The 288,358-nt window shown below is 38.6% G+C and overlaps 1 protein-coding gene across 1 annotated transcript; it reads left to right on the forward strand.

The window, feature by feature from the left end:
• The first annotated feature begins 15,760 nt into the window (after positions 1–15,760).
• On the forward strand, positions 15,761–24,885 carry TMEM74 (transmembrane protein 74). Its single transcript, XM_027561312.1, has 2 exons — positions 15,761–15,878; positions 18,261–24,885. Exon 2 carries the CDS (start codon positions 18,300–18,302, stop codon positions 19,215–19,217), a length of 918 nt encoding a protein of 305 aa, XP_027417113.1. The 5' UTR covers positions 15,761–15,878; positions 18,261–18,299; the 3' UTR covers positions 19,218–24,885.
• Positions 24,886–288,358: the final 263,473 nt, after the last annotated feature.

Raw genomic sequence — 288,358 nt, forward strand, 5'->3', positions numbered from 1 at the left:
ACAAAATAGGAGAATTATATGAAATGATAGATTTCAGGTTTAAATTCTTCACTTACCAATTTATTTACATGTTCATTTATAAATCTGAATTAAGCCCTATAAGTTGGAGTCTACTTACTGTCTTTTGTTTTCTTATTTATAGATACTGTTTCTATTCTATCCAAAACTGAGAACTATGTTATAGCAGACTTCAGATTATTTAGGGTCCTTGACCAAACACTTATTTCAGACTTATTATGAGATAGACACTATGCTCCACCTGGAGAGTTGGGAATTAATTAAACCTGGTACCTACTTTAAGGCGTCTAAGGAGATAGAAAAACGTATGAAAATACGTCATATTCAAATGCTTTCATATGTATTAGAAAACCCAGCTCAAGCTGGCATTTTGTTGACTTGCTATCAAGGAGCTCAAAGGTAGGAGAAAAGTCAGCACAATCTAACCTTGACTTTTATTCTGTTTTTTTTGTGTGTGTGTGCTGCTTTAGCCTCTTGCCTTCTCCCATATATTGATTTATCCTCAGGCTAACTTATCTGGTGGTCCTAAACAGAAGCAAGGACTCTGTGCTTCCTTCATTTTCAACCATCATGAAAATTATACACTTTACCTTGACTGGAATATTTCTGAGTCAGGTGTGGCTAGGGGAGTCCCTGTTTCCGGCTTCCTTTTTCTTAACTAATTGCTATCCCCTGAGAGAATGTGATAAGTCTTATTGATTTGTGCCCTTGAGCAGAGCGTAGAGGTGGTGTCCCCCAAACCACAAAGCTACCAAGCAAAAGAGAAAGACAGTTACTTAGAGGAAGGTTCAAGCAGTGTAACAAGAAAGAACGGGAAAATGGGAAATTGGCATTGGTAAGGCAGCCAGTGATGATCTGGACGGCATCAGTTTTCCTCCCACTCCCACTTCATGTTCAGACTCAGCATTTTATTATTACGGTATTCTGATTACAAAATTGTTCAAATAATTCTACGTGCCAAGTAATATGACTTTGTAGGTTCTTGCAGCAAGAGACAGTCTATTCTTCTATTTCATAAATCAGTGCTAAGCTGATGATTTCATTCAACACAATAACACCATGGAAATAATCCTGTTCTATGCTTGCTTCCCAAAAGGCTTAATGTACTTCCACTCACTCTTAGAACCCTGCTGCTGCCACCCTGTGAACTAGCCCAATCTGGTTGGCTGAAGGCTGGAAGTCCACACAAAGACAAGCAGTCGTTCCAGCTTAGGCTATCCCAGACAGATCAGTGACCCAGCATTGACCACAGACACATGAGTGAGCCTAGTCTGGACCAGAAGGATCTGGTGGGGAGGGCACAGCAAGGATTTATGTAGGGCCACAGTTGTTTAGTCATGATTCTGAAATCCAATAAACTCTTAAAAACAAAAGCATTTTTATTAATTTTCAGTAAATCCATTTGGCAGCAAAAACAAATCTAAATTTATTGAAAGGCTACTTACACTTTTTCTTTATCCAAACTAGTGTGAATATCTACTTTACTGAAAAATATATTAATATGCTTGATGACAGGCTGCTGCTGCAGGTCCTACTGGGGATTTTACAAAATATATTATATATGAACTTCCCTAGTGATACAGTGGATAGCAATCTGCCTGCCAGTGCAGGGGACATGGGTTTGATTCCTGGTCTGGGAAGATTCCACATGCTGTGGAGCAACCAAGACCGTGTGCCACAACTGAGTCTGAGTTCTAGAGCCTGCGAGCTGCAACTGCTGAGCCTGTGAGCTGCAACTGCTGAGCCCGCGAGCTGCAATTACTGAGCCCTTGAGCTGCAACTGCTGAGCCCGCGAGCTGCAACTGCTGAAGCCCGCGTGCCTAGAGCACATGCTCCGCAACAAGAGAGCCACCTCAGTGAGAAGCCTGGGCACCACTAAGAAGAATAAGCAGACCTTGGTTGCTGCAGCTGGGGAAAGCCCGTGTGCAGCAATGAAGACCCAATACAGCCAAATTATATATATTATATATATATATATATACACACACACACTTATATACATATATATATACTTGTATACATATACATGTAAAATTGTATACATATATATGTGCAAAGTTTTAGCTTTTTAAATTATATAAAGAAAAACCCAAATCAAACCAGAAACAAACAAACAAACACAGATCACTTAACTTTTGAAAAAATCAGACTCAAGAATTTGGGGACCCAAAAGTTATTTTGCACAGAATGTCACCCCCATTTTTTTCCCTCTTGCCATCCTACTCACAAAGAATCTTCCCTAATATTCTTACACTGTTTTTGTTTTTTTTTTTCTTTTTAATTTCCCTTCTCCCTCCTCCTTCAAAATCCCTCTCTTGCAACCTCTCAGCGTCTGACTTCAGCCTCCCTCCCACTCTGGGATTTTCCTCCACCACCTCTTTCCGTAAATAGTACTACTTCTATCTTTCTCAGCTCCCCAGTTTGCACCTTCGTGTATCACACAGCTCAGCGAGTCGAAAGATATTCCTTGACATTTGCTTTCTTTTGAAGGGAGATTGGAGATCATGAGCTAAAAATGACGACTAATGTTCTACCCTTTCACACAAACAAATATAGATAATGATATATTACTGATGCTCCAATAGAAGTATAAAAGATCAGTTAGGCTGAGATACAAAGAAAGTAGTGATCAATTCAGTCCAGGGTGGTGAAGTATTATTAAAGAAGTTTATAGAGAAACCATGTTCTGGAAGAGTTGACCTATAGTGATATGTGGGGAATGAAATTAAGAACCAGCTGATCTAAGTAGGGGAGGCAGCTTTTGAAAAGGAGCACTGTGGGTTCAACTGGGAATATCAGGGAACTACATATAGTTTATGAAGCTGGAGCATATGGTGGGAGATGAGGAAGAGGAGTTAGGCAAAGGCCAAGTCATAAGAAAACTTTCTCTGAAATAAGCTTTCAAATATGTTTGAAAGACTGTCAGTGGAGCAGAAGTCAAGAGAAACTTCAAAAATATGAAAAGCAGATAGGGTGTAATGGAAGAAACATAAGACCACTACACAGAAGCTATCAAAACAGATGGAGGAATAAATCCAGCACAAAATCTCCACCATGAAGAAGGGCATAATAAAAAAAAAAAGACCAAAGATCTTAGGAAAGATATTCTGAGAAAGACAGACAAAATCGAAGACCTTATACCCAATAAATAGTTCAAAGAATAATCAAAATTTATATAGATATAAATTTGAATATATTCTATAGTTAATATCCATGGAAAGTTAAGGGAGGATATTACATACAGAAAATAATAAATAGCATAGACAATTACAAATAAGAAAGAAATAAAATGGCCAGCAAGTGAAAAATATAATTGTTGAAATTAAACAATTAATAGATGAACTGCACAGCATAATGGAAGCAGCTGAAAAGCTAATTAAAAGTTAAAAAAAAAAATAACATACTGACGCTTACTGGATCACTTAAATGTCAAGCACTTCTAAGTGCTGTGTATACATTTTATTTACTTCTACCTCACAAAAGTCAAATAAGCAATACTATTACGATCTTTATTTTAAATAAAAAGTTAAACTGCAGGACTTTTATAAAATTCACTTAAAACCACACCAACCCCAGAGAACACATACTAACCACTGTAGGGCGTACAGAAGACTGAATCTAAGAATCACTTTGGAATGCAATACAAGAAGATAAAAAGATGGGTAAAAAGAAATAAAGGTTAAGAACAAGGAGAACAGATCTAGAAGCTACAGCCTCTAAGAGCTTAGTGTGAGCTATTAGGGAAACCTGATGAAAAGAAAGCAATATTTAAATGTATGAGAGTTAAAATTTCTTAGAATTAAAAAAAGGTAAGCTTCTTCATTTGAGAGAAGTGATTAAGTGCTAAACAAGACAATTTAGACAATGGAGATAAAGTTTAGGAATTAAGAAAAGGATTGCCATAATCACTTTTTTCTTTCATAAGGATCAATTCACAGGCAGCGTTAAGCATGAATTACAGGCTCAAGATTATAGACAAGGCACTACCAAATGGTTGCAGCAGTCTAGACAAGAGACCATGAGTCTACACTGAGGAAGGAGAGAGAAGGAAGAACAACCAGCACAGAGTCAGAAGACTGATGCTAATAATAATGGTGGGGTATCAAAACGTCACATCTTATACTATAAAAGTTTAAGGACATTAAAAAAAGTTAATGAAGTACAGCCACCACCTAAAACATTTGTTAATCTAGGGTCTCCAACAGTAGCATAGAAGAATTGAATCACAAAGTGTCATGAAAAACACAAATCAAAATATGAAATATTCTTATCCGATATAAGTGTTGAAAATAAAATAGTAATTTATTTATAGCAGTATATCCCAAAGTTTATTATATAACACTAGTTCTTTTTTTTTTTTATATAACACTAGTTCTATAAGATGATTTGTGGAAAATTAAAGATTCATAATCTTACAAGTTTAGGAAAACTTTAAAAACAGGGTTTACCCTTAGAGCCTCAAATTATACCTTAGCAAATTAAAGAGTCTCAGAAGTATTATAATACTGAAATATGCTGAATTTTTAGAATGGAATATTCTTCAGAAATATTTAGTTATATTCCATGACACTAATATATATATATATAAATTGAAGCTATATATATTTATATATATATATTTATATATATATATTTATATTTATATATATATATATATATATATAAACTGAAGCTAAGTCGCTTCAATCGTGCCCGACTCTGTGCGACCCCATAGATGGCAGCCCACCAGGCTCCTCGGTCCCTGGGATTCTCCAGGCAAGAATACTAGAGTGGATTGCCATTTCCTTCTCCAATGCATGAAAGTGAAAAGTGAAAGTGAAGTCGCTCAGTCATGTCTGACTCCTAGCGACCCCATGGACTGCAGCCTACAAGGCTCCTCTGTCCCTGGGATTTTCCAGGAAAGAGTACTGGAGTGGGTTGCCATTGCCTTCTCCATATATATATATATTTTTTTTATACATATATAGGGAAATATATGGGCTTCCCCAGTGGCTCAGTGGTAAAGAATCTGCCCGCAATGCAGGAGCCACAGGAGACACAGGTTCAATCCCTGGGTCAGGAAGATCCCCTGGAGGAGGGCACGGCAACCCACTCCAGTATTCTTGCCTGGAAAATCCCATGGACAGAGAAGCCTGGTGGGCTACAGTCCACAGGGTCACAAAGAGTCGGACACGACTGAAGCAACTTAGCTCGCATGCGTGCATACAATTTTAGAGGCATATATTAATGCATTTATAGGAATCCAACTTTTATTATTCATATGCTGTATATTCAAAGTGTGAGATATAGCTGTAAAGTGTTATTATGCCTTTCAAATATTTTATAGAAAAGGAGGCTGTGAGGATAAATGAAGAAAATTCAAATAGAACATAACAGTGTAAGTATTAATAATATTACTCAAAAGATTAGCTGTAATAATAAATCTAAAGTAAAGTCTTTACTCTCTTTAATGTTAAAGGAAAGCAAAATACAATAATTGCTTAAACCACTATCCATTGGTAGATAACCAGATTCCTTCTGTCTCCCATTTGAGCTCCTTTTTGGCTCAGGAGGGGCTGCAATTAAGGAAAGAAAGTTAACTGCTGTGCTAAACAAGTTCAAAACCTCACCACCACAATAGAAGCTTATTTTATGCTCACATCTGAGTCTGATATGGATCAGACTCTTCTAAGTTGTGATTCAGCATCCCAGGCTGCTTTCATATTGTGGCTTCAAGGTCATTTTAGCATCATCCAGATAGCACATGGCATGAAATAGAAACATCAGATCCTTAACTATCTTATACTGGAAGTTAACACACATCATTTCCATACACATTCTATTTACCAGAGCCAGAAATATGGCCCCACAGAGATGTTGAGGGGCACATTCATAGCTTTGATTGGTGTATCTTCCTGATGAATGACCTTTTTATCATTTTTATTTCCCTTCATCCCTGGTAATATTTGTCATCCTGAAGCCCACTTTAATATGGCCACTTCAGCTTCCTTCTGATTAATGTCTGCGTGATACATATTTTTTTTCTTGTAACTTATCTGTATCATTATATCTAAATTTCACTGTCATTATCTCTAGCTTGAAGATGGTTTTTATACGCTATTTGATTACACTAAACTAGTTCCTTTTCAATCTGTTCCCCAGCATGGTCTTTTAAAAATTCAAGTATGACCTTATTATCCTGCTCAAAAACCATCACTGACATTTTGTTGTTTTTAAAATTAAGTCCACACACCTTATCCTTAATTATAAGTCCAAAGATGATCTGTCCTCTAGGACACTTCCAATATCGTTACTGACATACTTTCCCTCACATTTCATACTATAGACATACTGAGCGTTTTCAGCTCCAGTAATTTAACTTCTGAATTGCCTCCCACTGTTCATCATGCTACCTCATTCTTCAAAGGACTAACTTCTTTCTATATTTATCTCACTTGGAAATTCTATCATTGAAAAGTCTACTTTGACCTGTAAATTCTGAATTAAGTCCTCTTCCTTTATGGTCCCACCATACCATCTATTCCTTTATCACAGCACTGATGAATTGGCATTATACTTGCCTATTAAATTGGCACATCCCCCATCAGATTGTAAATTCTCCAAAAGTTAGGATGTATCCATTCAGTTCACAGTTATACATCTGGCACGTACCATAGAATCCTTTGACATTTAATTAATACTTGTTGAGTGAGTGGCTGAATTATTGAATATTATTAATGACTTCAGCAAGAAACTTTGGTGCAGTAATAGACCCATTAGCTGGATCATATCTTGAAAAAGAGAAGTGAAAGGACAGGGAGAAAGTTGAAGTCAGTTGAACATTTCTTGAAAAAATGACAAAGGAGAGCGTGGTCACTTGGTGTTTGAGGGACCGTACGACTGTATACTCTCCCACCCTCCATGCACAGCAAGATGCTGGGTGATTCCAAGCCAGAGAAAACCCTTTCTAGTTCTTCCTAAGATGAGAGAATAAAATTCTTAGATTATAATATAAACTCTTAGAGATTCAAATCAGGTACTTGAAAGTTGAACTCTCTCCAAAAGTATACTGATCTTTTATTATGAACTACTACATACAGAACTGTGCATGAGATAGAGTCACCTTCAATATTTAACTCAAGAAGAATGCTCATATAAGCATATCTAGGTCAAGAAATAGAAAAGTGTGGTGTCCCAAAGCCTGTCCTTTTGCTTTCTCCAAATCACTATTTCCTCCCTCCCTTGAATATGTAGCCTCTATCTTGAAATTTATGGTAATCACATCTTTGCTTTTCACATTATTTCACCAGTATCGCAAAATACTCTGGTATAATTTTGCCTCTTTAGCTAACAATAGAAATGGACTCGCACAGTTACACATTAGCATTTTTCAGTGGCTAGCTTCTTTTCTTCATTCTAACTTTTGGGTTTTTAAAATATTCACTTATCCAAAATGTGATATTTGGATCAGAGGCATATTACTATGATTCACTTAAAAAGCAAAAATAATGATCATTTGGTTCCCCACACTCCACTTTTTACCCCTGGGCAATACAATGAAAGCCAAGTCAAATGTCTTTTGCATACAAACTTCAGAGTCTGTCTCAGAGATGAGAAACAGAGGGGGAAAAAAATTGTCTGCTTATACATAGAAGCTAGAAAAAGCTTCCTTTTCCTCCCTTCCCAAAAGGAAAAAGAAAAGCTTCACTCTTTCGGCACGTGAATCTCTGATCGAAACTCGACCGTTTATTCTCTATGTCGTTTTACACTCATTTTTGTCTTTTTCATCCTTTGTCTCTTTGTGCCTTATTCTTGAGATGTTTTATTCTGATCTATCTCCAGTTTACTAATTCTCTCTTCACTGAATCCGATCTTAATCTTTCCCTGAGTTCTTAATTTTGATCATGATAATTTTCATTTTTGTTCCCAGTTACCTGATAAAATTCTAAATTTTGTCTCATTTCGTGAGCACAGTAAATACGTTGTTGAGTTGCTAAGTCATCTCTTTTGTGACCCCAGGGACTGTAGCCCGCCAGGCTCCTCTGTCCATAGGATTTCCCAGGCAAGAATACTGGCATGGGTTGCCATTTCCTTCTCTGTGGGATCTTTCCCATCCAGGGATTGAACCTGCATCTCCTGCATTGCAGGCGGATTCTTTACCATTGAACCACTAGGGAAACCCAGAGTAAAGAGAGTTACTTAAAATTTTCTAATATCTGAAGTCTCCCATTGGTCTTTTTCTATTGTTTTATGTTTCTATTTGTTTTCATACTTGTGATCTAATCTTCTGATGTACTTGGGCTTTTTGTTTGATTTATTTTTATAGTTTAAAGTATGAAATATAAAAAATATTAAAAAACTTTATATTTTATATTCTAAAATAATTACAGATTCTTGGAACACTGCAAAAATATTACGGAAAAATCGTGTGTACCCCGCACTCAGTTCCCCCCCACTGGTTACATTTTGTGTAACTGTATGTAATATCAACCCAGAAAATTGGGTTGGTAAACTGGTAAACCATAGATTCATGTAGCCACTATCCCTATCAAGATACAGAACTATTCCATCCCCACAAAGATCTCCCCCACGCTTTTCCTTAAAGTTATGGTTCCATGCACCCCTATAATCCATGTACTCTCTACCCATGGAAACCACCAATCTGTTTTCCATCTCTCTATATATGGCGGTGGGGGTGGGGGGTGTTGCGGAGAGAATTATACAGGATGTGATTTTTAGAAATTGGCTTTTTTCATTACTTTTTAATTGTGAGTTAATACATTTGCAAAATTATAAAACTGGTTTGAGGTGATGCTATATTCCACCCCCCACCCCCTTTTCAAAGATTGCTTCTGATGCCAAGTACCTGGTATTCTAGCACTCTGGAACCACCTTGGTTAAAGTTTAAAGACTGAAATCTTAACAAAGTGAGAGGCATTCCCTGTGAAGGACTATCTAATGGCTTCACACTGCTAGGGTAGAACTTTACAGGATTTTAACCCAAAGTTTAAGGAGCAGAGTGGATTCACTATGATCCTTCCCTTGGTAGGCTCAGGAACCCAGTCTCCACTCTCAGCTTCTTAGCCTCTCAACTTTTTCTCCTGGAATCACTTAACATCCTCAAGTAAAACAAAGCTCCAAGTGCCTGACTTGCTTTCATGAGCCTCTCTTATTTTCTGGACTCTGCTGCTGCTGCTAAGTCGCTTCAGTCGTGTCCGACTCTGTGCGACCCCATAGATGGCAGCCCACCAGGCTCCCTGTCCCTGGGATTCTCCAGGCAAGAACACTGGAGTGGGTTGCCATTTCCTTCTCCAGTGCAGGAAAGTGAAAAGTGAAAGTGAAGTCGCTCAGTCGTGTCTGACTCTTAGCGACCCTATGGACTGCAGCCCACCAGGCTCCTCCATCCATGGGATTTTCCAGGCAAGAGTACTGGAGTGGGGTGCCATGGCCTTCTCCGTTTCTGGACTCTAGCACAGTAATTTTTCTCTATCTTGTTATTTTTACTTGTCTTCAAGCAAGTGATTTTTTGTACATTTTGTCCCCATTCTCTAATTATCCCCAGCAGTGGGTGGCTCTCAATCACCTTATCTGCTATTATCAGAAAGAAATGTTTCCTATAGTTACATTTTCTTTGACCTATACAGATTTTAAAATGTTTCAATTTAAATTTTAAAGACTGAATTTTTAAATAAAAAGTGGGATCTCTGACTTATATTGATGTCTGAATTCACTCAAGACAAACACCAGGTAAAGATAAACAGGGGGTGCTGTACCCTTAGGAAAAGCACTTGCTCTCAATTCGGCTACAGTCTTCCCTCACCCCTAGTGTCTGTATCCATCCACTTTATTTACTTAAATAACAAGGTATCTTGGCCACTAGAGCATTTTTATTTAAAGAAAACTTTAAAATTTAATACTACTTTTATGTTGTTCCTAGAAGTTTTTAGTAAATGAGATCTTCACTACTTTAAAATTTGACCATTTTCATTCTTTTCTTCATCATTTAGAAGTAGATATGAAGTAAATAATATTCCTTGTAGTAGTCCCATTAAATGACTGAGCCTCTATCCAGCCAATGTCTTTCTAACCTCCCAACAGCCTAGCCTCTCCTGATAACTCTAAATCCACTAAGAATATTTGTTTACCATCAGTCCTTATTATTATTGCTGAAGACAGAAAACTGGAAAGTATCCTCAGTTCCCATTACAAGAGATGCGTTTGTTAAAAGTCCCTGCACTACCCTTGACTCACATGGTAAATTTACTTCTCAGAAATTATTTTTCTACTTGATGTAATCATGATCACACCTCCTATACCTCATGGAATATAAGTAAACAGGAAAATAAGAACTACATTAAAAATTATGTAGGATCAAAATTGTACTTGGACTTTATTATCATCTTTTTATCAGGGTGAATCACTGTGTACACATCTAGCACCTAGTGAAGAACCACTGTTGACTATGTATTTTTGTTGTTTCATGTCCATGTATAGCTTCAAATTTATAGGAAGAAAATATTGGTTCTCAAAGAGCTTAAATTTTATCTGGGAAGAGAGACACATAGAAAGCTGTATAAAATATACATGAAATACTTCTATATATGTAAGATGACAGGATAAAAAGAAGTATATTATACCACTGTGTATATTATACCAGAATGCCAATTAGAACAGCAATAAGAATTGCGGGGTTACGAACAAGAAAGAAACTTGAGAAAGGGTCTGGGGTGAGATTTTGGTGAAAGTGTAGAAATGGAATTATAGGAAAGAGTGTTGAAGTTATTCCTGCAAGTGGTATTTTTTGCAGAGCTTTTATTTCCAGGAGCTAAATCCACATTTACTCTTTTTATGAAGAATTCTGTAGGAGATTTTGTAGCGTGTTGGCATAGAGTTGATTTTATTTTAATGCTCAAGAATATGTAGACAGTCAAGTGTACTATATTCAGAAATAGGAAATGAGAGAGAATAATGTGAAGAGATAATCATCTCCAGTCTCAGTTCAGTCTTGGCATTTTTCCATCACTCTATTCAACAGAAATATTTTACTTTCTGTAGGAGATAATAAGACATTTAATATATGGTTACTGACCTTAGGAACTTAACAATTGATATTAGAGGTTTGGGCACCTAAGTGACAAGTTAAACGATACACAGTAGTTACCTAGACATACTAGAAATGTCACAGGGTAGTGGCTGATAAATATAAAAATCATTAGTGCTGACAAGTCCTAGAATAGTTCATAGGAGGCAGAATCTCTGGGAGCTGGCTTGGAGAAAAACGGCTTCATAAGTGAGATGTAACTAGAATCATTTCAGCAGGGAAACCGTAGAGTTCCTCTAATCCAACTAGATGAATCCCTTCTACCACATCACTAATAAATGCTTCTTCTTTTTTTTATCTTCTCCAGTAATAATAAAATTCACTTTCATGAGGCACCCTGTTTTAAGAACTTAGAGATAATGTTCTTCTTTATGCTCAGCCCCAAATCAACCTCCTTGTTAAGTCTGATAGGGCTCCCCAGGGCTCCCCAGGCCCTGTGCCCATCATTCTCAGGTGCCCCAGTGCACTACAGATGTGCTGGTTTATCTCTTCTCTTGGCAGCCCAAGCTGAAATGCAGGGGCTCAAGTAGCCCCAACACCAGAATGATGGCCATGAGAAACCTCCTGTGTTTATCCAGGACAATAAATATTGTCACCTTACTCATGCTCTGCTGTGACAATGACTGTGAAGTACTGCTCAGTATAGCATAGTGGTGAAGAGATCCAAATTCTGGAATCAGATACTCAAGTTAGAATCTAGGCTCTGCTGCTGCTGCTGCTGCATCGCTTCAGTCGTGTCCGACTCTGTGCGACCCCATAGATGGCAGCCAACCAGGCTTCCCATCCCTGGGATTCTCCAGGCAAGAACACTGGAGTGGGTTGCCATTTCCTTCTCCAGTGCATGAAAGTGAAAAGTGAAAGTGACGTTGCTCAGTCGTGTCTGACTCTTAGCGACCCCATGGACTGCAGCCCACCAGGCTCTTCCGTCCACGGGATTTTCCAGGCAAAAGTACTGGAGTGGGGTGCCATTGCCTCTACCAGTTATTTATTACTTCTAATACCCTTGAAAAGAAACATTTTCAATCCTCAATTTCTACATGTAAATGGGTATGATAATAATGACTCCCTTACGGCATTGATGTAAGAATTAAAGATAACCCATTAGGACTAATACATGCTTTTATTGTCATTGGTTCTGCTTCCCCGCCCCCTTTAACCATGATATAGAACTCTTATTCACAAACACCTAATTATTTAAAGTTAGTTTTTGTTTCCTCTAAGTCTCCTCCTCTGGCTAAATATCCCAAGTTCCTTCAGTGTCTCATCCAACATGAGTTCAAGTTTCTTCAGCTTCTCAGATGCTCGCTTCTGGACAACATATGGTGTCTTTGGGCTCCCTTTCAAATATACAGTATTAATACTAAGAATGTACCCTAGCAAATGTGGCTTGATGAGCTGCTCTTTGAAAGGTGGAGGAAATAGGGGAATGAAAAAAGGATATTCTCATTGGAGAACAGTGTAATTAGTGAGCAAAGGAGAAGAAGCCATAATAGATACATCATGTTTAACAATAAATGGGCTTAACTACCTAAAAGAGAGTCATGGTGAGAAAAGATTTAAAAGCAGCTGTGTTATGACATCCCTGGAACTATGAAACTATGAATTCTATCAATATAAAGGAAAACCAAAGCCATTCTCAGGTGGCTCAGTGGTAAAGAATCTGCCTGCCAATACAGGAGACATAAAAGATGCGGGTTTGGTCCTTGGATTGGGAAGATCCCATAGGGCAGGAAATCGTAACCCACTCCAGTATTCTTGCCTGGAAAATTTCATGGACAGAGGAGCCTGATGGGCTACAGTTCATAGGGTTGGACATGATGGAGCACACACGCTACACTACACTAAAGGAAAACCAACTAAGTCATCATTATAGAAGACTGATCTATTACTTGAAAGCAACCACAAAATTCATGTGAGCTACTCACAAGCAGCAAAATGTTATATTATAATATAACCCTTCTCTTGCTCCCCTTAGATTAAACAATCAATACCCTAGAGTCACCCCAAAGGAGATGCTGAAAACTTAAGACAATCCAAAAAAACACACAAAAAAACAGTTATTCTATTTGGCTATTGGCTACTGCAGTCAGCTCTGAAAATTTAAGACAATCCAAAAAAAAAAAAAGTTATTCTATTTGGCTATTGGCTACTGCAGTCAGCTCTGGTAAGAAAGAGGTAGGTGACTCAAAGAAGTTACTTTGTCCTGTCTTGGGAACAACATCTCAGTAGCTTTAATCTCTGGATTTCCTTTATTCCTAATCCTTTGTCTTCCAGGCTTCTGTTTGTTTATTTGTTTGTCTTTTCCCATTCATTCAATTTGTATAATGCTTAGGCTCTTTTGGAGTTGTGCCATCTTCTTAAGGATTAGCAGTATGACTTTGGGCAAATTATTCAACTTCTTGTAATTTAGTTTTGTCTTTTGTAAAAATCCACTCTTGCAAAAGACGATTTTTACAGAACTTTAAAGATCAACTGTGACCATTAACTGAGTTATATTAGCAGTGTTTAGAAGATAGCCTGACAATACTAAGTGCTTTGTATGTTAATTATTGTTATTTTGGGTCATTATTATTGAGTGGAAAAATTCAGTTTTCATTCCAATCCCAAAGAAAGGCAATGCAAAAGAATGTTCAAACTACTGCCCCATTGCACTCATCTCACACGCTAGCAAAGTAATGCTCAAAATTCTCCAAGCCAGGCTTCAACAGTATGTGAATCGTGCACTTCCAGAAGTACAAGCTGGATTTAGAAAAGGCAGAGGAACCGGAGATCAAATTGCCAACATCCATTGGATCATCAAAAAAGCAAGAGAGTTCCAGAAAAACATCTACTTTTGCTTTATTGACTGTGTGGATCACAACAAACTGGAAAATTCTTAAAGAGCTGGGAATACCAGACCATCTGACCTGCCTCCTGAGAAAGCTGTATGCAGGTCAAGAAGCAACAGTTAGAATGGGACATGGAACAATGGACTGGTTCCAAATTATGAAAAGAGTATGCCAAGGCTGCATATTGTCACTTTGCTTATTTAACTTATATGCAGAGTACATGAGAAATTCTCAGCTGGATGAAGCACAAGCTGGAATCAAGATTGCCGGGAGAAATATCATTAGCCTCAGATACGCAGATGACACCTCATTTATGGTAGAAATTGAAGAAAAACTAAAGAGCCTCTTGATGAAAGTGAAAGAGGAGAGTGAAAAAGTTGGCTTAAAACTCAACATTCAGAAAACTAAGATCATGGCATCTGGTCCCATCACTTCATGGCAAATAGATGGGGAAACAGTGGAAACAGTGACAGACTTTATTTTTTGGGGCTTCACAATCACTGCAGATGGTGACTACAGCCATGAAATTAAAAGACACTTGCTCCTCGGAAGGAAAGCTATGACTAACCTACACAGAATATTAAAAGGCAGAGACATTACTTTGCCAACAAAAGTCCATCTAGTCAAAGCTCTGGTTTTTCCAGTCATGTATGGATGTGAGAGTTGGAGTGTAAAGTAATTAGGCTCCAATTAAAACAAATAAATTTATATTAAAAAAAAGAAAGCTGAGCGCTGAAGAATTGATGCTTTTGAACTGTGGTGTTGGAGAATACTCTTGAGAGTCCCTTGGACAGCAAGGAGATACAACCAGTCTATTCTAAAGGAAATCAGTCCTGAATATTCATTGGAAGGACTGCTGCTGAAGCTGAAACTCCAATACTTTGGCTACAGAACTGACTCACTAGAAAAGACCCCGAGGCTGGGAAAGAATGAAGGCGGGAGGAGAAGGTGAGGACAGAGGATGAGATGGTCGGATGGCATCACCAACTGGATGGACATGAATTTGAGTAAACTCCAGGAGTTGGTGATGGACAGGGAAGCCTGGTGTGCTGCAGTCCATGGGGTCGCAGTCCATGCCTGAGCGACTGAACAGAACTGATTATTTAGACACTCTGCTAGGCCCAGGAGAAGCAGAAATCAACAGGACAATTCCTTGCCTTCAATGGTCACATTTCTCCAGATTTTGTGGGCAAGGCAATGACTTTGGAAACAGATTTTTGAGCACAATATTAGAGATCGTTTATTGTCTTTTTTACCCCGGATGAGGTATTAATTCCTCTGAGCCTCTTTTTTCATTTGTAAAATGAGAATTAATAAAATCTTGGAGGATTTGTTATGACGGTGGCTCAAAGGTTAAAGCGTCTGCCTCCAATGCGGGAGACCAAGGTTCGATTCCTGGGTCGGGAAGATCCCCTGGAGAAGGAAATGGTAACCCACTCCAGGATTCTTGCCTGGAGAATCCCATGGACGGAGGAACCTGGTAGGCTACAGTCCACGGGGTCGCAAAGAGTCAGACACGACTGAGCGACTTCACTTTCACTTAAACAAAACTAAATATGCATACTGCCTGGCACACAGTTGTAACTAAATATACACCCAGAATACTCAAATATTCCGTCATAACACGGAGAATAGAGGACCTTACTCTGAGTTTAGGAGCCTTTGGTTTGAGTTTAGGAGCCAGTGATTTCAGCGAGAGAGAGGAGAGAGAGAGGAGAGAGAGAGGAGGGAGGCCGGGCGGCCGACCCAGACTACATCTCCCGGGATGCTCAGCAAGAGGGAGAGCCCCGCCCAGCCCCGCCCCGCGGGCTCCGCAGGCGCAGCCCACCCCACGAAGCGGGCGGCGCGCAGAGGCTACAAGTGCTGCGGCTGGTGAGCGGGGTACTTTCCCGAGGAGCGGCTCAGGGACTAGCGCGCGGTGCTCCAGGCTCACTGCGTGGCCAAGGCAGGAGGTGAGTGGCGGCGAGTGGAACGGGGAGGAGGCGCTGGAGCGCGCAAGAGACCCCGAGAGCTTGGCGGAGCTGGGGAGCGCGTCCCTTGTCCCTGCCTAAGGTGCCTGCCTAGCCTTTGGGTATTTGGCGAACGCATCCCAACTCAGGGCACCACGGCGGACGCGGAGCTCACCCGGAATGGGTTGATTGAGTCCGTGGGGAACATCGATCGCTGCCCGGTGCTTGCGGCGCGCCCTTACAGCACAGCGCGCGCAGGACGGATCCCGAGGTCGCCTCCCTAGACCAGCCTCGCCCGTGTCAGTTAGTTCCCATGCAGATATTAATGCTCTTAATTGCTGGCGGACGGACGAGGGAAAGTGCTGTCTCCGCGTTCTGCGGGTGCAGTTTTATTAACCGCGCTCTTAAACCAGAGAGGAGAGAGGGAGGAGGCTGAAGGAAAGAGCCTTTGGCTGGTCCCCTGGGATTATCCATTCTCCCCTGAGAATGGAAGCCCCGGATTACCGAGCTGCAAAGGAAATCGACTGTGCAGCTTGTTCCGATGGAACAAGCGGAGTCTCTCTTTTAAGAGATAGAGGCAGAAGAAGGGAATTAAGTGGAGATTTCTGTCTCCCTCTCTTTGTTATAAATTGGAAGTCCCATAAGGGGCTCTGCCGATTTTTATCTAAAGTAATCCAATTTGATGGGCTAATTGTGCCAGAGGTTAATCAGCGCACCTAATGTTTGAGGGAACTGCGAGATTTCTCATTTCAGTAATCGATCAAACCCGTTACCATTGCTTCCTTCACTGAGGGATCCCGCAGTGAAGGGTGGGGGTGAGGGGAGGGGGTGTCTATGCACTTACTAAAGGAAAGCTCTGGTTCAGTTGTGGTTTTCCTGCATCTGATTTTTTGTTTGTTTTCCTGTTTTAGCTGCAAAGAAACTCCGATAATAGGAGAAGTGTGTGTGTGTGTGTGTGTGTGTGTGTTTTAAACAAACGCTAATGTAGAGCATAAAACATGTGGATTTCCCCTCTCATATTTTAAATGAGTTGCCAGGTGGATTTCTGCTTCACCTTACCTGCGTTTCTGGGTAGGTTACCAGCCGTTGGAGCTGTGGATTTTGAAGCATAATAAACCTCTAAGACATGAGTTAAATCTGTTATTATTCTGGACTAGGAAGCAAAATAAAAGGGACTTTACTTGAAACCTCTGTACTTTCTGATAGTAGAAAGTAAATTTTTATTCCTCAGAAAGATGGCAGAGGCAGAAAAGGACAGGCAAATGGTTTTATACTCAACGCAAAATTTTCTCCCATGAAGGTGCCTTGCTGTGGTGAGGTAGGGCAAAGTTCCAGAGGTAACCCTGGAAATAGTTTCTCCCCTATTGGCCTCAACAGAACTGTGACTCTGTGGGTTTATGATTTGTATTTTATTGTCAGTTTATTTCTAGACTGGGGTTTGTGAAAACTTCCTAGATGGTTGATGTCCTGTACACATTTGTTAGCAAAGCGTGCAGAGGGAGAGGAACTCATACTCACTCAGACCTAGAGTGCATGGGTAGCAGACCTTTACCTGAAGCAGGCAACCCTGTGTGTGTGTGTGTGTGTGTGTGTGTGTGCGTGTGTGTGTGTGTAGGAGTGGGCTAGCTCATTGTATTTTTCAGAGATCACCCTATGAGGTGTGTGTCTACGTATTTTTGGGTCTAGAACATGCTGCCATTGTGTAGCAGTAAGCTGAGAATGGAATCACAATGAACAGGGCTGTGTGATTAGGGTCTCTGGGTGTACAAAGTGTACCGTTAGGAGTGTGGCTTAATCAAGCCAGCCATCTTTCACCCACTTCAGAGCCACCCAGTCAAAATACCGAGCTCCAGTAGAGCCCAACTGCTGGTGACATATTGATTGGTTCACCCATGGTGATGCTCTAACGATGCTAATCTGTATTAGCATCTGTTCTGAACTACAGAGAGTGTAAACACTTACAATTTAACTGAATTATTGAGAAGTCTGTGCTTCCCCAAGTTCTTCAGAAAATCAGCAGCTCGCTGAAAAAGGTCCTGCTTTTCTCATTTGTATCTCTGTGCAGGAAACCTGCCTTCTCGTTTGAGGGATCCTGTCACCGAAATGTGTGATCCTTGGATAAATTTGGCTTGGTGACGGCAATGCTTTCTTCCCAGACACTGCCACTTCCTCCATGTTCCTTTTTACCCTGACTTAAGTTTTGCCATTTTCACACTTTCCCGCCACTAGGTAGCTTCTCCTTTCTCTTACCTATTTTAGGGGGAATTGGGGCTGAAGTGTCAAAACCTGTAGGTACAAAGGAGAAGAGGGCCTCAGGAGCAGTACTCCTGGTGGTCAGGTCTTAGCTCCTGGTGGATTCTTATCTAACTGTATTGCTATTGGCAGACTCTCTGGAAGCTGCTGGGGAATGTCTGACTAGCTCGAATGGAGCTCCACTACCTTGTTAAGAAGAGCAGCCAGGCAGCCCCGTGTGATGCTGCTGACTGGAGTTCAAGAGGGCCTCCCGGGGACCAGGCAGATGCAGCAGCCACCAGAGCTGCTCTCTGCTGCCAGAGACGTTGTACCTCAAAGCCCAGAGCATTGGAGATGGAAGCATGTAAACTTAGCCCTTCCCCAGCATCCCCTTCCCCCTCCCTGCAAGACAGTGCTATTCACACAGACTCGCTGCCACCAGGACCTCTCAACTCAGGGAACAACCAGATAACAGCAGAACAGAAAGTCTGCAACTGCTGCAGCCAGGAATTAGAAACCTCTTTTACCTACGTGGACGAGAATGTCAACCTGGAGCAAAGGAACAGGCGCTCCCCTTCAGCAAAAGGGAGTGATCACCTGGGAGACCTCGGCTGGGGAAATCCAAATGAGTGGTCCCACGAGTCTGCCATATCCCTGATTTCCGAAGATGAAGATGATGCCAGCTCGGAAGCCACCTCTTCAGGGAAGTCAGTAGACTATGGTTTCATAAGCGCCATCTTGTTCTTGGTCACTGGCATCTTGCTGGTGATCATCTCGTACATTGTCCCACGGGATGTGACTGTGGATCCCAACACTGTGGCGGCCCGGGAGATGGAACGCCTGGAGAAGGAGAGCGCGAGGCTGGGGGCTCACCTGGACCGCTGTGTGATTGCCGGACTCTGCCTGCTCACGCTTGGGGGGGTTGTTCTGTCCTGCTTGCTGATGATGTCCATGTGGAAGGGGGAGCTATACCGTCGTGACAGGTTTGCCTCCTCTAAAGAGTCTGCCAAACTCTACGGTTCCTTCAACTTCAGGATGAAAACAAGCACTAACGAAAACACCCTGGAACTGTCGCTGGTGGAGGAAGATGCTCTCGCTGTACAGAGTTAATTCTGGTTGTGAACTTCTTGAGAGTCTGCCTTGGTATTTTATATGAACAAAACAAAGCAAAACACATTTCTTAAAATTACTAGTGCAGTTTATTTGCCTGGCAAGAAAAGTTTGTTTCCCAAACCAACAGCCAGTGAGAGCTTTTGCTCTTGTATTTTTTATTTAAAAGAAAAGCCATGTAAGACGCATTAAGAAACCACAGCCAGCTCCACTGGTCCTTCTAAAGAGCTGAGACTAATCTGTAGTGGCCACCTGCTTCTTCTATTAATACTTCTATAGCAAAATATTTCTAACAATTCAGTGTTCAAATGATTTCTTTTACATGATACGGGATGTTTTTCTTTAGACACTAGAGGGTATAGAACCAATTCGTAACCTGTTTTGTGAAAAAGAATGTAAGCACTAATCACATAAGGCTTACATTTAATTCTCAAAGGTGCTTATCCATTTTCTTACTCAACTTATTCTTTCTGTAATTTGGCTAAACATTAAAATATGGGGTTTTGAATTTGAATATTTTGAAGCTTGAAGATACTGATTATTAAAAAATGCAAAAATACATATGTTATTTTCAAAATTATTCCTGTACTCAAAAGTGGTAATTAAGTCATTAGAATAAACTTTCTAATAAAATTATATAAATCAGCCAATCTGAATTTAACCCAGAATGGTAGTGCCAGATATTAGCCAGTGTCACATGCCTGTTTTCTAGATAAGTAAAATTAATTGCTGATATAAACCTCATTTTCTGTTTGTGATTTAGCCATCATATATATTACACATGCTGAAGTCTTTCTTGGTTCTCACCCCAGAGAGGTAAGCATAAGAGGTTTTTATCCTATTTCCAGATACCTACACATCTAGGCAGGTTGAGTCATAACCGGCTCAGGCACACTCCCAGGCCGTGGTTGTTTGGAGAAAACCTCCAATACACGTGCAGCTAGACTCGTGGGGACTGGGCCTAGAAACTGGTATCACTTGTTCCAGGTCAAGCAACAAGTCGTTGCCCCAGGATGGCAGCAGTCCTTAAGCTCACAGCCAAAAAATAAAAAACTAAAATGAGACGAGAGAGACTGAACACACTGAATCTGTGGGAATTGTACTTCTCACCCGAATTTACTTCCTGCTAACAATTTTGCCTGGAAAATCCCGTGGACGGGAGGAGCCTGGTGGGCTGCCGTCCATGGGGTCGCTAGTGTCGGACACGACTGAGCGACTTCACTTTCACTTTTCACTTTCATGCATTGGAGAAGGAAATGGCAACCCACTCCAGTGTTCTTGCCTGGAGAATCCCAGGGACGGGGGAGCCTGGTGGGCTGCTGTCTTTGGGGTCGCACAGAGTCGGACACGACTGAAGCGACTTAGCAACAGCAACAATCGTCTAAGGCATCATTCTGAGCACCTTATACCCAGGCTCTCATACCTGTGAGATCTTGCCTTATAAATTCAGACTTACTTTATTAGAAGCACCATAAGCGAAACAGTAACCACTTTGCAAAACACACACTCAGAATCCCTGCTAACTCAGTGTCTCTGTGGGTTATAGTTCAAGAAGGCGATGGAGAATGCAGCCTCAGAAATATCTTGCATTTTACAGCTCTTCTTGGAGGTGTTTTCCACCTCCCACTTCAAGAGTAGTTTCAGTTACTGTGTTACCAGGGTTGTTTGAGTCATTCTTAAAGAGGACTAGAGCTGGGAATCAGGGTGGAGAGCAGATTCTAAAGCCTGATTCTAATGTCTGAAGTTTTTGTTGTTATTGAAGACTGTGGAGTATGTGGGTGACTCTGGCTGGCAGAGTGTGTGAGTCGGGATATTTATGTGAATGAGCTCTTATGGGTGTCAGGTTGATTTGGTGAATTGGGTACACTATGTTGGTAAGGGTTAAAGTGAAATGCAGAAGAGAAGATCAGAGAATAATAAAAATAGGACAGATGTGTGAAAGAATTATCATGTTAAAATGGTAAATTATATGGATCTCAGAAGAAGCTAGATGTAACTGGATTACCTTATCCTTAATAAGAGACCATTACTGATTTGGAAATAATTGGGATAATACACACATGATTTCTGTTTTCTATAGCTGGTTCTCTGTGCTTTTTGAAGAAACTTTGTTTTTTTGTGGCTCTCCTGTGTTGAGGCCAGCTTTTCCCAACAGTATAAATTTCTTATCCTCAAGGTTTATATATAATACAAATTGTCAGATTCTAGCCTGCTTGAGGATCTACAATGCATGATGTTGAGGCAACAAGGGAATGATCTCTTTGGCTGAGTTAGTAGGTCTGAGCTGTGTGTTATTTTTTAAAAAGTATACTGTACAAAATACATGTTTATTCATAGACACTAATTGGCATCCTCTGAGCTTTGTTTTTATTTATTGATGAATCAAGTTTAGTCAAATTAGTCAAATTGCAGACTTAAACAATTAATGAGCAGCCTGAATTTCAGGTTGTGAAGGAAGACAAATTTGAGATTCAAATGTGAGAAAATGTTTTCAGTTCTGTAAAGCTTGTGATAAAGGAACAAAGACAAAGCTTTTCATTTGGAAGTATTTTATGATTCTTGTAGTGCTACCAAATTGTATATAGTTCCACTGTGATCTACAAGATATGTATTCCTACACACACACACACACACACACACACACACACACACACGCTTAGTTGCTCATTTGTGTCTGACTCTTTGCAACCCTGTGGACTGTAGCCTGCAAGGCTCCTCTGTCCATGGGATTTTCCAGGCAAGAATACTGGAGTGAATAGCCATTTCCTTCCCCAAGGGATCTTCCTGACCCAGGGATTGAACCCAGATCTCCTGCATTGCAGACAGATTCTTTACCATCTGAGTCACTAGGGAAGCCCTACATGTTTATATCCCAATTAGGAAAAAATATTCAGGGAAAAAAGACTTAAATCAGAGTATGTTTCTTCCTTTTATCCTAAAAATTTTAAAATTGAAATATAGTAAGTATAAGGTAGACTACAGTCCATAGAGTTGCAAAAAGTTGCAAAGAGTCAGACATGATTGAAGTGACAGCACGAACAGGTGCACACATATGGTAACTTATTTTACCACTATTTAAATCTGCTCATATATGGGGCATATCTCTTTTACCTTCTCCTTATATGAGGGCAGACCATTATACCAAAAGGAAGCAATTCAGAACATCATCTGGGTGTCTCTAGTGCTGTGTTAACATGACTCAGATAACCGCCTTCATCAGTTATGATTTCTCCAGGTGTTCAGCTGTGTAGCTCTAGTTTATACTGTCAGTGTCTGAATTCAAGATGAAGATTAATTGAATTTTAAGTGATGGTAACACAGGTAACAAAAGACCCTGAACTTTAGACATTGTTTCCAATCTGATAAAGAGGGTTTGGGGCTCTAAATATATTTATTTAGAAGTACTTTGGCAAGATCAGGTTATACTGTTACAGATAGTGAACAGAACATAGCTATGGTGTGGGTCTTGCATTCTTCATGGAAGTTTGTGACCTTACACCTGTCTCTTTAACACGGTGCTGGTTGTTACCTCTGAGAGTTTTTATTGCAGACCTAGACAAGTAAAACTACTTTTTCAGAGGTCCATAGTTTAGATCTTTGATTTTTTACCACGTTTTAGAAAACTAGATTCACCTTCCTAATCTTAAAAGAAGGCAACTCATTGTTCAGCATGGAGGCCTGAAGGGGTGAGTACCAGCAAGAGAGCTGCTTTTCTCCATTACTGCTGGGATCTACAGGCTGCTAATGGCCAGCTTAACTGTCTTAATGACTTTAATAAAAACTGTTCCTTTTCAGAGCACCTTAAACTGTTTTGGCAGAGCTGAAGTGATTTCTTTGCAGTCTTGTGTGTCCTTTTCAGCCATCTGGAGCTCCATGTCATATGATGTACTGGATCTTTCATAAGAAGAATGTCTTTTTCTCCAGGCTCCCATTTCATAGCCGATTCATAGTTTAGAGGATTACAGGACTACGTGGAACCATGAAATTCTAGGTGGCTGTGGGTACTTTTACCCACAAAATTGCCGTGCTTCTTGATGCTGTACTGCCTGGCTACTTGCATTGATATCAATATCACATGCTTTATTGTCTGCCTGAAAACACCCGAGTCCATTCCTCCCACACTTATATGTGCCCAGTACAGGCACATATCTTTCGATGTGCCAGTTTAGACAGAGACTGCCCTGCCAAGTTCATTTGTGCCTTCTGTTTGCTGCCGGGTATAAGGATAAGTGAGTGAGTGAGAATTATGTCAGTTGAATATTGGAATTAAAGGTCTGAATCCAAGTGGTTCTACTTTTTGTTACTTCATTGTAACAAAATTCTAGGCAAGACCCTTTGAACATTTTATCCTTCATCTTTCACATGTGCAATGATAGGCACATGCAAAACTTTTATTATTCATATAAAGTTAAAGAAAAATGTTCTATAGATCTGTTAGGAGAAGGTTTTTCAGTCTGAAGCTTGTATTGCATTGCAGCAATAACTGCTACCACAAAAACGTGGTCTGACTAAAGAGACTCACAGCCTTCATCAATGGTTCACCTGTTTAGCAAGATTTAATACCACCAACTAGATTCCACTGTGACAAAGTAATAAGAGCCTTACAGTTCTCTGTATTGGGGTTTAACCTTTTCCAGAATGGGGCATAAAGAATGACTATAATAAAAAAGAATTATAAGGAAGTCTAACTGGCTTTTCTCAGTATAAAATGCTTTGTAAAGAGAATTAACACTTCATCTTTTAGCTGATTTTCAGCTATACAATTTTATGGTCTGTAGTTTTCTGTAGTATTTCCTTCCAACTTGTACGGGCATAAGTCTTGGGAAGTAATTTGCCTGACTCGTGCAGTAGCAATGTAAAAAGTAAGATGCTATTTCAAATATGAAAAATTGATTTCAAAAATCCATGGGTTACCCTTAAGAGCATACCTGTCCATTTTTTCTGTTTTTAGTATGCAAGTTTATGTACACTCAAGTCTATGTATTTATTAGGAGAATATTTATAATTATAAAACTGTAATATTTAAAGCTATTATTAGAATAATTTTCTTATGGGAAACTTGGCATGCCTAATGTTAACTTTAAGGACAAGAGAAGTCTTTCACACATCATGAATGAAGAAGTTGGAATCAACCTCAGAATGAGATGCCATAATTATATGGATTCTTGCTTATTTGTTTTTTTGGTTATTTAGCTTCCTGCAGATGTTTAATTGACTTTTTTTACCCTCTCAATTTTAGCCTTACAAAAGCATGGCATATTTAGAAATTATTTTACCATGATTATTATTTTATTTTAAGGAAATTTGGGTAGCAGACAGTATTTTCCTTTGCTTCATTTTAGCAGTTTTCCTGTGTTTCAGGAAGAGCCAGCCTTATTTTCCCACTGCCATCTTCACGCTTCCTTGCCAGACTCCGAATAAATGTCATACCAGAAAGCAAAGACAGTTATTACTATACAGTGTACTGAGAGTTTATGGTTCTCATCATGCTTTTCATTTTACTTTCTTGCCAAACAAGAAAAATAATTTAATGTTGATTATGTGTTTTTTATATTATAAAAAGGGAAGTTATTCAGGTTCTAGACTTTTTATTAGAGCATTTGATGCTGTATATGTTAATAGTAAGTATGTCATTATCATTTTAAAATAAAACTATTAAGATGTTTTATTGTGTGTGTTAACTTTTATTTAAATCTGAATATGTAATGTTGATTTTTTCTTTTCAAATTACATTTGAAATTATCAGTAAAAAATTTAAAAGTAATATTTATCCTTGATTCAAGTAGAACATTCTTTTTGGTACTGTATCATTGAACAATGTAAACTATGCCTTATTTTTTTCTACTTTGTGTGAAATAGTCTATGAATAGCTATTTGGGTTTCTCCAAATTATTCAGTATTGAACTTAGAGTATGAATTGCACAGTGTGGAAAAAATACAGGAATAAATATTTTAAATATACTCATTGAGAAATATAGAAAGCTTTGAGGTGAGAAACAAATATTGGATAAGCTCATGCCCTGCTCTTAATCATTTTTAATGTAATTTTGATCTCCATTTTCATTTGAGAGATAGATAATGTATGTAATGAAGTGGAATTTTATCCTTACTATATGTAAGTGCTGTCAAGGTTGAGAATCCTAAAGGGACAATTTGAAGTGAGGCCCCATTTATTGCTCCACTCGTTTGAAACCAAGTGGATCCAGATTCTTATCTACTATAAAAGAAGAAAATCTAGTGCTTTTTCATACATATTTTTTGCTAGAAGACCTTTTTTTTGGTTAACCACCTCTGTCATTCAGAATGAGCTGCACAATGGTGCCATATAACTCCATGGTCTCTTGCTACCTGACCCTCAGAGGTCAGCAGGGAGCCTCCCAGGGACCCAATCTGATACCTTTCAAATGTTGCTGATTGTGCACTCAGAGGGAAAAAGAGGGTCAGAAAGGTCTCAAACAGACATTGTTATCTCCTCACAACTTGTTAGCCAGGACTAGCTACATAGACCCACTTATGGTAGGAAATGCATTTCTAGTATGTGCTCTGAAATGGCACACATCTGAGCCATTTTCATCTGTAAAATAGGTATAAACTGTTCGCTTTGCAGGGCTCTAATGAAACTTAGAGATATCAAATAAACCTAGAAGCAAAGATATTACTTTGCCAACAAAGGTCCATCTAGTCAAGGCTATGGTTTTTCCAGTGGTCATGTATGGATGTGAGAGTTGGACTGTGAAGAAAGCTGAGCGCCGAAGAATTGATGCTTTTGAACTGTGGTGTTGGAGATGACTCTTGAGAGTCCCTTGGACTGCAAGGAGATCCAACCAGTCCATCCTAAAGGAGCCCAGTCCTGGGTGTTCATTGGAAGGACTGATGCTGAAGCTGAAACTTCAGCATGCTAAGAGGCCACCTTCTCATGGTGGCCACCTCATGCGAAGAGTTGACTCATTGGAAAAGACCCTGATGCTGGGAGGGATTGGGGGCAGGAGGAGAAGGGGATGACAGAGGATGAGATGGCTGGATGGCATCACCGACTGGATGGACGTGAGTTTAGGTGAACCCCGGGAGTTGGTGATGAACATGGAGGCCTGGCGTGCTGTGATTCATGGAGTTGCAAGGAGTCGGACACGACTGAGCGACTGAACTGAACTGAACTGAATGAAACAAGGTAAATCAGACAAAGTCCGAGAGAGAATCCTGTTAGGTATTCTCTCATTGGATCCACAGTATCTTATGTGCGCTGCTTTGTAACAGCAGAACCTGGGTTTTTGGAAGTACTTGGGAATCATGATCATGAGCTGCTGACAAACTACTGTATTGGGTCATCATCAGGATCATAAATAATCTCCTCCTCTTCTTTCTTCTCCTTTTCCTTTTTCCCTTCTCCTCTTTTTCCTCTTCTTAGCCCCCTCCTCTTATTTTTCTCTCCTCTTTCTTCCTTTACCATAATCATCAACTATGTGGAAACCATTCATTTGCAGGTCTTTTAACATTTCACCATCATAGATATGTCTGAGAAAGCAAATCATATTTCCCTTCAAGAGACAGAAAATCAGTCTGGAGAACTGTCTTTAGCTTAATTGTGAATAGTTATAACCATCACATGCTATGTGGCAGAAAACTCAGATATCTCTTTGAATAGAAGAGTTATGCCATAGGAAAGTCCAAAAAAATCCTTTTATTTGGTTGAAAAATATATATATATTTTACATTCATAATGTTAAAACTTAAACGATTCTATTCAGTGAGCACTCTGGCAAAAGGCTGTTCCTCACTGCCATTCATCCAGAGCTGAGTGTATGTGTGCTTATATTGAATTTATCTTTGAATTTTATTTGAATTACTCACAATCTGCCAAATTAGGAAAATTAACTGCTCTGGAATACAGATGATATTAAGAGCAATTAAGAACGTTAAGAACAATTGCCAAAAATTAAACTTTATTTTCCCTTGATATTTAAATGGCATAGTCAGCTATGCCCCCTGCTGCTAAGTGATCCATAGCAGAGAAATCAGGGACACCAGAGAAGGAAGAGGGCAAAGCCAGGATTTGATTACAAGCAGAATAAAAGGGGATTGGGAGAGACGGATGCTAGATTTTAAACAGTAATAGATGAGGCTGAGAAAGACTTCTAGAGAAAAAGTTTCGTTAACAACACAGCCTTATGTCAGAGATTATATTAAGGACATAGCTGTTTTGGCTAATCTCAAGAGCCATCATTAAGCTGGGAAAGAGAAGCTGGGATTGAGAACCCAGCAAATGATTCAGGCTGGAAGCAGGAAAATTTTGAGTTTAGTTAATGGTACATGAAACTGATGGAAACAAGTAGTACAGAAGCCTAAGTTGCTGAAGGAATTTTATTGCCAAAGAAGCCCTTAAATATATGAGCCTTTATAACAACACTTGGGCCCCGATACTTGTACTAGCAGGAAGCAGGCCTGAAAATTTATACAGGCCCTAAGGAGGGCATACTCCTGAATATCCACTTTAGATGTGGCCAGAGATGGCAAGGAAGAAACAAACTCCTGGAGGCTTGAACAGGGGCTTTCGGGAATGGTAGATAAGTGAATTTCTTCCAGAAATCAGAACAGAGCCTAATCAAAGAATTTACCATCCCCATCTTCCCTGGTGGCTCAGACGGTAAAGCGTCTGCCTTTAATGTGGGAGACCCAGGTTCAATCCCTGGGTCGGGAAGATCTCCTGGAGAAGGAAATGGCAATCCACTCCCTTATTCTTGCCTGGAAAATCCCATGGACAGAGGAGCCTGGTGGTCTACAGTCCATGAGGTCCCAAAGAGTCAGACACGACTGAGCGACTTCACTAAGGACAAAAGGACTATATAATGCCTGACAGAGTTTCAGCGTTTCTGTGGACCCATAATATGGTTATCATGTGGTTACCGTGTCCCTGCTACCATCATTGTATATTGTATATGAGGGATAACTTGTCTTCCTGGCTTATACTTTTCTTGATTCTAAGAAGAGACATCCAGGCCTTATGAGGAAGTCTGTGCACACCTTGGAGGGCTTGGACTTGGAGCTGGAAACAGTATCTAGATGGATCTTTCAGTCCTCCCTCTTGGGAGCTGTGTATGCTCTGTGTGTAAGCAGGAGAGACAGATCAGAGCAGCCCAACCAAAGATCATACCCCATTTCCTTTGGGTAGAGTTGTTGCCAGAGAGCAGTAGACCAACGGGGACTACATTTCCCAGCGTATTTTTCATTTAGGTGAGGCTGAATGACTCATTTTCACCAGTGAAATGTGAGCAAAGTGATGTGTGTCACTTCCTGGATGAAATAGTTAAGGAACCTGCACACTTATATTCCTGCACACTCCCCAACCTGGTGGCTGAATGAAGCTGATGGTTAATTTTATGTGTCAACTTGACTGGACTAAATGATGCCCAGATAGTAAGTAAAGCATTATTTCTGTATGTGTCTATACGGACGTTTCTAGAAAAGATTAGCTTTTGAATGGGGAGACTGAGTAAAGATTGCCCTCATCAATGTGGATGGGCATCATCCAATCCTTTGAGGGCCTGGATAAAAAAAGGTAGGGGAGGGGTATATTTGTTCTCTACTTATGCCGGGACATCCATTTTCTCCTGTCCCCCAACACTGGCACCCCTGGTTCTCAGGCCTTTGGGTATGGACTGGAACTACATTATCAGCTTTTTGGGCCTCCAGTTTACAGTCAGAAGATTGTGGGACTTCTTAGCCTCTTAGTAAGTACATGTGCTTATCCCTCGTAGTAAGTCTCTTTGTGAATATCTACATCTGTATCAATTTATTTATCTATCTTCTATTGGTTCTGTTTCTGTGGAAAACACTAATACACTGCCCAAGAAGAACTTTGAAGCTACAGTGAAGATGTCAAAGCCTCCATTAGCAAGGTTTGGGGCAAACGGGGGGGTGGTGGGGGCTGTCTGCTCCACAGTTATTCAGGAAACTGTGCTGATGAGGACTCTATCATCTTCAACATACGACTTCCCAGATCACCCTGGTTGTCAGTATTTCGCCAGCAGTTGGAAAAATTCAGCATGGAGACTTTCATTTCAGTTGGTTAGCACTCAACCTGATTGCCACATCTAACTGCAAAAGAGTCTGAGAAATGTTGTCCAGCACTATATCCAGGAAAAAGAGGAAATGGCTTTGATGGACGGCTAGATAATCCCTGCCAAAATGTGTGACCTGGTTCCAGTCAATTTCCTGATTGATATTTACTTTTTCTAATTATTTTTTTCCATTTTTGCTTACCAAAACCCTCCTCTAATTAACTATGAGTATCTGACTTGTTTTTTTCCTCAAGTGAATTACGTTAAGTATCTCATTTTATATTATGTTCAATTATTATCCCCAAACTTAATGACTTAAAAATAAACTTTTATTATTTGAGACCAGCTTAGCTATGTGGTTTTGGCTCAGGGCCTCCCCTAAAGTTGCAATCAAGATATTGGCTGGGGCTGTAGCACTTCAAGGCCTGACTGGGACTGGAGGAGTCAATTCCAAGACAGCTCACTCACGAGGCTGGCGAGTATGTGCTAACTGTTGGTGGGAGACCTTGGTTTCTAAACACATGGGCCTCTCCATAGGGCTTCTTAAGGTTACTGCTTGAGTCCCCAAAAGAGAATGATACTAAATAGAAAGAGAATGCTGCAAAGTTTCCTACGGCCAAGTTTCAGAAGTCAAACGCTGTCCCTTCCACCACATTCTGTGTAAGTCCAGTCCACATTCCAGGAAAGGGGAACTAGGCTCCACCTTATGAAGGAGAGAGTGTTGAAATAGGTATCTATATTTTAAAACCTCCACACTCAGAGTTTTTATTTTTCTAAATCCTTTCATCCACTTTAGTGTTGCTAATACACTTCTTTAGCTAATTGGTACTTTAATTAACTCCTTTTTAAAGTTACTTTTTAATTAACATTCCCATTTTTAGTAATATTAATTACATCTTTTATTTGGATGTATTAATAAGAGTGCTGAATTTGGTCTTTAAAAAGTCAGCTGGCTTTGGGTCTGGCAGAGAAAATTTAGGCTCTCAAGCCTGAATGGAGAGAGACCTAGGTCTGTGAATATGGGCTATAATTAACAATAAACTGACCTTAAAGGAAGAGGCAAGCATTCTACTTCAAAATATAAAATGTGCACCATGATTTGGGGGAAAATCTCCGGATTCAGTTTCTTTTTCACCTTTGCAATGACAAATCTGACCAATTCTCAAAACACCCATATTTATCTATTGTGTGTGCATATTCAGTCGCTCATTTGTGTCTGACTCTTGTGATCCCATGGGCAGTAGCCCGCCAGCCTCCTCTGTCCATGGATTTTGCAAGCAAGAATACTGAAGTGGGTTGCCATTTCCTACTCCAGGTAATCTTCCCCTCCCAGGATTGAACCTACATCTCTTGTGTCTCCTGCACTGGCAGGCGGATGCTTTAACACTGTGCCGCCTGGGAAGCCCTATCTATTATGGTTGACAATCATTATTACATCATACAAACAAGTGATTGACTAAATTGATGCTTAAATAGGTTGATGATGAAAACTAACACTATTGAGTACTTAAAGTGTTCCATGCCCCAGTTTTCATATTTTCTCATTTAATCCCCACAATGATCCTATGAGGTAGGTTCTCTGATTATTCTGAGGTTATCCATGATCAAAGGTAGATTTAGCATTATCAAGAAATTACTAGCTATGTCACACAGTTTATAAGTGGCAGAGCTGGGATTCAAAACCAGAGTTTGACTGGTTAATACACTTGCTAAAGTAAATAGTGGAGTTGAGATTTCCCATCCAAGTCTGACACAAAAATTCACGCTCTTTATACTAAGCTGCCATTCACTTCTGTAGTTATTTTCACCTGATGCCCGCCCTTCTCATTGCCAAGGCCAACCTCATTGATGATTACTCACATCACCATTGATTTCTCCTTTCTTTAAATAACCATAGCGCTTACTACCTGCATCTCTGTTCAACAATTCACCCATGTAGGCTGCCTTGTGAAAGCGTTAGTCACTTAGTTGTGTGACTCTTTGTGACCCAGTGGACTATAGCCTGCCAGGCTCCTCTGTCCATGGGATTCCCTGGAGTAGGAAATGGCAAGAATACTGGAGTGGGTTTCTATTATTTTCTCCAGGGAATCTTCCTGACCCAGGGATTGAACCTGTGTCTCCTGCACTGTAGGCAGATTCTTTACCATCTGAACCACCAGGGAGACCCAGGCTGGCTTGTATTGATCACTGTTTCATGGATTAGGCATTTCTCTCCAGTTAGACATTAAACTCTGGGAGGACAAGAACCTCTTTTACCTCCATAGTCCCTGCTTCTGCTGCTGCTGCTTCTAAGTTGCTTCAGTCATGTCCGACTCTGCAACCCCATAAACGGCAGCCTACCAGGCTCTCCCGTCCCTGGGATTCTCCAGGCAAGAATACTGGAGTGGGTTGCCATTTCCTTCTCCAATGCACAAAAGTGAAAAGTGAAAGTGAAGTCACTCAGTCGTGTCTGACTCTCAGCGACCCCATAGACTTCAGCCTACCAGGCTCCTCTATCCATGGGATTTTCCAGGCAAGAGTACTGGAGTGGGGTGCCATTTTCTTCTCCACCATAGTCGCTAGATTAACATTAATACTATACCAGTCACTTGATGATTATTCATGATTTGCATACATAGGAACATGATAAATTCTCCTGATTTATAAATTCTTGCAAAAAAATAATCTGGCCCTATAATAAAGTTGCCTCTTATCCTGAAAACCAGGATAAGAAAAGAACCCAACAACAGAAAAACACCCTAGAGGAGCGCTACAAAGTGGATTAAAGTTGGAAACCATGACACAAGGGATTGTAAAGAACAATGACTTCCACTTGCAGAGCCAAAGGCTAAGGCATAACTTAATAAAACTTCACTAATTTTTAATAGATGATATTCAGAATCATTTACTTCCAATAGAAATGGAGTCTTCAGAATATCATTTCAAGACAAGTTGAGTAGAAATAGTCAAAGAGATAGATAAAATTATTTATAAAGATATTTATCAGTGCATTAACTAAAATAATGAAATATTGAAAACAATCTCATAGCTCTCTATAATAGGGGGATTTCTGAGATAGGGTAAGCCCATAAAATGGGTCACTGTAAAGCCCCTAAACATGATTTTCAGAGACTTTTAAGGATATGGAGAAATGCCCATAAAATAACATTAAGTAAAGAAGTTCTTTATGTAGAACCTTTTTTCAAATATAGCGTCATCCCAATTGTGCGCTATCTATGTTATTTATATATACATAAGACGGAAGGAAACATCAAAATGTAGTTATCTCTAGAGTGGGGTTGTTGGTGATTTCTTTTTTTGTTGTTGTATTTTATAGATTTTATTTTTAAATGTGCTTTTAATTTTTTAACAAACATTTTTATAATACAGTATTTGGGTTTCCCTGATGTCTCAGATGGTAAAGAATATGCCTGCCAATGCAGGAGACCTAGCGTTCAGTTCCTGGGTTGGGAAGATCCCCTAGAGAAGGGAATGGCTACCGACTCTTGTATGCTTGCCTGGAGAATCCTATGGACAGAGGGGCTACGATCCATGGGGTTGCAAAGAGTTGGACACGACTGAATGATGAAGCACACACACACACACACAATATTTATCCAAAGGATTTATAGATATTAACTCATTTAATTTCACCCTCATAAGAACCCTAATATAAAAAGCAGAGATATTACTTTGCAACAAAGGTCTGTCTAGCCAAGGTTATGGTTTTTCCAGTGGTCATGTATGGATGTGAGAGTTGGACTATAAAGAAAGCTGAGTGCCAAAGAATTGATGCTTTTGAACTGTGGTGTTGGAGAGGACTCTTGAGAGTCCCTTGAACTGCAAGGAGGTCCAACCAGTCCATCCTAAAGGAGATCAGTCCTGGGTGTTCATTGGAAGGACTGATGTTGAAGCTGAAACTCCAATTCTTTGGTCACCTCATGTGAAGAGTTGACTCATTGGAAATGATCCTAATCCTGGGAGGGATTGGGGACAGGAGGAGAAGGGGATGACAGAGGATGAGATGGCTGGATGGCATCACCGACTCGATGTATATGAGTTTGAGTGAACTCCTGGAGTTGGTGATGGACAGGGAGGCCTGGCATGCTGCGATTCATGGGGTCACAAAGAGTCAGACACGACTGAGCGACTGAACTGACTGATTGACTGAAGAACCCTTATAGGTAGGTACTGTTGTTACCTCAGTGTTATTGATGATGAAAGCAGAGGGGTTTAAAAATTTCCCCAAGGTCACACAGATAGTAAGTTGTGGAAGCAGGATTTGAGCCCATGTACTTAACTATACCACCATTGTGAAAGGTTTTTAAAACAAGAAAGTAAAATAAAATAATTTTTAATTGGGGAAAATTAAAAGCTAATTGTCCAGACTTCTCTGGGCTCATATAAGAAGGTAAGAAAGCAACAAGAAAATTTCAGCTATTCATTAGGAAAGACTATTCTGACATTCAGGATTATTGGACTAGCATGAGTTAAAAGGCAAAATGTGGCAAGTTCTCAGTGATATGGGACAATAAAAATGGGATTGATGGTCTGTTATATGTAATGTCGTCTTGCTGAGATTGGTGGTGTGACTCTCAAGGTCCGTGCCAGGCCTATGAGTCAGTGATTCATGAAATAATAAAGCAGGTTTGCATGACTCAGTCTGTCCCCTAATTACATTTATACTCATCCTTTAAAGGAACCACATATATGAGACTCTCCTTCCTGTTATTATAATAATTTAATATTTTAATCTTCTACAACCTAGAATAACAAACATAATCAAAATACTTTCTAAGAAGAGAGAATCCACTGTTCTCTCACTTTTTTCTCAGACTTGAATTTGAATAAGTTGACTGAGGAAAATACAGTAGAAAGAACTCGTCAGCACATTGTCAGGTAAGTATAAGAATTACACCATATAAATAGCTACGATGAATAATTTATTTGGTAGCTAGATGGCATTATATTTGGGCTGAACTGTACTTTATCAATTTTCCTTCCTCTTCTTTTAGGGCTTTTACAAGTTTAGGTTTTGTGTCAGAATATACGTCAAGGAAAAAGAAATACCTGTTTAACAATCAAAAATATTATTTGCCAAGAGGCCTGTAGTTACTCTGGAAATTGATATTATTGTTGTTAATTTCTATCCAAATACAATAGGAAAACAGTTCAGTTCAGTCCAGTCGCTCAGTTGTGCCTGACTCTTCGTGATCCCATGGACCACAGCACTCCAGGCCTCCCGGTCCATCACCAAATGCTGGAGTTTACTCATCTCCATTGAGTTGGTGATGCCATCCAACCACTTCATCCTCTGTTGTCACCTTCTCCTTCTGGCTTCAATCTTTCCCAGCATCAGGGTCTTTTCAAATGAGTCAGCTCTTTGCAACAGGTGGCCAAAGTAATGGAGTTTCAGCTTCAACATCAGTCCTTCCAATGAACACTCAGGACTGATCTCCTTTAGGATGGACTGGTTGGATCTCCTTGGAGTCCAAGGGACTCTCAAGAGTCTTCTCCAACACCACAGTTCAAGAGCACCAATTCTTTGGTACTCAGCTTTCATTATAGTTCAACTCTCACATCCATACATGACAAATGGAAAAACCATAGCCTTGACTAGACGGACCTTTGTTGGCAAAGTATGTCTCTTCTTTTTAATATGCTGTCTAGGCTGGTCATAACTTTCCTTTCAAGGAGTAAGCATCTTTTAATTTCATGGCTGCAGTCACCATCTGCAGTGATTTTGGAGCCCCCCAAAATAAAGTCTGACACTGTTTGCACTGTTTCCCCATCTATTTGCCATGAAGTGATGGGACCGGATGCCATGATCTTTGTTTCCTGCATGTTGAGCTTTAAGCCAACTTTTTCACTCTCCTCTTTCACTTTCATCAAGAAGATCTTTAGTTCTTCTTCACTTTCTGCCATACGGGTAATATCATCTGCATATCTGAGGTTAATGATATTTCTCCCGGCAATCTTGATTCCAGCTTGTGTTTCATCCAGCCCAGCATTTCTCATGATGTACTCTGCATAGAAGTTAAATAAGCAGGGTGACGATATACAGCCTTGACCTACTCCTTTTCCTATTTGGAATCAGTCTGTAGTTCCATGTCCAGTTCTAACTGTTGCTTCCTGACCTGCATATAGGTTTCCCAAGAGGCAGGTCAGGTGGTATGGTATTCCCATCTCTTTCAGAATTTTCCACAGTTTATTGTGATCCACACAGTCAAAGGCTTTGGCATAGTCAATAAAGCAGAAATAGATGTTTTTCTGGAACTCTCTTGCTTTTTTGATGATCCAGCAGATGTTGTCAATTTGATCTTTGGTTCTCCTGCCTTTTCTAAATCCAGCTTGAACATCTGGAAGTTTACAGTTCACGTATTGCTGAAGCCTGGCTTGGAGAATTTTGAGCATTATTTTACTAGTGTGTGAGATGAGTGCAATTGTGTGGTAGTTTGAGCATTCTTTGGCATTGCCTTTCTTTGGGATTGGAATGAAAACTGACCTTTTCCAGTCCTGTGGCCACTGCTGAGTTTTCCAAATTTGCTGGCATATTGAGTGCAGCACTTTCCAGTATTGTCTTTAAGGATCTGAACTAACTCAACTGGAATTCCATCACCTCCACTAGCTTTGTTCATAGTGATGCTTCCAAAGGCCCACTTGACTTCACATTCCAGGGTGCCTGGCTCTAGGTGAGTGATCATACCAATGTGATTATCTGGGTCATGAAGATCTTTTTTGTACAGTTTTTCTGTGTATTCTTGCCACCTCTTCTTAATATCTTCTGCTTCTGTTAGGTCCATACCATTTCTATCCCTTATTGAGCCCATCTTTGCATGAAATGTTCTCTTGGTATCTCTAATTTTCTTGAAGAGATCTCTAGTCTTTCCCATTCTATTGTTTTCCTCTATTTCTTTGCACTGATCACTGAGGAAGCCTTTCTTATTTCTCTTTGCTATTCTTTGGAACTCAGATTAGTATAAAAAATTACTAACTTATTTTCTAACTGTGCTAAGCCATATTGGTTTTAAAACAGAATGGCTCACTTTGTAGCTTGTTACTCACAGACTGAACCTCTTCTTTCTCAGGGAGAGTGAGTGGAAAGTAAAACTATTCTATATGATAAATATGAGGAACTTGAGAGTTGGGTATAGGCATCTAGGGAGAAAAGAAGACAGAGGGAGAAAAGGGCAGAGGGAGAGGGCCCAGGAAAGAGGTTGGAGGATCCAGAAGGAAAAGCCTACTTATTCAAATTCCCAGTTGCAAAGATGGGTGAAGGGTTCTGAAGGTCAGAGATGTTATGTATTTAATATTAAGCTGGTCCCTGTTCCTAATTATTGCATAGGTTATCTTTCAATGTCTTCAAGCCTTTCATACAAGTCAGCCATAGACAACAGCCTCATATTAGTGGAGCCATGGGGAATTTAAGGATAGGACATAGAAGAAAAGGGCAGGCCCCTTGGCATTACCCCTCTGTTGATGCCCACATAGAGGAGGCACCAGTAGTTGAGAGGAATGGTTGTTCCTTTTTTCATAAATACTGTCATGTTAAACTGTGTCCATGAAAGACTATTTAAATAATCAGAAACATGTAAGGTTACTAGATGGAATGAAACAGCAATTGCTGTTTCATTCTGCTGCTGCTAAGTAGCTTCAGTCGTGTTCGACTCTGTGCGACCCCATAGACGGCGCCACCAGGCTCCCCCGTCCCTGGGATTCTCCAGGCAAGAATACTGGAGTGGGTTGCCATTTCCTTCTCCAATGCATGAAAGTGAAAAGTGAAAGTGAAGTCACTCAGTCGGGCCGACTCTTAGTGACCCCATGGACTGGAGCCTACCAGGCTCCTCCGTCCATGGGAATTTCCAGGCAAGAGTACTGGAGTGGGGTGCCATTGCCTTCTCCGTATTTAATTCTAAGACTATGCAAATAGTAGACCTATACCTGGCTGTGGAATAACTGAAGATCATCATAGTTTCAAGAAATCAGATACAGATTTCATTAACTGAAATAAAGATACTGATCAGAGAATTAGACCTTTCACTAGAGAAGTACCTGGAATACCTGCTTTGAATGCTAGGTGTTTGTATATATTTATTTCTCAAAGCACCGTCAAGAAGCTTCCCTGGTGGCTCAGTGGTAAGAACCCACCTGCCAATGCATGAGACACAGGATTGATCCTTGATCTGAGGAGATCCTACATGCTGCAGAGCAACTAAGCCCGTGCCCCACAACTGTTAAGCTTGTGCTCTAGAGCCTGGGAGCCGCAAGTACTGAAGCCCATGCACCCCAGAGCCCGTGCTCTGCAGTAAGAGAAGCCGCTACAAAGAGAAGCATGTACCACAGCTAGGGAGCAGCCCCCTCTCGCTGCAACTAGAGAAAGTCCACACGGCAACCGAGACTCAGCACAGCCAACAATAAATAAGTAAATAAAGTTATACTTAAAAAACCACCATTAAGGGTAGACATTCTTACCCAAGTTATAAGTAAATACATTCTGGTGACCTTCATAGTCATCCCTACTAATCTAAACCACAAATTCAAATCTCAATGATCTATTGTTTCTTTTATATTATTTATAAAATCTCTACTGGTAATTAAATTCTAAATATTAGAAATGATTTTTTAAAAATATTCCAATACTATGCAAACTTTGTCATGCCTAGATTTGTGTTTATTTATCTAAATTCCAGGACAAAATTTTTAGCACTTTAGAAGCAAAGTTAGAATTTTTCAGAATTTATCTAAAATGCAGCTCTTTGCCTTTAACTGCTTGGGGTTTGTGTTTATTGTGGCTAACTAATAACACCTACTTTATCTGAGCTGATTTGAGACATAACATATGGGAGTGTTACAATGGGGAAAGGGTTAGTTTCTTATATTTATGAATGGGAAGAGAGGAAGGGTTTAATAACAATTCAGCCAGTTACATGAGATAGTTTCATTCCATGAGAAATATGAACTAGGAAATATCTGGAAGACTGTAGTAAGGCAAAATAAAAGAAAAAAATTTGAAGGAAATTCATTCTTTCATTCATTCAATAGTTTCTTACTGATTGACTCTAGTGTTCTAGGAGTTTTGAGAGGCAAATAGAACATAAAGCAAAGAAAAACCAACCCAGAAGCTATCTATCCCCAGAAATTTTAATCTAGTGGAGAAGACAGGTATGAATAAACCACATATGAAAATAATTAAATTGATGATAAATAAAACAAAAGGAAAAGCATGGGGAGAGATGAAACTATAATGTGGCGAAGGAAGTGACACTTGGACTGAGACCTGAAAGTTGATGATGGTGGGAAGATAAATGCTGTCATTCAGGTCACTGAAAGTGTCATCAAGGTAGGTTCTACCCAATGGATGGACTGAAAAATTTCTAAATTCTCATGAGAAAGTCTGAAAGGAAGAACAGATTAAGAAATTAAAAGAAAATGTGGAGCTTACAATAAGCCCTGACCTTGTGTATTACTAAGTTTGCTTTGAAGGGTTTTCAGCCTGTTCATGAAAATCAGCTATTTGTCTTTGGAAAATATATAAAATAATGGAGGATATTTTCCTTCATGTTGGAGGTAATCCAGCATGATAGAGGCTGAAGTCCCTCATGTCAGGGTGTATTATGTACTTTTATTCTTTGAATCTCTCAAAATTTAGTCACGTGTGCTTGGAGAGATGATGGAGATTATTGTCTATGCCAGCTTTATTTGTGTGCAAATAAATCCTGTTTAAAATGATGCCCATTCTATCAACTTTCATCTTTGGTGTTAATAGCAAAAACAATGAAACACTGCTAAATCATTTTCAAACATTACTGCATTTAATTGTAATTAGTTAAGAAGCATAGGAAGCATTACTTTAGGTCAAAAAGGATTCTTTTTTTTTTACCTTCCAAAAAGTTGTTTTATAATCTTTATTGGCCTTTCTTCCCAAAAGCTATGCAGAAAGGCACCAAGCCATTTGGCTAGGCCTGTTCTGTGTTGTGATTTGATAGAAACAGGGCTAATTAATTTATTTGGAAGTGAGTTATTTTTATATTTTTTTAGAATGAACCCTTGAAATAAATATTTTTAATAAAGGAATTGCCGAACCTTTGGAAAGTTCAGTTGATGTTATGAATATCAACCTGAAAGGACTAAGTAGAAAAAAAAAAAAAAACTTCGTTACTTCACCAGGAAGAGCTTTTGGACTGCATATAATTTGAATGAGCTTCCCTGGTGGCTTAGATGTTAAAAAGTCTCCCTGCCATGTGGGAGACCTGTTTCGATCCCTGAGTTGGGAAGATCCCCTGGGGAAGGGAATGGCAAGCCACTCCAGTATTCTTGCCTGGAGAATTCCATGGACAGAGGAGCCTGGATTTGAATAGATAGGGAGATGGGATAAGAGTAACATTTCTTTTTCCTATGTCTTCTGTGAACAGAAGAATGGGAATGGGATTCCCTTGTAGCTCAGTTGGTAAAGAATCTGCCTGCAGTGCAGGAGACCTGGGTTTGATCTCTGGGTTGGGAAGATCCCCTGGAGAAGGGAAAGGCTCCCCACTCCAGTATTCTGGCCTGGAGAATTCCATGGACATGTATAGTACATGGGGTCACAAAGAGTCGAACACAACTGAGTGACTTTCACTCACTCTGTGAACAGAGGCCTCTATTGGATCTGAGACTATCAGTTTTTAGGTCAAGGTGATTTTCCTGGAGAAGAGTGAGAGGGTCAATTTAGATGCTGCTAAAATATCCTCCAATAATATGAAAAAGGCCTCTTTGCTTCAGGCATGGCATAGCTGTAGAACTATTCCTATGGCTCTTATATAAAAAGATAAGGTAAGTAAATGATCCTGGACTGAAGCTCAGGTTTCTTACTCCAGAAACCATGTTTTTAACCATGATAGCATGCAGAATCTAATATTGTATCAGTTATACTAAAGATGTTTATTGGATTAATGGAGGAATGGGTTCATGAATGAATAGAAACAAAAATTAGGTAAATGAATTCAGTGAGATTCTCTTGCAAAGGAAAAAAGTTAATAAAGACTCCAGCTTTGGTGAAAATTTAAACATACAGAGCAAAATGACTCACCAAGGACCCTATACAGGTAAAGAGTTGTTAAAAAGCTTCTAGGAAAAGTGCTGGGTAGCTGGATTTCTTCTCAAAGAAGGGTCTCATAGTATTCAGAGGGAGGGAGAGAAAAAGATACAGTCAGACAGACAGACAGAGAAACAGTGAGACAGAGCCCTGGTTTTTCACTTAATTCAGGAATTCAGGACCTGGTGTATCTGACCTGCAATCAGAGGAGGATCTTTTAGCTGACATAGTCCAGCCAGCTCTGGCCAGATACTTTGCCTTCTGCACAGCAGCTTGGCTTGAGTGTTGAACCAGTAAAAGCTTTGGGGGTTGTAGCAACACGGGATAGTTCACTATAGATCATCATATAGAGTTACATCACTGTACCCTCTCCAGTTAATGACAGCCTTGGCCAGAGATCGTGTTAGACACCAGTCATCAGGTATGACATTGCTGCAGCCAGACTACAAAGTGACAGGCAGAGACTGAAAAAGGGCAAGAGGATAATTGCATCTCTTCTAAGGAGAGCTTCAGGCACTCATCCAAGTAAAGGTTAAGACAAGTTAATGTTGCAGCAGAGCAGAAGCAAGCCACAAGCATTTGCTGCCTCTCACACTCCTGCCAACAAATGCATTCTGTCGAAACCACACTCTGAATGGACTTGCTAATAATCATCTAGCTCTGCTATTGGCAACTCATCTCCTAAGATAGGATCTGTGACCAGCAAGGCCCGTGAGACCCAGTATTGCTTCTCTGGTGCACTGGGCTTTTCATCCCACATTGCCAATCCCAAGACACTAGCTTGAGCCTTGTTCTGCTTTATCTAAGCTTCTTGGGGGTACCACTTGGCATCAACAGATCTATAATGGGGTCTGAATGTCAGTGTGCTCTTCTAATCAATGCTTTGCATCAGGTGTATTGGATGATCAAGTCATATCAAATCACTCTTGTTATAAGTCAAACATATATAATGGTTCAATTTAATGTATTTATTATACCACATTTTTTTGACCATATGTGTGTGTGTGCTAAGTCACTTCAGTTGTGTCTGACTCTTTGTAACCCCATGGACTGTAGCCTGTGAGGCTCCTCTGTCCACACCATTCTCTAAGCAAGAATACTGGAGTGGGTTGCCACGTGCTGCTCCAGGGGATCTTCCCGACCCAGGATCAAACCCTCGTCTCTTGTGTCTCCTGCATTGGCAGGTGGGTTCTTTACCACTAGCACCAATATGTATATGTTTGGAATAGTATCCATGACTTTGTTCACAATTCCACCCTCTGAGTGCATAGCTCAAAGTAAATGTAAGATAGGAAAAGGGTATTTGTATTTCTTGCTCTCTTAATTTGGTTTTCCTCCATTACCAAGGTGATTACATATCTTTTCATAAGCATATTGGCCATTTGCATTTCCTGTTTTGTGAACTGTCTTTACATGTGTCAGTCCTTCCCCTGATGCAAGTCAAGAGAGTTATGCCTGGTGGGTGGAGTTTTCCTAATACTCGCCTTCATGGAGGATGTGAATACGATGGATCCTGCATGTAGGCAGAGAGCTCAGTTTGCTTGTTCGCTTACTGGTTTTCAGCATCACTTTTGTTTCTGCTATGCATTTAAAAGTATACTTGCTCTGTTTTTACTTTGTGGTGTTTTTTCTTTTAATAAAGGGATTATTATGGTAATTTCCAAACTATTCCTGGAACTGGAAATTGTCTGTTAAATTTACTTTTGGGTTATTAGAAAATTCTTATAGAATTCACCAAATGATATATTCTAGCTACTGATATCTCTAAGTTTGTAGCTGTATAACTGTTTGAAAGATATTCTGCTTTTAAAAATGTCATTTTTATTTATTTTTTTAAATTTTATTTAATTTTTAAACTTTACATAATTGTATTAGTTTTGCCAAATATCAAAATGAATCCACCACAAGTATACATGTGTTCCCCATCCTGAACCCTCCTCCCTCCTCCCTCCCCATACCATCCCTCTGGGTCGTCCCAGTGCACTAGCCCCAAGCGTCCAGTATCGTGCATCAAACCTGGACTGGCATCTTGTTTCATACATGATATTTTACATGTTTCAATGCCATTCTCCCAAATCTTCCCACCCTCTCCCTCTCCCACAGAGTCCATAAGACTGTTCTATACATCACTGTCTCTTTTGCTGTCTCGTTCACAGGGTTATTGTTACCATCTTTCTAAATGCTCAGAGGGAAAAAAAAGAATTTAGCTTCTGGTGGCTCAGACAGTAAAGAATCTGCCTGCAATGAAGGAGATTCAGGTTAGATCCCTGGGTCAGGAAGACCTCCTGGAGAAGGAAATGGCAACCCACTCTAGTATTCTTGCCTGGAAAATCCCATGGACGGAGAAGCCTGGTGGGCTATAGTCCATGGGTTCACAAAGAGCTGGATGTGACTGAGTGACTAACACTTTCATTTTCTTTCTCGATAACATGAGAAAAAAGCACAATTCAATAGAAAAGTGAAATACCCAGGATTCAATACATAACTGATTCAGTACTAAGCCAGTAATGGTATAGACTTCAGAGTAAATTGCAAAGCATTTACTAAGGTGAAATTGCTTCTGATTTGATAAGGGAAAAATAAAAGACCTGACCAAGGAAGTCATAGGAAAATTGAGCACATTAATGTACTGTTAATTCTGGCACTATTAGGCTCATTTTCTCTGTAACAACCACATAAAATTTAAAAGTACATACATACATGGCTGCTTCTTGAAGGCAATAAAAGCAATTTATTGGTTTTAAAAAAATAGAGAAGCAATTTATAGCAGCAAGCACTTAAATCAACTTGTTAAGGTCTTTTCTCTGATAAAAGTAATTAATTAATTCACCCCATATGTAAGCATATAAATACCCTTAAAAAGACAGCAAAATAACATATCTTCAGAATATTATAATATTTGAAAATCAATCACCATATTATTTTTTGTGTGTTGAGGTAAATATTGATGTATACAATCTGTGGAACACTATATAGTAATACAAAGAATATTATATACTTCTTTCAAAGGGATTAAATGAAATTAAGGCTATATATTTCTTATCTTTAAATTATCCACATCAAGGATGATCCTCACCATTGAGCCTGAGTAATCCTAATCAGGCATCACTGTCTCTTACTGCCAGCAATAAGAACTACCTGGCTTCTTAAATGCTGAGTTTGTAGACTCCAAATTAGGAAATGAAAGAACAGCCTATAATCTTATCCTCTTCTAGTAATGCTCCTTTGTACGTATAATCACCAACTCTTAAGGAAACAAAAATGATTTATGGAATTACTGAGGTCTGTGGTCAAAGCAGAGGTCTGCTGGGAATAATGAGCAGTGTTGGTGCTATAAGCTTGGAACTTCTGCTTTACCAGGTAAAAGAAACATTCCCCCAATTTAGTATCATTTTCAGAGCTCCTGCAACATGTCCCAACCCAGTCATTTTGAACATAATTACAAGGAGATGTTAGGTGTAGCCTTATGAAGAAAAATTGATTTTATTTCATGCAGTGGTCTCACTCTGTTCCTCTAAATTTGCAGATATGTATCTTAGATTGTAAGGAATGAACATGTTGATTTGATAAGGTTCAGGGCCTTGTTCAAACAAAAACACTGATGTTAAATATCTCAAGAATATACTGTAACAGATTCAGTCACTTCCATCTATTTTTAAGTTCGAAAGGGAAACAAAGAGATGAAGTGATTTCCCATGTGTTATTTACTAAAACATAAAGGTGAGGAGGACCCAAGAATTCTGTAAATGCAAACACTTTATATCATATATTAAAAGAGCTCCCCAATTTCTGAACATGGTAAAATTTAATTTCTATATCATCCAGTAGATTTATGTTCCCAAGTTCTGGAATGTTGTCTTTCATTTTATTGAAGGTGGATAAATCCAAGTGTTTTGAAAATTTAATGAAATAATAAAGCAAATAACTTTAAAAGTTCAGAAACAAATTCAAACTCTTTCAATTATACCTTACTTTCTTATCACACAGTATTTTGTTGTTGATTTCAAGTGAATAGAATATGCTCCTAGGACCCCTTTTAAGTACTGCCTGACTGACAAACACCAAAAAAAAAACCAAAAAAAAACAAAAAAATCTTTTTATTCCCTCTAATTCCTATATTCTTCAGTTCCTAATAATATACATTTTCCTGTCTTTTTTTCTCTTTTTATCTGTTCATACTCTTCTCTAAACCTTAAGTTCACTTTAATTTGATAATAAATTTATGTTGCTATTGATATTCAATCAATAACTTCCACTCTGACCTTAATTCATGTATGAGTTTTATAAAAATATAGTACCTATTTTTTTGTGTGTATCTCCTGTCTTAAATAAACTTATTTGTTGTTTATTTGCTAATTAAGCAGATCAGTAACATAATTCAAAATGATTTCTTAAACTTCTGTTAAAAAGCAAACTGTGAGGGTATAGAATGCAAAAGTGAGATTTTTTTAAAACTGAAGTTTAATACAGAAATCTTAGTCAGGCTTGGACCCTTGAGAAATAAAATCAGTGATGCCAGCTAACTATTTTATTATAGTATAAAATGTCCTTTTTAGAATTAATTTTGAAAGACATATTTTTAAGTGGGACTTAAAACCTTATTTTCTTCAGCTGTATTTTTAAAATTATTATTTTTAATAATTCTTATCAAAGTACAGTCGATTTACAATGTTGTATTAGTTTCAGGTACGTGTGTATATATATATATATATATATATATATATATACACACACACACACACAGATATATCCACTCTTTTTTAGATTCTTTTCCTTTATAGGTCACTGCAGAGTATTGAGTAGAGTTCCCTGTACTATACTATAGTTGGACTGTGTTAGTTATCTATTTTATCTATAGTAGTATATATTATATTTTACAGTATGCCTACTCTGACTGATAGCTGATTTCTCATTAGAAACAATGGCTCCCAAAAGGCAATGAATATCTTTAAAATGCTGAAGGAAAAATATATTGTTAACCTGTAAGTCTATAGCCAATGAAAATATGCTCCAGAAATAAAACTCAATAAAAACATTTTCAAACAGACAAAAATAGAAGTTTTAATCTCCAACCATCCTGCACTACAAGAAATGTTGAAGGAAGTTCTGGCAGAAGGAAAACGATATCAGAGGAAGCCTGATCAGAAGAGAAAAGCATAATAAAGGATAAGTATATAGGTTGTATTAGTTTTCTATTCTATGTAACATCACAGATGTTTGCAGCTCAAAACAGTGCACATTTGTTATTTTACAGTTAGGCATCCAGGTTCAGTTTAACTTCATTGTCTGCTCAGGGTCTCACAAGGCAGCAATCAAGGTGTCAGCCAAGCTGCTTTCTCTTTTGGTAATTTAGAAAAGCTATGGCTAATGTAGACAGTGTATTAAAAAGCAAAGATATCACTTTGCTGACAAAGGTCCGTATAGTCAAAGCTATAGTTTTTCCAGTAGTCATGTACAGATGTGAGAGTTGGACCGTAAAGAAGGCTGAGAACCGAACAATTGATGCTTTCTAACTGTGGTGCTGAAGAAAACTCTTGAGAGTCCCTTGGAGACCAAGGAGATCAAACCAGTCAATCCTAAGGGAAATCAACCCTGAATATTCATTGGGAGGACTAATGCTTAAGTTGAAGCTGCAATAGTTTGGCCACCCGATGGGAAGAGTCAACTGTTGGAAAAGATCCTGATGCTAAAAAAGATTAAAAGCAGAAGGAGAAGTGGAAAACAGAGGATGAGATGGTTGGATGGCATCATCAACTCAATGGTCATGAGTTTGAGCAAACTCCAGGAGATACTGAAGGGCAGGGAAGTCTGGAGTGCTGCAGTCCATGAGGTTGCAAAGAGTCTGACATGACTGAGCAAATGAACAACAACAAATTTGACTGGGGAGGAATATGCTTCCAGGATCACTCAGGTTGCTAGCAGAATTCATTTCCTTGAGGTTGTAAGACTGAGAGCCCTGGTTTCCTGCTGGCTATTGGTTACAGTTCTGAGAGGCTACCAGAAGTTTTTAGAGGCAGCTTGCAGTTAATTGCTACATGGCCAGTAACTTCATAACCACCAAGGGAGTCTCTAGAATAAGTCTGCTAATAAGATAGAGTCTCATACAATGTAATCATGGGTGTGACATCCTATCATATTTGCCATATTCTATTGGTTAGAAGCAGGTCAGACTTTCTGCCCACCCTAAAGTAGAGCAGATTACACAAGGGCATGTAGACCCAAATACAGGAATCATGGTGGTGGGCACCTCAGGGCCTGTCTACCACATAGGTAAATATAAAAGATGTTTTTATTATCTGTAATATATTTTAAAATTAATTTTAAAAACTGCTCACAGTTTAAAACAAAAATAATCACTATATAATGGAATTTTAGCACTCGTAGAAGTAAAATGCATGTCAACAACAGCAAAAGAGGAGTAAAGGATAAAATGGATTTTGCACTTTTCAGTTTTTTTATAGTGCTCATGAGGTCGATCATTTGATAGTAAATTGTGATAAGTTAAAGACGTATAATATACTCTCTAGAAAACTGGTTCTTGATATATTATCCTGGAACTTGTTGGAAATATAAATTCTCAGCTCTTATCCCCTACTTTTTAAATAAAAAACCCTGAAATTGGTACCAGCAATATGTGTTTTAATAAGCTCTCCAGACAAATTTCATGATTCTAAAGTTAGAGAATACACACACACACACACACAAATAATGCAATGAGGTATAGCTACAAACATAGCTCAGTAGAGGAGATAAGGTAGAATACCAGAATATGCTTGATAAGCATGAATGAATGCAGTAAAAGAGAAAGGGAGGACCAAAGGACAGAGGGAACACATTCCATGATGAAAAACTCACACATAAAAGCAATATAAAACAGAACAGATATGTCTGAAAATTGAAGTGCTGATATAAATAAAGCTTTGGAGTAACCTCACTTCTGAAAATGTAGATGAAAAAGACAAAGAGATTCGAACAGTCAGAATAAAGCTGATAGCTGTAATAAGCAATGTTTCCAGTAAGCACAACTGGTGCCCCTGCAAATGGAACACTGCAAATGAAAGAAAAAAATATAAGAAAATCCCCCCAAATGAAGCAACACCTGAAATTGCCATTCACAGGGCACATTGGTTCTAGGAAATTTTGATTCCAAACATTTAGCACTAAGGATAGCAGGAAAAGTTGAAGGCAGATTTTCAGCATCAAGGCATATCATGAATTTATGTAAGTTTAGGCATGCACACACTATAACAAAAATGTCCAAGGGAGAAAAATTAGGCTGGCATCAATTTCTGTAAACAAATACTCAATGCTAGAAGCAATGAAGCTATATTCATTAAGTTCTGAAGGCAAGAACCTAAGAATATTATATATAGTCAAGATACTTTTCAAGCAGAAGCAGACATTCTCAAGTATGAAATAATTCAGAAAATATAATGCCATTAAGTCCTTCTTAAAGAAAATACTTGACTACAAACTCTAGCAAATTAAGAAATGAATCAAGATGTTTAAGGAAATTTGAGAAACGAAGAAACCGAAACTACTTAACACAAACTGCAACATGCCAGAGATTGGAGAAGGATGTGTTAAAGGTATGACCGTGTGCTACCAAAAGGCAAATTGGGGTTGGAGGCCCAGTAAATCTGTGCTGACATTAGGAATTCTGCCCTTCAGCTGTCCAGTTATAGGATTTTCATGACAAGTGCAAGAGAAATACAGAGGAAAATAAAATTGTTGCACTGACAAGTGATAAAGAATCTGCCTGCCAAAGCAGGAAACCCAGGAGATGAGGGTTTGATCCCTGGGTCAGGAAGGTCTTTTGGAGGGGGAAATGGCAACTCACTCCAGTTTTCTTGCCTGGGAAATCCCATGGACAGAGAAGCCTGGTTTGCTGCAATCCATGGGGTTGCAGAGTCAGACTGAGCGACTGAGCACAAACGCCCACACTAATAAGATGTTGTATCTAAGTCCAATAAGGAAGAAGCAAATCCATGAGGTAGTGAGGGGCTGAAAGAAAGAGAGAGGTTTAAGGTGCTTGGAAAAGTGAAGGAACAGTGGGAGTGGATATAAAAGAGTGAACATGGTGAAAGACTATAAGGTTATGGGCAGAAATTAATACATCTGAGTGGACAGAGATTTGTTATATAAGGTTCCAGAGAGAATTAAATTGAAGTGACAATAGGTTTTGGTTGAGACCATGTAAGTAGGTTGGTAAAGTGGTTTATGGGTGCATGAAGTGAAGTGAAGTGGAGTTGCTCAGTCGTGTCCGACTCTTTGCGACCCCATGGACTGTAGCCTACCAGCCTCCTCCATCCCTGGGATTCTCCAGGCAGGAATACTGGAGTGGGTTGCCATTTCCTTCTCCAGGAGATCTTCCCAACCCAGGGATCAAACCTGGGTCTCCTGTATTGCAGGCAGATGCTTTACCATCTGAGCCACCAGGGAATAAAAGGCAGTAAAAGAACTTTTGAGACTAGTATATTAGGTCATTCACATGAAAGCAGATGTTTAGATTTAAGATGCTGTATCACTGACCTTTGAGAAAGGCTGTGTGAGTGTGCTAAGTTGCTTCAGTCATGTCTGACTCTTTGAGACCCAAGGACTCTAGCCCGTCAGGCTCCTCTGTCCATGGGGTTCTCCAGGCAAGAATACTGGAGTGGGTTGCCATGCCCTCCTCCAGGGGATCTTCCCGACCCAGGGATCAAACCCACATCCCTTACATCTCCTGCACTGGCAGGCGGGTTCTTTACAACTAGTGCCACCTGGGAAACCCCAAATTTTCATCCTTCATTTCTTTATCCTAACAATTGCCTGAGAACTATTCTGTGCTAGGTGTCCTCCACAGGCTTTAGCTGGATAATAGAATTACTCTCAACTGAATGAGGTAAGTTAGAGAAGGCAATGGCACCCCACTCCAGTACTCTTGCCTGGACAATACCATGGACGGAGAAGCCTGGTGGGTTGCAGTCCATGGGGTCTCGAAGAGTCGGACATGACTGAGCGACTTCACTTTCACTTTTCACTTTCATGCACTGGACAAGGAAATGGCAACCCACTCCAGTGTTCTTGCCTGGAGAATCCCAGGGACGGGGGAGCCTGGTGGGCTGCCGTCTATGGGGTCGCATAGAGTCGGGCACGACTGAAGCGACTTGGCAGTAGCAGCAGCAGTATGAGGTAAGTACAGCTGTCATCCTTAGTTTAGAGATAAACTGAGGCACCAAGAAGTTAAGGAATTTAAGCAAGGCCTTTCAGCTGGCAAGTAATGGAATCAGGATTCAAACCCAGAAAGTTCAGCTTTAGAATCAGTGCTTCTTCAGCATTGATACTTTGTTTTGTATTGTCCCCTCCTCTGTATCACTGGAAAATGAAGGGTTATCTACATTTGCACCTAAAGAAGCTTAGTCATTCTTTCATCCATTCAGCCAACAACAGCATTGACTGCTCAGGCACTGTTCTGTGTTTTGGGTGTGGTTATGAACACAACAAACAAGAGCCTGCAGCCATGGAGCTTCTCCTTTCTCGCCTAATATGTGAAGTTTTCTAATAGCATCTGATAAGGCAAGATTTTTCTCTTTCCTCTTACTTTTCAAAAATTTTCTGGCTGTTTTCACATGTTTCTTCATTCTAATTAATTTTAGAATTGTTTTGTTATGTTCTTCAAAATCCTGTTAGGACTTTGATTCACAGTATATCATGTATAGACATGAATTTAGGGAAAATAAACATATTTACCGTGTTTATTTTCCAGCAAAGTATTTCATTCAGTTTAGTTGTTTTTGTTGTTGTTTTACTCTACCTCATAGAAAGATTTTTGTTTTGTTTTTCATTTTTAAATTTTGGTTCTGAACATTTTGTGTTATATTTATTGTTTTTTGCTGCTGTTATAAAGGAAAACTTTTTCCCCACTAAATTTTCTAACCAGTTACTGTCAGTATATAGTAAAACTATTGATTTCTACATATAAATTTTGTAACCGATGCCCTGCTGAATTCTCCTCTAGTTTCTAGTAGTTTTGAGTATACTTTTGTGTTTTCTTAATCTATAATCGTGCCATTGTTTTGCTTCAGGATAGAAAGAATATGTGACAGAGCCAGGATTCAAATTTATATCTCCTGATTGCAAGTTCTATGCCATTTCTACAGTGCTGCAAATTGTATTTGAGAGTATATGGACTCGCTTGCATGTGTATGGTATGGTCTAGGAAATATTGATCCTGGGCCCTTCCCTAAAAATATCTTCTCCTCTGTGCTGCCTGTCGTGAAGCCTAAACAGTTATCCCTCTGGGTCTTTTTGTTTTTTTGGCTGTGCTGGGTCTTCTTTGTCACTCTTTGGCTTTCTCTAGTTGCGGTGAGCACAGGCTGCTCTCTAGCTGCAGCGCATGGGCTTCTCACTGCAGTGGCTTCTCTTGTTTCGGAGCATGGGCTCTAGGTGTGTGGGCTCAGTTGGGCTCACAGGCTCTAGAGGTCAGTAGCTGTGGCTCATGGGATTAGTTGCTCCAAGGCATGTGGGATCTTCCCGGACCAGGAATCGAACCCGTGTATCCTGCATTGGCAGATGGATTCTTTATCACTGAGCCACCAGGGAAGCCCCCTGCCTTCCCTTTTAAGGCAAGATAAACTTTGCCTGCTTTTCAAAATTTTGCCTAATTCTCACTTCAGAACTCAGTCTTTCAAGGGTAGAGAGTATAAATATACAATTACTAATCCAGCACCAGTTCCACAATATTGTGACCACTTTCCCCCTTAATAACATCTGGAGACCAGTCACGGTCTACATCTGTCTGCAGATCAGAGCAAACTTCTACAAAATACAAGTTTTAGTGTTCATATATATATTTGGGGGAACACAGACACATCCCTTAATGTATTGTCTCTGGCTACTTTTACCCTGTAACAGTTCAGTTGAGTAGTTGCAGTATAGACAATAATGCCCCACAAACCTAAAATATTTACCCTCCAGTTCTTTACCAAAAAACTCGCTGACCTCCCAGATATACCATTGTTCAGTCTGCACAAGAACTTAGGCAAGTAGTCACTGTGTGTGTGTTAGTCGTTCAGTCATGTCTGACTCTTTGTGACCCCACGGACTGTAGCCCACCAGGCTCCTCTGTCCATGGAATTCTCCAGCCAAGAAAAGTAGTCACTACAATTGAACAAATGAAGAAAGAGGCCAAGGAGTCTAAGATCACATCTCCTGTGAGTACTTACTCAAGGCAATTACAGGCAGATTCCTGACCTCACATTCAATCTCTTTCCATTGCAGTAAACATACATTTTGGCCATTTTGCTTCTGTTGTTGTTACTATTTTTGTTTGAAATTTGGTCTTAGTTAGTTTTGTTTCTTTTGGATAGGATAAAAATTCTGGTTCTTTCTGCTGAGGTGGCTAAACTCTTCGGCCTAAAAATACTCAAGACATCTAAAGTGAGGTCAGGTTGACTCCAAAACCCACCCTCAGAAATTGCCTCCCAGAAAGCTTTTGCCTACTGATTCTGTGAGTTCTGGATAGAAGATAATAGTTAAGTAACAAATCCCTATATAAGAGGAAATGTTGAATTCCACCCAGGGTGCAGGTGTACCAAGCATTTTCCACCTTCTTGCTTTATTCTTCTGTTAAGAAAATAGGACTGAGTACCTTGGTCAGCATTTTTTTAAATCTCCAGATAAAAATTATCCAAATAAAGATTATCCTGTGGGTTGTAGTTCACATCTTCCCCCACATTTCAAACATCCCTTCTCCCCTTAGAAAGCTGCTTACCAGAGGGCCACTGCAGAGGGATGAGGGGTTCCATCAGGGAGGTGGAGGGGGAGGGGGAGACAGGACACTGTTGAAAGAAAAATAAAACTACTATGCAAAAATAAACTAAGCTGTTGGGGCCTACTGGTGTTATGAATTTTTAAATCACCAATGAGATAAAGGTCTCTATGAGATTTTTCTGGATTTCAACTATTATAAGAGCCAAGAAAAGCTAAAATAAACCAAACCATAGGCGAGTCTGCCAGGTAACTTTCCAAAGCTGCAAAAACAACTAAGCTACATATTTTACCTTTCCTTTCATTTCTCTAACAATTCCATTTTTATATATGACAGTTTGAAGGATTTTTAATTTGATAAACCCTCTAGAAAACTCTGCATATATTTTCAAAGATGTTATTTATTAAATCAAATTATTTTACTTTTTTTCTATGTAATTTCTAGTAAGACTTTTTGTCATTATTTTGCAGTATTTTACATACTTGTTTTGTTCCTGAAAAGAAGAAGACCAAGAAGGAGGAGGAGGAGAGGGAGGTGGAAGAGAAGGAAGAATAAAGTCTGCTCCCAAATTAGGCAAAAAAAAAGGGAGTGAAGCTAAATAAATACTGTACAATATTTCCAAGGCTTTCTTAAGGGAAAACACCACAAATTTAACTTATCTTACCATTGTATCATCAAATGTTGCATTTATTTATGTACAGTAAATGACATGAGGTCATTTGCTTTCTTTTCAACTGAGAAAACCACCTCCTGAATTAATTGAGGCTTAGCTCATAACAACAGACATGGATCATTTAACATTTCCTGCTTAAAGTATGTTCATTATGTACTTGCTGATCCAAGGCTGTTGCTATGCATAAAACTATTGACTATATAAAGCAACAAGCAATGAGGAAATGACACTTGTGCTGAAAATGAAAATGGCCTTCAAATTGTTTTCAGTTACATCTCTATTGATTTATGGCTTTCTGACAGAAGTGTCACACTAGGTCATTAATAATAATAGTAACTCAAATTCCTATGCTACATTCTGGTTCTTAACCTACTTTGATATGAATGCCTTTATTTGATCCTCACAGTAAGCCAGTAAAATGAGAAGCACCTTGTTTTCATTCTATGGTGAAAACCCAGCTTTTCTCAGAAAGTGGCTTGCATAGGTAGTAAGTAGCTGAGCAAGAAAAAGGGCTCAGTTATGTCCGACTCTTTTGCACCCCTATGGACTGCAGCCTGTCAGGCTCTTCTGTCCATGGAATTTTCCAGGCAAGAATACTGGAGTGGGTTGCCATTACCTCATCTAGGGGATCTTCCTAAACCAGGGATCAAACCCTCGTTTCCTGCATCTCCTGCATTGGCAGGAGGATTCTTTACACTGAGCCACCTGGGAAGCCCAAGAGAAAGGACTCAGGACTTCAAATATAGAAAAAACACTTCCTACTATAGCCACTAACTTAGCAAACATTCTGCATTATCATGTGGTATCACAGAATCAGCAGGAATAAGCAGTATAAATAGGATAAAATAGAGTCTTATAGAAGAAATCAGGCAACTTTTCTTAATCACACAGCTAATAGTAGTGCTACTTACCTCTTAGGTTTGATGTGAAAATTAATTATCTAATATATGTACAGTGGTTAGACCTGTGCCTGGCAGATTAAGAACCCAATAAATGGAAGCTAATACAGTAATAGCTCTCATGGCATGACTCACATTGTATTGAAAATGAATTTTGTTGTTTTAAATTGCTCTTCCAAATAGGCAATACATGGATAAGGCACAGAATTCTAGTAGGGCACATGGGTTTACAGAGAAAAGTTAAGCCTCTGACCCTTGTCTTCCAGCCACAGGAATGGAAGTTTCCGGATCCTGCTCCACATGCATCCACTGTTATCATGTGTAAAGTATCCTATTCCACAAGTATTGTGTTTCCACGAGTTCTCCCTTTCGCTAAAATGTTGGCCATAACTTTTCTTTAAATTTAAATTTATGTGGTTTTGAATAGGTCGTATTATACATACTGACATAAACACTATTCTGTATCTTATGTTTTGTAATTTAACAATAAGATAAACATAATTTATCATTTCAATTGGCCAATTTAAGTGTGAAAATGATATAATTAGTAATTATACTAGGACCCCAGGTGTGAACCATGACTGTCCCATGCAAACCAGGACATCACTACCTGACTTGTGAGTCTATGTTAGACATCATTCCATACCAGCACATATGGTGAGTCTTCATGATTATGCAATTTACATTTAAAACTGCCTGTTTCTAGAAGACAACAGTATTAATCCCATCTTTTCCTTCGAAGTCAAAACCTGTGTTTGATAGAGGACTCAAGGAAAGTTGCTTGGGTCAGTCTTTGCTCTTGCCAAGGTTGCCACTGCCATAGAATTTGTTTAGAATGTAAGGACAATTTTTAAAACAACCTTCCAGTATCTAAATTCAGCATGCAATTTAGATTTTAGGACACAGGCCTAAAGCAACTCTCTCAGCAGGTTTTTATTCTCTTTCCAAAGAAAGAACCCCAACTCTTATGAAGCATGCTTCCTGGGATTCACAAACTTGTGTAGTCCCCACTTTTTGGATCAGGGTTGGCCCTATAATTCACAGTGACTGTAGAATGTGAAAGAAGCAAAGCTATATTCTTTCCAAGGGTAGATTATAAGAAGTCTAGTAACTTTGAGCTAGGTCTCTCATACACTCAGTTGGGGGATAGCCAACAATTCTGTAAGAAGCATGATCATGAGATAGGCTGTGAGGAAGTCCAATTTAGCCGTGAGAAGAAACTGCATGGAGAGAGAGATCCACAGCCCCCAGCTACCTAGCTAAAGCATCAGACATGTAAGGAGAAAAGCCTTCTTGGATGTCCAGATCAGTCGGTACCTCAGGTATCTCAGTCCATCAGTCAGGTATCTCCAGTCCCATTTACTATCTGATGTGAAATTACATGCAAGACCCTATAGGAAAATCACCTAGCTGAGCCCAGTCATCCCATAAGAACCACAGCAGTATTAATTGCTGTTTTGAACCATTTGGTATTGGAGTAGTTTATTCCATAGCAATAGATAATTAAAACAACTCTTCCATCTTTGTAGAGTGGTCTGATGATATAGTGGCAAAAGGTAACCCATACCCTGCAGTAGTCTGAATTGCCCTTCCATTTTTCCTAACAGCCTGGGGATTGATGTGGCCTACCTCCCTAAAATGCAACAGACAACAGTTTGACCTAATTCCACAGAATGATCACCACCAGTTTTGGGGCATTCAGTATATAAGTCCTTATTGTCCAAAGCACCACTTTCTTCCTCTAGTCAATTCCATATTTTATCTTCTGTTATTCTTAGTGGTCTCATTTAAGATCCAAATTCTGAATTAATTAAGGACTGCATTTGGCTTCATGTAATTGAATCACAATTTTACATTTAATCAAATGGGGAATTTTTTTGACATATCAAAAAGTCAAAGATGAGCAACTGGGGTTGCCATAGCATTCATGACTTTTAGCTGAATACATTGCTTGGTGTGTGTGTGTGCATTTTAAGTTGCTTCAGTCATGTCTGACTCTTTGCGACCCTGTGGGTTGAAGCCCACAAGACTCCTCTGTCCATGGGATTCTCCAGACAGGGATACTGGATTGAATTGCCATGCCCTCCTCCAGAGGATCTTCCTGACCCAGAGATCAAACCTGCATCTCTGTGGAGTCTTTACTGCTGAGCCACCAGGGAAGCCTGAATGCATGGCTATTTTGTGGTTACTGCATGATTAATTTCTGGCCGATGGATATGAATAGAAGTGTCTGATGTGACATCTGTAAAGTATTTTAAAAAGGAGACATTGTGTTCTTCTTTTGTCCTCTTTCTTGTTCATGAATTAAATGTGGATATAATAACTGGATTATTTGACCAAGTGCCCTTCTTATTCCCAAAGTTATAAGCAACAAAATGTAAGGAGTCTCAGTGCCTAATGATTAATGAATCACTTTATCAGCCCCTGTCAAACCACAGCTTCATTCACACGGAAGAGAAATGAACTTATATACTGTTATATCACTACTATTTTGAGATTTTATTATTCTCGCAACTGAAATTATTCTAATACAGTCTAGGCTGGTGCAGAAGATATAAAGTGTCTACAGTGTTCCAGTCTGCTTCTGTCTTTCTGACCCACCACGCTTTGTGGGTGGGTCATCCCATCCTTACGGCCACGTCATTGTAGCTAAATAATTATTCCTCCTTCAGCTTTCAATTACATTCCAGGTAGAAAGAAAAAGAAGGAAGCAACAAGGAGGAAGAGGTGATTCAAAGCTTTCTAAAATCCTTAGAAGACTTCACCTATGTCACATTGGCCATGTTTTGAAGTTTAATTTAGTAGCTGGGCACATTGACACGCAAATAAAATGAAAGTTCTATTAGTAAGATAGAACAAGAAATTAAGATTAAGGAGACCACAAGCAGAGTCTGCCACAATAGTATGTCAGGAGTAGTGCTCAGGAATAATGTTCCAAACTAGGTGGAAAAACCAACAGGTGTTTAATATAGGCCCCTAACATGCATCCTAAGTGGAGATGTACAATTAAGATATTTACAATTATTAAATGTCAGTAGAGAGGGTAGGACTGGATACATCAACAGGGTGGTCCCATAGATTACAGTTCAAACTAGAGTCATGTCAAGAAAGAGCACATACATTTAGAATAGTGAGCTGAAAATGAAATTGTGAGGGAAAATTAATGGAAATAAGCTGAGTAGGGGAGAGACTTTGAAACACATCAAGAGAGTTAAAGTGATACTAAAAACCAGAGAGAGAAGTTTATGAGAGTTATGATGGAAGTATTCACATATTATGTACAGTTTGAAATGCAGCTAGTGGGTACAATACACTAAGGGCTGAAAAGTGTTCCTATTAATATGGAGACTATGTGCTACATTCAAGAATAGTTTCACCAAAATAGACAATATCAAAACCAGTTTGCAGGGAATTGAGGACTGAAAGGAAAACAAGAAAGTGGAGATACAGGGTAGACTACATTACACAAGCCTTCTCTACTCAAGCTTGGTTTCTATACATATCCATATCTTTTTATAAAGAAGAAAGGTTTTAAGTACTTGGATGACAAGAAAGGGCAATGGAAAATAAGAATATTGCTTTGACTAAAGTATTCAGAAAATTCCTCCTTTATTGAATTTGCATTGTATTGTCTTGTGCTGGATTGCATTGAAGTTTTATTGATTTGTAGCTACAGAGATCCAAGGATATCCTTGGCCCAGACAGGTGATGCCTGCCTCTACTGATCCCAAAGAGGTGAGTGTGTCTCTCTGCAGATGCAAGAAGATGATTCAACATCAGACTGCCTTTAATATTAAATGATGAATTTAAATATATTTTAATATTTAAAGTCTACACATTTAATTTAATCAACAAATTATGCTTTTTAAATAGCGCATGAACCAGATCCAAAGGATAAGTGTTCCGAGTGATAATTGTGCCTGGAGCACATGACAACTCTGCCCAGTTGATTTGATATGCAAATCAAATTGAGAAATCATGTTAGTTCAATCAAGAAGAATCAGGCTAGAGCCAAAGAGAATAAAGGAACGAGAAGGAACTGTATACCAGGCGCTTTATACATACTAGCTCCTCATCAGTACCCTAAGAGGCTTTCATTTTGAGACTGAGAAAAAAAACAAGACTGAGCAGGGTCAATAGCTTACTCAGGAGTCCATAGCAAGCAGCAGGGGCAGGATAAGAACCTACAGCTTCCTAACATTCAGATCATTTTCTACTCGACCCTCTGCCTTCTACAGTGGACACTTTAAAGAAAATAAAAATAGCATCCAGTCCCATCACTTCATGGCAAATAGATGGGGAAACAATGGAAACAGTGAGAGACTTTATTTTCTTGGGCTCCAAAATCACTGTAGATGGTGACTGCAGCCATGATATTAAGAGATGCTTGCTACTTGGAAGAAAAGCTATAAACGGCTAGACAGCATATTAAAAAGCAGAGACATTATTTTGCTGACAAAGGTCCGTCTAGTAAAAGCTATGGTTTCTCCAGTAGTCATGTATGGATGTGAGAGTTGGACCATAATGAAAGCTGAGTGCCGAAGAACTGATGCTTTTGAACTGTGGTGGATGGCATCACCGACGCAATGGACACAGGTTTGAGCAAATTCTGAGAGATGGTAAAGGACAGGAAAGTCTGGCGTGGACAGGGAAGCCTGTGTGCAGCAGTCCATGAGGTCTCAAAGAGTTGTACACGACTGAACAACAAAGACAACAAAATTACTTAAAACAAAGTTTATAAAGAGAAGAAGTTAAAAAGCAAAAGAGGAATTAGATAACTCAAAGAAAGAAATCCTACAGAGGATAAAAGATTTAATTTTAAATTTTATAGTTGTGAGAAGAGTCTTTGATGGAGCTCTCATTTTCAAATGAAATTAATAAATTCACATTTTATACAGAATTGAGTAAAACTGAGAAAGTCTACAACTTTGCAACATCTTACTATTGTTAAACTGTACAAAGAATCACAGATAGAAGGTATTTTAAGGAGTTTAATGTCCTAAAAATATTTGTCAACTGAAGGAATTTGGAATGAAGTAACAAAACATAACACCTGTATAATTACTCGAGCTAAAATAAACATTGCAAAACTTCCCATGGAAGATTATAGGAAATCCACTTAAAAAGTTAAACAAAGAAGATTACACTTTTAAATAAAATATTGGTGACAATATTAGAGATTGATATAGCTTTAAAAAATGCTAAAAGCATGTGGATATACATAAAATATTCTGATTCTGTCACTTTTTATTATGTTATGATAATCACAATAAATAAAATTTTGAACTGTCACATTAAAAAAAAAAAGAAAATAAAAAGAAAGACAAAGGGGTTTATAATAAATGGCTGATAAAACTGTTCTACTTTTTAAAAATTAAGTGTTTTAGAGGAATACCCTGAAATAATCTGATCAAAGAGCACCTATAACAAAGTCAAACATTGAATTCTATAAAAGGAAATTGGCTGATGCTAAGTGAAGGTGCTCTTCTTTATAGTGAGTGTAATATCAAGGTAGAGTTATCATTTCTTTGAAATTGTTATCTTAGAATAAGGTAACTTAGATAATAAGTTAATAAGATAACTTAGAATAAGTTATCATTACTTAGATAAAGTAACTCAAAGTTCTACTCACATAGCTCAATAGGGTCACCTACCTGCATAACAAACTCTAAATGTGGTAAAGAGAGTTCTGATAAAAATTTTCCAAGGTCTCAAATTTCAAGGTTATTTAATCTGCCTGAAAAGAGACCTTGATAGGGTTATTGGGAACCCTGTAGGTATTTCAATGTTTTTTCTTACCTTGTGATCTTGTTCTGAATTAAGGAATAAAAGAAGTACTTATGATACATAGCTGTTTGCGTGCAATACATGTTGATAATGTTTTGTATAAAGGGATATCTTTTTCTCCGGGAAAAAAAGCCACAATGAAACATTTGTCCTGCATAAAGATCCTTTTTGATAGTCACTCAGGTCATTTTGCTCATTAACATGATATTTTCCTGAAAGGTTTCCTATGTATGTTTTGCATCCCCCTGGCATTGAAGATTGTAGCTTCTGTGATACTAATGGGAAGGAATAAATAACATTCTAAGAGTGGCATGCAGGCTAATCATATCTAATTATCATTAGAGTTGTCACATCTACAAATTTATGTAGGAGTACAGGGAGAAAAGGATATCTATGACATTAATTCTATGAATCATTAATTTCCCATTTTCAAAATAATTTACAAACCACATTTCAAGTAAAAAGAAAAGAAAGCAAAAGGCCCTGTTTTACAGAAAGTAAGCAAAATGATATAACCAGTAGATCTGAAGTCCAAAATAGCTCAAACACAATAGATGTTAGTTTCTTATGTGACAGTCCACTGTGGCGCCAGCTTGCTGGTAGAGCAGGGTGATGTGGGGTTCTTTCCATGCAGTCTTGTGGAGACCCAGGCTGATGGAACGCATGGTTCCAAGGCCACTCTAGGTGTCAACATCCAGTTGGTTAAAGGGAAACTCATGGAGGATCATACATACTTTAATTGGCCAGACCTGCAAGTGGCTTACAAGGACATGCTGATTCTTTTTAGGATATGCACTTACTACCTTTCACTGCTGCCAGGTCCAACATTGCACAGTTGGAAAAATTCAAGACCTAAAAGGAGTGGCAGATTCATGTAAGCAGAATTCTGGAGAGCATGTGTGGGACTAGCTTCTAAGTATCTACATTGGTGCAAAAATAATTGTGGTTTTCCATTGTTAAATTTTGCTGTTTGATATTGGAATCATTTCAGTTCAGTCATTCAGTTGTGTCTGACTTTTTAGGACCCCATGGACTGCAGCATGCCAGGCTTCCCTGTCCATCACCAAATCCCGGAGTTTGCTCAAACTAATGTTCATTGAATCGGTGATGCCATCCAAACATATTACCCTCTGTCATCCCCTTATTTTTCTGCCTTCAATCTTGCCCAGCATCAGGGTCTTTTCTAATGAGTCAGTTCTTCGCATCAGGTGGCCAAAGTATTGAAGTACATTGGAATACATTCTTAAATAAATGTGGTTATCTTATACATCATTTTAATGCACATTCCTGCTTTATTATTATTATTTTTTTGCTAATGACATTACTAGCTGTTTATTTTACATTTATTTTAGACTAGGGAAATGGTGTTAGACAAAAAGGAAATTTGAGCAATTTTCTTATTCAAGTTCAAAATGGGTCATAAAGCAGTGGAGACAACTCACAACATCAACAATAAATTTGGCCCAGAAACTGCTGACGAACATACAGTGCAGTGGTGGTTCAAGAAATTCTGCAAATGAGATGAGAGCCCTTAAGATGAGGAGTGCAATGACCGGCCATCAGAAGTTGACAACAACCAACTGAGAGGATCACCAAAGCCTATCCTTGTACAACTACACAAGAACTTGCTGAAGAACTCAGTGTCGACCATTCTATGGTTGTTTGGCATTTGAAGAGAATTGGAAAGGTGAAAAAGTTTGATAAATGGATGCCTCATGAGCTGACTGCAAAGCAAAAAAAAAAAAATGTATATATATATTGTTTTGATTCTTATTCTATGCAATAAGAATGAACCATTTCTTGATAGGATTGTGATGTGTGATGAAAAGCAGATTTTATACAACTGGCAACAACCAGCTCAGTGGTTAGACTGAAAAGAAGCTCCAAAGTACCTCCCAAAGCCAAAGTTGCACAAAAAGAGGTCATGGCCACTGTTTGGTGGTCTGTTGCCTGTCTGATCCACTACAGCTTTCTGAATCCCAGCAAAACCATTACATCTGAGAAACATGCACAGCAAATTGATGCTCCAAAGACTGCAATGCCTGCAGCCAGCATTGGTCAACAGATTGGGCCCAATTCTTCTCCACAATAACACCGAAGCACATGTTGCACAATCAATGCTTCAAAAGTTGAACAAATTAGGCTACAAAGTTTTGCCTCATCCGCCATATGCACCTGACTTCTTGCCAACTGACTGCCACCTCTTCAAGCATCTCAACAACTTTTTTCAGGAATAATGCTTCCACAACCAGCAAGAGGCAGAAAATACTTTTTAAGAGTTCATCAAATGCTGAAGCATGGATTTTCACACTACAGGAATAAACAAACTTACTCCTAGTTGGCAAACATGTGTTGATTGTAATGATTTCTATTTTGATTGATAAAGATGTGTTTGAGCTAGTTATAATGATTTAAAACTCATGGTCCAAAACTACAATTACCTGAGGAAAATTTATTTATGGGGATGGCTTGGAGTCAACATCCTGCAAGGCTGAGCTGACATTCTACAGGATTTGTTATATACCAGTGATCAATATCAGAGAAGGCAATGGCAGCCCACTCCAGTACTCTTGCCTGGAAAATCCCATGGACGGAGGAGCCTGGTAGGCTGCATTCCATGGGATCGTTAAGAGTTGGACATTACTGAAGCGACTTAGCGGCAGCAGCAGTAGTCAATATATGGTACAATCTTACCAAAAGCTGGAATTCAGGGTCTGGCAAAAGAAGAGGCAAAAGAGGTTCTCTCAGTGACCTTGAGACCTGGAGTTGGAGATCTTAGTGCCTCATGGAGGAGTGCTTCCACTAAGGAATACAGTCATTATTCTACTAACTTGTGATTTGAGACTGCCATCAGATCGTTTTGTATTTTTCATACCCTGAACTAACAAAGAAGGAGAACATTGGTAGTTGATTCTTATTATCTGGGAAAACTGGGGCACAGCTATACAGTGAGGACAAAGAAGACTAGTATCCAGGGATCTACTGGATTCTTTCTCCGTGATCATTTGCCCAATAGCTCTGATCAAAGGAAAACTGTACCAATCAATGAGGACTTTTACTCTATGGTGAAGAAGCATCATCCCAAAGGAGGAAATAAAAACAGCCAAGATGCCAATAGACAGGGTAACACAGAAAGATTGATGGAGGAAGAAATATATGAATATGTAGTCCCTGTGACTAGTAACAGAAGCAGGGACTGTAGGGCTAATTTTATTTTAATTAATTCTCTCCACCTTTTTGGTCCACTTCTGTTTCATGCTGATCAGCCTATTGATAGCCAATGTTGTGGATGGACCTGGACTTCTTGTTTTTATTACAATTGCAAGATGATCTCAGCAATAAACATCAGGAAACTTAAAAGGAATGTTTTATTACACACAGGTCCTGAAAAGCAAGGGCACACCTAGGGCCACACAGCAAGGTCACAGGTAGGGAGAAAGAGAGACAGAAACAGGGGAGGAAGGAGGAGAGAGGCCCAGGACTCTGCTTTATTGAGGTCCAGGGTAGGGGTCTAGGGTTGCCAAGTCTCACTTTTAAATGATGAATTTAAAACATAAGAGTGGTAATTTAAAGCATGGAAAGAGAAAAAGAACAAGCAGCCCAAATGGTCAGTTTTCAAAATCAACCGAGACTTCTAAAACAAAGGAGCCTTGGTGGAGGGCAGTGGAGTTGGCTCTTTATCTAGTCATGTGGCCGGCAATGTGCTTACTCAAGATATTTAATTTAGCCATCTTTGAAGTGGATGCCATTTTTGAAGTGGATGCCATCTTTGAAGTAGACCACTCTTTGAAGTGGGTGCCTGAGCAATCAAAGCTTAAGTCAAGTACTTGTGTTATAGAAAGAAAAGCCAACTGTCAGGGTTTATGCTATATCTACCTTAAATGAAATACATTTAAGGTGCTACTATTTTAACTTTCAGGTAAGACTGACTGAATTGATATCACTCCAAAAAGACATGCTAACTGATAAGACTCTCTATTCTCCTGTGTTGGACAAGGTGTTCATCTTGACAAACAACACTGATGGATGCTGACAGAGAAAAGAGGTAAACTGGCTATTCACTGTTGGCCCCTCCAGTTCTACTTTGTGTCCTTCTCAGCCTCCAGGAGTGACTCATATAGGCAACATCAACAAGGCCCCCTTGTCCTCTGGCTTCCCACAGGGTCAGCCAGTCAGAGAGTGGGAGAAAGCAGAGGTCAAAGTATTCTGTCTTCCTTCTCACTTTTTGCTTGACCATGCTTTGTCAGTGGCTGTGTATCTGAAGGACACAGCTTCTGCCAGGCAGCCCCCTTTTGTGGCTGTAACTATCACCTAGTACTGCTAGTCTTTCTTTGATGCACAACTTTTTGCTGTTGTCAAGGGGCAACAGAGTGTTTTACTGTTCCTTGTAAATTTCCCTACATCCTACCCATACCTACCCGTAAATGCTATTTTTATTAAAATTCTTTAATTATTCCCTTTTTGGTATGACATATTTGCTATGAGGATCCTGAGAGATATAGTCACACAGAAGGTGACTTAGAACAAGAAGGACAAAAAAGAAGTGTTCCAGGCAGAAATGATAGCAAATATGTCTGCAGGAAAGAATTAAGCTTGTGCTTTTTTTTTTTTTTTGCAATAGGAAGAATGCTGGCACAGCTGGACAGAGTGAAAAGATGCATCTGAAATTCTGGGAGACATCAACATTTAAATAAGTTGAGAAAGTTGAGTCTGTGTTAGAGAATAAGAACATAAAAAATCAGAAAGATAGCAAGAAAAAAGGATCATGCTAGTGTCAAGAAGATAGATACGTTCAACAGGTCACTGCCCCAGAAGGGCCCTTAAGATATGGAAACACACTGTCCATCAACTGTGACTTTGACATTATGAATATCATGGTACATTTTAAGATGAAAATAATCTTGGTGGAGTAGGTAGAGAAGAATTCAGGATACTGTAGGTTGAGGAATGACATGAGCAATGAGAAAGTGGAAATAATATAAATAGAATTCTTTCTCATGAAACTTGGCTGCAAATGGTAGTATAGATAGATATAGATACAAAGAAAAAGTAGCACAACTGGGGAATGTGGATTCTAAAGAAGTTTTTTGTTTTGTTTTTAGGTAGCATAAACTCAAGTGTGCTTATTGGGTCCAGGAAAAGGGGCAGTTTACCTTTCTGCAGAGGAGAAATTACAGATATAGGGAAAATGGGGAATAAATTGTGAAATTTTCCAGGTTAAAAGGCAAAGGTGAGATAAAAAACATAGAAGACTCCTTTTTGAAGGAACAGGACATTTATTCACTGAGACAGGTAAGAAGAAAGGATAGGTGCTTGTGAAAAAGACTGAGTGGATATGAGAGTAGAGGAAGACAGTAACCTTCTGAGAGAAGAAGGAAGTGGCAGAAATATTACTTTCATCAATTCCACAAAATTTATTGAGTCCTTCTTATACCTAAGTGCTTCTCAGTACTAAAATACATGAGTGACCATAAGCAGACGGAAGCCTTTATCTCATGGAACGGACGTCCTGGCAAGGGAAGGCAGACAATAAACAAACAAATAATAAGCCAGATGAAGATAAGCGCTAAGAAGTTGTTCACTTATTGTTATTGTTGTTCCATTGTATAAACATATAATAATTTATTTAATCATTGTTCTCCTTTTGATGGACACTGGGTTTTTCCCCAGTTTCGGGCTACTACAAATAGTTTTAAACATTATATAACAAGGTTTTTCTAGTTCTTAGACAAACACCTAGGAGAGTAGCTACCGAATCATAGGATGCACATATGTATGTTTAACTTTTAAAGGAACTGCCCACCCACTTTCCAAAGGTATTGTACCATTCTATGTATCTATAGCTATGTGTGAGATTTCCAGATGTTCTACGTTCTCTAGAGCTTTTGGTATTGTCAATCTTTTATCGATTTGTGTTTTAATTTGCATTTCCTTGAGAATCAGTGATGCTGAATACTTTTTAATGTGCTCATCAGTAATACATACGTGATTTTTGTGAAATATTTACTTATTTTGTCCATTTTTCATACAATTATGACACTATTCCTGAGTTTTAGGAATTCTATGTATAGTCTCTATTTATTATAAGCCTGTGTCAAATGTATTTGTTATGATTATTTTCTTAAAGCCTGTTGTTTTATCTATTTGTTTTCTTAACACTGTCTTTCGATGAACAGAAGTTTTTGATTATAATTAAGTCTAGTTTGTGATTTTTTTGTCCTAAGAAATATTAGCCTACTCCAAGTTCATGAAGATATTTTCCAATTTACTGTTTTAGAAGCTTTATAATTTCAGCACTTATCTATAGGTCTATGTCCATTTCAGATAATTTCTGAGTATGGAGTGAGGTAGAAGTTGAAGTGCTTTTTCTGTTTAAATACCTAGTTTTTCTAACACTATTTGTGAAAAGATTTTGCTCTTCTCAATGAATCACTTTGATGCCTTTGTTGAAAATTACTTAACCATATATGTATGTGTGAGTCTATTTTGAGATACTATATTTTAATTTATTTATCTATTATCATTTTAGTATATTTATCTACTATCTTTACTACTGTAGCTTTGTAACACATCCTGAGGTCAGGTATTGCTAGCTTTGTGAGAAGATTGTTTTTTTTGCTAGTCTATGTCCTTTGCATTTCCAAATATACTTTAAAAATTAAAGGGAATTTAGACGATTCTTTAAGAACCCACAGGAAATTTAGACAATTTGTAATTATGTTGAATACACACATACACATAAAATTGCGGGGAGAATGGACATCTTAACAGTAGCATCTTCCAAATCAATAAATATATTAGTTCTTCCTATTTACATAAGTCTTTTAACATTTCTTTCAGCACCATTTTGTAGTTTTTCAGTGAGGCAATTTTATGTACCTTACAAAAAAAATAATCCCTTAGTATTTTATGGTTTTAACACTATTATAAATGGTATTTTTAAATTTTTACTTTCCAATTTTTCATTGTCTAAAATATTTGAAAGGAAAAATTAGATTTTAGAAGTGCTGGAATTGGGAATAGGAAGCAACTGAGATGAGGGGATAAAATACTGAGTCCAAGCAGAAAAATCTGCTGTTAAATTGTGAAACAAAGAAGCTGGTTGAGAAGGAAAAAATGGTATTCTTTTAAAAAATATTTACCTTCATCTGTTTTTGTGTGGTGTAGATTCCCAGAAATAATTATAGATTCCTTTGTAAAAATTGAGAGGAGCAACTCCTTCTGTAGGAAATATGATTAAACTAAAAATCTTCTACAAAACAACACTCCAATATTGAGAAAATATTCAGACATGATTCAATTAAGAACAGTTTTTATATAACAGATGAAACTGACCTGGTTGCTCCATTTACCCAGAATGTAAGGCTGGCTACCTGTGTTAAGCATATTAGTAATGCTCAGAGATTTAACATGAGGTTAGAAACGTTATCAAGCCAAGTCTAACAGATGCCATGTCCTATTTTGAGTGCATTTGTGCTCTCTACTGCCTAATACTCCCAGTGATTTAATGTGTCTTACAGAAGAAATTTTTATTTGAAAACTCAGCACCATCCTTATTATATAAACAAGTAGGGCTGCATTAAATGCTTTGGAAAGCAGAATGAGTATAGAGATTTTATGCTCCTGAGTGTGTAAGTAATTTTTGCTAAATATAAGTTGCTATGTTAAATCAATATGTTGTTTTCCAATTATTGAGAACATGTATACTTTAAATTGATCATGAGATTATCCATTTTCCCAGAAAATTCCGATCATCTTTATTGAGAGGTCTGCTGTCTACAATTTTAATGACCTTTCACTGTGTCAATTTTCTTTGGACAATAATGTATGACAGCAATTTTGTCAACTCCCTAAATTTGGTTATAAAAGCAAGGAATAGAGGGTTAATCTGTAACCCTATATTATTATCAGATAAGCTTATTATTATCAGATAAGCTGTAGGACACACCAAAAAAAGGCAAATAAATTTAGAGAAAGGATGAAAAATGTGAAAACAGAAAAGGATGAAGAAACCAAAGTAAGATGTTTTCCAAATGAAGAGAAATTTCCAAGTTGCAAAATTCTGCCAACCATGGCCATGCTGGTTGAACAAAGATCTTTACAGTAATACATGATAATAATTCTCTAGTAAATTAGTTCTGACTCTGGCTGAACAAAGATGCCACATCAGAACTTTTAAAAAATTCATATTCCCAAATCCAGCATAGATTTCCTGAATCAGACCACAGTAAGAAGGATCCTGGTAATCTGTATATATATATTTAAAGGCCCTTTAATTAAATGAATACTACTTAACATTGTTAAGAATCATAGACACAAAACTACTGTGTTTAATTGTGGAAGCAATCATTAGAAGAATTAAATACTGAAATAGTAAAAGTGAATTCTTCTGGGATATTTTTCCACAAAGTAGAAATGTAGGACAAGTGATTTACCTTTTTAACAACGCTGAGGGGCGGGATGGGGAGGGAGGTGGGAGGGGGGTTCGGGATGGGGGATACATGTATACTCATGGCTGATTCATGTCAATGTATGGCAAAAACCGCTACAATATTGTAAAGTAATTAGCCTCCAATTAAAATAAATAAATTAATTTTAAAAACTAGCAAAATTTAAAACAAAGCTCACCGTAACTCTTAAGGAAAGGGAGATCTGGGAAACATTGCTCTTATAGGCAGTTTTAAAGGAGTGAATAGGTCAAAATAAAGAAACAACAGAAAGATATTGTCCATGGCAAATTCATCTGCCAATTCATGTAAATACTGTTACTCAGGATTGATATTTAGCTCTCACAACCAGTATAGCTATACTAAGTGTTAAAATACCTAAATATTTTCCTACTGATTAGTAGTGTATCCTCTTCTCTGATACCTAAAGCCTCCAGGTCTACCCATTTTCCCAAAACTAAAAAGTTAATGCAATACCAGCTATAGCAAGGGGTTGTCAGGAACTGCCCAAGACCTCTGGCTGACATATATTTGGACTGGTTAGTGCCTTATGTGTGCTCAAAAATATGAGCATCCCTGCTTTCCTCTTATCCCTGCAAACTAATGGTTAACTACACATGCTAGGCGGAACCAAGTTCTAAATTCCTTTAAAAAAGTGGGGAAGTCTGCATACATTTCAAGCTAAAACTTAGAGTCATATTCTGGAGATGTACAACAAAATGAAGGAATAAATGAACATATGAATAAATTACTTAATGAACAATATGAAAGAATTTTATCTGTGGGGGAAATCACATTTTCTCTGAAATACTGGTATCCAAAAGGGCAACCAAAAGCAAGACAGTTATCTTGATTGTGTTGATAAAAGTTTGAGACATTTTTGTCTGTGAAGGACAGTGCCAGGGTCTATATAATTCCTTCAGAGCTCTGCCAATGAGCACCTCAGCAATCTCCTACAATGTACGCACAGCAAGAGTGAATGCCAAAGGGTCAGACAGAGTACTCCTGGGGGATTGACTCGTATGCAGGCCCCAGCCCAGCTGCCAGCTTGATGCCCCCACTCTATCGATCACAAGGGGAAGCCTTGGTTTTATAGGCTTGTATTTGACCTTATAAAGTTATAGCAAGATGAGCAGGCTCATGCCAAGTCTGAAATGTTTTCCCTTTTAGTCACAAGGCAATGCCCCAAAAGATTTTATACCGGCAGCTGAAGATACAAGCAAAGGAGAAAAATGTTTTACGGAGACTGCTGCGGCTTCTTGAAAACCTAGTTACTTCGGACATATTCCTGTGGTCCAGTATAGCATTAGGGACTCTAGGGTGTATAAGTAGTTCTAACTCAATTTATTTGGCCACTAACGTTCATTTGCTATATCATGTTGCTTAAAATTGCATTTGTGAGGTTTCTCCAAATAAGCTGTGAGCTTCTTAAGAGCTAAAAATATGTCTTCTGTCTTCATAGCCATTGCAACTAACATTGGTGTCTGGCGTATAGAAATTGTTCACCTAAAGCTGTGGAATTGAATGGAATGAAATGGGATCAAATGCAAATGAAAAAGAAGAAAAGGAAAGAAATTATATTTAGGAAATTAATTATATTTTGCATATTACAATTATTTTTTTGCTTCTCTTCTTGATTGTCTAAATGGGGTATTATCTATAATCTCTTATCTCACAGAAAAAGCTTAAAATTATAGGATATCTTTTGAAAAATGCCTTTAATCTTTACATTAAAGATTTGGGGAGGCAAAACGCTCCCTCTCCCAAAGATGTCCATGCCATAATCCCTGGAATTTGTGAATAAATTACATGGTAAATGGGCTTTACAGTTGTGATTAAGGTTACAGAGAGAACATACTAAATTATCTCCATTGGCTGAATCTAATCACATGAGTCCTTAAAAGCAAAGAACTTTATTTGACTGAAGTTAGAGAGATAAAGCCAAAAGCTTTGAACTGCCCAGAGGAATCATCATGAGCAACCCTCTCCATCTCGTCACCTGTGACCCTCCCTCTGGCTCATTTCACTTGAGCCATGTTGGTCCCCTTACTTTTGCTTGAATATCGAACTTGCTCTCACCTTAGCATTGGCTGCTGGTACACAGTGGGCGTGTGATAAATGTTGAGTGAATGAAATATATGTTTAGAGTTAACTCATTTTCTTTACTGATGAATTTCTAGGAACTTTAATACACAGATTTGAGATCTTCCAGTCAAATATAGTGTGCAGTGTTTTCCATACTTATTTAAACACAGAACTCATTTGTTACATAATACGTGTTAACATTTCATAATACTTGGTCTTCCCTGGTGGCTCAGTAGGTAAAGAGTCTGCCTTTACCTCCTCATGGGAGACCTGGGTTCAGTCCCTGGGTCAGGAAGATCCCCTGGAGAAGGAAATGGCAACCCACTACAGTGTTCTTGCCTGGAGAATTCCATGGAAAGAGGAGCTTGGTGGGCTACAGTCCATGGGATCACAAAGAATCAGACATGACTGAGTGACTTTTTTTCACTTTCATAATACTTACATTTCACAGATTAAAAAGAAAAGCTATATCAAATCACTTTTTAGGCCCCTTCTATCTACAAAGTATGTAATTTCACCAGAAAAAGTTTTGCAATCTTAAATTGCTAGGCATGGCCTATTGTTGCTATTTGTTCATTGATGTATTCTACTTTGAAAGAGGTAATGCATTCTCCATGTGGCACATAAGGCCATCCAATCAGAGATTTGGAGAGGACGAATTTTACCTTCACTGATCTCATTCATATGCTTTCCTCTGCTTTCAGCATATTTTGCTTCTGAAACCTGTAACATTCCAATTCATTACAGAGTTTTCAGATCTGTTAGAGACCTTAGAGATGATGCCAAATATTGTCATTTTAAAAATGAGGAAATCTACTCAACAATTGGATTTTTCCCAGTCTCTGGCCACTGGAACCCCACTGATGCAGGACCCATCAACATGATCCAATATGTCCAGAATAAATAGAGTGGTGAATTATCTATTACACTCCACACTAAACAAATATCAGGAAGCAATCACGTAGTGCTAAATGCTGGAACAAAGATAAAACAAGATGATACACTTGAAAGGTTTGAGGAGCTGTTTAGATCAGGCAATCAAGGAAAGCTGCGTGTCTTTAATGTGGATCTAAACCATGAGACAGCAGGTCTTTTAAAAGAGGTAAGGAAAAAGCTCTCCAGAAGAGAAGAATATTCTTCAAAGACTGACAGTGGTACTAAGCTTGGTGCCTTCAAATAAAAGAAGACAGGAGAGTGTGACTGAAGCTCATGAATGAAACAGAATACAAGAGCGATCAGCAGAAGGCAGGCCATGTAGGGCCTGGAGGCCTAAAAAAGGGGTTTGAGTTTTATTCTAAGTGGATCGGGAAGTCACCAGAGAGTCTTGAGCGGGTACGTGATACACTCTTTTTAAAAAAGAAATTGCACTGGCTACTGTGTGGAGACTGGCTAGCAAAAGGAAGAGATAAGAAGAAATTTTAGCAAGTGGAGTCTGTCCAGTGCACCTCAAAACACACTGTGAAAGTAATTTTCTCTACCTAAGACTCCTGAGTTTGCCAAAATGAGAAGTTTAAGTCTAGGCATAAGTAATTTTAATTTGTTCTGCTTTTATCCAAAACATTAATAACTCATTTTGGAAAAAAAAAAGGAAAATTCTTGTAATGAGCATAATAATGAGTAACTTTTTATTACTGAAAAGAGAGGAAAGGAAATAATGGTCTCCTGATTTTGTATATTAGGTTTCCCAAGTAGTTAAATCACCATCCTTATCACTACTGACCTCATCTCACAGACTCCAAGTTGCCCGTGGATACATGTACTATAGATACTTGGCCCTACAAAAATCAAACTTAATTTTATAACATGTTCTGAGCACCCTGGAAGGTTCCAAAGAAACTGAAATACGTAAGGCATGTTTTACACTGCTATATTTAAAACAGATAACCAACAAGGACCTGCTGTATAGCACAGGAAACTCAACTAAATGTCATGTGGCAGCAGGGATGGGAAGGGAGTTTAGGGGAGAATGGATACATGTATATATATATATATATGGCTGAGTCCCTTTGTTACTCACCTGAAACTACCACAATATTGTTAATCAGCTATACCCCAATAAAAAATTAAAAGTTAAAAAAAATAAGGTATGTTCTCTGCTCACACAAAGTTCATAATTCAGTCATGGAGACAAGATCATACACCAATAGCTGGGATAGAAAGTGTGTTTTGGGAAATACAATGAGGAAATAAATCACACTGCACGGCATGGGGAAGGGAGGAGGGATGGAAAGATTACTTGGGAATTATTGAGAAGATGGGATCATTGAGTTCTGTCCAAAGAGCAGAAAACAAGAGTGGAAGGAATGGAATTCTCACCAGAAAAATCTATAAGAAATTCTTAGATACTTTGAAAGTGCAAAGTATGTTAGGGTAATAGCAAGTCCTGCTGTGGGGCTCAGGCTCAGGCCTACTCTTCATCACACTGAAGAAAATTAACTGAACTGTTGTAAATTCACTGTGAATAAAGTTTCACAGTATCTAAGACAGGACATTATTCCCTCCCTTCTCTTTAGGATAGTTCATATATTGTTGCTTTAAAAACTGAATTTAATAATTTCTTAATTGTTTTAAACTACATTATCCTATTTCTTGCCATGTGATGAGTAAACTTCACATTAATCTTTCTGTTAATGTATCTCCTTTTAAACTTATTAATATTGCATTCTAGTTTTAGTGTTGAGCGTGACATCTTTCTTGTTTTATATTTTATTTTTTCAATAGCCAAAAATAAGTTTAGAACCACTCTGGGTTATCCAGCGTGTTGATGTTAAAATTATGTCTTCTTTCTGGATTTGTTTCCATAAAAGCCATTTATAGCTCATTGCCTCAGCAATCTTTGTCACAGGAAGAATTAATTTCTTTGAAAGGTTATGGTTTGAAAGATTCAAAATGATCACCACCTAGCCTATTTTAGTGTAATCATTACTTGTATGTGTGTGTGTTTATATATATATATACACATACTAAAAATATATTTTATGAATTATGGAATTTATGATCTTGGTTAGCCATGGAAGGATACTCTAGCATGTAAATTACTCACATTTTCTGACCTTGCCAAGGAATTACGCATTTTGCAAAATAGCTCAAATTAATGTTAACTGAGAATGAACCTAAATTAAATCTGCTTCAAAAATTTAAAAATGCATATATAATGTCACATGGTTATGAATCTGTGTGATTTAAATCACCTCTTAATCAATTTTGCTAAAAACAGAATCCAGGGAAAGAAACACCAACACAGCTCATTTGCTTCACAGGCTTCTCACTCTCATGGAGCTCCCTCTAAGGGCCAAACGAATTACTGCACCACAGTCCTGTGATCAGTACTTTATATGCACCTCCACTGTCTTCACAGCAAACCATGAGACAGGTAGGTCCCATTACTCTCATTGAGGAGATAACACGGAGATGTAATCAAACGACCTGATCTCACAAAACTAGCACAGACTGACATCAAGATTTAGAACCAGGGACCTATAACTCTTAACCTCTCTACTAATGTACTCTTTGCTAATTTGAAGATGAAAGACTTCAGTGCACATAAACTGATAGTATAAGCATCAGGGATAAATAATGCACAGTCTTTGTCCAGAAGCATAAAGCCTAATAGAAGCAAAGTTTTTCTGGAAGAAATGTATACTGTTATACATTTTATGTTCTAGGTGCTGTCTAGACACTTATACTATCTTTTTAGTCCTCAAAATAACCCTATAATATGAGCATTGTAACCCTATTATTGGGTTTCCCAGATGGCTTAGCTGGTAAAGGATCCACCTGAAAAGCGAGAGACCTGGGTTCGATCCCTGCGTTGGAAAAATCCCCTGGATAAGAGAATGGCTACCCACTCCAGTATTCTGGCCTGGAGAATTCCATGGACTGTATAGTCCATGAGGTTGCAAAGAGTTGGACATGACTGAGTGACTTTCACTTTCACCCTATTATTAAGTAACAAACCTGATGATAGTAAATTAAAAGGCCACAGAATGAATAATGGAAAAATTAAGCATTCAGATCCAGTTCCTCATTACTCTAAAGCCCATGCTCTTTCCACTAAAAATTGGGTGAGCTTTTGGTGGAAAGGCTTAGTTCAGTGTTCAGTCTTTCTACTCCCATCCCCAAGTTATTCGTCATATTAAACCATTGTAGAGCAACATGGAAGTCACTTGTATAATATGGAAAATCCAGGGATATTTGCTTACAAGAATCCCTCTGTTGTAGGCAGAATATACTTTCCCACCAAAAGAGATCCAAAGTCTAGTTCCCAGAACATGTGACTATTTCTCCTTACAAAGCAGGGTGTGGTTTGCAGGTATGGTTAATGTAATGATTTTGAGATGAAGAGATTATTTTAGATTATCCAGGGAGGCCCAATATAAGCACAAAGATCCACCATAACTCAAAATTGGTCATAGACCTAAAAGTAAAACCTAAAACTATAGTATATCTAGGATAATATAAAGGACAAAACATATTTGACCTAGGTAAAGATTTCCTAGATTCAATGCCAAAAGCATAATTCATAATAACAAATTGTTATATTCTACACATTGAAAAACACCACAATATGCTGAGTGAAAGATGTCAGACAAAAATTAGTGCATACTATATGCTTCCATTTGTATAAAATTTTAGGAAATGAAAACTAATGTATGGCAGCAGAAAGCATATTAGTGGTTGCCTGGGGATCAGGGTGAAAGTGAAAGTCGTTCAGCATGTCCAACTCTTTGTGACCCCATGGACTATACAGTCCATGGAATTCTCTAGGCCGGAATACTGGAGTGGGTACCCTTTCCCTTCTCCAGGGGATCTTCTGAACCCAGGTCTCCTGCATTGCAGGCGGATTCTTTACCTGCTGAGCCACAAGGGAAGCCACAAGTGTAGGAGATAGGAAAGAATAACTATGAATGGGCCACAAGAAAGTTTTGGAAGAATAGATATGGTCAGTATTTTGATCATAGTGATGATTTTACCAATACCATAATTTATCAAATTACATAATTTTAATATGTGAAACTCATTCTATGTCAATTATACCTCAATAAATCTGTAAGAAAGTCAAGCAACGTAATTCATTATCATAGGAGAATTAAAGAGAAAAATAAATCATTTCAATAGTTGCAGAAAGAACACTTCATGAAATTTAACACTCATTCATAATAAAAGGTCTCAGCAAACTTGGAACAGTAGTAGGAAACTTCTTGAATATGATAAAATGTATCAGAGAAAACCTATAGCCAACATCACATTCAATGGTCAAATATTAAGGCAAGGATGCCTCATCTTACTGCTTCTATTCAACACTGAACTAGAATGTTCTAACTTGTATAATAGGAAAGAAAAAGAAATACAAGGTAGAAAGCTTGGAAAGGAACATCGTAAACTATAATTACTCACAGATGATATGACAGGGAATGCTGAAAACTCTGGAGCAAACCAAAGAAAATTCTTAGCAAAAATAAGTAAATTTAGCAAGGGGCATCTAGTATAAAGAGATCCAGTTAAAGAGTTTTGGGGTTTTTCATTTTTTTCATTTCTTTCCTGGAAGAAATTTTGTATAAATGAAATATCTAGACTGAATTACTGTTCAGTATTCACTTCCTTTTCCTCAGTCCATGAGAGAAATATACTTTTCTGCTGCTTTAACATTACACCTGACCACATGACTTGTTTTGTTTAACCAGATATTGGCCAATGTGACACAGCGGAAGCTTGGAACGCATTTATGCAGGTGGGCTTGCATAAGGTCCTTGCATATGACCTTGCATAAAGGTCCATCATAATCAAAATCGGTCATAGAACTTTAAGTAAAAATCTAAAACTATAACATATACCTGGAACTTCTGCCATCACCATGAGAAAACCCTGCAGTTTGGGACACTAACCCAAGATGGAAAATGAGAGACACTTGCGGAAAAGTTCCCCACCCTAACTGTGATAGACCCAACCTCAATCAGACAAGCCCCAGCCAACTCCCAGATGCATAAGCTAAATACACAATTGTACCACTGAGATTTTGTGCTCGTTTGTTATGCAGCAAGAGCCAACTGATTTCCAGGTGGTCTGCTTGGCTAAATGTTATGGAAAATTTTAGTATGCTCCAGAAATTAATCAGACATTATCTTCATGTTCAGGCAAAGAAATAAATGTGTATTGTGGAGTAAAATATAAAACTGCGTCAATAGGATCTATGGTCAATAGATTTTCAACAAGGGTGTCAGAAACATTCACTAAGGAAAAGGATAGTCTTTTCAACAAATGGTGCTGCGACAACTGGATAGCCGCATGTAAAACGGCTAAGCAGGACCCTTACCTAATAACATGCAGAGAACATTCACTTGCAATGGATCAATGACCTAAATATAAGAGCTTAAACTATGAAACTCTTAGAAGAAAATATAGAGGTAAATCTTCATGAGCCTAGATCTGGAAAAGAATTCTAGATATGACACCAAAAGTACAAGCAACAAAAGAAAATATAGACAAATTGGTCTTTATCAAAATTCTAAACTTTTGTGTTTCAAAGGATACCATTAAGAAAGTAAAAATCTCAAATTGGGGGAAACATTTGCAAATCATAAGGGACTTATATCTAGAATATATAAAGAACTCTTACAACTCACTTATGAAAAGACAACTTAATTTTAAAATGGGCAAAGATCTGAATAGACATTTATTTCTCCAAGGAAAATAATACAGATAGAGAATAAGCAAATGAATAGATATTCACAGCCTTGGTTATCAGGGGAATGCAAAACAAAAGCACAATGGGATACCACTTCATAAATAGTAGGATGCTTAGAATCAAAACTTAAATATCAACAAGTGTTGGCAAGAATATAAAAAATCAGAGCCCTAATTTACTGCTAGTTAGAATGTAAAACGGTAAAACTGCTTTGGAGAACAATCTGACAGTTCCCCAAACAACTAAAAATAAAGATACCATGTGACCCAGTAATTCAAATTCTAGAGAAATGTATATATATATATATATATATATATATATATATATCCACATAAACATTTGTACATAAATGCTTATAGCATCATTACTCATAATAACCAAACAGTAGAAACAATTCAAATGTCTATCAATGGATGAATTTTGAATAATCAAAATTTAAAAAATACCAACAATGGAGGACAAGCTGTCCGCTTTGTAACCCAGATTGCATTCCTATTGAATTTGATGCAAATTGCCTTGTTGCTTCCAATATTTGCCACCACTAAGCAAAGTGTTTCTCCCAGGGCATGAGGAAAGAGATGATGAAGTCATTATAAGTTTACCAAACTGATTTTCCAGAATTGTAGGAAATCTAGCTTTTTATTTTGAATTGTATTTTTAGAGCCTTAGTAAGGTATAAGTGACATGCAACAAACTGATTATATTTAAACTCAACAATTTGATTAAGATTTGACATCCATATAAATCCATAAAACCACCACCACAGTCATAGTAATGAGCCTTTCCATCATCTTTTGGTTTACTTCATGCCCTTTTATAATGTCTCTCTCTCTACTATCTCTGCTCTTCAGACTAGCATTGGTTTACTCTTCATTATCATAGATTAGCTTCCATTTTAGAATTATATATAATTCTGCTCATGAAAAGTTTATTCTTTTTTTTTCTTTGAGTAGCCTCACATGGCTTACTCATTTTGCTGCTGCTGCTGCTGCTAAGTCACCTCAGTCGTTTTGGTAGTCATCAATAGTGCTTTAATGAGTAGTTGATTTTTCATATCGTGTAGAAGCATGACAGTCTGTGGATATACCACTATTTGTTCATTCTTTAGTCTTTCTCTACATATTTGAGCTCTTTCCAGTTCTTGATTGATACAAATAAACCTTCTAAAGATATTTGAATGTAAATGCATAAATAAAATGAATATACAGACATGGGCTATTATTTGACCATAAAAGTGAATGAAGTATTGATATATACTCTAACTTGAATGTATCTGGAAAACATTATGCTCAGTGAAAAGAGCCAGTCACAAAAGTCCACATGTTATATGATTCCATTCATATGAAATTTCAGAACAGGAAACTGTATAGAGACATAAAGTAGACTAATGCTTGCTTAGGGATGGGTGGTGGAAGGGATGAGGGAATAGGAAAGAGATAGCTAAAGGGTACAGAGTTTTTTAATATTCATTTATTTGGCTCCATCAAGTCTTAGTGGCACATGGACTCTCTAATTGTGCCACCTAGGCTGAGTAGTTGTGGTGTATGGGTTTAGCTTCTCCAAGGCATGGGGGAATCTTATTTCTTCCACCAGGGATCGGACCCATGTCCCCTACATTGCAAGGCAGATTCTTAACCACTGGACCACCAGGGAAGTTCCTAGAGTTTCTTTTTGAGTGACAAAAATGTTCTAAAATTGACTGTGACAACCAATACATGACTGTCTGAATATACTAAAAGCCATGGACTTGTAACACCTTAATGGGTGAATTGTATGCTATGTAAATTATATGTCTTAAATTGCATTGAATCATGTATATTACTATATGTGAAATAGATCGCCAGTCCAGGTTCGATGCATGAGGCAGCGTGCTCAGGGCCGGTGCACTGGGATGACCCTGAGGGATGGGATGGGGAGAGAGGTGGGAGGAGGGTTCAGGATGGGGGACACATGTACACCTATGGCTGATTCATGTCAATGTATGGCAAAAACCACTACAATATTGTAAAGTAATTAGCCTCTAATTAAAAAAATAAATTAATTTTTAAGCTATTTTAAAATATAATAAAACAGAAATTATCCTTGTTAGGATGAGAAAATTTTAACTTAAAATTTAACTAAAGGAAATTAAATTAACTAAAGGAAACCTTTATGAAGAATTTGGAATTTCAGATAAGACTTGAAAATCTGAAACCAGACAACTTGATAGATGAAAGACTAGAAAGAATACTTTAATTGGCAGAGGAAAAACTGTTCTGGACATGCCTCAAAGGCAAAGAAACTGAGCATTTTTGGCAATGAAGAAGGAAATTTAAAAAAGCAATTCTCTGGCTTCACCATAGCACTAACCACTCTATTGTATTATTATCTCTATATAATTCCACCCAAATTCTGTCTTTCAGAAAGTTATCACTTGCTTCAACAAAGATTAGCTCTTATTAATTAACAAAGTAGGAGATCTTACCATATTATTACTATATTTATGTTTTGTGAAGCTTAAAGGAAGGCTCAGGGACCAGGTAAAAGGAATGTGTTGCACTTTAAATAATGGCAAACTGAATGATTCTGATGTGAATAGTATAAAAATACTCCAACATTAAAACTACTACTCAAAATCATGCAACTAATTGTCACATGCTGATGTCTGGTTCACTATGGCAGACTGAGCATTGTTTGCCTCTCCGTGTTCTCAAGACTACCTTGAAATTTCAGCAAAAAGTTTATTGAAAATAATAAATCCATGCCAGCGCTGAAAATGAGTATGTCATGTACATAGTCAAGATTTTGACATATTTCTGGGAGACAAAATTTGAATGGATCATTCTAATGGAAACACAAGAGCAAGGGAAATTTCAAGGAATAGAGCACAAGGGAGCCATCTTAAGAGTCCCAAATAGAGCCTCTAGGTCTAAGTTTTACTTGGACTTTGAATCAATTATCAATGCGTTTAGTTAAAAACACTTTGGACTGTTGGGCCTCTCTCCAATCCAGTCTAGCAGTTAGCTGGAACTTTTGTCTCCAGTTAGAATGTCAAAAATTTTCCTAGGTAGGCTCCAAGATGTTGGTCTTAGAGTTGGGAAAAAAGAGCAGATCCAGGATAAATTCAGATTTCCACAGTAGATCTAGAATAAGAGTTGTTTTTTGTTTGTTTGTTTATGGTTAAATGTGAGGGTTTCAAACCAATTTGCTTGTCCCTTACAACATCATTATACTAAAAGTTCCAAAAGGCATGAGGATGAGAACAGAAATAATGAATAGCAGGAAATAATAAACAAAAAAATTCCAGATTAAAGATAGTTTTTAATCTTCAGATTGAAAGTCCCTCCCGTGGGTCAAGGAGAATAAATGGGAAAAAGAAAAAAACCTACAATTGTTTACATCCTGGTGAAATTTTTAAACTTTTAGGACAAAATTCCTTATAAAATGATTACTTATAAAATAAAATGAATAAGATCAGGATCAGATGTTCCAATCAGGTAGAATGGATGCTAGAAGCCAGAGGAAAGATACCTTTGCTGCTGCTGCTGCTGCTAAGTCATTTCAGTTGTGTCTGACTCTGTGTGATCCCACAGACGGCAGCCCACCAGGCTCCCCCCTGTTGCTGGGATTCTCCAGGTAAGAACACTGGAGTGGCTTGCCATTGCCTTCTACGAAAGATACCTTTAGAATTGTGAAAAAACCATTTGGCATATATATATATATATATATATATATTTTTTTTTTTAACTAACCAGGTTATCATCAAGAATGATCAAAATGAAATAATTTTCAGATCTACATGTGCTGAAGAATTTATATCCCATTTCTCATTCTCTGAAACAAACAAACAAAAAACAAACTTAAACATATACATAGGCAGAATAAAGTTTGTGAGGCAAGATGGATAAAGTCTTTTTTTTAAAAAAGTGGTGGAACCAAATCATAATACAATGAAAATGAATCCCATAATTATGGTCATGCAATTAGAAATGAATAAATTTACATTGCAACAGACAGTTAGAAGGCTCTAGGAATCATATTTTCAGGATAGAAGTATATTCCACTAGGCAACTGCACTTCAGAAACTGGAAAATTTTAAAACATAATAAAGTGAATTATCTCTTTAGCCAATGAGAAGGAAAAACAAATAGAAACTCCAAAAAAAAGTGTATTTGAAAATAATGATCCAAATATGAAGTTAACTAAAATGTGATGTGAATTAAACAATTGATAGACATAAGAAAATTTATCTGAACTTTGCTCTTAAAACACTATCCTTAGAGAAGCATATGGATAGTGGCATTGGTTTAGGGTTTCTCCTACATATCTGAGAAATTTCACACAACAATACTTTCACAAATGGTGGTTAAAGTACTGGTTAAAATATTAGGATCAACCTACAGATTGCAAATATTACAACCTTGCTAATGAAGAAGCAATGGCAAATATTATGAAGAGATGAGAAGAAAGTATCAAGAAACTGTATGAAAGTTAATTGCCCAATTTTTGATAATTATCATAATTAGACAATATCTAGTTGGGTTAATCAAGGGATTTAAATCTATTGTTAAACACTGAGAGAGTAATCATGAGTACTAAAGTAGCAATATTGAGAAAAGGGACATAAAGAAGGAAATATAGAGAAAGTACAGTTGGCTCATTGTATCCACAAGTTCTATATCCAAGGATTCAACCAACCAGAGATGAGAAATATTCCAAAAAATAATTCCCAAAAGTTCCAAAAGAGAAAAACTTGAATTTGCTTTACACTTGGCAAAGTTTAATCTAGAGTTGATTTAAAACATTTGGGAGGATGTGCATAAATTACATGCAAATACTACATCATTTCATATAAGGGACTTGAGCCTCAGTGCTCTTTGGTGTGTGTGGGGTTGTCCCAGACCATTACCCAGGGGATTGGGGACAACTGTACACCAATTCCTCATCTTCTATGGTAAGATACTAACTCAGAAATACATGAACTGTGAACTTCCAGATATTCAAGCTGGTTTTAGAAAAGGCAGAGGAAACAGAGATCAAGTTGCCAACATCTGATGGATGATCGAAAAAGTAAGAGAGTTCCAGAAAAACATCTATTTCTGCTTTATTGACTATGTCAAAGCCTTTGACTGTGTGGATCACAATAAACTGTGGAAAATTCTGAAAGAGATGGGAATACCAGACCACCTGATCTGCCTCTTGAGGAATCTGTATGCAGGTCAGGAAGCAACAGTTAGAACCAGACATGGAACAACAGACTGGTTCCAAATAGGAAAAGGAGTACATCAAGGCTGTATATTATCACCCTGCTTATTTAACTTCTATGCAGAGTACATCATGAGAAACGCTGGGCTGGAGGAAGCACAAGCTGGAATCAAGATTGCCCAAAGAAATATCAATAACCTCAGGTATGCAGATGACACCACCCTTATGGCAGAAAGTGAAGAAGAGCTAAAGAGCCTCTTGATGAAAGTGAAAGAGGAGAGTGAAAAAGTTGGCTTAAAGCTCAACATTCAGGAAATCAAGATCATGGCATCTGATCCCATCACTTCATGGCAAATAGATGGGAAAACAGTGGAAACAGTGACTGACTTTATTTTTCTGGGCTCCAAACTCACTGCAGATGGTGATTGCAGCCATGAAATTAAAAGATGCTTACTCCTTGGAAGGAAAGTTATGACCAACCTAGACAGCATATTAAAAAGCAGAGACATTACTTTGCCAACAAAGGTCTGTCTTGTCAAGGCTATGTTTTTTCCAGTGGTAATGTATGGATGTGAGAGTTGGACTGTGAAGAACGCTGAGTGCCAAAGAATTGATGCTTTTGAGCTGTGGTGTTGGAGAAGACTCTTGAGAGTCCCTTGGACTGCAAGGAGATCCAACCAGTCCATCCTAAAGGAGGTCAGTCCTGGGTGTTCACTGGAAGGACTGATGTTGAAGCTGAAACTCCAATACTTTGGCCACCTGATGTGAAGAGCTGACTCATTGGAAAAGACCCTGATACTGGGAAAGATTGAGGGCAGGAGGAGAAGGGGACGACAGAGGATGAGATGGTTGGATGGCATTACCGACTCGATGGACATGGGTTTAGGTGGACTCCAGGAGTTGGTGATGGACAGGGAGGCCTGGCGTTCTGCGGTTCATGGGGTCACAAAGAGTCAGACATGACTGAGCGAGTGAGCTGAACTGAACTGAACTATGATAAATCAATAAATATTAGTAAGTTATTAGAGTCCCAGTAGTAACTGCTAATACCATTTAAAACAGAAATGTTTGAAAGTTAAAAGCTAAATTTCTGTCTACTACAAAGCCACAGTTATCAAGACAGTATGGTACTGGCACAAAGACAGAAATATAGATCAATGGAACAAAATAGAAAGCCCAGAGATAAATCCACGCACATATGGACACCTTATCTTTGACAAAGGAGGCAAGAATATACAATGGATTAAAGACAATCTCTTTCACAAGTGGTGCTGGGAAATCTGGTCAACCACTTGTAAAAGAATGAAACTAGAACACTTTCTAACACCATATACAAAAATAAACTCAAAATGGATTAAAGATCTCAACGTAAGACCAGAAACTATAAAACTCCTAGAGGAGAACATAGGCAAAACACTCTCTGACATACATCACAGCAGGATCCTCTATGACCCACCTCCCAGAATATTGGAAATAAAAGCAAAAATAAACAAATGGGACCTAATTAAACTTAAAAGCTTCTGCACATCAAAGGAAACTATTAGCAAGGTGAAAAGACAGCCTTCAGAATGGGAGAAAATAATAGCAAATGAAGCAACCGACAAACAACTAATCTCAAAAATATACAAGCAACTCCTACAGCTCAACTCCAGAAAAATAAATGACCCAATCAAAAAATGGGCCAAAGAACTAAATAGACATTTCTCCAAAGAAGACATACAGATGGCTAACAAACACATGAAAAGATGCTCAACATCACTCATTATCAGAGAAATGCAAATCAAAACCACTATGAGGTACCATTTCACACCAGTCAGAATGGCTGCGATCCAAAAGTCTACAAGTAATAAATGCTGGAGAGGGTGTGGAGAAAAGGGAGCCCTCTTACACTGTTGGTGGGAATGCAAACTAGTACAGCCACTATGGAGAACAGTGTGGAGATTCCTTAAAAAACTGGAAATAGAACTGCCTTATGATCCAGCAATCCCACTGCTGCGCATACACACTGAGGAAACCAGAAGGGAAAGAGACACATGTACCCCAATGTTCATCGCAGCACTGTTTATAATAGCCAGGACATGGAAGCAACCTAGATGTCCATCAGCAGATGAATGGATAAGAAAGCTATGATACATATACACAATGGAGTATTACTCAGCCATTAAAAAGAAAACATTTGAATCAGTTCTAATGAGGTGGATGAAACTGGAGCCTATTATACAGAGTGAAGTAAGCCAGAAGGAAAAACACCAATACAGTATACTAACGCATATATATGGAATTTAGAAAGATGGTAACGATAACCCTGTATACGAGACAGCAAAAGAGACACTGATGTATAGAACAGTCTTATGGACTCTGTGGGAGAGGGAGAGGGTGGGAAGATTTGGGAGAATGGCATTGAAACATGTGAAATGTCATGTATGAAACGAGATGCCAGTCCAGGTTCAATGCACGATGCTGGATGCTTGGGGCTGGTGCACTGGGACGACCCAGAGGGATGGTATGGGGAGGGAGGAGGGAGGAGGGTCCAGGATGGGGAACACATGTATACCTGTGGTGGATTCATTTTGATATTTGGCAAAACTAATACAATTATGTAAGGTTTAAAAATAAAATAAAATTAATTAAAAAAATAAAAATAAAAAATAAAAGTTAAATTTCTGGGAAGTGTAACTGAGGTTGACAGTGGGGAAAAAAGGAGAGACTTTTACATGTCTCTCCATATCTTTCTCTACTATTTGAATTTGTTTTAATTTTAATTCTTTGTTTTCTTAATATAAAATAATAACTAGTGTTTTGTTCCCTTGAACTGTGTATTTCCAGTGTCTTACATATGGCTGTTATTCAAAAATGGAAAAAAAAATATTTTCTTAACCTAGTTGTCTAGATAAAATTGATGGGTTGTTCTTTTATGCTCTGGAATATAGTGGGTAACAGACAGATTTGCTTTCATGGCAAGTCTTTGATTTCTTATAATTTATATTCTGTATTCAGAAACTAATAAAAAAAAGCAGATAAATAAACAATGTAATTTCAAAAATTTATCATTGCTATAACGTGACAGAGTGACTGGGATGGAAATGCCCAGTTGAAATTGGGGAGGAGAAAACAGGTAAGACCTCTCTAAGAAGACGATACTCAACCCAAATTCTGAGCAAAAAGATAAGAGGCAGACTGTCCCAGTTAGGTGGAAGGAGAAAGACAACAGGCCTAAGAATGGAAAGTGCTTAAGGAACCCAAAGTCAAAAAGATGACCAGTATCTCTAGAGCACAGAAAAAGAGGAACTGTAGGAGTGAAGTTGTTCTTATTACTGATTTTTAGTATGATTCTATGCTGGCGTGTCCAGTTGTGATTTACGAAAATTCTGGTGAGACAGATTCCTTTTCTTGGTAGAGAGGACAAGATGGGATTTAGGAACATGCTCATCTCCTTAGCAACACAAATACTACCCTTATTGGATACAAGGATTGGGGACTCTGTCTGGTTTACTCAATACTGTATGTCCGGTACTTGGCCGATAGCAGGCATTCAGTTACTGTTGATTAAATCAGGGGAATCATCTCTGAAGTGTATATTTTAATTTTGTATCATAATTTTGGGATCACATACTGCATTTCCCCTGGAGGAGTGCATGGAAACCCATTCAAAGTATTCTTACCTGGAAAATCCCATGGAGAGAGAAGCCTGGGAGGCTACAGTCCATAGGGCTGCAAAAAGTCAGACATGACCAAAGTGACTTAGCACACATGCATACTACATTTTATCTATTTAAGAACTTTTATTGGGTTTCTTTTTATGCCAATACTGTGTTGAGTACTAGAGATATAAAGATGAGAGTCCATTCTATAATCTACCTAATTTATTAGAGTTTATAACATAATTGTAGTTTAAAAACATTTGTACAATGACTCCAGTTATCATTAAACCACTATGCATGAAGAACAAAATGTTAGACTGACATGAAAAGGCACTTCAATGAATTACAAAGGACATATTGTAATTCAAGGAATTACAAGGACATGTCTGTCCTTTCAAGACTGAATTCTGACTATTATTTGATCATTTTCCACCATACTGCACATTCAACAGTTCTCATTGCTACGGTCACAAAACAATATTCATTTCCAACTGTGGTTGGGCTGACAGCTGTCTCTGAAAAGCTAGAACAGATTTTTTTCTTAATCAAAGTCAATGCAGAATGTGATGATTTCATTTTAAAATAAATTTGGATAGCCACAAATAATTTTTTTTTTTAAATTTGGGTACAGCTGGTCTGACCACCCTCATAGAGTGAGTTTGAAAATCACTTTAATTTTTACCTGTTTATAGAGTCAGAGAAAGAAGAACAAAATTTGTACTAACTGAAAATTAGCTAAGGCTTCAAAGAGGTTATGTATATGAACACCTCAAGATGGTGACTTAAGTAAGATGAGAAGAAAGAAATGTTGACATGGTAGACATTTGTGTCCTGGTTGTTTTTCTTTTTAAACTATATCTTTAAATATTATAATCAATGGAAGATTATACCACCCACAAACAATTGACACCGTTTTTAACAGATATAGGGCTAAGGGAAACATTCATGACGTGGATGCTCATGCTCACTCATTTCAGTTGTGTCTGACTCTTTGCAACCCCATGGACTGTAGCCCACCAGGCTTCTCTGGCCATGAGATTCTCTAGGCAAGAATACTGGAGTGTCCATGTCCTTCTCCTGGGGATCTTCCCAATCCAGGGATCTAACCTGCATCTTCTGCACTGCAGGCAGATTCATTATTGCTGAGCCACTGTGGAAGCCCTTGCCATGTGGATAAAAGCAATCATAAAAATGGAAATTCCATTTGATCTACAAATTCTTTCAAAGCTATCCTAAATGCTTCTCAAACTTCTCCATTAAAGAAACCCTGATGATACAAGTAAATGTGAAAAGTTGCTCAGTTGTGTCCGACTTTTGTGACCCCATGGACTGTAGCCTGCCAGGCTCCTCCATCCATGGGATTTTCCAGGCAAGAATACTGGAGTGGATGGCCATTTCCACACCTTTTCACTTAACCTCACCTGCTAGCTTCCCCACTTTCAAAGTGACCTGATGACAGTTTGACATTACTTTGAAATTCCAGTTTTATACTCAAAATGTGTACGTTTACATTCTATTCGACTACAAAACTGCATACATCAAACATAAAAAATGTACAAAACTGCATACGTCAAACATAAAAAATATACAAGCAACTCCTACAGCTCAACTCCAGAAAAATAAATGACCCAATCAAAAAATGGGCCAAAGAACTAAATAGACATTTCTCCAAAGAAGACATACAGATGGCTAACAAACACATGAAAAGATGCTCAACATCACTCATTATCAGAGAAATGCAAATCAAAACCACTATGAGGTACCATTTCACACCAGTCAGAATGGCTGCGATCCAAAAGTCTACAAGTAATAAATGCTGGAGAGGGTGTGGAGAAAAGGGAGCCCTCTTACACTGTTGGTGGGAATGCAAACTAGTACAGCCACTATGGAGAACAGTGTGGAGATTCCTTAAAAAACTGGAAATAGAACTGCCTTATGATCCAGCAATCCCACTGCTGCGCATACACACTGAGGAAACCAGAAGGGAAAGAGACACATGTACCCCAATGTTCATCGCAGCACTGTTTATAATAGCCAGGACATGGAAGCAACCTAGATGTCCATCAGCAGATGAATGGATAAGAAAGCTGTGGTACATATACACAATGGAGTATTACTCAGCCATTAAAAAGAATACATTTGAATCAGTTCTAATGAGGTGGATGAAACTGGAGCCTATTATATAGAGTGAAGTAAGCCAGAAGGAAAAACACCAATACAATATACTAACGCATGTATATGGAATTTAGAAAGATGGTAACAATAACCCTGTGTACGAGACAGCAAAAGAGACACTGATGTATAGAACAGTCTTATGGACTCTGTGGGAGAGGGAGAGGGTGGGAAGATTTGGGAGAATTGCATTGAAACATGTAAAATATCATGTATGAAACGAGATGCCAGTCCAGGATCAATGCATGATACTGGATGCTTGGGGCTAGAGCACTGGGACGACCCAGAGGGATGGTATGGGAGGGAGGAGGGAGGAGGGTTCAGGAAGGGGAACACATGTATACCTGTGGTGGATTCATTTTGATATTTGGCAAAACTAATACAATTATGTAAAGTTTAAAAATAAAATAAAATTTAAAAAAAAAGAAAAAAAAATGAAAAGTGTATTCTATGACTTCCTGTAAAATTAAGGTCACCTGGAAAAATGTAGCTTCCCTTTTGTTAGAACCAGAATAAGAATACAATTAGGCAAGTGCACAAAGATATGCCAACAAGGGTAGAAATGGCAGCGCTCTCATATTTGAACTAAAACTTAAATGATGCACATCTGCCCAAGTGAAAGACTGGTCTAATAAATTATCATGTGGATTTCTACACTCCTTTGAAAAACTTTAGTGAAAATTCATATTAATAAAAAAAATAGGGATGATCATGACATAGTCTCTAGATTTAAAAAAAATGAAACAATTCAAAGAGCTGGTCCCATTTTAAAAATATATGTGCCTGTGTATGTCTATACTGCTGCTGCTAAGTCACTTCAGTCGTGTCCGACTCTGTGCGATCCCATAGATGGCAGCCCACCACGCTCCCCCGTCCCTGGGATTCTCCAGGCAAGAACACTGGAGTGGGTTGCCATTTCCTTCTCCAATGCATGAAAGTGAAAAGTGAAAGTGAAATTGCTCAGTCGTGTCTGACTTTTAGCGACCCCATGGACTGCAGCCTACCAGGCTCCTCCGTCCGTGGGATTTTCCAGGCAGGAGTACTGGAGGGGGGTGCCATTGCCTTCTCCATGTGTATGTCTATGTATCTCCCCAATTAAAAAATATACTTATCCCATTAGGATATTTCAGTAGAATCTGGATTCAGAGAATCAGAGTAGAAACATTTTAAAGTAATATATTTAAATATTAGAGGAGAAACTTAAGCTAGCAAACTAACTGCTTATCTATACTGATGTGTTTTCAAAATACACATTGATAATTTGTATGATTTTTATGGAATATTTTGCATATATGATTATAAGAATATATGTATATGTATAAAATGCTATCAATAGCTATCTTGTAGTATGCTATAATGGGTACATTTCATTCACTACCTCTTTTTTGCTTATTTTCTGATTTCTAGAAAGATTTTAAATTACATGTGTAAATAATGAAAAATGTACTATTTTCCTATTTGCCACATTACTAAATGTTGAATTTGTTTTAAAAGTCCATAAGAATATAGAATAGCAACAGCTTTCATTTTCCTTCTCATATTTTTTCATTTCAAAAACTCCTAGACACTGGGACTCTGTAATAACCTAGAGGGGTGTGTGAATCGGTGGTGGGAGGTGGGAGGGAGATTCAAGAGAGAGGGAACATATGTATACCTATGGTTCATTTATATTTATGTATGACAAAAATCAAAACAATATTGTAAAGCAATCATCAATCAAATAAAGATAACCTAAAACACACACACACACAGTTCCCAGACAATGGAATCTTATAGTTCATATTCTCCTCTCCTTCTCAATAACTTCAGCCATGGTCTCTCCCGAAGAGACCTTTTTCTAAAGTAATATTACTGTTTTATATCTATGAAATCATCAAGATTGTGTTCTTCAGCACAAAATAGGAATTAAAGAGGTCTGATTGATTACCAGGCAGTTCATATTGTTTGGTGACATTGTGTGACAGTGAGCAAGTGATTCTTGTAAGTCGAAATGCGGTTGGCTGGTAGAAGATAAAAACTTAATAGAGAAAATGAATGGTAAACATTAACATGATTAAAGATACTGTACCTTTTCTGAGCAAAGAAATAAGGTATTCTCAAAACCAAGCCTAGTATCTGGGGGGCTATAGCCACCCAGAGTGGGTGTGCCGTTTCTAACCTGCACAAAGGCACCATGTGGGCTACAGGTAGGCCTGTATCTGCATCTTGGAGGGATGAAACAACAGGCCCAATTTTTTGATTGGGTCTTTTATTTTTCTGGAATTGAGCTGCAAGAGTTGCTTGTATATTTTTGAGATTAATTCTTTGTCAGTTGCTTCATTTGCTATTATTTTCTCCCATTCTGAAGGCTGTCTTTTCACCTTGCTTTTAGTTTCCTTTGCTGTGCAGAAGCTTTTAATTTTAATTAGGTCCCATTTGTTTATTTTTGCTTTTATTTCCAATATTCTGGGAGGGGGGTCACAGAGAATCCAGGTGTGATTTATGTCAGAGAGTGTTTTGCCTATGTTCTCCTCTAGGAGTTTTATATTTTCTGGTCTTATGTTTAGATCTTTATTCCATTTTGAGTTTATTTTTGTGTATGGTGTTAGAAAATGTTCTAGTTTCATTGTTTTACAAGTGGTTGACCAGTTCTCCCAGCACCACTTGTTAAAGAGATTGTCTTTTCTCCATTGTATATTCTTGCTTCCTTTGAGGTGTCCATAAGATGAGGTGTCCATAGGTGCGTGGATTTATCTCTGGGGTTTCTATTTTGTTCCACTGATCTATATTTCTGCCTTTGTGCCAGTACCATACTGTCTTGATGACTGTGGCTTTGTAGTAGAGCCTGAAGTCAGGCAGGTTGATTCCTCCAGTTCCATTCTTCTTTCTCAAGATTGCTTTGGCTATTCGAGGTTTTTTGTATTTCCATACAAATTGTGAAATTATTTGTTCTAGCTCTGTGAAAAATACCATTGGTAGCTTGATAGGGATTGCACTGAATCTATTTCTCAAAAAAAAAAAAACATACAGATGGCTAACAAACACATGAAAAGATGCTAAACATCACTCATTATCAAAGAAATGCAAATCAAAACCACAATGAAGTACCATTTCACACCAGTCAGAATGGCTGCGATCCAAAAGTCTACAAATAATAAATGCTGGAGAGAGTGTGGATAAGAGGGAACCCTCTTACACTGTTTGTGGTTATGCAAACTAGTACAGCCACTATGGAGAACAGTGTGGAGATTCCTTAAAAAACTGGAAATAGAACCGCCATATGACCCAGCAATCCCACTGCTGGGCATACACACTGAGGAAACCAGAAGGGAAAGAGACACGTGTACCCCAATGTTCATCGCAGCACTGTTTATAATAGCCAGGACATGGAAGCAACCTAGATGTCCATCAGCAGATGAATGGATAAGAAAGCTGTGGTACATACACACAATGGAGCATTACTCAGCCATTAAAAAGAATACATTTGAATCAGTTCTAATGAGGTGGATGAAACTGGAGCCTATTATACAGAGTGAAATAAGCCAGAAGGAAAAACACCAATACAGTATACTAATGCATATATATGGAATTTAGAAAGATGGTAACGATAACCCTGTATGCGAGACACCAAACGAGACACAGATGTATACAACAGTCTTTTGGACTCTGTGGGAGAAGGCGAGGGTGGGATGATATGGGAGAATGGCATTAAAACATGTATATTATCATATGTGAAACGAATTGCCAGTCCAGGTTTGATACATGATTTAGGGTGCTCAGGCCTGGTGCTAGGGCTGGTGCTCGCAGCTGGGGATGACCCAGAGGGATGGTATGGGGAGGGAGGTGGGAGGGGGGTTCAGGATGGGGAACACGTGTACACCTGTGGCGGATTCATGTTGATGTATGGCAAAACCAATACAATATTGTAGAGTAATTAGCCTCCAATTAAAATAAATAAGTTTATATTAAAAAATTAACAAACAACAGGCCCAAGATTCATTCAGAAGTTAACTATCTTTCTCTCCTAATAAAATTTCTTCTAATTAAATTTGCATGCAATTATAATACATTAAAATAGGCTTCAATTCATTGTTAACACAGTAGTCCCAGAACACTTTGAAAACACAAGTTCATTGATTTCCAATCCCACTCTTAGATACTTTCCTAGTTTTATTTTGTTTTTTTCTTTATTGAACAGCCTACAGAGTTTGCTCATCACAAGTTAATACAAATCTTCAATAAAGTAAAGGGCTTTACAAATCATGGGGCTACTTTAAGCTATATAAATATGTGAATATTAATTACAGAAGTGGATGGAAAGACAATTAAATATTATCACAATTTTTTTAAAAGTGATGTTTCTGAATGATTTATTTGTAAAGTTTGGTCTCATATATTTATTTTTTTCATTGAAGTATCATTTAATAGTGAAAACTGAAACCAATGCAAATCTCCACTAATAGATGGCAGCATAAATAAGACATGATATCTTCCCGTGCTGAAGAAACTAACGCAGCAGTTAAAATGAATGAGCTACCGAAAATAGGTTGCCTCATATTATACATAATATAATTCTTTTTGTATGCATTTTTAAAATTTTATTTTATTTTTAAACTTTACAATATTGTATTAGTTCTGCCAAATTTCGAAATGAATCCGCCACAGGTAAACCTGTGTTCCCCATCCTGAACCCTCCTCCCTCCTCCCTCCCCATACCCTCCCTCTGGGTCGTCCCAGTGCACCAGCCCCAAGCATCCAGTATATTTTATGAGATATTTATATTCTTGAGCTTCAGCGGTCACTGAGATGATACATTTATTTTGAGATTTATAAATCTCTGAGGCCTCTTAAAAAATGAAGAATTGAATATGAATGTCTATGAAACTTTTGCTAGCAGTTTGACCTTTTTACTTGCCCTTCATCTTACCATGGAATCATCAAAAAGCTGGAAGGTGAGGCACCACTACCTCTAAGCAACCCCACCTTCCTTCAAGCTGCGTTAGCTGCCTCCTCCATTCTCTTGGATTCCCTCTTTGAGGGGCCTCATCATGCTGCTGCCTCTGATCATTTGTTTACTTTTCTGTCATCCCCCAAAATAAGTCCTGGAGAGCAGAGAGCTTGCCTTTTTTATTTTTGTATTCATGACATCTAACATGCAGGGGATAAGCAGTGAATGTTTGTTAAATAATTATCTGAGTGGAAGAGAAGACACTGTGTGGTTTGTTCATATAGGACTAAAATCGTAAATGAGTGGACTTTAAATTCCCTTATCCAGAAATCTACAGAAGGTATCAGTCAGACCGACAAAAGATCAGAAGACAGATACACAGAGAGTGACTGGTTGAGACAGCTCTTAACCTGCTTTAACTACGTAAGAGGAATCTATCACAGCACTATGGAAACAGGGAAGAGATGAAATCATGGACTGAATGTGATGGAAAATGAAGGGGAAATGTATAGGCAAATACACGTGGGTGTGGGCTCATTCACTTCAGTCATGCCTGACTGTTTGCAACCCTATGGACTGTAGCCCAGCACGCTCCTCAGTCCATGGGGTTCTCTAGGCAAGAATACTTGAGTGGGTTGCTGTGACCTCCTCCAGGGGATCTTCCTGACCCAGGAATCAAACCCACGTCTCCTGTGTCTCCTGCACTGCAGACAGATTCTTTACCACTGAGCCACCGGGGAAGACCCAGGCAAATACATATGTAGAAGCAATAAAAACATCTATAACCATGTCTCCAGTCCAGTAAACTTAAAAGGAGGGACCATGAACTAAAAATCTGAAAGCATAGGTTTCAGTCCTCTTTTTCATTCACTGTTGTTACTAAGTCTCTTTTCTTCCAAGATATAGACAGACAAGCTAAGCTTCCCACGCATCAAACTTCCCATTGGTAATACAGTGAGATTTAACCAAAGTTAAATCTAAACCTTTCGAGAATTATAAGAATTTTCACTGCTAGAAGTCAATATTCCAGAAGGGGGCAGCATTTATTCATAATAGGGAAACCAAGAAACGGTTTTTATTTTAGTTAGTTTTCAAAGCAGTAAAGGTTGAGAAGTTGGATGAAAGGAACACTTATACTCTTTCTTGAATTTAGTGTGAGTACATAAGGATGTCAAGAGTAGGAAAGTGGGTGGACATCTGGTGTCTGTTCTGCTGTGTGGGCATTTAATAAGGAACAAGTCAAATAGTTCTGTGAGAAAGAAATCATCACTCTTATTCACTAATTCTTGAATCCTTGATGGTGAGTGCCATTTCTGGCACATATTTATTGCTTATTAAATAAATAATTGATGACAAAAATTTTAATGGAGATGGAATGGATTTGTTCCCAGGCAGAGAATGTGACAATCTGGGTCAAGAGGACCTGTTCAGTTCCTCAGGAACCCCATCACTTATATGACTTATATGAACTCCCCAAAAGTAGCCTTAATTGCTTTGTTCCAAAACTAAGCAAATGGGAGTGGGAGAGGAGCCTTAGAACACTTTTTCCACTTGCTTCTTGTTTCATATGAGAAAATAAAGCTTAGAGAAGGTGTTATTTTCCCAAAGTACTGCTGACTAGTCACAGAGCAGGGTCTAGAAGCAATTCTCTGTGGCCCTGTGTAGTGCTCTCTCTATGGGTTGACTACTCTTTTAGTAAAATTATCTCCAGCCACTCACTGTCTGTTGCAGCTTTTTTAAACAGACTTTATTTTTTTAGGGCAGTTTTAAATTCATAGAAAAGTTGAACTTAGAACTTAGAATTGAAAAAGAACTTAATTTAGTTCTTAGTTCATGCCTTTGATGATAAAAAGTCATGGCTAAAACTCAGGATCTATATTTTCTCTTATGTTATCTTCTAGGAGTTTTATAGTTTTTTACTTTACATTTAAGTCTATTATCCATTTTGTGTTAATTCTTGTAAAGGGTATAAACTCTCTGTTTATATTCATTTTTTTGCATGTGAGTGCCCAGGTGTGTCCAACTTTGTGACTCTATGAACTGTAGCCCACCAGGCTCCTCTGTGCATGGAATTCTCTAAGAGAAAATACTGGAGTAGGTAGCCATTCTCTTCTCTAGGGGATCTTCCTGACCCAGGGATTGAGCCTGGGTCTCCTGCATTGCAGGTGGGTTCTTTAGCATCTGAGTCACCGGGAAGCTCTGATTTTAGCAAAACTTGTTGAAAATACAATCTGTGCTACACCGTATTGTCTTTGCTCTTTTGTCAAAGATCAGTCACCTATATTTCTGTGGGCCTATTTCTGGGTTCTCCGTTTTGTTCCATTGATCTATCTTTCACCAATACCACACTATTTTGGTTTGTGTAGATTTATAGCAAGTCTTGAATTTGGGTAGTGTCATTCCTCCAACTTTGCTTTTCTTCATCAATATTGTGTTGGCTAATCTGGGTCTTTTGCCTACTGATATAAACTCTAGAGTCTGCAAAATAACTTTCTGGGTTTCTCATTGGGATTGCATGGAATCTACAGATCAAGTTAGAAAGAACCGATAACTTGATGATATTGAGTCTATCCATGAATGTAGGATATTCATTTAGGGCTTCCCTCATAGCTCAGTCAGTAAAGAATCTTTCTGCAGTGAAGGAGACCTGGGTTTGATTCCTAGGTCGGGAAGATCCCCTGGAGAAGGAAATGGCAACCCACTCCAGTATTCTTGCCTGGGGAATCCCATGAACAGAGGAGCCTGGCAGGCTACAGTCCATAGGGTTGCAAGAGTTGGAAACAACTACCACCATGAATATAGACCAACCCTTAATTTATAAATTTAGTTGATTTTTCTCATCAGTTTTGTATTTTGCCTCTAAAACTCTTGTGCATATTTTGTTAGATTTATACCTAAATATTCATTGAGGTTTCAATATAAAGGTTTTGTTTTTAATTTCAAATTTTACTTGTTCATTGCTGGGGATATAGGAAAGAAACTGACTTCTGTAAGTTAACTTTGTGTCCTGCAAACTTGCTATGATTGCTTATTAACTCCAGATAATTTTTGGTCAATTCTTTTGAATTTTCTACATGAATAATCAAGTCACCAGCAAACAAAGACATTTTATTTCCTCCATCCCAATTTGTATACCTTTTACTTCCTTTTGTATCTTAATGCAACTTTCTCAATTCATTCTCCCCTTTCCTTCCTCCCCTGTGCCCTCAGGTCCATTCTCTACATCTGTACCTCCTTTCCTTCCCTACAGAGAGGTTCATCTTAATGTATTAGCTAGAACTTTTAGTACAATGTTAAAATAAAGTGGTGACTTTTTTTTATTCAGTTGAATGAGTATTCAGTTCAGTCCAGTTGCTCAGTCGTGCCCGACTCTTTGCGACCCCATGGACTACAGCACGCCAGGCACCCCTGTAATCACCAGCTCCCAGAGTTTACTCAAATTCATGTGCATTGAGTCGGTGATGCCATCCCACCATCTCATGTTCTGTCGTCCCCTTCTCCTCCTGCCCCCAATCCCTCCCAGCATCAGGGCCTTTTCCAACGAGCCAGCTCTTCGCATCAGGCGGCCAAAGTATTGGAGTTTCAGCTTCAGCATCAGTCCTTCCAATGAACACCCAGGATTGATCTCCTTTAGGATGGACTGGTTGGATCTCCTTGCAGTCCAAGGGACTCTCAAGAGTCTTCTCCAACACCACAGTTCAAAAGCATCAATTATCTGGTGCTCAGCTTTCTTCACAGTCCAACTCTCACATCCATACAGGACCACATAACACACACATATACACATGCACATATCATATGTGGAGTAGAGCAGCTCTCCATTTCACATTTCCTAAAGTTGAAAGTCATGGCTTCTTGATCTTCATCTTTTGCAGATCTTTTCATAAAACAGGAATTGCATAATCTCAGATTGAATTGTTTTCTTTCAGTTAAATAAATTTATCCCCAATATAAAGGCACTATATTATCCTTATTTTTTTCATTTTACCTCATACTGGTGAAATTTTGTCACATACTGGTATTTGGAAATCACTGGCAGAGGGGCAACTCAGTTAATGAGCTAAATAGAGAACAGGGAAAGGCTGACTCACCTCACCAAGGTGAGGAATGTTCCTGTATAGAAAAACACAAGAAATACCCATTCCAAAAAGGGCCATTTAGGATCAACATAGTATTTTAAGTGGTTAATAGGTGTTGTGCAGCAAAGCAGACAGGAGAGTGCTGGTCCAGGCACCCAGGCCTTTCTTTCTTTTGCAGAGATCATCCTTACAACCAGAATCGAAGGACCAATTTTTCACTTCTTTTTTAGTTGTTTAATATAATTTTTCTCCAAACATATCTGAGGTATTATGGCCAATGCCATAGAACACTACGATTAACATTTGTGAATAAACGTTTGTTTTGAGAACATGACCACCCTCAGTGACTCTGTGGCTGAGTGTGACGTTCTGGGTATCTAAGGTATCATTCAGAGCAAGACCAGACCAAGTCCTTGCCCTTAAAGTCCTAATTTTCCGAGTTTATATACACACAGCACAGGCAGTATGAAAAACACAGAGCGTACCAAAGGGCTGGTTTGATGTCTGCTTTAATTCCCTAATAGAAGAAAAGAAAGGAAGGAAAGAGAATGGGGGTGGGGATGGGGAAGGAGGAAAGGAGAAAAAATGGAAAACAATAACGGTGGTTCCCAGAAAGAAGGACAACGGCCAGTGGGAGATTTATGGGAAGTGAAAGCCCTGATCCTGCCCAGATTGTCCGGGAACTTCTTCTTCTGGAGGGTGATTTGTTAACTGCTATCTGGTCAGCATTTCCAGGGAGTCAATTTTGGACTCTAATCCTCACATTTAGAATCGCCAAACCCAAGCCAAGGTTGTCTTCCAGGCATAGGGCTTTATCGGATGAGGCTACTTCATGTATTGTATGGTAACTGGTGAATACTCCACTTTGTATTTAAGAATAGCGTCAAGACAGGAAAAAAAAAAAAAGTGGCAATATTACCAAAGCTTGGAAAAGCACTATTTTAAAAACAATTCATTTCTTTCCAGCATAGATATGACTCTACATGACAATGAGTATGAAATGGTTCAATACTCAAACAGTCCTTTGAAAGTCACGAAGGACTTTCATGGATGCTTCAGAATAACCATCATGATACCAATAGTTCTGTTAATAAACCACTTTCAGTTTAATAATAATAGCAGCCAGCATATATTGAACTCTCCCCATATGCCAGCCACTGTATTAAATATTGATGTCACCTGCAGTATATATAATCTCCACACTAGTCCAGAAAGATAATTAATATAATCATGTCCATTCTACAGATGAAGAAACTATGCCTTAGAAAGTTTAGTCACTTATTCAAAGTTAGTTTGATAATAAATGTGGAACTATGATTTGAGCACAAACAGTCCAGTTGTAGAATCTCACATTTTAAGACCATTATATATTTCCTGCCATTCTAATAGCTACTTTTCTCACTTAAAGTCACTCTGAGCTTTAAAATCACATAGATATAGATTTAAATCCTGGTGTGTGACCCTAGAAAAGTCTTCTTGGAGTCTTACTTTTTTATTTGTAAAACAGATGTAATCATACCGCTCTGCAAGATTACTGTGAAAGTGAGAGGCAGTTCAGGTAGTCATTCAATATATGGAAAGTATTACCCCAGCATAGACAAGACACAGACCATTGTGATTAAAAGGGGAAAAAAGCATACAGAAAAACACGGAGCCCAGGTACTTAGGACCTATCTCCATGGCCAGGGATAACTGGTAGTAGCTCACCTTCAGAAATATTGAAGGTAATAATTTCCCTTTAAGCAATTCAATTGATAAAGTAAAAATTTAAGTATACTTGCAAAATAAGATTTCAGTAATAACATTTAAAGCAAATCAAACAAAAACAGGAAAGAGGAATAGATCCTGTACAAAGAAAACAAAATCTATACCATTAAAAAGATTATGCTCTGAGTCACACCAAAACAAATTAATTCATATAGTAAAGGAGGAATTGATATCTGAATTAGAGCCCATCTGCCTGTCATACATAATGCAATATCCACAAAAGCAGGTTAAACCAGACACATTCCTTATCTTATGTTGTGGAGGAGTCATCTCTGTGACTATTGAATCAAATAAGCTCTAGGTTAAACGATCACTCTGGTAGAATCCTAGACAGAGTGGATTGGCAATCCACTGGCAATTGCCATCAAGAATCTGATGTGTGGTGTGGAAAAACAAATAGATAACGGACCTTAGAGAGGATCACATTGGCCGGGTCTCCAGCATTCTTGTGCTCTGCATTCTCTAAGTAATGTAATTTCCAGTCCAGTAGAAGTTCATAGCCTTTCCATTGTAGAAACACTAGAGATCTAAGATAAAAAGGAAAAAAGAATATTATAAAATGGAGAGTGGAAATGATAGCACAAATAGCAAAAGCACAAAAGAAAATAGTCTGAGAGAGGATCTGCTGTACTAGCGACAGAAATCTCCATGAGTACTTTGCTACTGTAAGTTGGAGTCTCTCATTCTGTGGTCCCTATCTTCACAGTGCACTGCAACAAAGAGGTAAAATTTATGAAAACAAAACCTTTTATTTTTTGGTAGCTTGCTTTGTGTACATAAATTTTGCAGAGAAAAGGTGAATTCAAAAACTTCAGTCAATTAAACCTGCAGTTGTAAGACTTGCTTAAGTTCTGCCTACTAAAACAAAATCAACAAACTTTTGCCGAGATCCTTCAAAAAGGCTTTCATTCATCAAATGTTACTATGTCTTTCAGAAACTAACTTTAAAGACAGCTGCTGCTGCTGCTGCTAAGTCGCTTCAGTCATGTCCGACTCCACATGACCCCATAGACAGCAGTGCACCAGGCTCCCCCATCCCTGAGATTTTCCAGGCAAGAACACTGGAGTGGGTTGCCATTTCCTTCTCCATAAAGACAGCATCAGTTCAGTCACTCAGTCATGTCCAACTCTTTGCAACCCCATAGACTACAGCATGCCAGGCCCCCTGTCCATCACCAACTCCTGGAGTTTACCTAAAGTCATGTCCACTGAGTCGGTGATGCCACCATCTCATCCTCTGTCGTCCCTTTCTTCTCCTGCCCTCAGTCTTTCCCAGCAGCAGGGTCTTTTCCAATGAGTCAGTTCTTCACATCATGTGGCCAAAGTATTGGAGTTTCAGCTTCAACATCAGTCTTTCCAATGAACACTTAGGACTGATCTCCTTTATAATGGACTGGTTGGATCTCCTTGCAGTCCAAGGGACTCTCAAGAGTCTTCTCCAACACCACAGCATAAATTCTTTGGCACTCAGCATTCTTTATAGTCCAACTCTCACATCCATACATGACTACTGGAAAAACCATAGCCTCGACTAGACAGACATCTGTTGGCAAAGTAATATCTCTGCTTTTTAATATGCTGTCCAGATTGGTCATAACTTGCCTTCCAAGGAGTAAGTGTCTTTTAATTTCATGGCTGCGGTCACCATCTGCAGTGATTTTGGAGCCCCCCAAAATAAAGTCAGCCACTGTTTCTACTGTTTCCCCATCTGTTTCCCACGAAGTGATGGGACCAGATGCCATGATCTCAGTTTTCTGAATGTTGAGCTTTAAGCCAACTTTTTCACTCTCCTCTTTTACTTTCATCAAGAGGCTCTTTAGTTCTTCTTCACTTTCTGCCATAAGGGTGGTGTCATCTGCATATCTGAGGTTATTGGTATTTCTCCTAGCAATCTTGATTCCAGCTTGTGATTCATCAGCCTGGCATTTTGCATAATGTACTCTGCATATAAGTTAAATAAGCAGGGTGACAATATACAGCCTTGACGTACTCCTTTTCCTATTTGGAACCAGTCTGTTCTTCCATGTCCAGTTCTAACTGTTACTTCCTGACCTGCATACAGATTTCTCAAGAGGCAGGTCAGGTGGCCTGGTATTCCCATCTCTTTCTTATTATATCCCATGCTACGGTGTTTTTAACCTGCTGTTATTACTTGAATACTTAGAAGGGCCTCAGTGGGTATTTGTTACACAGTAGAAAGGATTTTCTAGAGAGTTTTTAAACCTTTCATGATTTCATAGTTTAACATTTCATAATAATTAAGATCAAGCTCTGAGATCAGATGGATCTAACTCACTATCTGTGTCCTTCAGCAGGTGTTTGTAACTTCTTTAAGACTCAGATTTTTTTTTTTTATTAAAAGAAATCTCAGTATATAATTACTTCTTCCATTGGGTGTTCACTTAGATTAAAAAGATAATTTATATAAAACTCATAGCTCAGAACCATGTCCATGGCTCTAAAATGCTAGAAACATTTGCTACTAACATTTTACACCTCATCTTAGGGAAATGATGTACACAATTCTTTAATCTGATCTTCTTTGCCATATGAAGTATTATACTAAACCTTTTTGTGATAGTGTCAAGTATTTGGTCATGGCAAAATGACATACTTTTTGACGGAGATTTGTATGACTCATCAACAAACAGACGGAAATTCCTCATTTTTCATGGTAGTTTATTGGTAGTAGGAGATGGATGTGTATTCTATAGCAGAGGCCAGAGCACAGAGACCAGGAGGGATAGAATAATATACTTACAGAATAAAAGGAAAGGCCCTATTTTCTGATGCTGAGCCTCATAACACGTTTCATGGGCACATCACTGAAAAAGCTGGATCATCCATGATAACAGTAGTGGGAGGAAAAGGATGCACCGCCCCCCCCCCTTTTTTTTTTTTTTTGGCAGGGGAGAGGCAAGGAAGAAGATAGAAAGAGGAGGAAGAAGCAGAAAACTTCACTATACACAAAATGGGGGTCAAGGTGAGCCTGCTGGGGGCAGTGTGGTACAATAGACGTCGCATGGGCTTTATAATGGGATAGATCTAAATCTGGTTTTCTAGCTGGGTTATTTGTTACGGAGGCTAAGTACCTATTGCTATTTAACAATCTGTGCACCTCTCACTTCATCTTTGTCATGGTAATAAAAATCATAATTATAAAATATATAAATATAAAAAATATGTCATCGGGATCTAGTGAAGACATAATGAAACAACATTGCTAGTTGAGTGCCCAATCCATTTTCTAGTCTTAGAAAATACTTCTCACTCACTCTGCAGGTAAGAAAGGCACAAAAATGCTTGCTGAAGCATTGTTTCTTATACTTTTTTACTCATTTCTCCCATAAGCATTCCTGGTAATTGTGGGAGATTTGTCTTGTGTCAATTTAGCTAAGCTGGGACATTTCCCAGAATCCACCTTTCCCTCATGCAATCAGCTCAAGCCCAGGCTCAGAAGGGCGAAGGAAAGCCTAGTTGGCTTCTGGAGCTGAGAAGGTTGGTGCAGACTAGGTACTGTTGCAGCTTCTGCCAGTGGTGCTGCCTCCTGGCTTCTTGGTTGGAGAGTGGCAGCAGCAAGGTGCTTAACTCCTCCAGATTCTATCAAATCTCCTGTTCCAAGTTCTCCAACTCTCAGCTCAGTTTTGTGTTTAGCAGTGTGACAAAGGGGCATCAGCTTCTCCTGAAGAAAACCCTTAGCATCAAAGTTTGAAACTTGGAGGCAATAAGGAACCAATACATGTTCCAGTTCATTCTCGAGGGTCCCAATTCAGACTTGGAGGTTGCTGTTTGGCCTTGTTGCATCTGCACAGGCAGCTGGCCTTTCCTCACTCCACAGCCATCTTCCCTTCCCAAACATCTGCCTGTGGTATCAGGTTCCAGCATAGACTCAGACACTAAACCTCACATGCGTTGTTTCTTCTGTTTCAATAGTTACGTAAGGTTAAACCTTTATGATCAATGCCTATGTGTGTGCGTGTGTGTATATATATATATATATATATATATATATACATACATATATATATATATATATATATATATATGCCTGAACTTCCCAGGTGGCGCTAGTGGTAAAGAACCCCGCTGCCAATGCAGATGTGGGTTCAGTCCCTGGGTTGGGAAGATCTCCTGGAGGAGGAAATGGCAACCCACTCCACATTCTTGCCTGGAGAGTCCCGTGGACAGAGGAGCCTGGTGGGCTACAGTCCATAGGGTCACAGAGTCAGACACGGCTGAAGTGAGTTAGCACATATGTATATATACTTCAGTTCAGTTCAGTTCAGTCGCTCAGTCACGTCCGACTCTTTGCGACCCCATGAATCGCAGCACGCCAGGCCTCCCTGTCCATCACCAACTCCCGGAGTTCACTCAGATTCACAACCATCGAGTCAGTGATACCATCCAGCCATCTCATCCTCTGTCGTCCTCTTCTCCTCCTGCCCCCAATCCCTCCCAGCATCAGAGTCTTCTCCAATGAGTCAACTCTTTGCATGAGGTGGCCAAAGTACTTACAGATACACATGTACTTATCCTGTTCATCTTATTTCTCTGATAATCTGATAAAAAGCTTAACTGATTCAGTGGGCTCTCTATGTTATGGACTGATAAAACCAATAAGTACAGATCCTGTACACAATTCTTAGAGGAAAAATCAGACATCACTCATAATATAAGAAATTATGAAGTTTCTATGGATTTGCCTACTCTGGACTATATAATATGTGACCTGTTATATCTGTTTTTTTCCCCACTTAGCATGCTTACTAAGTTTATCCACATTGCTGGTTGTCTCAGTACTTCAACTTTTATGGCTGAATAATATTCAGTCATATGGATATATCACATTTTGTTTATTCGTTTATCCACTGATGTACGTTTGGTTTGTTTTCAATTTTGGGAACTATATAGTTTCAAACAAGATAGTGATAATCACAAACATTGTGAACATATTAAATGCCACTGAAATACACACTTTAAAATTGTTAAGCTTGTATTGCATAAATTTCACTTCAATAAAAAATTTAAGGTTATGAAGTTATAATGTTTGATTTTCTTTAGTTTAAAATTTTTTTACATGTACACACATGTACATGTCCACAATGAAACTGAAGATACTCCATTGAAATTTATGGTTGCCAAACCAGTAAAAAGTATGTTCACTTAACTAGATATTTTCAGTGATAAGGTCAGATGTTTTCTACATTTGACTCCAATCTACTTTGTATATTATTCTTCGCTCTGCTGTTTTACTACAAACCTGCCATTGACTGGGTTCTTGACATGCACATAAAATCAATTAGCATTCAGCCTGTGAGAATAATTTTCTTAGTAGATTACTGCTTTCACCATTTAGCCAATAGAGAAATGTTTCTGTCCACACCATCCCACACTTATTTAGGAAAGCATTTGGTAACACTTATCAGCCTGCACATGCCAGCAATTAGATGTCAATAGAATTGCTATGTTCAATCCTTTGTATACAAGGAACATATTAACCAAAATTTCCAGTCCTCTCACAATTTTATGAACACATTAGTTTTTGTCCTTTTAGCATGGAGTGTCTTTAGAGACATATACAGGCCCACATCTGCCTCCAAGCAGTATGAAAGAAGATTTCAAGATTGAGGATATTCCAAGCCAGCTTTCTTTCTCTTATGTTTCAGGAGGTACAATAAAAAGTCAGTATTTTCCTTCAACTGCCAAGTCCACTTTCTTTTTTTGTTTGTTTTAATTCTTTCTTATTCTATCTAATACGACTATCATTGTTTTACAGAAATTCCTAGCCCCACCTCCGTCTGTTATCCCTCTCTTACACTATTCTCCAGTCACACTGGTTTACGTTTAGCTTCAGGAACATGTGAAACTCATCTCCATCTCAAGACCTTTAGAAATGCTCATTCTGCTTGAACATGCTGTCTCAACAAGGTCATTTTTTCATCATCCACATCTCTAATCATATGGTACCTTTCCCCAGTGGGCTCCCATAGCATATCAGCCTTTCAGTCACACTCTACCACACTACCCTATTTGTTTTTTATTTTATGTATTACATTACTATATTATAGCTTCCCAGTGGCTCAGTGGTCAAGAATCCACCTGCCAAAGTAGGAGACGCAAGACATACGGGTTTGATCCCTGGGTTGGGAAGGTCCCCTGGAGGAGGAAATGGCAACCCACTCCAATATTCTTGCTGGGAGAATACCATGGAGAGAGGAGCCTTTGGGCTACAGTCCACAGGGTCACAAAGAGTTGAACACATCTGAGCATCTGAGGCCAGCACATCACTGTATCATATTGTTAACATAGTGGAGGCTCTGCCTGTCTGGTTGACAGCTGTTTTCCCAGAGTTTTGAACAATGCTGGAGCAGTTAGGAGATGTAAAGTAACTATCTTGACTGACTAATAAACTAACAGGTTTATTAGTTTATTAACTAATAATAAACTAATCATGCTAATAAATGTAAATTTGCAATATGATTCACAGTGGTACCATCAAGGTAACACAAGACACTGAAAAAGATTGGGTATTTATACATATATACATGCATGTATGTATGTATGCTGGTTAGGGGGTTTTGAGGTGGTGAAAGGAGCAGGTTATAAGTTCAGTTTTGATATTTTCATTTTGAAGTATCATTAATATCCCAAGAAGTGATATCAAATAAGTAAATTTTTGGATTCAGGTCAGATCAGTTGCTCAGTTGTGTCCGACTCTTTGTGACCCCATGAATAGCAGCACGCCAGGCCTCCCTGTCCATCACCATCTCCTGGAGTTCACTGAGACTCACGTCCATCGAGTCAGTGATGCCATCCAGCCATCTCATCCTCTGTCGTCCCCTTCTCCTCTTGCCCCCAATCCCTCCCAGCATCAGAGTCTTTTCCAATGAGTCAACTCTTCGCATGAGGTGGCCAAAGTACTGCAGTTTCAGCTTTAGCATCATTCCTTCCAAAGAACACCCAGGGCTGATCTCCTTCAGAATGGACTGGCTGGATCTCCTTGCAGTCCAAGGGACTCTCAAGAGTCTTCTCCAACACCACAGTTCAAAAGCATCAATTCTTCAGTGCTCAGCCGTCTTCACAGTCCAACTCTCACATCCATATGTGACCACAGGAAAAACCATAGCCTTGACTAGACGAACCTTTGTTGGCAAAGTAATGTCTCTGCTTTTGAATATGCTATCTAGGTTGGTCATAACTTTCCTTCCAAGGAGTAAGCGTCTTTTAATTTCATGGCTGCAGTCACCATCTGTAGTGATTTTGGAGCCCAGAAAAATAAAGTCTGACACTGTTTCCACTGTTTTCCCATCTATTTCCCATGAAGTGATGGGACTGGATGCCATGATCTTCGTTTTCTGAATGTTGAGCTGACCAAACTTAAAAATTAAAAGTGTGGTATAGTGATGATTCATGAGACATCTGCTCCTCAGTGCTTATTAAATGTGGGCATGGATAAGATCACCCAGGAATAGCAAGAAGAATAGAAAGAGAGGAATGCAAGTAAGAATGGATAACAATTGAAAGCAAACAGAACAAGAGTTGTCAGTGAGAGGGGAGGATAACCATGAAGGTGTGGCACCCTGAAGAAGAGTGTAGTTTTAGGCTGAGTATGTCTTAAGAAAATCCACATGCTGAAGTCCTAATCCCCAGTGTAATGATATTTGGAGGTGGGGCCTTGGGAAGTAATCAGATTTAGATGAGGTCATGAAGGTGGAGTATCAGATGAGATTAGTGCTCTTATAAGATGAGAAAGAGACACCAGAACTTTTCTTTTTCTCCCCTGAATTTGAACAAAGAAGAGGTTATGTGAAGACACAGTGAGATTTGTTGTTGTTCGGTCTCTAAGGCATGTCCAATTCTTTGCGACCCCATGGACTGCAGCACGCCAGGCTTCCTTGTCCTTCACTATCTCCTGGAGTTTTCTCAACTCATGTCCACCGAGTCAGTGATGCCATCCAACATCTTACCCTCTGTCACCCCCTTCTCCTCTTGCCCTCAATCTTTCCCAGCATCAGATCTTTCCAATGACTTGGCTCTTCATATCAGGTGGCCAAAGTATTGGAACTTCAGCTTCAGAAGCAGTCCTTCAAATGAATATCCAGGACTGATTTTCTTTAGGATTGACTGGTTTGATCTCCCTGCTGTCCAAGGGACATTCAAGAGTCTTTTCCAGCACCACAACTCAAGAGCATCAATTCTTCGGTGCTCAGCTGTCTTTATGGTCCAACTTTCACATCCATACATGATTACTAGAAAAACCATAGCTTTGATTATACAAAACTTTGTCACCAAAGTGATGTTTCTGCTTTTTAATATGCTAAATTTGTCATAACTTTTCTTCCAAGGAGCAAGCATCTTTTAATTTCATGGCTGCAGTCACCATCCACAGTGATTGTGGGGCCTAAGAAAATAAAAGCTGTCAGCTTCCAATGTTTCCCCATTTATTTGCCATGAAGTGTTGGGACCAGATGCTATGATCTTAGTTTTTTGAATGTTGAGTTTTAAGCTAGCCTTTTCACTCTCCTCTTTTACTTTCATCTAGAGGCTTTTTAGTTCCTCTTTGCTTTCAGCCATTAGAGTGGTATCATCTGCATATTTGAGGTTGTTGATATTTGTCCTGGCAACCTTGATCCCAGCTTGTGATTCATCCAGTCCGGGATTTTGCATGATGTACTATGCATGTAAGTTAAATAAGCAGGGTGACAACATACAGCCTTGACATACTCCTTTCCCAATTTGAAAGCAGTCTGTTGTCCCATGTTCAGTTCTAACTATTGCTTCTTGACCTGCATACAGGTTTCTCAGGAGAAAGTAAGGTGTTCTGGTATTCCCATCTCTTCAAGAATTTTCCACAGTTTGCTGTGATCCACACAGTCATAGGTTTCAATATAGTCAATGACACAGAAGCAGATGTTTTTCTGGAATTCCTTTGCTTTCTCTATGATCTAATGAATGTTGGCAATTTGATCTCTGGTTCCTCTGCCTTTTCTAAACCCAGCTTGTACATCTGGAAGTTCTCGGTTCACATACTGCTAAAACCTAGCTTGAAGGATTTTGAATAATACCCTTCATGCATTGCCCTTCTTTAGGATTGGGATGAAAACTGACCTTTTCCAGTCCTGTGGCCACTGCTGAGCTTAACAAATTTGCTAACATATTAAGGGCAGCACTTTAACAGCATCACCATTTAGGATTTGAAATAGCTCCACTGGGGGCTTCCCTGGTAACTCAGCTGGTAAAGAACCTGCCTGCAATACAACAGACCCTGGTTTGATTCCTGGGTCGGGAAAATCCCCTGGAGAAGGGATATACTACCCACTCCAGTATTCTTGGGTTTCCCTGGTGGCTCAGCTGGTAAAGAATCCACCTGCAAGGTGAGAAACCTGGGTTTGATCCCTGGGTTGGGCAGATTCCCTGGAGGAGGGCATGGCAACCCACTTCTGTATTGCCTGGAGAATCCCCATGGAGACAGGAGTCTGGAGGGCTATGGTCTATGGGGACACAAAGAGTTGGACAGGACTGAGTGACTAAGCACAGCACAATAGCTCCACTGGACTTCTGTCACCTCCACTAGCTTTGTTCATAGTAATGCTTTCCTAAGGCCCACTTCACTTTACAGTCCAAGATGCATGGCTCTAGGTGAGTGACCACACGATCATGTTTTATCTGGGTCATCAGACCTTTTTGTATAGTTCTTTTGTGTATTCTTGCCACCTCTTCTTAATCTCTTCTGCTTCGGTTAGATCCTTGCCATTTTTGTCCTTTATTGTGCCTGTATTTGCATGAAATGTTCCTTTGGTATCTCCAATTTTCTTGAAGAGATCTCCAGTCTTTTCCATTCTACTGCTTTCCTCCTTTTCTTTGCATTGTTCACTTAAGAAGGCTTTCTTAAGTCTGCTTGCAGTTCTCTGGAACACTGCATTCAGCTGGGTATATCTTTCCCTTTCACCTCTCTTCTTTTCTTAGCTACTTGTAAGGCTTCCTCAGACAACCACTTTGCCCTCTTGCATTTTTTTTTCCTTGGGATATTTTTTTTCATCACCTCCTGTACAATGTTACATGCCTCTGTCCACAGTTCTTCAGGCAATCTACAAGACTACCAGATATACTAGTCAAGAGATCTAGTCTCTTGAATCTATTCCTTTCCTTTACTGTATAATCATAACAGATATGATTTAGGTCATACCTTAGTGGCCTAATGGTTTTCCATATTTTCTTCAATTTCAGCCTGAATTTTGCAGTAAGGTGATCATGATCTGAGCCATAGTCAGCTCCAGGTGTTATTTTTGCTGATTGCATCTTCATCTTTGGCTGCAAAGAATATAATCAACCTGATTTTGGTACTGACCATCTGATGATTATGACAGTGAGATGATGAACCTCTAAAAGCCAGAAAGAGTGTTCTCATCAGGAATGAAAACTATCAGCAACTTAATCTTGGACTTTCAGCTTCCAGAACTTTGGGAAAATACATTTCTGTTGTTTAAACCAATTAATCTATGGCATTTTGTTATAGAGCCCAAGTTGGCTAAGGCAAGAGTGTTTCAAGAAGGAGAGAATTTATATTTCATCCTAACTTTGAGATTTTTATTGGAGACTCTACTTCCTAACCAATTTTTCCCCTATTTCCTATGTTTCCTACAGGAATCATTTACATGCCTCTTTTTTTACATGATTTTTTTACATGACTTTCAGTAGACTATATTTCCTCATTGGTCAATATTTCCATGACCTTGAAATGTCCATGCCATGGATCACTTCTCCAGTTTATAACACTTACCCATTCAGACCTGCTGTAATCATTGCAAACTTTAGGTACTTATTTCATATTTCAGTTTTTTAGAAATACCAAGCACAAATGACCATATACTCTGTTTCTATCATCTTATTTTGACCCCAAGTTCTAAGGGTTCTAAGCATATGCTGGAAGGTTGGCAGGTTTCATCCACATCTTCTAGTTCAGGTGCTCGTCTTCTGAGTGTAGAGGACTTTTATCATATAGGGCAGTTCCCCATCAACACCCTTTTCTAGCAAGAAACCAGAGATCATTGGAGTACCATCTGATGATCTTTCTTTTTTCTTTGGAGTGGCATCTGACAGAACAGGCGCAAGTGTCCCAGTCTCAATCAACCAGAAGCTCCAACACGGGACAGTGACTCTGTAGTGAGGGACACAAAACCAAAGTGACCATTAAGATTCATTCATAGCAGCAACAGCAGCATCAGTGATGTCCTACATGCAGCAGCAGCTCTAGACCATCCTGCTTGGTTAAAAGACCCTGGCTTCCTCCCTCTTGGCATAAAAGAACAGAAGTGCCTTCATTCATACCCAGTCTCTATGCCTGGTTCCCTATCCTCACGTTGCTTCTGTGACATCCTTGGTATCCTTGCAAATTTATATACTTTTTTCTCCCTTTTTCCTAACACTAGCCAGTTAGTTTGTGTTACCTGTAATTAAAATCTTTCAAACTAATAGAAAGGGATGTCTTCACACGATCCACTCAAGTAAGAACCACGTCACCATGATTAGTGGCTAAGCTAGCACTTCCTAACAGAATTATTTGTTACTCTTGGCAGATTTCAGGGAGAAAAAACCCCACTGCTTTGCCAGAGCTTCTGTTGCCAGTCACTATCACTCTAGGGGTATTCTCCAGAGAAAGAGGACACTGGGGGGTAAAAAACAACATTTGCAATTTAGATTGCCACTTCATTTAATAAATGGGGAGATGGTATTACTTTACTGGTAATTAATTTTTTAAAGCCTTTGTAAAATGTCAGTTGGACTCTGTTTATTGGAACATACCAACACATTAGACAAAACTAACCTTGTGGATTTACTCAAGACAGCTAAGCTGACAAATTTCAATGGAGCCTGTTACAAGGCTGGCTCTGACTTATAAAAATGTCTATTTTGAGTCATGACTAAGTAGGACTGTATATGTATTTATAAGTGTATTTTCCTGCCTCTAATGAAAGACACAGACACGTGGGAAAGCTGTTCATCCTATGAGCACCAAACATCATACTGAATCCCCTTGAAATGTTAAAATTTGGAGCTATTGGTCTGTTATCTACAGAGAGAAAAACAATACTGTGGGTTCAGGAGAAATGGATAGGAGGGTTTGAAATGGGAAGAAAAACACCAACAGGAATGATAAACTGGGTTTTAATGACAAAGTCACTTTGCCAATTGTAACTCGGGTGCTGGGTAAGCTGATCTGACTTCATTAGGTGATAGCCAGCCTCCCAAAGCCATCATCAGGCTGGAAGAAAGCCATATGTGTTGGTCGCACAAATGGACATTGATTTTTCAATAAACTGGAACCCAAAGCCAACATCACTCCAATGATATCTTTTCTCAGGAGAGACGATTTCTCGCTCATGCCTGGCACCATGTCTCAGCCCTTATATTACAAGAATTACATGGGTGAAGCAGAGTAGAAAACATCAGCTCACTTAAGTTATGTGATTAATGAGGCAATTAAGTCAATTAGATGCAGAGTTACTGAGCTATATCTATTTTGCTTTGTAAAATATAATTTTAAATAAGATCATCTGTCATATCATACTCGACAGCATCAGAATTCTGTGTGGCAGAAAAAATGTGGTTCATTACTCTGTGAAAACAGTGTCTACTCTCTCAACTGGATAAAGTAACCTTCTTCTTTAAGTTGAAGGTGATTGTCTCTTAACTCTTTCTCTAAAAGAAAGCAGAACACATTTTGTGTTTGCTATATATTTCCACATTTCTTTAAATGAATAGTTTTTCCAATAGTCATCATGTGTTTGGGGGATTAGTAGACAGAACTCATTTGAGTTTTTCAGTGTATGATATACCAGATGCATCTCTTTCTGGAGGGAGAGAGACAGAGAGCACAGATTTTCATTGTTCTGGTAAGCATCACTTGAGTGACTTTGTGGTGAAAAATGAACAGGCACTCTTGTCTAAGAGAAGAGTGCCAGGATCTTTAAGTTGCTTAACTAAAGGTATTCACCACCATTCTATCCCTTTGGTATGCAGAACTTGTCACTAGGGAAGAGGTGTGTATCTACAGTGGAACGGAGGAGGCCTTTTCAGTGACTGTAATCAGACTCTTTGCTTTTGGAGGAATATTTCTAGAGCCTCTGATGGATTGTGATGGTCCTACTGAAGATGCGTGGGCAGGTTAGGACACTAGGAGCTACCATTGGGAAACTAACCACAAATGTGGATAATACTGGACTGGTGGCCAAGGCTAGATTAGAGGCTTATCAATAAATTTCTTATGAGCTAAGCTGTTTTCTTTGTTTCAAGGTAGAGAACCAATAAAACTTAGTGAACTGTTTAACAGAATATTTCACATATAAATATGAATTACATTGGCCAGTGCACATGTTCTGCAGTTTTCTCAAAAGCCTACCACTCACATATATATTATTACTCTTCCTGCTTCACTCATTTCTCTAACTTGCTGGAACACAGAAGGCAATTGAGTTATTTGCCTTTTTCCAAGATGGTTGTGAAAGTGAATGCCTCTCAGTTGTGTCTGACTCTTTGTGACCTGGACTCTGTTGCACAGTCCATGGAATTCTCCAGGCCAGAATACTGGGGTGGGTAGCCTTTCCCTTCTCCATGGGATCTTCTCAACCCAGGGATCAAATCCAGGTCTCCCACATTGCAGATGTATTCTTTACCAGCTGAGCCACAAGGGAAGCCCCTTTTTCTTCAAAATGGTGGAGTAGAAGGACATGCGCTCTTCTCCTGCAAGAACTCCAAAATTACAACTTGCTTCTGAACAACCATTGGCAGGAAAAGTTGGATCCCACCAAAAAAAGATACCCCACGTCCAAGGGCAAAGGAGAAGCCCCAGCAAGATGGTAGGAGGTGCAAAATTACGTTTAGAATCAAAGCCCATACCTGCCAGAGACACTCGGAGGGCTCAAACAAAACCTTGTGTGCATCAGGAGACCCTACAGAGACTGAGCCAGACCTGCCTTTGAGTGTTTGAGTATCTCCTGTAGGAGTATGGCTCAGGTAACCTGCTGCAGGGGCAGGGGCTCTGGGTGCAGCAATCCTGTGTGTGGCATAAGCCCTCTTGGAGAAAGTCACCATTAACCCCACCATAGAGCCGCTAAGCACACAACCCACAAACTGCAGAACAATTTTATACCAAATAAATTTTCACACTGTTAAGAAAGTGCTAGGACACACAACAGATTTCCCAACCTGAGTATCTGGCAAAGGGACTGAGAACCCCCAGGGAATTTAACTTTGGAGACCAGTGGGAATTGATTACAGAAATTACACAGGACTGGGGAAACAGACTCTTGGAGGGCACAAACAAACCTTGAGCGGACCAGGACCCAGGAGAAAGGAGCAGTGACCCCCACAAGAGACTGATCCAGACTTGTCCATGAGTGTCCAGGAGTCCCTGGCAGAGGCATGGGTCAGCAGTGGCTTGCTACAGGGTCAGAGCACTGAGTGCAGCAGTGCATGCATGGGGCCTTTTGAAGGAGGTCACCATTATCTTCATTACCTCCACCATAGTTTGGTCTCAGGTCAAACAACAGGGAGGGAACACAAACTTGTGCATCAACAGAAAATTGGATTAAAGATTTACTGAGAATGGCCTTGCCTATCAGAAAAGACCTAGTTTCACCCACAGTCAGTCTCTCCCATCAGGAAGCTTCCATAAGCCTCTTATCCTTACCAATCAGACAGTGACAAAATGAAAACCACAAGCACAGAAAACTAATCAAAACTGATCACATGGACCACAGCCTTACCTAACTCAATGAAACTGGGAGCCATGCCATGTAGAGCCACCCAAGATGGACAGGTCATGGTGGAGAGTTCTGACAAAATGTGTCCACTGGAGAAGGGAATGGCAAACCACTTCAGTATTCTTGCCTTGAGAACCCCATGAACAGTATGAAAAGGCAAAAAGATAGGACACAGAAAGATGAACTCCCCAGGTTGGTAGGTGCCCAACATGCTACTGGAGAAGAGTGGAGAAATAACTCTAGAAAGAATGAAGAGATGGAGCCAAGTGAAAACAATGCCCAGTTGTGGATGTGACTAGTGATGGAAGTAAAGTCCAATGCTGTAAAGAACAGTATTGCATAGGAACCTGGAATGTAGGCCCATGAATCAAGGCACATTGGAAGTGGTCAAACAGGAGACGGCAAGAGTGAACACTGCCATTTTAGGAATCAGTGAACTAAAATGGACTGGAATGGGTGAATTTAACTCAGATGACCATTATATCTACTACTGTGGGCAAGAATCCCTTAGAAGAAGTGGAGTAGCCCTCATAGTCAACAAAAGAGTCTGAAATGCAGTACTTGTGTGCAATCTCCAAAACAACAGAATGATCTCTATTCACTTCCAAGGCAAACCACTCAATATCACAGTAATCTAAGTTTATGCCCCAACCAGTAATGCTGAAGAAGCTGAAGTTGAATGGTTCTATGAAGACCTACAAGACCTTCTAGAACTAACACCCCCAAAAGATGTTGTTTTCATTATAGGGGACTGGAATGCAAAAGAAGGAAGTCAAGAGATACCTGGAGTAACAGGCAAATTTGGCCTTGGAGTACAAAATGAAACAGGGAAAAGGCTAACAGTTTTGCCAAGAGAAGCACTGGTCATAGCAAACACTCTCTTCCAACAACACAAGAGAAGACTCTACACATGGACATCACTAGATGGTTAACACCAAAATCAGACTGATTATACTCTTTACAGCCAAAGATGGAGAAGCTCTATACAGCCAGCAAAAACAAGACTGGAAGCTGACTGTGGCTCAGATCATGAACTCCTTATGGCCAAATTGAGACTTAAATTGAAGAAAGTAGGGAAAACCACTAGGCCATTCAGGTATGACCTAAATCAAATCCTTTATGATTATACAGTGGAAGTGACAAATAGATTCAAAGGATTAGATCTGAAAGAGTGCCTGAAGAACTATGAACAGAGGTTCATGAAATTATACAGGAGGCAAAGATCAAGACCATCCCCAAGAAAAAGAAATCCAAAAAGGCAAAATGGTTGTCTGAGGAGGCCTTGAAAACAGCTGTGAATAGAAGAGAAGTAAAAGGCAAAGGAGAAAAGGAAAGACATACCCATATGAATGCAGTAGAGTTTCTAAGAACTTAGAGTTCCTAAGAATAGCAAGGAGGGATAAGAAAGCCTTCCTCAGTGATCAATGCAAAGAAATAGAGGAAAACAACAGAATGGGAAAGACTAGAGATCTTTGCAAGAAAATTAGTGATTCCAAGGGAACATCTCATACAAAGATGAAAAAAGGACAGAAATGGTATGGACCTAAAAGAAGCAGAAGATATTAAGAAGAGATGGCAAGAATACACAGAAGAATTATACAAAAAAGATCATTATGATCTAGATAATGATGATGGTGTGATCACTCACCTAGAGCCAGACATCCTGTAATGTGAAGTCAAGTGGGCCTTAGGAAGCATTACTATGAACAAAGCTAGTGGAGGTGATGGAATTCCAGTTGAGCTATTTAAAATCCTACAAGATGATACTGTTTAAGTGCTGCACTCAATATGCCAGCAAATCTGGAAAACTCAGCAGTGGCCACAGGACTGGAAAAGGTCAGTTTTCATTCCAATCCCAAAGAAAGGCAATGCCAAAGAATGTTCAAAGTACGGCACAATTGCACTCATCTCACACACTAGCAAAGTAATGCTCAAAATTCTCCAAGTCAGGCTTCTACAGTACATGAATTGAGAAATTCCAGATTTTCAAGCTGGATTTAGAAAATGCAGAGGAACCAGAGATAAAATTGCCAACATACATTGGATCATATAAAAAGCAAGAGAGTTCCAGAAAAACATCTACTTCTACTGCACTGACTACGCCAAAGCCTGTGACTGTGGGGATGACAACAAACTGTGGAAAATTCTTAAAGAGATGGGAATACCAGACCACCTTACCTGCCTCCTGAGAAATCCGTATGCAGGTCAAGAAGCAACAATTAGAATCGGACATGGAACAACAGCCTAGTTCCAAATTGGGAAAGGAGTACATCAAGTTTGTATGTTGTCACCCTGCTTGTTTAACTTCTATGCAGAGTATGTTATGTGAATGAATGAAGCACAAGCTGGAATCAAGGTTGCCAGTAAAAATATCAATAACCTCAGATATGCAAATGATACCACCCTTATGGCAGAAAGCAAAGAAGAACTAAAGAACCTATTGATGAAAGTGAAAGATGAGAGTGAAAAAGTTGTCTCAAAGCTCAACATTCAGAAATAAGATCATATCATCTGGTCCCATCACTTCATAGCATATAGATGCAGAAACAATGGAAACAGTGAGAGACTATTTTGGAGGGCTTCAAAATCACCGCAGATGGTGACTACAGCCATGAAATTAAAAGATGCTTGCTCCTTGGAATAAAAGCTATGCAAACCTAGAAAGCATGTTAAAAAGCACAAACATTACTTTTCCAACAAAGGTCCATCTAGTCAAAGCTATGGTTTTTCTAGTAGTTATGTATGGATGTGAGAGTTGGACCATAAAGAAGGCTGAGCACCAAAGAATTGATGCTTTTGAACTGTGGTGTTGGAGAAGACTCTTGAGAATCCCTTGGACTGCAAGGAGATCCAACCAGTCAATCCTAAAGGAAATCAGTCCTGAATATTCACTGGAAGGACTGATGCTAAAGCTGAAACTCCAATACTTTGGCCACCTAATGTGAAGAACTGACTCATTGGAAAAGACCCTGATGCTGGGAAAGATTTAAGGCAGGAAGAGAAGGGGAAGACGGAGGATGAGATGGTTGGATGGCATCACAGATTTGATGGACATGGGTTTGAACAAACTCTGGGAGTTGGTGATGGACAGGGAAGCTGGTGTGCTGAAGTCCATGGGGTCACAATGAGTCAGACACGACTGAGCAACTGAACTGAACTGAAAATGGTTGTGGGGAGAGGGTATCAAGTCTGTCACAGAATAGGGCTGAGACTGGCAGCCTCTTTAAGCCAGCCACCTGGGAATATGCTTGAGAAACTGTGACTGAACACGTGGAGAGAAACTGACTTGTGACCTTGGGAACATACCTAATTGAACTGAGTATATGAGTGATTATCTCACACACAAAGTGTGGGGATCTAGCAATGGCATTATTGCAGGAAAGGACAAGGACATCAAACATGGATTTTTAAGACATAATTGCTGGTTAAAGAATATGTTAAATCATAAGTTTAAAAATGTTATCAAGTTGATCTCAGAAAGGTTGAACCAAGTTATATACAAACCAGCAATTCATGAGAACACCAATTTGCATATTAGTCAGCATTGGATATCATTGGTTTTTAAAGTTTTGCTAATCTGATGGGGAAAAATTGATGCTTTAACTTTTCCTGAATACTGGTAAATTTAGGCATATTTTCAGATGTATGCTGGCCATTTTTATTTTTTCTAAGAACTACCAGGTTATAACTATTGTTTATTTTTGTTTTTAGGTTATTTGCTTTTCCTTATTGAACTGTAAGAACTCTTAGATGGTTCTCTTTCTCTGTCATATTTGTTGCAAATATTTTTTCCAATCTGTTAATTGCCTTTTAACTTTGCTGCTGCATCATACATTGTGCATAAATAGTTAATTTTTATTTAGAAAATTGTTACTTTTTAAAAATGATTTTGGGATTTAATGTCATTCATAGATCACCTCAGCTACACAATGCCAAAATAATCCCCTCAGATCAGTTCAGTTGTTCAGTCGTGTCTGACTCTGCATTACCTTGTAATGCAGCCCGCCAGGCTTCCCTGTCCATCACCAACTCCCAGAGCTTGATCAAAATCATGTCCATTAAGTCAGTGATACCATCCAACCATCTCATCTTCTGTCGTCCCCTTCTCTTCCTGCCTTCAATCTTTCCCAGCATCAGGGTCTTCTCTAGTGAGTCAGCTCTTCACATTGGGTGAGCAAAGTATTGTAGCTTCAGCTTCAGCATCAGTCTTTCCATAGAATATTCAGGTTTCATTTCCTTTGGGATTTACTGGTTTGATCTCCTTGCAGTCCAAGGGACTCTCAAGAGTCTTCTCCAAAACCACAGTTCAAAAGCATCAATTTTTCAGCACTCAGCTTTCTTTATGGTCCAACTCTCACATCCATACATGACTACTAGAAAACCCATAGCTTTGACTAGATGGACCTTTGTTGGCAACATAATATCTCTGATTTTTAATATGCTATCTAGATTAGTATCTAGCTTTTCTTCCATGGAGCAAGTGCCTTTTAATTTCATGGCTGCAGTCATCATCTGCAGTGATTTTGGAGCCCAAGAAAATAAACTCTCATTATTTTCATTGTTTCCCCATATATTTGCCATGAGGTGATGGGACCAGATGCCATGATCTTAGTATTCTGAATGTTGACTTTTAAACCAACTTTTTCACTCTCCTCTTTCACTTTCATCAAGAGGCTCTTTAGTTCCTCTTTGCTTTCTGCCATAAGGGTGGTGTCATATCTGAGGTTACTGATATTTCTCCCGGCAATCTTGATTCGAGTTGTGCTTCATCTAGCCCAGCATCTTTCATGATGCACTCTGCATAGATGTTAAATAAGCAGGGTAACAATATACAGCCTTGACATAGTCCTTTCCCAATTTGGAACCAGTTCATTGTTCCATGTCCGGTTCTGTTGCTTCTTGACCTGCATACAGATTTCTCAGGAGGCACTTGACCTGCACACAGATTTCTCAGGAGGCAGGTAAGGTGGTCTGGTATTCCTATCTTTTGAGGAACTTTCCAATTTGTTTTGATCTACACATCAAAGGCTTTGGAATATCAATAAAGCAGAAGTAGATGTTTTTTTGGAACATTCTTGCTTTTTCTATGATCCAATGTATGTTGGCAATTTGATCTCTGGTCCCTCTACCTTTTCTAAATCCAGCTTGAACATCTGGAAGTTCTCAGTTCATGTACTGTTGAAGTCTGGCTTGGAGAACTTTGAGCATTACTTTGCTAGCGTGTGAGATGAGTGCAATTGTGTGGTAGTTTGAACATTCTTTGGCATTGCCTTTCTTTGGAATTGAAATGAAAACTGACCTTTTCCAGTCCTATGGCCACTGCTGAGCTTTCCAAATTTGCTGGGATATTGAGTGCAGCACTTTTAACAGTATCATCTTTTAGGATTTGAAATAGCTCATCTGGAATTCCATCACCTCCACTAGCTTTGTTCATAGTGATGCTTCCTAAGGTCCCCTTGACCTTTCATTCCAGGATGCCTGGCTCTAGATAAGTGATCACACTATCGTGATTATCTGGGTCATAAGATCTTTTTTGTATACTTCTGTGTATTGTACCACCTCTTAATATCTTCTGCTTTGTTAGGTTCATACTGTTTCTGTCCTTTGTTGTGACCACATTTGCATGAGCTGTTCCCTTAGTATAACTAATTTTCTTGAGATCTCTGACTGAGTGAGTGAGTGAAGTCGCTCAGTCATGTCTGGGATTCTCCAGGCAGGAATACTGGAGTGGGTTGCCATTTCCTTCTCCAGGGTATCTTCCTGACCCAGGAATCGAACCCAGGTCTCCCGCATTGCGGGCAGACGCTTTAACCTCTGAGCTACAAGGGAAGTCTTTCCCATTCTATTGTTTTCCTCGATTTCTTTGCATTGATCACCAAGGAAGCCTTTCTTATCTCTCCTTGCTATTCTTTGGAACTCTGTACTCAGATGGGTATTTTTCTTTTCTCCTTTGCCTTTCACTTCTCTTCTTTTCTCAGTTATTTGTAAAGCCTTCTCAGACAACCATTTTGCCTTTTTGGATTTCTTTTTCTTGGGGATGGTTTTGATCACTGCCTCCTGTACAATGTCATAGACCTCCATCCATAGTTCTTCAGGCACTCTGTCTATTGAATCCAATCCCTTAAATCTATTTGTCTACCTATTTACTTGTAAAGTGATTGATTTTTGTATGTTGACATCGTATAAACCTGTTTTACCTTCCCTCTCTCAGGCATATAATAATTCTATTATATGCAAATAATAAAAGTTTGAGTTTGTTATTCCAAATTTCTATTTTCCTTTATTGCTTTGTTGGATTGGTAGAGTTTCAGTTTTAGTAGCTATGATGGTATTCATTTCGGTTCAGTTCAGTTGCTCAGTTGTGTCCAACTCTTTGCGACCCCATGAACCACAGCACGCCAGGCCTCCCTGTCCATCACCAACTCCCAGAATCCACCCAAACCCCTGTCCATCAAGTCAGTGATGCCATCCAACCATCTCATCCTCTGTTGTTCCCTTCTCCTCCTGCCCTCAATATTTCCCAGAATCAGGGTCTTTTCCAGTGAGTCAGCTCTTCGCACCAGGTAGCCAAAGTATTGGAGTTTCAGCTTCAACATCAGTCCTTCCAATGAACACCCAGGACTGATCTCCTTTAGGAGGGACTGGGTGGATCTCCTTGCAGTCCAAGGGACTCTCAAAAGTCTTCTTCAACACCACAGTTCAAAAGCAGCAACTCTTTGGTGCTCAGCTTTCTTTATAGTCCAATTCTCATGTCCATACATGACCACTGGAAAAACCATAGCCTTGACTAGATGGACCTTTGTTGGCAAAGTAATGTCTCTGCTTTTTAATATGCTATACAAGTTGGTCATAATTTTCCTTCCAAAGAGTGGGCGTCTTTTAATTTCATGGCTGCAGTCACCATCTGCAGTGAGTTTGGAGCCCAGAAAAATAAAGTCAGCCACTGTTTCCACTGTTCCCCCATCTATTTCCCATGAAGTGATGGGACCAGATGCTATGATCTTCGTTTCCTGAATGTTGAGGTTTAAGCCAACTTTTTCACTCTCCTCTTTCACTTTCATCAAGAGGCTCTTTAGTTCCTCTTCACTTTCTGCCATAAGGGTGGTGTCATCTGCATATCTGAGGTTATTGATATTTCTCCTGGCAATCTTGATTCCAGCTTGTGCTTCTTCCAGCCCAGCATTTCTCATGATGTACTCTGCATATAAGTTAAATAAGCAGGGTGACAATATACAGCCTTGATGTACTCTTTTTCCTATTTGCATTCTTATTTTGGTCAGGACTTAAATGGGAAGTTTTTTAATGTGTCTCCATTATCATGTTTGCTAAGTTTTTGTGCCAATTTTCTTAATTAAATTAGGGAGGAACCTATTTATTCCTAGTTTGATTTTATTAATAATGATATTTATTCATGGGAAACACCTTTTTTTATAATAAGATAGGTATATAGTATTCTCTGAATGTGTTTATCTAGTTGAATTTTATAAGCAGATATTTCCATGTGAAACTTATTACACTTCTAGAATAAATCCTAGTCATTTTATTATTCTGTGAAAAAGTTACTTGTTATAATTTGTGAATATGTAACTTGAGATGTTCATCCTTATGTTTGTAAATGAGATTAATCTATAGTTCTTCCCAGTTTTTGTTCATTTGTTTCTGGTTTTGTAACAGGGTTACACAGCTTAACTAAATGAATTTTAAAGTTTTTGACAACATTTTTAATTCTTTGGTAAGTTTATTTAATGGAGTAATTATCTTATCTTTAAAAGTTGAATACATTTATTTTGAATTCAGTTCAATTCAGTTCAGTTGCTCAGTAGTGTCCAACTCTTTGTGACCCCATCGATCGCAGCACGCCAGGCCTCCCTGTCCATCACCATCTCCCGGAGTTCACTCAAACTCATGTCCATCGAGTCGATGATGCCATCCAGCCATGTCATCCCCTTCTCCTCCTGCCCCCAATCCCTCCCAGCATCAGAGTCTTTTCCAATGAGTCATCTCTTCACATGAGGTGGCCAAAGTACTGGAGTTTCAGCTTTAGCATCAGTCCTTCCAATGAATACCCAGGACTGATCACCTCTAGAATGGACTGGTTGGATCTCCTTGCAGTCCAAGGGACTCTCAAGAGTCTTCTCCAACACCACAGTTCAAAAGCATTAATTCTTTGGTGAATTATTGTCTTTCTAAATGGGATCTTTGTTGCAACATGTGGAATCTTTCCTAGCAGCACAAGGACTCAGTAGTAGCAGGGTGCGATCTTAGTTGCCCCAAGGTGTGTGGGATCTCAGCTCCCTGACCAGAGATAAAACCCGTGTTCCCTGCACTGGAAGGCAGATTCTTAACCAGTGGACCACCAGGGAAGTCCCTATATTTTTTTTAATTCATAGAATTTATTTTTTAATTCATAGAATTTATTCATAGAATTATTTCACGATTTCTTGACATGCATATCCCTAGCTATATCTTTTCTTGTTTCAAGTTATTTTATCTTTTCTCTTTTTTCCTTCAATATATTTACCAAAGAAAATTTAAAAGTTCTCATTTTATTGATTAAATCTATTATACATTTTATAAATGTCCACTTCTTTCTTTATTGAGTCCTGTTCCCATTTCAGCAGGTGTTGGTCTTTAGTGTGTGCTTTACTGGAAGTTTTTGAAAGCACACTACAGCACCGTGAAATTTTTTTATGTGAGATTCTCTCAGTTTATGAGAGCTTTTTCATTGATATTATGGAAAATGAGGTAAATTTAATTACAAATCACATTCTCTCTGGATGGATAGAACTTGTGAAATCTTCCAGCCTTACTGCATTTGTATTTATTCAAATAATATTTTATATAAAAATATTTAATTCCCACTATGTATTACATGTTATACTGTGCTAAGAATATATCAGTTAATCAAATAAACATTGTTCCTACCTTCGTAAGGCTTCAGAGTGATGGAAAAAACAGATCAATAATTCATGATAAACAGATAAGTAAATTATAATTGTTCTATGAAGTTTAAGAAAGTAAAAGAGAATAATTTAGATGGAGAAATCAGAGAATGTGTCTCTGAAGAAATGACATTTAAGTTAAGAGGAGAATGATGGTAGGCAAAGGTAGGCAAAGAACGAAGGGAGGGCAGTAGGGGTAAGGAGAAGAGCATATGCAACAGCATGGAGAAGAGGATGATTCTGGCTTGCTCAAAGATTAAGAGTGAGACTACACCAAATTAAGCAGCAGGAGAGAAGGAAAACTAAGGTGTCTATGGGGTCACACAGAGTTGGACACAACTGAAGCAACTTAGCAGCAGCAGCAGCAGCAGGCCAAGATCTGAGCTTGATGGGCCTGTAGCCACAACCAGAAGTTTGGGATTTGATTATAAATAAAATGATAAACCACTAAAAGGCTTATATGGGGAGTGATATAATCTAATCCACATTTGTAAAGACCAATCTGGCTTCAAGGCAGAGAACAAATTGAAGCAGAGTAATTGGACTTCCCTAAAGCTCAGATGCTAAAGAAACTGTCTGCAATGCAGGAGACCCAGGTTCAACCCCTGGGTCAAGATCCCCTGAAGAAGGAAATGGCAACCCAATCCAGTATTCTTGCCTCGAGAATCCCATGGACAGAGGAGCTTTGTGGGCTACAGTCCATGGGGTCGCAGAGTCAGACACGACTAAGCCACTGACACACATACACATACACAAAGGTGGAAAGGAGAACAGTAGTTAGAAATTGTTATGTATCATGCAAGAAATAATGGTGGCTTGGCTTCCCTGATGACTCAAATGATAAAGAGTCCGCCTGCAATGCAAGAGACCTGGCTTGGATCCTTGGGTTGGGGGGATCCCCTGGAGAAGGGAGCAATTACCCACTCCAGTATTCTGGCCTGGAGAATTCCATGCACAGAGGAGTCTGGCAGGCTACAGTCCATGAGGTCTCAAAGAGTCAGACATGACTAAGCAACTTTCACATTCACTCTTGGGCTAGAATAGTAGACTTAGGATGACAATTGTACATTGATTTAAGGCGTTTTACGAGATAAAATCAGTATGACTAGATGGTGATTTTTTTCCTCTGGTAAGATACCCACAACATAAAATTTACCATTTTAAGTGTACAATTCTGTAGCACTTAGTATGGTCTCCCGCATTGCAGGCAGAGGCTTTACCATCTGAGCCACCATGGAAGCTGCATTTAGTACATTCACGATGTTTGCAACCATTACTGTCATGAAGTTCCAGAATATTTTCATGACTCTAAAAGAAAGAGTTACACCCATTGAGCAGTTATTCCTTGTTATGGGCTGAATTATGCTCTCCCCAAATTCCTGTGTTATCCCAACTCCAAGTACCTCAGAAGATGACTGTATTTGGAGACAGAATCTTTAAAGAGGAAATTAAGGTAAAATGAGGTCATATGTTAGGCCATACTTCAATATGGCCGGTGTCCTTCTAAGAAGGATAGATTAGGACATAGACATGCAGAGGAGAGATCATATGAAGACAGAGGGAAAAAGCATCCATGTTCAAGCCAAGGATACAGGACTCAGAAGAAATCAACACTGCTAACACCTTCGTCTCAGAGGCCTAGCTTCAAGAATCATGAGAAAATACATTCTGTTGTTTAAGCCACCCCGTCTGTGATACTTTGTGATGCAGGCCTAGCAAACTAATGTACTCTTCTTTCCTTTCCTCCCCTCAGCTCATGGTAACCAATTATTTGCTTTTTCTCATTATAGTTTTGCCTATTCTGGATATTTCCTGTACAGAGAATCTTACAATATGTGGCCTTTTGTGTCCATTTTCTTTTACTTAGCATAATGCTTGCAAGATTCATCCATGTTATAATATGTATCATTACTTTATTCCTTTTTTGGCTGAATAATATTTCATTATATAAATATATCACTTTTTGTTTACTCTTCAGTTGGCTGATGATGACTTTGTTGTAAGGAATGAGGAAGAAGTTTTCAAGAATGACTTCTAGATTTCTGAATGAATGGATGCCATTTATTGAGGTGGGAATGAATGTGGTAAGAGTATAGTAGAGGGAAGATTTGGGAAGCTTACGTCTTCAAAGGGTTAATGACGAGTCACCTGGTTTATGCAGGTCCGTTTGCTACCGTTCTATTATCCTCTCTCTTTCTCTAAGAAATCAGCATGTGTGAGAGAATCTAAACCATTTTAGTCATTTCAGCTATTTTCCTTTTCTTATCTACCAAGTAAAATTATTTCTGATCAATTCTAGTCCAGGTATATGCCCTCTGACCAATGACAACAAAAGTTCCTGAAACAAACTAACAAAGTATGAGCCAAGAGTTTCAACATACGAACACATAATTGGGTTTAAATACTAAGCCAGCCACAGAGTTAGAATTCAATCAACCAACCACCAAGTGATCCTTTCTCTTGGTCTCCCAGAACATTCTAGTTCTTTTTAAGCAGTACTTTTTCTATTTATGAAAATAGTAAGTACACATTATAAAAATTGGTATATATAGAAAGGAACACAAAAATAAGCTCTTATGATCTTTTACGATCTCTCCACTTACAGATAAGCAGTGTTTACATTTCTGAATATTTCTTTTTTTCCTATAAATTTTATAGGAATCTCTCTAAATTTAGGGGTTGTATTCCTAAAAGAATTGTAACTGGCGAAAGAATGATTGGCATGCTCAAGGTGCTATAGGAAATATAGGTTTAAGGTGAAGGGTTAAACGGTACTGAATTAATTTTAAAACACTGCAAATACAAATTCTAAAATATGTTTACTTTAAAAAGAAATCTTAAACATTTGTTAGAAAGCCCTTGTCTAAATCACCTTCTTCAGTTGCACATGAAATATTGCTGCAGTATCATGATCTGCTAGGGATTTTAACTTATGCAGACTCTATCATTTTTTACTTTTTAAACAAGTTTTTACTGCCTTGAAATGTCTTTTGCATTCAAGGTCTCCATCATTTGTTTTTGCAATTAGTGGCAAAATGTTTGAGTATTTCATTACCCCTACTCCTTGTCTTGTCCCAGCCTCTTCACAGTCTATCATTGGGCTTAAGAACACATTTCTTTGAATATAGCCTTCCATTTCTCCATGAGAGGGTGTGTTCTCTTTTGTTTGGAGTATCCCATAGACTGGCTTACATGGAATATAGAAAGAGCTAACAATAACAGTGGTGTTCTTTTAAGAGAATCTGACAAGAATAGGAATGATATTCATCATCAACAATAATATGAACAGAAGCAGCAGCATAGAATGACATTTTCCAGATGTTTTAATTGATATGCTATAATATAAAACTAAGTTACCTAAAAGCCAAAATTACGAGTTTGAGCAAACTCCAAGAGATCATGAAGGACAGGGAATCCTGGCGTGCTGCAGTCCATGGAGTTGCAAAAAGTTGGACAAGATTGAGCAACTGAACAACAACAACAGTATATTTTTATGTTGAAATCTATTCTTTTTGTCATCTGTGTGCTGCTGCTAAGTCGCTTCAGTTGTGTCCGACTCCTTGAGACCCCAGAGACGGCAGCCCACCAGGCTCCCCCGTCCCTGGGATTCTCCAGGCAAGAACACTGGAGTGGGTTGCCATTTCCTTCTCCAGTGCATGAAAGTGAAAAGTGAAAGTGAAGTTGCTCAGTCGTATCCGACTCCTAGCGACCCCATGGACTTTAGCCCACCAGGCTCCTCCGTCCATGGGATTTTCCAGGCAAGAGTACTGGAGTGGGGTGCCATTGCCTTCTCCGTGTTGTCTGTGTACTCTTCACTTAATATCCTAGAAGAATTTCTGCTGTGTGATTAAGATACAGCCTTTCTTTGAAAAATGTAAAGGATTGATGCATAGTCCAGTGCTTTGTTTTTACAGTTAAAGAGACGTGGCTGTTAGGGAACATCCTCTCCAGGAGAAAACTGGAGAAAACAGGATAAAACTGGTCAGCATGAAAACTGACCTCCTTATTGAAAACTACATACATGTAGCCACGGTCAAGGTACTATCTACTATGATCTCTTTCAAGGCTATGGTGAATTTCTGGTGCCACTGCAAGCTGGTGATAGAAAGAATAAAAACACAGTGTCAAAACTTGGATCACTGTAGCTTGTCACAACTCATCTATATGAATGTACCCTTAAACTTGAGTCTTATTAAATAGGATAGTCCTAAGAAGACCCAGGCTGATCCAATCCCATGGCTCCAAAGCCAATTAGCCACATTTGGCAGCATGGCCAAGTAAAAATAAAATGCTGATCAACACAGAAAGATGAATTTTGTGGCAAAAATACAAAGTCAAAGTAACTGTCATTACTTGTCAATATCCCCTCTTGCCAGAGGTAATGGTGGAAACATGGCTAGAGTTTGAGCCATTTCTGGAAAAAAGTCATCTGGTCAGATTGCACATGATTCATTTGTTTCAAAAAAGGTTAAAATATCAAGGATATTTTGAAACTGACTTCAGCCAAAAATCAATTTTTTCACATTAAATTTAAGTTACTACATTTCCAAATATTTTAGAATATTTTATAACATAGCACTTGTAGCTTACTGATATGCATAATGCATTATATATGTTGATTTTCCTTATTTTAAAACATCTTATTTTAGAAGATTAAAATTTTTATGTTCATAGTCAGTATTTATAAACTGTGTTTGAGTATTTAAAATTTTATGAAAATAAAGATTTGAGTGACTATTTTTGGAATCACTGAGATGGAAAGAAGATAAATTAGATTGAATTCCCTTCCCTCCAGACTGCATCATCCTAGCATGCGTGCGTGCTAAGTCACTTCAGTCATGTCTGACTCTTTGTAACGTTATGGACTGTAGCCTGCCAATCTCCTCTGTCCATGGGATTCTCCAGGCAAGAATACTGGAGTGGGTTGCCATTTCCTCCTCCGGCATCTCTTGTGTCTCCTACATCGGCGAGAGGGTTCTTTACCACTAGCACCACCTGGGAAGCCCAGTAGCTGGAAGGAATAGCTAGTTGGCCTTTGAACAATGTTTTGATTTACATTTTCTTGTTAACTTGAAATTTTATCTCAATACCTGTAAGATTTTTGTAGTCAAGCCCATGACGTTTCACTGATTCTTTTTTTTTTTCTAATTTTATTTTATTTTTAAACTTTACATAATTGTATTAGTCACTGATTCTTTAATTCAGATATTCAGCAACTATTTTGTGCCAACTGACGGGGTTAGCAGAGCAAGCATTTCCATCATTCATTCATTCCATAAATGTTCACTGGCTACCTACTATGAGTCAGGCATTGTTTTAGATGATTGAGATATATCAATGAAAAGAAAATCAGACAAAATTCCAGCCCTCGAGGTGCTTACAGCATTCTTATTCGGGGGAGAAGGGAAATTAAATAAAAGATAAACATAGTGTGTACTGTGCATTTTGTTAGAAGGTGAAAAATACTATTCGAAAAAATATATAGAAAGGTGGTCAGTGGAAGGATTGGAATTTTAAATAAAAAAATCATAGTAGGCCTCATTGGGACAGTAACATGTGAGCAAAGACCTGAAGGAGAAGAGGGGGTGAGCCATGTGCATATCCTCATGGACAAAGGAAATAGCCTATACAAAGGCAATGGGATAGGATAGACTGGGCCTGCCATGTTTAAGGCCCTGAAGAGAGGTCAGAATATCTAGAAACGAGTGAACAAGAAGAAGCATCAGAGGAGATAAGGGTAGAGAAGTCAGGGGAAAGACCATGGAAAAGTCCGTTGAAGGATTCTGGCTTTTATTCTGAGGGTTTTGTCTGAAGGAGTGACATGAACTGACTTAGAGTCCCCAAAAGTACTCCTACAAAGGGTTTTGGTATCCTGTACATATTCTCCTAATTTACTGACCTCCCACATTCTATTTCTGCTATCCAGTTCTGATATTTTTCCTCTCCTCAACGCTAATTCTCCCTTTGAATTTCCTCCCCTTCAGTACATTTCACATTCACTATTCCTCTACCTTTCACATGAGTTCTTTACAGTTTGTTATCTCTTTTTAAAACAGTTAAAATTTTTGCTGCCTATTTTTTGTTTTTATTCTTCTTTCAAATTATTTTGCTACCATAGTACAACCAATATGGATAATGTTACCTAATTGTCATAACTCCCCATATTAAACTATAGTCAGTATCACATGTTCCCACCCATTTCCAAATTACTGACATTTTCTGGAATGAGTATCTTAACAACTGTGGATAGCATTCTCCTAGGTAATGAGGCAAAGACCTAGGCATATTTACCATTTCCTAATGTTTTTATTTATTTTTAATTAATTTATTTTTATTGAAGGAAAATTGCTTTACTTAATTTTGTTGTTTTCTGTCACACCTCAACATGAATCAGCCATGTGTATACAGATGTCTCCTCCCTTTTGAACCTCCCACCCATCTCAGGACCCATCCCACTTCTCTAGGTTGATACAGAGCCCCTGTTTGAGTTTCCTGAGCCATACAGTGAATTTCCTTTGGCTATTTTACATATGGTAATGAAAGTTTCCATGTTACTCTTTCATAGATCTCACCCTCCCCTACCCTCTCCCCATGTCCATAAATCTATTCCCTGTGTCTGTTTCTCCATTGTTGCCCTGTGAATAAATTCTTCAGTATCATTTCTCTAGATTTTGTATATATGCATTAGAATATGATACTTCTCTTTCTCTTTCTGACTCAATTCACTCTGTATAATAGGTTCTAGGTTCATCCACTTCATCAGAACTGAATCAAATGTGTTCCTTTTTATGGCTGAGTAATATTCCATTGTGTATATGTATCACAACTTCTTTATCCATTCATCTGTCGATGGACATCTAGGTTGCTTCCATGTTCTAGCTATTGTAAATAGTGCTGCATGAACAATGGGATACATGTGTCTCTTTAAATTTTGGTTTCCTCAGGGTAGATGCCTAGGAGTGGGATTGCTGGGTCATATGGTCGGAGAAGGCAATGGCACCCCACTCCAGTACTCTTGCCTGGAAAATCCCATGGACAGAGGAGCCTGGTGGGCTGAAGTCCATGAGGTCGCTAAGAGTCAGATATGACTGAGCGACTTCACTTTCACTTTTCACTTTCATGCATTGGAGAAGGAAATGGAAACCCACTCCAGTATTCTTGCCTGGAGAATCCCAGGGACGGGGGAGCCTGGTGGGCTGCTGTCTATGGGGTTGCAAGGAGTCGGACACGACTGAAGCAACTTAGCAGCAGCAGCAGTAGCAGAAGCATGGTGGTTTTATTCCTAGTTCTTAAATGAATCTCCATATCATCTTCCATAGTGGCTGTATCAATTTACATTCTCACCAACAGTGCAAGAGTGTTCCCTTTTCTCCACACCCTTTCCAGCATTTATTGTTTGTAGACTTTTTGACGAGCACCATTCTGACTGGTGTGGGGTGATATCTCATTGTAGTTTTGATTTGCATTTCTCAAATAATGAGTGATGTTGAGCATCTTTTCATGTGTTTGTTAGTCATCTGTGTGTCTTTGGAGAAATGTCTGTTTAAGTCTTTTCTCCACTTTTTGATTGGGTTGTTTGTTTTTCTGGCATTGAGATGTATGTGTTGCTTGTATATTTTGGAAATTAATCCTTTATCAGTTGTTTCATTTGCTATTATTTCCCTCCCATTCTGAGGGTTGCCTTTTCACTTTGCTTATAGTTTCCTTTGCTGAGCAAAAGCTTGTAAGTTTAATCAGGTCCCACTTGTTTACTTTTGTTTTTATTTCCATTACTCTGGGAGGTGGGTCATAGAGGATCTTGCTTTGATTTATGTCATTGAGGGTTCTGCCTATGTTTTCCTCTAAGTTTTATAGTGTCTGGTCTTATATTTAGGTCTTTAACATGTAGCTCTCCAGTTTTCCCAGTACCATTTATTAAAGAGGCTGTCTTTGTCCCATTGCATATTCTTGCCTCCTTTGTCAAAAATAAGGTACACATAGGTGTATGGGTGTATTCCTGGGCTTTCTATATTGTTCCATTGGTCTATATTTCTGTTTTTGTGCCAGTACCATACTGTCTTGATGACTGTGGCTTTGTAGTATAACCTGAAGTCAGGAAGGTTGATTCCTCCATTCTTCTTTCTCAAGACTGCTTTGGCTATTTGGGGTCTTTTGTGTTTCCATATGAATTGTGAAATTTTTTGTTCTAGTTCTGTGAAAAATGCCATTGGTAATTTGATAGGGATTGCACTGAATCTGCAGATTACATTTGGTAGCATAGTCATTTTCATGATATTGATTCTTCCTACCCAGGAATATGGAATATCTCTCCATCTGTTTATGTTATCTTTGATTTCTTTCATTAGTGTCTTATAATTTTCTGTGTACAGTTCTTTTGTCTCCTTAGGTAAGTTTATTCCTAGATACTTAATTCTTTTTGTTGCAGTGGTAAATGGGATTGATTCCTTAATTGCGCTTTCTGATTTTTCATTGTTAGTATATAGAAATGTAAGTGATTTCTGTGTATTGATTTTGTATCCTGAAACTCTGCTAAATTCACTGATTAGCTCTAGTAATTTTCTGATGCTATCTTTAGGGTTTTCTATGTATAGTATCATGTCACCTGCAAACAGTGAGAGCTTTATTTCTTCTTTTCTGATCTGGATTCCTTTTTTTTTCTTTTTCTTCTCTGATTGCTGTAGCTAGGACTTCCAGAACTATGTTGAATAATAGTGGCGAAAGTGGACACCCTTGTCTTGTTCCTGATCTTAGCGGGAATGCTTTCAGTTTTTCACCATTGAGAATAATGCTTCCTGTAGGCTTATCATGTATGGCCTTTACTATGTTGATGTAGGTGCCTTCTATGCCCATTTTTTGAAAAGTTTTACTCATGAATAGGTGCTGAATTTTGTCAAAGGCTTTTTCTGCATCTACTGAGATGATCATATGGTTTTTATTTTTTCAATCTGTACAGTAGATTGACCCGGGGAACAAAGGAAACCGAAAACTATATCTCCCAGAACAAAACTAACTAAAGCACAAACTGGAAAACAAAACTGAAGCAAGGTGCCAACTGGGGAATAAAGCAATGAAAATAAAACTAACAAGTTTTTTGAGAGGAAAGGAGAGAAAGAAAAGAAAGAAAGAATAGATAAGTAAAGTTAAATAGAGGTAGATAAAGAAGATTTATATACATTAAAGATTAACTGTAAGGGGAAAAGAACAGTAGGAAAAGCAAACAAAGGAATAAATGTAGAAAAAATAATAGGTTTAAAAATTAAATTAAAAAGGAAAAGAAAAAAGAAAAAAAAAAAAAGAGGGAAATGCCACAGAACTGCAAAAGCCCAATGTATAGGCAGAGGTTGGTGACAACAATAAAAAATGTGACTGAGGAAAAAGAAAAATAAAGAATTTAAAAAGCTCAAAAGCATAACTGGATTTCTTAGTGCCAATAAAATCAACTACAATGGGGTGGGGGGAGGATAAAACAAGAAAAAAAAAATCCAAAAGAATCTACAGAACAAGTCAAAATATAAGAATAATAAATGCTTTTCTTGAGTCATTGCTGTCAGAGACCTTTCCTGAGCTGGGAATCACAGCCCGCCTTACCTCCCTAGGATGCCCTCCAACACTGTACTGATCTCTGGATCTGCTGTGGGGGCCGGTCAGACTCTAATCTGGTCCTACTCCTGTGTGTTCTTGCCTCCAATGTCCACAGCTATCAGAGTTAGTGCGTTTCTGTGTGTGTGGGGCTGGGGGGCGGGGCGGGGGGGGGGGGGAGCGGTGGAGCTCTCAGTGGCCTTTTATATATTCCATAGACACAGAGTCTGCTTAGTTTATCATGTGGATTTAATGTGCAGCTTGTACAGCTGGTGGGAAAGTTTTGGGTCTTCTTCCTTAGCCACACTGCCCCTGGGTTTCAATTGTGGTTTTATTTCCACCTCTACATGTGTGTTGTCCTCTGGGGTTTAGGTCCTGAGGATGCCCTGGAGGGCTTGGGTTTGCCCCTGTGAGGGCCGGGTGTGGAAGTGGTGCAGCTGCTTGGGTCGCAGGGGTTTTGGCAGCACCAGGTACTTGTTGTGGTGGGGGGGGGGGGGGGGTGGCGGTTAGGGCAGCAGGAAATATAGTGCTCTAGAAGGGTATGGCAACCAGTATTGGCCAATACGCTCCAGTATTCTTGCCTGGAGAACCCCCTCTCTGACAGAGAAGCCTGGCAGGCCACCGTCTACAGGGTCGCAAAGAGTCGGACAGGACTTTTTTTTTTTTTTTTTTTGGCCTGTGGCATCACTACCCCAGTGAGAGCTGTTAAGGTGATGTAGCTGCTTGGCTGGCAGGGACCCTGGCGGTGCCAAGTGTTCAGGGACACAAACTGCCTCTGCTGCAGGAGTTATGGCCCTATCAGAGTCTTTTTTTTTGAGCCTTTTGTAGCTGGCGATCAGAAGGCCTCTTGGCCAGTCTTTCTCTGTAGCTCCACCAATTCAGGCACATAGAGAGGGCCCCCCCTGACTGGGGTCCTACTCTGTAGATTGGCCCATCAGGCACTTAAAGGAGCACCCTGGGTGGAGTCCTGCTCTATAGTTCAGTGCGTTAGGCATTTGATGGGCCAGCCTCTCTATTGTTCAGCTGCGCATGCTGGCATGTGGAGAGAGAGAGGCTACGGTGATGGCTCCACCCTCTACGTGTGACTCAGCAGTATCGCCTTGCTTCCATGGCTGCCTGGCTTTCCTCCACAGGCATTTCCCATCACAGTCTCCTCCCTCACATCTCCTCCATCTGTCTCTCCACAGTCAACAACAGCCCTCGCACTGGGATTGCTCCACAATCCCTAAACTCCAGCTCCCAGCTACTGCCCCTTCCAGGAGACCCGGGTTCCTTCTCAGCATATGTATGGCTGTGGCAAAGACTGTGTGATACTTATTCCATTTAGGCTGTCACAGATCAGCCATTTCACTCTCAGCCTTAAATATTTCTCCTCTGACTCAGACAGTTGCCCCACTATGGGCATCAGACCCCTGCTTCAGATCCCTCACCTGCAGAGGATAGGTCCAGAACTACTAATACTCCTGTTTTTCCCCCTAGTTCCTTCGTCCTACCTTTTCCGTGGTTCTCTATATACTTTTCCACTGGTCAGGTCCTCCTGTATGCTCTCAGCTGGTGTTCTGCATGCACCAGCTGTGCATTTCTGTGTCTGAAGGTGTATTCCTGATGTATCTGTGGACAGAGATTTACTCCATGTCCACCTACTCCTCCGCCATCTTGTTCTTTTTAATGCTGCCCTTAATGTATTTTTGACTGCTGTGTCACAGCCTCTGAGTTTCTGTGCTGCTGCTGCTGCTAAGTTGCTTCAGTCATGGCCGGCTCTGTGCGACCCCATAGACGGCAGCCCACCAGGCTCCCCCGTCCCTGGGATTCTCCAGGCAAGAACACTGGAGTGGGTTGCCATTTCCTTCTCCAATGCATGAAAGTGAAAAGTGAAAGTGAAGTCGCTCAGTCATGTCCGACTCTTAGCAACCCCATGGACTGCAGCCTACCAGGCTCCTCCATCCATGGGATTTTCCAGGCAAGAGCACTGGAGTGGGTTGCCACTGCCTTCTCCAAATTTCAATTTTTCTACTATTTAGCTCCCTATATGGCTAATAGAAAAAACTGTGGTTTTCACATTTCATTTCCATGTACTCTAAAAAGAGAATAAGGTTGTGACTAGAGTTTACTTTAAAGACCTGTAATATTGGGTAGAAACAGAAGCAACATTTATTTGAGCACTTTGTGACTTGTTACAGTCCTTTAATTGGGATTTTTAAATTGTTTATTCAATTTATGGTAGTAGAAGGCTACATCTTGCAAGAATGTCCATTGTAGCTTGGCAGCTGTTCAGGGCCAATAATCCAACTTTAGTGGACAAGGAAGAGGCTTCTACAAAGGAATCAGAATTGCAACCACATTCTGGAAAGTTTTAAGCAGAAATACATTGCACCTTGTTTTAGTTTCAGATCGCCCAGAAGATCCTGGGATAATAATTCAAATTTGAGTGATTTATTTGGCAAGTAGAGGGACTATCAAAAGAAGAGTGCAGAGGTAACCCAAGAAGTGGAAGGCAATCAATAAAGGATATACTATTCTAGCTACCATGTGGGCAACTGAAGCTTATTCCCATAGGGTACCTCTGGGAAATGGTACAATACACATGCTTCAGAATTATCCCACCCAAGATGCATCTTGGGTGGGATAATTCTGAAGCATGTGTATACACACGCACACACACACACACACACACACACACACACACACACACACATATATATATGGCTTCCCTGGTGGCTCAGAGGTTAAAGCGTCTGCCTGCAATGCGGGAGACCTGGGTTCGATCCCTGGGTTGGGGAGATTCCCTGGAGAAGGAAATGGCAACCCATTCCAGTATTCCTGCCTGGAGAATCCCATGGACGGAGGAGCCTGGTGGGCTACAGTCCACGGGGTTGCAGAGTCGGACATGACTGAGCGATTTCACTCACTCACTCACTCATATATATATATATATATATATATATATATATATACTTTCAGATTCATTTGTCAAGAGATGTTCTGTGGGTATTAACTCAGTACTTCTGGCATGCCATTTTTCACAGTTGGGGTAAGAGGATGAAGAAGACAAGTCCTTGGGCTCATCTGGAAGTTAGAAGTCTGGCAGAGCAAATTGAGACATTTGAGTAATATGATAGCATCTGCTACACATCTGGATCCACCTCCCCTCCAGGGCTGCATACATGAACTCACAGGTTGTCTGCTGCATATTCTTGTAGAACACAACACACATAGATGACAAGGTGAGTGGGCCCCTCTGGAGTGATGCAGCTGGACTATTCCCATCTGGGGTCCAGCTCAGTCCTCACAACTACTAGTCATTTTGGTCCATATGACATTAAACTGTCAACTTCTCTCATAAACTTCTCCCACAATTGCTTCTCATAGTAATCCACAGACAAGGCCTAACTCCAGCCACCATGGTTCAATTAGAGAAATTTATAAATAGCTTCCATTGAGATTGAGACTGAATTTTCAGATTTGTTAACCCTTGTCTCTTTAGAATAATTACTTTTCACTAACTGGCCTAATCAGTCAGACATATACAATCCATTACACTTAATATGATGCTTTTAGAACCAAAGTAGAGACTGATGGATTACAACAGGCAAGATAAAAAGCTAAGAATAGTTGTTTCCACTATAACACACTTTGTATCTTGGGCAATGCTCTCTTTCTCTAGTAATACAGGAACGAACACACACACACACACACACACACACACACACACACACACACACACACATATATATATACATGCCTTTATTTAATAAATTCATGATGTACCAATGATAGCCTCTCTTTTTTTAGAATTGGCATATAATTACTGTATGATGTTGTGTTAATTTCTGCTATACAACAAAGCAAATCAGATATATGTATATACATAATTCCTCCCTCCAGAGCCTCCTTCCAAACCCCACAATATCCCACCCCTCTAGGCCATCACAGAACAGATAACTCTTCTTTGATGTTGGGTATATTCACAAGAATAAGACACACTCTCAATCCACATTAAGCTCATAGTGTATGAAAAACACAGACATGAAAACAATTATAATACAACAGCTGGTAACATTCTTGTTGAAAGGTGCTAATGAGGGATGCTAATATAATTTTGAAAATTCCAGGTGTCAATATTTAAATGCAGTAGTCAAGTTGGATTCACAAAGCTCAGGCAACCTTGTTTACAAAGTCTTTAACTTGGAACTTTATGAAAACAATAAGAAAACTTGAAAATGTTTGAACTTAGTCATTGACATGGGAACTATACAATTTGTCACACCCTATCTTAAGCCAGGGTATTAATAATAAGCCAAATATCATTTAGTGGGGATATAATACCCGTGTTTGACTTTTACTCACTTAAGGAATGACTAGAAGAGTAGTCAAGACAATAATGTCTATTCTGATCTCAACTGGGATTCTTATTCTTCTAAGTTTGCTGATTTTTTGTATATCCCACAATGTTTTATTTTTGTCCCATACAATCTACCCTGGGATGATGTCATCCTGAGAACTTATTTGAAGTCTTTTTGAGGTAGAATCTTTATCATTATTTGCTTTTGAGTTTTATTTCTCCCTAAAATTCTCTTTAAAATGCCTGCTTGGCTATCTCAATAAGCTTAGTGTTTTCTGGATGTGTTCTCCTGTCATGGTGAAGGATGGCTCCATTCAGCTCCAGCTCTCCTAAAGGTCTGCTTCCTAATTAAAGCCTGTGCTCAAAATAAGCCCCTCACTTCATAGTGCCAAGACTCTTCAATATACAGTACTACATAGCAGCTCAACACTGGAGGCTCAATGTTCTGAGGTCATGTGATAATAAAAGCAGGAGCTAGAATTTCCAGTAGATACTGAGTACTCTAACTGTATAACGACTCTACCAGGTAGGTCCTGGTACAGCATGAGAGTCTTACTCTGGAATATATTTCCTTGATTTGCCTTTGAGTATAATAAAGATGGCTTTCTAGGATTTTTAGACAGACTAGCTAATTCTACAAATACTATAGTTTCTTGGATTAGCCATAGAGTTAGTTCTCTGGCTTTCCTTCCATGGAATAAAGATGATCTGATTGTTTGACTTTTTTCTCAAAAATAAGCAACTTCAATAGCAGATCTTATAGAACTATGTAGATATTTCCTGAGTTTTGAAAAACTTGTTAAAATCACTATAAAGTGTCTCATCACCATAAATTGGAAAATTATTACCAATTTACACTTGCTTATTTAACTTATATGCAGAGTACCTCATGCAAAATGCCAGAATGGATGAAGCACAAGCTGGAATCAAGACTTCAGGGAGAAACATCAATAATTTCAGATAGGCAGATGACACCACCCTTATGACAAAAAGCAAAGAGGAACTAAAGAGCCTCTTGAGGAAAGTGAAAGAGGAGAGTGAAAAAGCTGGCTTAAAACACAACATTCGAATACAAAGACCCTGAATAGCCAAAGCAGTCTTGAAAAAGAAGAATGGAGCTGGAGGAATCAACCTTCCTGACTTTGGATTATACTACAAAGCCACAGTCATCAAGACAGTATGGTACTGGCACAAAAACAGAAATATAGATCAATAGAACAATATAGAAAGCCCAGAAATATACCCATGCACCTATGGGTATCTTATTTTTGACAAAGGAGGCAAGAATATACAATGGGGCAAAGATAGCCTCTTCAATAAATGGTGCCAGGAAAACTGGAGAGCTACTTGTAAAAGAATGAAATTAGAACACTTCTAACACCATACACAAAGATAAACTCAAAATGGATTAAAGACCTAAATGTATGACCAGAAACTGTAAAACTCTTAGAGGAAAACAGGCAGAACCCTCAAAGACATAAATCAAAGCAAGATCCTCTTTGACCCACCTCCCAGAGTAATGGAAATAAAAACAAAAGCAAACAAGTGGGACCTGATTAAACTTATAAGCTTTTGCACAGCAAAGGAAACTACAAGCAAAGTGAAAAGACAACCCTCAGAATGGGAGAAAACAATAGCAAATGAAACAACTGATAAAGGATTAATTTCCAAAATATACAAGCAACACATACATCTCAATGCCAGAAAAACAAACAACCCAATCAAAAAGTGAGAAAAAGACTTAAACAGACATTTCTCCAAAGAAGACACACAGATGACTAACAAACACATGAAAAGATACTCAACATCACTTATTATTCAAGAACTGCAAATCAAAACTACAATGAGATATCACCTCACACCAGTCAGAATGGCCCTCATCAAAAAGTCTATAAACAATAAATGCTGGAAAGGGTGTGGAGAAAAGGGAACACTCTTGCACTGTTGGTGGGACTGTAAATTGATACAGCCACTATGGAAGATGGTATGGAGATTCCTTTAAAAACTAGGAATAAAACCACCATATGACCCAGCAATCCCACTCCTAGGCATCTACCCTGAGGAAACCAAAATTGAACGAGACACATGTATCCCATTGTTCATGCAGCACTGTTTACAATAGCTAGAACATGGAAGCAACCTAGATGTCCATCGACAGATGAATGGATAAAGAAGTTGTGATACATATACACAATGGAATATTACTCAGCCATAAAAAGGAACACATTTGATTCAGTTCTGATGAAGTGGATGAACCTAGAACCTATTATACAGAGTGAATTGAGTCAGAAAGAGAAAGAGAAATATCATATTCTAATGCATATATACAAAATCTAGAGAAATGATACTGAAGAATTTATTTACAGGGCAACAATGGAGAAACAGATATAGAGAATAGACTTATGGACATGGGGAGAGGGTGAGACACATGGAAAGAGTAACATGGAAACTTTCATTACCATATGTAAAATAGCCAAAGGAAATTTGCTATATGGCTCAGGAAACTCAAACAGGGGCTCTGTATCAATCTAGAGGGGTGGGATGGGTCATGAGATGGGTGGAAGGTTCAAAAGGGATGGGATATATGTATATCTATGGCTGATTCATGTTAAGGTTTGGCAGAAAACAAAAAAAATTCTGTAAAGCAATTATCCTTCAATAAAAAAAATTTTAAAAACCACTTCAACATCCAAAAAACTAAGATCATGGCATCTGATTCCATCTGTTCAGTTCAGTTAAGTTGCTCAGTCGTATCTGACTCTTTGTGACCCCATCAATTGCAGCACGCCAGGCCTCACTGCCCATCACCATCTCCCAGAGTTCACTCAAACTCATGTCCATAGAGTCGGTGATGCCATCCAGCCATCTTATCCTCTGTCGTCCACTTTTCCTCCTGCCCCCAATCCCTCCCAGCATCAGAGTCTTTTCCAATGAGTCAACTCTTCATATGAGGTGGCCAAAGTACTGGAGTTTCAGCTTTAGCATCATTCCTTCCAAAGAACACCCAGGGCTGATCTCCTTCAGAATGGACTGTTTGGATCTCCTTGCAGTCCAAAGGACTCTCAAGAGTCTTCTCCAACACCACAGTTCAAAAGCAGCAATTCGGTGCTCAGCTTTCTTCAAAGTCCAACTCTCGCATCCATACATGACCACTGGAAAAACCATAGCCTTGACTAAATGGACCTTTGTTGGCAAAGTAATGTCTCTGATTTTCAATATGCTATCTAGGTTGGTCATAACTTTTCTTCCAAGGAGTAAGCGTCTTTTAATTTCATGGATGCGATCACTATCTGCAGTGATTTTGGAGCCCCAGAAGATACAGTCTGACACTGTTTCCACTGTTTTCCCATCTATTTTCCATGAAGTGATGGGACCAGATGCCATGATCTTTGTTTTCTGAATGTTGAGCTTTAAGCCAACTTTTTCATTCTCCTCTTTGACTTTCATCAAGAGGCTTTTTAGTTCCTCTTCACTTTCTGCCATAAGGGTGGTGTTATCTGCATATCTAAGGTTATTGGTATTTCTCACTTCATGTCAAATAGATGGGGAAACAATGGAAACAGTGACAGATTTTATTTTCTTGGGCTCCAAAATCACTGCAGATGTTGACTGCAGCCATGAAATTAAAAGACGCTTGCTCCTTAGAAGAAAAGCTATGACAAAGCTAGACGGCATATAAAAAGCAGACATATCACTTTGCTGACAAAGGTCCATATAGTCAGCTATGATTTTTCCAGTAGTCATGTATGGATGTGAGGGTTGGACCATAAAGAAAGCTGAAGAAGTGATGCTTTTGAACTGTGGTATTGGAGAAGAGTCTTGAGAGTCCCTTGGACTGCAAGAAGATCAAATCATTCATTCCTAAAGGAAATCAGTCCTGAGTATTCATCAGAAGGACTGATGCTGAAGCTGAAGCTCCAGTACTTTGGCCACCTGGTACAAAGAACTGACTCATTAGAAAATATCTTGTTGCTGGGAAAGATTGAAGGCAGGAGGAGAAGGGGAGAACAGAGGATGAATTGGTTGGATGGCATCACCGATTCAATGGACATGAGTTTGAGCAAGCTTCAGGAGTTGGTGGTGGACAGGGAAGCTTGGTGTGCTGCAGTCCATGGCATCACAAAGAGTCAGACACAACTGAAGTACTGCACTGAACTGAACTGATTGCAAATACTACTCAGAGTGCGCTGCTCGTTGCTAGTCCACCTAGTGACATCATGAAAAATAAATATGGAGTGGACCACTAGAATTGACTTTCTCCAAAAGATTTATCTCAGGATTTTGCTTTTATCCCTTTGCATGCTAAGCATCTATGCCTGGAACTAAAGTCAGTCTTAAGGAGAGGGAGAGAGAACTCATATTTACTAAGCACCTCCTATGAATTAGGTAAGCCTCCTTATAAATATCTGATTTCATTTTCATAAAATCCTTGCAGGCTATAAATTTTCTCTTATGGTTTAGGTAACTTGAAGAAGATAAATGACATAGGAGTTGAATCTATGACCTTCAGACTACTGAGATCATGGTTTTGCATTTATGTTTCTGCTACATAATATACATGAAGTTGAAAAACTGTGTTTAATTAAATCTTGATCTTCATGTTAAAACCATTTCTATTTGAAATATTCTCATTCATTCACTCAACAGCCAATATCTGGAGCATCTACTTTATGTCAAGTGTCGTATTAAACCTATTGTTACTCTGTTCATTCTCTATCATCTTATCCTGTGCAAAGAACTGATCTTGCTTAACTTTCCAGATGCTCAAGGACATGACAGTTTTACAGATTTGAATTGATTTAACCTTTTGAAGCTTTGGAAAGATCACAGTTGATCTCTTTCAGATATATCTGTGGTACAGGGGGGTGTGTTAATGCCAGTGCTTTGTACATTTTAATCCTTTGACTTGAAATCATCAATGTACTAAACTCAACTGGCTCATTCCAGTGAGCCAAATATCAAACTGGGCTCCATTCCTCTGTGAACTTTGCACAAAACAGAGTCCTCTACAGATCAAAGAGGGATCCTAGAAGTGGATTCACATCCCAGAAAGCAGCTATGCTCATACAGGCTGAATCCATGACATAGTCTTAAATAGAGAGATCCACAAGCCAACCAGAGAAATACTGAGATTGTGTCTCACAGTGCCAGAAAGAAAACCTCATCTTCCCCCGATTTCATCTACAATGAAGTCAAAGATTGGATTTCTGGAAATATCTGGATGACTGAGTAGAATTTTATGCAACTTCATCTCAATATTTGGTAACATTTATGCATAGCCTGAGGTTGCTAAACTCAAGCCATTCTCTACTGTTTAAAACACTTTCTTCCTCCTCCCCCACCCCCCACCCCATAAAATGGCTTCATTGTTCTTTATTTAGTCTAACAGAAAGGTCCATGCACCAGGCACTGCCTTAGCTTTGCTTGGCTTCAATTATACAAACTAACCACACTCAGTTGGATGGTAACTGCTGCTAGCAGGGTGCCTGCCCTCTCCAATTCATGAGTGGAGTTTTTCCATCCACAATGTCAGGTACAGGATATGAACCAACTATCAAAATTCTCTAGTGCAAATGGGGGGAAGTTCCAATGAAATGATACTGCTTCTAAGATGAAGGCATACTAACCTGCTTTCTCATACTTAATAACAATTAAAACAGCCAGATTTTTAATTGATTAATAACTATGATCCTGGCGCTAAACTAACTTCCTTACATACATTATCTCATTTAACAATATGGAATTCATCCATATTTTGTCAGATTCTTGAATACTTGAACATGTTACTCTCTCTTTTTTAAATCACAGTTTGTTTTAATTCAGTTGAGCTGTCTGTCCTCTCCTGTTTGCGGTCCCCGAGGGCTGTCAACTCCCTGCTGCCATGCAATACCAATTACATACTTTCAGACCACTAATCTCTCTCCACCCCACCAGCTTTCCTGCTCCTGACCACAGAGTGACAACATCAGCTGCGCCATGCCACGGAAAACAGGACTCAACATTTCAGGAGAACCAGCTCAGCTAAGAGAGTTTCCTGAGTTGTGAAAAACCTCTTAGCACTTCAGTGTTGTATTAACCTGAGCTTCACCTGCTTTTGTTTGGGTAACAGGGACCATTAGCCATGTGAACATCTTCCATGCAACCACAAACAGAAACAGGATGATTGCTCTTGGCCCAGAGGACCCTCTCAGCCTGGCAACAAGCTGATACAGCTCAGTGGGCAATGTAGCTGAATGGAAACCCCATTTTCAGGAGAACCAAAAAATCAAGATACTCTGTGACCCTGAGCTAGTATTTAACCTTTGGCTTTACCCTGAGCCCAGCTGCAGACACCTTTTAAAAACAATTAGATAACTCCTAGCCAAACAGAAAAGGAACTATTTTCAAGAATGAGCACAGGTCATCACCTGTCTCGGCCAGTAAATTAGGTCATATATTTTGACCATGTTCAACCAAGACTCCTGTGGATGCTTATCAGGTCCCAGGACCCTTTCCTGTTTCCAAATACACAGCTTTGACAGGATTAATGAAGAGTTTTATCTTATTATTTCAACTGTACATGCACTTTAAAAACATCATCACTAAGCATAGGTATGATATTCTCTTAATTTCTACAGGGTTCTTTGTTGTTAATTGGCCATTCTTTGGAACTTTCATCCACATCTTATAAGGATTTTGAAGTTTAAAATAGATCTGAAAGGATTACAAGTCAATTACATTGTGATTATTTTCTTATTTCTTTTCATTTTCCCCTGCTTTATTTTAATCTAAAATGTATCTACTTTTCAAGTTATTCTCTCCATATTGCTGGGTTAATGCTAGAGTTAACATGGGATGAGAAAGAAGCTTCCTGGTAATATCTCACAAACCACTGAATTCATCCATCTTTCATAGGTTTCTGTCTCCAGACCTTCCACAAAAGTGTAGAACACTTGCACTTCACCTTTTGTTGGGTATAATTATTTTCAAAGTTCCTTAATCTGTTTCTAAAAGATTGAAACAGTTTTATTAAGGGTCTTGTGGGTAGTTGAGGACACAGTTAAAGTAAGGAAATTAAGTTTAAAGTATTACTATATATCACTATGATCTTTGTTTTATAAACAGGGAAGTGATATCATAGGGTACATTAAGACTCAGCCAAAACCACACAGCATAACAGCGTATGGGAGACTTAGAAACAAAACTCTGATAATGATCTAAAGCTTTCATATATTGTGCTAAACGATGCTTGATAATACTAGATTAAACTAAGACACTCCTTTATTTTCAAAGACTTTGCAAGGTAAATCATTATGTAAGCAGATGGTACTTCTGATTCAACACTTAGTCAGTGCTCAGAAGTAAGTGTTGAACATGGCACCAGAATGATCACAGTTGTCGGCCATTTGTCCATAGAGGAGTTAAACTGGAATGAGAGTACCATATATTTTCCCATGGAACAAATAAAGGAATTTTTTTAACAGTTCAAATAATCTATCCAAATTTAGAGTGAATATCTTATCTGTGAGTCTATTGTCAGCATTTTTTTTTTTTTGAGTGCAGGAAAATTGATATGAGGAAAAGAAATGGGTCTGCTCATTTACGGGGAGAATGTTCCATCCTTTCATTTTAGAGATAATTGGCACTTCCAGTTGATTTGTGGATATTAATGATAAGTTGACCATATAGAAAGTATACAAGTGGGTAGATTTACCTCTCCTTTTGAAAATATTACATTGAATCTCATAAAGTTAGAAAAAATAAAATATGTAAGTGCTCCAAATAAGAGCCTGCCCAGAGTCACAAGTGATTTCCATTTATGACCAAGAATTAGAGGATAGTTGAATTCCTTCTACTCCTTTCCATGGCCAATGCAAATCAGTGGCTAGTGTGTGCGTGCTCAGTCGTGTCTGACTCTGCAACACCAAAGACTGTAGCCCACCAGGCTCCTCTGTCCCTGGGATTTCCTAGGCAAGAATACTGGAGTGGGTTGCCACTTCTTTCTCCAGGGGATCTTCCTGACCCAGGGATTGAACCTACGTCTCTCAAGTCTCCTGCATTGGCAGGCAGGTTCTTTACCACTAACGCCACCTGGGAAGCCCTGCCAAGTCACCAGCCCAATAACTCCTACATTTCAGTCCAGAATAGAAAGCAAAAGCTTTGTGGCCCTGTAAATTTTTCAAATAACTAAAAGGACTGATGATGATTAACTTTTATGGTAATTTGTTTGGCAGGATAACATGTGTAAATCCTCCCCATATCCACTCCTTCTCAAGCAGATTGTTAATATTTTGTAATGCCAGCCCTAGAGACTTTGGCAAGGTAAGAAACAGAAAGAGGAAATGGTGCTTTGAGGCTCAGGAAGTCAAGTTCAAGAAGAAAGGAGAGGTGATGCTTTTGAAAAACTAAACGTAGTTGGAAAAGGGAAAGAGATCTATAAATCCTCTGAACAATGTCCATACATAGTCTGTGACAGCAATGTCAGAAGGTGGCAAGACTTTAGAGGGGAATGGTTGCATGGTGTGTATAAGGAGCCAGGATCATAGATGCCAAGATTCCCAGGTCATAAAAGTTCTTCCCTGCACCCGAGTATAACACATAAACAGCAGAGTTCCAGACCTCACGTGACAATGTGAACTGAATTAATGTTGCAATGCAAACTATTGATTGATGTCCATATAAATTTCTCCAGTGCTTTAGCACTAAGTAGGATCACAAAGTTTTAGAGGATGGGGAAAGCTAGTTGCATTGACCAAGAAGTTTTCACTCTCAGGACCGATGTAAAAAAATGTTAAGTGGTATTTCTGTATAAATATGTTTACTTACTTTACTTTGATGAGAGGCAAACTTTCTTGATATATAACATGTTGCCAATGTAACAAAACACCTAATAACAACAAGATGTGTATTCTTGAGAGTTAAAGAAACTTGCGTGTCCCTGCTTCTGTTTTGGGTATGTCCTTTGACCTTGAACAAGCCCTTGAAATATGCTCAGCTTCACGTACCTCATTTAAGATGGGGACAAGTATAGCTATCAGGCTTACCTCATAAAGCTGGTAGACACAGAATCACCGATAGTGGTAGTAGGACCAATAAAGTTGGTGCGACTGTTACTATTGTTGTTTATTAGGATTGCTGCGATGTGTGAGAATAGTTTCTTTAATAGGACCTACCAATGACTGTTGTCAATATAGCAATTAATAGGGATCATTGTTTCTCTAGCTGAAAAATGTAAATTTTGCAAGTAATATGAATACACTTTTATATATATGCACATATTTTAATAAGTTTTTTTTTTTCTTTTGCTAAGTTGCTTCAGTTGTGTCCAACTCTGCAATCCTATGGACTGTAGCTGGCCAGGCTCCTCTGTCCATGGGGATTCTTCAGGCAAGAATACTGGAGTTTATCACAAGATAACTAGAAACCAACCTACAGATTATATTTCTAAAAGCAGTACAATTATAAACCACTCTTTGAAAAGTCGCTTATTAAATTATTATTAAAAGTCAAATGATAAATTCACTGAGAAGGTGCCCTGGTTCATTTTTGGTCATGTGAGTAATATTCAAATATGGATAGCTTGTATTTTAAATGATATTTCAATAACCAAAGTTTGGGGGCAGACTTACTTGAAATAGAGCATGGTGTTTTAACCAAGCAATATTTTTGCTTTAGGTCAGGGAAACAAGAGCTGCAGAACCAGGAAATGTAGATGGAGCATGGAAAATATTTAATCAACAGTTATCCCTCTAAAGGAAAATCACTAGTATCTATAAAATGAAGCAGATGACAGTGCTGTTCTGCTTCTCACTATGAAGGGAGGAGGTACTAGCCATGTAGTTTCTTTCATATTAAAGAGAAAAAAGTACATATGCAAAAATATGGGGGAGGGGAAAGATGTGGAGGGGCAGACTCTACATTGCACAATCCAGAGATGAACAAGAGCTAGGAATGCTACCTTTATAAATTATGTATACAAAAGGGAAATGAGTGAAACCATTAAAAAATTCAGATCTAAGGGATAACTTGATACTTTCTTTATAATAACCAGATTATTATGGAAATAGCTAGTCAGTTCCTGTCTACTTTAAGCATGGCCACCTGATAAGTTACCTATCATAGCAATAATCTATCTGTGTTTAAATATAGCAGTGACGTATTTCCATAATCTTTGAAGTCTTTATTTCTAATTAGCTAAAATTAGATCTACAGCAACTTAGTGTTTACCTATATTTCCTTTCCTCTTGAGGCTCAGATCTTGGTTTCAGCAACTGTCATCCAAGAGAATGACTGAGTTGAGGCCGAATTGATACTGATCACACTCAACCTCAGAGAGGAGAGATGAGGGGCAAAACTCAGGAGAAAGTTAGATAGCGGTCTTTTCTCATACCATCCTCGTTTAAACTTGATAAGGTCACGCTGGTGGAAGAGTTGCTTTTTTAAAGTTGAAACACAAAGACATGAGGTCTAACATAAAGATATGAGTAGATATGGAAATCCTACTTCTTGATTTTATGCTCTAAGTGAGGATAAAAAGAAGCATGCAAGTGAAATAAATATACTTAACTCAAGTACTGGTAGAGAGACAGCCAGGGGAAATGATGTTTCAACTTTCATGGCACAGGTTCTAGCTCCAGAGTCAACTTGTGTTTCCTCCAAGTGAACAACATAAGGGTAAAAATGTGGCCATAGTGTATTGACAAATCAGAGTTTTCCTGTCTTGCTACCGACAATTGCAATGGGAGAGCTCTAGCCCCTGATGAGGTCTCCCCAACTAGTTCAGGAAGACCCCAAGCAGTGCTTTTATTTGTTCTCTTGTCCATCCTGTGGCCCCGTATTTCCTCTTCTCCTTATTCAGCAGCTTCTAATGCCCCTTCTAACAGTGAAATCCTCTGCTTTGTTTCCTGTTTGTGGTATCTAGTAGTTATTTTTGCCACCAACCTTCATTTATCCATCTTCTAGCTATAGCAACCAAGGTTTTGCTTTGTGGGAATTCCTCCTTTTCTTCCTCCTTTCTCAGTCCTGTTGCTTAAGTGGGGTTGCCCCCGCCCTGATATGTATTAACTAAGTGTATGTATAGCCTTTCTTCGTGGTTACAATAACCTATTTGGGAAAAGACATGTAACCCATCCAAGGTGAATGAGACGTGAGATGTTTGCTCTATCTTCTATGGCAGCAATCAGAAAAGCCTGGCTCAACTCCTTGAGATGGTACAGGATGTACCTGCCATTTCCTCTGACTGCCCCTGCCATTTCTTTCCTCTGTAACAGGCCTGTTGAAGGCCTGCTCTGCCACGCACTAGCTATGTGGTCCTGGACAAGTTGTTTAACCTCTGTGTGTTTCCTCATTGTTGTTGTTCATTCGCTAAGTCAAGTTCAACTCTCTGCAACCCCATGCAAAGATAGCAGCATGCCAGACTCCTCTGTCCTTCACTATCTCCTGGAGTTTGTGCCAGGCTCCTCTGGAGCATGCCAGGATCTTCTGTCCTTCACTATCTCCTGGAGTTTGCTCAAATTCATGTCTATTGAGTCAGTGATGCTATCTAATCATCTCATTCTCTGTCGTCCCCTTCTGCTCCTGCCTTCAATCTTTCCCAGCATCAGGGTCTTTTCCAATGAGTCAGTTCTTCACATCAGGTGGCCAAAGTAGCTTCGGCATCAGTACATCCAATGAATGTTCAGGGCCTATTTCCTTTAGGATTGACTGGTTGGATATCCTTGCAGTCCAAGGAACTTTTTTAAAAAGTCTTATCAAATACCACAGTTCAAAAGCATCAAATCTTCAGTGCTCAGCTTTCTTTATACTCCAATTCTCACATCCATACATGACTACTGGAAAAACCATAGCTTTGACTGGACAGACATTTATTGGAAAAATAATGTCTCTGCTTTTTAATATGCTGCCTAGGTTGGTCATAGCTTTCTTTCCAAGGAGAAAGCGTCTTTTAATTTCATGGCTACAGTCACCGTCAGCAGTGATTTTGAAACCCTATCTTGGGTTTCTGTCACTGTTTTCACTTTTTCCTCTTGTATTTGCCATGAAGTGATGGGGCCAGATGCCATGATCTTTGTTTTTTGAATGTTGAGTTTTAAGCCAGCTTTTCCACTCTCCTCTTTCACTTTCATCAAGAGGCTCTTTAGTTCCTCTTCACTTTCTGCCATTAGAGCGGTATCATCTGTGGCTGATATTTCTCCCAGCTATCTTGATTCCAGCCTGTGGTTTATCCAGCCTGGCATTTCACATGATGTACTCTGCATAGAAGTTAAATAAACAGGGTGATGATATACAGCCTTGATATGCTTCTTTCCTGATTTTGAACCTGTCAGTTGTCCCATGTAAGGTTCTAACTGTTGCTTCTTCAGCTATATACAGGTTTCTTAGAAGACAGGTAAGGTGGTCTGGTACTCCTGTCTCTTTAAGGGTTTTCCATAGTTTGTTGTGATCCACACAGTCACATTAATTTTGAGATGTATGCTTCTGCTGCTGCTGCTGCTAAGTCACTTCAGTCATGTCCGACTCTGTGTGACCCCAGAGACGGCAGCCCACCAGGCTTCAGGCAAGAACACTGGAGTGGGTTACCACTTCCTTCTCCAATGCATGTATGCATGCTAAGTGGCTTCAGCCGTGTCCGACTGTGTGACCCTATGGACAGCAGCCCACCAGGCTCCTCTGTCCACGGGATTCTCTAGGCAAGAATACTGGAGGAGATGTATTCTACTGTGGTTTAAAATCTAGGAGCACCGTTTTTTCCCTTGTCAGAACAGAAGTGACCCTAATTTAAAACAGACTTTTCAGAACTTCTCTGCACAAAATCTCTAATTATGCTTTTATTATTGTTATTGTCATAAGGACAATAACAATGGATAGCAACTCAAATTATTTTATGTAATACTAACTCAAATTTACTGAATGGAAATAAGGAAACAGGACTTTTTTGGGGACAATATCACATAGGTTGTTGCCCATGCCATGGATTTGCTGACCTTGGCTCAGTTGCCCATCAAGTCCCATCACCTGGGTGCAGGGGATCACACAGCAGAGGGTTACGTGGTATACAGCCTGGCCATCTGAAACTACTTCTCACAACCTGTTGTTGTGACTGCATCCTTGACCTTGGAAAAGAAAACAAATCAGAAGAGAAATTTTTCCTCTGGAACGATCAACAAATACATCTAGCTGAAAAAATTGAATCACTGAATCCACCACCATCATCAGACATTAAGAAAGGAAAATAAGTCATTGTACTGTAATATTTTAGCTTGACAAAAAATGCTTAACAATCTTATGTTAATTTATTCTTTTTGCATCCCTGACAAATTGGTAAATTTTTGCCTATTCCAAAAAGTAGAACTGTCAGATAACTAGAATTGTACTCAACATTCTAGGACATGAAATCTGTTTTTAATCTAAACCAACTAGCTTCCAGCTGCTGTGATACTGGCTGCTTTGAAAAATACACAGATCTCTTCTTACTGCACCAAAAAAAATCAATCCATATTGGGAAATTAGACCTCTCCTTGCAACTATCAATTTGAGAAATAGCCATTTGTTTCTGTGGGAGTGCAGGATGAACCTGGCTGTTTTAAACAGATGACCTAAGAAGCCCATTAACAGATGAATCAAGATTGGATTAGAAAATAAATATGAAAAAAATTATCACAGTTAATGCTGTGAAATGGCCTAAGTTCATTTTCACAAGAAGTGCCAACTGTACTGAATTATTGATAATGCTGTATAATGTGGTAAATGTAATACAGTGTTTGGAAAGGATTCTGTTTAGTTGGCTGTTGATTTTAAGCCACTGAGTCTTTAAAATGTTAAAGCCCTTAAATCTGAGATGGGATATGATTACAACATGTCTTATGAAGTCTGTATTATTCTCCTTCTTCTGTTGTCTAATCTCCCATCCCTCAACACTGAGAACAGAAGTAGCCATAGTGTAAGGTCAGACAGGGGTCCATTAGCATGATTTTATGTAGTAGATTAGATGCACAAGAGCAGGTCTTCCCCTACATCCACTCCTATGTCCAAAAGCCATGGTTCAATTTGACTATAGCCTTAAAAGGGAGTAGTGAATAAGATAAGAATGACCCAGCAAGGCTAACACTCAAACTACACTCCTGAAACCAACTATCATCAGTTTCTTCTGACCTAATTCATGACTACAATGCTTTTAAATATTTCAGGAGTCATTGCCAACATGTGCACTGATACTCATGTGTTTGTAGTCACTAGTTCTCCTACATGGTGATTTAGCTATTAAGCAAATAATATCTATCGAGTTAATGTTAGGTAAACACCTATTAATTAATAGCTGTTTAATAATATAATTATATTATTAACTAATAATATAGGGAATCTGATTAATAATATAGGGAATCTGTTTCTGAACATGTGGCTCTTTGAGAGAATATATAACCAGACTCCCTCTTAAAAGAGCTTTCAATTGGAAAGTAAAATCTGTGCCTAAAGATTTGATTGTTTTTTATCATTTTAATATTTGTTATGTAGTGAGTTTCTTCTCTCTCCACATTCTTCTACTCAACATCACAACAATAAAAACAAACTTCTTTTTTTTGTGAAAATGCAGGTGAAAAGTTAACTTATTCCTTATGCCTAGTCTTAATGATATATTTTTAGCATCATCCCTGGTATTTCATATCTTAACAAACATTTTATATTATTATTTTTGTGCTGCAAGCATATTGTTTTGAATCAAGTACCCTTTAGAGCAAATGTGAGCAAATTTGGAAAACTTAGCAGTGTCCACAGGACTGGGAAAGGTCACTTTTCATTCCAATCCCAAAGAAAGGCAATGCCAAAGAATGCTCAAACTACTGCACAATTGCACTCATCTCACACGCTAGTAAAGTAATGCTCAAAATTCTCCAAGCCAGGCTTCAGCAATATGTGAACCATGAACTTCTAGATGTTCAAGCTGGTTTTAGAAAAGGCAGAGGAACCAGAGATCAAATTGCCAACATCCTCTGGATCATCGAAAAAGCAAGAGTTCCAGAAAAACATCTATTTCTGCTTTATTGACTATGCCAAAGCCTTTGACTTGTGGATCACAATAAACTGTGGAAAATTCTGAAAGAGATGGGAATACCAGACCACCTGACCTGCCTCTGGAGAAACCTATATGCAGGTCAGGAAGCAACAGTTAGAACTGGACATGGAACAACAAACTGGTTCCAAATAGGAAAAGGAGTACGTCAAGGCTTTACATTGTCACCCTGCTTATTTAACTTCTATGCAGAGTACATCATAAGAAATGCTGGGCTGGAAGAAGCACAAGCTGGAATCAAGATTGCCGGAAGTAATATCAATAACCTCAGATATGCAGATGACACCACCCTTATGGCAGAAAGTGAAAAGGAACTGAAAAGTCTTGATGAAAGTGAAAGAGGAAAGTGAAAAAGTTGGCTTAAAGCTCAGCATTCAGAAAACGAAGATCATGGCATGTGGTCCCATCACCTCATGGGAAATAGATGGGGAAACAGTGGAAACAATGTCAGACTTTATTTTTCTGGGCTCCAAAATCACTGCAGATCGTGATTGCAACCATGAAATTAAAAGACACTTACTCCTTGGAAGAAAAGTTATGACCAACCTAGACAGCACATTGAAAAGCAGAGACATTACTTTGTCAACAAAGGTTTGTCTAGTCAAGGCTATGGTTTTTCCAGTGGTCATGTATGGATGTGAGAGTTGGACTGTGAAGAAAGCTGAGCGCCCAAGAATTGATGCTTTTGAACTGTGGTGTTGGAGAAGACTCTTGAGAGTCCCTTGGACTGCCAGAAGATCCAACCAGTCCATCCTAAAGGAGATCAGCCCTGGGATTTCTTTGGAAGGAATGATGCTAAAGCTGAAACTCCAGTATTTTGGCCACCTCATGAGAAGAGTTGACTCATTGGAAAAGACTCTGATGCTGGGAGGGATTGGGGGCAGGAGGAGACGGGGACAACAGAGGATGAGATGGCTGGATGGCATCACTCGATGGACGTGAGTCTGAGTGAACTCCAGGAGATGGTGATGGACAGGGAGGCCTGGCGTGCTGAGATTCATGGGGTCGCAAAGAGTCAGACATGACTGAGCAACTGAACTGAACTGAACCCTTTAGAGCACCTTCTTCATCTGGCTATACATCTCTGCATGAGCACCTGAGCCAGATGCTCAAAAATAGTACTGCTATCTATTCAGTAAACAAGTATTAAGCTTTTGCTATTCCCTAGACCCTGCAACCTCTCTGCCTCTTTACATACTGACTCCAATTTGCACACTTAAGTAACCACATTTTCTCAGGATGTTGAGTTTAAGCAAATAGGCTCTAAGCATCTCCATTCACCATTCTTTGACTTGATCTCATTACTCTTTTTGTAGTCCAGCCTTCCTACATATTTAGTGTCTGAGTTCCTAGGCTATTAATGCACTCAGAAATCTTAGGGACTGAAACCTTTCTTGCATCATTTAGTCTTCTGTTGCTGTCTTGATCCAGGATATCTCAACCTTGTATCCCAGGGCTGGGGCTTTGCTTCTTGCTACTCCTTTCTCTGCTACCCACTTCAGTATCCAGGATTCCAGATTTCCAGAAGATCACTTGCTCTCACATCCCTTATAACTATATTCCCCTAGTTGAAATAATTGCCTCGTTACATTCCTCCTACCCCATTCCTACCATTCCAGGCTGCTAGTCTAGCTACTTTTATATAATAATTCACACACTGACTTCCATATTCCAATTGCCAAATTGGATTTATTTTCCTGCCTGTAAATGGGACATGTGGGAGAAACAGTGGGAGAAACCAGTTCCAAATCCTGGACCCTCTCAACTTGGCCTGTCCCATTGTAATTCACTACCCACAGTTAATTGCTCCTAACATAAGGGAAAAAAAAAACAAGGATATCATGGTATTTGATCTTTAATGGAAGAGAGAATCTGTATAGTCTATCAGAAAAAACAAATGCTAAGTTAGATCCAAGCATCTACAATTTCTACTTGCTCTCCTGATAATCTCTAGACAGGTTAGGTACGTGGACTATGCTGGATGAGGCAGTTATACTGTTCTTCCAAGTTACTGAATTTCTCTGCAGTGAGAAGCAACATTGTAGAGTAGAAATGGCAGAGAAATAAACATAAAAATCTATGATCTTGATCTTGATCTTGATTTTCCACTTACTATTATACCCTCACCTTGAGCAGTCTCTTAACATCTCCTAGCTGTCCTCCTAGGGAATGTGGGAACAATAACAGTTCATTAGCAGTGCCTGTAAACCATCAAATCTTTAAGACTTGACTTTGGTAAACTACAAAAGTCAATAAATAAATGAAGAAAAATTTGTCCCAGCTTGGCCTGGTTGAGGAGAATAACTTAAGGTTTCTCTCCTCTTGCGCTATGCTCTAGGACATGTTTGTGTAAAAGCACGTCCATGAAATGGGCTAGTTTCCTGCATGTATATTGTACCCATTCACCATTAAAAAGTCAGATTCCAGTTTTCCTATGGATATCAAGTTTCATAGTGTCTATTTTAAAGAAAACACAGAGCAACCTGCTCCACAGACGTGCTTGGCTTTATGGCCCTGTCCCCTTGCCACCTCTATTGCATCCACATATGGACCTGGTTTCAGATGGTCTTGCTCAGAGCATAAAATGGCCTGGATTAATCCAGGACATGTAGCTGGCGGTCTCCACCATGACCCTCCTGCTTAACCCTTTTCTTGCTCTTACTTCCCTTTAGGAAGTGACATGTTTTTAGCACAAAGGAAAAAAATCCTGGTCTTGAAACTATTAAACTGCAGGAAAGAAAAAAAAAACAAACTTTTTCTGAAACTGAAAAATAAACCATGAAGAATGAATCTATGTGGCCCCATGTGGCTAGAGGTCACCTATGCTCTACCTGGGGTAAATAAAGTGAGACTAGGTGCTGTGGGAACAAAGAGCAGGGGCGCCTGACCAGATCTGAGAGGACTGGGAACACTTCCTAGGGGAGGTGATGCCCAAGAGCTCTTCCTGAGATGCAGCTATATTTCCCAGAGCGCTCAAGGCATGAGTTCTGGTGCTGAAACTGAGGAAAGTCACTCTGACCACAACAAGGCACAGTAGGGGTCTCCAGCTCACTAATGGGGCACATGGGCTTCCTTGCTCTCATCACTGTTCACCTCTAGGATACCTGCTGGGTGTCTATGAGGCCAATTTGACCATGTTCATACATCTTAAAGCAAAAACTCTAAACATGTTGATAAATAGGGTAGTTTTAATAAACTTTCTGTGGAGAAACAAAGAGCATTATATAACAATACATTCAAAGGACAGGAAACCTGAGAAACCTTTATAAGGACTCCTTTTCTGCCAAAGTTCTAGTAAGTGTAGTCGCTACTACATCTCATTCTCTCTATTGTGCCATTTGATGCCTGTCTTTTTATATATCTCTAACTTTATCTCTCTGTTCTCTTACTGCTTCTTTCTCTGTCTGGGTGTATATTCTATTTTTATTGAGATATAATTGACCTAAAACATCATGTAAGTTTAAGGCATACAATGTGTTGATTTGGTACATTTACCCATTGCTATATGATTACCACTATAGCATTAGGTAACACTTCTATCATGTTGCATAATTATCGTTTCTTTTTCATGCTGAGAACATTAAGATCTAGCCTCTCAGCCACTTTGAAGTTTATAATATGCTACCGTGAACTATAACCACTATGCTCTACACTAGATCTCCAGCACCTATTTATCTGTTAGTTGCAAATTTGTACCTGTAAAAAGCACCTCCTCCCTGTATGGCTCAGGAAGCTCAAACAGGGGCTCTGTATCAACCTAGAGGGGTGGGATGGGGAGGGAGATGGGAGGGAGTTTCAAAAGAAAGGGGATATATGTATACCTATGGCTGATTCATGTTGAGGTTTGACAGAACACAGCAAAATTCTGTAAAGCAATTATCCTTCAATAAAAAATAAATTAACTAAAAAAAAGTCAAACACCTCCTCATTTCCCCCTTCCCACAGCCCTGGTAATTACCATTCTACTCTCTGTTTTTATTATTTGGATTTTTAGATTGCATATGAGTGAAATGTATGAAGGCAAAGTGGTTATCTGAGGAGGCTTTACAAATAGCTGAGGAAAGAAGAGAAGCCAAAGGCAAGGGAGAAAGGGAAAGAAAGGGAAAGACATAACTGAATGCAGAGTTCCAGAGAATAGCAAGGAAAGATTAGAAGGCCTTCTTCAATGAACAATGGAAAGAAGTACAGGAAAACAATGGAATAAGAAAGACCAGAGCTCTCTTTAAGAAAACTGGAGACATCACAGGAACATTTCATACGAGGATATGCATGATAAAGGACAGAAATGGTAAGGACCTAACAGAAACAGAAGAGATTAAGAAGAGGTTGCATGAATACACAAAAGAACTCTACAAAAGGTCTTAAGGACATGGATAACCACTATGGTGTTTTTGCTCACCTAGGGTCTGACATCCTGGAGTGTGAAGTCAAGTGGGCCTTAGGAATCATCACAAGGAACAAAGCTAGTGGAGGTGACAGAATTCCAGCTGAGCTATTTAAAATCCTAAAAGGTGATGCTGTTAAAGTGTTAAAGTTCTGTAGTCAATATGTCAGCAAATTTTAAAAATTCAGCAGTGGCCACAGGGCTGGAAAAGGACAGTTTTCATTCCAATCCCAAAGAAAGGCAAGGCCAAAGAATATTCAAACTACTGTACAATGGTGTTCATTTCATGTGCTAGCAAGGTTATGTTCAAAATCCTTCAAGCTAGGCTTCAGCACTATGTGAACCAAGCACTTCCAGATGTACAAGCTGTGTTTAGAAAAAGCAGAGGAACCAGAGATCAAATTGCCAATAGTTGTTGCATTATGGAGAAAGTAAGGGAATTCCAGAAAACATCTACTTCTGCTTCATTGACTATGCTAAAACCTTTGTATAGATCACAACAAACTGTGGAAAATTCTTAAACAGATGGGAGTCCCAGACCACCTTTTCTGTTTCCAGATAAACCTGTATGCAGGTCAAGAAGAAACAGTTAGAACCAGACACAGAACGACTGACTGGCTCAAAATTGGGAAAGGAGTAAGACAAGGCTATTTGTTGTCACCTTGCTTATTTAACTTATATGCAGAATACATCATGCAAAATGTCAGACTAGATGACTCACAAGCTGGAATCAAGATTGCTGGGAGAAATATCAACAACCTCAGATATGCAGATGATACCACTCTGATGGCAGAAAGTGAAAAGGAATTAAAGAGTCTTTTGATGAAGGTGAAAGAGAAGAGTGAAAAGCTGGCTTAAAACTTACCAGTCAAAAAACTAATATTATGGCATCTGTTTACATCACTTCATGGCAAATAGAAGGGGAAAAGTGGAAGCCATGACAGATTTTATTTTCCTGGGCTTTAAAAATCACTGGGAATAGTGACTACAGCCATGAAATAAAAAGATGCCTGCTCTTTGGAGGGAAAGCTACGACAAACCTAGACAGTGTATTAAAAATTAGAGACATTACTTTGATGACAAAGGTCCACATAGTCAAAACTATGTTTTTTCCAGTAGTCATGTATGGATGTGAGAGTTGGTCCATAAAGAAGGCGGAGCACTGAAGAATTGATGCTTTTGAATTATGATGCTGAGGAAGACTCTTGGGAATGTCTTGGACAGCAAGGAAATCAAACCGGTCATTCCTAAAGGAAATCAACCCTAAATATTCATTGCAAGGACTGCTGCTGAAGCTGAAGCTCCAATACTTTGGCCACCTAATGTAAAGTCCTGATTCATTGGAAAAGACCTTGATGCTAGGAAAGATTGAAGGCAAAAGGAGAAGGGGGTGGAAGAGGATGAGATGGTTGGATAGTTTCACTGACTCGATTGATGTGAATTTGAACAAACTCCAGGAGATAGTGGAGGACAGAAGATCCTGGTGTGTTGTAGACCATGGGGTTGCAAAGCATTAGACATGACTTAGTGACTGAACAATAATACAGTAACATGTGAGTGACATCAAATAGTATTTGTCTTTTTCTGTCTGACTTATGTCACTTGGCATAATGCCCTCAAGGTTGATCAATACTGTCACAATGGGCAAGATTTCTTTCTTTCTCATAGATGAAGAGTATTCCATTGTGCGTGTGTGTGTGTGAGACATCATCTTATCCATTCATCCATTGACAGCAAGTCATATGCCATATGTCTTTCAGAGTTGTCTAATGTGTGTTTGTATGTGTGTATGTCTTTGTTAATCTTAATCTGTATTTTTTAATCTCTCCTTTTCCTTCTATCCTACCACTATCTCCTCAGCTTTTCCACCTGCATCTTCCTTCATCCAGATTGTCCAAGACTCTAAGCTCTACCTCCCAATTCTTGGCTCTCCCTCTGGGTCTACTCATAGTTTTTAGTGTATGAAGCTATTCTTAGTTTCTTTAATTTTCTATTACCATCTCTCATCCTACTCAGAAAATAAGGACTACTCTCTTTGGTATCTATAGTTCATAGAATATTGGAGATGAAAGATGGTAAATCTTATAATGTAATTATATTCTTTTTACCAGCCTCATCTCTTATTTCTCCACTCTTTGCACTGTCCTTATAAGGTAGACAGAACTTCTTGCAGTGCCACAAACTCCTTTCTGTTAATAGTCTGTCAATCTTATCTGTCTTACTACTCCCTCCTTTTCCCTGGAAACTTCCACTCTTCTTTTAAGGGCTGGGTCTTCCACCTAGAAAGGAAGATATTCCCTTCAATGTGGAGTTCGATAAGCCTCAGGGAGGCCCTTTCTGCTTACCGTTACAGATTAACTACATTGGTCAGGAAATGTCAGCAAGCTTGAATGTCTTCTCCACAGGACATGGATCCCTAGACATGTGAATGCATATGTACCTTCAGTGTTTGGCTTCCAGTCAGCCTTCCATAAATGTTTGTGGAATGAAGATAGAAATTCTATGCAATAAGCAGTAATCTATGACAATCTCTCTTTTCTCTGAGTCAATTATAAATGTAAAACAACAACAACAAAAACAATGTGTCAATGTCTATAAGCCCGTCTATCTTCCTCAAAAACTTCAGGAAAAAGACAAAGCTTGCAAGAGAAAGCATGAAAAGACCAAGTTCAGTGCTAAAAATCATGAGGTCATTCTTGCGCAATCACAAACTGAAACCACCTTGGTCACAAAGAGCCACTTTTAAATGGGAACCACATAATTTAAAAAGACCATTTGTATAAGGGAGGCATTAACTTTGGCCAACAATTCTCTTGCCACTGATTTAAAGATTTTGAATTAGGTGATTTCAAGAGAAAGGTTTAAAGTAAAGGAAAAATATATCCAAATCATAATCAAATGAAATGTTACAGAGGAGGTCATTGAATAGAATTCTTTCATGGTCCTACATTTAACTAGATGGGATTTTTTTTCAAAGTATCATCATAGCCAATCTTTGGGAATGAAGGATTTTCTTCTTAATAGTAAACCACATTTCATCACAGAGATGGACCCCTTTATTCCCCTTGACCACAGACAATTTTTCATGTTCCATATGTAACATATAAGAAAATCAATGATTGTAGCTTTTCTTTATCATGGCAAACTGAGCTACAAATATATGAAATAAGCAATAGTTAAAATCTGTTTTCCTCTCTCAATGAACTGAGTTACCTATACTAAATACTCTCAGTGGGGATATCACAGCTAACCATTTCACAATGCAATATAACAAAGGGACTAAAAGGGGCAGCTTTATGATGTGTGAATGATGTGCTTAAATCATTTTATAAACAAGTGCACTACAATAGAGGCTATTTAACTGTAGGTTTAAATGATATGACATAAGCATTGTTTAAATCTTATTTACCTGGGTTATACTCATTTAGTAACTACCCAAATACTTATAGGGTTTCTCTAAGTGTCAGAGACTGAGTGAGTTTTCTACTATAGAGTTAAGGGTATGAGTGAAGTTTTGGGGATTGTATACCAAGATGAATGAGACTTGGCTTCTAGCCTGGAAGGGCTCATAGTTAAAGGAGAGAGACTTGTAAACTTGCAATTGAGCAAGAAGGAGAACAATGGTTCTTCTGAGTCCCCTCAATAGATGGAGCCTTAACAATCAAGCTTATTAAGATAGGATTATCTTTCATATGTCCTGGTATAAAAAACAATTGGCCAGATACTAATCTTCCTAGCTCACCAAAGAGATTAAAGTCACTAGCAATAGTGCTGGTTTTAGGAGAAAAAGAAAGCAACTGCTTATGCTCATTCATATATTCATTCATTCAAATAACATTTAGTGAGTAGGTAATATAGGTTAAGAAATGCACTTAGCAGTAAGGATATAGATACTGCAATGTAACAGAAAGACATATAAATTGACCACATTACAGTGTGGAAAGGGGTATGGTGGCCTATGGCATATCAAGGACAGTAGGAACTTACAGAAGAATTCATACTTGAGATGGCCTGTCATCTTATTCATGTCTTTAGTTTTGGAATAGAAATGGTCTTTTCCTTACATTAAATTTGAATGACTTCTTGATTTCTTTCACTTCTCTCCTTTCTCTATAATCTTTTCCTCAGTTGGCTATGTTTACCAAGCTTTCTTATTTTGACAGATCTGCCCTATCTTGGGGTAGGGAGAGGATAGATAAATAGGTTGAACTCGATGTCATGTTCTAGTTGTCATCTGATTTCTCTAAAGTATTTCATCTTATTACATTCCTTACATTTCACCTATATATGTATTACTTTCATGTCCTCTCCGTTCATTGTTTTGGCTTGCATTTCCCACCACTGACATGACTATTAAAAAAAAAAATTATTGGAGTATAGTTGCTTTACAAAATTGTATTAGTTTCTGCTGTACAGCAAAGTGAACCAGCTATATGTATACATATACACCCTTTTTTTGGATTTCCTTCCCATTTAGGTCACCACAGGGCATTCAGTAGAGTTCCCTGTACAGTAGGTTCTCATTAGTTATCTATTTTATATATGTGAAAGTGATGCATTAGTCGCTCAGTCATGTTCAACTCTTTGTGATCCTATGGACTGTAGCCCGCCAGGCTCCTCTGTCCATGGAATTCTCCAGACAAGAATACTAGAGTGGGAAGCCATACCCTTCTCCAGGGGATCTCTCTTTTATTTTGTGCATAGAAGTGTATATATGTGAATCCCAACCTCCCACTTCATCCAGCCTTCTTTTCCCTCCTTGGTGTCCATAAGTTAGTTTTCTATGTCTGTCTCTATTTCTGTTTGTGAAATAAGTTAATATATACCATTTTCCTAGATTCCACATATATGAGTTACTGTACATTTATTTTTCTCTTTGTGACTTACCTCATTCTGTATGGCAGTCTCTAGGTCCATCCACACATCTCTGTAAATGGCACAATTTTGCTGAAATGACTATTTTCTTAAAAACTGTTAATACTAATAACTAGTTATACACTGAAGGATTTTCAAAACCTCATCTTCAAGTTATTAATGATGAGTCAGAATTTGACTTTACTACTGAGGCTCAGAGAAATTATTTGATTTGACAGAGATTACGAAATTACTAAGAGGCTGAGCCAAGATGCAGATTGACATTTACCTCGTAATTCTTGTCTTCTGTCGCATTTGATATTTTAACTTCCTCTTTGTGGACATCTGTTTTTGCTGATCTGAAATCTGTTCCTCTTAAAATTTGAAACAGCATTCCAGTACTCCCTTTAGAGACCAACCTATGTTTCTATTTCCTAACAGTTTGAAGCCAGGCTGATTTCAGTCACCCCCAGATCTAGAGGTAAACACCTGATATAAAAGAAAGTAAGCATAGGAAGTCCAAAAAATATATGTATATGCTGCTGTTCCTGCTTATTTTAGGTATCCCATGTCTACATAACCCTGCTTCTTCTAGTGACAGGCCCATGCATCGGTTCTAGAAATTGAACTTGCTGAAAATAACAACTAACTTGTATGATTTGGTGAAATCCCTGTCCCCCTTCCACTGCACTATGATGATCTAGCGTTTGGCTGGTGTTTTCCCAACTCAGGCCTTTAGCTCACAATTTACATGGCCAGAAGCCACCAGAAATGAATCACTGGCTGGCCAGCCTGTTCTCTGTAACGATTTTGGATGTTCTTATTTTCCTTCTGCCTGCTCCCATTCTCTGCTTGGTCCTGGTGTCTACAAGACTCCGTCTTCTGAATTTTAATTTACGGCAATGAAATTTCATTGTTAAAAGCCTGAAAGTAATTGACTTTAGAATTCTCCAAGAATGCGTTTTTGTTGCTTTATTATTCATAAACTAGGTCTGCCCACTCATGAATGCTTCAGAGCAGTTACTAACACAAGATCTAGCCTTCCACTATCCAGACCTAGACCTAAATCATTTTGCTAAAAACCCAGGCTAGTTATCCTGGTCCCTCAGAAGAGAATTTGACAGTCAACAGGTTGAATTCACATTTTCCTCTCTCATTTATGAGTTAGAAGCTCAGAGAAAGTGACCAGGTCCAGTTAATCTTTGGATTCCCATTTCTAACATCATACTTCATACACGTTAACTCTGTAAGTCACTGCTGATTGAACTGACTAGACCTTATGTGTCTCAGGATTATAACCTTACAGTTTCAGTTTTTAACATGCCAGGCATTCTCCCTCTAACCTCGAAAGACTCAAGGTTTCCCTTACATATAACTTAGGGAGGCTGACTGAGACTGTGTATAAAAGTCTGTAACATTTTAATAATTCAAGTGAATGCTATAAAATACATTTCATGACTATCATGTAGCAGAGAAAACCCAAAAGAAAAAGGCTTTCATTTGTCATGAATTCTGAGCCTAATTTCAAAGTTTATCTTTTATATAATAATGGCTGCAGGACAAAAAAAAATTCTAGAGTTTGGAGAAAATTGGTTTTCATTCAGATAAGTTGTAATAAAATCCTAGAAAATGAGAATTATATGATATTGAAAGTGAAAGTCACTCAGTTGTGTCCAGCTCTTTGTGACCCCATGGACTAAGAGGAGATTTGATTTCCCAATGAAGAAGACAGGATTTCTCTTGCATCTGTTCCTAGTAATTTCTTATTTTGTTGGGTGGTAGACTTATCTTTGTTTTTTTATTTACATGATAAAAATAGGGAATAAAACCATGTGACCACAAGAATTCTGCTGAATCAACTATTGTGAGATGGATACTGGGAACATACCGAAGAGGGAAGTATTTTGGCCTCTTTGAGATGATTAAATCATCCAAAAAGTAGTTATATCTTGCCTTAAAAATGATAGAAAGATTTCTATCTGTATCTACTGCCAGGTAGGACATGTCTGTGAAATGATTGTTCTCTGATGCATATTGTTACAAATACTGGAGAGTTAACTCGCTGTGGAAGTTATTATTAGTTTTGAGGGAATTGGTAAGTATCTCCCCAGTTTTCCCCTCCTGAATTCTGAATCAATGACATGGACAAAAGAATGAGGCAGATGGAGACAAAAGGGGGCTCTTGGAGAATATATGGTGAGAACAGACTTCCTGATTCTGAGTCCTAGAATTAAGCATATGTTATCTCCCACTCACTCTGACTAAAAAGCAAGTTTGAGACCTTTACCACTGAGTTTTCCACATGATCCATCAGGGCAGATTCTCTACAGGCAGGCAGATCCTAAAAACGAAAGGGACAGGAAGGAACCCCACTTGCCAGGTCCTTCTCTGAAACTCACCAAGCTTTAAATTATTCTACTCTGCAAAGAAACAGAAAGGAAAGAAACAGAGAAGGGAAAATATCCTTTCTGAAGGAGAGGAGGAGTGGGGAATGAGTAAGAGCAGTCCCTATCCCTGTCAGCACCACCAGATTATGTGTTTACAATTGGTGCACTCTTGAGAGTATCTGCTCTTCAGAAAAGCATTTGGGGGAGTGAAGGAGAATAATAGAGAGCTTCTATGGAAGTTAGTTCCCTAAGAACTAAATTAAGGTTTTATTCTAGTGATGGTTTTGGCTTTGTAAGTCACTTTGTAACTGTCCTTTTTAATTTATCTCTTCACACCAAAATAATTGTTGTTTAACTCTATCACAGAATTTTTTCCCCACAATTTTGGGTGCTTCAAACCATGCTATTACTATTACCTCAATAATAATCATTTCCCTAGAATGTATTATTTGGTATGTCAAATAGCCTACAATGTTTAAACTCTTAATAATATTCCCTAATAAATACAACATTAGCCCTACTTACTATTCAATTTCTAATATTTATATTTGCCAGCTGAGGAATGAAAGATCTGCAAAGGGTCTTCTTAAATATGGATGCTGATGAAGAAGACGGAGGGAAGGAATGGTGAGGGGTGGGATGTGAGCTGAGAAGACTTTCCTGAAATCCAACAGAGAAGCTTCAAGAAGCTTCAAGAGGAATCAAAGTTCAAGAAGTGGTCAAGATGTTGATGTTGAATGGTTAAGCAAAATAAGGACTAAGATAGATAACTGCCCCTGGCAACTAGGAAGTCGGTGCACACCCCAAGGAGAGTCTGAGCAGAGTAGAGGGATTCAAGCAACCTGTAGAGGGTTAAAGAGTAAATGAGCTATAGAAATGGAAACCACACTACTATAGAATGCAGGTTTCCATTTCTAAAGATTTAGCTATTAAAAGAATAAAGTACAAAGTGTTACAGGAAAGGTTAGGTTAAGGGGAAATTAATATTCTTTCATAAAAATTGCTGTACTAAATAAATATACTCTATAAACCCATAATAATTAGTAAAATGTGTTCTACTTAATAGTATCATATAATAAAGAACTAATTTCTGTCCCAATAATTAGAGTATGCAATATAAAATGGGGCTAAATGCAATTAAAAAGTAACATATGAAAGAGATAAAGAACGTTCTAAGTGGGCCAGGGATTTTGCAAAAGGCTCTGTGAAGGGAGTAAGCCCTGTGTTTTCCTTAAAATTAGTTACAATACCAACAAAAGAGACAAAAGGAATGTTGATCAAGACACTCTACAAGTTGCATTTTTAAAACATGCAATCAAATTAAAATTTCCCCCGTCCCCTGCTCCTTTTTCAGAAATCCCAAACAATTGCTCAGACTCAACCCTTATTCTTTTCCTTCAATAGACTACCAAATCGAGAATTATGAGAGAAATGAGACATGGGTCAATTTAGAGTACATAAAACAGATTGAATTGGTTCATAATTTTTTTTTCTTTTTTCCTTCCCAAGCACATAATTACAATATATCACATACAAGAGACACTGGTTTAAGTACCTTACCAACTGATTTTGTTTCCTGTTTACCAACAGCAAACCTGTAAGGAAAACACCTCTATTATGTCCATTTTACAAATAGTAAAATTGAAGCACAAACCAAGTAAATTACCCAAGGTTATCCAGCTAGGAAGTAGCACACCTGTGGTTCAAACTCAGGCAGTCCGGTGCCTGGGCTGATTCAATCAAGTGCCACTCCACGCTGCCTTTTTCTACTGCCTTGAATCATTTTCCATCTTTTTGAAAATCTAAGTCAAAGTAATATATGCTCATGATCTAAAACATTCAAAAGTACACTATTTCTTGGCATACTCACTAACTCTGCTGTGAACAGCTCTGCGTTTAACAATGCGGAGAGGATATGGGTGAGCAGACTGATGCAGCTTTCTATAAACACTTGTCAAAAAATTTCCTCCTTTTGGCTTTACTTCTCATTCCTGACCTTGCTCTCTATCAGTTAGGGTTCCATATTCTCTCTAGGGATCACCAAGGATATTAGCTGACATTCCCCACCCCAACCCACCACACACGTACTGAAGCTCCTTCCTCCTTCTGGGCTACAATTACCCTCAGCTTCTATTTCATCTTTCAACTTGCTCCCATTTTCTTCCTATTACTAAATATTTTTTTTTGAAATTCACTCTTGAAGTCTAGCCCAATTCTCATTTCCTATGTGTTTAATCCCATTTTGTGTTCCTTTTATTTTTCATAAAATTGCAGCTTGAACTGGAAATCACAGGAAAGATTTTGTAAGAGATATCAGTGATATTTAACTATATTTATGGGCTGAAAACACTGATTTAGATGAGAAGCAGAGAGGAAAAATACAGGAAAATTTGAGAATAGTTGATAAAACAATTTCTAAACAGACAGTAGGGAGTGGATTCAGTGTATAAACAAAGAAGTTGCTTAGGAAGAAAAAAATAATTCATTCAACAAACATCTATTGAATTTCAACTGTGTGCCAGGCAATGTCATAATCACTGGGAGATAGAGCAGTAAAGAAAACAAACAAGCATCTTTTTTAATGCATCTTATATTCTGGGAAAGATTGACGGCAGGAGGAGAAGGGGATGACAGAGGACGAGAGAGTTGGATGGCATTACTGACTCGATGGACATGAGTCTGAGCAATTTCCAAGAGATGGTGAAGGACAGGGAAGCCTGGCATACTACAGTCCATGGGGTTGCAAAGAGTCAGACATGACTGAGTGACTGAACAACAACAACATCCTTGGGGGAGAAGACAGACAATGAAAAAAGAGGTGAATATACCAAAAGTTTTATTGTGGTAAGCACTATGGAGAAAATAAGATGTGAAAGGGAAATAGATAGTGATCAGTAGGATTAGATGCTTGGGAGCAATTTTAAATACAGTGATCAGAAAGGACTCACTGAGAAGAAAATGTTTGAACAGCAACCTGAAGTAAGTAAAAGGAAAGACAGGCAAATAACCTGGGGAAGACTATTGCAGGCAGAGAGCAACAAGGCAGAGGCCTAAGGCCAAAGCAAGTCCATCATATTCAAGGAATAGCAAGGAGGCAGATAAGTGAGAAGAGTAGTCAACCTTAAAGGCAATAGTGCACCCATCTGTAAAGAGCCTTATAGGCTATTGTAGAGACTTGGGCTTTTCTTTAAGATGTAATGGGGCTTCCCTGGTGGCTCAGATGGTAAAGTATCTGATTGCAATGCAGGAGACCCAGGTTCAATCCCTGGGTAGGAAAAATCCCCCGCAGAAGAAAATGGCAACCTACCCCAATATTCTTTCCTGGGAAAACCCTTGGTCAGAGGAGCCTGGAGGACTACAGTTTATGGGAACAAAGAGTTGGACATGACTTAGTGACTAACAGGCTTCCCTTGTAGCTCAGTTGGTAAAGAATCTGCCTGCAGTGCAGGAAACCTGGGGTCAATCCCTGGGTTGGGAAGATCCCCTGGAGAAGGGAGTGGCAACCCACTCCAGTATCCTTGCCTGGAAAATCTCATGGACAGAGGAGCCTGGTGAGCTGCAGTCCATGGGGTCGCAAAGAGTTGGGCACAACTGAATGACTAACACTTACTTACACTTAGTGACTAACACATTCACTTTACTTTCACTTTAGGATGTAATAGGAAGAAGACAGTGGAAAGGTTGGGGTAGAGAATGTGATCTGATGTACAATTTTGGCAGGATGACTCCAGATGTTGTGCTGAGAATAGATTGTAGGGCTCCAAGGGCAGAATAAAAAAAGGACAAACTAGGAGATTATTACAATAATCCAAACAAGAGATGATAATGACTTCGCTGGCAAGGGTGATGCCAAAATCTGGGGCCTGAACAGCCAGAAGGGTAGAGTCATCATCAACTGGCAAGGGGAATACCCTAGAGCAGTGGAACTTGGTAGGAAAGGTCAGGAGTTTTGATTTCAACATCTTAAGTTTGAGAAATTTATTGGATATCAAAGGAGATGTTTAGCAGGCAATAATAAATAAGAGTCTGGCATTTAGGAGAGAAGTTTGGACGGAGATATACAGCAAATAACTGATAAATATCATCTCATTTTCCCTTAATACAAAAAAAAGGATGAACACTACTATGGACAGTTTTATAATGTAGGGAAGAGGATTTATTAATATTATATTTATTAATATATTTTTTCTCTGTCAAGGCTGAAGCAAAGTTATATAGTAAAAAAGAAACAGCTTTGGCTATTAACCAGCATTAACTAAAGGTTTGCCTAGTAGCATTGAGAGGCCAGCTGGGCTTGAAAATCCTAAATTTGTGGCAGTTTGGGTTTGTGGTTATATAAGCCTATGTGGTAAAGCATGGAAGATATATGTTGAATCTGTTAGGGGAAGTGCGCTGACTGAAGCCGCCCACCCTGGCCAAGCACCACAGTAACCATGTGCATGAGTTGTTTTAAGACACAAGGTCCTGGTAAGGAACACGGAATTAATAAGCTACCACAAACCAGAAAGGTCAAAAGGCACACCACATGTCCAAACACCTCCCAGAATCCTCCTCTCTGGCATCCATCTTGGCTGAACAAAGCAAGCACCACCAGGAAGGACTCTGAGTCAGAATGACTGGCTAAAGACAACTTCCTGCAACAAATCCATTCAGGGTTAGGGAATGACCGGTGGATGTGGAGGAAGGAAAGGGAGATAGAAAATTGATTCTGGTGATGGTGTCATAGAATTGCTGACCATAGAACCCAAACTAAGCAAGAGGCATATATCATAGTAGTGATGAACTAACTCTCTCTCTCTCTCTCTCTCTACATATATATATATATATATATATATATACTTACATAATACAAGAAATTGATGTAATACTGGGACTCAAAGGAGCTAGATACCATGTAACAGAAGTTATGTTCTATAACACCAAGATCCTTGATCACCTTTTAAAAAGTACACCACTGTATATACAATTTATAGGACATTTAAGGAAGGAAAATTTTGCAGTAAAATTGGCACTTTTAACAGTTGTGAAATTTCTTTTACTGCTCATATTATCTTTGCTTTTTCATTCCAAACTGGTTTCATTTGACACAAGCCAAAATCCCATGTGATTCTTTCTAAATTTCTTTGGAATTTTTCAACAGACATAAGCATAATAATACAATTGTGGTCAGGCAAGCTCCTTAACAAAGGATAAAATGTCTTCTCATGGCATTCCAAAGAGATGACTTAGTCTCAGCTGAGTGGAGAGCAAGACAAGTAATGGTCGTAGACATGGAAGCTCTCTTTAAGTACCTCTAGGCTTATATTGACATGTTTCAATGAGATAATAATCAATATAGAATCTTTAGTTTTCAAAACTCCAAAAATTTAAAAGATAAATCCAGAAATGAGTGAATATCTTTCCAATCATGCTTCTAAAATATTGGGGTATCTATAAATTTATAACAGCTGGGTAACAAGAAGGAATTCTCAAATTACATCATGAAGCTCACAGTCTAGCATTAACAAAAACCAGCTCTGGCTGGTTTAAGTCAAAAGGGGACCATATTTGAAGGAGGCCCAAGGAAATAGAAATACAAACAAGAGGTGAACAATGGATCTTGGGGAGAGTAAGAATCAGGGTGGACTGGGAACTAGGAGGCAGAATTCATGAGTCTTTGCTTTAGACAGCTGCCATCAACATGGCAGAGTTCCAGTTCCCTGAGGCTCTATATCTCTTTGTTCAAATTCTTAGCAGAATGAAACCAAATAGTCAGCCTAGGTTAAATGCTCACCCCTGGATCAAGGGCAGGATGGAGGGGTAATTAAGTTTAGAAATAGAGATATGGTTCTGAGAGACCATTCCTGTGTCCTGGGGACAAAGAAAGAGAACTCTTGAACCAAAGAGCCATTAGAAGTTTATACTACTGAGAAAGACAGGCACTATGCCAAGGGTCTTCAAAGGTGAAAGCTAAGAAAGGAAAGAAGAGAATGTTAAAGAAAAATAGATAACATAGAGAATTAAAGTAATCTAAGTATCAGGGGAAAAGATGGTACCTAAACCGAGATGCAGATGGTGACTTGTAGCCATGAATTAAAAGACACTTACTCCTGGGAAGAAAAGTTATGACCAACCTAGGCAGCATATTAAAAAGCAGAGACATTACTTTGCCAACAAAGGTCTGTCTAGTCAAGGCTATGGTTTTTCCAGTAGTCATGTATAGATGTGAGAGCTGGACTATATAGAAAGCTGAGCACTGAAGAATTGATGCTTTTGAAGTGTGGTGTTGGAGAAGACTCTTGAGAGTCCCTTGGATTGCAAGGAGATCCAACCAGTTCATCCTAAAGGAAATTAGTCCTGAATATTCATTGGAAGGACTGATGTTGAAGCGGAAACTCCAATACTTTGGCCACCTGAAACAAAGAACTGACTCATTGGAAAAGACCTTGATGCTTGGAAAGATTGAAGGTGGGAGGAGAAGGGGACCACAGAGGATGAGATGGCTGGATGGCATCACCAACTCAATGGGCATGAGTTTGAGTAAACTCTGGGAGTTGGTGATGGACAGGGAGGCCTGGAGTGCTGCAGTCCATGGGGTCACAAAGAGTTGGACACGACTGAGTGACTGAACTGAACTGAAACTGAGATGAGAAGGATAAGGGAGGGTTGAGTCCAAGAGGAAAGAGAGTGTTCAAGGAGGAATAGCAGCATGTGCAAAGAGTTTGGAAGTAGGAAGGTGGGGGACATTTTACCCACTTGTAGATATTAGTATCCTCTTCGTGGATAACAGCCTTGTCTGTATCAAAGGGGTAAACTTCATTGGTAAACCAATGAAGTTATGAGCCATGCTATGTAGGGGTACCCAAAGATGAATGAGTCATAGTGAAGAGTTCTGATTAAACATGGTCCACAGGAGGAGGAGAACTCCATGAACAGTATGAAAATTCAAAAAACATGACACTGTAAGATGAGCCTCCCAGGTTAGAAGGTGTCCAAAAAGCTAAGGAGGAAGAGCAGAGGGAATTACTAAAAGCTCCAGAAAGAAAGCAGCAGCTGGGCCAAAGTGAAAATGATGCTCAGTTTTGAATGTGGGTGGTGGTGAAAGTAAAGTCCAATGTTGTAAAAGAACGATATTGCATAGGAACCTGGAATGTTAGGTCCATGAACCAAGGTAAGTTGGAGGTGGTCAAGTAAGAGTAAACATCAACATCTTAGGAATTGGTGAGGTGAAATGGATGGAAATGGACGAATATAATTCAGATGACCAGCGTACCTACTACTGCAGGCAAGAATTCCTTAGAAGAAATGGAGTAGCCCTCATAGTCAACAAAAGAGTCCAAAAGGCAGTACTTGGATGCAATTTCAAAAATGATAGAATGATCTCAGTTTGTTTCCAAGGTAAACCATTCAACATCACAGTAATCCAGGTCTATGTTCCAACCACTAATGCTGAAAAAGCTGAAGCTGACCAGTTCTATGAAGACCTATAAGACTTTCTAGAACTAACACCCAAAAAAGATATGTTTTTCATCACAGGGGATTCAAATGCAAAAAGAGTAAGTTAAGAGATACCCAGAATAACAAGGCAACAACTAACAAGGGTTTTGTGAAGAGAACTCTCTGATTACAACAAACACCCTTTTCGAAAACCCAAGAGACGACTCTATACATGGACATCACCACATGATCAGTACTGAAATCAGATTGATTATGTTCTTTGCAGCCAAAGATGGAGAAGTTCTACACAGCTAGCAAAAACAAGACTCAGAGCTGACTGTGGTTCAGATAATGAGCTCCTTATTGCAAAATTCAGCCTTAAATTGAAGGAAGTAGGGAAAACCACTAGGCCATTCAGATATAACCTAAATAAAATCTCTTATGATTATACAGTGGAGGTGAGTAATAGATTCAAAGGATTAGATTTGGTAGACAGAGTGCCTGAAGAACTGTGGAAAGAGGTATGTAACACTGTACAGGAGGCAGTGACCAAAATCATCCCAAAGAAAAAGAAATGAAAGAAGGCAAAGTGGTTGTTTGAGGAGGCTTTACAAATAGCTGAGAAAAGAAGAGAAATGAAAAGCAAGGGAGAAAGGAAAAGATATACCCAACTGAATGAGAGTTCCAGAGAACAGTAAGGAGAGATAAGAAGGCCTTCTTCAATTAGCAAGGCAAAGAAATAGAGGAAAACAGAATGGGAAAGACTTGAGATGTTTTCAAGAAAATTGGAGACATCAAGGGAACATTTCATACAAGGACGGGCATGATAAAGGTCAGAAACAGCAAGGACCTAAAAGAAACAGAAGAAATTAAAATGTGGAAAGAATACACAGAACTATACAGAATAGTTCTTAATGACCTGGATAAAACACAATTGTGTGGTCACTCACTGAGAACAGGATATGCTGGAGTGTGAGGTCAAGTTGGCCTTAAGAAATATTATTACAAATGAAGTTAGAGGAGGTGATACAATTTCAGCTGAGCTATTTAAAATCTTAAAAGATAATGCTGGTAAGTGCTGCACTCAGTATGTCAGCAAATTTGCAAAACTCAGCAGTGGCCACAAAACTGGAAAAGGTCAGTTTTCATTTCAATCCCAAAGAAGGGCAATGTCAAAGAATGTTCAAACATTCTTTGTGCAGTAGCACAATTGCTCTCATTTCACATGTTGGCAAGATTATGCTCAAAATCCTTCAAGCTAGGCTTCAATAGTATGTGAACTGAGAACTTCCAAATGTACAAGCTGGGTTTCAAAGAGGCAGAAGAACCAGAGATCAAATTGCCAACATTTGTTGCATCATGGAGAAAGCAAGGGAATTCCATGAAACCATCTACTTCTGCTTCATTGACTATGCTAAAGCCTTTGATTGTGTGATCATAACAAACTGTAGAAAATTCTAAGAGAGATGGGAGTACCAGACCACCTTTCCTGTTTCCAAAGAAACCTGTATGCAGGACAAGAGGCAATAGTTAGAATCAGACATGGAACAGCTGCTGCTGCTGCTAAATCACTTCAGTCGTGTCCGACTCTGTGCGACCCCATAGATGGCAGCTCACCAGGCTTCCCCGTCCCTGGGATTCTCCAGGCAAGAACACTGGAGTGGTTTGCCATTTCCTTCTCCAATGCATGAAAGTTAAAAGTGAAAGTGAAGTCGCTCAGTCATGTCCGACTCTTAGCGACCCCATGGACTGTAGCCTGCCAGGCTCCTCCATCCATGGGATTTTCCAGGCAAGAGTACTGGAGTGGGTTGCCATTTCCTTCTCCACATGGAATGGCTAACTGGTTCAAAATTGGGAAATGAGTACGATAAGGCTGTATATTGTTATCTGCTTATTTAACTTATATGCAGAGTACATCAGGTGAAATACCAGGCTGGAAGAATCACCAGCTGGAATTAAGATTGCTGGTAGAAATATCAATAACCTTGGATATGTAGATGATACCCCTCTAATGACAGAAAGGGAAGAGGAACTAAAGAGCCTTTTGATGAGCATGAAAAAGGAGAGTGAAAAAGCTGTCTTGAAACTCAACATTCAATAACACTAAGATCATGGCATCTGGTCCCATCACTTCATGTCAAATAGAAGGGGAAAAAGTGGAAGCAGTGACAGATTTTATTTTTCTGGGCTCTAAAATCACTGTGGATGGTAACTGCAGCCATGAAATTAAAAGACGCTTGCTCCTTGGAAGGAAAGCTATGACAAAACTAGATAGCATATTAAAAAGCAGAGGCATCAGTTTCCAACCAAGGTCATATAAGTCAAAGCCATGGTTTTTCCAGTAGCCATTTACAGATGTGAGAGTTGGTTCATAAAGGGGGTCAAGGAAATGATGCTTTCGAATTGTGGTGCTAAAGAAGACTCTTGAGAGTCACTTGGGCTTCAAAAATATTAAACCAGTCAATCCTAAAGGAAATCAAACCTGAATATTTATTGGAAGGACTGTTGCTGAAGCTGAAGCTCCAATAATTTGGCCACCTGATGTGAAGAGCCAACTCACTGGAAAAGTCTTGATGCTGGGAAAAATTGAAGGCAAACGGAGAAGAAAGGGGAAGAAGATAAGATGATTAGGTAGAATCACAGACTCGACGAACATAAATTTCAGCAAACTCCAGGAGATAGTGGAGGACAGTGTAGCCTGGCATGCTGCAGTCCATGGGGTCGCAAAGGGTCAGATGTGACTTAGCGACTGAACAACAACAACAGATGTCAGTATACCCAGAACAGAGTAAAGTGATATGAAATGGGAAAGTTAGTGAAAAGCAACTTGGACCATGTAAAGGATGTTGGACTTGATTCTGTAAGCAATAGGGAGCTGTAAGAGTAGCTGACCAGATCAGATACAGCTTTTTAAAGATAATCCTAACTGCTGCTGATTTAGTCACAACGACCTGTGGGCCACTAGGCACTGAAGGATGAAGGGCTTTAGAATCAGAGAGTGTGGGGTTAGAGGCCTTGTGCCACTAGCTGATTATATGATGTTAAAGAAGAAACTTAATCATCTGAATCTTAATTTTAGATTAATTAGCATACGGAAAATGCAAATACCAATACCTATCTTTCAGGGTTATAGTAACTCTTAATAAGCATAAAGTCCGGAACATGTAAACCATAAGTAGCAGTTATTGTTACTTCTCATATTATTATCTTTTCTATTTTTTATATTGCCACTTAGTTTTCCCTCATCTTCTGATTTGGTTGACATTTATTGGATATTGATTGTATGTCATGCAAAGATGAATATTTTACAAGCATTTTCTCATCTAATCTTCAGAACAGTCCCCTAGGCCAAGTACTGGGGCTTCCCAGGTGACTCAGTAGGTAAAGATTCTGCCTGCAATGTCAGAGACGCAGGAGACGTGGATTTGATCCCTGGGTCAAGAAGATACCCTGGAGGAGGCCATGGGAACCCACACTCCAGTATTCTTGCTTGGAGAATCCCATGGACTGAGGGGTCTGGTGGGCTACAGTCCATAGGGTCACAAAGAGTAGGACATAACAGTGACTGGGCACGAGGTCAAGTATTAATGTTATCCCTTTTTTGAAGAGATAGATACTAAAATGTACAGATCTGAGCAAGTTGATCAATATCAGACTTTTAGAAAAAGACCTATATGCTCCCTGAGAGCAGAAACAAGTTTTAAGTTTCTACCACAGGGTCTAGCCTAGTACAATATAGGCAGTGGATAATAATTTTGTATTGGATCAAAAGTGAAAGTGAAAGTGAAGTCACTCAGTCGTGTCTGACTCTTTGTGACCCTGTGGACTGTAGCCTACCAGTCCGTGGAATTTTCCAGGCAAGAGTACTGGAGTGGGTTGCCATTTCTTTCTCCAGGGGATCTTCCCAACTCAGGGATTGAACCCGGGTCTCCCACATTTCAGGGAGATGCTTTACCGTCTGAGCTACCAGGGAATCCCCTGGTGGGGTATTGGATCAAAGAGTGGATGAAATTCTCATTTAAAATTCCAGACAATGTAAAGAACCCACATAAAAGTCCATAAGAGAGTTAGAGAAATAACTTCTAAAAATATTTTGTTGAACTACAGTTGATTTACAATGTTGTATTAGTTGCAGGTATATAGCAAGAAATAACTTTTGAAGTAACAGCATAAAAATACATTTTGGTCTATTTTTTTCATTTTGACTATATGGATCAGTGTATCAGGTAGCTGTTCCTGAGGAAGAAATCACTCCAAAACAATAATTTAAAACAATAACTGTTTATTATAATTCACAATCCAGTAGGTAGTCTTTGTGGTTCTTCTAATCAGTACCAGCTTGACTGATCTCTGCTGAGTTTTGCCACGCAGCTGTGGGCAGCTGGCCAGTTGGCTGGCAGCTAGATAATCCAGTACGGTGTATTAGTTTCCTTTGCTGCTCTAAATATTGCCATAAACTTAGTAGCTTAAAACGGCACAAATTTACTATCTTGTGGCTAGGAAGGTCAGAAGTTTTGACTGGACTAAAATCAAGGTATTACACCTTCCTAGGCGGCACTAGTGGTTAAGGAACTCACTTGCCAATGAAGTAGACATAAGAGACAGGTTCCATCCCTGGGTCGGGATGGTCCCCTGGAGGAGGGCATGGCAACCCACTCCAGAATTCTTGCCTGCAGAATCCCATGGACAGAGGAACCTGCAGGCTATGATCCATGCAGGCACAGAGTCAGACGCAACTGAAGTGATTTAGGACACAAAATCAAGGTATTAGCAGGACTGCGCTCCTTCTGGAGACTTTAGAGGAGAGTCTGTTTCCTTGCCTTTTCTAGATTCGAGAGGTCACCTGCATTCCTTGTCACATGGCCAGCAGGAAAGTATCATCAGTCTCTGACTTCCACCCTTGCTTCCATTCTCACCTCTCTAGCTCTCACCTTTCTGTTTCTCTCCTATAAGAGATACAATGAGATTACAGTGAACCCTCCAGATAATTCAGGATAATCTCCTCATGTCAAAATCCTTAATTTAATCACATATTTGAAGTCTTTTTTGTCTTGTAAGGTAATATATTTATAGGCTCTGGGGCTTAGGATGTGGATATCTTCGTGTGGAGGGGGCTTATTTTGCTTCCCACAGATGCCTTTCCTCACATTTCTGGCAGCTGTCAGCCTGTCAGTCAGGATGCCTGGGTTCTCTTCCCCTCGCACGATAGCTCAGGCTCATAAAACATGATGACTCAGGGCTCTAGCTCAGCAAGAAGTCAGGTTCCAGCAAACAAGTACTCCTCATGTCTCTGCTAGTATCACATTTGCTTATGTCTCTTTAACCAAAGCCACACGGGCTACTCAGATTCAAGAGGTAGAGAAATATACTACAGCTCTTTATAGGAGGATCTGTAACATCACCTTAAAAAGACTTGAATGCAAAGAGGGAAAGAATTTGTGGTGATTTTACAATCCACCATAACTAGAATAATACATGAGAGAAATCTTCTAAGACCAGTCCATCACTAGTTAGAACAAACCAAATCTTTGTACAGTTGTTTCCTCTGTCTAGAATGCTCAAAACACATTCATATCTGTTTATATCCTTGTTATCATGGCTTAGATGTAATCACCTCCAGGATGCCTTCTCTTTGCGCTTTTACCATACTCAGTTCAGTTCAGTCACTCAGTCGTGTCTGACTCTTTGCGACCCCATGAATCGCAGCACGCCAGGCCTCCCTGTCCATCACCAATTCCCGGAGTTCACCCAGACTCACGTCCATCGAGTCAGTGAGGCCATCCAGCCATCTCATCCTCTGTCGTCCCCTTCTCCTCTTGCCCCCAATCCCTCCCAGCATCAGAGTCTTTTCCAATGAGTCAACTCTTCGCATGAGGTGGCCAAAGTACTGGAGTTTCAGTACTTACCCCTAATACAGCACTTAACACAGTGTATTGAAATTACCTGTTTATTTTTCTCCCCTTCAACCTAGACTGTAAGCTCCTTGTGTACAGCAAATGGATCTTAGTAGTTCTTGCTTTCCCAGTGACTTAGTAATGTACCCTGTATGAAGTAGGTTAGTTAGAATTTGTTGAAAAAAAATGTATGAACAAGTGATCTATAAACTCCATCCCTCACATACTACTGCTGCTGCTAAGTCACTTCAGTTGTGTCCGACTCTGTGGGACCCCATAGATGGCAGCCCACCAGGCTCCCCTGTCCCTGGGATTCTCCAGGCAAGAACACTGGAGTGGGTTGCCATTTCCTTCTCCAATGCATGAAAGTGAAAAGTGAAAGTGAAGTCGATCAGTCGTATCTGACTCTTAGTGACCCCATGGACTGCAGCCTACCAGGCTCCTCCATCCATGGGATATTCCAGGCAAGAGTACTGGAGTGGGGTGCCATAGCCTTCTCCCACATACTACTAATGTTTCCTTAAAATATAATTATATTTAATGAATCTTTAATCCTTTATTTTTTCTAAATTGGAATCTGGACTTTATTAATAAACTAAATAGGAAAGAAAGGAATGACTTGTATAAAATAATAGTTGCAGGAAAAGTTTTCCTTGGAATAAAAAGTTAAATTATGATTTTGGAAGCTTAATATCACAAATTGATTGTATGATATTTAGGAAATCCACAGTTTCTCACCAAGGGTGCTGATTTGCTAAACAAGAGATTTCTGAGGCTGTCTTCAGTTGGATGGCCAGTCAAAATTAGGAACCCAAGGCTAACTTAACTGGAATTCCTTCAAACTAAATACAAAATAAAAACCAAGGTCTTTTGGAATATTTCCAGAAAGGTCTTACGGGGCTGCCTGATTGCTGTTAATACATAATGCAGATAGCAAGGATTTCCAAAATTACATGACTCAAGGGCTAAGACTCCAGCGCTGCAGACACAACATGAGTAAGCAGGCTGCTCCAAATTGCCAGTGGAATTAAGAAATCAAAAAGGAGATGGTGAGTTACAAGAAACAGAGCTTGTTTGTGGGAGAAAGTATTCTGCATGCCTGTAAGCAAGAAAGCCAGCTGTAATGTGAGTTAAAATAAACTGTACAGTTGGTTAATATGATGAAATAAGAAGAACCAATCCCTACGTTTATTCTCCAATATAATGTTACAATGGACAACACCTGGAATATGTGTGGATGCCCTGTATTTTTATCTCAGGGAATGAACATTTTTATAACCTGAGTTGTAAAGGACAAAAATGAATAAAAACAGCATTTAAGTCCAAAGGGAATCAAGTAAATATCTTCAGAGTGTTTCTATCCCAATGGTAAAACTGTCACTGTTAATACACTGACTATTTTATAGAAGCTCAGTTAATCATGCCTTGAAACAGATAACCTATTCACAACAGTAACAATAAACTCTGGGCTTTTTGAATTTCTTAATTCTGAGTCTTCAAATAGACTATACCCTAAAAGGGACATTCATGTTTATTTGAAATTCATTTATGAAATACCCACCCAGGCAAGTTGATGCAGCAAATAAATTGTCATTAATGTTGAATTTTCATATTTAAAAACCCAAAGACTTCATTGTCTTAGTCCTCACAATAACCATGAGAGGTTTATTATTATACTCATTTTTCAAATATAAAATGTAGGGAAGAACAGTTAGCTAACTTGTCCAAGGTCATATTGTTATCCTATAATATACCTAAATTTAAGCAAGTGATTCCGGAACCTATTTTCATAACCATAGTACTACACTGCTTCTTACAGTGTACGATGGCCCTCCTTCTAAACTGAATATTTAGCATGGATACAGTTGTTTCAACTTAAATATTTCTCCAGTTTATGTTAAGTGTGAAGTTCATTAGCCTTTTCCTTGAAAATTCATGGAAAACATATATAAAGTAGTGGTTTCCTGGTTTTACAATTTTTCTTAAAATAGTTTTACAATTGCCACATAAACCAACAGTTTTTGTTGTGGCTCAGTTGCTAATTATGTCCAACTTTTTGCAACCCCATGGACTGCAGCATGCCAGGCTCTTCTGTCCTCCACAGTCTCCTGGAGTTTGCTCAGATTCACAGCCATTGAGCCAGTGATACTATCTAACCATCTCATTCTCTGCTGCCCTCTTCTCCTTTTGCCTTCAATCTTTTCCAGCATCAAGGTCTTTTCCAATGAGTCAGCTGTTTGCAGCAGGTGGCCAAATTATTGGAGCTTCGGCTTCAGCAGTAGTCCTTCCAATGAATATTCAGGGTTGATTTCCTTTAGGATTCACTGAATTAATCTCCTTGTAGTCCAAGGGACTCTCAAAAGTCTTCTCCAGCACCACAATTGGAAAGCATCTATTCTTCAGCACTTGGCTCTTTATGGACCAACTCTCACATCTATACATGACTACTGGAAAAACAATAGCTTTGATTATATGGACCTTTGCTGGTAAAGTTATGTCTCTGGTTTTTAATGTGCTGTCTGGGTTTGTCATAACTTTTCTCCCAAGGAGCAAACATCTTTTAATTTCATGGCTGCAATTACCATCCACAGTGATTTTGGAGCCCAGGAAAATAAAATGTGTCACTGTTTCTACTTTTCTCCTACTATTTGCCATGAAGTGATGGGACCAGATGCCATGATCTTAATGTTTTGAATGTTGAGTTTCAAGCCAGCTTTTTCACTCTCCTCTTTCAGCCTTATCAAGAGGTTCTTTAGTTCCTCTGCTTTCTGCCATTAGAGTGGTATCATCTGCATATCTGAGGTTATTGATATTAACTATGAGAGGCAAGTATAAATCTGAATCCACAAACTCAGATGTGTAAGAAATAACATTTATTCACTATCATTGTTTTTATTTAAATCCTTGTTTAAGCCTCTCTTTTGTTTAGCTGACAAGAGATCCATTATGGAATTATGGTACATCCATTCTCCAGGATTGTTAGAGGGCCAAAGTCTTACACAGCACAGGATTATTCGGGGTAGGAGTGAGGGGAGTCCCTTAGTCATTATTCAGTATTTCCTTATCACATTTCCAAAGCTTCGTGTAAGTCTTGATTGCTCTGCTACTTCCATGGCACATGTGAGGGTGTGAGAATCATAGGCAAGGTTGGGAGGCCCCATACATGGACCATTCTTGCCTGATGCTCCAATTTCAGAGATGTTGCCATATCTCCAGGATATATGGTTAGAAAATGTGCAAGCTTACTCTCTGAATACATACTTCTGATCATAGGCTTCCAATTTCTCTCCAGACTATTTTCTTCTAGATCTCAAAGGGGCCTCATTTTCCCTCATCTCTTTCAAGAACACCTGGCATAAACTCTTTCAAATTGAGTGTAGGTATTTATAAAAGCATCTTGAACTCAAAGAATTTCTTCCTTACACTGTAAAAAAAATCCATGTGGCAAGAAATTGCTAAAGTTCAAGTTCTCTCCTTAAAAAGGAAGGATGAAATAAATGCATCTGTACAAATTAATATTTCAATGACTCATCCTTCCCTCAAGTTACAATTGAAATGATGAAGTCACAGAATTCCACCCCATACTCACCAAAGGCTCTCTGGGAGCATTCAAACTATTAAAGAAGAATAGGTAATGTCACTCAGCTATTTAAATGCTTCTGTATTTTTTAAACTCTGTTTATTTCTAACTGTATAGTGAACATATTCACTGAATGATACATGGATCTTCCAACTTAAAATATCTGCTGCTAATTATTGTATTTGCTAACATTCATTGAATTTGAGTTTTCACTGTGTCAGGTACTGGGTGAAATACAAACTATTCATTATTCTTACATCATAACATAACATATACCATACCATAATATAACAGTATCCCCTGAGCAACTGAATTCTCTCTTAAAGACCTACAAAGCTATGAGGTCCCATGGAAAATAAAGATAAAGTAAAGTTTATTAAATCTCTTAATGATCAGATCTTCCCCATTTAGCGGTCTTTTACTAAAGCTTACAGGGAAGACTATTGGCCTGGGCTGGAAATTAATGAATGTAGTGTTATTTTACATCCTAATTGACCATCTAGACTGGTGGACCCAAGGAACCATTGATTGCACAAGACTGCTCATTTTGCAGAAATGCTCACTGTAGTCCGAAATCTTAGGGGGAGATCTACAGAGCAGGACAGAAGACAAGTTCCATACAGGATTATGGACAAAACCAAATTGTGGATGAATTCCCATGATGGGTTGTCTCTCACAGTCATCAACCTTGAGTACAGTGGCAGCTGAAATATATGGCAGGAGAGAGGAAAGCACACCAGTTCATACTAGCAGCCCCCACTGATATAGGACTAACAGAACGGTATTTGGGCAATGGCAGTAGCATGTAACTCCTGAAAATGACAACTAAACAAATGACCTTAAAAATTAGGAGAATGAACTCTATCAACAAGACATCATTCTCTAATTTTTATGATTTTTCTTTGTACTTTTTGTTTTCTCCCAAAGTCTCCTATAATGAATATGCACTGGTATTATAATCAGAAAGCAAGTTTGTTGGTTTTTAATAGCAGTTAGATTTCCAGGCAATCAACTTAACCTTCTAACCTCAAAAGGATAAGTAGCTTCTTACCTTTCCTATTATTCTGTAAACTGATATTCAAAAATCATCCTGACTGGAAGTATAGAATTAAGGAAAAAAAATAAATACAGCCTAATCTGTAGCACTATGATCCCACATAATGACTAGGCTTTGATTATTTTTTTCCTAATTTGAAAGGAGAATGTCATGAAATAGCAATTGGACAGAGAGAAAGCTTTGAAGCAAAAGCATTTTGATATTCTTGATCGAAAAAGTACTATATAAATGGTTAAAGAGATGATATCATTCTTGAACAGGTATGGGGGGAATGCTGCTGCTGCTGCTGCTGCTAAGTCACTTCAGTCGTGTCCGACTCTGTGCGACCCAAGAGACAGCAGCCCACCAGGCTCCCCCATCCCTGGGATTCTCCAGGCAAGAACATTGGAGTGGGTTGCCATTTCCTTCTCCAATGCATGAAAGTGAAAAGTGAAAGTGAATTCGCTCAGTCGTGTCTGACTCTTAGCGACACCATGGACTGCAGCCTACCAGGCTACTCCATCCATGGGATTTTCCAGGCAATAGTACTGGAGTGGGTTGCCATTGCCTTCTCCTATGGGGGGAATAGATCTGTTAATAACTTCCCTGGAAGCAGTCAAGGCCTTTTGTTTGAGAAATAATTATTAACTTCACTGTTTAACATAATGCATTCCTTGGCCTTGATGCTAATTGAAGAAAGTCATAATCTCAGAATATAACTGTGCCAAAATTACAATATGTTCCTGAACCAATGCAGAGAAGTGACAGACTGAATAAATTACACAAGAGCTGACTATATAAATGATGTTGCCATAGTTTTTCCAAACAAAAATGTGTGTTCATCTCACAGATTCACTGCCTCAGGCCTGAAATAATAAAAGATACAAGGTCCTTCAACAAATAAGTTATAAGAAAAAGTGATGGATAAGATACTTTAGATGAAGAGAAACTGACAAGGCATATTTAGGGGAAAAATAAGCACAGTCAAAACAAAACTCTTTGACTTGGGACACACATTTGGGTGATGAAACTACAAAAAAAGATAAAATTAAGAAGCGATTACTATAAAATCCAAAAAGTAGTTACTATTGAGGGGACAGAGGAATATAGAAGGGATGTCTGCAATGACTGATAAAATACTTCTTATTTACCTGAGTGGTTATATCAAGGACATTTACCTTATAATAAGAATTAAAAATTAAATTATTAGCCTTAATAATTAAACTATTTCTTAAAATTGGTATGTCTACACCAAAAAAAGCCCCACATATATTCAGTAGTAAACCTTACATTTTGTAAATCCCAACAGTGGTTGTCAACTAGAATCACTTTCCCCAGCCCTTTCCCTCATCTAGGGAGGTTTGAAAATTTGGGGTGATGGATAAAGCCAAAATTAGTAGTCAAAATTATTATGAGCTCATTTTTAGTGGTCATTATTACTGGAGGGAGGAGAGGAATTATAGGGGAAAGGTCCATAAACATGCTTCAGACCCAAAACAATCCCTCCCAGAAATGTTAAGAGTGTCACTTGTGTGAAATTAACAGATCAACAATGATCACCTACTGCCCCAATATATCACATATATTTCATAATGTTTGTTTCTGTCCCTTAAGAATGGAAATACCATGTGTGTGAGTATAAAAGAACTATTCTGTCCATTTTTAGGCTGAAGAATTCACTTCAAAGTTCTGCAAAGTGTGGTTTGATTATATATGGTTATGTTCATGAAGTTTAGAATCAGTTTTGAGCAAGTTACTCAATCCTTCTGGAATTCAGTTTACCTATAAATAAAATGGAGGATGAGATGGTTAGATGGCATTACCGACTCAACGGACATGAGTTTGGGTAAACCCTGGGAGTTGGTGATGGACAGGGAGGCCTGGTGTGCTGTGGTTCATGGGTTGCAAAGAGTCGGACACGACTGAGCAACTGAACTGAACTGAACTGATATATAAAATGAGAATAATATTAGTATCTATGTGTATAAATAGCCAACCACCTCAAAACTTACAGCTTACACAAATCAGCATTTCTTATTTCTCAAAATTTGGGCTGGACTGACCTCAGCTGGGCTTCTACAATCACTTGGCTGGGGCTCTGATAGGTTAGGATGGCTTTGCTTGGGATATCTTGGCTCTTCTCCAATGTATCTCATGTCTCCCAGAAAGCTGGGCCAGCCTGTTCACTGGTGGTGGCAGAAGTCCAAGAGACAGAAGAGAAACATAAAAGCTCTTTTTTTTTTCAAATCTTCATTTGCATCAAATTTACCTTAGCCTATCGGGTCAGGGTAAGTGACATGGTCAAACCCCAAGTCAGTGTTGAAAGAAATTGTCAAAGGGTGTGGATTCAGGGATGCTCCGGTCAGGAATGTACCTCCCTAGAATTTATGCCCAAAGATGATGGTATTAAGAGATAGGGCCTTTGGGAACCCTCATGAATGGGATTACTGCCTTATAAATGAGAGTCCAGAGGTATTCCTAGCCCCTTCCTCCAGGTGAGAATGCAGAGAACATACCAGCTATGATATCACTGAAGAACTGATGCCTTTGAACTGTAGTGCTGGGGAAGACTTTTGAGAGTCCCTGCTTCAGCAATATGTCAACTGTGAACTTCCAGATGTTCAAGCTGGTTTTAGAAAAGGCAGAGGAACCAGAAATCAAATTGCCAACATCTGCTGGGTCATCGAAAAAGCAAGAGAATTCCAGAAAAACATTTATTTCTGCTTTATTGACTATGTCAAAGCCTTTGACTGTGTGGCTCACAAACTGTGGAAAATTCTTCAAGAGATGGGAATACCAGACTACCTGACCTGCCTCTTGAGAAACCTATATGCATGTCAGGAAGCAACAGTTAGAACTGGACATGGAACAACAGACTGGTTCCAAATAGGAAAAGGAGTATGTCAAGGCTGTATATTGTCACCCTGCTTATTTAACTTATATGCAGAGCACATCATGAGAAACGCTGGGCTGGAAGAAGCACAAGCTGGAATCAAGATTGCCAGGAGAATTGAAACATGTAAAATATCATGTATGAAACAAGATGCCAGTCCAGGTTCGATGCACGATACTGGATGCTTGGGGCTAGTGCACTGGGACGACCCAGAGGGATGGTATGGGGAGGGAGGAGGGAGGACGGTTGAGGATGGGGAACACATGTATACCTGTGGCAGATTCATTTTGATATTTGGCAAAACTAATACAATTATGTAAAGTTTAAAAATAAAATAAAATTAAAAAAAAAGAAATATCAATAAGCTCAGATATGCAGATGACACCACCCTTATGGCAGAAAGTGAAGAGGAAAAGCCTCTTGATGAAAGTGAAAGAGGAGAGTGAAAAAGTTGGCTTAAAGCTCAACATTCAGAAAACGAAGATCATGGCATCTGGTCCCATCACTTCATGGGAAATAGATGGGGAATCAGTGGAAACAGTGTCAGACTTTATTTTGGGGGGCTCCAAAATCACTGCAGATGGTGACTGCAGCCATGAAATTAAAAGACACTTACTCCTTGGAAGGAAAGTTATGACCAACCTAGATAGCATATTGAAAAGCAGAGACATTACTTTGCCAACAAAGGTCCGTCTAGTCAAGGCTATGGTTTTTCCAGTGGTCATGTATGGATGTGAGAGTTGGACTGTGAAGAAAGCTGAGTGTCGAAGAATCGCTGCTTTTGACCTGTGGTGTTGGAGAAGACTCTTGAGAGTCCCTTGGACTGCAAGGAGATCCAACCAGTCCATTCTGAAGGAGATCAGCCCTGGAATTTCTTTGGAAGGAATGATGCTAAAGCTGAAACTGCAGTACTTTGGCCACCTCATGTGAAGAGTTGACTCATTGGAAAAGACTGTGATGCTGGGAGGGATTGGGGGCAGGAGAAGAAGGAGACAACAGAGGATGAGATGGCTGGATGGCATCACTCGATGGATGTGAGTCTGAGTGAACTCTGGGAGTTGGTGATGGACAGGGAGGCCTGGCGTGCTGTGATTCATGGGGTTGCAAAGAGTTGGACATGACTGAGCGACTGAACTGAACTGGACAGCAAGGATATCAAACCAGTCAATCCTAAGGAAATCAACCCTGAATATTCATTGGAAGGATTGATGCTGAAGCTGAAACTCCAATACTTTGGCCACCTGATGTGAAGAGTCGACTTACTGGAAAAGTCCCTGATGCTGGGAAAGATTGAAGGCAAAAGAAGAGGGAGGCAGAGAATGAGATGGTTGGATGGCATCACCAACTCAGTGCATGTGAATTTGAGAAAACTCCGGAAGATAGTGAAGGACAAGGAAGGCTGGCATGCTGTAGTCCATGAGGTCGCAAAGAATCGGACACTACTGAGTGACTGAACAACAGCAACAACAACATGGAATACAGCAATGTCTGAATTCAAGACTGTTTATTTCTTGAGAAATTTTTTCAATAGTAGAGACTTCGGAAATTTCACAAAGTTGTTGAAAGTTTATTACTTATGTCTGAGTTGACTTAGTTTGAACCTCCTGAAAAACCGCAAAACAAACAATGAGGAAATCAGCATGAAGAACGTGAGTTTTCCTAGAATCTTGTTAACAACAAAATAGACTCTTAGTTAAAAAAATTTAATGTGAAGGTTATTTCTCTCCAATGAATTTCAACAGACAACTCTGAAAACTTTGAACTTGAACCCCAATAAGTTGAAAAGTACATAGAGGTTTCTGAGCAGAGCTCTCCATATGGTCATAAAAGCATATCCCCATTTTTAATTAAAAATTGTGAAATGACATGGTATTACTGGACCTTGAAAATAGCTTGAAAAAGTTTTATGCAAGCAAAAGTTTTCACTGACCCTTCAGAACATGAACTGGCTCTACCCACAGAGCCAGTTATTTATTTTCATGACTAAGCAGGAAATGTGCAGACATGTGTACACAGAAGTATATTCAGTCAGGCTGCATTAGCAGAATGTGTCTGTAAAGGGAGAAGTTTGTGATACCTGGACAATAGGAATACAAAGGCCCTCTCAAGTTAAGTGAACACTAAATAATTCCCTTCCCATCAATTGTTTTACAAACTTTGCTTTCCATCAGAAAATATACAGGCCTTAATATAGATTACATTATCAGCTTTGTTGCTAAAGACTTACCACTACTGTGTCTGAACAAATTAGCACAAATGTTTAAAACAACACTAATCTTACAGTTCTGGACATCTAAATTCCTCAAAGGAAGGTGTCAGCAGGACTACCTTCCTTCAGGAGGCTCTAGAAGATAATATTTCTTTCCTTTTCTTAGCTTCTAGATACCACTTGCCTTCCTTGGCTCATGGACCCTTCCTCTATTTTCAAAGTCACTGGCATAACATTTTCAAATCTCTCTCTCTCTCCATCTGCTTCTGTGATCACACCTCCTTTTAGACTCTGACTTTCTTCTTATGAGGATCTTTGTGATTATATTGTGCTCAACTAGATAATCCAGGATAATCATCCCATCTCAAGATACTTAATCACATCTGGAAAATCTCTTTGAAATGTAAAATAGCACATTCACAGTTTCCAGAAATTAGGAAAGAGGGGGGCATTATTCTGCCTACTATTCCTGGCCAAGATGATTAGATATTTTAAGTTATACAATCAATAAGCATTTCTTGACTATTAGCTACAAAGAACTTATATTTCAAATAGAGAAAGTAATATATGGTCCTTAAATTTACAAGTCAATTGTAAAGATTAAAATAATATGGAACTGTCTTTATATTCTGCGTGCATGTAGAATGAAGAATATGCCTCAACCAAATTACAAAATATAATTATGCTTTAACTTTCATTTGTTAGGAGTAGCAGGGGGTTTGGTTTTTATTTCTTCAAAGCCTTCAGTTCAGTTCAGTTCAGTCGCTCAGTCGTGTCTGACTCTTTGTGACCCCATGAATTGCAGCACGCCAGGCCTCTCTGTCCATCACCAACTCCCAGAGTTTACCCAAACTCATGTCCATCAAATCGGTGATGCCATCCAGCCACCTCATCCTTTGTCATCCCCTTCTCCTTCTGCCCCCAATTCCTCCCAGCATCAGGGTCTTTTCCAATGAGTCAACTCTTTGCATGAGGTGCCCAAAGTATTGGAGTTTCAGCCTCAGCATCAGTCCTTCCAATGAATATTCAGGACTGATTTCCTTTAGGATGGACTGGTTGGATATCCTTGCAGTCCAAGGGACTCTCAAGAGTCTGTGGCAGATTCATTTTGATATATGGCAAAACCAATACATTATTGTTAAGTTAAAAAAATAAAAATAAAAAATAAACTGTAAGAGTCTTCTCCAACACCACAGTTCAAAAGCATCAAGTCTTCGGCGCTCAGCTTTCTTCACAGTCCAACTCACATCCGTACATGACTACTGGAAAAACCATAGCCTTGACTAGATGGACCTTTGTTGGCAAAGTAATGTCTCTGCTTTTCAATATGCTATCCAGGTTGGTCATAACTTTCTTCCAAAGAGTAAGCGTCTTTTAATTTCATGGCTGCAGTCACCATCTGCAGTGATTTTGGAGCCCAAAAAAATAAAGTCTGACACTGTTTCCACTGTTTCCCCATCTATTTCCCATGAAGTGATGGGACCAGATGCCATGATCTTAGTTTTCTGAATGTTGAGCTTTAAGCCAACTTTTTCACTTTCCTCTTTCACTCTCATCAAGAGGCTTTTTAGTTCCTCTTCACTTTCTGCCATAAGTGTAGTGTCATCTGCATATCTGAGGTTATTGATATTTCTCCCAGCAATCTTGATTCCAGCTTGTGTTTCTTCCAGTCCAGTGTTTCTCATGATGTACTCTGCATATAAGTTAAATAAGCAGGGTGACAATATACAGCCTTGACGCACTCCTTTTCATATTTGGAACCAGACTGTTCTTCCATATCCAGTTCTAACTGTTGCTTCCTGACCTGCATACAGCTTTCTCAAGAGGCAGGTCAGGTGGTCTGGTATTCCCATCTCTTTCAGAATTTTCCACAGTTTATTGTGATCCACACAGTCAAAGGCTTTGACATAGTCAATAAAGCAGAAATAGATGTTTTTCTGGAACTCATTTGCTTTTTCGATGATCCAGCAGATGTTGGCAATTTGATCTCTGGTTCCTCTGCCTTTTCTAAAACCTGCTTGAACATCTGGAAGTTCACGGTTCATGGCTTGGAGAATTTTCAGCATTACTTTACTAGTGTGTGAGATGAGTACAATTGTGCGGTAGTTTGAGCATTCTTTGGCATTGCCTTTCTTTGGGATTGGAATGAAAACTGACCTTTTCCAGTCCTGTGGCCACTGCTGAGTTTTCCAAATTTGCTGGCATATTGAGTGCAGCACTTTCACAGCATCATCTTTCAGGATTTGAAATAGCTCAACTGGAATTCCATCACCTCCACTAGCTTTGTTCATAGTGATGCCTTCTAAGGCCCATTTGACTTCACATTCCAGGATGTCTGGCTCTAGGTGACTGATCACACCATCATGATTAGCTTTAACCCTCTTCCAATTGTTATTCCAAGGAAGCTCTTGTGCTTAATATTATCCAGAAAAGAAAAGTATTTAATATGGTAGAGAGCTACTGAGCAGACCCTGGATTTGACTTGACTGGTCATGGCCAAAACACAGAAACTGAGACAAATTGTCTTCTGCTTTCATTGCCATTCTTTGAAGAAGGGCAGATCCATTCCTCAGTGTAACAGTCATTCAAGAGGGTTGGGGCTCCCAAGATCAAAGCAGTTTCACTTCTCTCATTCAGCCACTTCCATAGGACATACTGTATCAGGCAATAGGCCTGAATGAAACTTGGGTAGTGTTGGTCCTAGGCAAAGAAGTTTCCAATCATTTTACCCAGAGATGTGATGGGGAATAAAATCCCTGTATGCTGCCCACTGCTGTCTACAGGGTTTCTTTACAGAGGTTTTGTGCTGAGCCTCAGTGTGGGTTGACCCGTAAGTATGGCCTTGGTTTTCAGATCTTTGGGGCCTTTTGTTCCTCAGGACAGGTCATCCCCAAGAAGAGCTCAATTAAAGCTGATTTCAGTGCTTGCTGCCTCAGACATAGAAAACCATGCTCACTCTTTTCCTCCTTCTAAGGGCCATCTTTCTTTGAACTTGTGTTAACATTAAAGGCTTTTGTTGCCCTCTCTCACCAGTGGTGTTTGGTCAGGATCACTCTCAGTTAAGCAGGGCTCCCCAGTTCTGAATCTCAGGGATCAGGGGCTGAGGGAAATACATGGTTTTTCTCCCAGACAACTCTCTGGGCTCTTCATGCAGGCTAACCCACTCCCATTAAAAGTTCTTCAGGCTGATAGAAGGTTAGGTGAATAAAACAGAAGCTCTCCTAGCAACTTTTTGTCCCTGCAGTGCTCTATCTGGCATGTATTTGCTCACTCAAATAGGCATCAAGGCTGTTTCCAGGATGACATTGTGACGCTACAGAGAGTGATCAGCACCTACGTTCTCTGACTGAAAGGACAAATTAATTAAATTCTGATAGGCGTTCTGATTTAATGATAATGTACATGAAAGGACTCTACAGATTTCAAAGGGCTATTTAAGTAGAAATGGTAGAAAATTTTATCTTTTATCAAGGAATAAGTGATAGACATCACAAAAATTAGCTTGATAAGTTTATAATTTAATTAGAAATATGAGGCTAATTATTAGTAAAATAGTCAAAAAACTAAGTAAATATTCAATAAGAAGAGTGAAACTAACAGAAATTCAGAGAAGTAAAAAGTCAGTCAAGGTTGCAGGCCAGAGCAGAAAAAGCATGAAGAAGAAGAGATTTAGAGTAACATGGAAACATACATTACCATATGTAAAATAGATAGCCAAAGGGAATTTGCTGTATGACTCCGGGAACTCAAACCACTCAAACTGGGGCTCTGCAACAACCTAGAGGAGTGGGATGGGAAGCGATGTGGGAAGGTGGTTCAAGAGGGAGGGGAGATATGTATGCCTATGGCTGATTCATGTGGATGTTTGGCAGAAACCAACCCAATTCTGTAAAGCAATTATCCTTCAATTTAAAAAATAAATAAATTTAAAAAAAGAAGAGATTTTAATGAATAGGATTCATACAAAGTATTTTTAAAAACCTTCTAAGTGAGGAGAGATATGGAAGTTGAAAATAAACCCAGTGTTGGTGAGGTGAAAGAGAATTGTCTTGTCTAACATAGAGATGTGCTTAAGGGAATAGTGGATGTGAGGTTTTAGTAAATTTGAAGAAGTTTCTACAATATCTTAAAAATTAGCAATGCATTTAGAGCTGATTCATGATCATGCTTCAGGCTTCTGAACAGAGGAGACACTCAAGGACAACATGGTCTTAAGCAAGATGCAACTATATGACAAGCAGAAAAGATTGGAAGGAAAAAGACTAGAGGCAGCAATATCAGCTAGGGCATTATTAATTTCTTGGGTGTAAAGGCTCAGAGAGTATCAGTGGAAAAACAAACAAAATCTGAGACAAGATACACTGTGGAGGGTGATGTAATAATTTTTGTCTTTTTTTTTTCCCCCAATTCAGTTGATATTAAGCAGAGAGAGAAATTTGAAGGAGAAGTCAAAGATTGCTTAAAAATAACAACAACAACAACAACAAAACCAGACATACAAGAGATTCAGAAAGATGCCAGCCAGTTGAGTGGGGAAGGTGAAGGACTTCATTTGGCCTTGATATATTTGCAATTGTAAAGACATATAACAGGGCCTGGCAAAATGATATTGCAAGGCTGGAGAATCAGGGCTAGAGGTAAAGACGAATATGTACAAAAGACCAGTTACAATGGTGACTGAGAAAAAGAAGGGAATCTACTGATATCCCCTCAGACCAGAGTGAAAAGGCACTCTTAGGGGCAGGATTCCCGGCTTACCTCTACTGCTCAGACTCTAAAGGTTAGTCCATCCTGGGGACCCTTGGTGTTGTGGATATAATACTGTACAGACCCACTGGCATCACCAAGCTTCTAGGGCTTAAGCTAGGTGTCCAGGTCAGCTATAATGCCAAGTTGAGGGAAACTCTCCCTGTATGCTTTAAGAAGACTGCAGTCCTGGTTTTGTTAGAATGGACAATACCCCAAAACTCAGCCATATCGCCAAAATAAAGGGGGAAACCCAAATGGCTGAGCATAAACAAAGGGACCAGTTTGGCAAAGCTAAATAGTCTTTCAGCAGGCATGGACAGCCTTATTCAGCAGAACATCTTCAAAAGCTGCAATAGGCCCACAAGACAAACACTTCTTTCCAAAAAATTTAATGCATTTTAGAGATGGAAGGAGGAACAATTTATAAGTGGAAAATGAGAGGAATATTTGGTTGAACTTAGATAATTAATGCTAGAACACGCTAAGCAACTCATTCTACAAGAGCCAAAATATGATTTTTGCTTATTTCATCAGCTGTCACTTGTTAAATACCATTTTGTTCAGAGGTGGGACAGGGAGGAGAGCTTATTATTATGATTTCTCCAGTTATTCTGCTTCTGTTCTTACTCCTCCACCAGAATGTTAAGTCATATGGCCATAACAATTCTCCCAACTGTGCCCACAACACTTTCTTTCCTCTCAATGGCCATATGAAATGTCAATGAGGAGCCTCAATTTGTCACTTTTTTTTTTGGTTTTTTTTTTTCACTTGGTAAATTCTTTTTCTGGCTTTGGCTTATAGTCACTTTCTATAAAGAAAGATTTATAGCAAGTGATCCTCCTATTAAAACCAAATAAAATAAAATATCAAATACTCATTTGATCTAAATAATGTGTAATTACTTTAAAAATACACATGTTGGAAGGTTTATGCCTAAAGTTATGGCAGGAAAAACAAGAGGCTTAGTTCCCCCAAAGTTACACATGGTGGTGATAAAACACTGAAGCAGGGTAGAGGGAGGGTGGCCATGCTCCATGAGAGAGCATAGATTATTGTTTAGAAAGCAATATTAATACAACTACCACCAAATTGATACCTACAAGAAGCATGTTCACTGAGTACTAGCTAACTCTCCCAGAGGGAGGGAGGTGAGTGTAGGAGGAAGAGGGATGTGGTGATGTGAGTTGGGGGTGGAGAGAGACAAATAAAATGAATAACAACAAGAACTGGTGGGAAACCAGATCTAGGTTCTAATCCCAATCTAGGATTGGACTAGTAAATCCCAATACAATTTACTAGTTGTATAATCTTGGGAAAGTTATATCTCAGAGTCTCAGTTTGCTTACCTGTGAAAGGGGATAATGCTATCTTCTTCATGGATGATTATAAGGGATACAAGAGATCATTTTCTTAAGTACATAACTAGTGGTTGATAAGTATCAGTCATTCATTGGTTACCAATCTAAATGAGAAGACAAGTTGAGATGGGGAAGAGAAACAATGGAGGGGTACTTAGCAAGGTCAGGGAGAGAAGGAGATACCAGCACAAATTCTATTTGTTTGAGATATTTCTCTAGGACCAGCCATGTTTCTCTCCTTTTAATGCTTAATATTTTCACAATGGAATCATGATTGCTCATAAACTAAAATGTAAAAATCCCATTATTTCTTGGAGACAGAACAAGTATAAAAACAGTCTACAATTATTAAAGTAACACTCTGAATGATAAAAACCAGTTTCCACAGAGACATGACAGGTTTTTCACAGAAACAACCAAAGCTCACAGTTTTAATTTCATAGAAGTAATAAACATGTGACTTTTATTACTCTGGGAGGAGGGGACTGCTGCCTAATGGGACTGTTATATGAATAATCTGCTTCCTGATATGGAATTATTAATACTAACAGTATATCTGGGGCGACAGTCCTCTGAGTCAATTCATCATTCTACTTATGTCAACTAGGAGAACATGTTCTTCTTACTGTTCATGGCAGAATCATCTCAGAACTAAGAACCACATTGGTCTAGCTCTCCCATTTTGCCAACAAGGGAATTAAGTACTCAGTTTCTCAATCTAGGTTGGTAACTTATTCGGAACCCACACAAAAAGGAAATGACATGGCCATGAGGCACACAGAAGCCTTTTCCATGAGGTCAAAATGATTGTTGTTATTCAATCACTCAGTCGTGTCCAACTCTTTGCGACCGCATGGACTGCAGCACACCAGGCTTCCTGTCCTTCACCATCTCCCAGAGCTTGTTCAAACTCATGTCCTTTGAGTTGGTGATGCCATCCAAGTGTATGGATGTACTCATTCTAAAAGCCTAACATATTTAGAACTTCAATAAATACTTATTGAATGAATGAATGAACTCTAACTTCCAAATTAGCTCATTTTCCACTCCATTTGGCTACTGTACCTCTTCTTAAGGATAACCTTTCCCCTACAGTATCCAACCGTCCTATCCTTCTTCCTTCCCTCTGTACCTAACCCCTTCTTGAAAAAATCATTCACACTTTCTGTAGATGTGCCATGTTCTCCCAATCCCCTCCCTATGACACTGCCTTTGCGATGCCACTATCTGGGTTGTCTCTCTTTTCCTTCCACCTATTCACCTAGTGAGGAAGGTCTATTAGACTTGGCTTGGGCATTATCTGTTCCTCAAAGTTGTTCAAAGACTCCCCAGTCCTGTGCAGGCTGGGATAATGCCCTTTCTGTGTGCTCACATAGCATCCCTGAGTTACTTGCCAACTGTCACAGGCTGAGGTGGCCTTGTTTATTCAACTGCATTCCTCTTTAGACTGTAAGTCCCCTGAGAACAGGAACCAAGTGTTATCTACCACTGAAGCCCTAATATCAATGGAGCCTGATATACAGTAAGAGCTCAATAAATATCTGACAAAAGACTAGATGAATGCTACTAATTTTCATACAACTATCTACACCTCTGGTGGCCTATCTCTCAAAACAAAAGTAGAAATATTTCTATCTGATGTTTCCAATCACTTCAGTTTGATTAATCACTTCAGTGGAAGAATGAAGAAGTAAGTCATACCTTCTTCCCAATCTTAAACCAAATATGAGTCCCTACCTAAACAGGTTGAGCCCTTTGAGCATGCTTTTAGCACCAATAATGGGAGCGTTATCCCCACGGTGATACAAAAGCTTTTGGAAAACTAAAGGTGGGGAAGGCCCTGGCATCCTCTTTTTCCCGAATTACTTTACAAGATTAAACCACATCCAAACCGGCAATTCCTTTGCGATGACTTTCCAGGCTTGGTATCTGTGACCATGACTTTGTAACCTAGGAGGCCCTGTTTCTTTCACATGCCACTATCTCTACCTCTAATATTTTCACCAACTCCATTTTAGGACATTTGGTGGGGAATATTTTTTTTATTAAGTATCCATATTAGTTCTCTAGGGCTGCCATAAAAACAAGAAACAAAACAAACAAACAAAACCACAAACAGGGAGGTTTAGACAACAGAAATCTTATTGTCTCACATTTCAGAATCTAAGACCTCACCAGACAGGTTCCTTGTGAGGGCTATAAGGGGAAGATCCCTTCCAGGCCTCTCTCCTTGGCTTGTGGATGGCTGTCTTCTCCTTATAACTCTCCACACATGGCATTTCCCTTCTATTCTATCTCTAATTTTCTCCTTTCTATAAGGACACCAGTCATACTGGATTAGGGCCCACCCTAATGACCTCATTTTAACTTGATTACCTCTGTAAAGACCCTGTATCCAAATAAAGTCATATTCTGAGATCCTAGGGTGACGCAATTCTTCCTGTAACAGTATCCAAGGTTGTAGACAAAGGGGTTTTGCTGGGTTGATGGACAATGTCTCATCACTCTTCTGAGAATCCAAGGTACTTACACATTGTTTGATTTGCTGGGTTTCTTAGGCACTGTAACCTCTTTCCACCACTCTTTCATCCCAAATTGCTAGCTAGGGTATGCTCCTCCATGTTCTTAGGTCTCTGGTTCCCTAAGGACGCCACTGCTACTACATTTAACGCAAAGAAAATTTTATCTTACTAGAATAACTTTCTGATATGGAACCGACAGCCCTCCAAACAAAAACCCTAATTTGTTGAGCATTTAATTTTTCAACAAATGTGCTGAGTTCTTTACTTTCATTATCTGATTTGACTGCCGCCCCTACCTCCCAACGCCCCCTGCCCCATACACAAAAAGCCTATGAGGTAGGTATCATTTTGGAGATGAAGAAATTAGAGTTAAAAGGCTAAAAGATTTCCCAAGGTCACAGGCACAGTTGTGACTAAGACACACTTTAAATCCAGGAAGTCTGACTTCAGAAAGAGAATGCTTAACCAACTCACCAGGCTAAACTGTGTCCCTGATTATTTTCTTTGATGATGTAACTGAGGAAGAAACTAACTCCAAAGAAGTTCTAAGCCAAAAATGATAGGATCCAGAAATGCCAAGTTCTTTCTCAGGCATCATTCTCCTCCTGCATGTAAAGTCCTACACTGTGACAGTCGCTCCTTTCGCCCAATCTCCATAATAGGTTTGCTAAGAGTAATAGTCTAATACCATGTAATGTCTATTAGACTGTTACTCTTAGCAAACCCTCCTGCAGGGGATTTTCTCAACCCAGGGATTGAACCTGCATCTCTTACATGTCCTGCATTGGCAGGCAGGTTCTTTACCATCTGAGTCACCAGGGAAGCCACCTTCTATATGTTCCTAATCAAATTTGGGAAAGTGGAAAGGCTTCTATTACACAAATTCTCCTAAAGACATCCTACTGTTTCCACTATGCCAACCTTCCATGGTGAATGTGGAAAGCAATAACAAGCCTCTTCATCATGCCTGTTGTGCTTAAACATACTTAGGAGGATAAAGACTCCCAACTTTTATGGACTACAATAGATAGTATCTTTGAAAGATCCTTTTGCTATGTTTGTAACTCTAAATGATGACAAATTGGTTTGAATTAGCTCTCTATATTATAAACAGGGGTGGCTGCAGCAATGGAATTCATTGAAGGTAGAAATTTTTCACTTTTGACCAGATTGTTTGCTAATGTACCAAATTAAATGACAATACTGAGCACAACTCAGAGAATAAAACTGCAAACCCTTCTGTGAAACTTTATTCACATAGTTACTTGTATCTCTTAGTAAGTCCAAATAAACAGCACCATTGCTCACTCTGTGGGCCCTGGTGAAAATTTTGACCTCTCATTTGGGGAATTTGTTTTTAACTCGTTAGCTGTACTCCCATATTGTACAGGGGTCCTGTGTGAGAAGTCTTTCTCAATGTACTTTCTTGGACACAAAAGTGGAGATAAGAGTAATGATTAATCTTATTGAGTACTTACTGCATAGTAGGATTTGTGCTGGAAGATTTTGTTCATTATCCATTTATTCTTTTGGGCTTCCCTGATGGTTCAGACAGTAAAGAATCTGCCTGCAATGCAGGAGATCTGGGTTCAATTGCTACGTTGGAAAGACCCCCTGGAGAAGGGAATGGCAACCCATTCCAATATTCTTGCCTAGAGAATTCAATGGGTAGAGGTACAGTCCCGGGGGTCACAAAGAGTCAGACACAATTGAGTGACTTTCATTTTTCACTTATTCTTTAACAATCATACAATTAGCATCAATGCTACTTCACAGGAAACTTGCCCCAAAACACAAGGATGTGGTGGAGCCAGGATTTGAACTCCATCTGTATTAAACCCCCTGTTTCTGTGTTATACTGCATGCCACAACATTATAGACCATTCCTCAGATGGCACAGGTGCCCACAGGAGCTAGAAACCATGTCTAAGCCCAGTAGTACTAAGCACTTTGTTTACAGCTGCTGTTACTCAAGGAACCAACAGAAGTGTGCGTTGAGTGGGGGTGAGGAGACTAATCAGAAGGATTTCTCACCTCCTTTGTAGATTATAGCAGCAACTTCCTTATTTAAATCCATGTTATAATGTTATAATCCATGGTATAATAATGAAGAGTGAAAATGGAATTTGCTCATTTATTATACTGGTTTTAATGCGTAGTAAAAATTTTTAATCATTCTTACTCAAAAGGGAAATGATAGTATTAACAAAAGAGAATAAGAGAATTCACATATTAAATATTTTTTTTAAGTCTCCATAAGATAACTTCTAGCCTGTCCAAGATTGCTTAATACCAATTAGTAAAGACCATTAAAAATCATTTATGGAGTTTTTGTGAGTGTTCAGAGAACTAATGGGTTTTAAAATTGCTTGGGAATCTTCCTGGGGTCAAAGGAAGAAAATAAAGTATGAAGTGATAATAAAATGTATAAAGTGACTAATGGACAGGTTGTATATATATAAGGGTTCCAGCAAAGAAAAAACATTCAATTTTTACAGCATACATTTAAACAAATGGAAATCTCACTGCCATAGCCTCTTGTCTTCACTCAAGAGCTAAGAAGGATGATAACATTGTGTATCACCACAGTCCATATCAGATTCTCAACCATTTTTCAGCCATCAGGTCATTGGCCCCAGCCACCTCTTCAGCCACTCTCACCTTTAGCTGACAAAAATCTTTTGAAAAGTAGTGAGAAAATAATGCCACATTTACTGGCACCAATAAAATGACTTGATCTTACACAGCATAAATAAATAACTCAAGCACGGCTTTTACATAGCAAACATTAATACTGAAAACAGCTCTCCAACAGCCCATCAAAGGATCAGCTATCTCTCTAAGCTTTTGCTACACATGTAAGCCAACAAAATGACAATAAATAAATGAAATAAAAAGGTGCCTGATATAAAATTTTGAATCATAAGAGGGAAATTCAGAGTAAAAGTTAATTTGAGGATTTAATTTTAAATCACACAATAGCACTCTTGACTTCCCCAATAGAGACACAAACGCAAATGATGTTTTATCAAAAATAAATGTATTAGAGATACATAATAATATAGATAATACAGAAAATGATGTAATGTATAATAGAATATGGGATGTTATCATTTCAAAAGAATTTTGTCTGGTGTCATCAGTGAGGCTAATGAAGGCGGATGGATGAGATGTTTAATTGTTGTCCAATAAAATCATTTTTATCTTGGTTTGCAGTAAAGTAGTTCTTAATATCTAGGGTCATCAAGTCAATTGGCTACATTGTTGAGTGATTCCATTATGCACTGATTATTCTTCTGTGGTTTAGAGTGTACATAAAGTTTATATTAAGTATGCTTGACCTACTATGTAACTCTTACATACTATTCCTGCATTTGAAGAATGTATTTGTTTGAAGTAGGATGTAATTGGTATTTTCCAAATATAAAATCTCTTTTTAGACATATCAAACTTTATAACTACAACATCCCTACAGTAAAATTAAGCTTGTTTTCAGGTTAATATCGAGCAGAGAGTCTTAAAAAGGTTTCCCCATGAGCAAAATATTCAACAAGAATTATTTTGTATAGTGGGCAACAGACTAAGCACATTGGGGATATTAAGTGATATATAATTGATAAAGTATACCCTGCAAATATTTAAACTACTATGCCTTATGTTTAAACCTTAAGTTGTGATCCCATTTTTAATCTAAAGAATTCACATCTGCAATATATAATTTTATGCTTTGTTTGGAAAAGAAAATCTGAACGGTCCAAAAGAATTTTTAGTACTGAAATGGGAAGAGTAACGCTACTTGTGAATTGGAAAGCAATAGATGAAAATACTTTCAAGGGCATGCTGGAAAGAAATATGTTAGTATTTAAATGTGATCGCATCACATGCATATACAAAATATATACCTCATCATATTCTGATTTGTTCTTTATGGTATGAACACAGTTAGGAAAAAAATTTTAAACACAAATGAAAAATTACAAAACTTGGTTCCCTACTTTCATGTTTCATTGCTACCCTCTCACATGTGTGGGTTTTGTTGCATTTAACAGTTTGAAATCTGTGTGCTCCCTCTTCCACATGATTCACAAGTATGTTAGATAAGCTCTAGGCATCCAAATCAAAGCCACACCACTTGCTGCCCTGTGAGAAACACACATCTAAATCCTTATCTGTCCTCACCTTTTACCCTCCGCCTCTCTCCCTCCAGAGTTTTCACTAACAAGAAACAACATTCTGTGGGAAAAAGGTTTTTAGAAACTCTAAATGCTTTAAAAATTTACCAAACAGAAAAATTCATGTTGGTGTAGCTCTCTGTCTGTCCAGTATTAGCTAATAAGTTACCTTTTTTTCTGGTACTTTACAACATTGTGAAATAAATTTGAATGAGAGTATTTGAGAGATAACCAAAGGAAGGAGGAATAATAAGGAATTTCCATTAGCATGTTATGGACACAGTTCCTCCACAATAAGAAATACTATTTTGGTAATATCTTTACTATAGTCTACAAATCCAGAGTATCAGTCTGAATCTTTTGAATGCCAGTTAAGTGTATGTTCACTAGATAGATGTTATGATAAAAATGAAAGATATAAAACAGAATGTCTTACCTTTAAATATAAAATATTTAAAATTCAGTTGAAGATGCCATATGCCTTAAATAAGATACACATATTTATAAATGCATACCTATAAAATTTTTGACAGAGGACTGAAGTAGGAGACAGTGGACCTCTGGGCTGGACACCTGGTATTTGTCAAGCAGAATAAAATTCAAGATTTGTTCTCACTCAGACACTCCAAGGACAAAGCTAGTGGTAAAAGCTGAGCTCTGCTAAAACAGAGATAAGGTGCCCATTCCTAAGGTCAGGGAAGGCTTCCCTGTCTGCACATGTGTAGGGAGGTTTCTTGAAGGTCAAAGAGGGAGGAGGCCCCACCCCATAATAAGTGTGGAAATGTACCCATAGGCTTCTATGGTGGGATTTATCTTAGCAAAAAGTTCCACATGTATCTTGGGGAGGATCCGTGGACCAGTCAGGTGTGAAGAAACAAGATAATTGGCCAATAGTAAACAAAGACCGGAAGGACTGTTCTGTACAAGTGATTTACATCACCTCTGTATTGCACTCCTCTTCACTCAGGATGCCCACACTCCTCTCCAGGCGTGTATCTCTGCCTAATTTCTGACTTACTGTGCCTCTCCTCATTAGAGACGATGCCCATATCCTTTCTTTCTGGGTGTGCATCTCTGCCCTGCTTCTGAGTTGGATAAACAGATTGTTTTCCTGTGTGCTCTACCATATACTATGCTGTGTCTCTAATAATAAATTTTGTAACTGTTTTTATAGTTTTTGCCTCTTTGAAACATTCTTGCTTTCAAATAGGGGCAAGAGCCAGCGCACTTTGCTTCTGGCCCTAGTCCCTGGTGATCTAGTGGCTAGAGCACTTGGTTTTCATCTAGGTGTCCTAGGTTTAATTCCTGGGCAGGGAGCTAAGATCTCTCTTCAGGACCACTTGCTGCTCTCCCTCCAAGATCAGGACTACAGAAAGGCTGCTGGAATCCATGAAATTCATGTAAAAAAGAAGCAATCAATTTTTATATGGACTCATCCAGAAAGGCTTTACAGAGAACTGGTTCTAAAGAACGGATAGAATTTTAATAGCTAGAAAAGAGTGGAAAAGTGTGAGCAAAGGTCTAAAACTTAGAAAACTCAATGGAGAGTTTGGAAAAAGTGAGTAATTCACAATGGTCACCCAAATTCTGGTGCTTTAGCAAGTAATAGTTGCATTCATTATTCTTCACCTTTCTATTTAATTATAGATCTTAGACACTAAAAAGATTAAGGTAGTGTTCTCATTGATACACACATATCATATATACATTTAAAATAAAAGGAAGAGGGTCTTTAAAATGAGTCAAAGAAGTTAAAATTCTGATTTACTTCATTTTGGAATAATAAATCTTTTGGATGTGGTGTTGTTGGTTCCTCTAATTTGCTGATGGATTAAGTTTACAAGATCTTCCTTATCCTGCCACTGGGAAATCCAGGACTATGGCTAGCAGAATTAACCTTAGAGAATGCAGTTAATCTCCCAAGGTTTTTAATTTTTACATAAGAATGAGATTAGATTCACAGAGTTTCTCATCTCAGCACTGCAGATATTTCTGTTGTTGTTCACTTACTAAGTTGTGTCTGACCCTGCGACACCATGGACTGGAGAACACCAGGCTCATCTGTCCTCCACTATCTCCCAGAGTTTGCTCAAACTCATGCCCACTGAGCCAGCAATGCCATCTAGCCCTCTCATCCTCTGACATCCCTTCTCCTTTTGCCTTCAGTCTTTCCCAACATCAGGGTGTTTTCCAACAAGTCAGCTCTTCCCATTAATTCTGTGTTGTAGAGACTGCCTTGTGCTTTGTAGGGTAATGAGCAGCATCCTTGGGGTCTTTACCTATTAGATGGCAGTAGCAGTTGTAACAACCAAAAATGTGTCCAGATATTAGCAAAAGTCCTCTGGGAGGTGGGGTTGGGGGGTGGTTGGAATCACACCTTAAGAACCAGGGCTTAGAGGAAGGAATTGAGACTACTGAATTAACAGGAAAACCTATCAAATTTCCCTGGGAAATTCAGAAAGACCTTTTCAAGCTCTATTTGCACTTATACATTAATTGACTATTTGAGTAAAAAGACACTTGTGTGTATTAGCTATTAAGGCCAGTATTGGGTCAAGAGATGAGTAAGTAGACAACTAATTATATACAAGCAGAAAGACTAACACAAATCAGGAAACCATTAAAGGCTATTCACAGCCAACATAGAAACATTGCTATCTGCACCTGTGAGAAACACTAGACACAAAATAATGAAGCCCATCAGAAAATTATCAGTCTGAGGGATAAGCTATTTTTTGAAACTGTGGCTTCCTTGAGCTTCAAAAGCCAATAAAGGCAGCAGAACTAATTCTCACTTGGAAAGGGGTTTGTTTATTCTGCTTATCTGCAGCCAAAGCTAACAGTCTTAATGGTTTTTAAAACCTTAATATTTCACAGCATTGGGAAGGCCTTATTCGCAGATAGACATATCTATGTATAAATGAGCACATGTCTAAATGAAAGCATTTACTTAACTATTTCCAAACAATAAGTTTGAGGGCAGACAAAATGGTGAGCTGGTTATCTTTTTTTTCTCAGTTAAGGTCCAAAGTAGAATTTTAAAAAAGAAGAAAAGAGGAAGGCAGGAAGGATGGAAGGAGAAAAAAGAAGAGGATGGGCAAAACGAAATCTCATAACCATAATCTCCTTGCTGCTATTTTGAGAAAAATTCTGAGATATTTTTTATGCCCCTAGACTTTTAAGCAACTTGAATGTATCAATAGATACCATGTTACTTTCACCTTTGTATTCCCAGCTCATAAAACATGCCTTGTATAGTAAGTATTTAATACAGACTTGTGATGTGAATTAAGATGAAAAAAAGAAAAAGAATATCAATTAAAAGCTTAACTATATTAATATAAAGTTGATGATTAAATACATTTTAATCTGAATTCCCTTGTTACTATTTTTATTGAGACTCTCAGCCTCTCATTCCAAAACTCTTATCCTTTTACATGATTAAATTTATACATTACTGAATTATAAAGTACTTCTTTAATTTCATAGAATTCCCAAAATAGCCCCATGAAGCAAAAACCATTATTCCTCTCGTACAGAAAATACAATATTACAAGCTCAGAAAGATTAAGTGATGCCATAAGTAATAGAGCAGAACTCAACACAAGCTTTGATTCCAAGCCACCCTGAGTGTACAGTATCTCAAGTGAATGTCAGTGGAGAATAACATTTAGCTTGTTGCAGTATTTCAGTTGCACACAGTGGTTTAAAAAAGCATGCACCAGTGTCAGACTCCCAACGCCCACAAATTACTAGTTTCGGATCTTGAGCAAGTTATTTTAGCTTTCTGAATCTGTCTCTTCATCTGAAGAACTGAATGATGATATCTACTCCACGGATTTGATATACAGATGAAAGGAGATGGTGAATTTAGCACACTTAGCACTTGACCCCTCAGTCATAACCCACTGCCATATTTCATCTCCAATATAAAGGAATCTATGTAATAGTAGGTATTGTTTATTTGGAGTGCTGAAGACGTCCAAACCATTTACGGCAATACCAGTCCTTTCTGGTTTTCAGAACCTCTTACTGTTTTGTAAACTTTCACCCCTTAAAAGTTTAATTCTCTGATTACTCAAGATTTGGATAGATTACGTGTTAAGATATATGTGAAGTCTTGTATCTGGGTAAGTAGAATTTGATGACAGAACATAAAAGAAAGCTTTCTAGTTAAAGAATTCACTAGGAAGATTTTTGAAATTTCAGTTATATATTTGTAAAATTCAGGAGGCAATATAGGTCTCTATGAATAAAAATAAAGAGTTCTTGAGTGCTTATTTTGAGACTGGTACTGTTGTAAATATGATGATACCATTCTAATGGCAGAAAGCAAAGAAGAACTAAAGAACCTCTTGATGAGGGTGAAGGAAGAGAGCATAAAAAGCTGGCTTAAAGCTTAATATATATATATATATATATATATATATATATATAAACTAATATCATGGTATCAGGTTCCATCACTTCATGGCAAATAGAAGGGGAAAAGGTGGAAGCAGTGACAGATTTCCTCTTCTTGGGCTCTAAAATCACCGTAGATGGTGACTGCAGCCATGAAATTACAAGGTGATTGCTTCTTGGCAGGAAAGCTATGACAAACCTAGACAGAGTGTTAAAAAGCAGAGACCCCACTTTGCTGACAAAGGTCTATATAGTGAAGGTTATGGTCTTTACAGTAGTCATGTACGGTTGTGAGTGCTGGACCATAAAGAAGGCAAAGTGCTGAAGAATTGATGCTTTTGAACTGTGGCCCTGGAGAAGACTCTTGAGAGTCCCTTGCACAGCAAGGAGATCAAACCAGTCAATCCTAAAGGAAATCAACCCTGAATATTCACTGGAAGGACTGTTGCTAAAGCTGAAGCTCCAATACTTTGGCCACCTGATGCAAACAGCTGACTCATTAGAAAAGATCCTGATGCTGGGAAAGATTTAAGGCAGAAAGAGAAGAGATCAACAGATGATGAGATGGTTGGATGGCGTCACTGATTCAAAGGACATGAACTTGGGCAAATTTCAGGAGATGGTGAAGGACAGGGAAGCGGGACATGCTGCATTCCATTGGGTCATGAGAGTTGGACACAACTTGGAAACTGAACGACAATGAACAATTGTAAATGCTTCACCTATATTAGCTCATTTCAACCTGACACCAACATACCTGAGGTAGGTTTTATTATCACCATCCTCATTATATACAGATGGGAGAACAGGTACTGAGAGGTTAAATAACTTGACCAAGTTAACCCAGCTAGAAGATTCCGAGATGATTTGAATCTAGAGAATCTAGAGTCCATGCTCAGACCCAGGGCACTGTACTGCCTCTTTCCAGAGTGTCCAATCACCAATCAATCACACACTCACAAGGAATTTACAGAATGGTGCAAATCACCCTGTACTCCTATCAATTCATAGAGATGTCTGTAGCAGCTGCTGTGGATATCCTGCTCCATACTTCTTTGGCTCCCAGTTCACTAACACCTAGGGCTTCTCAGGTGGCTCGGTGGTAAAGAATACGCTTGTCAATGCCGAGCCACAGGAGACTTGGGACTGATACCTGGGTTGGGAAGATCTCCTGGAGGTGGAAATGGCAACCCGCTCCAGTATTTTTGCTGGGATAATCCCTTTGGTGCTGTGATTTTCACTAATAGCTACAGTAAAATTCATGACAAATAGACAACTTCTCACCTGGGTGTCTCTTGACCCCGCCTGAAGGCTTTTTCAGGGACTGTGAAAACAGACCTGTGAAAGACAGACACAACTTAAAGTACAGGAGAATTAAAGACCCTAGGAATAAACTTCAACTAATACAAAATAGTAATTAATAAATAAACGCCCAGCCTCCCCATCACATTCACTTTCTCAAAGGGCCCCTAGTGGAACTGAGTCCAATTGGCCCCCAGCAGTAACTTGTTCATTGCAATACCTAGTGTTGGCTCTCCGCACTTCCTTGCCTCACTTTCCATACTTCCCCACTTACGTTTTCTGGGATCATCTTTTAAATAGACTGGGCATCCCAGGTGGCGCTAGTGGTAAGAAACCTGCCTGCCAATGCAGGAGACAAAAGAGATGCGGGTTCGATCCCTGGGTTGAGACGATCCCCTGGAAGAGGGCATGGCAACCTACTCCAGTATTCTTGCTTGGATAATCCCATGGACAGAGGAACCTGTCAGGTTACAGTCCACAGGATCCCTCAGAGTCGGACACGACTGAAACAATTTAGCATTCATGCACTTGTGGCCGTTTCTCAAGTTCTGCTTTGGAGAAACTCATCAATATTAATAAGCTGGGCACCTGAAGTTTCCTGCTGTCTCCAATTTCACAATCCCCTTGACACCAGCTCCATCTCCATCAGCTTGCCAAGGATCAGGCTCCACGGGAGGAGCACAGTGGAATGAGGAAGGGCTTCAGAAGACTGATTCTTTGGAATCTTCAAACTGAAACAAAACACTTCCTCTTGTTGATATCGACTATGCTCATAATATTGCTTCAACATGTTATTATGTTAGCCAAATTTCTTTCTCTCTTCTCTTACTAAGGATTTTCTATCAAGAAGGAAGAGTATGGGTAAATAAGGGGTAAAAAGGGAAGAAAACACCATAGCAGCAGACAAGGATTTCAAAGAGTTACTAGTGTATCTAATAAGATTGTCATGAATGTGCTGCATGTGTCATTAGGAAGCTGAATGATCCGACTAAGTGATATCCTTCTGAGATATGGGATTCAGTGGAGAGAGTATGCACAAATCTTGATACATACATACCTGAGTTTGAACTTCAGCTTAATCAAAAAGGGTATGCTGCTGCTGCTAAGTTGCTTCAGTCATGTCGGACTCTGTGCAACCCCATAGATGGCAGCCCACCAGGCTCCACCATCCCTGGGATTCTCCAGGCAAGAACACTGGAGTGGGTTGCCATTTCTTTCTCCAATGCATGAAAGTGAAAGTGAAGTCAGTCGCTTAGTCGTGTCCGACTCTTAGCGACCCCATGGACTGCAGCCCACCAGGCTCCTCCGTTCATGGGATTTTCCAGGCAAGAGTACTGGAGTGGGTTGCCATTGCCTTCCCCAAAAAGGGTATGATATTAAGCAAATTAACATCCTAAAGCCCAATTTTTCATACATATACAATGGTGTGGAAATATTTACCTCTCAAAACTGTTGAAGATTTAAATGAAATAATGTATGTGAAACTTGCTGGCAGATGTTTAACAAATATTAGTTTCCTTTCCTTATCTACCCATGGCCCACCCCAATCTGCTATCTCACAGAGAAAATACCATGGGAAATATTCTTTATGATCTAAAAATCTTATATATGTTAGGGATCTCTGCTGCTCTATTGCATTAACATCCTGGAAATTCTAAATTTTTATAGTTAAAAATAATGAATTCTGTGAGCATTTCTTTTGTGGGCATTATGTGCCAGATTCTTCAGGTTAATTAAGGAAAAGTAAAGCAGTTAGGGAAAGTCAGGACAGATGAAAATAAACATCAGATGTTGAAACTACAATGTGTCCACTAACACAAATGAATAATAGCTTCTATTATGTGCCACTTAAATAGCAAGGGAATAGATAAACCTCCCTATCCCTATGACAAATGGACTGGTTTTCAACAAACTTTTTTTTTTTTTTTAAGAAGCAGCAGCAGCAGCAGAGGGCAGACACTTTTTATCTCTATATCCAGCATAGACTCTTCTATCTTTCTCATTTCTCCCATGGAGTCATGTGGTCCCTAATAAAGGTGTGACATTTAGAGGGTTAGCAAAAACAACTTTTGAACATAAGTGCACTTCATAATGTTTTGATTAATTTAGCAGAATAATCTAGCTTTAAATTAGAGGAGCATGCATGTATGGGAATAACTGCTCTTTCGGAACCTGAAACTGCCTTTAATTCTTAGAACTTCAACTTTCTCAGGGCAGGACCTACATTTACGATCTGACTAGAAAGCCAGGGAGGATGCACACCCATAAAGTTATCCATTCCACAGAGACAGATAAAAAGCATAGGGAGCTGTGGCCCTGGCTCATCCAACATCCAGGATGCACCACAACTTAATGCTTACATCGTGGTGGACCACTCACTTCTTTAGTCATGAAGCTGTGGAGAGTGGACAGAGTCCCAGACCTCCAACCTTCAATAACTGCTTTTTTTTTTTTAACTACTGTGCTTAGTTTTGGATATTTTTTAATTATTACTCAGAGTTCCTAGTTTCTGTTTCTAGTTTTTATTCCTGGGAAGCAGTTTTATAGAGGTAGCAACATTTGTTAAGTAGAACTATAACTTCTGGATTTGAATACTTACTCTGCCACTTAGTAACTGTATAAGCTCTCTATGCCTCAATTTCTTCACCTATAGAATTAGAACTGATAACAAATATATAACAATTTTCTTTCTTAGAAATGAACACTTGCCAAAGGGAGATGATGGTTTACCATGTTCTCTGATGTGACCCTTGGCAGCCCATGGCATTATAATCTTTATAAATCCTGGACTATGGTGCCAACAATTATGATCCATTATCATGGCTTACATTTTGCTGCCTGGGTGAAACTATTTGGGAGGTTACTAAAACTTCTCTATCATGTCTGTTTTGTGACATTAATCCATATAAAAATCAAACCACTACACAAAGTCAGGGAACCATTCTTTCTCATTTCAGCAAAAAATAGCAAATGTAACGCCTCTCAGAGCTGAAAAGGTGAGTGGCATTTCAATTACCATGGCACTTCCTGGGCTGTTTCAGTGAATATGTAGTATTTTCAGTGCATTTTTAGCCTGTAGGGACAGACTTCATGGTAGTGAAAAGATTTACTGAGTAGCTTCAGACAGAAGCAAACCTTTATAGTACTCCAACCAGCACTGATAGCCAGGACAGAACTATGATGGTAGAGCACAAGAGCCATAACATGTTCAAGCTGGAACAGAAGAGCTTTCATGATTCCAGCCTTTGGTTCCTTAGGTCACAGATGATGAAACTAAGGAACAGAGAGATCAGGCTGTAATGAATTTGATTTCCCGTTAACAAAGCTAGTTTCAAAACCACAATCAAGCAAACATCTACAAAGGGAATTCTGTCCATAAGAATATATAAAATCTAGCAACTGGTCTAGATCTCCACCATCAAAGCCTTTTCACCTATTACCACTGCTCCAAAGTATTCAAACAATGAAATGCATCATACATTTTATAAACAATATGTGACTTACTTTCAAACTATAGACTCTACAGTTGATGAAAGGTTCATGGAGTATATTGAGGACAACAGGCACATGAGGGAGAGTGGAGTGTGTGCCTGGATCATTCACTACCATCAATTCTGGAAGCTCGAGTATGGAGGACAGAAGTTTGTCGCTTGATGAAGGTTTCTCTTTAGCCTTTTTCGAAACAGTAAAAACAGGAATGCAGGGGGCATCCCTTTTATTTTACTACAAATCTTGGCATCGTGACACATACAATGATGTACCCGCAGTCTCTCCCAGGAACATGACTGTGAAGTTCATTCATAAGATTCTTCTTATTGCTAAGACTCTCTCCTGCCCCTCTATACTAATAGTGCTCCCAATACAAGAGCTGGGAGAATCCAAGTGTGAAAGACTTTAGAAATCAGCAGTGAAATTTTCTTTGTAATTAAGAGAGTCCTGAGGCTGAATTATCAAGTTGATAAACTTTTTCTTTTACACCTTTTCATTGCCTCCCTGAGGATCTGGTTTCCCATCTCTACTTTCTCCCTCCTTCCAGTGCTCTTTGCAACCATTTTCAAGAGGTCCAGGCTCTTTCTGTTAGATTATATGTAAGAAAATTAAATTCCTGTTTAATTATAATGCCCCTCAGGATGCCTATGTTTTAAATAATGACTCTCTATGAAACCAAGAGGTCATCAAAAGTCAACCAGTTGAATTTTAGGTGATCTAATACTAAACAAATAGCAGGTACTTTTCAGACAGTGTGGGGCAAGGGGGCGTTTCTTACACTCCCAAATCAAGATCACATGTGAAAGCAGCTGCTTCTATGTTAGTTTCCCCATTTGCAGGACTTACTTTAAAACAAAAAGGACCTTGGTAATATTACAGCTGCCTCCATCAGAATTAAAGGACATACGGAAGATAATCCATAGGACTTGGTGACATTTATGCTCTGAACTGTTAAGCTTCAGACTAAAGACAGAAGAAAGTAAACATCACCTTCATCTGCTCCTTCCTATCTCAAGTCCTTTGCACATGGCTTCTTTTGCCTGAAGTGCTCTTCTAAATGCTCTCCATCAGTTCTTACATTTGTCTCACTGATTCCTACTTTTCCATCAGTGCTCAGGTGATACTGAATCAGGAAAGAGTTCTCAAGTGCCCAGAATAGATCATCACCTCATTCTACTCTAAATCTCTCTGTTCTATCCCTCTATATAAATACATATAGTCAGATGCTGCTGCTACTGCTCCTGCTCCTGCTGCTAAGTCGCTTCAGTCATGTCCAACTCTGTGCGACCCCATAGATGGCAGCCCACCAGGCTCCTCTGTCCTTGGGATTCTCCAGGCAAGAATACTGGAGTGGGTTGCCATTTCCTTCTCCAATGAATGCATGCATGCTAAGTCACTTCAGTCATGTCCAACTCTGTGTGACCCTGTGGACAGCAGCCCACCAGGTTCCTCTGTCCACAGGATTCTTCAGGCAAGAATACTGGAGTGGGTTGCCATTTCCTTCTCCAATAGTCAGGTGAAGTTGACCAATTCGAGCTATCTTTATTTACAATAGTCAACTGAAGGTTCGCTGTTACATACCAAGTCTCAGTATTACAGAGGAGCTTTCCTACTCACTAGGGTCTCTGTGCAAAATGCTGACAGCCTGGTTGCTATTAAAGTTCTGTTCTGCATTTTCCACAAAAACCTCCATAATTACACAACTCATTTATCATCACAAGGTATGTGAATAACACTAAAACTTTGGCACCTAATATACTAGCACTCAGCTGTTAGGTAAATTTGATACCTCCTCCCTCTTTTTTACAAGAATTTTCATAATTGGACTTTCTAGCACATTATTTTTGCATCTCTGGACCTATTCCTCCTCGTTTCCTCTTGCCTTATCTTTGCGAATTACATTCCTATTCCCTTTTTATCTCTGGCTACTATTAGCGAATTTTATCTAGAAAATATTCTTAAAATCAAACTAAGATAATGTCAAATGCCCTTGGTATATAGTCAGGGGTATGGAGATGAAGGGAAATAGGGGGAAATATTGATTTGGGTTTAGTAAAAATGCGAAAAGACTTTAGTTTGGGCTTAAGCATTACAGAAGAAGAGAGGAAAAGAATAGATAGCAGTATTGCAATATGTTGGACAGAAATTGTTATATAAGTAATACCTATTTGCTCAGTCACTCAGTCATGGCCAACTCTTTGTGACCCTGTGAACAAGTAGCCTACTAGGCTCTGCTGCCCATAGGATTTTCCTGGGAAAATAATGGAATGGGTGGCCATTTCCTGTTCTAGGGGATCTTCCCCACCCAAGGATTGAAACTGTGTTTTCTGTGCCTCTGGCATTTCAAGCAGATTTTTTACTGTTGAGCCACTGGTGAAGCCCAATACCTATTTAAGATATTTTAAAATTATTTCTTTTAAACTAACAGTCTGTAACATTGTATAATTGCTTATTTAGTTTCCTTTATCAATAAGGAATTCATTTCAAATCATTTGTATGAAAAGGAAATATTAAAATGCAAATAAACCTTACCAAAAATTAGTTCACCGCAGTCTTCTCATAAATTACTTACTGTGTGTCAGGTTCCCAAATGCTCAGTGTACAGTATGGCAAGGAACTTGGTACTTTTACTACACGTTGGAAGGAGAAGTAAACAGGCTAAATAAAATGAGGAAATTTCCTTGGAGATACCTTTGAGGGGTTTATATCTGGGTATTCTGCTCCACAGTATGTAGCCTTCATGGTGACATCATACTGGCCCATTCCATGTAAGGTCTGGATCTCTGAAGGACAGTCTGGCCAAGTATAGAAGCCAATGAGAGTTTGCGGGTTTGGACTTTCAAAGTGAACTCAGACCTTTTGGCATTTACATTTTCTATGTGGTGGACAAAATGAAAACTTGTATTTGAAAAGGGGGAAAGAACATAGCCTAAATGACTTCAAAGTCATGAACATCAAATAGTTCTTACCAAAAAACAGTACAATCAGTGAAGTGTATCTAAATCAAAAAATACACAGATTTGACAGCAATCTGATTCACAACATACCAAGAGCCATTTCATGGTTATTATGGTTCCAAGCTAAATAGAAAACTCTTTCTTGCCTTCTTCTTCCCATTAATTAATTCCTGATTGGGCATTCCTGCTCTTCCAAGGGCATGTCAGGGGACACACTTTGGGGTGCTTCATCATTCAGGAAACGATGTTGGCAAGACAGAGAGGTTTGGCAGGGTAGGTGGCTCTGGGGCAGGCCTGGCCAGCACTGTCTCACCTCATACGGCCCAAATCATCATCAGCAACATCTACAGGCAGTTTTAGTCTGAATGTTTCACACTGGGTGTTTTTTTCCATGTCCTTCAAAGTCTGTGGATATAGAGATGGGCAAGTAATTGTGCCTACAACTTGGTAGTGTGGGCAGCTAAGATCAAAGCAAGGGAAATTGTACAAATTGCCCACTTGAATACTAAAGAAGCAAAGAAAGCCAAGCCAACTCAACAAAGTATTGCTTCTTTTTCTTTGAATTCCTTATATTTCTGATCCAAAAGTTTATATTCTAAATGGCTGGTTAGCAAAGAAGAAGTGGCACACAGTCAAGATTTTGAGATTGCTACCAGAAAACTTGACTTAAAAAAAAGAAGACCTAGACATTTTTATTTTGTTGCCAATGAAGAGAATAAACTGGCATAATTCAAATAATCATGTTAGGCAAATCTAAGTTGTAGTGATTTACAGAGGAGCATTGAGTTAGAAAATAGTATCAGCTTGAAAAAGAAATGAACTAGACCCAGGACACAGCTGAAGAATGAAAATCTCACAGAACACATTTCTTATCTAAAAAATTAGAGAGTTGGACCACCTTCTCCACTGTGCCTTCCCATTCTAACATTCCATGACCCTATTTTATGTTAAATGGATGCATGGACCTAGACAGATCACTTATCTTGAGTAGGGGCTTTAAGTAATGAATCATAGATAGCATCCACCAATTCTTAGGCAATTCTTGTTAGAATTATCTCTAATCTTGTAGAACATTCCAGAGCCCAATGCTGAAAGTGAGATAAACTGTTAGAGCTTGACCTAGCTCTAATATTGGTAGCTATGTAAAAATCGGCAAGCCAACTTAGTTTAATTTCCTTATCTGGAAAATGAGACTAATCCTTATACTTTTAATATTTGATTCCCAAATATTCACTATTCATTATACTTGTGACCCTTTATAAAATTTTTATATATTATTCAACATTCCTTGAGCTAGAATAATGTTAAGTAGGTACAGTATCTTTAACATTCATAAACTATGAAATATGGACAGTATCTTTAATCTCATTTTCTTTAACATAGAAATAGTATGGACTTTAAAATCCAAGATTTAGCCCAAGAAAAATATCTATCAGTCATGAACAAATATTTGAAGATGTTATTGTACAGTTGCTAAGTCATGTCCAACTCTTTGCAACCCCATGAACTACAGCATTTCAGGCTTCCCTGTCCTTCACTATCTCCCAGAGTTTGCTCATCTCATGTCTATTGAGTCACTGATGCCATCGAACTATCTCATCCTCTGTTTCCCCCTTTTCCTCTTGCCCTCAATCTTTCCCAGCATCAGGGTCTTTTCCAGTGAGTCAGTTCTTTGCATCAGGTGGCCAAAGTATTGCAGCTTCAGCATCAGTCCTTCCAATGAATATTCAAGGTTGATCCCCTTTAGGATTGACTGGTTTGATCTCCTTGCAGCCCAAGGGACTCTCAAGAGTCTTCTCCAACACCACAGTTCAAAAGCATCAATTTTTTGGTGCTCAGCTTTCTTTATGGTTTAACTCTCACATCCATACACGACTACTGGAAAAACCATAGCTTTGACTAGATGGACCTTTGTCAGCAAGGTGCCTGTCTCTACTTTGTAATATGCTGTCTAGATTTGGCATAGCTTTTCTTCCAAGGAGCAAGTGTCTTTCAATTTCATGGCTGCAGTCAACATCTGCAGTGATTTTGGAGCCCAAGAATATAAAGTCTGTCACTGTTTCCATTGTTTTCCTATTTATTTGCCATGACGTGATGACAGTCGATGCCATCATCCATCCAAATAGCCCCATAACACAAATACTACACACTGCTACCTCTGAAAGCACTGCAGGGTGAATAAGTAAGCTGCCATTTTATTTCCATTTCATTTACAGTGAAAACATTTTGTGTTGGTTTTTCCTCAGTTCAAACCCCTTCATGTCATCCCATACTTCTCAGAGAAGCCAAAATCTTATTTAAACCTCCTTCCCATTTATATTCTCTTACTTTTTTGTTGTCTGCTCTCTGAGACCACTCCATTCCAACTACACCAGCCACACTTCCACTTCAAGACCTTTGCAATTGCTGTTCCCTCATACTGGAAGCTTTCCTTCTAGGGTAGTCCAGGGACTATTCTCTGTTTCCTTGGGTCCTTTAAGTTTCACTCAAATATCACCTTCTTAACAAGGCCTTTTCTCTCCATTCTTCCTAAAAATTTCAACTCTAGCCTTACTTTTTCTTCTTGACACTTATCATTACCTGATTGATATTCAAGCTATTTTGTTTATTTTTTTATAGAATATGTCCCCCAACTAGAATGTAAAATTCATGATGACATGGATTTGTATTTTTATTTTTTAAAAAAACTTACCTGGCCATTTAATGAATATGTATTAAATGAACAGATACATTACTGGAAATTCATAATTATAGTCTAAAAATATCTACAAACTAGTGCTGATTAGGTGATGTAACTGTCCTTGTCTTCCTATCTCTTGAAGTAGAATTTCCTTAGTGCTTCTTCCTGATATCAGCCTCAAGCTTTCTCTTCATCTAAATTCATGTTTGTACTACTTGGATAATCACCATTAGAATCAACTTGGATCTATGATAAAAATGAAGATTCCTGACCCCTGGTTCAGTCAAAACCTCTGTGCCGAGAAGGAGACTTTTGCAACCTGAATTTTTAATGACCTTTCCAGGTGATAATAATTCATTCTTACATGTGAGCGCCATTGACAGGAATATTTTATGGCCCATTAATTTCTTAATGTCTTTCTTCTGCTGTACTAAGGTGTACATATCCATGTATATCAAATCTATATCTAACCATAGACCATATTTATGTGATTCTCCTTAAACTGTGCTCGGTACAGGGACATAGTTACTTAACAAGTTATTTGCTGGCTTTTGATGAAGAGGATGAAAAGAATGATAAGGACCATTACAATAAAATGTGTTTTGAACCTAAAACAATTCCTTTTATTAAGCAGGATTTGGGGACCAATTTACTTTAAAGTTTGTTTTTTGAGTGATAAAGGCACTTTTTTCTTTCCACAAGTCATGTGATGTCGAAAATTTTGAACAGTTTAAGTTGAACAAGTTAACTGCTTCTCTTACAAAGTAACTATTTCACATAAACTCTGCAGCCAGCATTCAGAAATCAAATAAATATTAAAATATATCTTATATCACTCAATCCATTAAAATCTATTGAGAAACATCAGCATTGCATACTTGCATTCTCAAGAACATTCACCTACATAGCTATTTGCCTTCAATGATGAAGCAAAGTAGAAAAATACAGTCTTCTCAAAAACCTTTATAAAACTTGGCTGTGACCTGACCTGAGATTTTTTACAGTGAGTGTGAGATTTTACAAGGCAAGAGGGAAATAAAACTTGTTTGTTTGTTTATGTAACCAGCACACACATTTTTCAAACAATTTGAGTTTGGCATCACGCATAATGCTTCTGGCCAAACACTTTTTCCCCTTAATTTTTATAACCAAAGAAATTTTCGGGGAGATTCAATCCACATGTTTCTGATTCATTCCATATCCAGAAATCTTTCAGTAAAGTATATTTGATTTCAAGAACTCTGGAAAAAAAATCTATTATCAGCGATTCCTAAAACTACAGGTAAGTCAGTGTAAATAATATGGATGCTTCAGTGAGTTAATTCAGGCATAGAAAGATTCACCCAAAATGCAATTGGACAAATAATCCTAAGGAGCCAAACGTTTTCCTCGAGATCCTGGGAAGCTGCAATAGCCTGTTTTGACTTCAAATTCCCAGTGTGGCCAAATCAGAATTAGTTTAACAGCAGGAGTGGCTCGATGTGCATAGAAACTCTACTACAGAGGGTTGGGTATTCAATATTTACTGAGTACATAAAGTGTGCCAGGTACTACAGCTGTAGGAAAGTAAAGATGAAAAAGACATAGTGTTGACCTTAAAGAACTTCCAGTTTAGTAGGTGAGGATAAGACCCAAAAGATAACAGCAATATTCTGTCTTAAAACTTTAAGGTAGACTGTCTAGTTCCCTATGTAGTGCACATCAGCAAACTCACTCAAATCCTAAAGCACATAAACAGAAACATAGGACCATAAAGCTAAAAATCAGAAATTAATATCTTATTCCATTCAATTTAACTAAAATTCATCTTGTATCCTGCATGGATAAAACACATTGTAAGAAAAATAGTCTGAGCCAAAGTGGTGGAGAAAATAAGCTAGAAAGAAAGAAAAGAAAAGGAGAGAAAGATAAGGAAGAAAGAGGGAGGGACAAAGGGAGGGACAGAAGAAGGAAGACAAAGGAAAAGGCTCAAATAAAAGGGAGATTAAAGAAAAAATTATAGGAAAACTGTCTTGGCTGGAATAAAGAGATGCTTGGGGTTGGGAAAGTGTATTTTGAGACAAATCTTGTTACATTTGAGGTAAAGGAATAAACACAAATACATGTACAAATATGTATACAGTGAGCTTCAACCTAATGAGCTAGAAAAACCACACAAAGGCTTGTTATAAACTCTAAGGCATCACACCATGAATTTGGATGTGGGTTTGATTTCACATGATAAATACATTAAATAAATAAGTAAATAAATGGATGTCACACTCAGTTTTACACAAACAATCCACATTTGCATCACCACTGAGAGTGCACACTGAGCCAAATGTCACTGGGTTAGCAATCAGCCCTGGGAAACCCTGTCTCATTCAACAAGATTACTACATCTGGCTGTCCTTGAAAACCTAAGAATCAGATTAGCATATCTGGTAGGTGCTCTTGTCCTGCTGATACTCTCAACTGATGATGAAAAAATGGGAAACTTTTACAATGTCACTGAACTTATTTGGCTCTAGAATGATCTAGTTCAACTTCTTTCTGCAATCCAGAAGCTGTTGTACTCAGATTCTTTCTGCTTAGCAGCAGAATCAGGACTTGAACTCAGACTCCCACCAGTTCAACACTCTTCCTCAGAAAAATCCTGATATCCATTATGAGGATTCTATCAACACATCTAGGAGGAGGCATAGCACAGTGAAAAGAACAGTAGTGTGGAGTTCAAACACCTGAGTTAAATCCTGCTACTGTCTATGAGATATTGAGCAAGTAAGGTACTTTCTGTTAGTATTCTCTTCTAAGAAAGGATTTTCATGTGTTCAGTCCCAAGCACTAAATATATAGCAGGCACTGTTCTAGAAGCTTTCAGAAATATAATACAATAATAATCAAGAGTGACATCATTTGGCTTCCATGTTAAAGGATTACTCTGGTTGTTCTGTTGGAAATAGATTATAAGGAGGAGGACGGGTGACAGGAGGGAGACAAGGGCTATTACAGTTATCCAGTGGAAGATAAGTGTGGCCGGGACCATGGTGGTGATAAAGAAAAGGGGTTAGATTCTGGATACATTTCTAATGTAAAGCCAAAAGATTTTATGATGAATTAAATATAATGATTTAAGAGACAAAGAGATTCCTAAACTTGGGATCTGATCATCTGGAAAGCTGGAATTATCAACTAGGATAAGGAAGTTTCTGGATGAAAGAGGGGTGGGAGCAAGATCTAGAGATCATTTTTGACACTGAGAAATTAGAATGTCTAAAAAGATATCCAAGTGTGGAGATACTGAGTAGAAAATTGTACATACAAATTTAGACTTTCATCTGGCTAAAGATGTGAATGTGGGAACTGTCAGCAGATAGATGGGAGAATCTATTTGTTTGCTGAAATTATGCTGTGTAGCCTCTCCAGAGGGAGAGAGAAGACTTTAAAAATGTTTTTTGAGGAGTATAAATGCACTGATTTTATTCCATCTTGGATTCAAGAATCCTGCTTTAAGAGAGTGAAGGATACTTCAGTTTTGTACTTAATGAAAGATAATAACAAAAAATAATTTTAAGTGATGAAAAGCATATTATATACTGAATATTACTTATATTTTACTACAATGCTGACTCGAATATAGATTTCAAAGATAATTTTATATCAGTAAATAATTAGTGGGTTTCTGATGTCAGTTTCTAGTTTCTTCTTATAACATTTGTGAAAACCTTTATCTCGTTCTGCCTAAGAAAGTAGGTTATAGTGTGCATTTCTCCTTGTGTTTTCTGGTTTCTGAAAACTTGCTTATTTCCCCAGTCTTTTCCCTACTGCTATGCACTGGAAATTGTCTTGTCATCTCATGGCCCTTGAAATCCAGATATGCCTTAGGTTTTCTGTGTTTTGGACCCTAGTTCACTCGTATACCAAGACCCAGGATTACTGAGGAGCCTTCTTTCTCTTTAGAGTCCTCTGCAAAATGCTGACAGCCTGGCTGCTGCTAAACCTCTGTTCTGTATTACTATAACCTTGGCACTCCTTGGGTATCCTCTACTTCTCAGCTTTTAATCAATGATCTGATTACTTCATTTTTTATTTCTTGTCTCCTTCTACAAAGATTTTAAGGTTGATTTCAATCATTCATACAATGTGAAAGATTTTCCAGTGGCATGCCAAGAATGATTTTCTGGTGTGCAAATATCCTGAACTCTTGGCCTTCAGGGAAGCCAGGGGTGGTTGGACGATCTAATTCTGGCTGGCTGGCTACCTCTTCTCTTTTCCTCAGTATGCTATACAAATATTAGCATTTGCTTTGTGTGTATAACATGATAAAGGTTTAGAAATATAGTACCTTAGAAGTTGCTAGATAAAAATAAGATTCCTTGTGACCAAAGCAAATAAGGACCCAGAATAAGATTAAAAAAAAAAAAAAGATTTGTTATGATAGAAGAATCATAATTTTCGCTGTGAAACCTGAGAATAAATTTTCTTGTGTTCTCCTTTATGTAGTGGATAATGCCTTTAACAATGTACCTATGGTAAACACATGATAAATTTAGTGAAGCACTATTCAATAATACCAGTTTTATAATGACTTCAAACAACTTAGTGTTAGTGCTCTTCTTGGTGTTGTTGCTTAATCTAAGAGAAAATGTGGCTTATCTTGAATACTGCATGTACTTTGGGTAATTTTTCATAAATATTATCACAAAGGAATTTTCTTTCCTGAATAATTGCTAGTCATCCAAAGGTTCAAAGAACATTCCCCAGAGGAAGCATTCAGCACAAATACCATTACGTATTTAACAACCGACCAGGCAGAAAGTAAGGCTAACATTTTCTGATGAAAAATCTAATCAAGATACATATCTGAATGAAGGGCCACTTCACTTGGATAGCCAAGAAGTTACTTACGTGCAGTGCCAACTTACTTACATTTTCTTCTGATAGCAGGCTTGATTTTAAGCTGCAGATGGATGAATGGCCAATCAAACCTCAAACCTCTAGATCTATATGGCAACTTTAAGAATTTTATAGGGCTTTCCTGATAGCTCAGTTGGTAAAGAATCCGCCTGCAATTCAGGAGATCCTGGTTCAATTCCTGGGATGGGAAGATACCCTGGAAAAGGCAGAGGCTACCCACTCCAGTATTCTTGGGCTTCCCTTGTGACTCAGCTGGTAAAGAATCTGCCTGCAACGCAGGAGACCTGGGTTTGATCCCTGGGTTGGGAAAATACCCTGAAGAAGGGAAAAGCTAACCACTCCAATATTCTGGCCTGAAGAATTCCATGGACTGTATAGTCCAAAGGGTCCCAAAGTGTTGGACATGATTTATGACTTTCACATAAGAATTTTAACTTGGAAATTTTTAGGTAGGAATTGCCAATCATCTCCCAAAACAACAGAAAGTCAATTATAATGATTCATTATAAAGATGGCTTCTAATTTTGGAAAATACAGTTATATGCATGTACTTTTTGAGATAAATTTTCTATAGCCCAGGGGTAAATAAATGTCTTATCTTGTTGTGTCGAATCACTGGATATAAGCCAATTAAATATCACTTGACATCTTTCAGCTTAGATTATTTGTATACCAGAGTACTGATCTTAAACTATCCTGTCTGGCAATAACATATAGCAAGACTAACTGAATAGGGGGTTATTGCTAGGACACAATGATAAAATCCACTCATCAGTAATTAGTCAAAATGACTGGTATTGGTGACGGTTTACAATGTGCCAAGTTCTGTTCTAATGTCTTTACATATTTTAACTAATTCCTCACAACTCTTGAGGTAAGTTACTATCTCCATGATACACATAAGGAAATTCAAGTATTGTGAGCTTATTTCACTTGCTTAAGGTCCCATAGGGCTTCCTAGGTGGTGGAGTGGTAAAGGATCTACCTGCCAGTACAGGAGATGCAAAAGACTTTGGTTAGGTCCATGGGTTGAGAAGATCCTCTGGAGAAGTAACCCACTCCAGTATTCTTGCCTGGGAAGTCCCATGGGCAGAGGGGCCTGGAGGGCTATAGTCCATGGGGTTGCAAAAAGTCAGACATGACTGAGCACACATCACACACAAGGTCACATCCAGCTCCCCTAGTCTGTGGACAGAGGATCCTGGTGGGCTACAGTCTGTGAAGTTACAAAGAGTTGGACATGACTGAGTGGCTAACACTTTCACTTTCAAGGCAACATCACTGAAAAACACAGGAACTGGATTCCAACCATGGCAGTCCAGTTTTAGAGCTCACATTTTCATTATTCTTTTACACTTCCTCTCAGTGTAGAGAATTATCTTTGTATTCTCATTATTAGGAAGTACTTGTCCATCTCAGCTGAGCAGTGTCATATCACTAACCTACAATTTCAAAGGCATAAAGAGTGAAAAAGAAAGAAAGAAAGAAAGAAAGCACTAAAATTTACCATCATTGCTACCATCTATGTAGCCTACTTTTAGGTTTTCTGCAAACTACAGCAGTTTTACATTTCTTTGGATTTTTGTTGTTTTCTTTTGTTTGATAAAGAAGTATAACTTCCTAATTGAAATCTAATCTATTTTGTCTTTTTCCTAATTGGAAGAAAATCTGAGTACCAGGGCATTCCCGTATACATTCATCAAATTTTCTCTGAATGAAGAAATTCCAGGTAATTAATGTTTAATCAAATTTCATGCTCAGAATTATGCAAGCTATACTTAAAAAAAAACAAAACTCTGCAAGAAGCATTTTAGTCCTCTGTCCATGGAATTCTCCAGGCAAGAATACTGGAGCAGGTAGCCATCCCCCTCTCCAGGGGACCTTCTTGACCTAGGGACCAAACCCAGGTCTGTGCTGCAGGCAGATTCTTTATGTCTGAGCCACTAGAGAAGCCCAGTAAACCTAGGTAACACTTTGGAAATACTCTTTGGTAGTTTAGGTTTTTGAAGATTCTCAGCTTTGGTTAAAAAAAAAAAAAAAAAAGCAAAAGACAGCCCTTGAATTAACCAGTCCTTCTGTGAATGAAATCTTGGTTTTCTAAAAATTATACTTAGAATTAAGCACTTAGTAGTAAATTATTACTTAACAAGCTATCTTATCAAAGGTTAATGTGGAATTCTGTCTCCTGCCAGTTGTTTCCATTCTTTCTCAGAAAAGAGAGAACTGAAGTGAAATAGAAATCACTAATAAGTGGCACTGAAAAATGATTTCCCGACACAGCAGCAAAGTTTTGTTGATTGTTCAGAAACATCTAAGAGAGGTTTATCTTCTATACATGGAAACTATTTCCTAATGCTAATGGAAGAATCATGTTACAGCACAAACACATTTTTATGAGAGACTTTTTATAGCAATGAATTAATTTCCTTTTGTCAAGCCCTTTTCCTGTGGGTTTTTTTTTCCCCCTGCTTTTGACTCTTTTTCCTCCATTCCTCTGTTAAGCTTTTATAACAAGAGAGAGGGATGAGCCATGGATGTGACTCTCACCTGCAAATAATAGACTGGCAAAAATATAGTAAGAAAAACATTTTATCCGAGAAATTATCACAGAAGTTCACCTACTATCATGAAAAGGAGGTCACACCAAATCTCAGATGAAAAGGAACTGGAGAGCTGAAATTTTCATTAAGTGGTAGCAATTATATTGACTAGGACAGGGGACAACTAACCAGTTTACAAATTAAGAGTTTTATTTCCTTTCATATTAATTTAATATGATACCTGCTTCCTCAATTTTTACCATTTCAGGCAATTTTACTAGGTTCCAGGGATAAAATAATCTATTGAAATTGGATTCTGCCCTCACATTGTTCACAATTTAGTGAACAAGTATACATGTATAAATGGATTTTAACTTCACAATCATAGATTCAATTGTGCAAAACTGGATCCAATTCAGCAGTGGAAACCTTAATTTTGCCAATTTGAGGTATTTCTAGTTATAACTTCTAGTTTATTTCTAGATTAGTATCACTGTTATTAGGAATCCCCTGGAGTAAGAAATGGCAACCCACTCCAGTATTCTTGCCTGGGAAATCCCATGACAGAGGAGTCTGGTGGGTTACAGCCCATGGGGTGGCAGGGTTGGACATGACTGAGCACACACACACACGCGCGCGCACACACACACACACGCGCGCGCACACACACACACATCATTGTTGTTAACAAGTCAGTTCATTCGGGAGTCTTAACTCTGCTTATCCTTTCCCTTCTTTTGGCTGCTGTCTGGTTTTGAAGGAAGCTCAGATACCTTGGTATCCTGGGAGCTGTGGGGTTGTGACAGATGGAATGGCCCATTTCCAGTCTGTAGTAATCACCTGACCTCCCTGCTGAGATTTAATGTTTCCTGCTTGGTCTTGGCCACTAGCCTCTGGACCCACTGTTTCTGGAAGCTGCTGATACTTATGGGGCTGCATGGCATCCAATATCAGAGATAGAGTCTGTGTCCTGCAAGGCTCTTCTGAACCATCTGCCACTCTTCCCTCTCATGACCATGGAAAAATGTTGAATGTTGTCCCATATCACTAGAGTTTAGGGGCTTATAACAGGTGAAGCTGAGCACCAAAGAATTGATGCTTTTGAACTGTGGTGTTGGAGAAGACTCTTGAGAGTCCCTTGGACTGCAAGGAGATCCAACCAGTCCATTCTGAAGGAGATCAGCGCTGGGTGTTCTTCGGAAGGAATGATGCTAAAGCTGAAACTCCAGTACTTTGGCCACCTCATGTGAAGAGTTGACTCATTGGAAAAGACTCTGCTGCTGGGAGGGATTGGGGGCAGGAGGAAAAGGGGATGAGATGGCTGGATGGCATCACTGACTCAATGGACGTGAGTTTGAGTGAACTCCAGGAGTTGGTGTTGGACAGGGAGGCCTGGTGTGATGGACAGGGAGGCCTGGCATGCTGCAATTCATGGGGTCGCAAAGAGTCGGGTATGACTGAGCAACTGAACTGAATTGAACTGAACAGGTCTTTACATCCCCTACCTATTTGCTTTACTATTCCAACCACTGCTCTATTCTGTCTAAAAGGTGGACAGAATTTCCCATGGCCTTCCTTCAGAGTAAGACACAAATCTCTGCTTTTGGGTTCCCAAAATTGATATATAGTTTATATTCTAAGCCAGACTTGGACAGAGGGAGTCATGTGATCCCTTCACCTTCTCCCAAACCTCCTTTCTTGTATCTCCTATTCTTATATAGTTTCTCTCTCTTGCCTCTCTGCATGGTGGGAAAATCATTTATAGATCAACAGGCATTTACCTGCATTTTGGTGAATGATGTAAAAGGCTGCTGCTGCTGCTGTTAAGTCACTTCAGTCATGTCCAACTCTGTGTGATTCCATAGACAGCAGTCTACCAGGCTCCTCTGTCCCTGGGATTCTCCAGGCAAGAATACTAGAGTGGGTTGCCATTTCCTTCTCCAATGCATGCATGCATGCTAAGTTGCTTCAGTTGTGTCTGACTCTGTGTGACCCTATGGACAGCAGCCCACCAGGCTCCTTCATCCACAGGATTCTCTAGGCAAGAATACTGGAGTGGGTTGCCATTGCCTTCTCCCATGTAAAAGGTTGAAACCTTCAAAAGGCTTTCTCTCTTCATTTCTGCAGTAACATCTAATCCTGAGGACAATGAAGGCAGAAAGTCCTCACTGCTGGATCTATTAGAATCAAAAATGCATGGAAAATATGACCCAGGATTCCCACTCCTGAGCATATACCCTGAGAAAACCATTATTGAGAAAGACACATGATGTGATGACCAATGGTCATCACAGCACTATTTAAAATAGCCAGGACATGGAAAAAACCTAGATGTCCATCGACAGATGAATGGATAGAGAAGTTTCAGTACATATATACGATGGAATACTACTCAGCCATAAAAAGGAATGCATTTGATTCAGTTCTAATGAGGTGGATGAACCTAGAGCCTATTAAACAGAGTGAAGTAAATCAGAAAGAGAAAGACAAATATCCTATATTAATGCATGTGTATGGAATCTAGAAAGATGGTACTGATACAGGACAGCAATGGATGTGCAGACATAGAGAACAGAACTGTGGACACAGAGTGGGGAAGAAGCAGGTGGGATGAATTGAGAGAGTAGCATTGAAACATATACATCACCATATGTAAAACTGCATAGTCAGCAGAAATTTGCTGTATGATTCAGGGAGCTCAAATCTGGTGCCCTGTGACAGCCTAGATGGGTGGAATGCGGTAGTAGGTTTAAGAGAGAGAGGATATATGTATACCTATGGCTGATTCATATTGACGTATGGCAGAAACCCACACAATACTATAAAGAAATTATCTTCCTATTAAAAATAGATAAATTTTTTAAATAGAAAAAAAAATACATGGTAAAAGAATCTAACTAGTGCTGTTATATGCATACAATGCGTTTGCCTCTCTGCTAAGTCACCAGCTACTTTTGATACATGACTTATCTTCTTCCAGCTAATACATGATATCAGGCATATAAAACTCAAAAGGATCATTTATACATGTAATAGGGTGTTCAAAAGGAATTCTTCCTCTCTCTTGGTTTTGGTTAGGCCCACCTACTCAGATTCCACAGTAAGTTGCTACACTATACTAATAGGACTTTTAAAGTGGTAGAAAAGTGTTTTGTGACCTCATTAACCTCTATTCTAGGAAACAGTCTGAGGAGTCTGGGGCAAGTTAGTAGGAAATTATAGTCTTTCTCTGGTGAGAATTGTTGATATGCTATGTGTGTGAAGGTAATCCAGAAAGACTCAAGAATACTTGAATGATTAAGGGAATATGGTAGACCATGGTATGACTCACACCCAAGTGATTTACTCACACCCAAGAGATCATACTCACACCCATGGTATGACTCACACCCAAGAGACTCACACTACCACTTTACAAGTCCTATTTGTATAGTGTGGAGGACTATTTTTTTTTTTTTTTTCTAACAGGAACCAGATAACAAAGGAGACCTGCCCAAGATCTGATTGATAGACAAGGAAAGAATTAGGCACTCTGAGTGTGTCTATTTGGCATTAAGTGGTAAGAAGAAAAGTTGTTTTATAGCTGCATCCTATAATCTCACTTGTCTTAAATATTAAGATATAAAACATATAAAGCCCTACCCTTCAACAAACACACAGAGAAAGGAAAGCAAAGAGGACAAAAAATTTAAAAAGTACTCTTTCTATTTTCAGAATTAAAACATTCCCCACCTAAAATTCTTGTAAAAGTTACTCCCAAAATTTGAAGGTAAAAAGCATGTCTAGAAACAAACAAACAAAAAAATCTCTTATTCCTAGAAACATAAAATGATTCTGGTTCCAAGTAAAATGGAGGAAGCACACTTGATCCTGTCCCTTCCACTGAATGCAGCTATAAAACGTGGACAGCACAGTTGGAGCAACTACTTGAAAACTTAGAAAAGAATACAGGAGTTGGAGGAAAAACACCAGAATTCAAAGTATCACCAAACTAGTGGTGGGTTCACAATTTTATTTTGTTCTGGTATGACCTGTTCTGGACACAAGGCAGTTTGAAACCTAGAAGTAGGTTTACTGTGGAAAGAGAAAGCTAGAGGAGAGGCCCTCTAGCTCTGTATCAAGGAGCAGGAAAGGAGTTCCCTAACACTCAGAGAAAATAGGGAACACTCCTTCATAAGATTGGAAACAAGAAAAGGATGCCAACTCTCACCACTCCTATTCAATATCACACTGGAAGTCCTAGCTAGTACAATAAAGTAAGACTGTAAAAAGCATACAGACTGGAAAGTAAACAAAACCATTCCTATTTACTGACAACATGTTTTTCTATATATAAAATCCCAAGAAGTCTACCAAAAAAGTAACTTTTTGAGCTTTTGAGTTTAGCAAGTTCATAGCATAAAAAGTAAAACTAAAGAATCTTTTACAAGTGGTTGACCAGATTTCCCAGCACCACTTGTTAAAGAGATTGTCTTTAATCCATTGTATATTCTTGCCTCCTTTGTCAAAGATAAGGTGTCCATATGTGCGTGGATTTATCTCTGGGCTTTCTATTTTATTCCATTGATCTATATTTCTGTCTTTGTGCCAGTACCATACTGTCTTGATAACTGTGGCTTTGTAGTAGAGCCTGAAGTCAGGTAGGTTGATTCCTCCAGTTCCATTATTCTTTCTCAAGATCGCTTTGGCTATTCGAGGTTTTTTGTATTTCCATACAAATTGTGAAATTATTTGTTCTAGCTCTGTGAAGAATACCGTTGGTAGCTTGATAGGGATTGCACTGAATCTATAAATTGCTTTGGGTAGTATACTCATTTTCACTATATTGATTCTTCCAATCCATGAACATGGTATATTTCTCCATCTATTAGTGTCCTCTTTGATTTCTTTCACCAGTGTTTTATAGTTTTCTATGAATAGGTCTTTAGTTTCTCTAGGTAGATATATTCCTAAGTATTTTATTCTTTCCCTTGCAATGGTGAATGGAATTGTTTCCTTAATTTCTCTTTCTGTTTTCTCATTATTAGTGTATAGGAATGCAAGGGATTTCTGTGTGTTGATTTTATATCCTGCAACTTTACTATAATCATTGATTAGTTCTAGTAATTTTCTGGTGGAGTCTTTAGGGTTTTCTATGTAGAGGATCATGTCATCTGCAAATAGTGAGAGTTTTACTTCTTCTTTTCCAATTTGGATTCCTTTTATTTCTTTTTCTGCTCTGATTGCTGTGGCCAAAACTTCCAAAACTATGTTGAATAGTAATGGTGAAAGTGGGCACCCTTGTCTTGTTCCTGATTTTAGAGGGAATGCTTTCAATTTTTCACCATTGAGGATAATATTTGCTGTGGGTTTATCATATATAGCTTTTATTATGTTGAGGTATGTTCCTTCTATTCCTGCTTTCTGGAGAGTTTTTATCATAAATGGATATTGAATTTTGTCAAAGGCTTTCTCTGCATCTATTGAGATAATCATATGGTTTTTATTTTTCAATTTGTTAATGTGGTGTATTACATTGATTGATTTGCAGATATTGAAGAGTCCTTGCATCCCTGGGATAAAGCCTAGAACACTTTCTAACACCATACACAAAAATAAACTCAAAATGGATTAAAGATCTAAACGTAAGACCAGAAACTATAAAACTCCTAGAGAAGAACATAGGCAAAACACTCTCTGACATACATCACAGCAGGATCCTCTATGACCCACCTCCCAGAATATTGGAAATAAAAGCAAAAATAAACAAATGGGACCTAATTAAACTTAAAAGCTTCTGCACAACAAAGGAAACTATTAGCAAGGTGAAAAGGCAGCCTTCAGAATGGGAGAAAATAATAGCAAATGAAGCAACTGACAAACAACTAATCTCAAAAATATACAAGCAACTCCTACAGCTCAACTCCAGAAAAATAAATGACCCAATCAAAAAATGGGCCAAAGAACTAAATAGACATTTCTCCAAAGAAGACATACAGATGGCTAACAAACACATGAAAAGATGCTCAACATCACTCATTATCAGAGAAATGCAAATCAAAACCACTATGAGGTACCATTTCACACCAGTCAGAATGGCTGCGATCCAAAAGTCTACAAGCAATAAATGCTGGAGAGGGTGTGGAGAAAAGGGAACCCTCTTACACTGTTGGTGGGAATGCAAACTAGTACAGCCACTATGGAGAACAGTGTGGAGATTCCTTAAAAAACTGGAAATAGAACTGCCTTATGATCCAGCAATCCCACTGCTGGGCATACACACTGAGGAAACCAGAAGGGAAAGAGACACGTGTACCCCAATGTTCATCGCAGCACTGTTTATAATAGCCAGGACATGGAAGCAACCTAGATGTCCATCAGCAGATGAATGGATAAGAAAGCAGTGGTACATATACACAATGGAGTATTACTTAGCCATTAAAAAGAATATATTTGAATCAGTTCTAATGAGGTGGATGAAACTGGAGCCTATTATACAGAGTGAAGTAAGCCAGAAAGAAAAACACCAATACAGTATACTAATGCATATATATGGAATTTAGAAAGATGATAACAATAACCCTGTGTACGAGACAGCAAAAGAGACACTGATGTATAGAACAGTCTTATGGACTCTGTTGCAGAGGGAGAGGGTGGGAAGATTTGGGAGAATGGCATTAAAATTAAAAAAAAAAAGTAAAACTAAAAAATCAATGGTATTCCTATACACTGTACAAGCAATAAAGAACTGGAAACCAAAATAAAAACACAAGGTCATTTACAGTAGCTCAAAAATGAGGTGCTTCAATATAAATCTAACAAAATATACATGGTCTATTTTCTAAAACTACAAACACTGATGAAAGAAAAAACAATTTGAAAAATAAATTAATAAAGACCTAATAGACATCCATATTCATGGATTGCAGGACTCAACAATAGTAAAGATGTTAATTCTTCCCAAATTGATCTACAGATTTAATGCAATCTTAACTAAATCCCAGCAATTTTTGTAGCTATAGACAAATTTATTTTAAAACTTATATTTTAAAAAGAAACTAAACAGCTAAAGAAATTTTGAGAAATAGGAATAAAATCAAAATATCTCACTACTCAATCTTAAAATTTCTATAAAGCTACAGTAATCATAACAGTATGGTATTGTTAACAAGATACACACATAGGTCAGTGTATAGAATGAAGTCCAGAAATAGACCTTCAAAAATATGACCAGTTTATTTTTGCAAAGATAATCATTTCAATAAGTGGTATTATGAAATTCAGAAATATATATGCAGAAATAAAAATGAAATTTAAACTTCACTCCTTATACAAAAATTACCTCTAAATGGATCATATTAATAGATCTAAATGTAGAACATAAAACTATAAATGTTCAATACAAAAACAAAAAGAAGGTCTTTTTGATCTTGGGTTAAGCAAAGAGTTGTTAGATGTAAGACCAAAAGCACAGTTCTTAAAATAAAAATTAATAAATTGGACTTCATAAATATTAAAAATATTTGCCCTGCAAAAGATACTCTTCAGAAAGTGAAGAGAAGCTACAGACTGGGGTAAATATTTAAAATATTTGTAAATCATATACTTAACAAACAACTTTTATCCAGAATATAAAAAGAATTCTCATGTACTACAATATCAGATAGCTCAATTTGAAAAATGTGCAAAAGATTTGAACAAAAACTTCACCAAAGAGAATATAAGAGAGACAAGTAAGCATCATAATGATGTTCAACATCATTAGCCATTAAAGAAATGCAAATTAAAATCAAAGTGAGATACCAGTACACACATTTAGAATGACTAAAATTAGAAACATAGGATTTCCCTGGTGGTCCAGTGGTTAAGAATCCATCTGCCAATGCAGGGGACATGGTTTGATCCTTGGTCCAGGAAGATCCCACATATCATGAGGTAACTAAGCCCATGGGCCATGACTACTGAGCCTGCTATTTGGAGCACATGAGCCTGTGCACCGTGATCATGGAAGCCCGTGTATCTGGAGCCTGTGCTCTGCAACAAGCTGCCACAATGAGAAGCTCTTGCACTACAACAAAGAGTAGCCCTCAGTCACCACAATTAGAGAAAGCCTGTGTATAGCTACAAAGACCCAGTGCAGCCAAATAAATAAATAATTTAAAAATATTAGAAATATGGATATACAAAGAGTTGACAAGAGTATAAAACAAATGAAACTCTCGTATGAAGTTGCTGCAGTTTTGTCTGACTCTTCGCAACCCCATGGACTGTAGCCGATCAGGCTCCTCTGTCCATGGGCTTCTCCAGGCAAGAATACTGGAGTGGGTTGCCATTTCCTTCTCCAGAAACTCACACTTAGAAATATAAATAACGATAATAACCATACGACACAGCAAATCCACTCCTCACTATTTACCCTTGAGAAATTTTATATTCACACAAAAGCCTGTACATTAATGTGTATAGCAAATTAATAATTGCCAAAACTGGAAGGAATTCAATGTCCTTCAAAGGATAAACATCCTGCAGCACATCCATATAATGGAATACTACTTAGCAATAAAAAGAAATAAACAACAAATGTGAAAAGCCGACTCATTGGAAAAGACCCTGATGCTGGAAAAGATTGAAGGCAGGAGGAGAAGGGGATGACAGAGGACGAGATGGTTGGATGGCATCACTGACTCAAGCTCTGGGAAATGGTGAAGGACAGGGAAGCCTGGCATGCTGCAGTCCATGAGGTTGCAAAGAGTCCAACACGCATGAGCAACTGAACAACAACAGCATACAACTTGGATGAATTTCAGAGGCACAACATTAAGTGAAAGGAGAGATTCTGAAAAGGTCACATATCATATGATTCCATTTATAGGACATTCTTGAAATGATAAAGCTATAATGATAGAGAACAGATCTGTGGCTGCCAGGAGTTAGGGATGAGGTGAAAGTGCCTATAGGGGACAGTACGAAAGAGTCTGGGGGCAATGGAACAGTTCTGTATACTGATTGCATTGATAGTTATACAAATCTATGCATACATTAAAATTTTGCTCACCAAAAGGTCAATTTTACTTTGTTAATTCAAAAATTAAAATAAAGTAGAGGAGGGGGAAGTGGCTGGGAAATTTCTTATTCACTCCCTTTACTTTCTGGTAATAGACAATAGTTTGCCAACAACTTCTAGCCAGGCTAGATTGTCTGACCAGACATGTATTAAATTGTCTAGCCACGATGTGTCTCTTAATCACACCAGCACATTACTGAAGGTGTTCTCCAAGAATTACAAAAGAACTTCCAAAAAATTTGCCAGAATAAGAACTGCCAAAAAAAAAAAAAAAAACCCACTCAGAGAAGCCAGGTTCTGTTATTCTTGGCAAGCTTAATTGCCAAACCAAACCCTACCAATTACAAGGTAGTATTTACATGGGATTGGAATGATTTTCCTTCCTACCAAGGGAATGGAGCACTTACCTATTGCTGATTTAAATACGTCAAACTGAACATTGTTTCTGTTGGGAAATAAAGACCTCAATTTATTGCTCAATTCTGATTTCAAAGTTAGCTTTACCATTATAAAGACCACAAAACTAGGCATCTTTTTAGATACATCATGACTACATAAAGGGCAAATTTGGGGGAAAAATGCTCAGAAAACCTGTACCTTGGTCATGTATACGGGTTGGTAATATTATATCATGTCTTTGTTGAAATAATACATAAAGTCTCAACAAAAAATATAAATAAATGTTGATTTATTCTTAAGATGAAAATACTCAACAACCCTAGGAGAAATAAGTTGTTTATCAGAGTAAAAATAATGAAATGAAAAAACAAGACTATTTCTTGAACAGCAGGTAGAAAATACCCACCCTCACAAAAGTCAGGTCTTTAGAAGTGTTTCGGTGTTAAGACAAAATGTCAGTAAGTAGGTCACTGAGTGCAGGACCTCGTGTAACCTATCCAGTTCTTTCTAACTACAAATGTACTAAGTCACATTTCATAATTCAGTAACTATTCATAATCCAACTTGTATCCACCACAGCAATTAAAACATTCCAGATTTGAACGTCCTCTTTAGCTTGCTAATACAGATACAGCAAAAGTGAACACACATTCTTATAGCAATGGTCATGCAGTCATGCATGACATACTATTTAGCATATCCTCCTGGAAATACCAGGCCACTTTACCTGTCTCCTGAGAAATCTGTATGCAGGTCAAGAAGCAACAGTTACAACTGGACATAGAACAACAGATTGGTTCCATTGGGAAAAGATTACAACAAGGCTATATATTGTCACTCTGCTTATTTAACTTATATGCAGAGTACATCATGAGAAACGCTGGGCTGGATGAAGCACAAATTGGAATCAAGATTGCTGGGAGAAATACTGATAACTTCAGATACACAGATGACACCACCCTTATGGCAGAAAGTGAAGAAGAACTAAAGGGCTTCTTGATGAAAGTGAAAGAGGAGAGTGAAAAAGTGGGCTTAAAACTCAACATTCAAAAAACTAAGATCATGGCAACCGGTCCCATAACTTTATGGCAAATAGATGGGAAAACAATGGAAACGGTGACAGACTTTATTTTGGGGGGGGGCTCCAAAATCACTGCAGATGGTGACTGCAGCCATGAAATTAAAAGATGCTTGCTTGCTCCTTGGAAGAAAAGCTATGACCAACCTAGACAGCATATTAAAAGCAGAGACATTACTTGGCCAACAAAGGTCCACCTAGTCAAAGCTATGGTTGTATGCAGGTCAGGAAGCAACAGTTAGAACTGGACATGGAACAACAGACTGGTTCCAAATAGGAAAAGGAGTTCGTCAAGGCTGTATATTGTCACCCTGTTTATTTAACTTATATGCAGAGTACATCATGAGGAACGCTTGGCTGGAAGGAACACAAGCTGGAATCAAGATTGCCGGGAGAAATATCAATAACCTCAGATATGCAGATGACACCACCCTTATGGCAGAAAGTGAAGAGGAAAAGCTTCTTGATGAGAGTGAAAGAGGAGAGTGAAAAAGTTGGCTTAAAGCTCAACATTCAGAAAATGAAGATCATGGCATCTGGTCCCACCACTACATGGTAAATAGATGGGGAAACAGTGGAAACAGTGTCAGACTTTATTTTTCTGGACTCCAAAATCACTGCAGATGGTGACTGCAGCCATGAAATTAAAAGACTATTTTACTCCTTGGAAGGAAAGTTATGACCAACCTAGATAGCATATTCAAAAGCAGAGACATTACTTTGCCAACAAAGGTCTGTCTAGTCAAGGCTATGGTTTTTCCTGTGGTCATATATGGATGTGAGAGTTGGACTGTGAAGAAGGCTGAGCGCCAAAGAATTGATGCTTTTGAACTGTGGTGTTGGAAAAGACTCTTGAGAGCCCTTGGACTGCAAGGAGATCCAACCAGTCCATTCTGAAGGAGATCGGCCCTGGGATTTCTTTGGAAGGAATGATGCTAAAGCTGAAACTGCAGTACTTTGGCCACCTCATGCGAAGAGTTGACTCATTGGAAAAGACTCTGCTGCTGGGAGGGATTGGGGGCAGGAGGAGAAGGGGACGACAGAGGATGAGATGGCTGGATGGCATCACTGAGTCGATGGACGTGAGTCTGAGTGAACTCCCAGAGTTGGTGATGGACAGGGAGGCCTGGCGTGCTGCGGTTCATGGGGTCGCAAAGAGTCGGACACTACTGTGCGACTGATCTGATCTGATGGTTTTTCCAGTAGTCATGTATGATGTGAGAATTGAACTATAAAGAAAGCTGAACGCTGAAGAATTGATGCTTTTGAACTGCGGTGTTGGAGAAGACTCTTGACAGTCCCTTGGACTGCAAGGAGGTACAACCAGTCAATCCTAAAGTAAATCAGTTCTGAATATTCATTGGAAGGAATGATGCTGATGTTGAAACTCCAGTACTTGGGCCACCTAATGAAAAGAACTGACTCACTGAAAAAGACTCTGATGCTGGGAAAGATTCAAGGCAGGAGGAGAAAGGGACAACAGAGGATGAGATGTTCAGATGGCCTCACTGCCTCGATGGACATGGGTTTGAGCAAGCTCTGGGAATTGGTGATGGACAGGGAAGCCTGGCATGCTGCAGTTCATGGTGTCACAAAGAGTCAGACATGTCTGAGTGACTAAAATGAAGCCCCCCCAATTATTTTACAAATAATTCTTTTCAACAGGGTGATGTCTGAGATAATGACATTTATACTCAGCAGGATTTGGATATCTATTCAAGGCTTAGCAGTCCCAACAAATGCTGTTTTTTAAAAGTGCTGCCTGGATGGCTTGAAAAAATGAATCAAAAGTAGTACTTGTTAATATAAATATTAATATACTTAAGAAAAGAATATAAAAAGTGAGCTTGAATTTTTAAAGAATTAAAATTAGCATGTATAAGGCTTAAACAACTTGTTTATTCAGTAACAACAGAAAAAACGGCAATAAAATTTGAAATTAAAAAAAGTATCTGTTTTTGTGTGTGATGTGTGTGCTTACTTATGCATAAATGGAAAGCTTTTTTTCCCACTTGTAGGAGAGATGGGCAAAGGAGAAAACTGCTACTCTCCTTAAAAGGAAGCTCTATAACATGCCTGGCCAGGTTCTGGAGCTTCTAGAGAAGGGGAAGTAATTAATCCCAAACCTTTACAGTTGAGCTCTCTTAACCTATGGCAATTCACTGCCAGCACTCCACACATGGGTCAATAGTTCTTCCCTCAAATACATCTCCTCTCTCTTGATCCCTGATCTATACACGTTTTTTTTTTTAGATTAGCATTATTAATTAGATTGAAAAATAATATGACAGTTAATATATCCAACAAAAATAGTAAAGTTGGCTAACAAAGTCCAAAATTAACAGAAACCAGCATAAGATGCTGGTAAATTTCTTTCTCTTTTCCATTGGCCCATGTTCCAAGGTTTGTAACGTTTGAGTCAGGGACAAGGGAGATTCTTTCCCTTTGAAAGATTTACTTGTATTCTCAGGTCCTTCCTTTCCATGCAGGCTTTCTGTACTGCTTATACACTTCAAATAACAACCCCTGTTTTCTGCACACCATCTTGTACCAAGTACTCCCTGAATTAATAAGCTGAGGCTCAGGGACGTTGCCAGAGAAGGCAATGGCACCCTACTCCAGTACTCTTGCCTGGAAAAATCCCATGGACGGAGGAGCCTGGTAGGCTGTGGTCCATGCGGTCGCTAAGAGTCGGACACGACTGAGCAACTTCACTTTCCCTTTTCACTTGCATGCGTTGGAGAAGGAAATGGCAACCCACTCCAGAATTCTTGCCTGGAGAATCCCAGGGATGGGGGAGCCTGGTGGGCTGCCGTCTATGAGGTCGCACAGAGCTGGCCACGACTGAAGCGACTTAGCAGCAGCAGCAGCAGGAGGGAGGTTGCATAACTGCTCATGGTATGTCTAACAACCCAGCAGGGATTCTGGCCGAGGTCTGTGTGATGGCTTGAGGTCCACGGGACTCCTATAGACAAGGAGACCATACATACTGGTTTACTCTGTACAGTCCACATGGATGCCTATTCCATTTGATATGGGATTTTTCCCCTGTCCTTTTTCATAGTCAAAAGCATCCCAATCTTATTAATAAAAGATAGGATGGCCCTGCCTTTGGAACACTGATTGATATCACAAAAGATAGAAATGTGTCTTGGTTTCTTTTTCTCTCTCTACAATGTTGCCCTCAACTGATTTTCCTTTTCTTGTCACGTGTGACTACAGCCTTTCTTGGGGCTTCCCTTCCAAGTTGGTGCTCTGACAGCTTCTCTTTGTTAGACGTTTATGATAAATTTGAGATATGCCCACCAAGATACCCAAGTGTAAGAGAGCAATTTATTGGGCATGAAAAAAAGAGGATAGTTAATAAGAGCTTCCAAAATCATGCCCCTAGTGGTTTATTTTGACAGGAATAAAGAAGGAAAATTGGACTAAACTTTACAAAGTGCCCATAATGCAAAACATACTATGCCAAGACTCTTACATGAGCACATTTCTCCTTTTGCCAATGAGAAAACTGAGATTCAAAAGATTAAGTAATCTTACCAGGGCTTGAATAAGGATCCTAACTTTCATAGGTCTGACTCACATGCCTTACTTTCAACATGCTGCCTCCTAAATAAATGCAAACATAATACATTCACACATCAATATAAAAATGTTGCTGACTGGTTTAAGTGTTATGTATTCTATATTTAAAGAGTCTGTATTTTTCCAAAGCATTTTTGACCTATATGCTGATTTCTGTGTCACAAAGCCATGTGTTGACATGAAATGAGCTTGTGGTAACCAGACCTATATTTATTTCTCATTTTGTTTCCTATAAAGAATTACCAGTGATGCACATGCTTTTGTGATTAGCTTTGGTTGTTTTGGTTTTGAGTGAGGACTCTTTCATTATTAAAGACAATTCTGTGAATTGGTGTTTTAAAAATGAACTTATAAAGAATGACCAAGGTAAAGATTCCCTTTAAAATTTAACAACACCAATATTTACTCACCACCCATCTATAATCAAACATGTGGGTTATGTAAAATCAGTTCTTGAATGGTTTCTTTCAGATATACATTCTCTTAATACCATAAAAGTCCATGAAAAAAGAGCTTTCAGTTTGCTGTATGTACTAAAAGAGCCTACAAAAGACATGGAGCTGAAGTAGAGAAGTACAAGCAAGAAAGGTCATATTTCTGTCAATTGTCCAAATTTCTCAGTGCCAGCTCAGATGTAGCCTGAGCTACTTTTCTTCACAGTTTACTGTCACCAGACTTGAGTCTGATTGTGGACCCCTGCCAGAAACAAAAGACATTTTTTTCTTCTTATATTCTGTTTGAGAATACAACTCCCATGTGAATTTGGTGGTAGCCCTCAATACAACTCTCTCTATTCCTCCCAGCCCTCCATATACACAAAGGTTCTGTTTTGTGGTCCCTGTGGCACTTTTGTGAATCTGGGGACATGCCAAATACTGACTCAGAATGTTTCAAAAGCCAAAATCAGGGCACTGAACATCTCGAGTCCAGATGCAGAAAAAGCCTGCCATTAGCCAGGTTACCTCTGGAATCTATCTTTTGCCCCCAGGTAAACTAGAAAGACGGAGAAGGCGATGGCACCCCACTCCAGTACTCTTGCCTGGAAAACCCCATGGACGGAGGAACCTGGTAGGCTGCAGTCCATGGGGTCGAGAAGAGTTGGACACGACTGAGCTACTTCACTTTCACGTTTCACTTTCATGCATTGGAGAAGGAAATGGCAACCCACTCCAGTGTTCTTGCCTGGAGAATCCCAGGGACGGGAGAGCCTGGTGGGAGGCCATCTATGGGTTCGCACAGAGTTGGACACGACTGAGGTGACTTAGCAGTAGCAGCAGCAGCAAACTAGAAGGAAACAAAATTTCACATCAGGACTTGTGACCAAGGAAAATTGTGAAGTAGATCAAGTCTCCCCCTACAACTCTGTCAACATCAGAATTCTAATCTTCTTGACCTTAAGCTAGAAATAGAACTTTGGCAGGAATTTTATATAATAGGCAGAACAGTGGTCAGGAGACCAGGCGCTTTGGCTAGTTCTGCCATCACCTTGCCCTGTGACCTTGGGGAAAGCACTGTAACCCCCAGGTGTTCAGCAGCTTCATTTGTTGAAGTAAGATGAACTTGATATTTTCTGAGTTTCCTTTAGCTCAGGAATTAGAGAATTTTCTGATTTTACGATTAACCAGTACTTGCTAATGTACCAGTGAGATAGGAATAAATGTGGTGTGGCCTTCTTCACTATTTCCCATTTCTAATGACTCTTTCCCCATCCCTGATCACATGTGAACACCAAGTACAGCTATTTGTTGTGTCTTTCTCCTATGAAATATAAAGTTCTTTGAGGATAATGCATGCCTTATCCATTTCTACATTCCTTTTAGATCGGGCATGATGCCTGACACATACTAGATACTAAGAAAAAGAGGTTCAACTATTTCTTGCCAACCAATGGCTATAACTGAAGACCATTTAAGAAGGCAGGATGGCCCCACAGAATCAAGATGGTGGAATAGAAAGATCCTGAGCCCATCTCCTCCCAGGGAAACATCAAAACTACAACTACATACAGAACAACTCTCTCTAAGAATGATCTGGACTGGCAGAACAACCACTCTACAATTAAGTATGTTTTTAAAACCATACTGAAATGAATAGCAGGGGCAGAGAAGTAATCTAGACAGGACCTACACCCCCAGTACAGGGACTCACAAAAAAGAAGGGATATCACAAACTCAGAGGTCTTCTCTATAAAGTAAAGGTTTGCCTCATAGTGGACACCCTATCCCTAGGGTCTGACACCAGGAAGGTGAGCTCCCATAACTGGCTGAAAATGAGCAGAGTTTAAGTCCATAAGAGCTGTAGGAAACCAATATTTTGCTCTTAAAGGGGTTGAACACTAACTCGTTTCCTCTAAGTTCTAGTACAGAAGCAGCAGATTGAATAGCACCTGGCACTCTAGCTATCCTGTCAAGACTGTATTAGCAGTCCCCTGGGCCATACCTGGTTCTGGCTCCAACAAACCCACCAAGTCAGCAGCCCCTGTCCCACCCTAGAAAATCCCCAACCCTTAATAAGATTCAGCTCCAGCCCTCCCACCAAGATGGCAGCACCTGGTATCTCCCACAAAAGCCCTGGCCTGTGCTCACTTCAGCCCTCCCATTAAAGCACATGCTTTCTGCATATGAATGGCCTACACAAGGTCACAACTTCAAGACAAATAGAGGTAACTGCTTTACCCAACTCATAGAAACAGAAAGATCAAACAAAATAATAAATTAGTTTCAAATGAAAGAGTAAGATAAAACCTAAAAAAAATCCTAATGAAATGGCGATAAGTAATTTATCTAATAAAGTGTTCAAAGTTATGGTCCTAATGATGCACACCAAACTCAGCAAATGAGAAATGCAGTGAGAACTTCAATAGATTTAGAAAATGTTTTAAAAACCAGAGTAGAACAGAACAACTGAAATGAGAAATACATTAGAGTCAACAGCAGATTAAATGATACTGAAAAATGTATAAGTGACCTGGAAGATAGAATGATGGAAATGACCCAATCAGAAGACCATTAAACATTAAATTTAAAAAATGAGGATAGTTTAAGGGACATCTGGAACAACACCAAGTATACTAATATTTGCATGATAGGGGTCTCAGAAGCAGAAGAGAGAGAGAAAGGGTCAGAAAATGCATCTGATAATTAATGGCTGAAAATCTCCTTAACCTAGGAAAGGAAAGAGATATCCAGGTGCAGGATAACCAGGCCCAAAAGTTAAAAACATAATTTTTAAGGCAGCAAGAGAAAAACAAGTCACACACAAGGAAATTACCAAAAGGCTATCAACTCATTTTTTTACCAGAAACTTTGCCAGCCAGAAGGGAGTGGCATGATATATTTAAAGCATTGAAAGAAAAAATCCTAAAACCAAGGATATTCTACCAGGCAAGTTGATCATTCAGAACTAAAGGAGAGATAGAGTTTCCCAGACAAGCAAAAACAAAAGAGTTCATCACCACTAAACCAGACTTATAAGAAATGCTAAAGGGTCTTCATTAAAAAAAGAAGAAGAAAATGCCATAACCAGAAATAAGAACTATATGGGGAAAAACCAAACACCTCAGTGGTAAAGTCAAATGTATACAAAGGAAGCGGATCAACCACTTAAAATGCTAATATGAAGGTTAAAGGACAAAAGACATAAACCAACTATAACTACAATAAATGGTTAAGGGATACACAAAATTAAAAAAATGTAAAATATGCTGTCAAAAACCTAAAATGTTTACCAGGGGAAAAAGGGAGGAAGGATGAACTGGGAAATTGGGATTGCCATATACACACTACCATGTATAAAATAGATAACTGATAAGGACCTACTGTACAGCACAGAGAACTCTACTCAGTACTCTATAATGACCTATATGGGGAAAGAATCTTAAAAAGAGTGAATATATGCATATGAATAACTGGCTTACTTTGCTGTACACCTGAAACTCACACAATATTATAAATCAAATATATGCCAATAAATTTTTTTTTAAAAATTGAAGGGGAGAATTTTTAAAATGGAGAGGTTTTACAATGTTTTTGAACTTAAGTAACCAACAACTTAAAACAGATAGCTATATACATAGGTCAACATATATGAACTTCATGAAAACCACAAACCAAAGACCTACAATAGACACACACAAAATAAAGGCAAAGGAACCCAAACACAACACTAAAGAAAATCATCAAACAAAAAGAAATAGACTAAGGGAAGAAACACATAAGAACTGCAAAAACAAAAAAGAAACTAGAAAACAATCAACAAAATGTACATACCTATCAACAATCATTTTAAATATAAATGGACAAATCGCTCCAATCAAAAGACAAAGAATGGCTGGATAATAAAACAACAAACAAGATTATATATATATATATATACACACACACATACATACTGCCTACAAGAGACTCACTTCAGAGCTAAAGATACACAAAGACTGAAAGTGAAAAGATATTTCATGCAAATGGAAACAAACAAACAGAAAGCTTAAGCAAAACTCATATTAGAAAAAATGTACTTAAGACAAGGCTATTAACAAAATATAAAAAAAGGGCATCACATAACAATAAAGTGGTCAATCCAAGAGACAATAGAATATTTGTAAATACATATGTGCCCAACATAGGAGCACCTAAATATATAAAGCAAATACAAATAGACAGAAAGGGAGAAATTGACAGTAATACAATGATAATACCCCTACTTACATCATTCCAGACAGAAAATCAATAAGGAAACAGTGGCCTTAAATGTCATATTGAACCTAATAGATATCTACAGAACATTCCAACCAAAAACAGCAGAATACACATCATTTTTTTCAAGTGTATATGAAACATTCTCCAGGATAGATCACATGCTAAACCATAAAACAAGTCTCAGTAACTTTAACAAGACTGAACTCATAGTAAGCATCTTTACCAAACCACAATATATAAAACTAGAAATCAATTCTACAAAGAAAAAATTTAAGAAAAAACAAAAACACATGGAGTCTAAACATCCATACAATCCAGTAATTCCACATCTGGGTATTTATGCAAAGAATATAAAAACACTAATTTGAAAAGATGACTTTCCAGGAATTCCCTGGCTGTCCAGTGGTTAGGTCTCCATATTTTCACTGCTGAGGGCCCGGGTCCAATCCCTGGTCGAGGAACTAATATCCCACAAGCTGCATGGTACAGCAAAAAAAGAAAAAAATGAAAAGATATGTGCATCCCAATATTCATTGCAACATTATTTACAATAGCCAAGATATGGAAGCAACCTAAGTGTCCATCAACAGATGAATGGATAAACAAAGTAAAGAAGATTGTGTGTGTGTGTGTGTGTGTGTGCAGGCACGCGCGTGCTCTTGTGCATGTAGAAATAGAATATCACAATTTGCATTTTTGACAACTTGGATGGACCTAGAGGATATTATGTTTAGTGAAATGTCAGACAGAGAAAGACAAATACTACACATTTTTATTTATATGTGAAATATGAAAACTGAAGCAAGTGAAAAAATAAAACAGAAACAGACTCAAAGATACAGAGAACAAACTAATAGTTGCCAAAGGGGAGAGAGATGGGAGGATGAGTGAAATAGTGAAGGTAATTAAGAGGTATAATACAAACTATCAGTTACAAAATAAGGGTGGGTGTATATGTATACACATAGATGATAGACTTCATTGTACAGCAGAAACGAACATAGCATAATAAAGCATACTCCAATAAAACAATAAGTCATGGTGATAACAATGTATGGCAGAAAAAATAGTCAATATTGTTTTAATAACTTTATATGGGACTTCCCTGATGGCTCAGACAGTAAAGAATCTACCTGCAATGCAGGAGACCCAGATTTGATCCTTGGGTAAGGAAGATCCCCTGGAGAAGGGAAGAGCAACCCACTCCAGTATTCTAGCCTGAAGAATCTCATGGACTGAGGAGCCTGGAAGGCTACAATCCATTGGGTCTCAAAGAGTAGGATATGACTGAGCAACTAATACTGTCACTTTTTCACTATGGTATGTAGTATACAAAAATATCAAATCACTATGTTGTATGTGTGTGTTAGTTGCTCAGTTGTGTGCAACTAACCCCGTAGACTATAGCCTGCCAGGCTTCTCTCTCCATGGAATTCTCCAGGCAAGAACACTGGAGTGAGTTGCCATGCCCTTCCCCAGGGGATCTTCCTGACCCAGGGATCAAACGTGGGTCTCCTGCATTGCAGGCAGATTCTTTACTGTACGAGCCACCAGGGAAGCCCACTATGTTGTATACCTGAAACTAAAATTGTAAGTCAACTAATATTTCAATAAGGTATAGAATGGCACAACTGATTGTCAGCAGAAAAGTTACTACAGAATAGGAGGTACCCTGAATTGCCTTTCAAATTTTATCCCAACGCCACCTTTACCAGCATTGTAAAGACAACTTTTATTCATCACATAACAGTTTAATCAATGTAGTTGTAGGGCTCTGTTTTAATTTCCTCACCATTCTGTGAGTGTGTGTGTGTGTGTGTGTGCCCATATGGAGAGAGAGAATGCACTTTCCCTAATTTTTTAACATTTCAGTTTGCAAATACATTTCTTGCTGTGTCATTCATACAGGTTTCATCCTCACAGAATAAAAACTGGTGACATGTTACTCTCTACTCCTTAGCTATTCATCACTACCCACCATTACAGTTTGTAAATGAGCTCATTAATTAACTTGATAATCAGCAAACAATGAAAGAACTCAAATTTCAAAGGATAAGACTTCAGAAAGTGAGGAAAAGTGTTGAATGCATAACAAGGGTGGGTCACTAAATAATATTCTATTCAAGTTTGATTACCACTGCCCAAGCTTCTTATGAGTAAACTGTTGACAGTCAACATACCAGATTCCCCAAATTAAGCACACTTCTCTATAATTAAATATCACAGCTTCATTGTTCCGATAACAAAATTGAAATATTTTCCACCATCATAATATCCTTAGCAGATAATGTCATTGGAATAGAATGATGTTACCACATGATAATAGGCTCTTGACGCCAAAGTGAAGTTATACTGTTTATTTTCAAAGCAGATCATTACATCGACTTTTTTTCCATTACCAAGATTGATGCAGCTTTAAAGGTGACCAACAAAAATTTCAAAAAAAAAAAAAAAACTGACTTAACAGTAGGGTTATGTGCTGAATGATTCAAATACCAAGGGAGATGCCACATATAGCAGCATAGAATCCATTTAAAAATTAACCTTTGCCAAACCTTCAGCAGCAGTTTGCTCTGAAAAATGAGAGCAGCTGTCAGAGGCTCCAAAGTGCTTCAAAACACAATAAAACCTTGTGTTGACATAGTCCATTTCTCGATAACTATGGAATTCTGGAATAGAACACCCACTAACAGAGGAACCTGGTGTGCAGTTAACAGACATGAGCCAACTCATCTTGACAAGCAGCCTAAAGAAAGGTTGTGCTACAAATACCAGGCCCTGCAAACAGACTCGCCACAAACCAAAGAAAAACCTTCCCACACGCCTCTGAGACCATAGCCATTTCAGTCACTTGGAGATACAACCCTATCGGTGAGGTCATCTTCAAATACTAGAGACAAACAATGACTACCTTTCTCTGAGAGTCAAAGCACCTACACAAAGGCCTTTCAGCTAGAACATGCTTAATACAAATGACTGCATTATCACATTTCATCTCTCCTCTCCAGAGGAAGGCAAAGGGACAGGACAGGGGGACTACCTCTAAATTAAAAAAAAAAAAAAGGTAGGTGATTCAGCTTGGGCTAGTTGACTTTCAAAATCAGATATGGCATTGGAAAGATACACCAATTTCTATATACTTTTCATTTTAAGAAATATTTCATGAGTAAGGCACTCTGTGAAGGGCTGCTGGAGGTAGAAAAAGAAAACAAACAAAAAAGCCTACTCTACTCAAATCAAGCTGCCTGCTCACTGGCATTTATTTTCTCTTCATGAAGTCATTTGAACTTGGTGGGTTCCAGTTGAAAGTACTTTGTACAGTCAGTGCTTGCTGCTTGCATGAGATGTGTGCCATGCACAATATTTTTGATGATGATGTTAATTGGTCTTGAAAATAACTTCTTTATAATTCTAAAGAATTATACATGTGTTAGGGATGCCTGAGGCTGCAAGGCCTTAGTTACATATAAAAGATTTAAAAGGACAGATTTCTCAACTGGACAGTCGAATAGACTGACACTGATTATTTGCAAGGATGGTAGTAGCCACAGTATCTGAAAGGAAGTGCTAGTATAAGAAAACGTTTTTAACGATAGCTCATTCATGAGAGAAAGCACATAATATAGAGCTCCTCAAACATTTTCCAAGAAGGCACTGCTCAGTGTCACATATTGCCCCTGGGAAAAATCCTATCCAGGAAGGGCTCACCAAGAGCTCTTCAGCCCTGACTGGTGTAGCAGTCCCACAAAATCTACAGCTGTGTCCTCAAGCCCCACTTCCATCCAGCCCTCTAGCAACTTGTGCTTGTGAAGTCCTCTGCTGACAGAAAATTCTCTTGTTAATAAAACCCCTAGTTCTGGGCATGCTTGCTCATGTTTGCTTTTTCTGTAACGCTCTGTCTTGGTCTCTTGCTCCGTCTTTGTGCTAGTTTCTTAGCACCTTGTACTTCTTAGTAGCACTTATGACACTCATTATAGGTTTAATGTCTGTTTCTCTCTGCTTCTCATTAGACAGTAAACACTGTAGTCTATGAATTAGCATCTGTTTGCTACTGATAGTATTTAGCACATTCCCTGGCACATAGTAGGTGCCTAGTAAATGCACCTTGACTATCTTGATCCTCATAGGCTCTGACACCTGTTTTTGATCAGAGGGGAAACTGGATTCTGGCTTAAAATTCATGGGTCTCATAAACAAGTCAAATTTGCTACCAAGACCAGCTTTTATCTGGTGCTCAGTTCAGTTCAGTTCAGTCGCTCAGTTGTGTCCGACTCTTTGCGACCCCATGAATCGCAGCACACCAGGCCTCCCTGTCCATCACCAACTCCCGGAGTTCCCTCAGACTCATGTCCATCGACTCAGTGATGCCATCCAGCCATCTCATCCTCTGTCGTCCCCTTCTCCTCCTGCCCCCAATCCCTCCCAGCATCAGAGTCTTTTCCAATGAGTCAACTCTTCGCATGAGGTGGCCAAAGTACTAGAGTTTCAGCTTTAGCATCATTCCTTCCAAAGAAATCCCAGGGCTGATCTCTTTCAGAATGGACTGGTTGGATCTCCTTGCAGTCCAAGGGACTCTCAAGAGTCTTCTCCAACACCACAGTTCAAAAGCATCAATTCTTCAGCGCTCAGCCTTCTTCACAGTCCAACTCTCACATCCATACCTGACCACAGGAGTAATTCAGCATCTGACTTATCCACAATAAAAACCCTGACCCTAAAGCCCAGTTTGGGTTCTCTAGAGCTATGGCCATGACTTGCTTTTGCCAGTTCTCTCATGGTGTGGGAGGAAACACTACTTATTGACAGTGAGGTGGCTCAGATTGCTTTGTCTCCATCCCTAGACTCTGCCTATCAGTTAGACTTCCCAGAGGTTTTCTCTTGAACTTCTCTGATGCTGTTTATGTGGACATTTTTCCTGTTGCTAATAATTAAACTCTAATTCAAGTTACTTTAGCCTTGGGTAACCATACTATTGTGTCAAATATGTTAAAATGCTTCTATGCCCTTGTTAGATATAATTAACATAATATTTTGCTATAAAATTTTTAAAGAGATTTATAATTTTGTTTTAGAAAGAATATGGTACACAAATTCTCCATAATCATCACTCATCTTGAGAATTTTGGCAAGGTAAAAAAATTCAAACTCCAAGTTGTTTCCAAATAAAATGAACATTTAATTATTAATAAATTTAACAAGCAATAGAATAAATGATGTTATACTTTGAATTGAACATTTGTTAATTTAATTTTTGTATTGTCTTTTCATATTTGTAGGCAATACTTTTTCAGCCCTCAGACATTTTTATGGGCACCTGAAAAGCTCATGGTCCCTTGGCAATACTTCTACAGAGTTAAAGGCTCAATGGTGCCTTATCGTAAGAAAGCTTCTATTCCCTCTCATGAACTAGTGCAGAGGCCTGGCCTTTACCAGTCTGCTAAGACCTACACAGTTGAACCGTTTAATGGGCAGCTGTGTTATGGACAATAAACTCCAATTAACTGTTGGGTTAGTGAAATCTCCAATATTTCCCTATCACTATTAAACACCCAACTCCAGCACTTTTGCCTGGAAAATCCTATGGACAGAGGAGCCTGGTGGGCTTCAGTCCATGGGGTCGCTAAAAGTCGGACCCAACTGGGCGACTTCCCTTTCACTTTTCACTTTCCTGCATTGGAGAAGGAGATGGCAACCCACTCCAGTGTTCTTGCCTGGAGAATCCCAGGGACAGTGGAGCCTGGTGGGCTGCCGTCTATGGGGTCGCACAAAGTCGGACACGACTGAAGCGACTTAGCAGCAGCAGTTTTTATAAAGACTTGGGAACCTAAATGATTCTTTTCTCTGAAAACTTGTCTCTTCATGTAAAAGCCCCACTTACACAGCATGTTGTCAAACAAGTGATTGACAAGTGTCAAACAAGTGTCAAACTAGTGAGGCTATATCACATATGTCTAGAATTCTGCCTCCAGATACCTGGTTAAATCCAGATATAAGTGACTTTGCCTCATAGAGGACACATTCCTTTCCTCTAACCAGCCTGAGTGCTGAGTTTGACCAGGTAATTTTCAAAAATACTCTCAGAAGGGGTTCTAGTTCTTCATCCCAGAAATTGCTGCTCTTTCCCAAACCCCTGAGAGTGGGGTTGAGTGACTGACTCTTTTTCATTAATTCAGTAGTTATTTGACATTTATTATGCACAAATAAGTACGTGGACAATAAAAATATGAGCTGGAGAGTCTGAGAGGTGCTGTAGTCAGTCAGTAATGCAAGCTGATTAGGGATCCCTCAGTCAGTGAGTAACGTAAGCTTCCAAAAGGCCCAAAGTACATTCTCTTCTGCATAACACTGAGCTCAGAACAGACTTTTTCCTGGTAACCAGGCAGGCACACAAGGACAAGCATGCCATAACAACTGCAATTGGATTTGAGTCCCAAAATAGACTCTGCTTGGTTATATTAATTTACTTCAAATTACATATGCATCTCTCTGAAGTATTACTAAATAATATGTTTCATAGATATTACTGATAGAAAAACCTCATTAGATCATGCCATTCTTTTTTCCCCTGGCAAATAAATGAGCTCTCTAGTACCCTATGATTAGTGGGATTTGGTTATGACCAAACTGTCAACCGTTTGGAAGCACTTACTTAATCATGGTAGCAAGGGACAGGTAAATATGTGCATTTAACTGAGTCCACAATGTTTGCTATTCTTTGGGCTTTATTTCTACCTATTGGGTTATGCCTGACAAATAGAGTTTACTTCATTCTGTTTCAGTAAGTAATATACTGTTAAAGAGTCTTTCTAATCCAGTTAAGTCTTCTAAAAATCTGATTATGATGGATTAATTAAAAGCTTGTTTTATGTCTCCGAAACGTTGCTCCTCTATTCCTCCAAGGAGCCTTCTGCTCATTTGCAGATTTATCAGGGAAACCCAAGAGAACTAAATTGGCCCACCAAAGGTTCACAGTAACTTTGGAAAAAAACTGCTGGATTTCTGTGTGATTGGCTGCCAGCATCTTTAGGCAGGTGCCTGATCAACAGGAGTATTTGCTGAGTTTGAGAAACACAGAGGTTGACAGCCTGACATCTGCAGACTAATTGGATTCAAATCCTGAATCTACTATTTTATTATTTGTGAGACACTGGAATATTACTTAGTACCTGTCTGCCTTTGATCCTCTGTATAAAATGGACCTCAAATAGAAGCAGTATAGTGTTGTTTATACAGATTAGATGAATTAGAGCAGAAAGCTGGCACCTAATAAAAGTTCCTTAAGTGAAAATTGCATTTATAAAAAGGTAATGAGAATTTCTCAAGTTTACATTTTTTGAAAATCCTTACTAAAATCCTAAGAGCAAAAGTTAGTATTTTCAATTCATAGAGGAAACCAAGCTTCACAATCAATCAATGATTACTTCCAATATCACAAAACTACTAAGAACTAGAACCAGAATTTGAACTAAAGTGTCCTTAAAGGTAAAGTCTGAATTCTTGACATGATAGCAATAATAACAATATAAACTGAATACCAAAAATTCAATGCTGCTTTGTGTTCACATACCTATTCAGCATTACTTAGTGCATGTGTCAAAAGTAAAAAGACATGTTCTGTCCTTAAGGCCAAAACAAGTTAAAACAATCACTTCTAATGTAAGATGGAAGAATTCATGAAGAAAATGTCATTAACCTGAGCCTAGAAAATTAGTAATACTTCTCTATGACAAACAATCCAGAGATGGTTTGGATGAAAGTTTACAGTTCATTTAATTCAGGTCATTCATATCCAAGACTTAAATTCTCTTCATTTTTAGTCCCTCTTATTGACACATTGATGCTGTGAAAGTGCTGCACTCAATATGCCAGCAAATTTGGAAAACTCAGTAGTGGCCACAGGACTGGAAAAGGTCAGTTTTCATTCCAATCCCAAAGAAAGGCAATGCCAAAGAATGCTCAAACTACCGCACAATTGCACTCATCTCACACGCTACTAAAGTAATGTTCAAAATTCTCCAAGCCAGGCTTCAGCAATACGTGAACTGTGAACTTCCAGATGTTCAAGCTGGTTTTAGAAAAGGCAGAGGAACCAGAGACCAAATTGCCAACATCTGCTGGATCATGGAAAAAGCAAGAGAATTCCAGAAAAACATCTATTTCTGTTTTATTGACTATGCCAAAGCCTTTGACTGTGTGGATCACAATAAACTGTGGAAAATTCTTCAAGAGATGGGAATACCAGACCACCTGACCTGCCTCTTGAGAAATTTGTATGCGGGTCAGGAAGCAACAGTTAGAACTGGACATGGAACAACAGACTGGTTCCAAATAGGAAAAGGAGTTCGTCAAGGCTGTATATCGTCACCCTGCTTATTTAACTTATATGCAGAGTACATCATGAGAAATGCTGGACTGGAAGAAACACAAGCTGGAATCAAGATTGCCTGGAGAAATATCAATAATCTCAGATATGGAGATGACACCACCCTTATGGCAGAAAATGAAGAGGAACTCAAAAGCCTCTTGATGAAAGTGAAAGAGGAGAGTGAAAAAGTTGGCTTAAAGCTCAACATTCAGAAAACAAAGATCATGGCATCCGGTCCCACCACTTCATGGGAAATAGATGGGGAAACAGTGGAAACATTGTCAGACTTTATTTTTCTGGGCTCCAAAATCACTGCAGATGGTGACTGCAGCCATGAAATTAAAAGACGCTTACTTCTTGGAAGGAAAGTTATGACCAACCTAGATAGCATATTGAAAAGCAGAGACATTACTTTGCCAACAAAGGTCTGTCTAGTCAAGGCTATGGTTTTTCCTGTGGTTATGTATGGATGTGAGAGTTGGACTGTGAAGAAAGCTGAGTGCCGAAGAATTGATGCTTTTGAAGTGTGGTGTTGGAGAAGACTCTTGAGAGTCCCTTGGACTGCAAGGAGATCCAACCAGTCCATTCTGAAGATCAGCCCTGAGATTTCTTTGGAAGGACTGATGCTAAAGCTGAAACTCCAGTACTTTGGCCACCTCATGCGAAGAGTTGACTCATTGGAAAAGACTCTGATGCTGGGAGGGATTGGGGGCAGGAGGAGAAGGGGACAACAGAGGATGAGATGGCTGGATGGCATCACTGACTTGATGGACGTGAGTCTGAGTGAACTCCAGGAGTTGGTGATGGACAGGGAGGCCTGGCGTGCTGCGATTCATGGGGTGGCAAAGAGTCGGACATGACTGAGCGACTGAATTGAGATGAGAGCTATAGTAATAGTGGCAAAGAAACCCTAAATGTTATTGGGACACAAAACTGGCAAGCTCAGAGCTTTGTTGTTATTCAGTTGCTAAGCCATGTCTGACTCTTTGCGACTCCATGGACTGCAGCATACCAGACTTCCTTGTCCCTCACTATCTCTCTGATTTTGCTCAAATTCATGTCGTTTGAGTGGGTGATTTTATCTAATGATCTTATCCACTGCCAACCCCTTCTCCTTTTGCCCTCAATCTTTCCTAGCATCAGGGTCTTTTCAATGAGTTAGCTCTTTGCATCAGGTGGCCAATTGGAGCTTCACCTTCAGCATCAATCCTTCCAATGAATATCCAGGGTTTATTTTCTTTATGTTTGATCTCCTTACTGTCCAAGGGACTCTCAAGAGTTTTCTCCAGCACCACAATTCAAAAACATCAATTCTTCCTGGCTCAGCCTTCTTTATGGTCCAACTCTCATATCAATACATGACTACTGGAAAAACCACAGCTTTGAATACAGGGACCATATGCTGTCTAGGTGGCCTTCCCAGATGGGTCAGATGATAAAGAATCCACCTGCAATGAGGGAGACCTGGGTTTGATCCCTGGGTTGGGAAGATTCCCTGAAGAAGGAAATAGCTACCTCTACCAGTATTTTTGCCTGGAGAATTCCACAGACAGAGGAGCCTGGCAACCACAGACAGCCCATGGCATTGCAAAGAGTCGGACATGACTGAGTGACATTCACTTTCACTTCACTTCTATGTTTGTCATAGCTTTTCTTCCAACGAGCAGGCATCTTTTAATTAAATGGCTACAGTCATCGTTCACAGTGATTGTGAAGCCCAAGGAAAGAAAAATTGTCACTCCTTTTACTTTTCCCCCTTCTGTTTGACATGAAATGATGGAACCGGAGCCATGATCTCAGTTTTTTGAAGGAACCAGCTTTTTAAATCTCCTCTTTCACCCTCATCAAGAGGCTATTTAGTTCCTCTTCAATTTACAGTGGTACCATCTGCATATCTGAAGTCATTGGTGTTTTTCCTGGCAACCTTGAGTTCAGCTTCTGATTCATCTAGGCTGGCATTTCACATGATGTACTCTGCATATAAGTTAAATAAGCAAGGCAACAATATACAGCTTTGTCATACTCCTTTCCGAATTTGGAAGCAGCTTATCGTTCCATGGTCCAGTTCTAACTGTTGCTTCTTGAACTACATACAGGTTTCTCAGGACACAGGTACAGTGGTATGGTATTCCCATCTCGAAGAATTTTCCACAGTTTTTTGTGATCCACACAGTCAAAAGTTGTAGCATAGTCAACGAAGCAGAAGTAGATGTTTTTCTGGGATTTCTCTGCTTTCTCTATGATCCAACAAATGGTGGCAATCTGATCTCTAGTTCCTCTACCTTTTCTACATCCAGCTTGTACATTTGGAAGTTCTTGGTGCACATACTGCTGAAGTATAGCTTGAAGAAATTTGAACATAACCTTGCTAGCATGTGAAATGAGCACAACTATGCGGTAGTTTGAACAATTTTTGGCATTGCCTATCTTTGGGATTGGAATGAAAACTGACCTTTTCCAGTCCTGTGGCCACTGCTGAGTTTTCCAAATGTATTGATATATCAAGTGGAACACTTTAAGAGCATCATCTTTCAGGATTTTTAAATAGCTCACCTGGAATTCCATCTCCTCCACTAGTTTTGTTCATACTAATGCTTCCTAAGGCCCCAACTTCACACTTCAGGATGTCTGGCTCTGGATGACATCCTGAAGAGTGACCACACCTTCATGGTTATCTGGGTCATTATGACTTTTTTGTATAGTTCTTCTGTGTATTCTTGCCATGTCATCTTAATGTCTTCTGCTTTTGTTAGGTTCTTATCAAATCTGTCCTTTATTGTGCCCATCCATGCACATCTCTAATTTGATATCTCTAATTTTCTTGAAGATATTTCTAGTCTTTCCCATTCTATTGTTTTCCTTTATTTCTTTGCTCTGTTCACATAAGAAGGCTTTCTTACCTCTCCTTGCTATTCTCTGGAATTCTGCATTCAGTTGGGTATATCTTTCCTTTTCTCCCTTGCCTTTTGCTCCTCTTTTTTTCTCAGCTATTTGTAAAGCCTCCTCAGACAATCACTTTGCCTTCTTCTATTTCCTTTTCTTTGAGATGGTTTTGTTTGCTGCCTCCTGTACAATGTTACAAACCTCCATTCATAATTTGTGAGGCACTCTGTCTACCAGATCCTATCCCTTGAATCTATTTGTCACCTCCAATGTAAAATCATATGAACATTTATTTAGGTCATACCTGAACGGCCTACTGATTTTCCCTACTTTCTTCAATTTAAGCCTGAATTTTGCAATCAGAAGTTCTTGATCTGAAACACAGTCAGCTCCAGGTCTTATTTTTGCTGATTGTATAAAGCTTCTCCATCTTCGGCTGCAAAGAATATGATCAATCTGATTTCAGTGTTGACCATCTGGTGATACCCATGTGTAAAGTCATCTCTTGTGTTGTTGGAGGAGAGTATTTGCTATCACTCTTGACATAGCAGTGTGTTGTCTTGTCAAAACTCTGTTACTCTTTTTTTTTTTTTTTAATTTTATTTTATTTTTAAACTTTACATAATTGTATTAGTTTTGCCAAATATCAAAATGAATCCACCACAGGTATACATTCATTTTTTTACTCCAAGGCCAAACTTACCTGTTATTCCAGGTATCTCTTGACTTCCTACTTTTACATTCCAATCCCCTCTGATGAAAAAAGACATCATTTTTGGTGTTAGTTCTAGAAGGTGTTGTAGGTCTTTATAGAAACAGTCAACTTCAACTTCTTTGGCATTATGTGTTGGGCATAAACTTGGATTACTGTGATATTGAATGGTTTGCCTTGGAAATGAACTGAGATTGTTCTGTTATTTTGGAGATTGCACCCAAGTACTGCATTTCAGGAGGTCTTTCTGGTAGCTCAGATAGTAAAGAAACTACCTGTAATGCAGGAGACTCAGGTTTGATCCCTGGGTCAGAAAGATCCCCTGGAGAAAGGAATGGTTACCCACTCTAGTATTCTTGCCTGGAGAATTCCACGGACAGATGAGTCTGGCAGCCTATAGTCTATGGAGTCACAAAAATTCAGACACAGCTGAGTGACTAACATACACCTCATTTTGGACTCTTTGTTGACTATAAAGACTACTCCATTTCTTCTAAGGTATTCTTGCCCACAGTAGCAGATATAATGGTCATCTGAATTAAATTCAGCCGTTCCTGTCCATTTTTAGTTCATTGATTCCTAACATGTTGATATTCACTCTTGCCATCTCCTGCTTGACCATGTCCACATACCTTGACTCATGGCCTAACAGTCCAGGTCTTACGCAATATTGTTATTTACAGCATCAGATTTTACTTTCACCACCAGACACATCCAAAACTAGCATCCTTTCCACTTTGGCCCAGCCATTTCATTCTTTCTGGAGCTATTAATAATTGCCCTCTGCTCTTCCCCAGAAGAAGACCAGAGGATGTCTTCTGATCTGTGGGGCTCATCTTCTTGTGTCAAACCTTTTTGCTTTTTATAGTCTCATGGGGTTCTCGCAGCAAGAATACTGGAGTGGTTGGCCATTCCCTCCTCCAGTAGACCACATTTTGTCAGAACTCTCCACTATGACCCATCCATCTGGGTGGCCCTGCCTGGCATGGTTCATAGCTTCACTGATGTACACAAATCCCTTTGTCATGAAAGGCTGTGATCCATTAAGGGGCTTGATTAATGATAAAAAGCGATTAGTCAAAGATAACCTGAGTATCTGGCTTGGGAGATGGGACAAATAATGAAATGGAGACTAAAAAGGATGAGCAAATTTGTAAAGCAAACAGTGGTTTATTTCTGTAAGTAAAGTATTTGGGGTGCCCATATCATGTACAAATGAAATACTACTAGTCTAGTGAACTCCGGGAGTTGGTGATGGACAGGGAGGCCTGGTGTGCTGCGATTCATGGGGTCGCAAAGAGTCAGACACGACTGAGTGACTGAACTGAACTGAGTGATAAGAGAAGTGAAATGAAGTGTGGAGAGAGAGATTGGGATGTAATCACCATTTAGGTGACAACTAAAGCCCTGTTAATGGGCAAGCTAATCCAAGGAAAGGAACTAGAGGGAGCAGAGCAGTGAACAAAAGAAAGAAACCTAAGCAACTCCAACATCAAGAGCAGGGAAAGGAAGGAAATTGGGAAAGGAAAGAGAAATTGTAAGAGAAGTAAATAGAACACTAGGGAAATTTTACATATCTTTTCCTCCCCAACTATGGTATATATGAACAAACACAAGTTAGGAAAAAATAATTGTCATTATATCCCTTATTTTATCATCCCCACCTAACTGAAAGATTTTTACCCCAGTTTTGAAACAGTGTACCACTCAATGGATTAGGAAAAGGAGATAAAACTGGTCACTACTTATTTCTCTGTCTTCTGAGTCATGAGCACCAATTCCCTCTGCAGTTTTCCACGGTAAAGGAGTTTCCAGGCTGTTGCCTTCTCCTATGAATGTCCAGTACATGGATATGTGAGCTGATACCCTGGCAGCTATAGATCCCTTCTGCATATTGCTTTTTCTCTTACACACAGCCTTGATAAAACATTTTTTGCCTCCTAGTAAGAAACTCACTTCTTAAAAATGAAATGCAAACTCTAGATTTAAATTAACTTAACTAATGATTGTCATGCCAGTGTGTGAACCACACCTTTATGATAAATAAGATTCTGTAAGAAAAATAAAGGTAATGAGGATGGCAGTCGGGGTCAACTATCCTTCCATATATTACTCTTTGTCACAATTTTACACTGTTACATAAGGAGGAAGAAAATAAATTTGGAAAGATTATATTTGGTAATCCACCTTCATTAGCAAAAATTAAATCAAAAGGGCATATATTTTATACTGATTGCCAAATGTGCATTCTGCTCTATATTCATAAGTTCTAATTCATGACTTCCTGTGAGCTCTATTGTAATAGAGTAAATTATACTTAAAAATTTTTAAAAAGAGAATAAGCTTCATTGATTCAGTTCCAGTATATTTAGTTTCCTCATCACCAAATCCTTGGTTTCACCACTCCAGTTCTGATCTCTGCCTGCTCCTCCACCCTGACACACACAGAACCTACAGCTCCCTACATTTTCTGTCCTCCTTTCCTGATTGAATTTTCAGCACCATCACAAGCCACTATATATTTCACTTATACATAAGTTTAGAATCTATTTTCCACCACAGGAATGTAAAGTTCATGAAGGCTTGGACTTTTTCTATTATATTTACACCTTAATTCCCAGTATTCATAACAACTAACACCTCAGAGCAGATCAGATCAGATCAGTCGCTCAATCACGTCCGACTCTTTGTGACCCCATGAATCGCAGCACGCCAGGCCTCCCTGTCCATCACCAACTCCCAGAGTTCACCCAGACTCACGTCCATCGAGTCAGTGATGCCATCCAGCTATCTCATCCTCTGTCGTTCCCTTCTCCTCCTGCCCCCAATCCCTCCCAGCATCAGAGTCTTTTCCAATGAGTCAACTCTTCGCATCAGGTGCCCAAAACTGGAGTTTCAGCTTTAGCATCATTCCTTCCAAAGAAATCCCAGGGTCAATCTCCTTCAGAATGGACTGGTTGGATCTCCTTGCAGTCCAAGGGACTCTCAAGAGTCTTCTCCAACACCAAAGTTCAAAAGCATCAATTCTTAAGCACTCAGCTTTCTTCACAGTCCAACTCTCACATCCATACATGACCACAGGAAAAACCATAGCCTTGACTAGACAGACCTTTGTTGGCAAAGTAATGTCTCTGCTTTTCAATATGCTATCTAGGTTGGTCATAACTTTCCTTCCAAGGAGTAAGCATCTTTTAATTTCATGGCTGCAGTCACCATCTGCAGTGATTTTGGAGCCCAGAAAAATAAAGTCTGACATTGTTTCCACTGTTTCCCCATCTATTCCCATGAAGTGGTGGGACTGGATGCCATGATCTTCGTTTTCTGAATGTTGAGCTTTAAGCCAACTTTTTCACTCTCCACTTTCACTTTCATCAAGAGGCTTTTGAGTTCCTCTTCATTTTCTGCCATAAGGGTGGTGTCATCTCCATATCTGAGGTTATTGATATTTCTCCCAGCAATCTTGATTCCAGCTTGTGTTTCTTCCAGTCCAGCGTTTCTCATGATGTACTCTGCATATAAGTTAAATAAACAGGGTGACAATATACAGCCTTGATGTACTCCTTTTCCTATTTGGAACCAGTCTGTTGTTCCATGTCCAGTTCTAACTGTTGCTTCCTGACCTGCATATAAATTTCTCAAGAGGCAGATCAGGTGGTCTGGTATTCCCATCTCTTGAAGAATTTTCCACAGTTGATTGTGATACACACAGTCAAAGGATTTGGCATAGTCAATAAAGCAGAAATAGATGTTTTTCTCGAACTCTTGCTTTTTCTATGATCCAGCGGATGTTGGCAATTTGATCTCTGGTTCCTCTGCCTTTTCTAAAACCAGCTTCAACATCAGGAAGTTCACGGTTCACATATTGCTGAAGCCTGGCTTGGAGAATTTTGAGCATTACTTTACTAGTGTGTGAGATGAGTGCAATTGTGCGGTAATTTGAGCATTCTTTGGTATTGCCTTTCTTTGGGATTGGAATGAAAACTGACTTTTTCCAGTCCTGTGGCCACTGCTGAGTTTTCCAAATTTGCTGGCATATTGAGTGCAGCACTTTCACAGCATCATCTTTCAGGATTTGGAATAGCTCAACTGGAATTCCATCACCTCCACTAGCTTTGTTTGTAGTGATGCTTTCTAAGGCCCACTTGACTTCACATTCCAGGATGTCTGGCTCTAGGTCAGTGATCACACCATCGTGATTATCTGGGTCGTGAAGATCTTTTTTTTACAGTTGTTCTGTGTATTCTTGCCATCTCTTCTTAATATCTTCTGCTTCGGTTAGGTCTGTACCATTTCTGTCCTTTACTGAGCTCATCTTTGCATGAAATGTTCCTTTGGTATCTCTGATTTTCTTGAAGAGATTCCTAGTCTTTCCCATTCTGTTGTTTTCCTCTATTTCTTTGCATTGATCGCTGAAGAAGGCTTTCTTATCTCTTCTTGCTATTCTTTGGAACTCTGCATTCAGATGCTTATATCTTTCCTTTTCTCCTTTGCTTTTCACTTCTCTTCTTTTCACAGCTATTTGTTAGGCCTCTCCAGACAGCCATTTTGCTTTTTTGCATTTCTTTTCTATGGGAATGGTCTTGATCCCTGTCTCCTGTACAATGTCACGAACCTCATTCCATAGTTCATCAGGCCCTCTATCTATCAGATCTAGGCCCTTAAATCTATTTCTTACTTCCACTGTATAATCATAAGGGATTTGATTTAGGTCATACATGAATGGTCTAGTGGTTTTCTCTACTTTCTTCAATTTAAGTCTGAATTTGGCAATAAGGAGTTCATGGTCTGAGCCACAGTCAGCTCCTGGTCTTGTTTTTGCTGACTGTATAGAGCTTCTCCCTCTTTGGCTGCAAAGAATATAATCAATCTGATTTTGATGTTGACCATCTGGTGATGTCCATGTATAGAGTCTTCTCTTGTGTTGTTGGAAGAGGGTGTTTGTTATGACCAGTGCATTTTCTTGGCAAAACTCTATTAGTCTTTGCCCTGCTTCATTCCGTATTCCAAGGCCAAATTTGCCTGTTACTCCAGGTGTTTCTTGACTTCCTACTTTTGCATTCCAGTCCCCTATAATGAAAAGGACATCTTTTTTGGGTGTTAGTTCTAAAAGGTCATGTAGGTCTTCATAGAACCGTTCAACTTCAGCTTCTTCAGCGTTACTGGTTGGGGCATAGACTTGGATTACTGTGATATTGAATGGTTTGCCATTCAATGGTGAGGAGATACCCCTCGTCCAAGGTAAGGAGCAATGGCTGCACTTTGCTGGAGCAGACGTGAAGAGATACCCTGTGCCCAAGGTAAAAGAAACCCAAGTAAGACGGTAGGTGTTGCAAGAGGGCATCAGAGGGCAGACACACTGAAAGCATACTCACAGAAAACTAGTCAATCTAATCACACTAGGACCACAGCCTTGTCTAACTCAATGAAACTAAGCCATGCCCGTGGGGCAACCCAAGACGGGCGGGTCATGGTGGAGAGATTTTACAGAATGTGGTCCACTGGAGAAGGGAATGGCAAACCACTTCAGTATTCTTGCCTTGAGAACCCCATGAACAGTATGAAAAGGCAAATGATAGGATACTAAAAGAGAAACTCCCCAGGTCAGTAGGTGCCCAATATTCTACTGGAGATCAGTGGAGAAATAACTCCAGAAAGAATGAAGGGATGGAGCCAAAGCAAAAACAATACCCAGCTGTGGATGTGACTGGTGATAGAAGCAAGGTCCGATGCTGTAAAGAGCAATATTGCATAGGAACCTGGAATGTCAGGTCCATGAATCAAGGCAAATTGGAAGTGGTCAAACAAGAGATGGCAAGAGTGAATGTCGACATTTTAGGAATCAGCGAACTGAAATGGACTGGAATGGGTGAATTTAATTCAGATGACCATTATATCTACTACTGCAGGCAGGAATCCCTCATAAGAAATGGAGTGGCCATCACGGTCAACAAGAGAGTCCGAAATGCAGTACTTGGATGCAATCTCAAAAACTACAAAATGTTCTCTGTTCGTTTCCAAGGCAAACCATTCAATTAACACATAAGTTAGGCTTAATAGGTTCAATAAATCAATTAATGTCATCATATCACTATCATATTTACTTCTGCTGTTATTATATGATGCCTCAATAAAAAATAATTGAGGATATAAAGTGTCATAAATAATAATGGTGATACTAACAAATGTGAGAGGCATATGTAATACAAATGCTTCTGGTAATGTTCCTATATAGCTATGTAACCTTGAACATATCATTATATATTTTTCTTCTCTCTTCACCTATAAAAGAAGAGGGTGAGGTTAGATTCTTTATTGCTCCAGAATTTAATGGTTCTAGATTTAGGTTAGTCAATGAAATGAAAGAAGAGAAGGGAAAGGTCAATATCTAACATTTTTTTACAGTGGAATTGTGACCTAAAAAGTGGGACGAGTAAGGGCTAATAGTGAGGACAGAGTGGGGGTACGCAGAGAAAGTTGGCAGTCAACACTGGTAAGAGGAGGTCTAAGCAGGACAGAAATATGAGTTCAAGAAGAGACGGTCCATGTGGTACTGCATTTAATGCAATCATTGTGGGTTTCAGGTTAAAGGAGACAACACATGGGATGCATGGGATGTAATCTGTCATCTACTGAGAAGTTGCAGAGCTTATACATACATATATATAATATATTATATATGCAATTAGAAAGAACTGTGCAGGAACACAGTTTCTGTTGGAATCAGTATGGCCACCAACCACTGAGGACCCTCAGTTTCATGCCTGTGTCCATGCTGCTGGGGGTTTCTTTGGTTCCCAATCATGGAGGTGAAAGATAAGCTGACAGAGTGACCCAGATATATTCTCATACTTAACTGAAAAATCCAAAGAGAATTCTAAGTGGGCTCTTCTGGCAAATCTTAGAAAATGGTTCATTTATTTCAGGCCTTTGCTGTCTGTTTTGCCTCAGCTCACCACCACAAATAATGTTTTTCTAAATATTTACATTGTTTAGTTAGAGTTTCACAAACCCCTAATCTCAAACTGATATGGAGTCAAAACATAGAAATTGGAACGTTATTTCCTAGAGAAATTCAACTTTCTAAATAAGCACATATTTGTGCAACATTCAAAATGTCTTTAAATAAATATTGAGTTTCATTTTTACCATTCTTAAAAAAAAAGAAAAAAACCGCAACTAACACCATAACACCCCTGAAATTTTATTACAGAAAAAAATCACCAGCATCCAGTATAATCAAATAAAGCATATCCATTCCCCTAGCTTGCATAGCTATCCACAATTTCAGTAGGTTTCCTAATTAAAACCAAAAAGGAAATAAACTCACTAAATGCCACTGGAATCCACTGAACACAGCTATAAATTTTAAAAATACAACACAATACTATGAGCATCTCTTTTGAATAAGTGTCTGCAGACTTTCACTTATTTATTTAAAACATAATTGCTGTGTTGAAATATTACTAAGAAGATAAACATACACTTAATTGAAAAAAGTAAAAGCAATAATTTTAAGTGACCTAATTAACTTTAACAATCTATTTGACTACTGCTTTTTAGTCAGTAGCAGCTGGAAACTATGACTTCTGGGATTTTAAATAATACACAACCATTAATGAGCTTATACAATAATGCTGTCTATTTCTTCCTTTCAAATGAAACAACTTCTCTTCATTCACTGTCTAAAACAAAATTTTGCATATCATCTCATTTCTTTTTTCACCATTTCTAGTAATATTTGAGAGTATTCCAGGCATGCTTTAGGGAACTGGAGTAGACCTACTGTTTTTATTTCTAAGAGAAATCATGGACCTTGTGGTAAGAAACATGGCTGGGTCTCCTAGGACTGAGGAGTGGCCCCAGAGTAGTCTGAGAATAGCTTCTTCTTAGATTCCTAGGCAGAGTACTACATTCAAAAGAGCTCATTTGAAAGGAAGGAGAGTAAAGACACTTCCTTGGTCCATTACCTAGGGTTTTATGAAGATGAATAGTTTTGAGTATAGTATAATACAGTATCACTGAAATTGTAGTTTGTTCAAGCTATACAAAGAATGGGCCACAGGAGGGAGAAGAGGGAACTGTAATTAAGATTTATCAAATGAAAAAAACATGTTACTAGAAGTGTCATGGACTATAGACTTAGAACACACTGTTACTCCAATAAAGAATTTTATTTCGAGAAAAGAGAACAGTTTTTGCCCCACTGCTTCCCTTCACCTACCATCACTACTAGTAGAGGACAGTCATGGTTTCTAAGCATTTCACAACTGAGCCAATTCTTCCTTCAAGTGGCGTGTCATGCGGATATAAAACAGATCAAAGGAAACTTATGGTATTAGTTTCCTAGTGCTGCCACAACAAAATACCATAAACTGAGCAGCTTACGACAGAAATTTGTCCTTTCAAAGTTCTGGGACTAGAATTCCAAAATCCAGGTTGGCAGAGCACTCCTTTTGGAGCTGTGAGTGTGAATCTGTTATATGCTTTTCTCCTAGCTTCTGGTGGTTGCCATTAGACTTTGGCATCCTTGGCTTGTAGACACATCATTTCAATCTCTGCCTCCATTTTCACATGGCATTCTCCCTGTGTGTCTCCTCTGTGTCTATGTCCAAACTGCCCTCTTCTCATAAGGATCAGTCATTAGATTAGGCCCACTCTAAATCAGCTTGACTTCATTTTAGCCTGATCACATCTGCACAGATCCTATCTCCAAATAAAGTCACACTCACAGGTACCAGGGGTTAGGAACTCAACATATCATTTTTTTTCTAGGTGTGAGGGACCCATAATTAAACCTACAACAGATGCTCTGAATAAAAAGTTGTCTCAAGAAGGAGTAGGGCCCCACCTGTTAGGTACCTGATATCCTTGAGCTGCATACTAAAGCATTTTCAAGGAATCCTGAAGTTTTGCAGAGAAGTTTGAAAGGAGAGAAGCATTTGAGTAATTACAACTCTATCAGGAACATCTCTGGGCAATCTCCAGAGTAGCTGTGGTTATAAAAAATAATAGCATTATGTCTAGAAAATCATGATTACAGACTCAGGAGTTAATAAGGGCATTTACTAGGTCTGGGGTGAGGCATGAGATCTTCCATTTCTAATAAGTTCCTACATGATGTTGATATTACCAGACTTTACTAGGATTAGGTTCTGAATAACATATGTCTAGAGGAAGATGACTGCTCAGTATGAGGAAAACTGAAGACTGAGGAGGAGGCTGGCACACACTCTGATATTATCCAAGGCTTGTTGGAGCCATAAGGATTCACATGCATGCGCGCGCGCACACACACACACACACACACACACACACACACACACACACACACAAACACACACTCATCTACTTGATATCACAGTTTCTGAGCTAAAAATGCGGATGTGTAAAGTTGTTGAAATGCTCTACCATCATCACCATCTTCCTTTCATAGAAAGGTGGGAAAATGCTAAAAAGGGGCTTTATGTTTGATGCTGTAGTTCTTTTTTTTTAATGAAAGGTGATTGAGAGGGAAAGACATTAAGCAAACATTGGTAGCACTGGGGAAAATCCACTGAATTAAGGCAAAAGTATGAAAGTTAATTAGCAAATTCTGGCCTAAGGAACCCAGTAGAGTGCAGAAATAGCTATGTGGCCACACAGAGGGCCATGTTCGCTGAATTCCCTACTGTCACCTGCAGGAGCCCAAAGATGAATGAGAGAGAAAGTCAGATAAGACCCGGTGAAAGAGTTGTGCTTCTGAACAAAATGGAGGCCCAGAGAAGATAGGAGGAGTCAACTTCAGTGAGACAGTCTCTGAATGCCCTCTCCAAGGCAGATTTGAAGTGAACCCAATATGTCCCAGAACGCCAGTAGTCCTTCATGAACCTGACAGCAACCTGGCCTCAGGTTGGGTTTCTCCTGCTTACATGCAATCACTAATGAGCCATGAAAACTTGTAACCTTTAGTATTACTGGTTCCCTATAAAACTATAAATCTGAAGCAGTTAAATTCCTGGAAATCCCTTGAACAGTTTATTAAGAATGAATTGCTGGCTCTGGGTCCATTCAATCTAACTAAGATGTCCCAGAATCTGACCATCTGTTTGAATTTTGGCAAAAGCAAGTGCCACATTTGGTAATTTAATTGGTTACTCTCTATCAAGTTACCCAGAATAAAAGTGGCTGTGTTTCATCTGTGTAGTAATTATTCACAACACAAAATGGTGGTGATTCATGACAATAATCTGAATATATGTTTTAAGTTTTTCTATAATTGTTTCACATTAAATTTTATTTTTGTTTTATGTAAGTATAAAAAAACCTGAAGAAAAGACAAAACTGATAAGGTACTTGTATATGATTTGTGAAATACCTAAATTTAATATTTATAAATATAAGATTATATAGTATATAAGGTATTTATTTATAAGTATATTCTTATATAAAAATATAAAAAATTATAACTAAATGTGCTATCATCCAAATGTACATTTTCTTTATTTATGTATTAATATCTATCTATCTATTTACTTTGGCTGCATGGGGGTCTTCATTGCTTCAATGGGGCTTTCTACAGTTGCAGCAAGTGGGGTTACTCTCTAGTTGCAGTACATGGGCTTCTCTGAGGTGGCTTCTCTTGTTGTTGAGCATGGACTCTATGCGTGAGGGCCTCACTAGTTGTTGCTTTGTTGGGCTTTGTTGCTCTGTATTGTGTGGGATCTTCATGGACCAGGGATCGAACCTGTGTCCTCTACATTGGTAGGCAGATTCTTAACCACTGGACCACAAGGGAAGCCCTGATTTTCTTTTTTCTTTTTCAACTTATTCCTGTGGATCCCAGATGCTGTTATGAACACACAAACCTACACAAAATTTTCCTCTTAGATATTTTGGATGAAGTTTTTAAAGTCTCTGGCATTTCTTATTTTTACTCTCATTAAATTATGACATATTTATTTGAATTTAAAAATTTTAAAGTATTCTATTTAGAAAATTAATGTTTAATACTAAGTTTCATACACTGTAGGTAAATAAAGACACTGGTACCCATAAATAAAGAGATAAAAGAAATTTTGGCAAAAACCTCAAAATCATATATGTTTTGGTCTTTTAAACTAGCCTTTAATTATTTAAAAAAAGGTCATTTTTAGAAAAGACACCTAAAATATTATTTCTTGTTTAAGCAGAGAAAAATCATAATAAACCTGGAATATTTTGTTGTCAAAATACAAGACGTATTCAAAGATACCTGATAGTAATGTACAAAATGATTAAAAAATTCAACCTGCAGAGAGAACCACAAGTGAACAAGTAGTGACAACTTGAATATTAAAAAACAGAAGTTCTCATAACTGTAACCAGATCATTTATTCATTCATGGATTCATTCATTCAACAAATGTTGAGTATATACTGTATCCAAGGCACTCTTTTACACTGAAGATAAAACACAACCAGACAAAAATCTGAGGTGGGTAGAGCTTATTTATAGTCATAGGAGACAGAAAACAAACACATGAATAGATAATATTATCAGGTTATGATAAGTACCATAAGGAGAGCAGGACAAGAAAACAAGTGACAATAAGTGATGCTCTTTTATACTGAGGTGTCGGGAAAGGCTTCTCTCAAGAGGTGGCATTGTGATAACTTAAAGGGTAAAGGATTGGGCCGTAAGTATTTGGAAGGGGCATGTCCCATGCAAAGGAGTCTGGAAGGTAAATCCCCAAGGTGGGAGGATGTTGGGCAAGTTTGAGGAACACAGCCTGTGACTGCAGAATAGAGGAGACAGAGAGAAATGAACTCAAAAGGGTAGAGAGGTTCAGAACATGGGATGACTGATAGGCTGTGGAAAAGATTTTGGAATTTTCTCTGGAAGAGTTAGGGGGTTTAACCAGAAGATTGATAAGCTCTAGTCATATTTTATTTTTCTCTCCTCAGCATTCACTTTTTAAAAATTATTTACTTATTTATTTTTGGCTGCACTGGGTCTTCATTGCTTTGCACAGGCTTTCTCTAGATGAAGAGAGTGGGGGCTACTCCTTGTTGTGGTATATGGGCTTCTTATTGCGGTGGCTTCTCTTGTTGCAGAGCACAGGCTCTAAGCACACAGGCTTCTGTGGCTGCAGGACTGGGGCTCAGTAGCTGTGGAGCACAGGCTCTAGGGCTCATGGAATTCAGTAGTTGCAGCTCTCAGGTCCTAGAGCATGTGGGCTTCCGTAGTTGCAGTACGTGGGCTCTAGCATTTAGTTGCTCCACAGCATGTGGAGTCTTCCCAGACCAGGGACTGAACCCATGTCTCCTGCATTAGCAGGAGCATTCTCATCCCCTGCACCACCAGGGAAGTACCTGGCTCATGTTTTAGAAGGATCTCTCTGACTGCTGTGTTCAGTAGCAGGGAAAGCAGTCATGAGACTATCATAACAGCTTAAGGCTAAGGTGGAAGGGGAAAGTCTAGTGGAGTAGACAGGCCATTTAGAATATATTTTGCAAGTAGAGTTGACAGAATTTGCTGATAAATTGATATGAGATGAGAGAGGAGTTCATTAGATCTTCATGAGGTAAAATATCTGTAACTATATACAGTTTAAAAAAAATATATATATATATAATTATATATAGCTTTTAGGTTGAATCATTGAAACATTTAAAATTATCATGTTTACATATCAAAAAGTGATCAAGTTTCAGAAATTTTAAATGGTTCACCAATTTTAAATATTCAGGAGTAATTACCATAAACATGTCACAGGGACTTAGTGACATTGTATTGGAAATAGAGACAATAGAGAAGAATTAGAAGAACCGAGCTCTGGGTTACTTCCAATATTCATAAGTCAGGAAGATGAGGAGGGAGCAGCAAAAGGAGACTTAGAAAGAGCATCTAAGAATGTAAGATGAAATGGGAAGAAAATTATGTTTTGGAAATGAAGACAGCATTCCAAGGAGGGACTATCCAACTTTGTCAAATGTTTTAGCTAGACTAAGTGACATGCTGCTGCTGCTAAGTCACTTCAGTCATGTCCGACTTTGTGCGACCCCATAGATGGCAGCTCACCAGGCTCTTCTGTCCCTGGGATTCTCCAGGCAAGATTACTGGAGTGGGTTGCCATTTCCTTCTGCAATGTATGCATGCATGCTAAGTCGCTTCATTCGTCTCCGACTTTGGGCAATCCTATGGACAGCAGCAGACCAGGCTCCTCTGTCCACAGGACTCAGAAATGACCATACTAGTGATACCAGTTATGTCTATAAAAGGCTGTTCACCCATAATATTGTAATATATTTCAAACTGAATGACAAAGAAAGCACTAAAGGTCAAAATTTGAGACAGAGGTTAAGTTGCACTTAGAAGAGCTTTAAGTAAATCTATTTAACAATAAGAAAGAGGGAGGGGGGTTCAGGATGGGGAACACATGTACACCCATGGCTGATTCATGTCAATGTATGGCAAAAACCACTACAATATTGTAAAGTAATTAGCCTCCAATTAAAATAAAATTAAAAATAAATAAAAATAAGACAGATATAAAATAACTGAAGTAAGCATCTAACAATAATGTGGCAATTAATGGCAAATTAATAATTAAATTCAAAAATTCAAAATAATTTAATTTGAAGAAAAATGGCAATATAATAAGCCAGAGGGATATGAAGGAGAAAAAAAATTAAAGGCCAGAAATCAATTACATATAATTTATTTATAAATTATAAAGATGGTTAACAAAGATAAATTATAATTCCTTGAATAGATTACTAAAACAGAAAAGATCATGGAAATTCTGCTTTTAAAAATGTAAAAAACAAAAACAAAACCCTAGTAACTGGCTATAGATATAATATAGATCTTTCTGTTAAATAAAAGTATGTTAACAACTATATGCCAAGACATTTGAAAACCTAGCTTAAATGGATACATTTCAGGAAAAATGTAAGATACCAAGATAAACCCAAGAAGAACTGTAACACTTGAACAGATGAATCACCACTGAAGAACTGGATATGGCAATCAAGAACTCTCCCCTCCAAAAATGACCAAACTTTGGTCCTACCTGGTTTTTGAAGTTGAGTGCTACCAAGCATTGAAGAACAGACAATCCCTTTCTGATACAAATTGTTTCAGAAAAATAGAAGAAAGGAGAAAGCTGTCCAATTCATTTTATGAAGCTAGTGTAATGTTGGGTTCAACAAGGAGAGGAAAAAAGTATAGATGTGTTTAATTTATGACCATTTAAAATATGCAAAAATATATAAATAATCAGACAACTGAAAATATCAATTTATTTTAAATTAATATGTCATGATTAAATGTGGTATATTAAAACAATTTGAGATAGTTCAATATCAGAAAACATACTAATGAAATTTACAACCTTAACAAACTAAAAGCAAAAAATCACATAGTCTTTCAGTAAGTGAAGAAAAACTATATTTGATAAAAAATCAATACATATTTATGATGAAACTCCCAGAAAACTAGGAGTAAAAGAATTTCCTTGATGTAATAAAGATTATCTACTAAAAACCCACAGTTAAGTACATTCCATTTAAGAAATGGAATAAAAAAACTTGCATTTTCTCTGTTACTATTCAGCATAGTAATACTGAACATCTTAACTAATGTGGTAAGAATGATAAGAAAAGCTTATGACAATAGCAAGGGAAGGTATAAGACATTATTTCTTAATGGCATGAGCATTAAAACAAAAGAAAACAAACTAATAGAACTAATAAAATAATTCATCAAGTGTGTGAATATATTATCATGTTACAGATATCAAAAGCTATAAAGTGAGGGTAATTTAATGAAGAATCAATTCAGTTCAGTCGCTCAGTTGTGTCCAATTCTTTGTGACCCCAAGGACTGCAGCACGCAAGGCGTCCCTGTCCATCACTAACTCCCGGAGTTTACTTTAACTCATGTCCATTGAGTCGGTGATGCCATCCAACCATTTAAACCTCTATTGTCCCCTACCTCTTCCACTTTCAATCTTTCCCAGCAACAGGGTCTTTTCAAATGAATCAGTTCTTCGCATCAGGTGGCCAAAATATTGAAGTTTCAGCTTCAGCATCAGTGCTTCCAATGAATATTCAGGACTGATTTCCTTTAGGATGGACTGGTTGGATCTCCTTGCAGTCCAAGGGACTCTCAAGAGTCTTTTCCAGCACCACAGTTCAAAAGCATCAATTCTTTGGCACTGAGCTTTCTTTATAGTCCAATTCTCACATCCATACGTGACTACTGGAAAATCCATAGCTTTGACTAGACGGACCTTTGTTGGCAAAGTAATGTCTCTGCTTTTTAACACGCTGACTAGGTTGGTCATAGCTTTTCTTCCAAGGAGCAAGCGTCTTTTAATTCCATGGCTGCAGTCACCATCTGCAGTGACTTTGGAGCCCCCAAAATAAAGTTTCTCACTGTTTCCATTGTTTCCCCATCTATTTGCCATGAAGTGATGGGACCAGATGCCTTGTCTATTCATTAAAAATAGACAAGGCATTTATGAAAGAAATGTTCAAGTACTTTTAACTAACATAAAAGAAAACCTGAATAAATAGGCCATGTTTAAATTCAATATAACAAAACAATAACAGCAACAAAATCTGCAGAATTCTTTAAGGAAACTTCACACTTTAATATTTACATGGAACAATAAAATTTCCAAATAGCCATGATGCATTCTACCAGGTATTGGGACATACTAGAAAGCCATAGCAATAAGAGCAGCAGAACTGGTCTAAAACAGACAACAAGAAAAACTAATGGGGCAGAATAAATGGTCCAGAATCAAGCCTATGGATTATCTTTATATAGAATACATAGAGTACAAATCCAACTTTTCCCTTACCATATAGAGTGCTAGATTTCTCAAAAACATCTACCAAAAAAACTTGATATTTTCCTTAAAAAGTATACTGTTATAAGGGAATTATTGAAATCCCCAGTAGGGATTTATTAGAAAAATAAAAGATTTTCATGTTTACATCCAACTCAATACACTGGTAACCCTAGTGACAGTGAAAACTAGAACACCTTGCATCTAGTAGTTTGAGAATAATAAACATGACTGTGAAGCCAAGGGCCCTCAAAGCTCTAACCTAAAATGCCTCAGGGAAGAACAGGGTGGTATTTGTAAGAGAATTCAAACAGGGATATGATGGGTAAAAAAGGACATGGTTGATTTGATGCTCTCAACATTAGTGAAGAGATCTTCTAACATATTTTTCTCAACATTATTTCGAGGCAAAATAGTTTCTTCTACATTACAGGAAGCACTGAGGTTCATGATAGAGGTATTATTTCATTACTATGGGATGTGGAACTTTTGATGAGAAATGTTCCATGTTTTGTTATGATAGTGACTAAAAAGCCTTTGGTGGGACTTCCATTTCCAGGAAGATGGAGTTGACATAATATTCCCTATTTTTTCATCTAAGTACAAATAAAAAGCCTGGACAATACATATAAAAAACTTTAGAATACTCTGAAAGAAGGAGAGAAGATAGCAGACCAAAAAGAGACCCAAGAATCAATATGATGGTGAATACTCTGAGCTTTCTTTTTGTCCCATATATTTCAGACTTTGAGCAAAAAATCTTTGAGCTGATGATTCAGACATAACAATGGGCACAGACAAACTAAAAACTAAAATCTGCTATCTTTAGTCAAAGGATAAGGAGAAGTAAGTTTAACAAGACAGAAAACTCTTAGAAGATAACTGTTCTATTCAAATAAACACAACAGAAAGAGTACTGTGACCCCACCCCCACCCCCACTCACAAAAACAAAAGCCCAGTGGCAAATCTAGACTTCCACCCTTGACAGATTTGATGAAATACCTCAACTCTACCACCAAAGTGGTGTCAGAAAAGGCCAAGTACAGGGCTGGGATTTTCATCACCACAGGTGATAATTAGGATCCCAATTTGTCTCAGTTTTAGTTGAGACCATATGGATGGCTGGATTTCTACTGCCACCCATCAGTAAGGAAGTACCCCTCTATGTCTCCATTGGAGTAACATCAGAGGAGGTCTGGTAGAGAGTCAAAATTTTAACTTCTGCCAAGTAATAAAGAGGTAAACCCCATGTCATGGTATCAGTAGAGGCCTGGTGGCAAGCTAAAACCCTAACCAGCAGTCATAAAAAGACCACCCCTCAGGTGACAATAGATGCCAAATAAAGCATCTGTAGTTCTACTCCCACCTGACAATGATAAAGTGGCACTCCTCCTTTCTCTGTCATAGCAAGCCAGCTAAAAGAGAAGGTTTAACTTGAAGGGGAAAATTTTTTTTAAAGAATAGATAGGTGTATATGTAAAGTAAATAAATAAATAAGGTTTAAATAAGACACAGGTTCTGATAACATAATACTCAAAATGTCTAGATTTCAATCAAAAATGCATACCAAGAACCAGGAAGATTTTAAACTGGATGAATAAACACAGTAAGTGCCAACACTGAGATGAAAGAGATGTCAGAATTATCTAACAAAGATTATAAAGTAACCACCACAAAAATGCTTCAACAAGCAATTACAAATATATTTGAAAAAAATTTAAAAACTAGAATCTTAGCAAAGGAATAGAGGTATAAAGTACTATCAAATATAAATTTTAGAACTGAAAAATACAAGAACTGCAATTAAAAAAACTCAATTGACAGGCTTAACAGAAGCATGGAAGTGACAGAGGAAGAATCAGCCAACTAGATGATCAAACAATAAAAATTATCCAATATGAACAATTAAAGAAAGAAATAAACTAAAAAAAGAAAAAACTTCAGGGATCTGTGAAACTATAGAAAATGATCTACCATTCATGTCACTGAAGTTCCAGAAGGGAAGGAGAGAGGGGATAAGAATGGAAAAGCACTCAAAGAAATAACAGTTGAAAACTTTTCAAATTTTGCAGAAGACAAAATCTGACAGATTCAAGCATCTAAGTGAACCCCAAACAAAGAAATTCATACCAAGATACATCATAGTCAAACTATGAAAGTCAAATTTGAAAGCAGAGAGAGGGAAAGAGAAATAATACCATATGAATAGGGCAAAAGTCAACTAATAGCAGAATACTCATCAGAAACCATGGAGGCCAGAAGGAAGTTGAACAATATTTTTAAGTGTTGAAAGAATGTCAATCCAGAGCTCTATACCCAGTGAAAATATCCTTCAGGAATGAAGGGAAATCAGACATTCTCAGATGAAAGAAATCTAAGAGAATTTGTTATCAGAAGCCTACTCTAAAAGAAGAGCTAGAAGAAGTACTCTAAATAGAAAGAAAAAGATTTAAAAAAAAAAAATCAAGAAGGAAGAAAGCATATGGGAAGCAAAAATATGGGTTAATACAATAGGCCTTCATTCACCTCTTTCTAAATTATCTTTGAGACTTGAAGCATAGTTCTAAATGTAGGTAGAGGAAACACTTAAGATAATTATATTATAAATGGAGGAGAATAAAGGAATACAATGGGAGGGAAGGTTTGTATACTTCATTCTCATTGGTCAAATGATAACATCAGTAGACTGTGTTAAGTTAGGTAAATGCAATACCTACAAACCTGATAAAAAGTGTTATAAAAAGACATATTAAAATCCATAAGAGATGCACCCAAATGGAACCCTAAGAAACACTCAACCCTCAAGTAATCCACAGAAGGAAGGCAAAGAGAAACACAGACATAAAAACAGAGACAACAAAAACAAAATGATATTGTTTTCATACCAGTGAGAGTAAATGATGGGGGCATCCACCTCTCCCACAGATTTTGGATCTGGCCTCTGAGATGAGTTTCAAGTTGTATGACATTGTACTCCCAGTGGCTGTGCACTAGAACATCAGACTGCTACAAAAAGGGCAGGGATTTTGGCCAGCTCCTGGGCATTGAACACAATTCACTAAGGCCAACTTCATTCATCCCAGGCTCCCTTCTGCACAGTTAGTGCAGGAAGACAAAATTGTGCTGAACCAGGGTTCCTCTGCCCTCAAACAATTCACTATCCCTTTGACACATCCTGGAAGGTAATCTGTCCTGGACTCACTTCATAGTCTGGGGAGCGTCAGGAAAGATTTTTTTTTTTTTTTTTTTTTTGCAAACTGTATAGGAGTGAAAGAGTAGACATATACCAACAGATAGCAAGTCCTCCCTGTGAAATACCTACAATAGTAAGAAATCAGATAACCATGTAGGAAAATAGAAAGTTTTATGAATGGTGCTTCTAGAATCTATATCCTCACAATGGTTCAAAACAGTGTTCTCAATTAAAAAAACTTTTAAAATGCTTTTAGTACTTTGATATTGCAAATCTGGTTGATAGAAAACATTAGTGAAATAACCCCTAGTGACATTCTTACAGTTCCCTAGGATTTGCAGTGATGACAGGCAAAAAAAAATGCTTGGTTTTGTTGAGGAAGTTGGTAGATGGGATTTGGTGGGTTTACAGAGCACTTGACTATATATGTAATAACAAGATAACAGTCCAGGGTCCCCCTAAATTATAAAAATATGTTCAAAATCATAATCTCATTTGGGTTATCTAGTAAGATTATCACATCATTATTTCTTAAGACTCCTTAAAATCAGTGGCTACTTACTCTCTTGGTTACCTATGATTTTGAGTATCTTGATTACTGGTTATTCATATCATTGTTAAGTATTAACATCACTGTGGTAGAATTTGAATTTTGTTCTTCAAATATGTCATACTAACTTTAAACAGATATTTGAAATGTCAGACTGAAATTCACAATCTTTGCCTCTCTAGTCCAAAGATACTGACAGGAGGTTTGAAGTTGGATTAAGAACACTTAAAACTTTTTATAATCAAGAACACCAATTGTAAAATTTGATCTCAATTATATTAAATTCAAAGTTTTTTCCATTTTTTTATACAGTTGTATTGAAACTAACTACAGCTAAGTAATACAGAAATATTTCAGAAATAAAAACATGAAGCAGTGGAACTTGGGAACAGATATTTCCTTCCATGTAGTTGAATTTCCAGACTCTTATTTCTCAGTATTACTTTCAAGCAGGACATAGAGATCAGAAAGTAGACCTTAGATCTCAAAATATGATGCAGGACTAAATATTTCTAGTGTTTTACAGAAAGACAACTTTTAGAAAATGAAAGAACCCTGTTTCCCAAATGGCAAGTCAAAAATATTCAGGTTTCTTCTAAGGAATTTTAGGTGTTTCCATGTCCTACTTTTACTCCCTCTTCTTTGCCTCCCTTCTTTTTCATTTTTATCAAGGAAGGGGGTGGCAGAAGTGCTAATTCTTTGGTAGACTGAGGAGAGAAGAATTCATAAACATACATGTGCTCACATAACCAACATATACAGATCCAGAGCTCCTACTCCCTGAATACCTGCTTTGTCTACTTATTTCCTTTTTTCTGTACTCTTCCAATATCATCCAAGGAAAGAATGTGATGTAAGTAGATTGTTGAGAAAAGCATAGGTCATGGAAGAAATGCTTCATTTCTTAGGGCTACTGGTCATGACAGAGAAGACATAATCTGTTAGGAGCAAGATAGTGCATAACTCCCCATTGTTGAGGACAGACTGGCATGGAAATCAGCTGTCTGCTACCGATGAAGACAAGGCTCTCAGGATTTTGAGGACAAAAGATACGAGAGAGAATACAACATTTTAAAATAACTGTGATTATCTCCTTGGACTCCTATAAATTTTTGTGAGAGATGCAAGGAAAGATTGAATTTCCTGTCTATACTCTGTTCACTGAAACTCAAACCTTGCTCTTGGAGCAAAGGGAAAGGTTATACATAAGATACTGACTGAAAGTCAATGGAGGTAATTGTGAAAGAGATGAGGAAATGCCAAAACTCCAGAGAGTTTAGTTATATCGGATAGACATTTAAAATATATAATTTAATATAATGCAAATAAAATTAAACTTAGATGTATTTAGTCACTGAAACTTCATCTATCTTTTTATTGGAATCTTGAATCTTCATGAGCATCCAATTCATTCCAACTGATTGTGAGGTAGAGATGAATTTGTGGATTTCTAGGAACCTTCTCTTAGACTCTATGTCATTAGAGAGTTTTTTTTTTTTTTTTTTCCTTTCTCTCATAATTCACATTCAGGAAGAATCCTGACATTTAGGTAACATGCCCCAAGATTTTCCACGGATGGATAACTCAATATTCTGTGTCAAAATTTCCTTTTAAGCAGTCTTTATTATCTGCTTCTAATAGTATACAGTACTTTCAGATGGCAAACTCTATTCTGAGGTGGATCAGGTATAGTCCATCACTTCTTTCTCTACATTCTTCCTAGAATGTAATAGTTAACAGTTCTTGGTAAAGCAAATTTGTTTCACCAAAGAATTGATGCTTTTGAACTGTGGTGTTGGAGAAGACTCTTGAGAGTCCCTTGGACTGAAAGGAGATCCAACCAGTCCATTCTGAAGGAGATCAGTCCTGGGTGTTCTTTGGAAGGAATGATGCTAAAGCTGAAACTCCAGTACTTTGGCCACCTTATGCGAAGAGTTGACTCATTGGAAAAGACTCTGATGCTGGGAAGGATTGGGGGCAGGAGGAGAAGGGGATGACAGAGGATGAGATGGCTGGATGGCATCACCGACTTGATGGATGTGAGTCTGAGTGAACTCTGGGAGTTAGTGATGGACAGGGAGGCCTGGCGTGCTGCAATTTATGGGGTTGCAAAGAGTCGGACACGACTGAGTGACTGAACTGAACTGAGGAAGCAAAGATCAAATTGCCAACATCCGTTGGATCATCAAAAAAGCAAGAGAGTTCCAAAAAAAATCTACTGCTGCTTTATTGACTATGCCAAAGCCTTTGACTGTGTGGATCACAAAAAACTCTGGAAAATTCTGAAAGAGATGGGAATACCAGATCACCTGACCTGTCTCCTGAGAAATCTGTATGCAGTTCAAGAAGCAACAGTTAGAACTGGACATGGAACAACAGACTGATTCCAAATCAGGAAAGGAGTAGGTCAAGGCTGTATATTGTCATCCTACTTATTTAACTTATATGCAGAATACATTATGAGAAATGCTGGGCTGGATGAAGCACAAGCTGGAATCAACACTGTCGGGAGAAATATCAATAACCTCAGATATGCAGATGACACTCCCTTATACCCTTATGGTAGAAAGGAAAGAACTAAAGAGCCTCTTGATCAAAGTGAAAGAGTAGAGTGAAAAAGTTGGCTTAAAATTCAACATTCAGAAAACTAAGATCATGGCATCTGTTCCTATCGCTTCATGGCAAATAGATGGGGAAACAATGCAAACAGTGACAGACTTCATTTTTTGGGGCTCCAAAATCACTGCAGATGGTGACTGCAGCCATGAAATTAAAAGATGCTTGCTTCTTGGAAGAAAAGCAATGACCAACCTAGACACCTTATTAAGAAGCAGAGACATGACTTTGCCAACAAAAGTCTGTCTAGTCAAAGCAGTGGCCTTTCCAGTTTCATGTATGGATGTGAGAGTTGGACTACAAAGAAAGCTCAGTGCCAAAGTATTGATGCTTTTGAACTGTGGTGTTGGATAAGACTCTTGAGAGTCCCTTGGACTGCAGGAAATCCAACCAGTACATCCTAAAGGAGATCAGTCCTGAGTATTCATTGGAAGGACTGATGCTGAAGCTGAAACTCCAATACTTTGGCCACCTGATGCAAATAACTGACTCATTTGAAAAGACCCTGATGCTGGGAAAGATTCAAGGTGGGAGGAGAAGGGGACAACAGAGGATGAGTTGGTTGGGTGGCATCACCAACTCAATGCACATGAGTTTGAGTAAACTCCGGGAGTTGGTGATGGACAGGGAGGCCTGGCGTGCTGCAGTCCACGGAGTCACAAAGAGTTGGATACGACTGACTGCCTGAACCAAACTGAACTGAATATATATGCATACATATATATATATATATATATATATGTACACATATATGATGGCTTAGAAGGACTCAGTAAATACATAAGAATTGATGTCTATAGTCGGGAAAATGGATTTGGAATTGGGCAATACTGAGAATAATAAAATTAGATGAAAAAATAATTAAAGAGGCAAGTTGAGCATGGATCCATGATGACACTTGACTATACGCTGAGAATCATGGCAAACTGATTCTATGTGTGTAAGATGAAAACTCCTAAGAGGGGAAAAAATGAGAAAATAAGAAATGAATAACTATATTGAAGGCTCTGATCAATGCCAAGAAGATTGAAAAAGAAAGAAAGCAAGAAAAGAAAAGATGAGCTTTAGCTTTCAACCTGAGAGTGGGTTCTATTAATTAAACTTAAAGGATCTAACAGAACTGTCCACAGAAGATCTGAAAAACTGTTGGAAACAGGCATATACATTCCTCACCCCCAATTACAGCTATCAAGCAAACTCTGAAAACATGGAGCTATCTTTTGCCTGAGAAAACCTTTTAAGACTCTTTCAACTGGCTTTTTAAATGGATAAACAATACACGTAGTGCTGTACTTCAGACAATAATTCAAGTCTACTGAATCACAGTGATTTTGTAATTGCATCATCAGTAGCACTGCTTAGTGGAATATGCTCTACTGTGAGTGAACTTTCCCAGGAGGATGTTATCCAACCCTATGGAAGCTCCTCTGAACCCTTTTTACCTTTGAAAAGAAAATCTATCTGGTTAACTAAATTATCTTATTTTCCTACAATAGGTAAAATATTTATGCAACTGTGACTAAGCCTTTGGAAAACACACATTGTGCACAGAAAGAGGAGTGGGTGAAAGTACCCTTGGCTAGAGGGATAGGAAGACGTTGAACTGGTTTTGTTAGGAGTCATGAAGAGACTAAATGCAGAGACTGATAATGGCTTGATGCAGTCCGGAGAAATTAAAAGTTTTCAAGCCAGTAAGAGTGGCAATCTCCCAAATAAGGAACATTAATACGATTTAATTTGGCCTTTGTGAGACCTGCAGTGATAATCTCTAAATAAGCAAGATCCAATTAAAGGCATAATATTTTCTTGCCTGTCCTGACCCATGTCATAGCCATACAGTCAAGATGAAGAACCTGTATTGTCTCTTTTGATATGACACAATGCAAAGGAAACCTTTCAGTCACCAACATTTACTTCAAGGTCCTTGACTCCACATGCACATATGCATGTACACAAACACTTGAATAAAAAAAATTAAGGTTGTATAAGGCCCATCCAGGTCCAATGTGTGCCCTGGATCTCAAGTGTCAGGTGTCCTATGGCTTTAAAAGGAACTGATCAGGACTGAGAAATAAAGAGCCTGAAATTTTTAAATGAACTGCCCAACTTTGCCATTTCCCGAGCTCTGCATTATTTCACTGAATCCTTAAACCACAGCAATCCTGTAGAGTATGTGTTATCGTTATTACCCCATCATAGCATATGAGGAACCAAAGCTCAGGGAGGAAAAGCCATGCTCACAATCAGAGAGCAAGGAGCCAGCGCCAGCATTTTACCCTCTTTCTGGCTTCACATGCTGTGCTCTTTCCTCTGCTAAAAAAATGCTAAAAAATTCAATGGGCCAGTAGACACAAAAATAAAAGCTCTTCTCTAAAAGAAGTAAACTGAAATTACAGATTTCATGTTAACAATCTCTGGCTCTTCCTTTTCTGACGGGCCACCAAATGACACAAGTGTTCCTTGGGCAGTAGTGATTCTGAATTGGTATTTTGTTCACAAAATGAGAAGGGTTTGCAGAAAATGTTTAAAATTTTTCTAGATCTAAGCCAATTTGTGGTGTTTCCTTCCTAAAGGACACCCTTCCCTCCCATTCTCAGTCAAGACTTCTCATGCATTGTGACTGCTGCATAATAGCGTTTACAGCTTGTCTTTATACAACATAGACTTTGCCTTGTTTCAGGACCAAATGAAGCAGCTACCCACTGCCTTTACTCTCCAGAAAATCTTTCCCAAATTGCCTGTTTTAATTTACTTCATAGTTTCTGAAATGCCTCTAATTATTGATTTTTGGGGGTAATTAGACTCTTCTCAAAATGCAAGCATTCTAGGAATAATAAGAAGTTAATCAATTATTCATACTCAAGTGTGAATTAGTTCAACCAGCATGCTGTTCCCTCAAAATCCACTTGAAATTTCTCTGTGAGGAGAGTAGGGGAGGCATGATTAGCAGGGTAAGTGATAGTATTTAGGACTAGTAGAAGGCAGAAGTCATAATAACTAGAGTTTTATTTATCTGGAGAGCAACAAGAGGTATTATCTTAGTGGAAATGATGCCAATAGGTAGCAAAATAGAGTATAGCTGGAGAGATACAAAAGACAGAAGGTAGTTTTTACCTCCATGCCAACTCTACCTATTGAACCATCCAGGTTTTGAGACTTTCCACAAAGGCCAGAAAACCCATTCCCTGCTTCTCGGGAGTTACCCCTTTGCAGAGTCACACACTACAAACCAGGACATGATTCCTCACCTGTTCCTGGCCAGTTGACCAGAGAGGGAATCTCCACTCAAGTTGCAAAGTAATTGTTCCAAAGCATTGTGCTTCTATTCTCCCTACCTAAGGATAAAGTAAAAGAAACTGGAATCAAACTTTAGCATATCTGAAATTGGTCAATGTAGGAATGAATTACTGATGACTAGACATTCATCTTTATAGCTCCGTATCTCTAGTTTAGGTGGAAAGGTTTTGGCTTTGTGTCTTACAGGAAGAATATTATAGGAGAGGATCTTTTTTATGATTGTGGATTTAGATTTGAGTTTTTATAGCTGTTAATTGCAATAGAGAGGAGTGGAGGAAAGGGGAATGGAGATCAAAATATTTTTGATATGTCCTCAGGTAATATTTCTGTTCTAACAGAGGAAAATGGGGGAAAGAGGTGAGTGTTTCCCCACCCTACTGAAATCTTTGCAAGTCCTTTCAGAGTCTTAGTAAGTGAGTAACAGCTTAATTCTTTCCTTTTGCCCTCCCTTTGGTTACCAAGAAGTAATAGGCAATGGAAACCTATTAGAATGTTTGTGGAAAGACTATGCAGGGTGTGTTCATTAGCATTCTCCTCTAAGTTTCTAATAAATGTGTGTGGTTACAGAGAGATGATATAATCAGTTTGTGGGGAGTGCTGCTCTGAATGCATCACAGCTGGATCACTCCCAGCAGTGTGTTATGCTACGTCTATAAGTATGAGACTCCAAATAGCCTGAGGATTTTTAACCCTAGTGAGTTTGGTGGCACAAAGGAAAAATGCAAAATTTTGTCTCAGTACAAGATTTTTTGTAGTGCTTATTCCCTAGACAGAGATCAAACAAGTGCTTTGAATGTAGATGATACTGATAGATATTATACCTTACAGAGTCATCTCAGAATTAAATAAATGAGATTATTTTAGAGGGACAGGAAGTATGCTTCCAACATTTAAGAAGAAAATCCTTCAAAATTCAGGTCTTGACTCTTTTCAAAGCAAATCTAACTATAATTTTTCTTTCATAATCAAAACAAGCTCAACAGTCTACCTTATACTTGCATAGACCAAACAACAGCAAGAATTTTTAGAGAAGATAAGGTCCAAAACAGCTGTTCACATGTATGTAACAGGAATTCTGGAAATATTCATACTCTAGGTCCTCTTTGGAATCTGATGTTTCATGTGTTTGTGGAAATATAAAAGCTTTATCATTGTTCCTATTTTGCTTTCTTCTTCTGCCTAAATTTTCAGTCATCACACAGCGTGTGTTTGCAGGATCTGAAAGTAAGGAAACTAGTAGGGAGCAGATAATCTGTGGGATGGTAATAGGAACAACCCATGGGATGAAATCCAAACGGAATCTTCCAGCCCATGCTTCCTTTAATGATACATTTGTGTAGGGGCATTATACTTTGTGCAGGGCCAAACCCTTAGGAAGGACTCTTCCAGGAAATCTGGGTTTCATACACAAGAATAAAACCTCAGGACACTCTATCTTCATTGCTAAAAATCTCCTTTTGGATAAACTTTTCTTTCACCAGGGTGGTCTTCTTGGCCTCATTCATGCCTCTTTTTATCCCATCTTAAGGAGGCAATTCTCATCATCCAATTATTACACTCACTGAATTGTAGATTTCTATGAGATGAAAACTCTTCCAACTTATACTGAGTTCCAACGAGTTAAACAATAGTTTGTGATTCTCATAAGAGAACACAGAAGGAGACAAACAAGTAATCGCAGAAACAGAACTCAGTGCATTTCTCACGGTCCTCCACTCGACACGGAAAATCTTTCTAATAAACACAAAATAAGCCCTCTATGTTTCAGAGTAAATAAAGTAAAGTAGCATTTCTGATACTCATTCCAAGATGAAAATAATACCCCAGTAACAATTGAAGATGCACAAATCCCAGATATCAGTGGCGCCTTGAGCCATGCTTATGGAAACATGGCTAAACTTGATGGAAAAAAATATTACATTTTTATATTCAAAGTCTCTCATCTATAAATTCAGAGAAATACCAGCTTTGATTCACAAAAACAATTAACAAAGCATCTGCAGAATCACAGGCTTCACATATTTCAATCAGTGAAGTTTAATGAATAAACAAATAAATACTGAGATCTTATAACATATTCAGCACTGTGGGGACAGGATAAAAGAGAATTACCTTCATCTAGTTGAAGTGACAAGGATTTCTATGAAACCACTACAAGAGATAATAATATTTTCACCATTGTGTTGAAGAAGCCATGAATACTCTAAAAAAGATTTTCATCACTGTGACAAAATTTTCAAGAAAGGAGATAGGAACTTAACTGAACCTTGAGGAACACAGAGAAGGGTCTTTGTTTTTGGTGAGAGGAAAAAAGGCATGTACAGGCAAAACCAAATTGAATCTAGCTGTTCAGAAAGTATATTTTGAGCACAATTGTTACCAAGAATTGTGGGAACTGAAAGAATCAATCTGTCTTTCTTTTGTCCTAGGTATTTGTCAGACAAAGCTAATGCTCAATCCTTTCTTGGTGACTTTCATACTTTAACATGGAACTCTTGTTTTGACTTCTCTTTCTGCCCCACTATCTTGGTGTACATAAAAAAAATATAGCTGAAATGCTTCTTGGAAGATTCAACAACACAAATAGAAGTTAATTAAAAAGATCAAAAGATTCAAACTTAATTCAAAGATGTTGTATTTCAAGTCATCCATCTGAAGGACCAATAGTCTCAATGAAGTAAGAGAAATATTCTGATTCCAGAGTAGGCAGTTAAATGGATTGATACTAAATTTTGTATATGAATCTTTACTAAAAGGACAAAGATTCAACATAATTCAGTGTTTTAAAACTGAGTTCTTAAGAAACCTGAGAGTCCATGTCATATTTCCTAGTTTCTGTAAATGTCTGAATAGAATTTAATTTTATAAATATAGTGTAAATAACTTTTAAAATTATAGTAAAAATCCACTTATTTTTGTACCAGATTATGAAACATGGAAGACTACCAATCCTAAACTTGCTGGACTAAATTATATATCATAGATCTATTTCACAGAACACTTTTGATGGAAAGAGTTTTCACTGAGTTACTTGATTTGCTCTATAGAATCTCAATGTCACTGTAATAGCTAACATTTAAGGAATGTTTACTAAATGCTTATGCTAATAAAGCATTTTATATGAGATCGTTTAATGTGCACAAAAACCCTATGAAATAGGCACAATTAATCCCATTTTGTGATGGAATAAATAAAGTTTAGGAGATAGCAAACAAAGGGCCTAAAATTACAATGCTAGTAAACAGTGAAGCCAAGATTGGCACCTACGGAGTCTGACAGCAGAGTCCGAGCTCTTGGTAGGTAATACAATATTTCCTGTCAAGGTATCTCTATGGCAAAATTTAGCAAACTTTGCACAAGCTAAATAAATACTATAAATTATTACAGTTAGTAGTAATAGAACAATGTTTTGCCCCAGCCCCTACTGCACCAACTATCTATCTGTAGCTAGACTGGCTACAAGTAGTTTTATTATTTTTCACATAATAAACTATTTTTTCATCCTCAAAGATGTTCAGATCACTTTGCCTCTCACATACACTACTTATCATGCACACTGGTTATGAAGAAAGAATAGGAATTAGGATGTACCTTGCTTACAATTCTTCATTTTTTACCTAAACATTATTTTCATGTTATTTATGTTCAGGCTGTTTTTTTCCTCACTGCTGAAAAGATGGGCTATTTTGAGTGTATACCAAATTACAAGTTCCCAATAAGAAAAAAATTTTGATGTAATAATGATGTGAAAGTTATATTTTAAAAGATAAAAGAACCCCATGGCTCCTAGATTGCTTAGTGTAATGACAATGCCTTGATTTCAGTCCAGCTAGGATATATCACTGGCAGCTTCAGATTCATTTACCTTTTGCCTCCGAAGCTCTAACCTATCTTATCACCTTCCAAAATCTACTGTCTGGAGAGTCAGGAATGCAAGCTGCGTTTCGTATCCCTTACACCTCAAGTTTATCTCCTCCATTTGAATGATGTGATATTCTGCCAAAATTTTGAGACTTACTAAATGCATTTGGCAGCCCACGTTCAAGTAGCTAATTTTCTCTAAGAGGTTTTTTTTTTTGTTTTTTCTTAAATCAGACATCAGTAGGACATCATTGTATTAATATAAACATAAACTGTTACAGAGAATTTTCAGATTTCAATGACATCATTTTTATGTACTACTTGTAAAGCTTTGTTTACTTTTGAAAATCATTTTATTTTTAGTCTGATAACCAGTCACATGGTTTTAAGTAACCAGTTCAGAGTAAAAAATGGACAATATTTATTAAACATTTTACTCTCAAAAAACTAGATCTTTAAAGGATATATATATATATATCCCTGAATAGGATTCCTTTGTGTCCTTATCTTGGAAAGGTAAATAAGAGTATAGCTGAAAATCCTGGGTTTCATTGATTTTGAGTTCCCCAGACCACCCAGAAAAATCAAAATGTGATCTTTGAATTATTAACCCACTATGGGAAGAAATGTGGTTTTGAGTAGACAGAAGGCAATGGCACCCCACTCCGATACTCTAGCCTGGAAAATCCCATGGATGGAGGAGCCTGGTCCATGGGGTCGCTAAGAGCCGGACACGACTGAGTGACTTCACTTTCACTTTTCACTTTCATGCTTTGGAGAAGGAAATGGCAACCCACTCCAGTGTTCTTGCCTGGAGAGTCCCAGGGATAGGGGTGCCTGGTGGGCTGCCATCTCTGGGGCTGCACAGAGTCAGACATGACTGAAGCGACTTAGCAGCAGCAGCAGCAGTTTTAAAAATATTTTAATCAAAAAAATGTATAGTCTCAAAATCCTTATAAGAAAATCTATCAATAATTACTTTGAATGTCAGTAGACAAAATGTTACAATGCAAAAATATAGTGTGACTGATTGGATTAAAAAAGAAAAAAGAACCTGCAGTATGCTGCCTATAAGAGACTCACTTCAGGGTAAAACACATAAAGACTGAAAGTGAAGGGATGGAAAATATATATTTCATACAAATGGAAATGACAAGAAAGCAGGGGTAAAAATACCAGAAGGAAAAAAAAAAAAGACTTTAAGAAAAGGCAATAAAGAAAAAGAAGGGAAATATAAGAAAAGGATATTATACTCATTAACATACATGCACCAATGCAGGAGCACTTAAATATATATATACTAACAGACATAAAGGGAGAAACTGATAATCATACAGTAATAGTCAGAGACTTTAACATCCCACTGGTGGCTCTAGCAGTAAAGAACCTGCCTGCAATGCAGGAGATGTAAGAGACAGGTTTAATCTCTGGGTCAGGAAGATCCTCTGGAGAAGGGCATGGCAACCAACTCCAATATTCTTTCCTGGAGAATCCCATGGACACAGGAGCCTGGCAGGCTACAGTCCATAGGGACACAAAGAGTTGGACATGATTGAAGCAACTTAGCATGCACAACATTAATGGACATATCTTCCAGACAGAAAACCAATAAGGCAACAGAGGTCTGAAATGACACAATATACTAATTGGACTTAATTGACATCTACAGGACACTATATCCAAAGAAAGTAGAATACACATTGTTTTCAACTGTTCATACAACATTCTCTAGAATAGACCACAGACTAGGCCATAAAACAAGCCTCAACAAATAATAAGAGTATAGAAAGTATATTAAGCATCTTTTCTGACCACAATGTTATAAAACTAGAAATCAACTAAAGAAAGAAAATCAAACAAACAAGGATCACATGGGGAACAACAACATGTTCCCCCCCACCCCAAAAAAAGGTAATTGATGAAATCAAAGAATAAATTTTAAAAAACACCTCAAGAAAAACAGAAATGAAAAATTCAGGTTTACAAAATGTATACGATGCAGCAAAAACAGTTCTAAAAGGGAGCGATATAGGCTTTCCTCCAGAAACAAGAAATCTCAGATAAATAACTTAATCTACCACCTCAAAGAATTAGAAAAAGAAGAACAAACAAAACCCAAAGTCAGGAAAAGGAAAGAAAAAATAAAGATTAGAGAGGAAATAGAGATCAAAAGAAACAGAAAATATTAATAAGTGAAAAAGCTGGTTATCTTAAAAGATAAGCAAAATTGACAAACCTCTAGCCAGTCTCACCAAGAAAAGAAGCAATCAAACAAAATGGTGGCTCAGATAGTAAAGAATCTGCCTACAATGCAGGAGACCCAAATTCAATCCCTGGCTCAGGAAGATCCCCTGGAGAAGGTAATGACAACCCAGTCCAGTATTCTTGTCTGGGAAATCCCATGGATAGAGGAGCCTAGTGGCCTATACGCCATGGGATGGCAAGAGTCAGACATAACTGAGGGAAGAAATGAAAGAGGGAAAATAACAACCAACACCACAGAAATTCAAGGGAAAAAATCATGAAAGAATACTATAAACAGTCATATGCCAATAAATTGGACAACCTAGAAGAAATGGAAAATTTTCTATAAACATACAGCCTGTCAAGATTGAATTAAAAAGAAATGGACAATTTGAACAGACTAATCACTAGAAGAATTTTCAATTAAAAAAAAAAAAAAAAACCCTATGAAGTCCAGGACCAAATGGCTTCACTGGGGAACCTTACCAAAACTATAAAAAATTTAGACCTATGCTTCTCAAGTTTTTCCAAAAAAAACTGAGGAGAAGGGAAACTCACAAATTCATTCCATGAGACCATCATTACCCTGATACAAAAACCAGACTACAAAACAAGAAAGTTACAGGCCAATATATTTAATGACTATAGACGCAAAAATCTCCCCTGCCCCCAAATATTACCATACCAAATCCAACAATACATAAAAAGGATACATATACCTTGATCACACTGGATTCATTCCAGGGTTACAAAGATGGTTCATCATAAGCAAATCAATCAGTGTGATACACCACATTAACAAAAGGAAAGATGAAAGATAAAAACCCCATAATCATCTCAATAGAAACAGAAAAGCATTTGACAAAATTCAATATCCATTCACGATAAAAAAAAACAAAAACCCTCCCATCAAAATGAGTACGGAGGAAAAACAACTCATCAATGTTTTATCATTTTCACAGTACAGGTATTTTACCTCCTCGGTTAAGTTTATCCCTAGGCATTTTATTCTTTATGAGGCAATTTAAATGAGATTTTTTTTTTCTTTTTTACTTTATCTTTCTACTATTTCCCTTTGACTTAGTTTGGTTCTCTTTTTTGTCTTCTTTTTGTTTTTTTTTTTTCTTTTTGGTTGGGGTATAAAAAAATTTACCTTATAAATGGCAACACTTTGCTTTTATTAGTCAGAAAAAAGAAAAGAGAAAGCCCGATTTTCACAGTTCCTAAAAACCTAATCCAATTTGTCAAGAGGTTTTATTTTTTCTATATCCTATACATTATAACAATTTCATACCTGCTGCTCACTCCTCAGCCCCTGTAATTTATAGTTTCTACCCTCATCACTTCACCAAAAGAAATCTTGTTAAGGTCACTAAATCATTCCATGTTACAAAAACTATGGATATGTGTCAGTCCTCATCTACAATCATATGTATTAATCTCTCCTTTTGAAATCCTTCCTTACCACAACTACTTGAGTTTTACTCCTCTATCTCTGGTCACTCAGGTATTTCTTTTGCTTATCTACATTCACCCACCCAACAAATGCTGGACTTGCAAAATTCTGTGTGCTCTTGTTCAGTTGCTAAGTCATGTTCAACTCTTTGCGACCCCATGGACTGTAATACATCAGGCTCATCGGGCATCCAGTGTCTCTAGGAATTTGCTTAAATACATGTTCATTGAGTTGATGATGCTGTCTAAACATATCATCCTCTGCCATTCCCTTTTCTGCCTTCAATCTTTCCTAGCACCAGGGTCTTCTCCAATGAGTTGGCTCTTCACATCAGGTGGCCAAAGTTATCGGAGCTTCAGCTTCAGCATCAGTCCTTCCAATGAATATTCAGAGTTGATTTCCCTTAGGATTCACTAGTTTGCCCTCCTTGCAGTCCAAGGGACTTTTAAGAGTCTTCTTCAATACCACAATTTGAAAGCATCAGTTCTTCTGTGCTCGACCTTCTTTACGGTCCAATTCTCACATCTAAACATGACTATTGGAAAAGCCATAGCTTTGGCTGGCCGTATGGAGATTTGTCAGCAATGTGATGTCTTTGCTTTTTAATATGCTGTCTAGGTTTGTCATAGCTTTCATTCCAAGAAGGAAGCATCTTTTAATTTCACAGCTGCAGTGATTTTGAGCCCAAGAAAAGAAAAATGGTCAAGGCTCCTACTTTTTCCCCTTCTATTTGCCATGATGTGATGGGACTGGGTGCCATGTTCTCACTTTTTTGAATGCTGAGCTTCAAGCCAGCTTTTCCACTCTCCTCTTTCACCCTCATCAAGAGATTCTAGTTCCTTTTCACTTTCTGCCTATAGAGTGGTCATCTGCAGATCTGAGCTTGGCGATATTTCTGCCTGCAACCTTGATTCCAACTTGTGAGTCACCCAGCCTGGCATTTCACATGATGTACTCTGCAAAGAAATTAAGCAGGGTGATAATATACAGCCTTGTCGTATTCCATTCCCAATTTTCAACCAGTCAATTGTTCCATGCCCAATTCTAACTGTTGCTTCTCAATCCACATACAGGTTTCTCAAGAGACAGGTAAGGTGGTCTGGTATTCCCATCTCTTTAAGAATTCTCCACAGTTTGTTGTGATCCACACAGTCAAAAGTTTAGCATAGTCAATGAAGAATTAGATGACTTTCTGGAATTCTCTTGCTTTTTCCATGATGCAACAAATCTTGGCAATTTAATCTCTGGTTCCTCTGCCTTTTCTAAATCCAGCTCATACATCTGGAAGTTCTCGGTTCATGTACTTTTGAAGTCTAGCTTGAAGGATTTTGAGCATAACCTCACTAGCATGTAAAATGAGTACAACTGTACAATGTTGAAATGTAGTTTGAACTTTCTTTGGATTTGCCCTTCTTTGGGATTGGAATGAAAACTGACATTTTCCAGTCCTGTGGGCACTGCTGAGTTTTCCAAATTTGCTGGCATATTGAGTGCAGCACTTTCACAGCACCATCCTTTAGGATTTTAAATAACTCAGCTGGAATTCCATCACCTTCACTAGCCTTGTTTGTAGTAATTCTTCCTAAGACCCACTTGACTTCACACTCCAGGGTGTCTAGCTCTAGATGAGTGACCACACCATAGTGGTTATCCAGGTCATGACATTTTGTATAGTTCTTCTGTGTCTTCCTGCCACTTCTTAATCTCTTCTACTTCCGTTAGGTTCTTACCATTTCTGTCCTTTAAGCCCATCATTGCATGAAATGCTCCCTTGATACCTCAAATTTTCTTGAAGAGATCTCTAGTCTTTCCCATTCTATTGTTTTCCTCTATTTCTTTGCTCTGTTCATTTAAGAAGGCCTTCTTATCTCTCCTTGCTATTCTCTTGAACTCTGCATTCATTTGGGTAAATCTTTCCCTTTCTCCTTTGCCTTTTGCTTCTCTTCTTTCCTCAGCTATTTGTAAAGCCTTATCAGAAAACCACTTTGCCTTCTTGCATTTCTATTTCTCTGGGATGGTTCTGGTTACTGTCTCCTATATGATGTTACCAACTTCTGTCCATAGTTCTTCAGGCACTCTGTCGTATTTGAGTTTGAATCCAAGTACTGTATTTTGGATTCTTTGTTGACTATGAGGGCTACTCCATTTCTTCTAAAGGATTCTTGCCTACAGTAGTAGATTTGATAGTCATCTGAATTAAATTCATTCATTCCTGTCTATTTTAGTTCACTGATTCATAAGATGTCAATGCTCACTCTTGCCATCTCCTGCTTGGCCACATCCAAATTACCTTTATTCATGGACCTAACATTCCAGATTCCTGTGTAATGTTGTTCTTTACAGCATCAGACTTTACTTTTTCCACTAGACACATCCATAACTGAGGATCATTTCTGCTTTGGCCCAACCTCTTTTTTTTTCTGGAGCTATTAGTAATTGCCCTCTGCTCTTCCCCAGCAGCATATTATACACTTTCTGACATGGTGGGTTCATCTTCCAGTGTCGTATCTTTTTGCCTTTTCATACTGCTCATGGGGTCTTGCAGCAAGAAAACTGGAGTGGGTTGCTATATCCTCCTCCAGTGGACCATGTCAGAACTCTTCACTATGACTCATCTGTCTCTTATGGCTCTGCACTGCATGGCTCATAGCTTCATTGAGTTACACAAGCTCCTTTGCCATCACAAGGCTGTGACCTATGAAGGGGAAATTCTGGGTAGTAGACAACTTTTTTCTCTCACTTCCTGTATTTTTCTGAGAAAACTCACACTCACAGCTTTAATCATCATGTTTACTATGATTACTTCTTTCCCTATATTTACATCTCTCATCCTGGACTTTATGTCTAAGCTTTATATCTTTCAATTTCCTATCCTATATTTCCATTCAAAAGTCTCAAACTCAGCATATTCAAATCTAGCATATACAAAAAATGCCATATTGATATTTCCCTTAGAATTTGATTCTACTTCTGTTTCCCTGTTTTAGTGAACCTTACAGAAATAAGAGCTCTCCTTGAAAATTTCTCACTTCAACACTCATGTCTAGTATGTCACAAAGTCCCATTAATTTAATTCTTAACTCAAAGACATTGACTTTTCATCCTGTTGATTATTACTAATCCTACTCTAAGAATCACCATCTTTCACCTGTACTACTGCAGGTGATCCTAACTAATCTCCCTAAATCATCTGACCTTTTTCTTATCTGTTCTCCATAATGTAACCCATGTGATAGTTTCAAAATGCAAATATTTCCCACCTACCATTCCCAGCCACCCTCACTGCATCTAAGTCCAAGATTATCAACAGACAAAAACTAAATCAGGCAAGTATGACTTCATGTATCTGTGAGTGGAAATTAAAAGATCTATCCAAGTAACTCTGAGACCATGTCTGATTGTGTATACCTAATCACATTTCAAACCTCCCCAAAAGCTTCTAGGCTTATCCATCATTTGAAATCATTTACGCCTTTTCACAGGAAATGTCGTTTCCTGTATGATAAACATCTTTATCAATTTCCATTTTTATTTTTCTCTCTTCATGGCATACAGAAGTCATATAACATGGCTGAATTTCAGGGGGCTTTGCCTTTTGAAAGGCAGCATGGTGGAGCAGTAAGAACTTGGATCAGAAAGTTGAACAGGTGTGGATTTAAATCATAGATCTGCAACTTATTATTATTATTTGAGCTTAGTTCCTTATTTAAAAATGAGAATTTCTCATAGGTTTTTTGGAGGGTTTTGGGG

The sequence above is a fragment of the Bos indicus x Bos taurus genome, chromosome 14 (assembly GCF_003369695.1).
Source record: "Bos indicus x Bos taurus breed Angus x Brahman F1 hybrid chromosome 14, Bos_hybrid_MaternalHap_v2.0, whole genome shotgun sequence".
In the NCBI taxonomy this organism is placed as follows: domain Eukaryota; kingdom Metazoa; phylum Chordata; class Mammalia; order Artiodactyla; family Bovidae; genus Bos; species Bos indicus x Bos taurus.

Bases quoted from the DNA above. Each gene is read 5' to 3' on its own strand.
- TMEM74 (XM_027561312.1), top strand. From the start codon at position 18,300: ATGGAGCTCCACTACCTTGTTAAGAAGAGCAGCCAGGCAGCCCCGTGT.